Source organism: Triturus cristatus, chromosome 1_2 (assembly GCF_964204655.1).
Source record: "Triturus cristatus chromosome 1_2, aTriCri1.1, whole genome shotgun sequence".
NCBI lineage: Eukaryota > Metazoa > Chordata > Amphibia > Caudata > Salamandridae > Triturus > Triturus cristatus.
The window spans coordinates 1,137,683,783-1,137,972,140 of NC_140580.1; the positions used below are offsets into that span (position 1 = coordinate 1,137,683,783).

General features: G+C 48.6%; 1 protein-coding gene across 1 annotated transcript; it reads right to left on the reverse strand.

Moving 5' to 3' along the window:
* Positions 1 to 13,114: 13,114 nt before the first annotated feature.
* On the reverse strand, positions 13,115 to 202,920 carry LOC146868835 (surfeit locus protein 6 homolog). The gene is made up of 5 exons (XM_085624356.1): positions 202,804 to 202,920; positions 148,553 to 148,661; positions 84,650 to 84,811; positions 63,053 to 63,138; positions 13,115 to 14,239 (listed from the first exon to the last, which is right to left on the reverse strand). The coding sequence occupies exons 1-5, from the start codon at positions 202,918 to 202,920 to the stop codon at positions 13,541 to 13,543; spliced, it is 1,173 nt and encodes a 390-aa protein (XP_085480482.1). The 3' UTR covers positions 13,115 to 13,540.
* Between the last annotated feature and the right edge of the window lie 85,438 nt (positions 202,921 to 288,358).

The window sequence follows — 288,358 nt, forward strand, 5'->3', positions numbered from 1 at the left end:
AGCACCTGAAAGGACTCCCGAGCTGAGCCATAGCGATTTTGGTGACCTCAAGGAGGCATTTGTCATGGTCCCCAGAGATAAGTTATGATGCACACTTGGAGATCTAGGGATTCACAGTCTACTCCTCGATCTATTTATGCGGCAACCTACGTATTACTGGTATCCCGGAAACTACAGCCCTATCCAAGATGGAGAACTTTGTGACGGACCTACTCCACGAACTGTTCGATCCCACCTGTCTCCTGTCTTCGTGGTGGAGAGAGCGCATATCTGTATATTCACCTAGGTTATCAAAAGTACTCTTATATTAAAGCACAGGGCAGCAGCTATTGTAAAATAGGCAAATAAGACCTTGTTTCACCCAATTTCTCCCCTCCTTGAGGTTTGGTGAGCCAAAGCTGTAGCAGCCACAATATATGGAGCAGCACTCTGGGGCTTTGGCAACCTAATAGCCTTTGAGTGGCAGAGAATATATTTCTAAGAACAGCTGTTACATTGCCCAAAGCTCACCATCAATTTTCAAACAAGACCTAGGCATCCGGTCCATTGTCCCCTTAGCACACCTGAAACCTATTCTATACGGCTATGGGTATGGTCTACCCCTGAGCTGGCAGAATTTAGGGTGGGTCTAAGAGATGTTTTAAAAAAAACCCAGGGAGGAGTGTTGCTACCGTGGTTGGATTGTGTTAAACAGGCTTTATATTCTATGAATCTACAGGAGTACTGGTTGTCCTCTAAAGCTATTACACCTTCCGCAACAAGGAAAGTAAAGTCCATCTATTGGGAACTTGAGGAGGCCAAGCTATCTAAACGGGTAGGCTTGGGCCAAATGGCCGATTGTTTCCTAGGGTTCAAGCCCACCTCGTATTTTGAAAATTATATGAATGGTATTGATCCTCTATTTACAAAAGCCCTCTATATGAGGTTCAGACTTGGTACACTACTCTTGCTACCTTTACTGCTAAATGAAATGGATGCCTCCGTGGTGGCAAAATATGTCCTGTTTGTAGAAGTGCTGAAGAAACAGATGCCCATCTCCTCTTTCTCTGCCCAAGTTATCACAAGCAGTGTAGGCGCTATATTGTTCCTATATACCATCTTCTAGGTGCTGTAAAATACAGAGTAGTGATAAGGATATGCTGAGTGGACAGGTCTCCAGCTATTGTCCTCTCCATTGCTAAATATCTGGAAAGAATCTGGCCAACCCGGTGTAAAATTGCTCTCACTCCAGCCCTCGACTAGCTTAATGCAAAAACTTTCTATTATTGTACATCATGGTTTTAATGATTTTAGATTTTGTGCTTTTATCATATAGAATGTTGGAGCGCTTGCACTTTATTTGCTAGGCCGTCCTGCGGGGACTGGGTAGGGCATGCAGGCTTATCTGAATTGTTGTATGTGTAACAACACTTTTATATATTGGATAAACATTTACAATTCAGGAGTCAAATTCAGCACGTGCCTAGTAATGTATTTCATAGGAGTATTTCCTCTCTAAAGTTTTATTTTGATTTGGTTTGTGATCTTATACAAATGTAAATAACACTATAGCCTGATATGCATAAACTATACTTTTAGATATGGCGAACCATATCAAGTTTTTGTCTATGGTCTGCGTTTTTATATCCTTCTTTGTGTTCTTAGGCCACTAGGCGTGACGCCCATTAAAATGTTATGTATGGTACCCGTACAGTTTACGGAAGATATTGTATTGTGTTTCTTAAATAGTTTTTATTGTTTTACTTTTATGGCCTTTTGTCAAAATAAAGTGAATGAAAGTAAAGTTTATAAGTGTGAGTAGTCGGGGGCGTGGTCTGCCGAGCAGCGGAATGGCCGCTCTTTGAGTGTGCTCCGCCGGCTGGGATCTTAATCCTGATGTAATCCTTGCAGATGGTGTGGTGGCGAGCTTATGACCGACATCCTCGGACTGCGGAACTACTGTAGATCCTGTTGGTGCCAATTTCGTAAACCACGGGCGCACTGAGGCGGATCGGCATTGGAGACTGCGGGCCGCAGATCTGATCCTCTGGGAGCGCTATATACAGGCAGCCTGACAATCGAGCCCGCGGCTACTGCGAGGCTGAAGCGCGGACCGGAAGTACAGGCGAGCGTCCCCTGAACGAGATGCCTTTGTCACCGGAGGTATGTGCGTCGCTTGAGGGGGCCGAGAGGGACAAGGAGACTCGCTGTGGTTGCCCCGGCTTGCTGCTACCCGGCTGTGTGTGAGGGGCAAAGCGGAGCTTAACTAAGCAAATACAAACCCAGCGCCGCCATATTGGAGACCACTATGCCGCGGCCGCAAGCGGAGACGGTAAGCACCTTGTCTGGTGGGTGCCATTTGATTGTGTTACAACAAACAAATGATGGACGGAATGCTGACAATGCATATATTCTCCCCCAGTCAAGAGATCTGGGTTAAATCCATCGTTTTTTTGCCCACTACACCACCCCAGTTTAGACATGGCCATATGCAAATCAGTCTTGACCCTGTGCCTCATGGGAACAGTCCAGCCCGAACTGCCAAGCCATGTCTTCCCTGGACCAGAATCAAGCATCCTAGGACCGGTTTCTGGCTATCAGCCTTCATCAGCCAGGATAGCTTGACTCCAGTGGCGTAGTGAGCACGGGTCCCACGTCTGGGAATACCCATCCCACTTAGGGCGAAAAGCGTTACAACAAACAAATGATGGACGGAATGCTGACAATGCATACATTCTCCCCCAGTCAAGAGATCTGGGTTAAATCCATCGTTGTTTTGCCCACTATACCACCCCAGTTTAGACATGGCCATATGCAAATCAGTCTTGACCCTGTGCCTCATGGGAACAGTCCAGCCCGAACTGCCAAGCCATGTCTTCCCTGGACCAGAATCAAGCATCCTAGGACCGGTTTCTGGCTATCAGCCTTCATCAGCCAGGATAGCTTGACTCCAGTGGCATAGTGAGCACGGGTCCCACGTCTGGGAATACCCATCCCACTTAGGGCGAAAAGCGTTACAACAAACAAATGATGGACGGAATGCTGACAATGCATACATTCTCCCCCAGTCAAGAGATCTGGGTTAAATCCATCGTTGTTTTGCCCACTATACCACCCCAGTTTAGACATGGCCATATGCAAATCAGTCTTGACCCTGTGCCTCATGGGAACAGTCCAGCCCGAACTGCCAAGCCATGTCTTCCCTGGACCAGAATCAAGCATCCTAGGACCGGTTTCTGGCTATCAGCCTTCATCAGCCAGGATAGCTTGACTCCAGTGGCATAGTGAGCACGGGTCCCACGTCTGGGAATACCCATCCCACTTAGGGCGAAAAGCGTTACAACAAACAAATGATGGACGGAATGCTGACAATGCATACATTCTCCCCCAGTCAAGAGATCTGGGTTAAATCCATCGTTTTTTTGCCCACTACACCACCCCAGTTTAGACATGGCCATATGCAAATCAGTCTTGACCCTGTGCCTCATGGGAACAGTCCAGCCCGAACTGCCAAGCCATGTCTTCCCTGGACCAGAATCAAGCATCCTAGGACCGGTTTCTGGCTATCAGCCTTCATCAGCCAGGATAGCTTGACTCCAGTGGCGTAGTGAGCACGGGTCCCACGTCTGGGAATACCCATCCCACTTAGGGCGAAAAGCGTTACAACAAACAAATGATGGACGGAATGCTGACAATGCATACCTTCTCCCCCAGTCAAGAGATCTGGGTTAAATCCATCTTTTTTTGCCCACTACACCACCCCAGTTTAGACATGGCCATATGCAAATCAGTCTTGACCCTGTGCCTCATGGGAACAGTCCAGCCCGAACTGCCAAGCCATGTCTTCCCTGGACCAGAATCAAGCATCCTAGGACCGGTTTCTGGCTATCAGCCTTCATCAGCCAGGATAGCTTGACTCCAGTGGCGTAGTGAGCACGGGTCCCACGTCTGGGAATACCCATCCCACTTAGGGCGAAAAGCGTTACAACAAACAACTGATGGACGGAATGCTGACAATGCATACATTCTCCCCCAGTCAAGAGATCTGGGTTAAATCCATCGTTTTTTTGCCCACTACACCACCCCAGTTTAGACATGGCCATATGCAAATCAGTCTTGACCCTGTGCCTCATGGGAACAGTCCAACCCGAACTGCCAAGCCATGTCTTCCCTGGACCAGAATCAAGCATCCTAGGACCGGTTTCTGGCTATCAGCCTTCATCAGCCAGGATAGCTTGACTCCAGTGGCGTAGTGAGCACGGGTCCCACGTCTGGGAATACCCATCCCACTTAGGGCGAAAAGCGTTACAACAAACAAATGATGGACGGAATGCTGACAATGCATACATTCTCCCCCAGTCAAGAGATCTGGGTTAAATCCATCGTTTTTTTGCCCACTACACCACCCCAGTTTAGACATGGCCATATGCAAATCAGTCTTGACCCTGTGCCTCATGGGAACAGTCCAGCCCGAACTGCCAAGCCATGTCTTCCCTGGACCAGAATCAAGCATCCTAGGACCGGTTTCTGGCTATCAGCCTTCATCAGCCAGGATAGCTTGACTCCAGTGGCGTAGTGAGCACGGGTCCCACGTCTGGGAATACCCATCCCACTTAGGGCGAAAAGCGTTACAACAAACAAATGATGGACGGAATGCTGACAATGCATACATTCTCCCCCAGTCAAGAGATTGGGTTAAATCCATCGTTTTTTTGCCCACTACACCACCCCAGTTTAGACATGGCCATATGCAAATCAGTCTTGACCCTGTGCCTCATGGGAACAGTCCAGCCCGAACTGCCAAGCCATGTCTTCCCTGGACCAGAATCAAGCATCCTAGGACCGGTTTCTGGCTATCAGCCTTCATCAGCCAGGATAGCTTGACTCCAGTGGCGTAGTGAGCACGGGTCCCACGTCTGGGAATACCCATCCCACTTAGGGCGAAAAGCGTTACAACAAACAAATGATGGACGGAATGCTGACAATGCATACATTCTCCCCCAGTCAAGAGATCTGGGTTAAATCCATCGTTGTTTTGCCCACTATACCACCCCAGTTTAGACATGGCCATATGCAAATCAGTCTTGACCCTGTGCCTCATGGGAACAGTCCAGCCCGAACTGCCAAGCCATGTCTTCCCTGGACCAGAATCAAGCATCCTAGGACCGGTTTCTGGCTATCAGCCTTCATCAGCCAGGATAGCTTGACTCCAGTGGCGTAGTGAGCACGGGTCCCACGTCTGGGAATACCCATCCCACTTAGGGCGAAAAGCGTTACAACAAACAAATGATGGACGGAATGCTGACAATGCATACATTCTCCCCCAGTCAAGAGATCTGGGTTAAATCCATCGTTTTTTGCCCACTACACCACCCCAGTTTAGACATGGCCATATGCAAATCAGTCTTGACCCTGTGCCTCATGGGAACAGTCCAGCCCGAACTGCCAAGCCATGTCTTCCCTGGACCAGAATCAAGCATCCTAGGACCGGTTTCTGGCTATCAGCCTTCATCAGCCAGGATAGCTTGACTCCAGTGGCGTAGTGAGCACGGGTCCCACGTCTGGGAATACCCATCCCACTTAGGGCGAAAAGCGTTACAACAAACAAATGATGGACGGAATGCTGACAATGCATACCTTCTCCCCCAGTCAAGAGATCTGGGTTAAATCCATCGTTTTTTTGCCCACTACACCACCCCAGTTTAGACATGGCCATATGCAAATCAGTCTTGACCCTGTGCCTCATGGGAACAGTCCAGCCCGAACTGCCAAGCCATGTCTTCCCTGGACCAGAATCAAGCATCCTAGGACCGGTTTCTGGCTATCAGCCTTCATCAGCCAGGATAGCTTGACACCAGTGGCGTAGTGAGCACGGGTCCCACGTCTGGGAATACCCATCCCACTTAGGGCGAAAAGCGTTACAACAAACAAATGATGGACGGAATGCTGACAATGCATACATTCTCCCCCAGTCAAGAGATCTGGGTTAAATCCATCGTTTTTTTGCCCACTACACCACCCCAGTTTAGACATGGCCATATGCAAATCAGTCTTGACCCTGTGCCTCATGGGAACAGTCCAACCCGAACTGCCAAGCCATGTCTTCCCTGGACCAGAATCAAGCATCCTAGGACCGGTTTCTGGCTATCAGCCTTCATCAGCCAGGATAGCTTGACTCCAGTGGCGTAGTGAGCACGGGTCCCACGTCTGGGAATACCCATCCCACTTAGGGCGAAAAGCGTTACAACAAACAAATGATGGACGGAATGCTGACAATGCATACATTCTCCCCCAGTCAAGAGATCTGGGTTAAATCCATCGTTTTTTTGCCCACTACACCACCCCAGTTTAGACATGGCCATATGCAAATCAGTCTTGACCCTGTGCCTCATGGGAACAGTCCAGCCCGAACTGCCAAGCCATGTCTTCCCTGGACCAGAATCAAGCATCCTAGGACCGGTTTCTGGCTATCAGCCTTCATCAGCCAGGATAGCTTGACTCCAGTGGCGTAGTGAGCACGGGTCCCACGTCTGGGAATACCCATCCCACTTAGGGCGAAAAGCGTTACAACAAACAAATGATGGACGGAATGCTGACAATGCATACATTCTTCCCCAGTCAAGAGATCTGGGTTAAATCCATCGTTTTTTTGCCCACTACACCACCCCAGTTTAGACATGGCCATATGCAAATCAGTCTTGACCCTGTGCCTCATGGGAACAGTCCAGCCCGAACTGCCAAGCCGTGTCTTCCCTGGACCAGAATCAAGCATCCTAGGACCGGTTTCTGGCTATCAGCCTTCATCAGCCAGGATAGCTTGACTCCAGTGGCGTAGTGAGCACGGGTCCCACGTCTGGGAATACCCATCCCACTTAGGGCGAAAAGCGTTACAACAAACAAATGATGGACTGAATGCTGACAATGCATTTTTGCATTTGATTGTGTGGCACCTGTAACTGTACTTTGAGGTGGGCGAAGTGCTGGGTGTACTGAAGAGGCGCTCTCACTGCGTGATGTTCGTGTGGGAGTCTTGGTCACACCTTGCATTGGAGATTTGCGGATGGAGCGTCCCCCGAGATTTGGCCGATATTGCTAACTGCGACTCATCTTGGGGCACAGCTGGCTGTGGGTGACTACCTGGTTGTCCCCTCGCGACGCTGTCGCTGCTGGCCTGCGTGGCCCCAGCTGTGCGCTAGAGGGCTCCTGGAATTTCGAGCTCCTCTATCCCATATATGTCTCTCCTCTGCGCTGATACTTGGCAGCACTGCAAGCTAAGACGGGATCACTTGAGGGGAGCCGACATATGGAGCGCGATACTGGAGCACTGGTGTGCTGAGTGGGCCTGCATTGTGACACGTGGCACTGGGTGACTTAGGTGGCGCTTGACGTGGGAGAAGACTTGGTGCCTGACGACGCATGCACTGGCTTTGAGAGACGATTGGGCATGTTGGGTGTGCTCTGCCTCTCCTTGCGATCTACCCCACCTCCCCCCCCCCCTACCCGACTGCTTCTACACCATGGATAAGCAAGATGCTAAACAACCAAAGCTTACTTTTTACAACAAACGGGCTACATGCCAAACTGAACCAAACTCTGATGCGGAGACGGACGGACAACAGGACCTGCTTGTGGAGGATCAAGGTGAAGACCTGCGCACCCTCATGTTGGAGATGCGCTCTATCCTAAGAAACATAGATTCCAAACTGGTTACCCTAACTTCGCAGCTGGACTCGGTCAAAACTCAGGTAGCTGTGCACGAGACCCGCCTAGATGTCCTAGAAAATCGGCAAACCGAATTTCATAAGTTTCAGGTGGAAACTAAAGAACAGCTATTGCATATGGAGAAGCTACTAGGCATCATCCGTGCCAAGAACGACCATTTGGAGGCAAGATCACGTAGAAACAACCTACGTATTACTGGTATCCCGGAAACTACAGCCCTATCCAAGATGGAGAACTTTGTGACGGACCTACTCCACGAACTGTTCGATCCCACCTGTCTCCTGTCTTCGTGGTGGAGAGAGCGCATAGATCCTTAGGCCCGAAACCCCCAGTTGGGGCACCACCTCGGCCGATACTGGCAAAACTGTTGAACTATCAGGACCGAGATGTCATCCTACGGTTGGCAAGGAAAAAAGGTCAAGTGTTACATAAAGGCAATAATATTTCGTTCTACCCGGATTTTACCCCTGCTGTACAGGCGGCGAGGCGCAAATTCTTACCAGCCAAACGCATCCCCCTGCAGGTGCAGAGCCCTTACTCCCTGCTCTAGCCTGCCAAGCTGAAAGTTTCGTATGATGGCGCAGTTCACTTCTTTACAGATGCGAAGTCCGCCTTGAAATTTGCCAAACATGTTGGTGGGAAAAGGAACAAGGACTCCCGAGGTGCCGAGGCGTCTGCGACTGGCCAACTCAGTGATAATGATTGACTTGGGTGATTTGTAGATCTCCAGTCTAAGTGCCTGTACTGATATGCTGCGGATCCGAGGAGTAGCTAATTGATCTGTGGCTATGGGTTTCGTATCACATAATGATTTGAAGCTCTGTCTGGTTGGGGATTGTTGGTGTAGGCTTGTAGCGCATTCTGCAGTACTCCCAGCCACCCTGTGCTAGCAGGGGAGTTTGCTGGTGTCACTACGCCCCCATGGGAAGTTTCCCTATACCACTATGTGGATTTCTGTGTTTTAGTTTGTTCTGGGGGGGTATTCTACATCCTGATTGGGGGGTTGGGGTGGGGGGTGGGTAGGGATTGTTTCTTTGTTCATCGCCAGTATGATTGCGAGATGTTGGTCAGTGTACACAGCCTAGAACTGGGAGATAACGTACCTCCGATGCCTTCTCCACATTAATTGGTGTATTGTGAACATGAGCACACTGCAACACAAAATTTCCTTACGTGGAATATTAGAGGGCTAAATGATGGTAGACAATCTAGACTCGTGCATACTTATTTATCCAGACACAATATAGATGTATGTCTATTGCAGGAGACGCACTTAAATGTTACACCATCACAGAGGCTGAGGCATAACAGATGGGGGAATGTGTACTTGTCTATTTATTCCAACTATGCCCGAGGGGTGGCTGTGCTGGTCAAAAAGGGGATGGATTGGCGAGAGGGTGAGGTACAAAAAGATCCCGAGGGGAGGTTTGTCCTTATACATGGAATGCTAGGAGGAATTTCCCTGGTCGTTGTAGCAGTCTATGGTCCGAATGTAGATTCACCAGAGTTCTTTCAGGATATTTGGACTAGAATCAGAATGACTGGTTGTAGTACAATACTGTGGGGAGGGGATTTTAATGCTATCCAAGGTGACGACATGGACAGGAAGGGTGCGGCCCGTTCCCTACACCCGGCTTCCAGTGCTGCCCTGCAGGCTATAATTTCAGATGGGGATTTAGTTGATATATGGCGCAGTAGACACCCCCTGGTGAAAGAGGGTACATTTATATCTGACCACCACAGCGCTTGGTCCCGCCTGGATTTCTGGTTGGTTTCTAGCGATGTTGCTGCTTGGACCACTGACATTTTGCACTTGCCGCGCTCTGTCGGATCACGCCATGTTTATTACAGCTGTTGCTCCCAGGGTCGCTTCCCCGCGCATTTTCCTGGCGTCTCCCACCACATGCCCTAATGGATGAAGCCTTTAAGAAATCAGGACGGACATTATAGACTACTTTGCTCATAATACGGGCTCAGTAACTACTGAAGCCTCACTTTGGGAGGCATTTAAGGTAGTAGTCAGGGGCCAGTGTATTGCCAGGCAAGCGGGAGTATTAAAGGTTATCCGGGGCACACTCTCGTCTCTGGAAACCCAGATAAAAGAACTTGAGGAGCAATTCGACTCCACAAATGACCCTCACGTAGCGCAACTCCTGAAATCTAAACTGCTAGACTTTGCCGAGGAGGCTCAATGCGAAGTAAAGTTTTTGGGGAAATATGCTGAGGCGCGGAGATATGGCAAGAGTGATAGACCGGGTCACACACTAGCTGGTATGATTAGACCCTCTCGGTCAGCTACATTCATTCATGAAATACGGATCCCGCAGGGCACCGCTGTCAGGGGCCAATTGGGAATTCTAGATGAGTTCTCTGCGTTTTACTCCCATTTATACACTACCACTCAGGGGATGTGCACTGAGGGGTTGCAGAGCTTTCTTGATTCACTGGCATTGGTCTGGTTCAACAACACCCATAGAGAATACATGGATCTCCCGTTCACGGCGGAAGATGTAGCCCAGGTTATAAAAAGCTTACCATTAGGAAAGGCCCCTGGGTCTGATGGCCTAACTACGTCCTTTTATAAAACGTATGTCGAGGAATTGGCACCATGGCTGCTGGCAGTATATGAAGAAGCGCTGGAGGTAGGAGTGTTACCCCAGTCCATAAGGGAGACGGTCATTATCACTCTCCTCAAGCCTGGAAGGCCGGAGGAGGAGCTGGATTCCTATCGGCAGCTGTCAATGATGAATGTGAATGTTAAGATCCTGGCCAAGTTGATTGCTAATAGGTTACAGCCTCTGCTGCCCATCATTGCACTCCCCAACCAGTCGGGGTTCATTCCGGGGCGATCGACATCTCAAAATTTGAGGACAATCTTTTCGGTGTTGGACTATCTACATCCAGATGTGCAAGCCGCGGTTGTATTTTTAGACGCCACCAAGGCATTCAATACGCTCGAATGGCCATATCTATTCTCAATTCTGGGTCATATGGGGTTTACCCCGCTCTTCATAAATCGAATTAGGTTGTTATATACATCACCTAGCGCTCGAATACAGGTGAATGGTTTGCTCTGTGATCCATTTCATATTTCGCGAGGTACCAGACAGGGTGTACACTGTCTCCTCTGCTCTTCGCAATTGCGATGGAGCCCCTGGCGGCTCGCATCCGACAGCACCACACTGCGCGAGGAATAGGGTTCAGTTCCCGAAGCCTGCTCATTTCACTATATGCAGATGATGTAACTCTCTACATTATTAACCCGGAAGAGAACTTAGATCCACTTCTGAGGGAGTTTACTCGATTTTGAGGTCTGGCTGGCATCTTCATCAACTGGCCTAAATCGGTGATATTTCCGCTTACTGACGGTACCCCCCGATGATATCGGAGCTCCCCCTGAGACGGGAAGCCGAGGCGGTTAAATATTTTGGGGTTTGGATAAGCCGCGATACACAGGAGGTGTGGAGGTTAAACTATGGTCGAGCTATCACGTGGCTGGAGGAGAAGTTGAAGGTGTGGTCCAGATTGCCATTATCGCTGGCCGGTAAGAAAGCACTGGCTAAAAAGGTTGTTCTATCAAAGTTCTTGTATTTATTTGTTAATATACCGATCCCACTCACTCGACACTTTTTTAATTCCCTGAAATCGCAGCTGGTTTCCTTGGCGTGGGTGGGAGGTCAGGCCAGAACCTCATGGGAACTTCTGACCCTCCCACTGAGACAGGGTGGCTTAGGAGCCCCAGACATGCATCTATATGCATTATGTGCCCAGGCACAATTCTTGCACTATTGGGCAGACCCCACCCTCTTCCAGCCTCATGTGGCAGTCAAGACTGATGTGATGGCTCCCGTCCAAGGTGGCACTATACCAAAAATCATGCCGCCCGCACGAAGATATAGACTCCTCTAGAACATTATGTTGGTCATGGGACGAGCTGCGTAAAAGAGCAGGAGTTCCGGTGTTATACGCCCCTTCCATTCCTCTGCCGCATAACCCAATGTTGCCTTGTATACAGGATGGTGTGAATAAGTCACTCCCACGGCTGAGGGTCAAGCTGTGACATTTGCTGATCTCTTTCTATATCGTAAGCTGCGTGCAGCATGCCGCGCTCTTTGGGAGGGATTCCCGATGGCCCCTCCGCCTTTGCCTGCGCTGGAAAACTTGTTGAAGTCCCCCTCACCTCGTAAACTCACTACACAATTATATACAAACATGCAAAACACTGCCCCATTGGTGATACCTAAATCCTTTTGATACTGGAATGACGAACTCTCCACTCCATTGACTGAAGCCCAATGGGACTTCTGCTGTATCTAACAAATAAAACAAAGGCCTCTCGGAGCTAGAGGGGGCTTAAATCCCATCGGGCTCCGGGAGGCCTCTGTTCACAGCAACAGCTGTGATCGAACACAATGTGGAATGTTGCTTTCTGGGCTTTTACCACCCATAGAAGCACGGAGCACTCCATTGTATTGAATGGAGTGCTCCACATTCCAATGTTCTCATAGTGCATAGGGAGGAGGTGGGACACTCACGTTATCTCATTAATTAACTAGATTATCAGACTTTGAATTCTTCATATTGTTGCCATTGACAACTGGGTACATCGTCCACTCATCCAATAAAGATCAGGAGGAAGGCTGCTTACATAGAGGTTTTGCACCATGTCTAGATAAAGTGAGAACACCACACAACAAGTCTTTCACCAGTTCATCTTATGGGCAACTGCAGGACAATTTATACCTGTGTTCAGTTATGTCTTTTCACATGTTAAAGCATAAACAGGCATATACATGGCAATATCACTAGGTGGTTACAATGATATGTGATGCACGTGTCGGACAAGGATGCAAAAAGTGGTTATAAAAAAATGTGAGATCAAAAATCTCACAAATACACAGTGCACCCTGTGGCAATATCATCTCACTCTTTGTGACATTCGGTTAGCGTTTTGCTTTTGATATTTCTTTGTTTGAGTTTCAGTTTATTTTTTTTAGTCTGTGAATCAAGAGGTTCCCTTTTCAATGTAAATACATCTTTTATTCACAAAGGGCACTCTTGGTTTTCACAGTTCCGTCACTGATGCCAAGGTTTGCAATGCAGCGGTTCTAAGTCCAGAATGGCTCCAAACCACTGTCTCCAAAACAGAAATAATTTCATAAAGAACTAGGCTCTCTGTGTGCAGATTACACAGGGAAGTGAATCTTTAAAACATTTTAAACAACGTGTTCCCCAAAATAGACAATTATTTTCTTTCCTCCTCTTCTCCCTTCCATCAACCTCTTCTGCTCCTTCCTTCCCACTGTTTCCATCCAATTCACTGCTTATCTATTTCTCTCCCTTCTCCCTCCATCCCCATAGTTCCCCTCCGTAAACACTAAGTTAATTTACATAAAAAGAAAGATACGTTGAACAGAACCTCAAGGTCTACAGTGGTTACACAAGAACCTGGAACGCAAAAAGTTACGCACTCTTTGAACATGAAGAGTAAATGTGCACTGAAAAAATAGACAAACTGCAAGTTTGAAGTAGAAAATATTTTTTACAAAATAATCACTAGGAGATAGGTTTAAAAAATCATGGGCTGGAAGATCTTCAAGGCATTTGATGGTTTAGAACAAACCTGAGCGCCTCAACTCCTGTTCACATTACATTTCGTAGCTCTGCTCCTTCAGAGACCATCCTTGCCAACAGGGGAGAACTGATCGAACAAAAGCAGGCCTTAGCTTGGGAAGAGGTGGCACAACTGTTAACAGAGGCATCAGTCACCAGAAGTAGTCTATCCGCAGAGGGCAGATCCCTGGTGAGCATAGTGTGCGCACACAGGCAAACATCTGGTTCATTTGAGAGAGGCCTTCTTGAGGTCTTCAGGCAGAACGCGGCCCTTCTTGCGAGCCCGCTCCTTCTTCTTCTCCACCTTGGCTTTGTTCCTTTTCTGAATGTTTCGCCGCCTCTTGTCCTGACGCTTTTGCATTTTGGACTCTGTGTGCTCAGTCCTCTTCTCCCACTGTTTCTTACGCTGAAGCTTATGCTTCTCCTTCCGCTTCAGGGCAGCCTTCAACAAGACCTCGTTGTCCTTAATCTTGACCCCTTCGGCCTTATAAAGGACATTGGTCCATTTCATTTTGGTTTCCAGTACCTGGGCTTTCTTTTCATCCTTTTCCTTCAGCTCTTCCAGTTTGCTCTTCCTGGCCTCTAACCGGCTCAGCAGCTGCTTGTAGTTCTTGCCAGTCAGCGGAGTCAGGTTTCCCTTCAGCTTCTCTTTCTTCTTCTCCCTCTTCTGCTGGGGGCCTTTGCTCAGCTCGTCTTCAGGGATTTCCACCTTGTTGAAGACCATGGTGGACGCATCTGTAACTTGGGTGGTTGCCTTCGGATCTGGCACCACAGGCTCGCCCAGTGCATCTTGGGCCTTCTGGTCGTCTTCCTCCTTCACCTTTTTCCTGATCTCCTTCCTCTTTCTTTTCTTTCGTTCTCGCTCTTGCTTCCTGCGCTGACGTTTCTTTTCCCGCTCTTCTTGAGACAGTCCTTTTGAAGAGCCCTAGAAGGAATGTAAAGGAAAAGAGAACATGTTAAAGTATTCTAGGCTCACAGAGTAACAATACCATAGCAAACCAACGCAGCCTGGAAGAATCTCTATTCAAGGACAGCCAGACATCACCCTAGCCCCATGGTCTTGGCTTTCACCTTTGTCCCAGGGATTACAAGTGGTGCCTAAATCACTGCAGTAATTGGAGTCTCCTCCTAGCCCATAGCTCACTCCTCGCTCCTACAAATAAAGTTCTAGTAGAGGGAAACAAACACCCATTACTCCCGCCTTGAGCACACAGGCTCCCTCTACCATGGCTATCAAAGCACCAGACCTCCAGACTGTGTTGTCTGAATATTGTAACCCTTGCTGCTAATGGGAAGGCAATCTAGACTCCAGATTAATTGCAGGCACACTTTGATATCCACACTTCACCTGAATCACCCTCAGGAATCTCTGCCTTCCCTACAACTAGTGTTCAAGTCAACTTAACAACAAAAAAAACGAATAAATACACTTAAAAATATAAGCCCAAAGCTGGTACTGCAGAGTAGCAGGACTGTCAAGCACCACATCTGCGTCTGCCTAGTTCTGAATCCCCCTACATGCCTCTTTCTTACACCGTTCTACCCTCTCTTTCCTAGTGTTCTCTCCACTATTAATGTTACTTGTAAATTCTCCATTTGTTATTGATACGTTCTGCTTTTTGTGAAGTGCTCTGATGCCTATAGGCCATGTTGTACTATATAAAATCACAAACCTAAATCTTGCTCTGGGTCCAAATTCTGGTGATAAATAATGAGTGCTGCTATCCACCACCTGTATAAATTAAAAACTGCCCATAAGCGATACCACAAAAACACCAAGATAGCGTTCAACAAAATGAAACCCTGCTTCCTTCAACATATTCCTTTCTGCACAGCGCAAACCTTCAGAGGGCCACAATATGGTTCAAGAGCAATGACTGAGTGTGTGCGGTCTTGGGGAGAGCTGGGGGGGGGGGGCTCATCTGCATGGCAACGCTATTCACTATCAGCTAACAAATACTGCTGTGATCAACAATCTATTTACAGAAACAATTGCATGATCTCAAAAAGTTAACAGATTGTGAAGTCACTAAACTGTTGGTGATGGGTCTCTCGACCTGGTTGTTCCATACCAGAACCACATTTTAACCCACCATGCTGTGTTCTTGCCATCACTCAGGCACAAGCACTCAGTCTTTTTCAGATTATTAATGCTTTAGGGGGTCTTCGTTTTCTTTCGCAGGAAAGGACAACAGCTAGGAAAACCCCGCAGCAGACATGTAAAAGGCAGCTTTTTAAGGTTTCCTTTCATGATCAGCTGCAGTTGTATACATGTGATGGAAGAGGGATGTGAAGAGCATGGGACTGAAAACCTGGTATCAGTTAAAGGGCACACTGCCCTACAGGAGGAAAAGGACCACAGGACATTATTGAAAACATTTGGTCACTGCGGCACAGATGTTCTGGCCCATGGCGTGTGCTACTGAGGCTGAGGAAAGAACTAGTTCACATGCTGCATTAGCCTCAAAGACTGGAAACTGTGCTACCATTCCAGAACAGAAGAAGTTGAGACTTTCTCATACCTGTAGAATGTGCAAGAGTAAACTAGGGGAAGATCAAGTCAACTTCTGACTGATTAGGAAATTATAGCATCTCAAAAACAAAGTTTTACTTTGTTCATTCGCCGTCTTACAGTTCACACTAACAGTCCTCACAGACTCGCTACCAAAGGGACACTAGGAAGCTTTTGTTGAAAGTACTCAAGGAAAACATTTTCCAGTTCATATCTTTAGGTCTTGCCTACAGACAGATTTTAGCTGTTTGTTGCTGAAAGACCTTCAGTATGCTTTGTGCCAGCCTACTGTTTACGAGTGGTTGGCTGTCAAGTCACTCACTTCCTTCCTTCTCATTCAATATCTTTCCTTACTTTTCTTGTGTTTCTTCCTCCCAAAGAGCACACCTTCTTTACAATTGCTTGGAGTGGATGACTTGCATCCTTCCACTGCCCATTTTAACATTTAACTTTCTCGCTTTAAGCTCCATGCCATGTGCGCCTTCTGCCATCACATTCCCACCTCTTGCATTCGGTGTTGCTCCCTGTGTCTCTCAGCACGTCTGTAAAAACACAGCAATTGGTATATTCTTGCCAGACTTTAACCAAAGAGCTGGCTTTGTTTTCTCTTGTATTCAGCATTGCATCGAAGCCCAGGAAATGGCACACAAAGGTGGCGTGCATGGCGTTTTAGGCAGGAGTACTTAGCATGACTGAAAAGGCGAGACCCATAAACCTGCTCCCTGGACTGCTGCTGATCAACAAATGGCTCCAGAATTTGCCATTTGTTTTAGTTCTGAATCCGGAGTAATGTAAATTGGGATTGGGGAGTGGTTTCCTGTAAATCCTGACTATTCCTTAAATCATTTCAACCCTTTCCAGAGTTTCCTCGTGAAAAGTATTTGAAAAGAAAACTAAGATTTTTATAAAGCGTGAAAATTTTAAATACCTTATAAAAGGTGTACGCTTTCCAACCAGTATTTGAAACACTTTCTATTACTTCTTTTTGTAACAGTGCTTTGAAAACATGCATTGGCAAAGAAAATAGTTGGCACTCAGATGATAAAGGGAAGGCTTGGTGGCTTTGCCAATGCTGGTTATACATGTGCTTGCAAACGCAGAGGTCCACCATTTAAACCAAACCCAAGAAACCTTTTATTCTGTGACTTGCAAAAGAGGCCGTCCAGTGTAGAATAAAAAAAAAGGAATCTCTTGCGTGCCCTTAAGGATCTGTTTGCAGCTTGTAATGATGCCTTCGGACATTACAACTTGTTTTTCATTTAGGACGTTTTGAGACATGGAATATGAGGTAACTCCACCCGTAATCCACAATATGCATGGGCACTCAACTCCACCCTAGATTGGTTTCCGCTCCGCGGGTGAAAGGTTAAGGTGGAGTGAACAGTAAAGATGACCGTGATGTGCAGTGTGGATTACAACACGTTAAAGAAGTAAAGTGTGAGAAAAGTAAAACTGGCCAGTATTGTGAGCTTTCGTGGAGGATAGTGGACGAATGTGAATCTACAGCACTACACGCTGAGAACAACTGCTTACAGGTTAACATGTTCTGCCTGTAACATGTGAGGATTTAGACACATATGCTCAACATCAACTGTAGAGCAGTTTCCTCCCATGTACTGGCTAGCAGGCAGACAATGCACATGTTTAGAACAATGTTAACACAATTTGGCCAATTATAGCCTACTATAGCCTGTTGAAGGACTATAATGTCCACACGGTAATAATGCTTTGTAAAGGTGTGTGGTGTTCACCAGGTAGCTGCCTTACAGATGTTTACTAATAGGATGTCATCTAATTCGCTCCCTTGTGTGTAGAGTGTACCCTGGGAGGTACAGTGAGAACAAGTTTAGCTTTGGCATAGCAAGTTTGGATAAAGTGACAATCCATTTGCAAAACCCACCTTTAAGATTGTGGGGTTTAGCCAAAGATACAAAGAGTAAGTTATGTTTGTGGCCTCAGTTCTGTCAATATAGTTCAAGTGCCTGCTTGATGTTTGAGGTGCCCTTTCAGTTACCAAAGAAGGCCGAGCAAAGAACAAAGGAAGGCCAATAGTCTGGTTAATGTGAAAAGGTGAGGATACCTTCGGCCAGAACTTTGCATAACTTCCAAGGACTACCTTGTCCTTGTGCATCTGAATGTTTACTGAACATTAAGTGCTTGTAAACCGCTAATGCACCCGAGTGAGATTATGGCTACTAGAAAGGAACTGAAAGAAACTGTAGGCTGCAAGAGTAGAGGGGTTTGAAGGGCAGACTCAGATGCTTGTGAGAACTAAATTAGGGTTCAACACCAGTGCTAGGAGTGTTCTTGGGATATTATCCTTTTAGGTCCCCCATGAACACCTTCACTACAGTAATCTTGAAAAAAGGTACGTGTTCTCCAAGTGGAAACCTATAGAGGTCCAGCCCTGACTTCTCAAGATGTAAAGGTAACAGATGATGTCTTGACCCTGACTTTGAAGGGGTCTAGTTGCTCTGCGATGCAGAAGTGGACAATCTCTTCCACTTGACTGCATAAGTAGTGTGTGTAGTGGACTTAGGTATCTCACAAAATATGATCATGCATTTATCACAGAGATGTAGGTAACCAAACTCTAAGCCGTCAGGGGTCACATCATCAGGTTGTGCTACCTAGAATCTACGTGCCTGATTTGGCCAGAATGAAGTGAGAAGGTCTGGCGAGATCGGCAGCTTCCCACAAAGACTGATGGACATCTCCAGTAGCATTGAGTACCAGGGCTGTCTGGTCCAAGTAAGGGCCACTAGGATGAGGGTCATGGACACCTTGGCTGACTAGACACCCCGGATTTCTCTGGACAGTCCCGGGCTTAAGAGGACTGTCCTGGTGTCCCAACACTTTTCTTAATTTTAGGGAAATGTCCCAGTTTATGGGACAAAGGTCAGGCCATTCTTTAAAGGACATATACACTCCATTCACAGGCACCTCTGAGACTGAAATGTTTTAACTTAAGTAATTTATCTGTTTCTGTAAGGCAGCACAGGAGGGGGACGGCTGCCTGTTCCCAGCAGAGAGAGTGTGGAGAAGGGCAGGGAGAGCTCAGGGTTGAGGGGTCCAACCCTAGATGTATATATAGGCAGGCACACACACACAAACAGGGTGGCCGAAAAAACACACAAATTTATAAAAGTGTGTGTGTGTGTGTGCGCGCGCGCACATTTAGAAAACTATGCAAAACGCGGGTCATGGTAGATATAGAAGTTAGACTAAAGGCTTTAGTCCTACTCTTATGTCTAGCCTGCCCGGTTTCTGCTTCTCAAAATCTGGTCACCCTATGGGCATCTGCCTCTTCTTACTCGCCACGTACTGGACGAATGGGAGAGGAGGAAAAGCATAAGTAAATATCTCGAACCAGTTCACCCATAGTGCATTGCCTATGGAAAGTGGATGTGGGAACCTGGAGCCGAAGTTTAGGTCAAGTCAAGTCAAATAAGCTTTAATTCGGTTTGTATAAATACAACCATATAAGCTGAACAAAGTAATATACAATAAAATATCATGACACATAATTCAACAAAGTCAAGGACAGATAATTATTCCTATACCAGCCCTAACACTTGCACTGAACGGTGAGACATAAATAAAGAGTACATCCATATATGTACATGTTTAAAAATAGATAAAATCAATTATATATCATTTTAGCATAAGTAAAAATGCTCAAGAAGCATTAGTTTCCAACGAAATTAGTAATTCATGATTAATGATTCTACCTCGCAATAACAAGGTGCTTATGCATAAGTTGTAGAAGGCCTAAACATTGTAATATTGAATCACTAAAACGGATTTTGTCAATAATTATCACCATATAAGTGAAGAAGACCCTTGACACGATAAAGTGACATATGCATCTACCTAGCAATAGTAAAATGACTAATACATAGACAGTTATAAGCTATATAAGGCGCAATTTCGCATCCATAAAACATTTGTTTCCTCCACAATAAATGGCAACATCTTGTGCTGATAGAGTAAACTAAGTATATGTGCGAAATAGATTGCTGTCATAAAGTGACTTGTGCATAGCAAAATGGGATCATCTCAAATAAAGTGACTTAGGCATATATGTAATAGATTACTATCATAAAGTGACTTATGCATAACTATAACATCGTAGCAAGGCACAGATGACATTAATCAAATAATTATAGATTTCCTAGCTGCTCTGCATTTCAGAATGTATAGTGCTACATGGAAACAAATGTCCAAGCTCTGGAGGGAACAGAGTAGATTCATAGCATCTGCAGTTAAACGGATGTTATATTTTAAAAGGATCGGTTTCAAATAAAATTTCCTCAAAGATGTATAAAATTTACAAAATAACAGAAAATGGCAACAACTTTGTTTGGAAATATTGTCACACGGGCATTCTGCACTAGAGCTTACCCCAATCACAGGGAAGGATACAAGATGGTGTGCGATGCCCAACCTTAAACGTACAAGAACAAATCGGTGCGATTTCCTGGTCACTTCCACCAAATATGACTGAAGACCTTTTTTAAGATTAAGCTGCCTATAGAATACAGAGGTCTTTTGGGTCTGAATCAACTTGTTCCTTTCTTCTGTTTTATAAAGAAGGAATGTGTCTTTAATTTCCTTCTTCGAAAGTAATATAACACAGTCTGAATCTTTAGAGATCTTGATTCCGAATAAGATATTATACCAGACGATAATGTAGTTCAGCCACTGAATACGGGAATGAAAGTACAGCTTAAGACAGTCCTTGATTACAGACTGTGTGAACTCAGTTTCCTTTTTGTTCCATATTGAACGCCATAATAGTAAAGGGCGTAAGGCAGCCAAATCTGATAAATAGTTAAGGCCAGTTTCTTGGTGTATTAAATCGGATGAGGCTGCAACTGGAACACATAACAGACGTTTAAGGAAGATATTTTTGTTTATTTGCAATTGGGCCATAGAAGAATGGCCCCATAAACCAGCTCCATATAGGGCCGAAGAAACACATCTTGCGTTATATATGGTTACCATATCTTTTATTCTGTGGTCCCCTATTTTTGAGGCGAAACGGAAGATACCATTAGAATTTCTAGTCATTTTGTGGCCAATATTTCCTTGCTCATTAGTCCATTTACCATTTGCATCAAAACTGATGCCTAGATAACAGAAGGTCTCAACTGCTTGAATCTTCGAGCCTTCAAGAAAAAAGGACCGTGATGATTTGGGTTTTTTCCCACATATCATGGTAAATGTCTTTAATTTATTAATCAGCAATTTCCTGTCATTAATAAAATCAGTAAAAACATCAATTAAACGTTGTAAACCCAGAGGGGTGCGTGAAATTAGGACGGCATCTTCCGCATATAACAATACAGACACAACAGTATTATCTATTTTAGGGGCATCAGCAGGGGTTTTATTTAAAACCTCGGAAATTTGATTTATAAAAAGGGAAAATAAAAGGGGAGCCAATACACACCCCTGTCTGATACCTCTTCGCACTGTGAAAAAAGGGGTTCGCTCTCCCATGGGTCCATAGCGTACACTGCATGAAAGTTTCTCATATATCCTGGCTAGAAAAAACACAATCTCCTTTGGAGCCCCTAGTTCAAGTAATACTGACCAAAGGAGCGAATGGTCCACTAGGTCGAACGCGCTACACAAATCAGCGAAACATAAAAACAGATTTCCCCCTTTTACCACTGTGTATTTATTAATAAGTAATTCCAGGTTAACACATTGTTCTATGGTCCCAATGCCCTTCCTAAAACCATATTGAACTGGGGTCAATATATTGGATTCTTCGGCCCATATTTCCAATCTTTTTAAAAGCACCCTACTCAACACTTTTATTGAGGAATCAAGTAATGAAATAGGGCGATAGTTGCATGCTTCGGAGCGCGAACCCTTTTTATAAAGTGGAACAATTAAGGATTCGGCCCAAGATAATGGGAAATTTCCTATAGCAGCAGCATTAAAAATTCTTGCAAGGATTGGTGCCCAGAGATCCATTTCATCCTTATATAGATCAATCGGCACACCATCCGGGCCGGGAGCCTTTCCCCCTTTACTATTTAACAGTCCTTCACGCACCTCCTCGACACTAATTATTAGTGGTAATGTGGGCCACGTAAAATTATTTGATAAGAGAGGAGAAGTTAAAACGACCTTTTCTGGGTTAAAAATTTTTGAAAAGTGTTCGATCCATTCAGTGCAATTAACATGAGACGTCAGCTCAGGAATATGATCTTCCTTTAAAAAAGGGCTATTTACAATTTCCCAAAAGAGTTTGATATTATTCAATTCACTTGCCATGGTTAATTTAACCCAGGCGTCTAATCTCAACACCTTTTTTTGTGCTAAAACCGCTTGTTTGTAATCTTTCCGTAATTTACAAACAAGAAATTGATTGCGGGGTTTAGACCTTAATGCTAATTTTAGGTTAGATAAAATCTTGGAGCATTCGGAATCAAACCACTTCTTACCATCCTGTCTGAAGCCTTTGGTGTTCCTGGTTAAGATATTTCTTATCACATTATTAATGTTGGCAAATTCCATACATAGCTTTCCAGGGACAACTTTTTCGCTGAGGCAATAATTAATACAGTCTCTGCATTTACTGATCACATCCCGTTGGATCTTTTGTGGATCCAGGCCAACCCACTTTAATCTCCTGCCATTCGGTCTAATAGGGAGGATATCAGTGATTGTATGGGTAGTGTTAGTAATTCTATTGCCCCAAGCTAACAAAACTATGGAAATACTATTGTGATCGCTAACCACCTGTTCAGATATCCAAAGGTTCATATAAGAACAATTCTTAGAAAATAAGATATGGTCTATGTTGCTATTAGCTTCCCTACCAGTGAATGTGGGACATTTAATATGGCCCTCATTTATCGTACAGTCTAACAGCTCAAGATCGTATTTGGCCATTAAAGTGTTAAGGGTCAAACCATATTCACAATGTGGGAAATGCAACATGTCATCCTTTGTCCCATCAGTGGTCGAATAAGTTTTCAAGTACCCACAAGAATTAGTAAATGTGGCGGGGCATGCTGGTATATTAAAATCGCCAGCCCACAAGACTACCATCAATTTATTAAATGTGTTTAGTAACCTGTCCAACTCCTTTTCCAATGGTTCTAAACAAACTCCTCTATCTTTCTGGAAATTATTATTGTAGAAGTTTATTAGCACCAAATCTTTACCTTGCGGAAAGGATAATCGCAAAACTTGACTATGGTTGCCAATAGGTAAATAAGTTAAAACTTTGCAACCAATCAGTTTTGTGGAAATTAGCAACAATAGACCACCCTTAGCTCTACCCATTAAAGAGGGGGTCGCATTTACACAGTATGAGGTATAGCCCTCTACTGAGAGAGGTTCTGTACTCCATGTTTCTTGTAAGCACATTATGTCACTGCCACAAGTGATAAAATCTTGCCAGAAGGGCGTCCCTAATTTGTTTCTAAGACCTGCAATATTCCAAGTTGTCAATGTATACCCCTTTTGGGAGAATGTCCCAACATCATTAGTCAATTTTATAGATGCGTCCGTACACAAAATAGACTTTACAGAAGTACCAGCTATTGGAATAACAGGCTCATCAGTACCATTAGTCCCCAGTAACTTATTTGTCAAAATGGAATCCATACACTGAGGGTATACTTTACTTGTCTCCTTTTGCATAGAAGTTAAACTAGGTGTCCCCCTCCTCCCCCATCGTTAGTCTCAGCAGGTTTTATATGTCAATCGTTGTCCTCCATTGAAGTCAGGCATTGGAACCTATTGTATAATGGTAGAGGAGGTAACATCTGATGGATTGCCGGAGCCTTTGGCAGCCAATTGTTATTCACATAATGAGTGATAGGTTTTATGGCATGATTATTGACTAATAGATGTCTATAAAAGTAGGCAAGTGGCAGTAGAGTTGTGTTGAATTCCCAGTGAGAGGGGGGGGGGGGGGCTCTGAGTAGGACTTTATGTGCCCAAACTGGCGACCTAATATTAATAATGATACAGTCCCCATTGAAGATTTTAGTTGTGGGGCCTATCCATCCTACTCTTTGTGTGAGTAAAATCTGTTCTGCATCTATGATTGGGAAGCCACAATTATTAGTTAACCAATGGAGAATTTTGTTTTTCAGGGTTTCATTGGTCTCAAATTGCCCTTCCCGTAACCTGGGAACATTACAGAGGACCGCAACATACGCTCCACATTCTGGTGGTAGGTTCATTACAGGGGGTACATTTTCACTTTTATAATCTGCAAGATGGCATGTGCTCTTGGATTGGCCTAGTGTTTGGAGCCCACATTTCCCAGTGCCTTCCCTTAAAGTTACACCTTTTTCCATTGAAACTTTATCTTTACCTTCGCTAGTCCCCACATCAAAAGGACAACTGTTGCTATTGCCTGAACTTTCAGGTAAAGTACTTGGGGCACTTAGCTGTATGACTACCCCCCTTGACCTAACCTTGGCACCCTCGGGTGCATGCGGGACAGGGACAGGTGCAGGCGTAACCCTATTCTGATCGGGGTCAGGTAAAGGGACAACTAATTGGGCTGGGTTCAACTTAGTTGAACAAAGGATTGACTTTACATGTTGATCGATAGAGCTAACCCTAGCTTCGAGGGCTCGGATATTCTCGTTAATTGGCCCTAGAAAAGTTGATACAAGTGCCTCCAATCTTTCTCAAAAGCCGTCTGTACTGGCCTCATTGTTGTTTCCATTTGGCTGGTCATTGATAACATCTAACTGTTCTTCGCATAACTCAACTACAGGCAGATTTTGTACCGCTTTGAGGTGGCATCCACTACCTTTACCCCTAGGTTTAGATGCCTTCTGCTCTTTGTTATTATGTTTTTGTTTAATTTTAGCCTTTTGACCTCTTGTTTTAACTGGTGAGATAGTAACATGGGATTGTGCAATAGTGGTAGGTGACCCGATGGCACTATTACCATCTACATTAATAATATCATTAACGAATTGCGTTTCTCCGCTCGAAACCTGCTTCTGGAGTACAGGAGTGATGGACAGTCTGCTTGCCGGGGGTGTGTGATCCAAAATCAAAGAATGATTGGGATTAAGTAACTCCGGGTTGATATTTGCTCCTGGCAGTTCAGGTAGACCAGCATAAGAAATCATTAACATGGAGTCATAAGAATTACCCAAAGTTATAGATGGATTATCAGGTAAAATAGGGGGAGCTAATCCAATGGGAAGTGAGAGACGTCTTTCCGTAGTCTCTATTGCTGAAGCAACGACCCCTATAGTCTTTTGCAACATCCTATCAATTGCTGTTAGGCTTGGAAGAGGGTTGTTAGTAGATTTGTTATGTCTAGTATTGGGTCGAGGTTGGGCAGCATCATTTTTACCCATTACAACAAAGTGTGACAAACAGTATCTGCTCTGGTAAGTAGCAACTCTTACCTCCACCACGAGTGCTACCAGTGCATTAAAGGGCAATGGGGGTGGCCCAGCCCTGCCTCTCCCTGCCCCAGACGGCCACAGACGGCCCGCCCTTTGCCCGGGCTTAGCCCGGCGCGTCCCGCGCGCTGTCCCGCGACGCGGGGAGTGTAGCCGCTTTTAAAGCTCCTCCTGGCGTGAGTGTTGCTGACGCTGCTTCCGGGGTTGGCCTGGCGGGGAAGCTGGGAGTTGTAGTTGGAGTTGGTCCCCTCCCTCCTCACTGCGGCCACGATGATCCTGGAAGCGGCGGCGGGAGGGTCACACAGGCGAAGGCTGCACAGGACACCAAACAACAGGTTACAGGTAGGCACTGAATAAATAGGACCAACGGGCTGACAGTTTAGGTATTTTGCGTTGTCTGGGGTGGCAAAGAGGTCAAAGGATGGCGTTTACCACTGTTTGAAGTACCTGTGTAGGATGTGTGGGAGGAGTTCCACTTGTTGATGCATCATGCTGAAAAGGTCTGCAAATTTGTTGCCCACCCTTAGTAAGTGTTCCTCTAAAAGGTATATCTTGCTGTTGATTACTCAGAGCAAGATCTCTCTCAGCTAAAAAATAAAAAAAAAAGACGGGTGGGTGGAGTGAATACCCAGTTTCTGTAGGCGATAGAGGTCTGCCATGTTGTGTCTTCTTATGAGGAACATTTTGCCCTGAACAAGTTTGTAGAAAGCTTTGTGGGCTAAGCAGATGGCCAGTAGCTCCAAGTAGTTGATGTGGCGGCCCTGATGCTGAGGTGTCCAAGTACCTGCACAGCCATGTTGCCGTAATGTGTGCCACACCAAGTGAGTGATACGTTGGTGGCAAGGCCACCTGTGGAAGTTGGTTCAAAACAAGCCTTCAAAGCAATCTGCCGTTGCTCTTCCAATGTTGCAGGGTGCACTGAGTTCCAGCCTTTATCAAAAACAGATCTTCCCAATGAGAACGCAAGACAGTATTGAAGTGGGTTCATGATCAATCTGTCATGAGACACAATTGCTATGCTTCGTGCACAAGAGCCTCCATCTAGCTCTTACAATTATTTGACTACTGCACTGGAAAAAGAGGCAGCCCCTGCGGATATGCTACCACCCTCTAGTTGCTGACAGTGACAGCGTTTAACACTGACCCCAGGAAGGTCTAAATTTGTCAGGGTTTGAGGTGAGGTCTCTTTGCGTTTATGGTAAACCCCAAGATGGACGAGTGTATGCTAATCGAGTGGAAGTTTTCCGCATTTGAACTATGTATGTGCATTAATATTAGTTATTCTGCATCTGAATTCACACGTGTATTATGAGTTATTGTAACTGAAACAGAATCATTATGATGTGTTTTAGTGTGCTTTCCTGACTTAAGCTAACTAGGGCTCAAATAATCCTTGTCTCCATCTTTGTTAAAACAGCAGTGGAATCATGATGTTCACTCTGTTTTCATTTTCTCGCTCAACACCGCTTACAGTAAGACATGCACTGTTTATTTTGTAGAATATTGTTCTCGAGGAACTCGCTGAAGGAAGCCTTTTGCTGCTTTTCAAGGCTCTTCCTGCTAGCACACTGCATTGCAATAATTCACATTTGTTGTCTGTTGTTTATGTAACTAGTTTGTTCTGACACCTCTGGGTGGCATTACGTCAGAAGGGGGCAATCAGCATTCATGCACTAGAATAGTCCTAGGATGGTAGAGTTATGTGATGTTTAGAAAATATGATTTGCTGCAATATTGCCCTTACATTGCTGACTTTATAGTGTTTACGATTTCCTGTGCTGGAAATGGCGATATAAACCCCTGAATTTAGTGGTGATCCGGATCCTTGGGGTCACTAGTAGGGATGCTGCCCGATTTTCTATTGATTTGCTGCACATTCGAGATTTGTTCTATTTTTCCTGATTTCACTTATTATTGCATTATTCCTGTTAATGAAAGAATTCATGACAAATGACTTTCATTTTTACGAAGATTACTGCTGTATTTGTATTTTTCCTATTTTGTTTACTGCACTTAAAATTTTTGGTAAACCTTCATGGTTTCATCTACATTTCTGATCTCCTGTTTTAAGTCAGTTAAATGCTGTTTCAATCTTCTCTCTAGGGACACATTACCTCATAGACCTTGAGGTTAACACTATCCCCAACCCTGCAAAGTTTGGGCACGCCATTGTTATACAGATTATCCCAGCGACAGCGCGCTCAGAGGCTTTGTCTGCTGCTGCTCTTGATCAGCCATTTGTTGAGGTACGGGAAGACACAGATCACCTCTGCGAAGTTGAGTGGCCACATCACTGAAGACCCCGGGAGCCGTAGTGAATCCAAAGAGTACTATTCAGAATTTATAGTGTCATCCACTTACCACGAACCAAAGGTATGGGTGACATTTGGGGTGACTGGAGATATGGAAGTAAGAGACCTTTAGGTCTAGTGCGGACATGAAGTCCCCTTAGCGGAGCAGCGGGATCACGTCCTGCAAGGTTGTCATATGGAAATGTTCCAAAAGGATGTGTTGATTTATTGGCCTCAGATCTAAGATGGGGCAGATGGATGGTCCTTCTTTGGAATGAGGAAGCGCAGCAAGTAGATGCGTTTTGCCCATTGGTGTGGGAGCGCCAGCTGTAATGCAGCCTTTTTAAGTAAAGCTTGAACTACTTAGAGGAGATGGTGCGGTGGTATGTTGGAGGGGTGGTGTGGAATTTTACACAATAGCCCTGCTGAAATCCATTGGTGCAAGGCGCTTTCCTCCCAGCAAGGGTGGTAATCCTTTAGTCTTCATCCTGACGGGTGCTGTGTGATCTGGTGTGGGTGAGTCAGTGTTTGGGAGAAGAGGCTCTTTTGCCAGAGCCTCCTTTGCCCCTGCCTTTCCAGTTCTTACCCCAGTACCTGCCCGTTGTGTATCATCTGCCTACCTGAGATTCGTTAAAGGCCTGCCATTAGCGCTGGTAGTTTTAATCCTGGCTGGGGTGTGTGTGATCTTAATCAAGCCCCAGGGTGGTTGTCAATGAAAGTTACCCCTTGGACTGGCAGACTGCAGTGTGCCCATGGACTTCACAATCTTGGTCTCGGTCCATTTTAGGTCGAGCATGCACTAGCGCAAGAGCTCTCCATTGCAAAACCTTTGTTTTTAATAATGGGCTTTGGAGCCTGCCCAATGCTCACCATTTGTTGACTTCAGTGAACTCTTGTTTGCCGCCTCCTAATTGGCCAGCGCTGGCATAGTGTCACTTCTGTTCTTTTCTGTTAACATGGACCAAGTACAGATTGATTCCACTTAATAGTGCAAGGTCGCTACTCATTCTGAGATTGAGGTAACATTTGTTCTTCCTCCCTCCCGCTCCCCTTTGCCCTTGTATGGTGCTCCGTCCCTCATCACCCGCCCCTGTTTTTAAAAACATATTGCACAGCAGGGCTATGACATGGTCAATACTGGCTGCATCATAGCACTTTTGGTAGAGTGGCTGGTTATCTACTGATCTCCGAGGAAGGAACAAACATCACTTAGTGCTTGGTAACCTTGGCTTTTTGGTAGCATAGGCAGGCCTTCTCTTTTTACAAATCCCAGATTACCACAAATAGAATGTAAAAAAAAAAAGAGGGAAACTTGAATACTTGCTCATATAAAGACAACAGTTTGGTAACAATGGATGTTAGTCTAGATAAGTGCAGATGACCTGATCTCAAACGTTTCCCAGGTTCAAGCATGAGTATTTCAACCACTCCATAGTGTTCTTTTCATTCTGGGACACGACTGCTTTGACTGACTGGAGTGCCCAAAAATTCTTGATCTAGAATTAGTCTGAAACCTGTCTCTGAACAAAGGCATACAATATCGCCGAAAGTAACCAATTGCACAGGAGTGATCAATGAAACAGCATGCTCAAGTTTATTAATTCAATAGGTGCATAGATCATCCACGTCATGTTTTTGCTTTGCATTCTGGGACTTGTAGGCCTGGTGTTATAATGGTGTAAACGGCACTACAAGCTCCAGAATGCAAAGCAAAACACCTGGTGTAGATGAGCTTATCACATGAAAGCGGGAAAAGAGAGGGCTCTACACATACGCCATGGGTCTTTGGAATCTTAACAGGACTAAGATATAGAGGTGATATCAGAGTGGAGTATGGCTAAATAGCAGGTGGTATATAGCCGATTTGGGGTCCCATTGGTTGTGCTGCACAGTCATTCAGTCTGACGTTTCAAGCAAACAGCGCCTTGCATTCTAGGATGTATAGTTTTGTTGATCCCACTGTGTCAGACTACAAGTCAGCAGTACCAAGTGTTACTGGCTGCTAGCCTAAGCTTTGAAACTGAATGGCTTGGAAGTCTAGTTTGCCACCATGTGGTCAGACTTTTCAGATTCCAGCCATGTCTGTTCAGTTACTTTTCCCGGTGTCCTTCATGGGGTTGTTTGGCAGGCCCTCCCCCCTACACCGTTCATTTTTCTGCACGCAGTCTGGGTGGGCCTTCTAGCTACATTTACCTCCAGTTTGTTTTCTGAGTGATCACAATATTTTTGGGGAGCCTGGGTTTAGATTGCAGGAGCTAACACACTGCATCCCCCAAGTAAAGACTCTTGTCTTTGTTCCCTTTATTGTCTCAAACAAAAGGTGAGCCACAGCTGACCAACAATGTGAAAGGCTCGGACAGGTGGCAGGAGCACAGGGTCACGCCCTGAGCACAGTACACCTGTCCACAGGGTATTGTCAGGTAGAGGAAGTAAGCCTGTAAAGGAAATATCCACAGCACAATCACCATTCAGTGAAAACAAGCATGTGCCAAACCATTACATCTGGCATTGGCTGCTGTCTGTATTGTTTAATCCCTCCCTCCTGACCACACTCTCCTGTAATCTATGCTTATTCTCTCCCACCATCCCATTTTCTATGTTGTTCTCCATAAAAATAAAACTCTATGTTGCGGCAAGCCCTGGTGGCATCATAGCACGTTTTGTCCCCATCTTGTCTGTTACCATTGTTCTCCGTGTGCCCCTTACCTCCCACTCGGCCACCTGCTGTTTGTGTTGCCAACTACCACTAATACCAAGTAAAAAAAGTGCTATGACGCACACCATAGCGCTTTTTTTCTGACCTTTACTCATGCTATTCAGCAGCCATGCGGCTGTACAACATGGCTAAATGCATTGGCAAAGCCAATGCATAGTTGCGACCTATTGGTTTTGACAATGCTTGTTTAACTTCCATTCCTTTTCGCGACTTTTAACGCCAGAAGTGAGAAGCAACATGGAACACTGACCACTTGTGTGTGAATCTTGGGCCCTTAAAAGGAAACAATCCCTTATTCTGAAATCCGTTCCCAGAGTGGGGAGGATGGGTGGGTTGGCAGGGAATCTGCAGCCATAGAGAGTTTCTACCAGATAAGGTGTTACCAAAGGTAAGTAACTTGTTTATCTGAAAGAGACTTCTAGCCTGAGATTCCTTCGCTTAGAACAGACTTTGATGCAGAGCACTATCCATCGCGAGATGGTCCGCTTCTGCACCGCCTTCCCTTTTTTGGCTCCGATGTACCCCACATAGAGTAGATCATCCACGCAGAACTGTTTTGTATTGTCCAGGTAGAACGATAACACTCATTCCAACCAATGAAATTTCTCCACTTCTTTATGGTTTAAATGTATTTATTGTATATCCAACATAAATATATGCATGTTACAACTCCCATACATGGCAATTAAGCGAGCCCCCGCTAGACAGGTCAACATCGTTTCTCGTGTGAGCAGCATGTACAGAGTCTGATCATCACTTTGAGGTGACACCGCTCTTGCATATATAACACAAAACATATCCCCCCGAAAATGAAAACCCTCACCCCCTCCCCTCAACCCCCGTGCTCCGCGTCATTCCTAACCCCCCTGTTAAGCTGCTAGTGCCCTCCACCTTCCGAGGTCTCAGCAATCTTAGATATCTGGGACAAGTGACTTCCCTGAATTCAGAGGCCAAGATCGACAGGAAGGGTCGCCATAACTCTCCCCTTCCCCCGCCATGGTCAGTGCTAATTTTTCCATACCCAAGACATACCACAAACGATACAACCACCCCGTGAAAGTCGGCCCCTGAGGAGTACTCCAGTGACTGAGGATGTTTTGGATAGTGGACCCTAGTGCAATGGTCATCAGCCGACCCCTGCGGGACCGCAGTGGGTAAGTCAAAGAGTTGGGTAGTCCGAGAAGTACATATGCCGGGAAACGTGGTACCTCCGTCTCAAAATGCCTATCAATTTCATCTAATACTTGCTTCCAATAAGAACGGAGATGGGTACATTCCCACAGTACATGGGTGAGGCTGCCAACAACGCCACATCCCCTCCAGCACAGCGCCTCCCTGGCACGATCCATCATATGCAAACGCTCTGGGGTGTAATACCAGTATGTCACAATCTTCGTTAGAGTCTCCATGAGTCCCATGTGGTATGCAGAGTGCCTCGCCCAATAATATATATCCTCCCATTCCTTATGACTCAGTGTTCTTCCCAGCTCCCGTTCCCACCTATTCCTGCTAGAGTGATATGAGTGTTTATATTTAACCTGCAAATGCTTATATAGGTCAGAAATTAGGTGTTTATCTGATGTACGTGTAATGAGCCATCGCTCATAGAGGGAGAGGCGCCTCTCCGCCCCAGAGCGAACCTGTGGCTGAAGCGCCCAGTGTCTCACCTGCATATATCGCAGCCTCTCAGTCTCCTGCAGCCCAAAGTCCTCCCGCAGCTGAGCGAACGAGTGTCCCACCCCCCTCCCCCCCATAAACATGGCAAAGGGACCGGCAGCCTGCCGCTCTCTACCCTGCAAAGGCGGCTTCCTCCAGACCAGGGGTGAAGTTGGGATTGCCCGTCAGCGGGGTAAGCGGAGACGGAAAGGTGGTCACCTCGTGCGAAAGATTGGTGGCATCCCAGACTTCAAGAGGGACCCGCGTGATATAAGAAGCGTATAAATTTGGGGGCCTATGGGGTTTACGCAAGAAGGGGGATTTCCTGCAGGGGACGCGCTGCAATAGCCTGCTCTTGAAACAGCCAGTGTTTCTCCGATTCCCATTTGCTCTATTGTACCAGATATCTCAATTGGGCAGCTTGGAAGTAGAGTCTCAAGTCCGGGACCCCATGGCCCAGACTCCGGGCCCAGCATCGTCAGTGCTCGCCACATGCGCGGCTTCCGCCCTTTCCAGACAAACCGGGACAACTCAGACTGCATCGCATGAATCCATCCTACCGGCGGACGGAGAGGGATAGTACGAAAGAGGTACAGAATCTGCAGGGGGATGGTCATCTTCACCGCTGCAATCCTACCCAACCAGGAAAGGGGGCAGTGCCTCCACCGGTCAAGCTGACGACGGATTCTGTCACGCAATAAAGTATAGTTCAAGTCGACCACTGCAGGCAGCGAGGGAGCCAATTGGATCCCCAAGTACGAGATTGCGGTTACCGACCAGCTAATGGGAAGTCGGGTATGCAGGCCCGCTCAAGTGGAACTAGATAACGATAAGTCCAGAGCTAAGGATTTCTCCGCATTTACTTTAAACCCGGCCGCCCGGGCAAACACATCCAGCTCCTCCCAGGAAGCCGGGAGAGCAGAGAGTGGGTCAGATAATGATAACAGTACATCATCCGCGTATAAACTTATCCCCCGAACCGAATCCCAGTCACCTCCGGGTTCTTTCTCATCCTCTGGGCCAAGGGTTCCATATAGAGGGCATAAAGCAGGGGGGATAGCGGACACCCCTGCCTCGTGCCTCTCTCGATTCGGAAGCGGGAGGACGTGAAGCCATTCACCCTAACAACCGCGGTGGGATACCTATAACAATTAAGTATGTGTGTGCGAAACCGTGTGCCCATTCCCGCTCTCTCCAACACCTGTTCCAAGAATGGCCAGTGGACGCGGTCCAACGCTTTTTCAGCGTCGATGGCCAACATCATAAATTCCCTCCGAACCCGAGTAGCCTTTTCAATAAGATGCAAAATCCGTTTCGTGTTTTCTGCCATTTGTCGTTCGGGGATAAAGCCCGCCTGGTCCGGGTCTACGAGGAGCGCCATCTGGGGGCCAAGGCGGGCAGCTAGTATCCCGGTGTACAGTTTAAGATCCACATTAAGGAGGGATATTGGACGATAAGATCCGCACTGCGAGCAATCTTTCCCAGGTTTAGGAATAACCGCGATCGAGGCCTCTAGGAGGTCGCCTGGGATAGCTCCCTGAGTGGCAAAAGAATTAAAGAGCCGGGTGAGGATCGGGGCCAACCGAGGGCAGAATTTCTTGTAAAATATGGCAGGAAAGCCGTCAGGGCCAGGGGCCTTTCCCAACTTTAGACGAGAAATGGCAGACACGACCTCCTCCAGTTGAATGCTCCTATCTAAATGATCTGCTTGCGCCTTCGATAGAGCCGGCAGAGTAACCGAATCCAAGGAAGCCGTTCCATCAGAACGGTCCAGGGGGGCCTCCGCATACAATGCCTCGTAGAACTCTCGAAATGCTTCTGCAATGTCCCGGTCGTCCGTTGCCTCCACACCGTTCGCCCGAGAGATCCTCTTAACTCCGTGTCTTTGACGAGTCTCACGAAGCTCGTGGGCCAAAAGGCGTCCACACTTGTCCCCCCCTGCATAATAGGCGTGTCGCAGCCTTAATGCCGCAAACTCTGCCCTATCTTGGTCAAGGGCCGTTAGCTGTTGGCGAGCGGCCTTGAGCTGCCGCCAAACTCTCGGAGCTCCCGTCCGCTGATGTATCCGTTCCAGTTCCCTGACTTGTTGCGTGAGCTCACCCAGTTTGCTCTCTCGCTCCCTATTGTCCGCCGCCGAGATCGAGATGAACTCCCCCGCAAAACCGCCTTCAACGCCGACCACTGCGAAGCCGGTGTATTGTCTGTGTGATCGTTATGTTGAAGGAAATCCTGTATCTGATACTGGATTTTTTGGAGCACTGCCTCCCGATGCATTAAGGCATCCCGTAGACGCCACACCCTAGATGGACGCGACGTGGGCGGAAGGGTAAAAGTCGCAGTCACCGGAGCGTGGTCCGACAAGGACGCCACTTCTATATCCACTGCCGTCGAGATCGCACGGGCCGACGAAGATACCAGAAAATGATCGAGTCTGGCATAGGTCTTATGCGCGTTAGAATAAAAGGAGTATTCCCTATCCCGTGGATGCATACTGCGCCATAAATCGCAGAACCCCAGCTCCTGCAGGTACATGAGCCCCTCCTTAGAAATTGCCCCGGTTTGGTGAGAGCGCTGGCTGGATCTATCCTGAGCATTATCAAAAACCAAATTAAGGTCCCCCCCAATTACAACATTGCGGTCGGATGTAGCAGTGGCCTCCATAAGTGCCGCACATAAAAATCGCTCAGCCCCCTCGTTCGGGGCATACAAAGAGCCAATCGTGAACAACACACCCCCGAGGGCAAAGCGGTATGCCAATAACCGTCCCCTGATCTCCGCCACCTTGTGTAAAATCTCACCCCGAAACCGCTGTGCAACTAGGATCGCCACCCCCGCTGTTTTGGCAGGTCCCGAGGAGAAGAATTGCGTGGGAAACTTCCGGGACTTAAGCCGGTGACAGTCCCGCCCCATTAGATGGGTTTCCTGCAACAAACAAAGATCCGCGTGAGAATTTTCTAAGCAGGGCAGGACTGCCCTTCGTTTAACGGAATTGTTAAGACCCCGGACATTCAGGGTCAATATCTTAAGTGTGGTGGGTGGCATGATGTGTATCACCTGAACTGCACTGCACCTGGGAGGCGGCATGTGTCGCGGCACCAGGGCCTCCGTAGTGTGGACAAATCAGAGACCTAAGGGCACCAAGGATCGCTCTAATCCTAAAGAAATTGTAGACGTGGAGCACCTGCCTCCCCCCCTCCCCCACCCCAAAAACCCCCAACACAAAAAACAAAACCTCATTATAACTTAGAACAGGTAGTCCATCATTCGTCCGTGATTGGTAATAAGGCATTGGGGAATGTCCACTAAAAGTGGAGAGAAGCCCTCCCTCCCGCCAGGGTCTGGATACAAAAAACAGAGTTTCTCAGATACCTCGCTTAACCAGTTCAGCAATTGTTAGCACCAGAAAGGTCCAAGGAAACAGCCTCCAACGCCGATAGTCGTCCCTTTGTGATCTCCGCTGCCGGCGGCTTCTTGGAGTGGCGTTTACACCCCTGTTGACGCCAGCGAGGCCCAGTGTTCTCTGCTTCCACCGCGGGGGTGTCTTCAGCTCCCGCCTCGCCTGGGGGGTCCAACCCCAGCAGCTTGCAAGCTTGCGACAAAGAGCGCAACTGGTAGAGCTTGTCATCCTTCCGAAACACCAAGCGAGAGAGGTGACCCCAGCTGTAGGGAATGTTATTCTGCTGGAGGTGTGTCGTAATGGGTCTGAAGAGACGCCGGTTCTGCAGCGTGAGGGCGGACAAGTCCTGATACAGCACCGGGTTGTGGCCGCGAAACTGCAAGGGGTGCTGCTTTCTCGCTCCTTGCATGATCAACTCCTTGGTGCGGTAATCTTGCAAACACACCAGAATGTCCGATGGGGGGGGGCCGACGGCACCCTGGGGGGCCCCGCCCTATGGGCCCGATCTATCACCAACTCCGTATCTAGAGGGCGTTCCAAGATGTGATTGAAGAGTTCCCTCGCGTAGGCAAAAAGCTCTTTTGAGGAGTCGTCCATCGTCACCCCCCTGACACGGATGTTGTGGCGACGAGAGCGATTTTCAAGATCCTCCAGATGGACCTGGAGGTCCACTTGCTGGTCGTGCAGTCGAATGATCTCCTGCTGCAGAGTCGCTACTTCCTCATCCCTGCCATCGCTCTTGCCCTCCAGCTCCGTGACCCTCTCCCCGATGCCGCTCACTACCTGCGGCCGGCCACCAGTGACCAAGCCTCTACTCGACACACCAAAGTCCGCTCCACCAGGCTCTCTGCCGCTGCCCTCGGAGTCCCCGTCCAGCACTCCGTCAATGCAGCACTCCAGCAGCGAGGGCCACGCCTCGAAGCCCAGGCACAATGGACCGCCATTCCTCCAGCCCAGGCGGCACCCAACTCGAGAGACCAGATCCGGGCGTCTCCACCGCGAGGGAGAGAGCGTGCAGCCGGCCCCAGTCTCCGCCAACACCGTCCCAATATACTGGGTGCGACTCGCTCTCCTGGGCCGCCCCTCAGCTCGCTGCTCCTCACCTCCACTGCCGCCTCAGCTCGGTGTACACGGGGGGGGGGTGGGGGTGAGGAAAGGGCGACACCCGCCACCTCGAGCTCCCCCGGGCCCCGATCCCACCACAGCTCAAGGTCCGTGCCGTGCCGATCTCCTTGACTCAGTTCGTGCGCCACTCCTGGCCATCCAAGATGGCGGTTCGGGCTCCGATGCAGCAGCGGCGCCGCTTCACCTGTCTCCGGGACTCTCACCTCTGTCCAGGCGGCCCTCTTTGTTGTGCGGGTGTTCGCCACTCCGGGGGCCAGGAATTTCCACCGCCGCAACTCCGCCCTCCGATCTCCCCGCTGGGAACAGCCTCTTCCACGCGGCCTCAGCGCTTCCTCGCACCGCCTCTCTCCTCTCGCTCCCGAATCCGTTCCCACCCGCCAACCTCCGCTCTGCTGCCAGTAATTTCAATCCCGGGAGTCCGGGAGTGCCACTCGAGTATCTTGAGTGCTGATGTCGACCTTACGGCCGGTGCTAGATCCGACCTCGGCGGGAGCTCCGGAGCAGGAGGACTGCTCACTCCACCATCTTGGCTCCGCCCCTTCTCCGCTTCTTTAGAGGGGTGAGGCAGAGCATAAAAGGGAGGCAGGGTGATGGGCTGGCCTACATTAAAGGGAAGTTACCACCTTCAGTTGGAAGGATGCTCTTGTCCGAAGGATCAGTTTGTCTCAATAGATAGTAAGGTAAGGAGGCAGAGATGACAGAGCTTGAAGCTGACTGACCCTCCAGACAGATGTTATCACCACAAAGGAGGCTGTTTTGATGGTAAGGAGCCTGATGGGACAGTTGTGTAATGGCTCGGAAGGAGCACACATTAGTAAAGAGAGGACTAAATTATGGTCCCATAGTGACATAACAAAGGGTGCAGGTAGGAAAATTTGTTTGGAGACCTTTCCAAAAGCCTATGTACGATAGGGAACTAAAAGGAGGATGGCTGATCAGGCAACCACAGAAATGCCAAGATGGCAGAAGGAATATGCTACTTACCAGTATGCATCTGTTCTTGGCATGTAGAGCTGCAGATCTATACACTGTGCATAGATCGCCATCTGGTGTTGGGCCCGGATGTTTGCAGTTTGTTTTTCCTCTTGGAAAGTCTTTGGAAGTCACGAGTTCGGTGACCCCTCCTCTGGTTCGTATTGCGCATGGGCTTCGGCTCCATCCTCAGATTGTTTTTCGCCAGCAGGGAAAGATGGAGCGTAGTAATAACAGTAAAGAAACCCATGTGTATTGTATCTAATTAAGATGGAATGGAACGGATACATGTAGCCGGGGAGGCGGGTGGGCGTGTATAGATCTGCAGCTCTACATGCCAAGAACAGATGCATACTGGTAAGTAGCATATTCCGTTCGAGGCATATGAGCTGCAGATTATACACTGTGCATAGATTACATAGCAGTACCCAGCCCTAGCGGGTACGAAGACCACTGGTATCCGTTGCAGTCGTTTGAAACAGTGTTTTTAGTACAGCTTGGCCCACATTAGCTTGTTGCTTGGTTTGCACATCTACACAGTAATGTTTTGTGAAGGTGTGCGGTGTTGACCATGTCGCTGCCTTGCAGATGTCATCTAGTGGTATGTTCCCTAGGAAAGCCATAGAAGCCCCTATCTTCCTTTTAGAGTGGGCTTTAGGGGGAACCAATAGCGTTCGTTTTGCTTTGTGGTAGCAAATCTGTATGCATTTTACAATCCACCTAGCTATCCCTGATTTAGAAATAGGGTTGCCTTTATGTGGTGGGGAAAAGGAAACAAATAGCTGTTTGGTTTTCCTGAAAGGTTGTGTTCTCTGGATGTAATAAAGTAAAGCCCTTTTAACGTCCAGTGTGTGTAAGGCTCTTTCCGCAACTGTTTGGGGTTGCGAGAAAAAGACTGGTAATTCTACCGACTGGTTTAAATGGAATGGAGAAATCACTTTGGGTAGAAATTTGGGATTGGTGCGGAGTACAACCTTGTTGTGATGCATCTGAAGAAAAGGTTCTTGTATAGTGAGTGCCTGTATTTCACTAACTCTTCTGAGGGAAGTGATAGCCACTAGAAAAGCTGTTTTCCATGTGAGAAATTGCAGCTCACACTTATGTAATGGTTCGAAAGGGGGTCCCATTAACCGTGTGAGAACTACATTCAAGTTCCAAACAGGTGAGGATGGCACTCTGGGTGGAATCACTCTCTTGAGGCCTTCCATAAAGGTCTTGATGGCAGGTACTTTGAAAAGTGAGAGGTGCTGCCTATTTTGTAAATAGGCCGCAATTGCAGTGAGGTGTAACCGAATGGAAGTATATGCTAGGTTACACCTTTGCAAATGGAGTAAATAACATATAATGTGTTGTATGGATACATTTAAAGGATTGATTGTGTTGTTGTGGCAGTAAACAACAAATCTTTTCCACTTTGCTGCGTAGCACGCCCTAGTAGTAGGGCGCCTAGCTTCCCTGATAATGTCCATGCAATCAGGGGGAAGGTTAAGGTATCCAAATTCTAGGACCTTTAGGAGCCAGATCGCAAGGTTGAGTTGAGCTGGGTCCGGGTGCCTGATCTCTCCATGGTTCTGGGTTAGGAGGCATGGCGAGAGGCGTAGCTTTTGGTGTGGTACTACTGAGAGTTCCAGCAGTGTGGTGTACCACGGTTGTCTGGCCCATATTGGAGCTACCAGGATCAGAGTTAGGGAATGCTGCTGTAGCTTTCGCACCACTAATGGAATCAGTGGGAGAGGTGGAAAAGGGTATGTGTAGGAAGGTGGATATCTGACTATGGTTACCCCCAAATTTTTGCCTAGTGTCTAGCTGGTTTTTCGACTTAGTTGGCCTGAGATCCTGCTATTCAGGATCTCAGCCTGGCTGTTCTCTCTTTAAAATGGACTCCATGTACCCTAGGTACATACCCAATTGGTTGGATCACCCTGTCAGCCCCTGTACCAGTGTACACTAGGTACCCAGGGCATTGGTGTACCCAAGGCCTGCCAAGGGCTGAAGCATGTATTATGCCACCCCAGGCTTGGCCTAACAATTTGACACAACTGGCTGATCACTCAGCTGGGGTAAGTTGGTGTAATCACCTCTTACTAAGGTGTAGTATACCTATACCTAACCTTAAATGGGACACCTGGTAACCTATAAGTCACTCCTATGGCAGGCCTTAACAATCCTGAAGGCAGAGTGCTTGGTTCCATGTGAGATGGTGCTCTGGCATGAGCTGAGCCTGTCTGCAGTGGTCGGAACAACTTCCTTCTACTGTTTCCAGATATCGTCATACCATATACTCTTAAGTGCATTATGAACCTCGCGGTTAAATGCTATCTTTGGTTTGGCTTTATCAAAACATGTCGAGTAAGGTGTCATACGAATTGGAATACTAACCCCTCGCCAATTCTGGCGACGGGGTTAGCATTCCACCCTTCTAGAGGGACACGACATGTACAGTACCTGAAACCCGGGTAAAATCAGACATAGCCTCAGCTCCACAAAATGGATGCTGCCACCACAGACACATGTCTGCCCTCCTGCTGCTGGGAGTCCTTTCAGCTTGGGAGGTGTGGACAAAGGGTTTCCTGCCAGGGGAGGTGCGTGCACCACCCCAGACAGGATTTTGTGTATTGGTCAGGTAGGGCTTGAAAGAAACCAGACATGCCTGTGGCTCACAAGGAGCCTCGGTGCATATGCCAGTTCAAACCGGTCCTGGGGCACACCAGTCCCGGGCCTGGGGCGAGCTGGACAAAGGATTGGGGGTGTAACCACCCCCCTTCCTGGTCCCACCCATAGGGAGGGACCTAGCAGGTAGTCCGGCCCCTAGAATCCGCTTAAAGGTAGGAGCTGTGTCCTAAGACTTCAGACATCCTGGAATCAACTTAAAACTAAGAAGAAGACGGGAACTTCGGCGCTCTGCTGCACAGAGGACTGAAGCCACTCTCCCCTGTGGTCAGGGAGGGACCACCTTGCTAACGCAAGCACCATCCAGCGAATCAACGTCTGCTTTGCCGCCGCCTCCCGCCGGAGCCCGAGCCCAGAGACTGACAAGACCTGGACCTCCAGACCTCTCACCGCCCGATCCACAGTCCCTACAAAGAGGAGACCCGTGGAGGCACCGAGACACGTGGAGCCAGCCATCTTGAAACGACCACGACAAGCTGACAAGTGCAACAACCGAGGCTCCCTCCAAGTTGTGCTTTGGGATCTGAGAAGCCCAACCCCCGAGCAGCATCTGCACCAAAGGTGAGCCCTCCAGCATCTCCACGATCTGCGTGGGGCCCTTCTGCATTTTGCCACTCGACGCGCCTAACCGGTTGCTGGCCCGCTGGCTAGTAGCCATCTTGGCGACGAACTCTACAAAATACACCGCTGGTCTGGTTGCTCCAGACTGGCCCTTGCTCCCCTCCAAAGGAGCAGTCCCTCTGACCTTGCTGGTCAGAACCATCAGCTTATTTCATCTCCTACAACAATTGCTTTTGCCAAGGCTTGTTTGCTTCGATCAAGTCGCCGACACTGCCGACAGCGAGAGCCTGCATGGGACAGCTCGTGAACCGACTCCTGGACGTCGTCGACCTCCAGGGACCACGTGGCTGCAGAGACAAGCTACACCTTTCTTCCTGTTTGCACCCGACATTGCCTGGTACCCACCTGGTGCCACGCTGGTCACTGGCTAGTGACTGTGAACACTGTCCCCTCTGCTTACAGGTCTTCAACATCTCCGATCCACTCTTGGATCCACTGCATCTCTCCCGGACCGACCGCCTGCAGCATCTTTGTCTTCAGGCTCCACGGAACAGATAGAAGAAACCCGACGCACTTCGAGGCCTATGCACCCGCTTCCTGTGGGTGAGGTAAAGCTGGCACACCTGTGCCCAAGTGTAGTATTACATCTCTAGTGCCTGTGTTCCAAATCTTGAGTTCCTAGTCCATCCGGAAGATCCACTTTGCAGTAACTTTGTACTTTTTACGCACCCATTGAAACCTATGGGAGCACGCGTGTGACTATTTGCTCTGCACACGCCACCCGTGGACCTCCTGGTCACTAACTGAAGTTAGCTCCTTGTAGGCCCAGCGATTCTAGAGGCCCTAGGCCTTTTCCCTTTTCTGTTCGTGGTACTTATACCACTATTTTAGTATATGGTTCGAGCGGCCACCAGGGCCTATCCATATAAAGTGCAACTTCTGTGTATTCTACTGTAATCTTGTTTGACGATTTGTGCTCCTGTGCTCATAAAGAGACTAGGGGTTACTTTGAGAAATAAATACATATATATTTCGAATATATATCTGTGTGGTGTCCTTTCATTGGTATAAAAGGGGGTTACATTTGGTAAAACAGCTGGCTTAACACGCTTCACGAGTTTAGCCTCAAAGACTGCTTAGCCTACGCTACCACTAGGGCAGCTAGTCCGAAAAGGTTGACTTACAACCACACCATAAGGATTGCTTGGCATGGTACAAGGTGGTCACTAGAACTAGTGAACAGCATATACCAGGCCAACTTCTCACATTGGTGAGCAGCGGTTGGATTTGAGCTTGCTGTGTTTTACCATTGTAATCTCTTGGTTACCAATTGAAAGATCACATAGGTACCTGTAGGTACATATAAAACAAGATTAGATATACATAAGTTCTACTGAACTTAGTTGTTGTAGAGCAAAGGGAGTAGCACACCCTGACTACAACTACTATATAGGTTTAGTAGGTAAACCCAAGTGTAGGTAGATTGCAACACATCCACCCACACTTAAGAGCAATGGCTGGGGCAGAGGGGTCCACTGTACCCATCTCTGTTGAGAGTGACCCCCAGAGGGCACCATCCATCTTTGCTACCCTTAATCAGAATGAGCTCAGGCATTTGGCAACTCTTAGAGGCCTTAAACAGCCCAAGAACCCTACCTCTGCTGAGCTCAGAGAACTCTTGCAAAATGATGAGAATCAGAGAGAGCTCAAGAAAGCTTCCCAGTTAGCCCCCTTAGGGTCAGGAACAGGAGGCCCCCCTTCTGAAGATGCTACAGAGGTACCCAGTTCCAGTAGTCACCCCTTAGATGGCAATAATACCACAGAGGATAAGAGTGATAAAGGTGCTGATACAGAAAGTAGTGATGATGAAGGGAGAACTAGCCCAGTGCCAAGTGTTATACTTGGCCCAGCTAAACTAAGGCTATTGGGGACTGACAATGGGTTTACCCCATTGGATCTCTCCAGTGGACTTAACACAGGGCTTGGGAGGCAAAGGAATCGCTCAGGTGACTCCAATGCTTCTCATGGCTCTAGAGGCTCTCAAGGTCACTCCAGGAAAAGGATGACCATCCCTCAGAGGAGGGAACACGAGGCCAGAATGCAGGAAGCCCAGCTGAGGATCAGGAAGCAGGAGCTAGAAGTAGCCCTGATGGAAGAAAAACTGAGGAAGGCTAGGCAACCTATAGAGAGTGGGTCTATACCCACTGGTGGCAGCATTGTCCCTAAGGACAAAGATAGGGTCTTTGATAATAGGAACCTGTCTAAGGTTGTGCCCCCCTACAAAAGTGGGGATGACATCCACAAATGGATAACTGCTCTTGAGAGAGCCTGCAAAGTACAGCAGGTTCCTGAAGACCAGTGGGCAGCAATCCTCTGGCTCTCCTTTGAAGGAAGAGGCAGAGACAGACTCCTCACTGTTAGAGAAGAGGATGTCAGAAACTACCGAGTCCTGAAGAGTGTTCTGGTTGATGGGTTAGGCTTAACCACTGAACAGTACAGGTTAATGTTCAGAGACACCCAAAAGACACAGACTCAGGACTGGTCTGAATATGTTGAATGTGCCACTAAGGCTTTGGAGGGTTGGTTGCTGGGAAGTAAGGTATCTGATTATACAGGATTGTACAATTTGATGATGAGAGAACAGATTTTAAGTAACTGTCAAAACCAGCTCCTCCATCAACACCTGGTAGACTCAGATTTGACCTCTCCCCAAGAATTGGGAAAGAGGGCAGATAAATGGGTCAGGACCAGGATCAGGCCTAAGAATCAGGGTGGTGACCAAAAGAAAGATACCACCAAACCTCAAGAGAAGGGAGGGGATAAGGCAAAAGAGAAATCTTCCTCAGGGCCCCAAAACTCCACACAGAGTGGTGGGTCCCAAGCTCCCTCCTCTACCACAGGTAAAAAGCCTTACTGCCATGAGTGTAAAACTCCTGGGCATTGGAAAACTGACAGCAGTTGCCCAAGGGCTACAAACAAAACTGTTCCTCCAATTACTCCTGTCACACCACCTATTACTGTCAGCAGTAATCCCCCAGGTGGTGGGAGTGCCCCCAAAAATTTGGGTGGGTTTACTTGGGGAACACAGGGGGACCCTGGCTTAGCCAATTCCCCTGCAGCAGATACTCTTGTCTGTGATGGTGGCATGGGGTTTGCCAACTTCACTGCCTGTCCCAACACTTTGGGTAGGTACAGACAGGAGCCCTACATCAATGGTACAAAAGCTGAGGCCTACAGAGACACTGGAGCTAGCATCACAATGGTGGCCCATTGGCTAGTTCCCTCTGAGCAGCTTTTGCCTGGTTTCTCCTACCAGGTGACCAACATTGATGGCAAACAGAACAGTCATCCCATGGCAGAGGTATGTCTCAGCTGGGGAGGTGTCACTGGCCCTAAAAGGGTGGCAGTGTCCCCAACCTTGCCTGTAGACTGCTTACTGGGGAATGACTTAGAACTCTCAGCTTGGGCTGGAGTTGAACAAGACACCCATTCTAAAATGGTAGGCCTTTCACAAAAGGGTAGTGGGGTTGTGCCATTCACAACCCCTGTCCAAATAGATTTCCTCCCTGGAAAGGTTGGAAGGGCAGTGGTAGCCACAGCCCAGGCACAGACAGACTTCCCTGTAGAGACTGGCAGAACTGTGACAGTCACAGCTCAAACACAAACTGAGTGCCCCCCTGAAAAGGTTGGCAAGGCTGTAATGGTCTCAGCCTATACTCAGACTGACATAGGTGTAGTGAAGCCTGAAACTATGGATCACTCCACACAAACAGAGAGTAGTGGGGAGGAAGAAAAGTCTCCCTCTCCCCAGACATTAGGAAAAAGTCAGCCTCCTCAGGGAGCTGACCTCACCCCTTGTGAAGGAACTGCCCCAGAGGTAGCCAGGCCTGGCCTGGCAGAGCCTCTGATGTCAGTGGCCCCTTCCAAGGTGGGACCCAGTCTGGTGCAGGTAGCCTGCCTCTCTCTACCCTGCCTCAGTCAGCCCAGGGCTGCAGAGGTCAGGGAGGCCAGTGGACCCCAAGAGGGCCCCTGTCCACAAGAACCCCCCCATCAAAAGAATGAGGATTGCCTGGCTAGTAGCCCTAGTCAGGTGATGGGTAAAAACATTCCTGAGGGATCTCCTTAACAGGTAGTTAGGGACCTCCCCCAGAGGGATTCTGTTGGGTACAGGCAAACATGGGACCTTAGGGCCCCAGACCTGACCTGTCCCTCCAGTAAGCCCACAAAAGGGACCCAGCCTCCAGCTTTAGGTAGCCAGAGGCTGACCCTGAGAGCACAGTGCAACTCAGTTAAGGAAAGAAAGGCATCCATGGTGGAGGGGGATTGGAGGAAGGTGAGGCCTCACTTTGAGGACACTCACTTCAGTACTCCATCTCAACACCAGCCTTTTACTTTGCCAAGACACACCAAAGGTAGAGATTCCCTATGGTGGAGACCCTCTGATACCCTTAGGGTGAGGGATTGCTTAGTGGACCATGAGACAGGGGGTAACCATGCCAGTGCTGGTTCCTCCTTTTATGGCCACTTGGGCAATATAGGCTTACCTGGTCAAGGTCAGCCTTATCTCCCTTCGTTTGGGGGGGGGTTGTGTAGGAAGGTGGATATCTGACTATGGTTACCCCCAAATTTTTGCCTAGTGTCTAGCTGGTTTTTCGACTTAGTTGGCCTGAGATCCTGCTATTCAGGATCTCAGCCTGGCTGTTCTCTCTTTAAAATGGACTCCATGTACCCTAGGTACATACCCAATTGGTTGGATCACCCTGTCAGCCCCTGTACCAGTGTACACTAGGTACCCAGGGCATTGGTGTACCCAAGGCCTGCCAAGGGCTGAAGCATGTATTATGCCACCCCAGGCTTGGCCTAACAATTTGACACAACTGGCTGATCACTCAGCTGGGGTAAGTTGGTGTAATCACCTCTTACTAAGGTGTAGTATACCTATACCTAACCTTAAATGGGACACCTGGTAACCTATAAGTCACTCCTATGGCAGGCCTTAACAATCCTGAAGGCAGAGTGCTTGGTTCCATGTGAGATGGTGCTCTGGCATGAGCTGAGCCTGTCTGCAGTGGTCGGAACAACTTCCTTCTACTGTTTCCAGATATCGTCATACCATATACTCTTAAGTGCATTATGAACCTCGCGGTTAAATGCTATCTTTGGTTTGGCTTTATCAAAACATGTCGAGTAAGGTGTCATACGAATTGGAATACTAACCCCTCGCCAATTCTGGCGACGGGGTTAGCATTCCACCCTTCTAGAGGGACACGACATGTACAGTACCTGAAACCCGGGTAAAATCAGACATAGCCTCAGCTCCACAAAATGGATGCTGCCACCACAGACACAAGTCTGCCCTCCTGCTGCTGGGAGTCCTTCCAGCTTGGGAGGTGTGGACAAAGGGTTTCCTGCCAGGGGAGGTGCGTGCACCACCCCAGACAGGATTTTGTGTATTGGTCAGGTAGGGCTTGAAAGAAACCAGACATGCCTGTGGCTCACAAGGAGCCTCGGTGCATATGCCAGTTCAAACCGGTCCTGGGGCACACCAGTCCCGGGCCTGGGGCGAGCTGGACAAAGGATTGGGGGTGTAACCACCCCCCTTCCTGGTCCCACCCATAGGGAGGGACCTAGCAGGTAGTCCGGCCCCTAGAATCCGCTTAAAGGTAGGAGCTGTGTCCTAAGACTTCAGACATCCTGGAATCAACTTAAAACTAAGAAGAAGACGGGAACTTCGACGCTCTGCTGCACAGAGGACTGAAGCCACTCTCCCCTGTGGTCAGGGAGTGACCACCTTGCTAACGCAAGCACCATCCAGCGAATCAACGTCTGCTTTGCCGCCGCCTCCCGCCGGAGCCCGAGCCCAGAGACTGACAAGACCTGGACCTCCAGACCTCTCACCGCCCGATCCACAGTCCCTACAAAGAGGAGACCCGTGGAGGCACCGAGACACGTGGAGCCAGCCATCTTGAAACGACCACGACAAGCTGACAAGTGCAACAACCGAGGCTCCCTCCAAGTTGTGCTTTGGGATCTGAGAAGCCCAACCCCCGAGCAGCATCTGCACCAAAGGTGAGCCCTCCAGCATCTCCACGATCTGCGTGGGGCCCTTCTGCATTTTGCCACTCGACGCGCCTAACCGGTTGCTGGCCTGCTGGCTAGTAGCCATCTTGGCGACGAACTCTATGAAATACACCGCTGGTCTGGTTGCTCCAGACTGGCCCTTGCTCTCCTCCAAAGGAGCAGTCCCTCTGACCTTGCTGGTCAGAACCATCAGCTTATTTCATCTCCTACAACAATTGCTTTTGCCAAGGCTTGTTTGCTTCGATCAAGTCGCCGACACCGCCGACAGCGAGAGCCTGCGTGGGACAGCTCGTGAACCGACTCCTGGACGTCGTCGACCTCCAGGGACCACGTGGCTGCAGAGACAAGCTACACCTTTCTTCCTGTTTGCACCCGACATTGCCTGGTACCCACCTGGTGCCACGCTGGTCACTGGCTAGTGACTGTGAACACTGTCCCCTCTGCTAACAGGTCTTCAACATCTCCGATCCACTCTTGGATCCACTGCATCTCTCCCGGACCGACCGCCTGCAGCATCTTTGTCTTCAGGCTCCACGGAACAGATAGAAGAAACCCGACGCACTTCGAGGCCTATGCACCCGCTTCCTGTGGGTGAGGTAAAGCTGGCACACCTGTGCCCAAGTGTAGTATTACATCTCTAGTGCCTGTGTTCCAAATCTTGAGTTCCTAGTCCATCCGGAAGATCCACTTTGCAGTAACTTTGTACTTTTTACGCACCCATTGAAACCTATGGGAGCACGCGTGTGACTATTTGCTCTGCACACGCAACCCGTGGACCTCCTGGTCACTAACTGAAGTTAGCTCCTTGTAGGCCCAGCGATTCTAGAGGCCCTAGGCCTTTTCCCTTTTCTGTTCGTGGTACTTATACCACTATTTTAGTATATGGTTCGAGCGGCCACCAGGGCCTATCCATATAAAGTGCAACTTCTGTGTATTCTACTGTAATCTTGTTTGACGATTTGTGCTCCTGTGCTCATAAAGAGACTAGGGGTTACTTTGAGAAATAAATACATATATATTTCGAATATATATCTGTGTGGTGTCCTTTCATTGGTATAAAAGGGGGTTACATTTGGTAAAACAGCTGGCTTAACACGCTTCACGAGTTTAGCCTCAAAGACTGCTTAGCCTACGCTACCACTAGGGCAGCTAGTCCGAAAAGGTTGACTTACAACCACACCATAAGGGTTGCTTGGCATGGTACAAGGTGGTCACTAGAACTAGTGAACAGCATATACCAGGCCAACTTCTCACAGTATGCAAATTTGTTTGACCAGTTCATCCATATCGCATTGCCTTCGGACAATGGGTGTGGATATCTGGCGGCGAAGCTTGGGCATTTTTTGTTTTCGTGGGTGGCGAATAGGTCTATGTGTGGATGCCCCCACTTCTGAAAGAACAGGTGAAGAACTTGTGGGTGAAGTTCCCACTCGTGGATCTGCTGTGTCTGCCTGCTCAGCAGATCTGCCACGGTGTTTTGTACTCCTGGGACGTGTTGGGCTAGGAGGAAAATCTTTTGTGGAATTGCCCATCTCCATATGCTCTGTGCTAACAGAGAGCTGTGGAGAGTGTGTGCCCCCCTGTTTTTGAATGTAGTACATGGCAGTCATGTTGTCTGTGCGAATGAGGACTGCCTTGCCTGAGATCTGCGCCTGGAAGGATTTCAGGGCGAGGAAGATCGCCAGTAACTCCAGATGGTTGATGTAGAGTAACTTCTGTTGCGGCGTCCACGTGCCCTGTGCTGTGAGATGTAACAGATGAGCTCCCCAGCCGAAGAGTGATGCATCTGCTGTTAGGATTATTTGTGGGACCGGGTCCAGGAACGGTCGACCTCTGGAAAGGTTTGTGGTGTTCCACCTCTGCAGAGAGCGATGGGTGCGACCGTCTACCAACACCAGATCTGTCAGTTTTCCCTGGGCCTGGTTCCACTGGCGCGGCAAGCACTCTTGGAGTAGACGCATTTGGAGTCTTGCATGCGGCACTATAAAGATGCAAGAGGCCATCATCCCTATGAGCTGCATAAACACTCTTGCTGGGAGAGAGTGTTGAGATAGGAATTTTTGACGCAGCGCCTGTATTTTTGCAATCCTGGCAGGATTGGGATAGGCTATGGCTTTGGAGGTGTCTATGGTGGCACCGAGATACTGTTTTGTGTGTGAGGGTACCAGGTGGGATTTTTGATGGTTCACCGTGAAACCTAGCTGGTGAAGTAGTTGTACCGTAGCGGCGGTATGTTGCACACATTGTTGGTAGGACGTGGCTTTTATCAGCCAATCGTCTAGATAAGGGAAGACGTGAATGTGCTGTCTTCTGAGGTGTGCAGCCACTACTGCGAGGCACTTGGTGAACACCCTTGGTGCGGTTGTTACCCCGAACGGGAGCACCTTGAACTGGTAGTGTTGTCCGTCTACCACAAACCTGAGGTACTTTCTGTGAGATTGGTGTACTGGGATGTGAAAGTACGCGTTTTTCAAGTCCAGAGTGGTGAGAAAATCGTTCTGGGAGAGAAGTGGAAGAACCTGTTGGAGGGTTACCATGTGGAAATGGTCCGAATGAATGTAAGTGTTTAGAGGTCTGAGATCTAAGATAGGTCTTAGGGTCTCGTCTGTTTTTGGAATTAGAAAGTACAGGGAGTAGACCCCTAAATTTTGTTGATTTATGGGGACCTGCTCTATTGCTCCTTTTTCCAGGAGGGAGATTACCTCTTGTGTTAGTAGCACAGTATGTTCTTGCGACATAGGGCGGTGCCTGGGTGGAATGTTGGGGGGTGTTGATGTTAATTCTAGGCAATACCCTGACTGAATAATTTGCGTCACCCATTTGTCTGAGGTGATTGTCTCCCAGACGTGAAGGAAATGCCGTAGTCTGCCTCCGACCGGAGTGGAATGGTCTGGAGGGAGCGGGGGAAAGTCATTGGGCGGGAGGTGTGGCAGAGCGGGCGGTATTTGTTTTGCCTCTGCCCTTATTATTATTGCCTCTGTATCCGCCTCTTTGATAACCTTTATTGAAGGTAGATTGAGGGGGGGATTTATAGGACGTGGATGCACTGTCTGATGAGTAGCCTCTACCCGTGCCCCGAAAGGAAGAACGGCGAAAGGAGTGTCTGGGAGTCTGTGTTTGTAGGGCTCCCATAGATTTCGCCGTGTCTGTATCTTTCTTCATTTTTTCCAGGGCTTCATCTACTTTAGGGCCAAATAGATGATATTGGTCGAACGGGTGATTTAGTATAGAGGCTTGAACCTCTGGTTTAAACCCTGAAACCCTGAGCCAGGCATCGCGACGGAGAAGGACACTGGTGTTTATGGCCCTGGAGGCCGTATCTGCCGCATCTAGGGCACATCGTATTGAGGTATTGGTTATTGTTTTCCCCTCTTGAATAAGTTCATTAGCCCTAGTCTTGTACTTTTCAGGGAGATGGTGCATGATGGATTCTAGCTCATCATAGTGCGCCCTGTCATACCGGGCCAAGAGTGCTTGCGTATTGGCAATACGCCATATATTGGCCGCTTGTGACGCAGTGCGCTTCCCTGACGCATCTAGGAGCTTGGACTCTTTGTCGGGTGGGGGCGCTTCACCTGACGCCTGAGAATTTGAGCGCTTCCTGGCTGTAGATACCACTAGGGAATCTAATGGTGCAGGGCCCTTAATGTAAGAAGGGTCTGTAGGGGCGGCTTTGTACTTCTTTTCTATTCGAGGGTTGAGGACCCTGGCCCTGACTGGGTCTTTGAAAACCTCAGGGGCATGTTTAATTACGCCCTTTAACATAGGTAGAATGGCAGTGGACCTATGTGTATCATCGAAGGTGTCTAGGAGGAAGTCCTCCTCCACTGGGTCAGTATGTAACTCCACCCCGTGGTAGTGTGCCGCCCGTTGTAACAAGTGGTGAAAACCCAAGGAATCTTCAGGAGGGGATGGCCTAGATGGGTAAAGGTCATCCTGTGGGACATCTGGGATGTCCGGATTGTTATAATCATCCCATGGTTCTGGGGATCCAGTAGGAGTGGGATCTTGTGGCACATCTGCTGGATCATAGTAAGGGTCCCCCAAATCGTCTGGGACAGGGGAAAGGAGAGGTAGCAATGTCCTTTCTCTTTGGAGTGGGAGGTGGAGCCGGCTTGTCGAAGTGTCTCTTTTTCGAAGACAATGTCAAGTGTCCGGTCTTTGGATCCTTGGTGAGGATTTTCTGCAAGGGATCCGGTGTGAAAAGCTCCTGTGACACTGGTTGATCGGTCGGCGCCGACTGTTTCGGGGCCGACGGCTTCTTAGGTTTGTCGGAGCCGTGCTTCCTGGGAACCTCCGGTTTTTTGGTCGGTGCCGAAGGGGATTTCGGCACGGGAGTGTCGGTGCCGAGGGTCTTGTGATGTTTAGTCGGCACCGGAGCAGGTTTCGGCACCGAAGACTTTGGTGCCGGGTTCGGTGTGGAGGCCGATTTTTTCTTCGGTGCCGAAGTGTGTTTGTCGGCACCGGTGGCCGGCTGGCTCGAGTCCGAGCTGCCAGAAGGCTTAGAAGGCTTCTTTACCGGGCCCGTAGGTGGGGTGTGAGAAGCCGTGTCCTTGGTCTTGCCTAGGCCCGGAGGCGAAGGTGTGACCGAAGCCTTTTTCGGGATCGGCGGGGGAGGGGGAATTGTACTCAAGACCCGCTGCACCGGGGTGATGTCCTCCACATCTGAGTCGTCGGCCTCGGAAGCGCTGACGAGGTCGTTGTCCTCCTGTTCGATGTCCTGCTGTCCCGGTGCTTCGACGTCGTCCCCGAAGATGTCGACTGGAGCGGAGGTCGAGGAGTGCGCCATGTTGCGTCTAGCCCGTCGATCTCGAATGGTCTTTTTTGAGCGAAAAGACTTGCAGGCGGGACAGTCTCGGGCCTCGTGTTCTGGGGAGAGGCAGAGGTTGCACACCTCATGGAGATCGGTGTGGGGAAACTTGGACACACATCGAGGGCACTTCTTGAAGGGAGTTCTTTCCATCAGCCGAGACCGGAGCCGGAATAGGCCCGAAGGCCGCCGTCGACCACCGGAATCGAAGAAGTGTCGAAGAGAAGATGAATAAGATGATTTATGTCTTTGAAGAAACTCGATGAGCGAGGATTTGTGCGTCGATCGGTGAACTGGGAAGTTCGGAACCGGAGCGCGGAGTTTTACATCCGAGCCCGATGGCGGAAAAAAACAATCTGAGGATGGAGCCGAAGCCCATGCGCAATACGAACCAGAGGAGGAGTCACCAAACTCGTGACTTCCAAAGACTTTCCAAGAGGAAAAACAAACTGCAAACATCCGGGCCGAACACCAGATGGCGATCTGTGCACAGTGTATAATCTGCAGCTCATATGCCTCGAACAGATAGCTTTTCAAAGAGACCAAAGCAGTTCCCTGCTGGCCCAACATAAGAATAAACAGTAGAACTTGGGAAAGGGGTGCAAAAAGAGGATCAACCTGTCTTTGCCCCAAGTTGGCGGGGTATGCCCAGACTTGGGTCCCTTCCTCACTTTGCCACTGGATTCAAGCTAGCCTGACTGATGAGGGGTGTTACTGCAACCGGTCCCAGGATGCTTGTTTAGGGTCTACGGAAGACCTGGCTAGCCAGTTCCGGCTGGACTGTTCCCATGAGGCATAGGGTCAAGATTGATTTGCATATAGCTGGGTCTGAACTGGGGTGGCGAAGTGAGCTAAAGAATGATGATGGATTCAACCCAGATCTAATAGTGACTGGGGTTGAGTGTCTGAAAAGTTGTGCACTCTGTCCATCTCCCAGTGTTTGGCTGTACAGCATGCCATGAACTTGTTGCAATGGCAGGCATATACCGTGTTGGTAGAGGGACTCCTGGCTACAAAGATAACATAACAGACTATGGGCAGATCAAAAGCTGTCAACTGTCGCCACTCAATCTCCACGCATGAAGGTGAAGTGTTTTCAGGTTCGGATGCAGAACCCTACCCTGTTGCTGTGACAGACGATCTTCCTGAAGAGGCAACCTGATCGTGCTCCTGCTCAACATTTCAGGATACCAGACCCTCCGTGCCCAATCTGGAGCCACAAGGGTAACTTGGGCTCGGTCATTCCTGATCTTCTTGAGAACTCTGGGCAGGAGTGGTATTGGCGGAGAGGCATACGTGAGGCTTGAGCCCAAATCGAGACGAAATGCGTCTCCCAGTGAAAGCCACCTTGAAACTCCAACGTTCAAAACTGCTGACATTACGCATTCTCGACAAAGGCGAACAGATCCAAACAAGACTCTCCACATTCTTGGAAGAGACCTTGCGCTACCTCCGGATGGAGGCGCCATTCGTGATCCACTAGGCATCAATGGCTGATTTGGTCTGCCCTGGCATTTCTAGGTGTTGAACCATCACGGATATGCCTGAAGTTCCAGTCATGTCCAAAGGCACAGAGCCTCTAGACAAAGCGTTCATGACCCCACCCCGTTTGTTGCACAACCACATGGCCGTGGTTTTGTCTGTGAACACCTGTACCAGCCTTCCCCTGAACGATGGAAGAAAAACCTTCAATGTGGCTGAATTGCTTGAAGCTCCAACAGATTGATGTGGAGTCTGGATTTCACCAGAGTCGTCTGATCTCCACCTCTCCCTGATGGCCGTCTTATCCCCGAAGTGATGCACAAGTTACTTACCTTCGGTAACGATATATCTGTAAGAGACATTAGTTGGTGATAGATTCCTTACCTTAGAATTACCCACAGGCGTCAGACTAGATCCGGAAAGTTTTCGTCAGCAGTACCCCAGCGCGTCAGAAGGTGGCGTTGTGCGGCTCTGCGTCTGTCGTAGGCGTCGTGATCGCCGGGATGATGTCGCGGCAGCTACTTAGACGCTGCCCTCCCGCGCTGACGTCAGTTCTGTACATGACTTTCCGCACGAGGAACGCATAGCCATGCAAGATACTGACCACTGGTGCAATGAAACTAGGGCCCTGAAAGGGATGACCTTAACCCAGGAAATCAGTTAACAGAATGGGGAGGATGGGCGGGGTGGTAAGGAATATATCACTAACTAATCTCTCACAGATATATCGTTACCGAAAGTAAGTAACGTGTGCATCTGAAAGAGACACGTTAGTGATAGATTCCTTACCTTAGAATAGATACCCCTGCGAACCAAGATCACACCAGAAAGTCACGGAGAAAAGAACGGCCAAAGAAGCCGTCTCTCCGGACTTGACTGTCAAGGCAATAATGCTTAGTAAAAGTGTGTAGTGAGGCCCACGTGGCTGCCTGACAGATGGTCTTGCAGGGAGACACCACGTTTCAATGCAGTAGTAGCTGCTGTCGCCCTGGTAGAACGGGCGCGCAACCCCACCCGAGGTTCCTTTTAGTCAGAGAATAACAGGCTTTTATACACAAGATGACCCAGCGGGAGATAGTCCGCTTGTGCACAGCCGTGCCTTTCTTGGCACCTACGTAGCCAACAAAGAGCTGGTCATCCACCCGGAACTCTTGTGTGCGATTCAGGTAAAATGAGCGCGGACGTTTTGGGTCCAGATGGTGGAGCCCCTCTTCCTCTCTAGAAGGGTGAGGAGGTGGAAAGAAAGTGGGCAAGGTGATAGTTTGCATGATGTGGAAGGGAGTAACAACCTTTGGCAAGAAGGAAGGATGAGTGCGGAGCACAACCTTGTCCGGACGAACAGACAGAAAAGGAGGTTTACAGGAAAGAGCCTGGAGCTCACTCACACGCCTAGCGGAGGTGCTAGCAACCAGGAAAGCAGTCTTCAAAGTTAGTAAACGAAGAGGACAGCTGTGAAGCGGCTCAAAAGGAGCGCACATCAAATAAGTAAGAACCAGATTCAAGTCCCACTGTGGCATCACAAATGGAACAGGAGGGAAAAGATGAGTAACGCCTTTGAGAAATCTACTTACGACAGGGGACTTGAAAAGAGAGGGCTGATCAGGGAGCCTGGAAAGGCCGAAATTGCAGAAAGGTAGCCCTTAACAGTGCCCAGAGCAGAGCCCTGCCAGGCCAAAGAAAGAAGGAACAAAAGGACTCAAAAAGAGGGGCAGAAAGGGGATCCACAGCCTTTGCTGTGCACCATGCCACAAATTTGTTCCACCTGCAGGCATATACCGATTTAGTGGAGGGACGCCTGGCTGCCAGAATGATATCACAGACTTCAGGAGGCAAGTCAAATGGAATCAACTGTCGCCGCTCAATCTCCACGCGTGGAGGCTGGACAGGTTCTGGTGGAGGACCGTCCCCTGCTGCTGCGACAGAAGATCATCCCGAGGAGGCAGTCGGATCGAGGAGTCCACGCTCATACTGAGTAGCGCGGGATACCAAACTGTTCAAGACCAGTCCGGATCCACAAGAATGACTTGGGTCCGATCGCGCCTCATCATCTTCAGCACTCTGGGTAGAAGTGGTATAGGCGGAAAGGCGTACAATCGACCGCAATTCCACTCGTGCCAAAAAGCGTCACCGAGCGAGTGCCGCCTTGGAAATTCCAATGCACAGAACTGCTGACATTGTGCGTTCTCTTCAGTTGCGAAAAGACTTAATCAAGGCTCCCCCCACAATTGAAAGAGACCTTGAGCCACCGACAAGTGAAGACTCCATTCGTGATCCATCATGCACCTGCGGCTGAGTTTGTCCACCCTGGCGTTCAAAGAACCTCCCAAGTGTTGAACCATCAAGGAAATGCCTTGACGTTCAAGCCATGTCCAGAGACTCAGAGCCTCCTGACATAGGGTCCACGACCCCGCCCCGCCTTGCTTGTTGCAGTACCAGATGGCAGTGGTGTTGTCCGTGAACACCTGCACTACTCTCCCCTTGACAGAGGAAAGGAATGCCTTCAGTGCAAGTAGGATCGCCCGGAGCTCCAGAAGGTGGATATGGAGCCTGGACTCCGCCGGAGACCAGAGGCCTCTGATATCCGCCTCTCCCATGTGGTCGCCCCATCCCAGGAGGGGTGCATCCGTCACCACAGTGTGCTCCGGTTGGGGAAGGGAGAGTGATCTGCTGCTGACGCAATGCTGGTTCGTGAGCCACCAATGCAATTTTCATGCAGTGCCCTCCGAGATCTGGACGTACTCGGACAGGTCCCCTTGATGCTGCGCCCACTGGAACTTCAGGTCCCACTGCAGAGCCCGCATATGCCATCTGACATGATTGGTCAGCAGGATGCAGGAGGCCATGAGGCTCAGCAGCCTCAAGGTCATCCTGACCGAAACCCAGGACAAGGGCCGAAAGATCGGAATCATAGCCCGAATGTCCCGGACTCGCTGTTCGGGAGGATAAACCCAAAACTGTACCGTATCCAGAACCGCTCCGATGAAGAGGAGCTTCTGAGAGGGAATCAGGTGCGACTTCGGCACGTTGATGGAGAACCACAGCAAATGCAGGAGGTCGGCCGTAGTCTGGAGATGGGCGACGACTGCCTGAGGCAAGCTCGCCTTCAACAACCAGCCGTCGAGATAGGGGAAGACTGAAACCCCTGATCTGCATAGATGAGCTGCAACCACCGCCATCACTTTCCTGAACACCCGAGGGGCGCTGGTAAGGCCAAAATGGAGCACGGTGAACTGAAAGTGCTCATGGCCTACCGTGAACCGCAGGTAACGCCGGTGGGCCGGGCAGGACGGGGATATGAAAATAAGCGTCCTGCAAGTCCAACGCTACCATCCAGTCCTGCGGGTCTAGGGCAGACCAGACCTGAGCAAGTGTGAGCATCTTGGACTTCTCCTTCCGAAGGAAGCGATTGACGTTCCGAAGGTCTAAGATGGGACGCAGGCCCTTGTGCTTATATGGAACTAAGAAGTAGTGGGAGTAACAACCACGACCTAGTTCTGAACGCGCTCGATGGCCCCCTTGGCCAATAGGGCTGTAACTTCCTGCTGGAGAAGTGCCAAGTGATCCCCTGACATGAGGTGGAACTGAGGTGGCATGGCTGGAGGGATAGTCTCGAAGGGGAGGGAGTAGCCCCTTCGGACTATCTGTAAAACCCACCTGTCCGAAGTGATGGTGTGCCAGTGAGGGAGGTGATGGCGAATCCTGTCGCCCACTGGCGTTTGGTGGGCCTGAAACACCGGACTAGGAAGGTTTGGAGGCAGTGGTGACAGGGGAGGTGGTGGACTGACCCACCCGCTGGCCCTGTGACCCACCTCGCGCTGAGACTGTTGCTACGCAGGCCTGTGGCTCTGAAACAAACGTGTTTAGGCGCCCCTTCCTTGGCCAAGAAAGGAGCGAAAAGCAGAAGCCGAAGGAGTGCGCGTGGCCGAAAGGCCCAAGGACTTGGCCGTAGCCTGCAAGTCCTTAAAACGCACGAACGCACTGTCTGCCTTGTCGCCAAAAAGGCGAGTGCCATCAAAAGGCATGACCATCAGAGTATTCCGGACATCCCCAGAAAAGCAAGCTGTTCTCAGCCAGGCATGACGGCGTAGCACCACTGTTGTGGAAATCTCTCTGCCCAGCGAGTCGGCGGTGTCAAGGCCACAACGAATCGTGAACTTGGCTGCATCTCTCCCCTCAGCAATAGCTTGGGAGAGTACCGTCCAGGCCTCCTCCAGACACTGTGGTAGCCCCTGCGCCAGTACCTGCACCACCGTATCCCACACAGAGTGGGAATAACGGCCCAAGAGGCATGCGGTGTTCACAAACCGCAACCCTGAACTGGCGGAAGAGAAAATCTTCTTCCCAAACTGCTCCAGTTTCTTGGATTCCCTGTCCGGAGGTGCGGAAGGGAATGCGCTCAGAGACACAGAGGCTTGGACAACTAAGCTCTCAGGGGTAGGGTGTTGGGAGAGGAAAATGGGGTTGCCCGGGTCCGCGCGATGGCGTCGGGCCACGTTCCTATCCACAGGAGCCCCTGTGTTGGGCCTGGACCAGGTGCCCAAAAGAACGTCTGAAAGTGGGTCCTTGAAGGGCCGAAGCACTTCCGTCAGGAGGTTAGTCCTGACGGCCACTGTAGGGAGCTCAAGGTGGAGAGCCAAATCCTCTGCCCAGTCCGCATCTAACTCGCATTGGGCTGCGAGAGGGTCTTCAGACCCCTCCCAGTCCTCCCTGTACTCCGTAACCGGCTGTGCAGGCAGAAAAGGAGGAGGAGGATGGAGAAAGAGATAGAAATTCCCCATCAGCGTTGGGATCAGCGTCGATCGACACCGGTCCGGCACCTTCTCCACGTCTGTGTGGAAGCCGGGGAAGGCATCGGCCGGGTGGCCGGCCGGTGGCGGTGCCATCAACGTCGGTGGAGGTCGTATGAGGTCGACCTACGTCGGCTGTGATCCATGCATGGATCCATGGGGGTCTCGCTGTGCCGAGGCCAGAGCGGTCGACGACGTCGGGGCCGGAGCCGACGACGATGAAGGGCAAGGACCCCCAGTCTAACCCGCGGACCCGAAGGTGCACCGTCGGGGCCCAACAGGCCAAAAAGGCAAGCCACGGCTGACAGGAAGTCCTGCAGCTGGTCCGGAGTCGCAGACGGACACGGGAAAGGCGGGTAGGCCCTAGGCAACTGCGCAAGCTCCTCCGGAGCTGCAGGGGTGGCACCACCTGCACCTTCAGCCATGTCGCGCGACAGGCTAGGCGAAGAGCAATGTCGCTTCTTCGGCTTCTTGTGCTTCGTCTTACCTGACCCCGAGTACGAAGACTTCGTCGAATGAGGATGGCGGCTCCGCGACCGGTCCCTCGACCTCCCACGGGACCGGGACCTTCAACGGCGCGAAGCCGACTCCCAGGCCTCAAACAACTTCCGGAACAGCTCCCGCAAAGTTTTGGGAGCCATGTCCCGGCATTCGGGGCACAACGTGGGGTCATGGTCGCCCCCAGGCAGTGGAGACACTCGCAGTGGGGGTCCGTCACCGACATCATGCGGGAACAAACCTCGCAAGACTTGAAACCGGGCATCCCTGGAACACCAGGAGTCAAACACTCAAGAAAGTCCCAAAAACTCAGTCAAAAATTGACTGGGGTTACCGCTCTCTCTAAGTAGCTGCCGCGATGTCATCCCGGCGATCACGACTCCTACGACGGACGCGGAGCCGCACAACGCCACATTCTGACGCGCAGGGGTACTGCTGACGAAAACCTTCCGGATCCAGTCTGACGCCTCGGGGTAATTCTAAGGTAAGGAATCTATCACTAATGTGTCACTTTCAGATGCATCTGTCACTACAGTCAGCTCTGGTTTTGTAAGGGAGAGGGGTCTGCCAATTACCCAATCACGGTTCGTTAGTTGCCACTGCAGAGCTTCTGCAGTGCCTTTCAAAATCTAGACCATGTCTGAGGGATTCCCCTGATGCTGTGCCCACTGGGATTTCAGGTCCCACTGCAGAGCCCTCATGCCAATAGACATGTGTCTCGAGGAGGCCATGAGGCCCAACACCCTCAGAGTGAGTCTCACCAAAATCCAGAATAGAGGCTGAAACATCTGTATCATAGCCTGAATATACTGGACTCGCGGCTCAGGAAGATAGGCCCAAAATTGCACTGTGTCCAGACCAGCTCTGATGGAAGGGAGCATCTGAGTAGGAGTCAGGTGTGACTTTGGCACTTTGATGGTGAACCTCAGTGAGGGCAGAACATTCTCGTAGTCTGAAGGTGAGAGACAACTGCCTTGGGTGAGCCTGCCTTTAACAGCCAATCTTTGAGGTGGGGAAAGACTGAAATCCCTGACCTTTGAAGATTAGCTGCAACCACAGCCATCACTTCCGTGAACACCTAATGGCCAATGGTAAGGCTGAAGGGGAGCACAGCAAACAAAGTGCTCTTGGTCGACCATGAACCGCAGGTAACATCTGTAGGCAGACAGGATGGGGATGTAAAAATAAGCATCTTATAATTCCAGAGATACCATCCAGTCTCCTGAGTCCAGGGGAGAAAGGACTTGTGCGAGTGTGAGCATTTTGAATTTCTCCTTTGTCAGGAAAAGGTTTAGAAGGCACAGGTCTGAAATAAGACATAGGCCTCTGTCCTTCTTGGGCATGAGAAAGTAGCGGGAATGGCAAACCATGACCTACGTTCGATGCCGGCACCTTCTCTATACCCTCTTGGCCAAGAGAGCTAACATCTCCTTATGAAGCGAGGAGAGGTGGTCCTCCGTCAGCTTGTCGCAAGAAGGTTGCATGGGTGGTGTGGTGGTCACAAAGAGGAGGGAATAGCCTATTTGAACTAGCTGCAAAACTCAATGGCTGGATGTTATTAGCCTCCAGTGGTGAAGGTGATGGTATATCCTGAACCCCACTGGATGCCCATGATGGTTGGAAGGCATACTAAAGGGGTTTGGAGACTGCGGCTGCCGGGGGTAGTGGACTGGCTCGACCCCTGGGTGCCTGACCCAAGAGGTCTGTGGGAAGCGCATCCTCGTCCACGAAACAATTGTGCGATTTGCACACGAGGCGTGTACAGACGCGGTTGTACACCCCTTCTGTGGCCATGAAAGGGGTGGTAGATGGACCAGGATCAAAAGGTCTAAGGACCTTGCCATAGTTCTGCTGTCCTTAAAGCGCTCGAGCCCAAAGTCTGCCTTCTCTCCACACAACTGCGAGCCAACAAAGGGAATGTCCATGAGCATGGTCTGGACGTCCCCCGAAAAGCCAGTAGTTCTCCGCCAGGCATGGCGGTAATGAGCCACCAAAAATGAAATTGTTCTGCCCAGCGAGTGGTTCGTATCCAGCCCACATTGAATGGTGAACTTGACTGTGTCCTTCCCATCTGCAATTGCTTGAGAGAGTATGGCTCTGGCATACTCTGAGACCATGGGCAGCGCTTGCGCACTGAGTCCCAGATGGTGTGGGAATATCGGCTCAAGAGGCATGCAGTGTTCACCAACCACAGTGCCAGGCTGGCGAAAGAGAACATTCTCTTACAGAATATATCCAGCATTTGAATTCCCTATCCAGTGGAGTGGAAAGGAATGCGCCGGGGTTTACCTTGGAGGTGGATGCCTGGACCACAAAGCTCTTCAGGGAGGGGTGCATGGTGAGGAAACTGGGGACTCTTGGGGTGAGGCAATGGTGGATGGCAACTGTCATAGGCATAGGAGCCCCAGAACAGGGCTTGGACCAGGCCCCGAGTAGGACATCAATAAGGGCTTCTATAAATGGGAGTAATGGTTCTGTAGGGGCAAATTCTGGCTGAAGCACCTCCCTCAAGACATTTGTCTTGACTGCATCAGAGAGTAGCATAAGGACTTAGACCTCTGCCACCCTCCGCATCACCATGCAAAAGAGGCACCCTCCTCCATAGCCACTGTAGGGAGCGGGACCAGCCAGTGTCTGGGGAGGTGCCCATTCCACTGGCATCGCCAGATCCTCGTACCAGCTGACCTCAGTTTTTCCTAACTTGTATCCATAAGGGTCCGCAAACTGCACACATTCATCCCCCAAATCCAGGCCTGTCATAAGAATAAGGCACTGGCTTGGTCACTGGGAATCTGCCCCCCATCAGCACCAGGGACGGATTACGCCTGTCTGGATCCGTGTCAGAGTCAGGATTAAAATGGGGATTGCGACGTCTGGGGCATCCGCACTGGAGTAGACACTGGGAAAGGTAAGGTGGCTTGAATGGTGCTGCTCCGGATCTATCAAAGGATGGAAGGGCCCGCCTGGTGCCGGGGCGAACCTGTTGGTAGGAAACCAGTAAGGGCGTCTTTTGGGCCCCCGGGACCCAAAGGTGCTCCAGCGGGGATGCGTCAACCAAATGCTTAACTAGGTGGGGGTTGTTCCGGCTCTCGGAAACTCTGGGAGGCACGGGGATGCACCAGGCGCAGAGTGCACAACACAGTTAGGCCTTGAGTGCAGACTCTCACTCGTCTCGTCAGATGACTTCAATGGACGAAGTGAGGTCTAAGATCTCTTTGACTTCTTGCGCCGGTGGGACTTAACCAATTTTTCCGACAACCTCAACTGCGAGGACGAGCACTTGGAGGGACTCCGAGACTTATCTCGGGACCTTCCTCTCAACTGAGATCGCGAGCGTCACGTGGATCTTAAGGAACTGCTTTCTCAAGGCCTTTGGTTGTATGGCACGGCAATCAGAGCAGGTCTTAGAGTCGTGGTCGCGCTCCAAGCACCAGAGGCACACCAAATGCGGGTGTGTCACCTGTCAGTGACAGGTGCCACAAGGCTTAAAACCAGCATTCCTAGCTGACATCCTCAATGAACCAGGAGACAAATTCTTGAAAAAACTCAATAAAAAGGTCAGTGAAATAACTGAGTAGTTCTTCTCCGGGTATGCGCTGACTCGAGCGGACAGAAAAGAACTAATGTCGGTACGCTGGGGTGGCACCAATATAGGTACCACTCATGTCACTTTTGGCGCAGACGATGTCACATGGAGCCAAACGACGCCACCTACCAACACACAGGGGTACTGCTCACAAAAAATGTCTACATCCAGGCTGACTCCTGGGGATTATTCTGAGGTAAGGAATCTGCGGCTGGAAGTCCCTACCAGATGTACCTTGACAGCAAGCTCACCGGTCTGGCAATCCGCTATTGGGTGGATGCTCACACCACTACGAGTTTAGAAAGAGTTGAGCATGCATGTCCTGCGACTTGAGCCAAGGCCCACTTTCTGTCCATCATCACTAGGGCAAAGGTTTTTAAACTGTGGGACGCGGCCCTCTGGGTGTCCGTAGCTATATTCCCAAGGGGAGAAAATGCCTCAGCAAACACTTGTAAATAAAGATGGCCTGGAGGCACGACCTTGTTTATTTGTCGCGTTTCCAGGCTGCCGTCATTTATAGTGGTTGAGGTGCATTCAGAAGAACGTGAACTGTGATCCTGAGGGCTGTAGGGCAGGGGATCATTCAGCACCGGACTGGAGAGCCAAATGCAACCCAGGCAATACAGCTCAACCCATTGCCGCTCGCCTTCCTTTCTTGACTATCTCTTCGTTCTCTCTTTCCATCTTTTTTTTATCCTAAAAAACAAAGTAAAACAGCGTAGAACAATCAGATGAGACAGAAAAGGCGAAAGGAAGTATATGAGAAGTCTGCAGGATGGTGTATAGCAAATGTGATGGGGAGGAAATTGTGATGGCATGGAATGCCACTGTAGGCCAGTAGGAAGGGTGTAAGGAAAATTAGTTCATACAATGTGAATGCTGTTTTCAAGCAATATCGATAAAGGCCTGTTAGCCGGAAACAGGGTTGAGGAGTCCATATTTGAGGAGAGTTGTAGTTTCCATTTCTAAAGGCTGTGAATCTTTGAGCAGCCCTAGTTTGGAATCCAAAGTAAATTTCACAGGCAGGCTCCAGACCTGTGTCACATGTCCTCCATGGCTATGCTCACATGCAGTTGGAACTTCAGTTTCATCAAAGCCTTCAATGTACAATTGGACACGTGTGCCTTTCATCTTGCTGCAATTACATTTTCAGCAACACATGAAAATGAATCAAAGGAAATGCTCACCTGTCCTCGTGCTTCCTCTATTCTCTCATGCAACCTCTTGCGGAGGATGTCGACAGCAAAAAATGAGCTGGTGTCCATCCTTCTGCCTGGAAGACAAGACGATAGTGGCATGTTACCATCAAGTATTTCAGGATTACACGTTTTTGTGGATAGAAAATACCCCTGTAAGGCCCTAGTAAATGATACCCCTGGTACCTAGGGCATGGGCACTAGAGACGGTCCCTCGGAGTTGCAGCATGTATTGTGCCACCCTAAGGGACCCTTCACCACACATATGCAGACTGACATTGTAGGCTGCGTGACATGATGCAGACAAAAGTGAAGACACTACATGGCACACCTCCTGTGTGCCATGCCTGCAGGCACTGCATGCCATACATGTAAGTGAACCCTACAGCGGGCCTTACAGCCTGTAGGGTGCATTATATTACATTCACTAATAGCATTGCCATCAGGGTGGGGGCAGGAGTGGGTCTCAGTTCATCTTTAAAAACTCACTTTTAATAAATATTTTACTAAAGCATGAGGTGGTAGTGCACTGCCATTTACAGACAGCATATTTTACATTGAAATGGCTAACAACGTTTACCACTAACATGCAGTTTTACTTCTAAAACTATCTAGTGTATAAACAATAATTTGTAGGAATTGGGTTTCTGCAAACATATTTATCATTTGCGCAGCACCAAGTAAAATGTTCTGATTTGTTTTCATCCTATTAAAAAAAATGTTATCCCTCGCACAGAATTACAAAACAAGGACTTTCATTACTACTGAAATTATTTTGAAATGTTTGCACAGTTTACTTTTTAGCCATTTAAAGGTGTGTTAGAATAAAACATGACATCCTACAGCCTGCTCACTGAAGTTGTGGACAGGTCGATTGTTGGTTCTTCAAGATCCTTTCCAGAGTTTTTTGTTTCAGTTCCCATTTGTGTGAGGCGCTTTCTAGTCCGCTTAATCTGTCCGCCTCTGTGTTCTCCTTCCCTGACAATGGTTTGTAGATTGATTTTCCTTTGGGTTGCCAAGCTCCATATCTCCTGTGCTAGCTTGTTCAGTGTAAATGGCTCCGTGCCCGGTTTGTTCAGGTGAAACGTTGTTGTGTTGTCTGTCTGTATTAAGACAATATTCCAGTTATGAGTGTCTGAAAAGCTTTCAAGGTTTTATAGCATCTGATTTCTTCCATTATCCTCGTACTTTCAGGGTGCTCATCTGTGCTCCCCACCCCTTGTGGGATGCATCTGTTGTGATAGTCACCGTTGTAGTTGGGCTTTCTAATGTTATACTCTTTGATATACAACATTGTACTCTTATATTTTTGTTGTAACAACCAGTAGATCCTCCCAACTCCTGTTGGCTTGTGACCACTTGTTGCATAACTATGCTTGGAACAGATGTATGTGCAGTTTTGCATGGGCTATGAGTGGATGCATGATGCCATATGTCCATTAACGTCACGACTGTGCTCGCATTCAGAGACTGCCCCTTCTGGTATCTCTCAGCTTGATCTATTTTAGCTTTCACTCTCTTTTGAGTTTGGTATGCTCATACTGTTTTGGAATACAGTGTTGCCCCAAGGTAAATCTTCTCTTGTTCCGGTTGTGGAGACGATTTTTTATGGTTATGGAGAAACCAGGGTTATGATTACAGTTTGAATGTCCCTTTGACATGGTTTTGTTTTTGCCGTTACCAGCCAGTCGTCTAAGCACTGGTAAACCTGCATTCCCTTTCTTCTTAGGAACGCTGCGACCGCTGAGAGGCATTTGGTGAAAACCCTTGGTGCTGATTTTATGCCACAGGGTACGAATCATAGGTATTTTTGTGTGCTTGATTGAGGTATAGTAGATACGTGTCCTTTAGATACAACGTTGCCATATAGTCCCCTTTTTGTAGGAGAGGAAATACTCCTTGGAGTGTTGTCATTTTGAAATGTTGTGTGCGGTTGAATCTGTTTATGAATCTGAGGACCCGCATTGGTCTTAGGGTATGATCTTGCTTTGGAATCAGGAAGTATGGTGAATCATTACCTTTATTCTTTTCTTTTACTGGTATCTTTTCTATTGCTTTTGTAGAAGTTCTGTGACTTTGTTTCTGAGTTCTAGGATTTCCACCTTTTGATATCTCTTTTCTTTTGGTGGGATTGGTGGTGATTTTTTGATTAATTTGATGCAGTACCTGTGACGAATCACATTTAAAATCCAAGTGTGCTTGGTGATTTCTGCCCACTGTTGTGGGAAGTTCCCTATTCTGCCTCACACAGGTGTTTTGTGGGGCATCTTTCAGTTGTTGCGTCACTTACTGGTATTTCCTCACCTCTGGAGGTTTGACCTCTTCCCCTTCCTCTTGAGCCAAAGTATTGACTTGCAGGGTGTGGCCACTGCTGATATGTGGTCTGTTGTGCAATTGGTTGTGAGCGGTTTTGTACCTGGTTCTGTTGTTCGTGACCAGATGTTAAGTGTCCCCTTCCTGAAGGTTTTCTGAGTGTGCATCCACCTCTCCTGAATGCACCTCTGTATGGTAAGTCTCCCATCACTTTCGCCATCTCATTGTCCTTTTTAATCTGTAGTAATGACTTATCCACCGCCTGCCCAAAGAGTGCCTCTCCTGCTAAGTGTTTTGTTGATGCCAGAGGCTTGTACTTTGTGTTTGAAGCCAGATATTCTGAGCCAAGCAAGTCGTCTTAATGTTGTGCCTGTGCACATGTGGCAGCTGCTTATAGTGCTGATTTTAGGCAAGTGTTGGTAATGTTCTTGCCTTCTTGGATTATTGCCTTGGCTCTCTTCCTGCCCTTCTCAGCATGCTTCTGCATTTGAGATCCGATTTCATCCCATTGTTGGCGACCATATCTATTTAATAACACGTTTGAGTTGACAATCCGCCATTGTGTTCTAGCCTCTCTTTACATTTTTATACCCACCATGTCTAGCCTCTTGCTTTGCCTTTCTAGTGTGGGCCCTGTTAAGGTGTGTGCATTACTCCTCCTTCTTGCTGGGGTAACAGTGATAGAGTTTGCTGGAGTGTTCTTCTGAATGTATTTTGGGTCCTTGTTTGAAGGTTTGTGTTTCTTTTACACAGAGGGGTGGCTGCTTTGGTCGTGGGCAGCTCCTTAAAGGCCTCTTTGCCATGGTCTAGCATGTTAGGTGGCATCGGAAAGTATAGATTCTCCTTATTGGCAGGCATTAATGATTCCAGGAGAGAACACCAGTCTCCTTTCTCTTCCTCCATTGGAAGCACATGTGTCTGCAGCTCTTCTTACAAGGCTTTTATACAGTGTGAAGACATCGGGTGGCGATGGCCTCGAGGAATATGCATCTATATCTTCTTCTGGGGATTCTGTTTTAAGGTCAATCCATGACTCCTTGTAGAATCCTCCTGCTGCTTCTTCCACTTCTGCTGAAGTCCTCTTCCATCTCCTCCTTCGATGTGGTTCTGGGATTGGTGGAACTTCCAAGGCCAATTCCTCTTCTTCAGCACCGAGAGGGGTTGAGGGCTTACTTGGAATTCTGAATTTCTTCAGGGGGTCATCAAACTCATTCTTGCGTTGGACTGTCACCATTTCTGCCTCTAGCCTTTGCTTTTCTCTTTTGACCTCTTCTGCCTTTTTGATGTCGAACATCGGGGACAGTTTCTTCTTCAGCAATGACGGTTCGGTGTCCGCAGACTTTAGCTTCTCCTTCGAGGTCTCGCTAGCCGAGGGACCTTTTGGCGTTTTGCCATTTTGCCATTATCGCTGTCCCATGTCTGGGATCCATGTGCTTTTCCTCTTGGCTGACCTCCGATCGTCAAATTGTTTGACATCGAGGCTGCCTTGTCTAGTTCTTTGCCTCTGTACATTTCGGTTTCTTGATTACCTTTTGAGACTTTCTCTTGGCGTCCATTGCTGTCTTCTCCTCAGCTTGTCTCTTCTCGCAGTCCACCTCGAGAATTTCGATGTCCTCCTAGTGCCATTTCGGTCTCTTCGGCGTTCTCATCGTTATCAATGGACAGTCCCAGATCTTTTAGTGACATCTGTGTTTTCTGTTCCCTGGACATGTTGTTGTTGTGTTCTAGCCTTTTTGACGTACTTTTAGGGTCTTTGGTACGAACACTGCGCAGGCTTCGCAATTCTCATCCTGGTGGTCTTTAGGTAGACGGAGATTGCAGATTTCGGGAGGGTCTCAATGCGTTAAACTGTTGTGGCAGTTAGGGCAGAACTTAAAGTTTTTTTTCCCCCCATGACCCCTACCTTGATATATTCTTCGTCCATGTGTTGACGGGGTCCTCCTTGGGAGGGGAGAGTGAAGGATCCCCTTCTATCTCGTCATCTTTTCCTTCTCTCGGTCCAATGACTTGTTGATTTCTTGGTATTTTCCTGATTTTTCAAAGTTTTCCAAAGTTGTTTACCGGAGCTCCTCAGTTGCTTCCGAACCCAACGGCAGAAAAAAGAATATTTAGCTGGCCACTATGTGCAGGACCATCCAGGGCACCGTCTGACGTCACGCAGGGGACGAGCATACCACAAAATGGTGGTCAACAACGACCACAACAACAACAAACAAGCATTGGCATAGCCAATAGGTCTCGCTTTTGGGACCTTATAAGTATTTAGTTATGTAGCACAATATCCTTGGTGCAACAACATCAACTGTTGCATGGCTAAACACTTACAATGTCCCAAAAGCGAAACCTATTGGCTATGCCAATGCTTGTTTTTGTTAGCCACGAGGAGATTATGTGATTCGCCTAGAATCACAGGATGTTGAACATGGTTGCCAACTCACACCCGGCTTCCCAGATTTGAGGTCGACTGCCCTAGCCGTCAGGCCACATCCTCTCCCATCATTGGTGCAGGTGGTACAGTGGTACGGGGCCCACTGAGCCCTGATATTTGCTGTAATTGACTTCAGCAGTCAAATGCGCCATCTTTCTAACTTGAACGAGGGTCCATGGAATCCTTGCTATGCTACTGGCAATAATTATGTTGTCCATTTCAACAGTGTATCACATAAACTGCATTTTTTCCAGTGTTACATATTAGGGGCTGCCTTGACCCTTCTCTGTGGTATATATTTAATAATACTTAGAAAGTAAATGGCTGAGTTCGCCGAGGAGGGATTGTAGGCTGTGATCTGCACGTTGCACAGAGATCTGCAGCAGGTGTCTGATCCAACTGAGCTTTTTTTAACAGATTGATGGATTTATGTTAGAATGTGTGTAGTCCCCTCGGCATAGCCACATAGCTCGGCATGCTTGCCATTATCTGCCTCCCAGTAAGCACACAATCACGTGTATAGTGATATCATGAAACGTACAAATGTTGGCACAACATGTTAGATCATACAAAATGTACAGTTGTTCGTTCGTTTATTCCAAGCAGTTAACTGTCAACAAAAAAACTATGTTGGGCTGAATTCAACAAACAGCCCCAGTACCCCAGAAGTCTTGCCGTCTGTGTTAAATTGGGCATCTCATTTCGCTTTTTTTTCACATGGGAATGGCTAATATAGACAAAGGGAGGGTGAGGGTTAAGAGAGGAAGAAGTAACATGGTTGGACTGGAGTGGTGGGGAGAAAAAACACGGCCGAGTGGGAGTGGAAAGGGAAAGACGACAAACTAAGTTAAATGTTAGCAACTGCATGCACATCAGAAATGGTCAGCATCTCATCAACATCGCATCATCAGTAATCATAAATAACATGGTGATCTTTGCATCTTCACTGAGGGTATCCTCGAAGCAATCCTGCTGTTCTGAGGGTTGCAGTTTGGTTGGACAAAATGACAAAACCTTTTAGAAGTGTGTACAATATAATAACCGCAGTCATTGCGTGTGATTGTATATCATCATCACGTGACTACCAACCTTTGAAGGGATTTTGTTTGTGAAAAAACAAACCATTATGTAGTTTTTCAGTGCCCTTCTCTAAATTAATTCTTAATATTTTATAAAAAACAAACTCTGACCTTATAGAAGTTCCCCTTTTAAAGATCACTACATCACAGTGTACCATCTCTACCCAGCTTCCTCTCCTCTTACTCGCTAAATGTTTGCTCATCTTTGACCATGAACAGCTCTCTGCTGCCTATTGGAAAGGTTTGTGCTATAGAACTATCCTATACCTACATACTGGGAACACTGCACTGAACGTTTCTGCTTGCACACTAATACGGGTAAAGGTTCCTCCTCACACATTGGTGCCATTGATGGTTTCTGCTTGCATATTCGTTATACTAAGAGATTCTATGTGCACACTGGTCAGACAGAAGGTTTCTAATACGATCATGACACTGATGGTTTCCGTTTACACACTTTTGAGACAGAGATTCTGTTAGCACACTGGTGAGACTGAGAGATTCTGTTTGCACACTGGTGAGACTGAGAGATTCTGTTTGCACACTGGTGAGACTGAGAGATTCTGTTTGCACACTGGTGAGACAGAGATTCTGGGCCACATGCATCAACGAGAAAACTGCTCGCAAACAGGCAGATTAGCAGAATCTGCCCCTTTGCGACCGGTATTTTTGCATTTGGGATGCATCATCCCAAATGCAAAAATCGCTAATTAAGAATCTCTAAATAGCGATTCCTTAAATTGCGATTGCATTTAAGGAATCCCAAATTGAGATTCCTTAAATGCAATGCATGAAAGTTTAAAAATTAGCGATTTCGCTAATAGGGGGAGCAAATTACCATGAAGTTGAACTTCATGGTAATTTGCAAAAACTTTGAAAAATGCACTAAAGTGAATTTTTCAAACTTCCATTTTACACACACATGCCCTTGGGGCATGTGTGTGTGCAAGATGTATTCATATGCAGATTTCAGGGGTGCAACAGGGTGTCTTTTTGACGCCCTGGCACCCTTGAAATAGCATGAACAATTTGCGATTCTCTAATTGAGATTAGCAAATTGAGAAAGTCCTCCCATTCATTCCTATGGGCCTCTAGGCCCATAGGAATCAATGGGAAGGTATTCCTTAATTGCGACTCGCAATTTGCGAGTCGCAATTAAGGAATGTTTAGAAATTGCTTTTTTTAAGCGATTTCTACATGCATAGCCTTTTGCTATTCCTTATTAGCGAATCCTTTTTTTTCGCTATTAAGGAATCGCAAATGGCATTGTTGATGCATGTGCCAGTTAGTGATTCCTACATGCATAAGGAATTGCGAGTCCTTAATAGTGATTCCTTAAATATCGCTATTAAGGAATCGCAATTCCTCACCTTGATGCATGTGCCCCTCTGTTCGCACACTGGTGAAACTGAGAGATTCTGTTTGCACACTGGTGAGACAGAGATTCTGTTCGCACACTGGTGAAACTGAGAGATTCTGTTTGCACACTGGTGAGACTAAGAGATTCTGTTCGCACACTGGTGAGACTAAGATTCTGTTTGCACACTGGTGAGACAGAGATTCTGTTTGCACAATAAGACTGAAGGTTCCTCCTCACACATTGGTGATAGTGAGGGTTTCTGCTTGCATATTGGTGATACTAATAGAGTATGTGCACACTGAGGACACAAAAGGTTACTGCTCTGATCATGACACTGATGGTTTCTGTTTATACACCACATGCAAGATCAGTACTAAAATAGGCGTCAGACAGGGGAGTGTGTGTATGTGTCAGGACCCTTAAAAGGGCTCCTGCAAACCATTCAATAAAAGCCAGTATCTCTTTGGACATAAATAACAGGAAGTGGCAGAACCCTACTAAGAGTAATAACTGGAGGTTGAGCTGGCAGCACTGGAAACTCAGGATGTCTGCCAGCTCAGCATCTTCTGCAGCGTACTAGTTGTTTTTACCAGTCACGAATGGAATGTGAAGCTTTCGCAGGCTACACTTCACCGGACTAAATTCCTGAGTAGGCTGCCAGTCAAGAGTTCTCTGTTGCGCTAAATAGAAAGGGTAGGGCGTCTGTTTTCCGTTTAGATTCTTCAGTTGCAATCTGGTAAGGGCTTATTTCCTGACCTCCGTTTCCCTTCAGAACAAGTGTGAAGTATATCGGAGTAGCGTCTCTGTCAACCATGCCCCGTCATGCATGTCCAAGAGGGAGTGATACACAAAGTGTCTCTTCGTGGCGCAACTTGTATTGAGAGAACAGTGTCTCTCGTCAGAGGTTGTCAACCGCACCCTTTCACGCAAGCCCAAGGGAGATCCGGTTCGTAATTAAATAGTTCTCTTAGCGCAGAAAAGGAAAGAACCGTCTCAATTCAGCATCCATGTCTGAGTAGTTTGCTTTTAAACTAACAATTTAAGAAAAGATACTTAGCGAAAACTTACCTGCGCATTCTTATGTATATATTTTTTGAACTAAGAAAGGCAATCGGCAAACAATGAACAAATAAAACAAGCAGTAAAAGTAACGCCGCGCGGTTGTAAAAGAGAAAGTCATCGCGATCGCTCTGAAAGCGAAAGTGATCGCGATGAGGGCCACAGCTTGCAGTGCATGTGTGCGACTGGTGCGCGCACAGCAGTAATCACGCCATAGGGCGCCTCTGCTCAAGCGCGTGCCCGCGCACATGCACTGCAAGCTGTAGCCGGCGGTAGCATTTTTTGAAGCCCTCACTTAAAGTCTTGGCCAGACCAGCGCAAGCGCTGGGTCAGGCGAGACCTAAAAAAGGACAAAGACAATTCGGAACCAACCACTAGATGGCGGAATAATGCAGAGCATGTGAATCCATAAAAGGATTCATGCTGCAAAACATCTGTTCATCAGCTCAACAGTAGGGTGAGTAGGCCAAAAATATAACTCTACCTGATAAAATCTAACTCTTCATAGCGAGTTGGTGAGTAGATTTGTTGAGGCCTGCCCCTGCTTCTTAATATAGAACAAGGCTGTCATGTTGTACATCTTTATTAGTAATGTTTTTCCCTGAGCAAGGAGGAGGAATGCTTTCATGGCTAGTAACTCCAGGTAGTTTACATGGCACCCCTGGTGCGGAGGTGTTCAGAGGCCTTGGACAGTTATGTTGCGGAGGTGAGTTCCCCACCCCATGAGACACGCATCAGTGGCGAAAGGGGGTCTAGGAAGGGCCTGCCAAGCAACAGGCTGTTTCACCAAATCAAGGAGTGCTGAGCCCTGGTCGTTACTAATCCTAAATCCTCACAATGTCCCTCTGCCTGAGCCCACTGCCTTGGGAGGCACTTCAGTAAGGCGCGCTTGTGTAGCCTAGCACATGGTACAGTCACTAGGTATGAAGCAATCCTCCCAAACAGTTGCATCACAGTTCGAACAGTGACGGAGAAGTGTGTCTGAAAAAGAGGCAGCAGCTATTGGAATGCCATTACCCTACGTTCTTTAAGGTATATTTTGCCTATTAGCGAATATAAAACAGAGCTGAGGAAGGGATAGAACTGTTGCAGCTGAAGGTGCAACTTTTTTGCACTGATGGTGAAACCAGGGCTGTGAAGAAGGGACACTGCAGTCTGAGCGTGCACTATGCACTGCCATTTAAAGCTGCTTTTGATCAGTCAATCATCTTAGTATGGAATGACAGGTATGGCGTTTCTGCATAGATGCGCTGCTACTACCACTAGGCATTTTATAAACACCCTAGGAGCTCTAGTGACTCCGAAGGGTAACACCTTGAACTGGTAGTGTCATCCACCGAAGGTAATGGTGATGCACTAGGTGAATCTGGATGTGAAAGTATACAGAGCTGATATAAAATTGCCTTGGAGTAATAGCGAGATGATGGCCTGTAAGGTGACCACATGGAAGCGTTGGACCATTGGACAGGTTCAATCTCCCCAGAGGTCGACGATTGGCCAGAGCATGCCGTCCTATTTGGGGATTAAAATGTAAAGAGGGAGTTCACCCATGTACTGCGCTGGTGTACGGGTTCTAGTTCAATTGTGCCATTTGCGAGAAGTGCATGCACTTCTTCCTCCAGAAGGTGAAGGTGTTCTGTGGGGCAGGGTGGGATGTTCAGAGGTAATGTGTAGAAATTTAGGCAGTACCCTTCCCCCACAATGGAGAGGACCCAGTGGTCTGAGCAGAGGTTTTTTCAACTGAGTAAGTGCCTCAGTGGTTCCCCGATCGGTCTATTGTGAGCAGGAGAAAGCGATGGAGAGTGTTTGTCCCTAGCTGAGATACCTCTGTCCTTAACAAGTCGCTTCCCAGGTCCCTCTTAGGAAGGTCTTGGGTTGCTTGGAGACCTGAAATGATTATTGGTGATGTTTGTATTGGGGTCTCTGACCAGAGTCTGCCAATTCTGATGCCTTCGAAAAGCAGACCTGGGACTGTAACTGTATGGTGCCCATGGATTTGGCAATATAGCAATCCTTTCAGATTTTTTCAAGCATCTTTTCGACTTGGGGGCCAAACAGAGGCTCTCCATCAAAAGACGCTCAGGAGGTGATCGTGCAACTTGGGCATAATCCCAATACCAAGAATGCCTGCAGAGGAGGATGCTGGTATTAACACCCATTGCAGCGTTGTCCACAGTGTTGAGGGTACGTCTAATGATGGCACTGCTGATGGATTTTACCTCAGCAACCAGGTCCTTCCTGCCTTTACAGTGGACCTCTGGGAGGTGCTTTGCCAATGCTTGTTAATACAGATTCCCTGGAGCCAAAATGTGTGTTCTGTACAGCCTTCTGTGCTGTGGTATGCCATACTTCATCAGCATATAAAGTTGCAACCTCATACTAAAATCACCAGCACTGTGATAAATAGTAGCTAAATTGTATTGTAGGTGGGTAGTCTTAACATGCCTGTAGTCCACATCGACAAGGCCAAACTTTTCCCGCACCCAAAACTGCAAATACGGCAGAAACAAGAATAATATCCGATTTAAACGTATTCTGAAAGGGCGATACTCTTTCACTAAGTTCTCGGTTCTGCACTCACCTTGTCCGACTCCTGCTGGTACATCCCTCCCCTGGCTAAGCCTACACCTAACGGACGACGGGTGTGTGAATGGGCAGGGATCTGTGAGGGAGCTACAAACTGCAGGTAAGGAGCGGTTCCCCTGCAACCAGAAGTTGGAGGGATGTAGTCCAAGAAGTGTGAATGAAGGATTCGACATAAGATTTAACAACCTACTGAGCATGCCCAGAATTACAGAATACTTATCACCGGGAAATGCGCTGACACAGAAACACAAGCCCGGGAGTGGTGCATGCACGCACAGTCTTCACTTTTCAAGCACTGCACTCGTGCTTGTGACGCGCCGCTGCTCGCTCCCGCAAGGTGGATGCCGCCACAAGCACGAGTGCAGTGAAGACCAATGGCTAAAGGCCCTCCTGGAGCATCGCATGCGCGCTGCCTAGGCGAGACCTAAAAATCAGTGGTCACAGACTATATAAACTCCAGGAATTGACCTTTGATTGAGAGAGAGATTTCAAGCAATGTGCCGATTCAGACGAAGAACATGGTTGACGCAGTACCAGATTCTACTATAACCAAAGAAGGCTTAGGCAAGACTTATCCGAGGCTCTGCGAAGCATTTTACCTTTACTGCCTGGTGCCAGAATTGTGTTCTCGAACAGACACACACTCCCTGCCCTTGTGCTCAAAATGACTGGCAAGCTATTCCAAACAAACAACAAACCTTGGTGTCCCAGTTATGCGCACCAACCCTGAAACCCAAGAAATAGGCCTATTATTCGTTGATCTGCTAGAACTTGCACAGCTCCTAGAGATAGCACAGTGAGGGTGTTTGAACTACAAATTATGATAAATATGTTACATTTATTCCTGTTCTCACTGTTCATGAAACTCTTAACTGCTTCTAATTGACAGCACGCAGGAGAATGAGGAAGTGACCTCTCCACACTCCATGATAAAGCCTGCGAGCTCATGGTGGGCGGTGCTGGACCCAGTCATCACAGGGTGGCCTGACTGCCTCACTGAGACTTCCCTCCTTAGCCGCCCTGCAGCAGTGAGACAGCAAGGCCCTTCGGGACAAGGTGTGACATGGGGTGAGGGGTGACGGACCCCTTGCTGACACTGGGGAGCTCTGCGCACATTAGCGCTCTGTTGAAGCAGTAGCATATATGGGGAACATGGAGGTGAATGAGCCCCCACACCTCAATTTGACTTCCTTTCTTCCTCCCCACTGCTCTGGAGGGGTATCCATGATGCCCCCCCGAGGATGTTCTGCTGAAGAGCTTGTGCATGGCAGCTACAAAAACAGAACCAATTGGCTGCCCTCTTTGAGTGCTACTGCCCCAACAGTACCACCTAAGTTCCACACGGTGCAGTATCTGTGCTATCATGAACTGGGGGTGAAATGTTAAAGGACAAGGTACAAACCAAGGAGGAAACCTGGTGAACGGGAGCTGGGGGAGGGGGAATGTACAAGTCACATATGGCGACCATGCTCCAAGTTATTAAAAGCACCCAACAGGTCCTGCAGATATGGATAGGTGAAGTAGGTTCCGATGCAATCCTACCACAACAGGACCAGCAAAATACAGTGGACAGAGTCGCAGAGGGTAGGATTGTGTAACTGGAAGGCTCTGTGCGCGACCTGGTATCAGAGGTGTAGAATCTAACCTTCGCCAATAAACTCCTCGTTGGCTGAGTCGAAGATGAGGTGGGCAGATCCCACAGGAATAACGCCCAGCTCGTGGGGTTCCATGAAGCGGCGGAAGGTACTTTACCGAAGATTTTCTTGGGTACATAGAGTTGGATCCCACTGAGGCCTCAGTGAAGGAAAAGGCTCAGGCCTGAGGTGGTGGTGGTGAGGCCCGTGCGGCCGGGGCTTCACCTCATGGACCAGAGTGTTCAGCAGGAGGTGGGATGTCCACCGAGCGGCCTTTCTCCTGCCTTCCTGCACTGTCCGTGGGACACTCTGCTGGATACTGGGACCTCCATGGCAGAGTGGCAGATGGTGCTTGGCTCCCAGAGGGGGCTGAAGATGGGTGCTGGGCCAGCCCAGTGTGAGCCTACTGTTCTCCCCCTGTGAGATAACGGATTTGCAGGCTTGATGCAGTGAGCTAGCTGGCTCCCACTGAATGGCAGCAGGGAAGAGGTCTGGTGCACATCGTTCACAGAGCTGCCGTGCCTGGTATTGCCTGGCTGTGCTCCCTTCGGTGCTTCCTTCTCTGCTCGTGTGGGTAGGGGCGCGGGGCGTAGTGCCCAGTGCCGCGGCAAGGAGAAGACCCCTTGCCTGGCTGGGGCCCGGCCACATGAGATGGGGACTTCCTGTCAGGCGGAGTGGGAACCTTTTCTTTTTCCCCCTGCCTGCGGGGGCCAGGGCCCTGAGCTGCATGGATTGATCTGAGGACGACTGAAGCTGAGGCCCTACGCTCTCCCCTGGGAGATTGAGTCCCACCAGCGCTCTCCGGCCTAGGGAAAGCCACCGTTTGGGCTGCCTGTTCTCCCTGGAAATACTAGCTCGTGGATTGATGGGCCTCTCAGACTGCCTGGCAGGGGCCCGACTTTTATTGACAGACCTGCACCGTGGGGTTCCTCCGGCCGTGGCCAACTTTTGGTCTGGTGGTGTGAGCTAGCAGACACTGATCCTGCTGGCCAGACATGGCTAATTGGAGGGCTACTGGGGCCACATGTGCCACTGTGGGGCCCTGAGAGCTCTGGCCTAGTCCTCAACTGCACTCTTGGTGAGCCATGGGGAAGGATAAAGCAGCAAAGCCACGCCCTTCCCAACCGCGTATTGACCTGTATACAACTACAGCACCCCTGGCTGGGGGAGAAGCATCGGATAAAGGCGCTACAATTTGAAGGGGGACTATCCACACCGCACAGGCAGTGGTTGAAATTAAGATTGGAGATGTTAGGTTTATATAAATTTATAGAGCGCTCGATTGCCGTGGCGTCTTGGCGCTAGAGTATGTGGAAGGAAAGTACGCCCCGTATTACCAGGAGGACTTCTTTGGAGGTGAACAGCCATGTTTTCAAGGCCTTCCTAAAGAGCTGCCGATTGGATTAAAATTTCACGGCCATGGGCATTTTGTTCCATAACTTTGCTGCGCAATTCGATAGTCCTACACCCCCCCCCCCCCCATCTTGCCCGTCTGATCTTAGTAATCTTGATGAGGCCCAACTTGGCAGATCTAAGGTTCGAGTAGATGTGGTGCTTCTAACGTCAGGACCTCCGCAGCATCAACCGACACATTACTGAAGCAATGGGGCATCTGTCCATAGTGCAAAATGAAATTACCGCCCTCAAGGCAAAAGTGCTTGTCTCCTCAACCGCACAGGGGAGCTCCATCATCGTGCTGGAGATGCAGAGAATCGATCTAGGCGCAGTAACTTGCGCCTTGTGGGAACATTGAAGGCTCTGACCCAGCCAAATTCTTGGAAGAATAGCTACAGTCTTGGATGCCCAAAGAAAAGCTATCACCCTGGTTTGTTGTGGAATGGGCGCATAGACCTTTAGCCCCTAGACCCCCTCCAGGTGCGCAAAGGACGACAATGATTGCACGCTTTCTCAACTTCAAGGATAGAGACTCCATTCATAGGAAAGGCCAGGACCCACAAGGATCTCTACTACCAGAACTAAAAAATCCTGCTATTTCCAGACTGTAGGAGGGAAGATCAAGTGAAATGCAGGTTGTATGAAGCCGTTAAGCAGCTGCTTAGAGGCCTTCAAATGTCCTACATGCTACTCTCTCCGGCATGACTCAAAATTCTTCAGAAGGGTAGGTCCTATTTCTTTGACACCCCGGCATCTGCATGAGACAGGCTCACAGAAGAGAAACTGTGAGTGATCAGCAATGGCCCTCCTCTCCTCGTCACTCGCTGTCTAAAGGGCAGCAAACGACCTACCGCCAGAAAACAACTTGCACCTGCTCTCGAGGACGTGTGGCGGGGACCAGATTGCTTTCTCCACAGTTGGAGGGCTTAGTGACTCAGCACCCCACCGAACTGAAGTACTCCTTCCTAGTGGGTGAGGACCTTTGGGGCATAGTCCCAATCCGGAGATCGATTGAACTGCACTCCTTCACCAATTACTCAACGCGGCTGAGATTCAGGATAGCCAGACAAGGAACTTTGTGTGTTGTCACTGCATGCTTCAAACTGTTCTGTATGGCTTCGAGTGTCTTTCTGCATTGATCTCACCACTTGGAGGGGTCCACCATGCCACGCCTGACTAGAGGGCTTTCTGTTATCTTCCTATTTTTTTCCTTGTTTCTTCCCAGTTTGAATAGCTGGGCGACAGATGCCTCTTCGAGGGAAGTATGGGAGGGGTGGATTTTTTTTTGGGTGGGGGGGTGCAAGGGTTGGCACACCATGACTGTGCTTGCTACTGTTACTGTTTGTTTCTGCCTTTTTTTTCCTCTTTAGGTGGTCATAGTGGTCTGGTACTATGACTACTGGGTCCTATGCACACTACGGCCTGCACCTATGGTGTTCATCATGACTTGGCATGGGTGCATTCTGGGAGCCTGACTTCAGCTTGCATTGTCAGCAAAGGCCCGCCATGACTCCATGGAGTGTTATGTCTTGGAACGTAAACGGTCTCCTGGACAAAATCAAATGTTCTGTGGTGTTATGGTACACCCAGCACTTTCTTCCCTCCTTATTACTGCTCCAAGAAACCCACCCCGAGGGGACTGTCTATTTCTTGTGTAGCAAGGATACGATAGTGTCTATCATGCGAGCTTCATGAGATGGTTCCGGAGGGTGGCCATCCTTCTTCTCATGCGCTCTCTTTCAATGGTGGTGTCCCAGGTCTGCCCGGACCCTCGGGCCGGGACCTTGTGATAACAGGCTCCTTGGAGGGGCGTTCACTGAACCTTCTATGCATATACACTCCCCCGTTGGTGCTGGATTTTAAGTCCACCCTCATTGATTTAGTGTCCGGGCTCCCCCCCTGGCCTTACCCTTTTAGGTGGGGATTTCAACGTGGTCCTTGAGCCTCTATGGATGCCACAGGCACCTCTGAGATTCAGCAGTATTTTCAGCTGGGTTGGTGTGTTCACCAGGTATCCTTGGGGGTGAGAGGGGCATGTAAGGACACTGTTAGGGATCATGCCAAAAATATCCTACGACAGCGCCACTTTCGGGTGACCCAGCTGGAGACCGAGGTGCTTCATCTGTAAGAGCTTCTGGCCTAGGTTTTGATGAAGATACCTAAAGACAACTGGTGCTGATTCGTCAGGAAATTAAACTCCTTTCCATGGAAGTGGCAAAGCATCCCTGTAGGGCTTCCATTGGGCGGGTATTTGGGTGGGGGGCAAAAATGGGATACTACTTTACTGGTTGGCGAGCCCCCTCTCCTGGACATGTACAATGAGGAGCTAGAGGTCCCTCATTTCCACTGGAGCTTGATCTGGCTATGATTGTGGTTATAGCCAAGTCGCATCCTCCATCACCCTCCTGTGTGTATTACCGCCCCATCTCCCTCATTAATGGGGAAGTTTAAAATCTTTGTAAAGATTCTGGCTGCGAGTCTCCGACTGGTCCTCAGGTCCCTTATTCACACTGATCAGTGTGGCTTGATGCCCGGGAGGAGCACAAGGCAGTTCCTCAGATGTCTCCATGTAGCACTTGCGCACCAGCACCTCCTAACAGGTCCCCTGGGTTTGCTCCTAGTGGACTTTGAGAAAGCGGTCAATACTGTCGATTGGGGTACTTGGCAAAGGTGCTTGAAAGAGAAGGTTTTAGACATCGGTCCTGCAAGCTGGTAAAGATGCTTTACTCTGACTTCACTGCCAGACTCCAGGTCAACGACGCGGTGTCGGAGGAGTTCCCCATAAGGCAAGGGACCCGACGGGGGTGCCGGCTGTCCCCTCTCCTTTTTGCGCTAGCAATTGAAGGCCTAGCGAGACTTATAAGATGTGATGCGCAGATACAGGGTGTATCTGCGCAGGGGTCGATCGCATTGCCCTATACGGGAACGATGTTCTGCTAAACCTGGCGGATCTGGCCTAGCGGACCTCAGTGTCTCCGGATCCTGCAACTTTTTGCAGAAGCTCAGGGGTTAAATCGTCAACCCGGCTTGCTGGTCCCAGTGGTACTTTTGCGAGATTGTGTGGACTGGCAGTAGACCATTCCTATCTGTCGCCTCAGTTTTAAATACCTAGGAATTATGGTGGTTCTGAATCCCCAATTAATGTGGTCTCTTAACATTACCCTGCTAGTGTGCAGATGCAGGGACAATCTTTGGAGGTGTCAGTCGCTCCCACTGAACATCATGTGAAGAAAATATTACCACGCTTCCTTTATCTCCTCTCCTATTTTCCACACACAATTCTTTGCTGCTGGTTTCGTGAGATGGATTCAGGAACATTTTCATTCTTATGGCACAACTCACAGCCACGCTTGACGTTTTGAACCTGTCAGCGCACCCCCTACGATGGTGGGTTAGGAGCATCCAATCTATACCTTTGTTACCTGGCGTCACTCTTACTAGTGATCAATGAGTAAATCTCGTGCTGGTATGGGGGCTGTGTATTCAATCAAATTCTGCAGAACTTTGCGGCCAAACTGAGGTGCCGGTGGATCGAACATAGATTCCAACGCTGCTCAATACAGCGCGTCACGGGCTGATTGAATACGCAGCCCCCATACCAGCACGAGATTTACTCCACTTTGTGCATCGTCGATATATGCTAGAATAACCGTTTTCCGTGGAATACATGCAACTTGCCCAGCCATATTCAGGCTGGGACGGAATTATAACCAGTCTGAAGGCACATAAGACTGTTTCATTGACCTAAAGCCCTGAGGAAGTCGCGGGTGTCTTGTCCCGAACGACGAAACACGTGTTGGCTGGAGTCACAACAGGAAAATCATTAAATTACTCATTTTCTTTATGTATTTGCCTTGATATTTAAGTTATTGACTTGTTATAATCATTACAATTGTGTGCCAGGGCTTGATTTAAAGTTTGTACAGAGCTGCTCATCTGAATGTTGAGGTGTTGGATGATTACCTCCTCCCTGGGCACCTACAGTAATAATTTGAGCTACTAAATACTTACTGCAAATAGTGAGCGCCTATTCCATCCAGGATTCAATCATCCCAATCAGTAATCAACTTTGTAAATCTATTTGCTGAAAGTGACTTGCTACAGTGAAAAATACCAAAGCCGATGCTGTATAAAGTAATCTAAATGTCAAAATGCACTACTAATGAGCTGGTGGGGGCGAACAGCACAAATTTGGGGGTACGATGCAGGTTTACGTACGTGCTTATGCAAGCATGAGCGAGAAGCATCAAACAAACCGAATACATGCAAAAAGGTTTCTAAAACAGACAAATGCAGAAAGAAAGTCACCCCTATGCAAATGTAAGACCAGAAAGATATACGAAGTAGGAGGAACCCCGGCCATATACTCCTGGAGGGGGGTACCCATGCTACAAAAATATGCATGAATGTATACCAACAAAACACATGAGGCACACATATGCAAATAGGCATTCAAAAACTAACAAACATACACACGTAAACTCATCCACAGACATTTCAAAGGTATGCATCATGTTCACCTAAACTTTTTCAATGTATATGTGCTATTAACTATACGCAGGAAGGCACAAAAAACGTACACAAGAATATTCAGAAAGACGCTCACACAAACACACTAGAATGTATGGACACCTGCTCACATTTGGAGAAAGGTAGACACACGTAATAATGAAACATATGCAAGAAGGCACACATACACACTCTCGCTCACACACAACATAGCTAGGGAGGTTACAGAGACAGATCCTACCACAAGCACACAGAGGTGTACAGATAAAGAGATGCAAGGTGCGCTGAGATTTCCAAACACCTACAGCGCTGGCTCAGGGCCGACAAACGAAAAATAGAATGATGATAGAACATAGTTTTATTTTTCACCTGTTGGTTCTGAGCCAGTGTGGCAACACTCCTTCGCCAGGAGCCAACCCCAACTACAACACCCTGCTGAGGCACTTAGAGTGAAACCAGGAATTGCACCGGACCCTTGTAGCACCAGGTGAAACTCTTAGTTTCCACTACCACTGCAAGCATTTTTTGCATCTGAGAAGGAACTCAGCAAGTTCTTCCGCTGATTCCCATGAAAATGCAAACGATTCTTAACAGTAACAGAAAGAAGTGCATTAAAGTTCAGTTGGGCGTTGTGGAAAAGAAATGCAAACACATTTTAAGTCTGATGGAACTTTTCCAGAGTCCGATACCAGCGACAATGAAGGTGTATGATTTTCTGGAGGAACTCCATATGCACTTCACATAATTCAGTACTCACTCCTGGTGTTTCTGCGACCATTCCATGGGAATGGCCTTGAAAAGGTGGACAAGTACACATGTGATGGGCAACCAGGGATTGAATTATTAAGGCTAATTTGTCTGTTCAATCCTGCACAACTTTGCATTCTATCCCAGGACATGAGTAGGTATTTGGTCCATTACTGGTTTAAGCGAGGTTTCTGTTCATAACTTTGCCTCTACTCTGAGCATTTAGACCTATAAGAAGTTCAGGCATCCTTTTCAGGGGTGATTGGCACTGACCTGTTTTGGCGTGGGATGGCTGATCGCATGTCACAGGTGGCAGCTGTGTACAAGGACTGTGTGACTAGCTCTGTAAATGCTGAAAGGAGCAACAGACCTAGCTCACTCACTGAGCAATCCAACCATGCTTTCGTGTTTTTGCAATACACTCAGCTGCAGCATGTTGGACTAGATTTCAGCTCCACAGAAGAGTTTGAGAAAAACACCCAAGATGAAGACTTGGCTGTACAAAGACTTTGAATAATGTCTTGGGGTAGATATTCATTTTCTGTTGGAACGTACAAAAACAATTTCCATGTTTGGGGTTAATAATATGATAAACATAAGAACTGCAGCAAAATAAATTGCTGCAAAATGTCAATTTTGGTGCTGTTAAATTTCAGTTTTATTGCCGCTAAATTTGCTAATCTATGCCACAATATCCTGGGGGAGGCAGGGTTATCCAGTAACAGGTCAATTCTTTTAATATTTTAACTAATTGGTGACACATTGTCAAATACCAAGGAAAATCACCTGATGGTGCCTTTATATCAGTCTTTGGGGACTCCTGTCTTTGAGATCTCTTTGAGGTCTTAATTACAGCTCAAAAAGCCAAGAATTTGTCTGTGGTGTAGGAAGGAGTTAACCAGATGAAAGGCCAAAGACAGAATTTCAAAAGTTAATACAACTTTGAAAAATGAAAGCAAAAATGAGGATGTTTTGCTGAGAAGATGTGATAAACCACACAGGTCATCCCTGCCGCTGCAGCCTTTAAGGCAACTTCTGTATAATTCAGAGCATTCTTTCCCTTTATCCAGTAGGATTGGGCCACAGCCGTTTCTTGGTTTTAAGAACAACCAAGGTCTTCACTTTGGATTCCCCGAGAGATACGAATCACTGACACGGTCTGCCTCTTTGTGAATGATCATAAATTGCATCTCAGGACATGCGACCCTGATCAGCAACCCAACGCAGAGAAGCATTCGCTTAACATTTAGAAACACAGAGCTAACTGCAGGTGTTTGAGGCACACGTTCTTTATTGTTCAATTTGACATTTTAGTGTTGTACTTAAATATCACAATTCTTTATTTAATGGGTAAGGGGTTGATTAAATCAGGCAATGTGGCACTTAGTTTTATTCTCTATTGTCATTTGATGGTCATGATTACATGGCAACAAGTAGTGGAGGTTTTCTTACTCTAGAAGATCTGCAGATACCGAAATTACCCTAGACCGATGAAAGACAGCCCAGTGTGCCAAGACAAAACTCAACACAATCAGCAGGCACATGTGAAACCAAACTCGGCAACTACAGGGAGCAAATATGCTTTAGTGGCAAAGCTGATGTTCTTGGGATCTAGACATCTGGGTTCAAATATGGGTGTTGGGAATTGACAAAGCTTCTCTGATTCTGGGCAGATCACATTCGCTTCCCTGTGTGTAACCCTTGATACTAGGTACAGCACGTTTTGTAGAAGTACCTTGTTTTCAAATAAATGTGTTTCAAATAAATCTAATAAGAACAACCTATTTCTAGATATTAGTTCCGCTGTACGCATGATTATGACTATTCAACACTTCCTATTAAATTACATAAACACATTATGAGACTCTGGCGTTGATACTCGCCAAATTTTACAGGTGACATGGTGAGGTAAGGCATAAAAAGCTCAACAATTTGGTACCAGAAACTGCTAGCTTAGCTCAGGTCCTTCTTGCTGGGTTATTCAACACTAACTGGAGGCAAATCGTCCTGTTCCCCGGTGGACAGCTGTGCCTCAGCAGCAGTTGTCTAGGAGGAGCTGTCTCAAGATTTGTTAATGTGACAAGGGGCACAGGGTGGTCTGGCATACCTTGCCATGTGTTAGTAATATACAGATGTAATGATACTGTGGTGGGGGCATGGAAATGAGCTACAGGGAAAAATGGTAAAAACCATACTACATTGTTGGGGTTTTGTTATAGTCCTTGTTAATCTTTTTATTTTGTTTGGAAATATGATGTTGGTAAATCTCTATTTTGGGCTTTTCCTCCCGCACAAGCCGCAATTGTAATGTGCTCAATAGTACATCATGATTAATGTTAATAAAAAAATCTGAACATAAAAGCATACTACAAGCGTGGTTATTTTCGAAGGTGCTTTCTCTTCTCTACATAGGTGCCTTATGAGGTTTAAAGCCCAATGCCATGCACAGAGGATACAGCCCTGCAAAGGTTTACTCACCTGTGACATCTGGGAGCATCTTGCTCTGCCCTTCTGCTGTGCTCTGCCTGGCAACTTTAGAGGTTGGCTGAAAGCTTGACAACCGGTTGCTCCCGGCTCTCTTTCGAGGCTTCTTTTTTTTCTTGGCTTTTTGCGGTTCATCAGGCCCTCTGGTTTTAAAACCTGCAACATTGAACAATGAAAGAAGGTCAATGCAGTACCTAAAGCTCCCGCCACTGAAGTACAGAGAAACAAATAAGTCAATAACTTTTCATAAAATCTTTGTGGGAAAATTAATAACAAGACTCCTAGAGTGATTTGTGTCCAACTTTTTTTTGTTGAAATCACAATCAAAAGAATCCATCCAATCAAATTCTGATCTAAAATTTGGCGAACTGGGCTTCATTTAATTTCAAGTGATGTCTTTTCAAGATCACAATTTTAATTAGAAGTATTTCACTCTATTGCATTACCAGACTTCAATGAGCAGTGCAATAAATTACTATCAAATTTAAAAAAAGCAAGCACATATTATTCATGGCGAGAACACATTTAATTTGATTGTAAGAAATTGGGGAGTAGTCTTAGAAAAAGCAAAGGAAATGCAAGATTTTTTAATTTTTTCACTTTATGCATGAGTGTGCATGGAAAAAAATCCAGAACACACCTTGATGTTCATGGTCATCACAAAGGGAGAGAACAAATTCAAAAAGGATGCTAGAAATGAGTGAGTGGATATGCATTACAGTTCAGCATAAACAATTCACGATTGTAATAAAGAGGGAGGACAAGGGCAAAATGTGTCAAGAAAGGATGGCAATTGATTCAAGGGGCCAATCATCATTAGGAATGAGGAGCTTATGTTCCTGTAAAAGTATTTCCCAAAGGTCAACAATCAGGAAACATCTAAGGCCCCATTTCTCTTCCCTGAACAAGAAGTTCTCAGTGTGAGAGGCTGGCTCACCATATATACTATACCACAAAGGGGTATAGTGAGTCCAATGGGTCTCCAGAGGTTGTACAGAGACTAAGTAGATAACACTAATGCTCCATTTTGTGGTACTGTGAACGCGCAGTTAGGCTTATCAGAGGGCTGTGTTAATGCACACACACTGGCAATAAATGAGAGACACTCAATGAATAAATACAAGACCAATTTATAAAAATAGTACCTAGATATATTTATTGGCTAAGACCACAAAACATTGAGAGAAGCATGTACGTTTTTAAATAAAAATATGTTTCTGTATCAAAAGTGCACACTTACAATTTTCAGTCTTTGCAATGTTAACCTATGGGAGGAAAACAATAATGCGGTTTTGCAGGTAAGTACACAACTTACAGTCCCACACTTCGGGGTTGGAGGTCAGCAGAGGGCAAGTTTCAGGTAAGCACAAACACTGCACCACCCACGGCACAGGGGCGGCCGGGTACAGGCGGCCGGGTACATAAGTCAAATCTGGAGTTAGGACCCAATGTTAACCGATGGAGACTGGGGGTAAGTAAAGTGGCTGCTCGGTTCAAGCTTCGGAGGTTTAGGCAAGCACAGGGGGGCCACAAGGCAGCACCATACATACACCACCAGCAGTCTAGGGGCGGCCGGATGCAGGGTGCAAACACTGTCGGGCGCCCAATGTAAGCCTTGGTTTTGGAAACAGACTGCAGGCGTCGAACCGGAGGCTCAATTAATACTGCCAGCAACAGCAGAAGTTGGGATGCTGTGGGTTGCAGAGACACCATTGGTCGAGCTCTCCAAGGCCCAGGGGCTTCAGGTGCAGGGGTGTCCTTTGACGTCAGGTTTCTCTTACCGGAGTCAGTCGTGGTTGGGGGGAGGCTTTGGACTTACACTGCAGGCATTGTCGTGGAGTGTAGGAGGGGTTAGCCAACCCTGGACTTTGACTCAGGATTGCTGGGGAACCTTTTCTGGACTGGTGGCCCACCTGGACGCACGACAGAGTTGTTGGGTGCAGAGTGGTCAGGACTCGTAGTTCTGGAGGGCACCAGAGTCCTTTGTCTTGGTTTCTGGGGGACAGGTCTGCTGTCCTCAGGAGATCTGGTGTTTTTCGTAGGCAGGCAGTCCTCCCCAGGGTTTTGGAGGTTGCTGGTTGCAGGACAGGCATAGTTTTCTTTGCAGGGATTCAGCTGCATACAGGTCAGTAGGGATGGGGCCAAGTCTGTTGGTGTCTTCAGTCTTCTCTGCATGGCGTCTTCTTCGTCCTCGCTCTTCTTAATTCGGCACAAACTGTATCAGGGTCTGGGGGAACCACCTAAATACTAGATTTAGGGGCGTTACCGGGGTGTAGCAGGTAGGGACCAATGGGTGCCTTACCTGCGGTGGCTACACAGACTATTATGCCACCGGCTGTGGGATGGGGCATAGCCCTAGATCTGATAGGATAAATCCCACCATCTTCAAGATGCTGGGCACTGAAAGATGTACTTTACTTAGCCTCTTGCTCCTAAGTTTTGCTGCCACTTCTCCCACCAAAAGTGGGGGTTTGAACCGGGGGCTGCCATCAGCTGCTGGCAGCAGAGGCTGTGGTCACATTACAAAGGCGGCAGGCCTTTGAAGTTTCACTCTCGAGCACTGTGCTCATACTAGGGGAGGAGGTGTGACACCTCTGCCCAGGAAGTGCTTTGTTTCAGGCCACAGAGAGCAGAGGCTCTCGACCCAGGAGTCCAGAAACATGTCCGGTGGTGGCGGCAGGCTGCCTAAAGCCAGTCAGTTCCCACACCAGGGTGGGTAGGTTTTCAGGGGACACCTCTGAGGTGCCCTCCGAGTACATGGTACAATAAATACAACACTGGCATCAGTGTGGGTTTATTAAGGGGAGTCGCATGGTACCACACACTCCTGAGTTCAAAGAAGCCATCATGATGCTGGGGAACTTGAGTTGTCGAGTTTCCAGCCCATGTACTCTCTATGGCTGCCCTGGCACTTATAATTTCTAAGAATTGACTTAAATATAGCAGGGGCATATCTGTTCATGCAGGCTGAAGTTGCTTATTGTGGAACAGTTTTAGGGAAAGAACACTGGTAGTGGGAGCCTGGACAGCAGTCAAAGTTGCATCAAAAGCGAGGCAAAAAGTGAGGGGTACTGCAACAGAAACCCACTTTCCCACACTCAGCAAGTGCACAGCGCTGTAATTTAGTATCATCATGTGGAGGGATACAGAGGTGGGTCCGAGGACTGCCTGCGTCTGGTAAGAGCCAGATCTTCAAAGCGACTGGTCATTCACGCCTTCTCTGGACAGAGATACATCCCCAATAGACCGGCGCTGGGAGTATCCGGAACAGACATGTCGATGGCTTCAGTCAGTGGGCCCAGCACCCCCGACCCAAGAGCACGCAGCATCGCACAGGTCCAAACCATGGGTGTGAGGTTTACTTGCGTGCCATGACATCTAAGGCACTCTGCAGAAATCAGGGAAAATAATCCATTTAGCTTCAGTGGCTTAAGCTAAGCTCTATGGACAACATGGATCTGTGTATGTTTAAATCTAATATTAGTTGATCTTAGTGGGATACTCAAAAGCACAGCCTGCCAGTCCTGGTCGCTACAACGTGTAGCAAATCGGTTTCCCGGTGTTGCCGGAAGAGCAGGAATATCACCCCTTCATGCTCCCGGACAGCTCTATAAAGTCAGGTGGTCCATCTCTTCCCATGACCTATTGTGTGGAGTGTTTGTAACACAGCGTGCATAGGGGGCTCTGTGTGTGCCACCTTCCAGGCTGTCTGTATCACATGGCATATTCTTCCATATGTGAGAAATCCACCTCTTGGCATGCCAGATCGCTCCGCCAAGGTCTGGAAACCCATAAAGGCTGTGCCCTCAAACATATCGCCAAGCATGGTCATGCCCACTTGTTTCAAATGTTTTGATTTACATACGGAGATAGTCCAGTCTAACAAGGGGAGGCTTAACATAGTAATAGTAGGTGTATATCCCATAGTGTTGAGCAAACAAGTAAGCGCTACACTGAGTAGCAGGGAGACAGTCTGCAAGGAGGAAAAATGAGCTAGTCAGGGCACCGGACCAAATTGGGTTGTTGTAAAACTCGTCTCAGCAAGGAGTTGTCCAGCCAGCCAGTAAGCAGGCCACTGTAATTTCACAGCATAGTAATAACTATGAAAGTCGGGTGCACTGAGGCCTCATTTATTCATTGGTAGTTTCAACTTGGCTGAGGTGATTTGACGCCTGTAATGTGCCACACGCTACGTCAGTCAATAGTGTACCTAACACCCTGAATGTTTTGCAGGGATTGCGACTGGGAGATTCACAAAGTGGTGGAGTGTACATATCTTGACTGCCAGGGGTTCCAGCACTAGTAGAAAAAAGAGCCAGGATAATAGGCACCCTGTCTTGTGCCACTGAAGATAGCATAACTATCGGAAATATGGTGCGCTCTCTTTACCCTGGAGGTAGGTACAGCATGTAGCAGTCTTCCCAAGCTAATATTTGGGGGCCCAGTTCAAGCTTCTCAAGCGCTGCACACATGTACTACCTGCTGAGGGAATCGAACAACTGTTCGGGTCAATCGATATGAACGCAGCCTCGAAAGAAGTGCAAGATATGAACCAATATGGAAGCAATAATCTAGGATGAGCCCAACATACTTGATAGGATTCATAACTGGCAACCATGTAATAAAGTTCAATATTGTGATCAAGGGCCTCTTGTGACATCATAAACCACAGGGCAGAGTTCAATTTCACCCGCCCCCTGCAATGGTCCATCAGAATAGATTAAACATGTTGCTCGTTATGCAGTTTTCATATTACAGATTCATTTGGTGCAACTATCATGAAAGCTATCTTATTTTCAAACAGTGAAATAGGTTTATGAGATTCTGAATGATACTCTTTGATTGTAGTAAAAAGAAAAGAAGTTGTGTAGTCAAGACTAGAGGACTTCGCAAATACCGGCTGCACTGTGATAGGAAGCACAATTTGTCTGTAGAAGTCAAAGAGGTTTCAGGCTGTAGCTAACAAAGCAGAGTTAACAATGGTATAGATGGCAAATAGCTGCGTCGGAGGGCGGCCAGACCATACACCTCCCTCCGCAAATGGAGTGGGTAGTGGGACTGCTGTTCTCTTCCATTCAAGCAATATTTCCAGGGCTTCTCCACTAACCATGCTACAGCAACTAAAAGCCTTCCACCTTTGGAGATAATTACGCCCAGATACTTCTTTTGTCGGAGGAAGCCCGGGAGGAGATACAGTGGTGGCTTGCCCACATGGAGGCATGGAGCAGGCGGGAGATTTTCAGCTCCCTTCCAGACATGGTAATAGAATTGGAGCACAAAGTGTGGGAAATTGTCCACATGTGAAAAATGGTAATCTCTCGAGAAATCCCTCCACGTCAACTGTTTAGAATGTGATGGCTGGTTCGTACGCAGTCAAGTGTTGGACCAAGAATATGGTGCAATGCTGCGTTTTGCTACAAATGGACAATGTAGAGGCAGTACAGTACATCAATAACTTGGGGGTACGAGGTCGAAAGCCCTTTCAAACTCTACCAGAAATTTCTGGGACTATTGTCTACAACCAGATCTCAGTTAAGGCGAGACACCTCCCAGGAAAATCAAAATCGAGTGGCAGACGGGCACTCCCAATTCTACAGGATGTGAACTTGTGGAAATTACACCAACCACTCTTCCAGTAGCTACAGGACAAGTGGAGTGCATTCTCATGGACCTCTTTGCATCTCGTCTGGACCATCAGCTCACAGATACTTCAGCTGGAGGCCACACTGGAACGCAGCAGCGACTGAAGCTTTCCTCCAGAACTGGCAGTTGGAAAAGAGGTATGCGTTTCCCCCATTCACGATGATCATGCAACTCTCTGCTAAGGTACGGCAGTAGCAGGCAGATCTGGTGGTAGTGACCCCAAAGTGGAGATCTCAAGTATGGTATCCAGTTCTTCTAGAACTTTCCTGGGATTCTCCAATCAGTCTACCCCAATTTCTGGACCTCCTTAATTGCTCCTGCACTGATCTCTTCATCATTTGTCATGGAAGATTACAGGGAATGCTGGAAAGTCCCAGGACGTTGGCAACACGCTGTGTCCCTACTCTTCAAAGCTTGGGCAGACAGCACAATTAAATGCTATAGATCGGTTTGGTCTCCATGGATGTGCAGATGTCACCAGAGACACTTGTATCCTGAGGGGGAAGATGTTGTCCATGTACTGAATTTACCCACCTCAGATGGTATGGCTTACAGGCCAGTCAATACCTTCAGACTGCAATTTTAGTCGGTCACTCCCACATTGGTCACCACCTGGTAGGGGAGCTTCCACTTGTTCGCACACCTCTTCGGTGCATCAGACTATCCCTTCCCTCAGAACCCAAGTATTGCACCCTGTGGGATGTCAACAAGGTCTTGAACCTTATTCTGTCTCGGCAGTCAAACAAATACCTCTCAAGGAAAGTGATATCAGCCAAACTGGTTAGACTGTTATGTCTGTTATCCTGTAGACAGGTCTCGGATGTTAGAGCTCTGTATATAATGGGTACAGTTTTCACCCCAGAATGGGTTACTTTCCATATTTCATAAAGGACGAAATGTAATTCACGTATTGCTTCTTATCCTTCCTTTGCAGATTACCTCAAACTATGCTTAGTCCAATGTATTAAAGCCAATGACACCAGAGATCCGTCCCCAGAGAGAGAGGCAACTCCTGATTGCCCTTAAGGAACCGCATTAGGCGGTCTCATCTACCACTATTGCCAGATGGGTTAAATGGACCATGCAAGAAGCTGGCATTGATACAAAGGAGTTTGGCACCCATTGGGTAAGAGGGGGTTATGGCCTCAAAAGTATATGCTCTGGGTGTTCATCTGGAAGACATCCTCAATACAGCGGACTGGTCGTCAGACTCCACCTTTAAAAGGTTTTACTTTAAACCAGTTACGTGCATTGCATCGCTGGTGGTGGATAAGCTTTAAACCAGCATAATCCTTGCCTCCGGTCCTGACATAGAATGAAACATTTCCTATCTATTGTAACAGAAATCTTCAATTCTATGAAGGACACAGACTAGGATTAACCCACCCAGTGCTTTCGCAGGTATTTCTCCCACCCAGGATAGAATATTCTTCGTAATTGTGACTTTTTCTACTTTAGATACACAGTTTTAAAGTATGAGGCTGTTTATCCTATGTCCATTTAAATTGATTTTGGATTATAGGGCTATGACTTGATATGGTATAGTCAATTTACAGGATATGGTTTTGCAGGTCTCTTTGGGATCAGGTTCATCTAACAGGAATTAAGGACAAATCTAGTAGGCTTCTGTCGCAGGAAGAATGAGGCGGCAGCAAGGGCAACCAGGGACTATAAATGGGGTTCCTGACCATGAATTGGTTTAATTGTTTTGCTTAACTTTTACCCAATGGATCATGGGAAATGAAGTCCTGTTTTCTATGTTTAATATGGCTGCTGCAAAAATAAGGTGAAGATAGTACAGCATAATCAATCCTCACCTCCCTTCCCTAAATAGAATTGAAGCATCCCGTTACGACAGCTAGTAAATGTTTCATAAAGCATCAACTCATTTTCTAGCACCTCTGCTAGGTAAGGTAAAATAGAGACAGGACAACAGTGCTTAGTTCTTTAGGAATTGCTGTAGACTTCTTTGTCACATCTACTTTTTTGTGTGCAGAGCTGACTTAACCCAAGAATTGAACTGGTTGGCTTATTTTCCCATGCCCATTTTGCCAGGTCCATCAGCTAACTACTGTTTAATGCCCTCTTCTCATGTACCGTTTAAATTTCAGACCAGCATCTAGTAGACTGCTCTCTTCCATCCCCCTTTACCTTTTAAATGATCCTCCCTTCTGTAATCTCAGTGTGAAATGGGATTCCCAAGGGATCTCTCCTAGGGCAAGCTATAGGTTGATCAGTTTGTATTATCTCATGTGGGGCAAATATCCCATGTAATTATGTCCCATCTGATGTTTCACTCCTTTCAATAATTGGGATATCCCTCTGTAACTAAAATAGTTAGTTGGTCAGTGTTCTAACCTCTGATGTCTCTTCTAATTCTAACCAGTAGTAAAAATCCTCCAGCACCACTAATTTTCAATACTTCTACGCATAACAGGAAATAGCTGTAGTCATCTCAACTAGAACCTCCATGGTGCTCAATAAATGAGTATACTGATTGCAGACATAGAAATAAGAAACATGATCACCTGACAAATGGAGATTCTTAGGCCGTCTCTATATACCCGGCTAAACATCCTCCATGTTTGTCCCTTAGATCTTTACTTATTATATTGAAACCTTTGTGGATAGTTCTCATGATGTCTGCAGCTGAAGAATCATTCAGCCAAGCCTCCGTCACCTTTGAGGGGGTCTGGTGATATCATTCACAAAGTATAATGATAAAGGGGCTACACTGACCAGTTTAGACACTAAGTGGAGGGAAGGGAATCACGCTGAGATAAAGGCCTCCAACAAGATGAAATCAGTATTTCACAGGAATTATCACCTTTCAGCAAAATATAACAAACATTTTACAGGTCTGGCATTATCCCTATGATAAATGGGTTCAGAAACAACTTCATAAACAAATAGATTGTACAATTAAAGAAGAACCTACACACTCATAACAAAGTGTCAAAGTTATAGCTCGGAAACATTACCTAATTACGAATAGCTGGAAAAACCACAACTCGTCTCAATGCACTGATCATGACCTCACATATATAATATTGACATCACAACTGACTTCATCGATGACACCACTGGTGACATTACAAATGACCTCAAAGTTGACGCTAACAATGACATCACTATGGATACACAATGGCTTCTTTTTTTGTATATGTGTTATTTACTGATGCTGTGTATTATATACTGTGATTTATCAAATTAAGGCTAAACAGTGGGCTGGCCACAAATGTTACACTGTGTGCTGTGGGGGTTGAGCTCAGGGCCTGGTTTTTGGACAGGTCCTGTGTGTACTTCAGTGGCATCTGCGTAGCAGTAATCCGAAGGTGGACAGAAGGTACTAGTACCTTGACGAAAGCGTGACTAGAGGATGCCACCATGCACAGATACGCATGACCTTCCAACAACCCAGAAATAGGGTCTCTTTCACTGATGAAGTATCGACCCAGGTGAGAGCATCAGGCCTCATTTATACACATGGAATGCAAGTGCAGTGAAGCAGGGATATACATACAGCCCTGAAGGCGGCCCCACATCCGACTGGACTCTTTGCACGGGCCGAAACATGTTGACACTATAATATCAGGGTGAATTGAGCAGTAAAATCTCAATCAGAACCCTGAGGTGTCCCAGTGCTGGGCGCCGTCGGGAAGATTAAGCGAGCTATTGCCCAGAGTCACATGGTGCTGGGTTAACCTGGCGCCGGGGATCGAACTGTGAACCCCGTGGTCCGGAGTCAGGCACCCTGCCCGCTGCGCCACACCTCTTCCATACCTTCAGTACCCTATCAATAAAAAATTGTTTGGAGTATACAGTGAGATTTTTAAAATTATTTTTCTGTTTTCATCTGGACCCCTGTACTAACCAGCTAGATATTCTCTCAGAACTCCCAGCTACTTTATGGTTGAATCTGCCCTGGTGGTATCACCCTACCAGGGTGCGGATAGGCGCCGATGTTGAAGCATGTCACGATTAAGTGAGTGAGGTGTCTACTTCAGTATCTTTGGATATCTCCGAGGGACAGCAAAGTAGTGCACTCATTGAACGCAGTGCCTTGTATCCCCTTGCTTCGGCCGGTTGTTCCTTTGTGAGAGAGCCTGTGTGTACTTAACCTATTGACACACAAAAAGGGCCGTTCGCAATGGGGATCCATTGCAATACCTTATTTAACACATGGCCCTGCACTGAATGCCAGAACCGTTAAACAGCATATGCTGTGCGAAGCGGAGACTGACAGCAAGGACTGTTCTTCATCTGGGCCCTGCACTGAGCAACGATATCCAGATAAACATTAGAATACCCCTTCGACCTGGCACAGCACAGGTTGAGAATAAGACCAGGCCTTCGTCCAGAATCTGCAACGAGCCCCCTTTTACACCCAGGACCCATTCCACCGACCAGAATAGGGTTTGACATAATCATAATTTCCTGCAGTACAGAAAAAGAAGTCCATGCTGATGTCATCAATCAGCTGAGTTATCTCATCGAGGATGTAATTTGTGGTACAGGACGTTGTGAGCACTGCAACTGGGTGAGTTATAGTTTGCTCAGTTATGTAGAACTAGAACATTTCAGTGGTACTAAGGTTTTGTTGTATATGGCCATGCTGTTTATTTCTTTCAGAACATTTGAGGTTTTGTTTTAAAACTACATTAATGCCTTAACAGCGAAAGGTACAAAAAAAATCTATATAAAAGTATTTTTAGGAACTTGATTTTGATAATTACTAATCCAGCTACACATTTTAAATATTTCACAGTTTTAATCCACTTTGCAGTCAGCCTTCACTGCACATGTCCGGCACCTGACTATCAATGTGCCAGGCTCTGCAGCAGACTATCAGTGCCTGGCTGCAGGGTCAAGCCAGCGCCCAACACACAGTGGACACAGTCTTCGGCCATGCGTCTGCAGTGAGTGCTGGTCACAGGCCCAACTAAGTACTGCTGTGTTATTCACTGCTTATGGCAATTCACAGCAGGGCTGTGGAGCCTGGGGCCAACTCGCCATAAAACCAATGCACGTGACCTGCAGTCGTACGGAGACGCGGTTGCCCACATCACCAGTTCCATCCCATTGAATCAACTGCTCAGGTCCAGGCCAGGGCCTAGAGCACGCTGTGTGACCAGTGACTGCACTCACTCTGGTGCCGATTACGATCCGGTAAAAAAATAGCCCGTACGACTCGTATCCGGTCTTTTTACCGTACGAATCGTACAAGTGCCGTACAAACTGGCAATCACGATTCGCATGGTAAAAAGTCCATACGAACTGCATTCGGCATATTTCCCCACACGTCCTCGGGTCGGAAAATGTGTCCGACACGTCCTCGGACGATTTACCGTACAAATGTGAAAAGTCAAGTCCGACCGAGGAATCACGATCCAACCCGTGCGTCCGATCTCACAACCGTATGGTAAAAACACCGTCCGCACCGAACTCCCATTGCAACCATGGAGACATGTCCCCGCATACGCGCCCAACACTCCCCCCAGCACCCATACATTCGAGTCGCACTCCCCGTTAATGTACACACTCCCCCTGTATGTACACCCGTGTACGTGTCGAACCACCACCCGTGCATGTACACCCCAGTACGTTCGCATCATACCCCCACCCCTGTACGTGTCCTACCCCCGTGCATGTACACCCCAGTACGTTCGCGTCGTACCCCCACCCCTGTACGTGTCGTACCACCGTGTACGTACACCCCAGTACGTCCGAGTCGTACCCCCACCCCTGTATGTGTCGTACCACCGTGTATGTACACCCCTGTACGTTCGCGTCGTACCCACACCCCTGTACGTGTCGAACCCCCACCCGTGCATGTACACCCCAGTACGTTCACGTCGTACCCCCACCCCTGTACGTGTCCTACCCCCGTGCATGTACACCCCAGTACATTCGCGCCGTACCCCCACCCCTGTACGTGTTGTACCACCGTGTATGTACACCCCAGTACGTCCGAGTCGTACCCCCACCCCTGTACGTGTCGTACCACCGTGTATGTACACCCCAGTACGTCCGAGTCGTACCCCCACCCCTGTACGTGTCGTACCACCGTGTATGTACACCCCTGTACGTTCGCGTCGTACCCACACCCCTGTACGTGTCGAACCCCCACCCGTGCATGTACACCCCAGTACGTTCGCGTCGTACCCCCACCCCTGTACGTGTCCTACCCCCGTGCATGTACACCCCAGTACGTTCGCGTCGTACCCCCACCCCTGTACGTGTCGTACCACCGTGTATGTACACCCCAGTACGTCCGAGTCGTACCCCCACCCCTGTACGTGTCATACCACTGTGTATGTACATCCCTGTACGTTCGCGTCGTACCCCCACCCCTGTACGTGTCGAACCCCCACCCGTGCATGTACACCCCAGTACGTTCGCGTCGTACCCCCACCCCTGTACGTGTCCTACCCCCACCCGTGCATGTACACCCCAGTACGTCCGAGTCGTACCCCACCCCTGTACGTGTCGTACCACCGTGTATGTACACCCCAGTACGTCCGAGTCGTACCCCCACCCCTGTACGTGTCGTACCACCATGTATGTACACCCCAGTACGTCAGAGTCGCACCCCCACCACAACCTCCTAAGTACGGAGCGCACCCCAGGCCCCAACATCACAACCGCATGTACGAGTCGTACCAAGCCACACACAAGGACAGCACCGTACAACCAAATGGCCCATGTACACACCGTACACACGCTCAAAACGCACGTACACAACCAGGACAAAACAAAACAACACAAGAATACACTATTCGAATGGCACAAAGCCACTAAACATGGCCAACAAACACTAAAAAACACACCTTCACTGACCTGCAACTGCCAAAAACAAACAGAGGCCCAAAACACCACCACTCCTTATAACACACCCACCCAAACTTCAAACACAGCCACACCCACCAATGGACCAATAAAAAGGGCCCACACACACAAACCATGAGCCTTTGCAACAGACTCACTGCTGCCAGACACCACAGCACCATACTACAAGCTTCACCACACCTTACACTTGCACACCTTCACACAACCACCTTCACAAACACCCCCTCATCACATTCACACACACACACACCTGCACAATCACACCCACACACCCACAACCATCCACACACCCCCCCAACATCCACACCCCTCACCATGCCCACAACCAAGAATCCAAAGTTCAGTAACCGAGAGTTGGAGGTTCTTGTCGATGAAATCCTCAGAGTCGAGCCACAGCTCTTTGGAACATTGGTCAGACACACCAGCATGGCAGCAAAAACAGCCATGTGGCAGACCATCATCGATGCTGTGAATGCTGTTGGGGACACCAGAAGGACCAGGCAGGAATGCCAAGCCAGGTGGTACGATCTGCGGAGGAGGGTCCGAGCCAAGATGCTGGAGGAACACAACCAGGCCAACGCCACTGGAGGAGGGCCCTCCCGCAGACCCGTACACTACCAGCCCTGGGAGGAGAGGGTGATGGCCATACAGCCGGTGGAGGCAGTCGAAGGATTAGGAGGACTCCGAGACCCGGGTGAGTACACAAACAACGCACCTCACATGGGGGGAACGTCATCCACAACCAAAATCACTAACAGGCACGCAACCACCCCAACCTATCGCATGACGCAACCACACTCCATGAACACGCACATGCCACTGCCGCCACCATGCCCCATGCACCCAGCTGGACAATGTCAAGTCACAGGCCACAGAAGACACCAACACATGACACAGTAACCCGGATGGCGGGAGGGTGGGCCCCAAAAATCACATAGTGCAACTCAGAAGCAGACAACAATGCCCTCTGCCCATATGGCCCAGGTCACAGCCAGACAAACAGTGTGTCCCCACACAGGAAAGACTCGTCAGCAAATGGCGGACGCCTTGCATCAACACTGTTAGACCCGGCCCTCGTAACATAGCTAGACCTGACCCCTGCACCTCACACAAGCCCCCAAACCCACGGCCTAGCCGATCCTCCCCACCAGAACTCACATGCACCCAACCCGGACTTCCCCGTCCATGGCCTTCCTCCCTTCGGCCACACCGGGCCCGCGTGCCCACTTCATGCACCAAGATGGCCGCCCGGCCCCAGCGCGACCCTGGCCTAGAGGCGCCACTCCGGCTGGAGGACATCGCGCTCCCCTTGGGATGAGAGAGGGAGGAGCAGTTTCTATCACACCTCTGCGCTTCCCTGGGACGGTGTGTTTCGATCGACCTGCCGGCCTCCCCGAGGGCTGGCTCCACGCCTGCTGGGTGTCTGGGACTCCTCCCGACCCGGCCCTGGAAGGATCAAAAGACAATGGCAGGAAACCCCAACAAGCAACCCCCCAGGTGACAAGACCCCTGCCTGCACAGACTCCGGACATCAAAGAGGAGTTGCCCTATAACAAGGGGTGCTCGGGGACTGTCCGGCAGATTCGCCTTGGAACACCTGAGCCCTGCTGAGTGACTCGCGGCTCCCTGAAGATCGTAAGACCTCCGAACTGGTACCTGAGCCCTGCTGAGTGACTCGCGGCTCCCTGAAGATCGTAAGACCTCCGAACTTGTGCTTGAGCCCTGCTGAGTGACTCGCGGCTCCCTGAAGATTGTAAGACCTCCGAACTTGTGCTTGAGCCCTGCTGAGTGACTCGCGGCTCCTCAAAGATCGTAAGACCACCGAACTTGTATCCGAGCCTTGCTGAGTGACTCGCGGCTCCTGCAGACTCTCTTGGTCCCGCCGGACCCCACGACGACAAGCGTATCCCCCAGCTCGAGGATTGTGAGCTGTGCGCCGGGTACGCTCCTGCATTTGATCCATATCCCCAAAGACTGTCCCGCTACCTCCTAACCCCCTCCAAGACTCTGAGAGCCCACGCTCTGCTTGTATATATTTGCCGTGCGGATCATAAAGATCCTACTACTCTAACTTGATAAAGATTTGCTCGTAAGAACTCCTCATGTGGTGTCCCTCTGTCGTGTGGTGCCGAGTGTGCGATCCTAGATACGAGGTTCCTCCCGGAGGAATCTCCCGCCAGTGCCCGGCTACGATACTTCGAGGGTGGGTCTCAGGGCAGTCAGGGCCCCCTCCGGGCCCCTCTGAGGTCGCCTTCTAACATTGGTGGCAAGCGACGGGATTCGGGCCCATAATCTAGAGATCGAACGGCTGACGCACTACCGACAAAGATGGCGGAAGGAAACGCCGTGGTTCTCATAGAAGACGACGCCAGTACCGTGTTCCAGGTGGAACAGCTGGAAGCGTACACTCACAAACAACTAAAACAATTCTGTAAGGAACTCAGAATCGCTACCACTGGTCTCAACACTAAAGAAGACATGCAAAAGGCACTGAAAGCTTGGGTGGATTCAGGGGCCTCCCGGCCAGAAGGAGCAGGGGAACCCCACGACGAAGCTGGACCCTCCCAAGGAGAACGCAGCAACAACCAGGTGCGAGGCTTCGTACCAGACGGGGGCCTATCCCCGGAGGAACTCGCAGACAGAGAAAAAAGTCGCCATCACGAGCTCGAATTAGCGAAACTCAAAATTGAGGGCGAGCTGAAATTAGCCGAGAAAAAGCTAGCAGTAGAACAGTTGCGAGTACACGGAGAGCTGGAAGAGAAGAAACTCCAACGAGAACACGAGGGAAAGAGACTTCAACTGGAGCATGAACGCAGCCTGAAGGAAATAGAACTGAAAGCAAAAAGCGGAGAAACGCGGCCCCCGGGGAACCGGGAGGCGGCCGCCCCAACGGAACAGAAGGTCCACATCCCCAAGGATGTGGTGAAAGAATATTATAAAAATGATGACATTCAGCAGTGGTTCCGGGCCTACGAGGTCGCCATGACCTCCCATCGGGTCCCACAGAAGGATTGGGGGGCTGGGTTATGGGGACGATTCCTGAGCGAAGGGAGAGACACCCTGCTCGACCTACCCACCTCCATGCAAACGTCCTATGAACACATGAAAGCGGCCCTCCTCACAAGGTACGGCCTCACCCCGGAGATGTACCGCCAGCGGTTCCGGGACTGCCGGAAGATCCCGGGTACCACCTGGGTGGAATATGTGAATTTCTTCAGCCGCGCCTTCGATGGTTGGATCAAGGGCAGCAAGGTAACCACCCTAGAAGAACTAACCGACCTTATGTTGTGGGAACACCTGGCGGCCAACTGCTTTGTAGAACTCCGCCAGCATCTGCTCGACAGCAAGCTCACGGACCCAAGGAAGCTGGCTGTCGAGGCGGATCGCTGGACCAACACCCGGGTCTCCCGGAGCCCTGTAGGAGAGTACCCCCGAGCCAGTCAGGGACCACCCCGCCAGAGAGGGGGGGGAAACCAGGGAGGGCAGAGAGAGTCCCAGGCTAGTCCCCCGAAGTCCCAACCTCCACCCTTCCCGGCACCCCCACCTGCTGTATCCGGCCCCCCCCTTAGACGGGGGCACTGGGTAACCATCACTTGTTTCCGTTGCCAGAAGCCCGGGCATTACGCCAACGACCCTGAATGCCCCATGGCCCCACGCACCACCCAGGCAGCACCCCCTGCTAGACAGATCGCCAGTGTAGCCCTGGGGGAGGAGGTTGAGGAGGCCGAGGAGTGGGAACCCGCCGCTATGGCCCTAGTATCCTTAGGAGATAGAGAGATGGTCCCTGGGAGCCTCCTGCCCTCTAACACAAAGAAATATGGGCAGCTCGTAACGATCAATGGCCACCAAGTAGAAGCCCTCCGTGACACCGGGGCCAGCATCACCGGTGTCCTTAGCCATTTAGTACACGAAGACCAGGTCCTCCCCAACGTCTTTTGCCCTGTCATCTCAGCCGACAACACCGAAAGCCTATGTAAAGTAGCCCTGGTGCCCTTTGAGTGGGGAGGGGTGGTCGGTAAACTGAAGGTTGCAGTAAGAACCTCCCAGCCCATCGACTGTCTCCTGGGGAACGACCTGGAAAGTTCCCCCTGGGGACAAGTTGAGCGCAAGACCCATCTAGGGATGATGGGCCTCCCTGAGTGGGTGTGCGCCACCACTCGATCCATGGCGGCCCGACTGACCCCCCTGAGGGAAGTCGACGACGCCCCGACCCCTGAAGATAGGATGTCCCAGCCGAGGGTCTCCCCATTACCCCACCAGAGGAGTCGATCGCCAGTGACGAACCCCCGCCTTCCGACTCCACCCCAGTCACCGAGTTCGGCGATCTGCCCGAATTAGCCCAGTGGCGCCACGAGGGGGGCCCCTCCCGAGAAGCGTTCTGCCGAGAGCAGGCTTCCTGTCCCTCCCTGGACGGGCCCCGGCAACAGGCAGAGGCCCAGGCCGCGGGCGACCAGACGGGGACGCACCGGATGTACTGGGAGAATGACCTCCTGTACAGTGAACAGAAGTCGGTGGAGCTAGGGTCCGGCCGGGTGCTGGTGGTACCCCTACGCTTCCGAAACCTCCTCCTGGGCTTGGCCCACGATGTCCCCCTCGCAGGCCACTTGGGCCAGGACAAAACGTACAGTCGCCTCGTGACCCACTTCTACTGGCCCCGGATGAAAGCCGATGTAGGAGCCCACTGCAAGGCCTGTCCCACGTGCCAGGCCAGTGGGAAGAGCGGAGGGAAGAGCAAGGCTCCCCTCCAACCCTTCCCTGTCGTCAGTACCCCTTTTGAGCGGGTCGGGATCGACATTGTAGGGACCGTGGACCCCCCAACTTCCCAAGGGCACCGGTTCATCCTCGTCCTGGTGGACCATGCCACCCGTTACCCTGAGGCCATCCCCCTGCGCACCGTCACGGCCCCCGTGGTGGGCCGGGCGTTGATGGGAATCTTCTCCCGCATGGGTTTCCCCCGCGAGGTCGTGAGCGATCGCGGTACCAACTTTATCTCCCGATACATGAAGTCCTTATGGCAACAATGCGGGGTGTCCTATAAGTTCACCACCCCGTACCACCCCCAGGGAAACGGCCTGGTAGAGCGGTTTAACCGGACTCTGAAGGGGATGATCGCGGGCCTGGAAGAGCCCCTCCGGCGTAAGTGGGACATCCTGCTCCCCTGCCTCCTATTCGCATACCGCGAAGTTCCCCAGAAATCCTTGGGGTTCAGCCCCTTTGAGTTACTCTACGGGCACCCCGTCAGGGGGCCCCTCAGCCTGGTCAAGGAAGGCTGGGAGGCGGCGCCTCGAGGCCCCCCCCGAGATGTGTTCCGGTATGTCCTGACCCTCCGAAATCAGACCAGAAGGTTCCGAGAGATGGCCGAGGCCAACCTGGAGGCGAGTCAGGAAGAGATGAAGCGCTGGTACGACCAGAACGCCACTCTGGTCGAGTTTCAGCCGGGCCAGCTGGTATGGGTCATGGCCCCAGTGAAACCCTGCGCCCTCCAGGATAAATGGACCGGGCCCTTCAAAGTGGTTGAGCGGAAGAGCCAGGTCACGTACTTAGTGGACGTCCAGTCCCCCCGGGACCCCCTCCGGGTCCTCCACGTGAACCGCCTCAAGCCCCACTTCGTGCGGACGGAGCTGAGTCTGCTGCTGGCCACCGATGACGGGGCCGAGGAGGAGTCCGATCCTCTCCCCGATCTCCTGTGTACCAAAGAGAAGGACGGCTCCGTAGAGGGAGTGAACCTCTCCCCGTCTCTCACTCCCCAGCAACGGGAAGATTGCCGCCAGCTCCTAGGGCAGTTTTCGGACCTCTTCTCCCTAGTCCCTAGGGTCACCGACTGGTGTGTCCATGACGTGGATACCGGGGACAGTCCGCCAGTGAGACACCGGGCCTACCGAGTCCCTGATCGGGTCCGGTCCTGTATCCAGGCCGAAGTCTCGAAAATGTTGACCCTAGGCGTCATCGAACCCTCAGATAGCCCCTGGGCCAGCCCCGTGGTCCTGGTCCCTAAAGCAGCCGCCCCCGGGGTCGCGCCAGAACTCCGCTTCTGCGTGGACTACCGGGGACTCAATGAAGTCACCCGAACCGATGCCCACCCCATTCCCCGAGCCGACGAGCTAACCGGCTCGGAGCTGCTCGATTCCTCAGTACCTTCGATCTCACCTGTGGCTACTGGCAAATTGCGCTCACAGAAGGAGCCAAGGAGCGGTCCGCCTTCTCCACCCCGGATGGGCACTATCGCTTTCGCGTAATGCCCTTCGGGATGAAAAATGCCCCGGCCACCTTTCAGCGACTGGTAAATAGAGTCCTGGCCGGGCTGTAAAAATTCAGTGCCGCATATCTCGACGATATCGCAGTTTTTAGTTCTGAGTGGAGTGAGCACCTCCAGCACCTTCGGAGGGTGCTGACCGCCCTGCGCCAGGCAGGCCTCACCGTGAAAGCCAGCAAGTGCCAGATTGGGCAAGGTTCGGTAACCTACCTGGGGCACCAGGTCGGAAGCGGCCAGGTCGCCCCCCTACAGCCCAAAATCGACGCCATCCTAGCCTGGGAACCACCCACTACCCAAACGGAGGTTCGAGCCTTCCTGGGCCTCACGGGCTACTACCGGAGATTCATCCGGAATTACGGCAGCCTGGTCGGCCCCCTCACGGGACTCACGTCCAAAAAACAGCCCAAGAAGGTGCAATGGTCCCCTGCCTGCCAAGAGGCGTTCGAGGCCCTGAAAGCGGCCATGTGTACTGCCCCCGTCCTCCAGGCCCCCGACTACTCCAAGGAGTTTGTGGTACAGACTGATGCCTCTGAGCATGGCATCGGGGCAGTCCTCTCCCAGGTGAATGACCAAGGCCTAGACCAGCCCGTGGCCTTCCTCAGCCGAAGGCTATTGCCCAGGGAACAAAGATGGAGCACCATCGAGCGAGAGGCATTCGCCGTAGTCTGGGCCCTCAAAAAACTACGCCCTTACCTGTTCGGCACCCATTTCAAGGTCCAAACCGACCATCGCCCCTTGCGATGGCTCATGCAGATGCGAGAAGAAAACCCCAAGCTACTGCGGTGGTCAATCTCCCTCCAGGGGATGGATTTCACCGTAGAACATCGCCCTGGGAATGACCACGCCAACGCCGATGGCCTCTCCCGGTTCTTCCGCCTCAGCGAAGAGAACCCCCAAGAAGATGGGTAGTTCTCTCCGGCTTTCAGCTGGGGGGGACGCATGTTAGACCCGGCCCTCGTAACATAGCTAGACCTGACCCCTGCACCTCACACCAGCCCCCAAACCCACGGCCTAGCCGATCCTCCCCACCAGAACTCACACGCACCCAACCCGGACTTCCCCGTCCATGGCCTTCCTCCCTTCGGCCACACCGGGCCCGCGTGCCCACTTCATGCACCAAGATGGCCGCCCGGCCCCAGCGCGACCCTGGCCTAGAGGCGCCACTCCGGCTGGAGGACATCGCGCTCCCCTTGGGATGAGAGAGGGAGGAGCAGTTTCTATCACACCTCTGCGCTTCCCTGGGACGGTGGGTTTCGATCGACCTGCCGGCCTCCCCGAGGGCTGGCTCCATGCCTGCTGGGTGTCTGGGACTCCTCCCGACCCGGCCCTGGAAGGATCAAAAGACAATGGCAGGAAACCCCAACAAGCAACCCCACAGGTGACAAGACCCCTGCCTGCACAGACTCCGGACATCAAAGAGGAGTCGCCCTATAACAAGGGGTGCTCGGGGACTGTCCAGCAGATTCGCCTTGGAACACCTGAGCCCTGCTGAGTGACTCGCGGCTCCCTGAAGATCGTAAGACCTCCGAACTGGTACCTGAGCCCTGCTGAGTGACTCGCGGCTCCCTGAAGATCGTAAGACCTCCGAACTTGTGCTTGAGCCCTGCTGAGTGACTCGCGGCTCCCTGAAGATCGTAAGACCTCCGAACTTGTGCTTGAGCCCTGCTGAGTGACTCGCGGCTCCTCAAAGATCGTAAGACCACCGAACTTGTATCCGAGCCTTGCTGAGTGACTCGCGGCTCCTGCAGACTCTCTTGGTCCCGCCGGACCCCACGACGACAAGCGTATCCCCCAGCTCGAGGATTGTGAGCTGTGCGCCGGGTACGCTCCTGCATTTGATCCATATCCCCAAAGACTGTCCCGCTACCTCCTAACCCCCTCCAAGACTCTGAGAGCCCACGCTCTGCTTGTATATATTTGCCGTGCGGATCATAAAGATCCTACTACTCTAACTTGATAAAGATTTGCTCGTAAGAACTCCTCGTGTGGTGTCCCTCTGTCGTGTGGTGCCGAGTGTGCGATCCTAGATACGAGGTTCCTCCCGGAGGAATCTCCCGCCAGTGCCCGGCTACGATACTTCGAGGGTGGGTCTCAGGGCAGTCAGGGCCCCCTCCGGGCCCCTCTGAGGTCGCCTTCTAACAAACACATGGGGGTGAAGGCACTGTTTTGCACATGACAGCAGCTAATGAACAGTCAACACTGTGATAGAGTGGCAGCACACACAACCACAGCAGCAGCACACACACAGACACTACACCCAATGGGTGCCTGGAGATCAGAAACAAACTCACATCAACAAGCCAAGGGCCATTCAAAGGACTGGAAAAAGTGTGTGTCTAGGAAGCTGGGCTGAGGTGACAGAGGGTGACACACAGAGGGAGGGAGAGGGGGACAGAGAGGGAGGGAGAGGGGGACAGAGAGGGAGGGAGAGGGGGACAGAGAGGGAGGGAGAGGGGGACAGAGAGGGAGGGAGACACAGGAAGACGGACAGAGGGAGGAGGCTGACACACAGAGGGAGGGAGAGGGGGACAGAGAGGGAGGGAGACACAGGAAGACGGACAGTGGGAGGAGGCTGACACACAGAGGGAGGGAGAGGGGGACAGAGAGGGAGGGAGACACAGGAAGACGGACAGAGGAAGGAGGCTGACACACAGAGGGAGGGAGAGGGGGACAGAGAGAGAGGGAGAGGGGGACAGAGAGGGAGGGAGACACAGGGAGAGCAAATCAGCCGTGTGGTGTGTGGGAATGTCTGCTCGTCAGCAGGTAGACTGCGTGCATGTAGCCAAGGGTGGCCAGTGCCAGAACCCCCCCTCTTCTCCATGGCAAAACACAGGGCCATGTCACAACCTGTTCACGAGCACAACGACAGCTACCTGCATTATATAAGTGTGTGGATCCACTCCATGTGCACATGTACAGTGCTACACGGAAGGCGCCAATGCATGGCTCGCCACACCTGCCCACTCCACTGATGAATACAGGCCCCAGCTAGGCCCGCAAAGCACAAGGGTTCGCTCTCCTGTAACGGAATCTATAAGGAAGTTGGCACGGAAACTGCAAAGTACAAAAACAGCATTTATTAACCCTTAAGGGTGGTCCTACAATCCACACAACACTCTTCAGTATTGCATGGAGTAGCACAAAGAACATTCGTACACAGTCCCCTTTTATACACAACAGAGGGGCTCATAGTGGGTGGGTACAACGTAGGGCCGAAGAACATTACCATTTATGGTCATTCTCGATACTGAATCAATACATGGGCGGAGCCAACACACTTCTTGAGCCCGCGAAACACATGGTCAAGCAAGGCTAATTATAACAGATGTGGTCAAGTCTGGGCATGCGCCAGATGGACAAGAGGGAGCTATTTATAAACTGTTGCTAGGCAGATTACAAGAGCAACTAACACAGAGGTCGGACTCTCCTCGTGGTGAACACATGGCAGCATGTCAATACAAAATGGAGTCCGGACTTCGGTCAACATAACGAAGAAAACATGATCTAAAGGGAAAGCATTAATGTTTTCAGTAAATGCTTAATCACATTCTGCCTTAATTTACAACAGACGACCCTTTCAGCATTTACTGAAGACATCCGGTTTCCAAGAATAATCATCATATATATCAATTATCATCATTCCCTTAACCTCTTTAGCTAGACCCTTCTGTCGAACAACATCGGCAATAGCTTTCTTATCTGGAATGCAGAATGAAATGCATACGGAACAGCACAATGGTCCACATTGAATACACATACAGAAAAGGAACAGAACTGCTATAATAATGCAGAGACCAGTTAAGACCTTCCATCCCCAGGCAGTAACCAACGCCCAAAACCATCCAGAAAAGGACCAAGTGCCGTTTTCTGTGTGGATTTCAGCTGCTATTTTATGCAGCTTGTTAATGGCGTTATAAACGGATGGCGTATGATCAGGGATGAACACACAGCAGCTACTTCCAATAATTTTACAGGCTCCACCTCGATCAGCTAGCATTACATCTAATACCATACGATTCTGCAATGCAACAATCCTAGTTATTTGTAATTCTTCCGTAAGATTCCCAAGAGCGGCAGCAGTCTGATTTGTCACAGCTTCTACCACTCTTGTCAATCCTCGGATCTTCCTACTATTCAAAGCAGCTCCAACAAAGAAAAACAGTCCTAAGTTAAAATCAATATACTGTTGCAAGCTGGTATCGGTTTGATCCACATCATCAATTGATAGAGTACGTTTGTATCTATTTACAGTCACATTATTCAAAAGTTTCAAATCCTTATGATATGACGCGGGTGCTAGGAATACAGGAGGTAATAGGAATGATACATAGCATACCCCAGACCACCCGGCCGGCAAGCGATAATAGCCTTTATTTCCACATACAAAGTAGGTATTATGGGATGCTAGGAAGGTACTATTATTTAACCCGTCGATGTTTAGTACGGTTATGCAATCACTGACACCAACAGGGATAAAACCCACACTCTGGACACACAGGTCCGCTTGAGCTTGTGCTACTTGGATTACGAATTTGTCCTTCCCCGCAGTGTCTCTTGTGTTCGTGAAGATATAGGGAATGGATTCATTGTCCGGTCGGTACTCTTCCCATTCCCAAATTGTCCCATTCGCTTGTGGATACCCATTCTTGTCTTGATGGCATTCTCTATTAAGTCTAAAAAGCAATCGTCCCACTGTCGGTTTCCGAGTGGCAAACAGCAAAGTGTACCATGCTCTACAAGAGCCATTATGAGAGAAAGGAAGTGGTATGAATGGCGTACCTCCTTTCTTCTGATGGGCTGGCATCATCCCACATATCCAACAGTTCGTAGCGTTCGTAGCAACGTGGGTGTGATGCAGCATCTGAATGAAAGTGTTATTCAAATAGGATTGTCGATGCTTCAACTCTTGATATGGCAATGTATAAAAGTAGTGCTCCGCAGGCACTGGAGTCGTCAACACGAGTGTCTTTCGAGCAGGAGTTGCCTCCTCCACAAACCATGTGGTTATACCAACGATAGCTACTGTTAGCATGAACCCCAACGCACAAAGGATTTTCTTCTTCTCCATGTCAAAAGAAACAATACCCTGATATCTTCCTGAAACTAAAAAGTCTGTCAGAACTCTTCCCCTTGGGCAGCGGTTGATTTCTTCACCAGCGGGCCAAGACGGGTGTCGCTACACTAATGCAGGGCTGATCCCCCCCCCTTGCCACATCGGCTCTCCGTTTCACTAACCCAAGGGCCGTTCTGACAGTATGTCCCGGTACTGGAAACCTCACTTCCTTGGTCGCAGATGATATCGCCTTCCTCCAGAAGTCGTGTGGTCCGGAAAGAGCTCCTCAGTGTCTCGTGGCTCAGCGGCACGGCCTGTCTCTGCTGCTAGGATTTCTCGTTGATCGGTCAGCACGGCAGACTCCACCAATCCGGGCGGTACCTTTCGACAGTGTAAGGAATGGATCCAATTCTTCCTGTTCGAGACTCGCACTGCCGTCCTTGTTGCAAGGAGGACTTGCTCAGGTCCGACCCATCTCGGCTCCAAACTGTTCGTTCTGTCGAAGACCTTCACCATGACATGATCCCCAGGCCGGAGACCATGTCCTTCGCCGGTAGACCGATCAGGGAGCGCTTCTCGGACCTGTTGATGAATAGAAACCAAGTTATCCGTTAACTGTGCCAGATAATCGCTCATCATTACACAAGGTACATCATACACAGCCTTAGGCCTTGGTGGACCCCAAATGTTCATTGGGCGTCCGAATACTATTTCATATGGCGTAAGGCCGGTTCGAGAATGTGGCACTGACCTAATTGACAATAACGCCAGCGACAGGGCGTCTGGCCAAGTCAAAGACGTTGAAGCTTGGATTTTGGCGATCTTAAGCTTCAGTGTACCATTATATTTCTCGACTAGTCCTGCAGACTGGGGGTGGAATACGGCGTGGAACTTCTGGGTGATGCCTAGGCCCTTCAAGACATACTTTATAACATCCGCTACAAAGTGAGGGCCATTATCACTCCACAGAAGTCTACAGACGCCGTATCGAGGGAAAAACTCTTTTAGCAGTAGCTTCGCCGTGGTCATTGCAGTATTGTCTTTCGTAGGGTACGCCTCAACCCATTTACTGAAGGCGCAGACCACTACTAGAACATACTTCAAATTGTTACAGCGCTCAAGCTGGATGTAGTCCATCTGCAGAACCTCAAAGGGTGCAGTGGGCGTCACAAATCCTCCTGCTGGAGTTCGAGTGCCTTTCCCTGGGTTATACTTCAGACAGATCATACAGGTCTGCACCACCCTCTTTGCTGTGCTAGCAATCTCTGGATGCTCCCAGACTTGGGTAAGCAATTTCACAATTGCGGAAGCTCCAACATGTGCTAGCCCATGTGCCATTTGAACCATAGGTTGTACGAAAGCCGTGGGTAACTTCCATCTATCCATCTGCTTATTTCTCCAACAGCCCTCATCATCCAACTCTCCCTCGCTAGCCCATTGCTCCCGCTCTTTATCAGAAGCGGTCCTTTGTATTTCTCGCACTTCCTCCTTCGCATCACGCCATCTTTCCACCTGTGACTTTACTACATACATGGCAGTAGCGCCGGGCTGCATCGCAGTCTCCCGTGCTACCCGGTCTGCTAACGCATTCCCTTCTCCAACTTTATCAACTACTTTCCTATGGGCACTACACTTAACAATGGCAATTTTCTTCGGGTATGTCAATGCGGTTAAGAGATTGTGGACTAACTCCCCATGCATTATCTGTACCCCATGTGACGTTAAGAACCCTCTCTCCTTCCAGAGTAGGCCGAAATCGTGCGCTACTCCGAAGGCATAGCGGCTATCTGTGTAAACATTCACACACAATCCTGTACTGAGCTCACATGCTCGTGTTAAGGCTATCAGTTCCGCTGCTTGAGCTGATTTCTGTGGTATGCGTGCTGTCTCCACTATCGTGTGTAATGTGGTAATTGCATACGCTGCTGAAGTCGTACCATCTGGTAGCTTCAGGCATGATCCGTCTACCCACAACTCTCCATCTACATCTGAAAAGGGCGTATCCTGGAGATCAATACGACCCTTTGTTTGTTCCTCAGTCACAAGAATACAATCATGCGCTTTCTGCGCCTCAGGCTGGGTCTCGGGGTATGGCAACAATGTGGCCGGGTTTAATGTCACGCACCTCTTTAACGTAATATGAGGAGCCAAAAGCGTCAGCTCATATCCCGTTAAACGGGCACTGGTCAAATGCTGCGTCTTTGTTTGATTAAGCAGGGCATCCACAGCATGGGGAACTAACACCAACAATTTATGGGACAACACAATTCCTTCACTTTGGCGTATTGACACAGCTGTCGCCGCTACCGAGCGAAAACACCCTGGTAATGCTCGGGCGACAGGATCAAGCACAGCCGAAAAGTATGCACAAGGGCGCTGCTTGTCGCCGTGCATCTGTACTAAGACTGACAATGCACATCCATCTTTCTCATGCACATACAACGAAAAGGGTTTTGTATAATCAGGGGTCCCTAACACTGGTGCTGAACAAAGGGCCTGTCGCAGTTGCTGAAAAGCAGCATCACACTCATCTGACCAAGGGATTGGGATAGGCGTGTCTTTTGTCAAAAGAGCTAGTAATGGCTTAGCTATGTGTGAAAACCCCAATATCCACTGTCTACAAAAAGAAACAAGGCCCAAAAATGCACGCACATCCTTCTGCGTGGATGGTCTCGGTGTGTCCAAAATTACTTGGATACGATCTGGTGTGAGTGCACGCCCCTCCTTAGACAAAAGGTGACCTAAATAAGTCACCTTTGGTCTACAAAATTGCAATTTCTTCCTAGACACTTTATGATTGTGGGATGCTAAAAAGGAAAGGAGGGATAACGTGCTCTTTTCACACAACTCCAGGGTGTCAGCCGCCAACAAGATGTCGTCGACATATTGAATGAGGGCGACCCCCTCGAGTAAAACAAAGGAATCCAACTGTCGTTTCAAAGCCTGACAGTAAATACTAGGGCTTTCTGTATAGCCTTGGGGAATTCTACAAAAACGATAAGATCTATTGTTTAATGTGAACCCAAAAAGAAATCGGCTATCAGGGTGAATGGGAATGGAAAAGAAGGCATTTTTCAAATCAATCACTGAGAACATGGTTGCCGTAGGCGGGACCAAGGTAAGCAACGTCGTGATATCGGAAACCACCGGGTACTGAGGTATCACGATCTTGTTTACCTCCCTCAAATCAATTATGAACCGATAGACCTTTGCATCCGTGTCCTTTTTCAAAATTGGGAGAATCGGACTGTTACAGATATTATAGGGAACTTCTTCCACTACCCCTACTGCGATCAAGTCTTGCAAAATCTGTATGAGAGCTTCCTCGCCCTCCTGGGAAATACGATACTGCGGGAGGCGTGGTAACACCGCCCCCTCCTGGACACTAATGTGGACCGGAGGAATCACCATTTGTCCCACATCTGTGTCCGAAGTCGCCCATAAAGCTCGGGGGAGGGTAGCCAACAACGCATCCTCTGATATCGTACACATCCGCCCAGACCTGGGATAGTTGTCATTTAAGATCACCCTCACACCCTCAGGGGAGCAGCGGATTGTAGCCCTAAAGTACTTTAACATATCAAGGCCCATAATGTTATCCGGTGTATATGGAGCAAGCAGAAACGGACAGGGCGCAGAAAAACAATCAACTTTAAATGCAAGGGGCTGTGAAAGAGGGCTTCGGGAGAGTGTACCGTCAAACCCTACCGATGTAACTATTGAGCCGGATGGGGGAGCCCCCGGAACCAAGTACCTAGACAATGCACTACGTGTCGCTCCTGTATCCACTAGGAACTGATCAGTAGAACCTAAAACCTCAGCCGATACATAAGGACCCGTCTGATCGACCGGCACCTCAACTGATTCGGACCCCCATCCAACGCATTCCTATGCATGCTGAGAATCATGATATCCCGATTGATCGATGTCCGATACATGATACTGGTGCTGGCGATCAAAAACATTTGAGCCATCTCGGTGCCGCCCGGCAGTATCGAAACGGACATTATCGTTAGAATTCCCTCTAAAGTTCGAGAAGCCCCCTCTACCTCTCGGGCCACCCGGAGTATGCCCCTGACGTGAAGCACGCAACACTGGGCAATCCCTGGCCCAATGGCCCAACTGCTTGCAGTATGCACACTGGTTCCTATTCAAATCAGATCGGCCCGAAGGGGGACCATAAGATCCGCCCCTTCCTCTATTATTATTACCCCGTCGGGGCGGGCCATATACTTGTGCTAACATCACCTTGGTTTTGAGATCTTTCGATTTCTTCTCCTCCTGGCCCTTCGCCTCGTGCTCCTGACGCTCATAATACTGAGCGATAGTCAGAAGGGCCGTCGGTGTCGCGGAGGACCAAGAACTTTCACTCGCTTTTAACCGGGCCGCAACTGCCGGTAGCAGATTAGCCACATATTTGTCCGCGAAAAGGTGGCGGCCCGTGTCGTCAGTAAGCGACTGGCCACTAAAATCATGAAACGTCTCCTCAAAGCGCGTAAAGAAGTCCGCAACTGACTCGTCAACTTTCTGTTTACATGCAGCTAACATATTCCAGTCAATCTTTTTAGGGGGGATAATCGTCTTCAATTTAGCCACAATAGCCGCAGGGAGATCTAAAATATTCTGGGGTGGTTTCTGTGCGGGCTTCCGTTCCCTATCCTCATCCTCAAGGTCGGACCACCGGGCCTTGAAGGCAACCGCATCATCTACCTTTCGGACAGAGCGCCACGTATCCGGCGGTAGGATAAGGCCAAAGAACAGGTCTATATCCGCTAAGGTCATAATGCAAGAATTCAAGGCCCCCTCGACTTCTTCATAGAAGGCCGCTGGATTCTTGCGGGGGTCAGGCAGCGCATTCTTTAATGCCATAACATCGGCCCTATGCCATGGAGTGTAAACCCAATTATATACGAAATATCCCCTTGCATCGGCGGAGTTAATATCCGAGCTAGTCCCTGCTCCCTTAGGAGGAACATACAAAGGCGCCGCCTCTCGCATTGGTTTAGCATGCACTATGTCATCCTTATCTGACTGGGAGGCGGATGGGTGGCCCCCTGCTGCAGACGAATCCGACTGCTTCTCCTCCTCCGTTTGTTGGCGTGCTTTCTCTCTAAGGGCCAGCACCTCGTCCCGTAAAGCGAACAGCCGCCGAGCCGCCTCAGGAGCCTTAGGGGGAGAAAAAACACCATTACGTAATGCTCCGGCATCCGAAGACACTTCGTCAGGCTCAAGGACACTGGAATATTTTCGGAAAGCAGCAATTACTTCATCTGCGAAATGAGACAGAAAGTACACCCTCTCTCTATCTTGCCATGACCCCCAAGTATGGAACAACTCCTCCTTAGACATCTTGCCCTTAAGTGCACGGAGGGAAAGTTTCCGAAGCTCAGCCATATGCTCGGCCGATAACATGGACCGTGTGTCTACCTTACCCGAAGCCGGGCCAGAATCTTGCGGCCGCGGAGCGGATGCGCCAACATAAGGGGGCGGAGAGCGATCTAGTAAATAAAAATCATCATCAGGATTATTAAGGACAGGATAAAGTGGCTGACGAACAACATATTGACCCGAAACCTGTAGCCTACGCTCTTTCTCTTGTCTGTCCATTTGCTCTTTGTCCTCCCGACGCTTCGCTTCCTGCGCTCGCACATGATCATTCTTCCGTTGTTCTTTATCAAACAGCGCTTTCTCACGCTTCTCTCGCTCACGCACTTCCTTCACCCATAATCGCACACACTCAAACATATCCTGACGAGCACGCCGCTTACACATACACTGTTCCACATACTCAATCTTACGTATATCAAACGATCCATACAAAGGCCATCGCAACTCAGGATCCTTCCTCGTGTATTTCCTCCATAACGTGCTGTACATTATGGAAGAAAGACCATGCTTCACGTACATATCCCTATTAGGAGTCCCCTCTGGGGGAGCTGGAGCAGATTCCTCGAGGTTCAACCGGTTACCAAAACAACAGCACCACTTACGGAGTGCGCTAAAAGCAGGCATGCTAGGAATAATGCAAAATATGCAATATTATAAGGAAAAATGGCACTTAATCGTTGCGCCGTTCAAAGTTTACACAGCTCCTGGAGAAATTTCTCCACATTACCTGCCTATATGTGTTGCAACGCATATATTTTCACAAAGACAAATTCAAAATATGACTAGTCATCATCAATCAAACTCAAATAGCCAGACCAGGCTTCAAAACTCGGAGCAAGTACCGTACAACGGTTCTTACCAATCAAGAGTCCAGGTTCCAACTGCCAAGCTCCACAATCGCCCAAACGGCTCTCACGGCAGGACCGACAGAAGAGGTCTCAGTCGATGACCGGCGCCACCCAGACGGTCAACTCGGAAGGGAAGGAAGAAAAACCTCGGGATGCCAGGGCTAAGACGCCGCTGGCAGTGATCACGTCCCCGGCCAAACTCCTCACCTTCGTCGCGACCAGTCCTTCGAGCATCCGAGTCGCCGATGAGCCCCACGTGACGGGCGCCAATTGATGAATACAGGCCCCAGCTAGGCCCGCAAAGCACAAGGGTTCGCTCTCCTGTAACGGAATCTATAAGGAAGTTGGCACGGAAACTGCAAAGTACAAAAACAGCATTTATTAACCCTTAAGGGTGGTCCTACAATCCACACAACACTCTTCAGTATTGCATGGAGTAGCACAAAGAACATTCGTACACAGTCCCCTTTTATACACAACAGAGGGGCTCATAGTGGGTGGGTACAACGTAGGGCCGAAGAACATTACCATTTATGGTCATTCTCGATACTGAATCAATACATGGGCGGAGCCAACACACTTCTTGAGCCCGCGAAACACATGGTCAAGCAAGGCTAATTATAACAGATGTGGTCAAGTCTGGGCATGCGCCAGATGGACAAGAGGGAGCTATTTATAAACTGTTGCTAGGCAGATTACAAGAGCAACTAACACAGAGGTCGGACTCTCCTCGTGGTGAACACATGGCAGCATGTCAATACAAAATGGAGTCCGGACTTCGGTCAACATAACGAAGAAAACATGATCTAAAGGGAAAGCATTAATGTTTTCAGTAAATGCTTAATCACATTCTGCCTTAATTTACAACACCACTGCTGACTGCAGTCACACTTGACGCAACAAGTAAGACTGTGCCACACATAGTTGAAGGGGCCAAAGTGGTGCCCAAGGGACACACCCATGCACAAGTGCACTGTGAGTGGAATGCAAGACAGATCCTAATTCCAAGAGGAAAAGTGCCAACTTTGAAACTGATGAAACATGGATGTTGCATGGACCAAAATTAACATTGTCTCTCTCACACACAGGTCAACGTCGTGGTTCACCCCCCAACACTGGGGGGAAAGACTCACAGGACCCGGATCTGCGGGAGCCCGATCCCACCGGCAGCGACGACTCTCACCACTCTGTGGACAACCCCGACCGACCTGGCCCCTCTGATGTCCAACCACCTGCAGCGCCTGCGTCAGGTACAACTGTGCCAACCACCACCCCCACTCCTGCCACATCCCAGGAGACACCCAGGATCCCTGCCCCACCACCACAATGCAGCCAGGCTGGCCAGGAGGGACACGGTGTCCCGGGCACCCAGGAGGAGGCAGGCGACAACGCCAATGCCACCCCTCAGGGGTCCCGGAGACCCGATGTACCCACAAGGGCAGGCCAGGTGCAAGTGGGCAGGGGTGGTGGCAGTGGAGGACGGCGGAGGCGCGAGCCTGACCAGTTGGCTGGGGAACCGGTATTTTCCCATGTCCGTAACATCCTGGACACATACCGGCAGGACACCACGGGCCTGGCCCAGGTTGTGTCCGTCCTCGAGGGGATCAAGACCCAGCAGGCCCAGCAACATGCGGAGCTACATGCCTGTCTACTGAAACACCAACGGAGGATGGAGGACGGACAGGCTGAGCTCGTGACGGCGTACACGGGAATTCACGATACACTCCGTCGGATGGCCGACAACATGGCCGACCCTCCCTGTGCCAGAAGGCGGAGAACATCACCACCCACAGGGAGGGATCAGGAGGAGGAGGAGGAAACATCCGATGGAGCATCCCAGACGTCGTCACGGCCTGCTTCTGAGGGTCCCCGCAGGAGGGCGGGTCGTCCACGGAAAAGACCGTGAGGGTCGGCGCAACATCACCATCTCCCAGGACACCTGGCCTGGCACCTGGCCTACTGGAGCAACAGCATCACAGCATCAAGAGACATTCTCTGCCACATGGCCTTGCTGGTCACTGTCTGACCAATGTAGACAAAGACTGTGGCATGGACTCTGAGGACTTCCAATGGCAAGGACACCAACTCCCCTACTGAACTTTGGATTCCAAACTCCCGGAAAGCCCCTCACGTCATACCCCCCCCCCCCCCCCAAATAAAAATTCACACCATGAAGAGAAGATGCCTGCTGGTTGCATTATTACCTTACATGTGTCTTGTAAAGTCTAAACATGCCAGAGTTCTCTTTTGACTTCAACCATCCACACCCTGGGGCCTGAGTCTGGCACAGGACACACGGGCCACAGTGTATTAGGCAAGACAGACATGGAGCACCACACACACCCGTGATGGGCCCAACCAGCTGAGGGGGTGGCCGAACAACCGTGCTGACAGACACATTGAGTACAGCAACAGTCATGCGCAGAGGTCAGGGATCCAGTCCAGTGTCCTGGGGGGCACCCAGGTATGTGTAGACAGGTGGCAGAACCATGTCCTGCAAGCTTGAGTCCGGTGGATGCAGAGAATGGGGGCCTGGCCAACGTTGGATGCATGGGGATGGCACATGTCACAATACCCACACAGTCATGGACATCATGCATAATACACAGTCTCAGCCCACACACACAGCTTGCATCTTGCTACTCAACACATAGACACATAGCCTCTATCAGGGGAAACCATGCCAAACATGCTGGATGCACCGTGGCAACACACCAGCATTGACTGAGAAGAGGCACCTTGGAGGCATAGGGACACCTTTATTAGTCATGTTTTCGGGATTGCAGAGGCAACTTGAAGTACACATGAACACTTCATGTGGAGTAACATGTGGGTCCAACACTGGCACCCCCCTTCTGCAGCACAAATGCGTGATAGCCATGGAACTGGCACACAATTGTCGGCCAACAGCTAAACACTCACAGCTGCTCACGGAGATCCTGCCATACACCATAGATCCGCTGATGTAGAAGTCCCACACCATGTCAAGCCAATGCAAACCGTATGTGACCGAGGGCAGTGTTACACACATTGATGCCATCATCACAATCCACTATCCCATCACTGATGACTGTCAACAAGTCTGACCATCTATTCAGGTGTACCCAGCTGCATGTTATGTGTACCATGGTGATGCTACATGTCTGCAGAGGAACCAAACATCGACAGGGGCAGTGTGCATACATCGTGAACAACTGCCACACCCAATACACCCCTGATGCATCCCTTACCCTATAGAGACTTCCAAACGTGTCCGTGCCTGTAACGCTGAGTCAGCACACGATGACGTGTCCATGAGGAATAGCAGTGCCACAACAATGCAAGCAGCAGACGGCATGCGCAAGTACCTGGGGAAGAGAGACACACAAGAAGTCAGCCACAAAAAGCACAGCCACTTGCATGTGCATTTACTCGACACATGTATGGATGACAACATGCTAGGTCACAATTATGACTGGGGAAATACAACCATCACTGGCACCATCACTCCAGTGACACACCCACACACACCTCTGACTCACGTGCCATACATGCAGGTGGAGACACACATCAAAACACATGCCACACGGGGACCAATGCGTGCACACTCAGACACTGGTACTCACCACTAAGCAAAGAAGTCGCGTATGAGCCGAGTCCGGATGTCCTCTTGCGGCTCCACATCCTCCACATCACTAGCCCCATTGCCAAGCCCTTCGTCCTCCACGGGTGGATGGTCCTCGTCATCTTGATCCAGGATGAGTGGCACAGCTTTCTCAACTGCCATGTTGTGCAGCATGCAGCAGACCATGAAGATTTTGCAGACCTTTGCAGGGGCATATGGGAGCGCGCCGCCGGTCTTGTGGAGGCACCGAAATCGGCTCTTCAGCAGGCCAAACGTCCTCTCTATCACTCGCCTTGTCCGGCCATGGGCGGTGTTGTAGCGGAGCTGGGCCTGCGTGATGGGGTTGCGGAGAGGTGTGAGCAGCCATGGCATGTTGGGATAGCCAGCGTCCCCTACATGGGAAGCACATGGACATCGTTAGAAGTGGTGAAGCGGTCGTGCTGGTAGGCTATGCAAAATACAGGACAGACAGACTGTACCCACCAACAACACATGCTCGTTCGTTGCGCAGCTGCATCATCATTTCAGGCATCCTGCTACGCCTCATGATGTAGGCATCGTGTGCTGATCCTGGAAAACGAGCACAGACATGTGAAATCACCATGTTGGACAGACACACCACAAGGGCATTGATGGAGTGGTAGTGCTTCCGATTGCGGTACGCTACCTCCTGTGCGTGTGGTGGTACCAAAGCTACATGTGTCCCATCTATGGACCCAATGACATGGGGCATCCCTCCCAGGGCATAGAATCCATGCTTGACCCCAGTCATCTGTTCAGGGGTTGGGAACTTGATGAAGTCATCCAGGTGAATCAACATGGCCTCTAAGAAATCATGCAGCACACGGCAGAACATGCTCTGGGACATGCCACCAACATGAGCTATGGTATTTTGAAAGGTACCCGTGGCTAGAAAATGTAGGGCTGCCATTACCTTCAGCTTGGGTGTCAGTGCCGTAGGATACCTGTGCAGCGGTTGCAGGTGTGGTGCCAGTCTCGCCGTCAACTCCAGAATCAACCGTCGTGGGAAGCGGTAGCACCAGATCCGATCATTCTCCCGCATGGCAGCCAAGTCCGGCATTGCTCGGGGAAGAGGCGGCGCTCTGCAGTAATTTGGAAGTGACAAGGAAGAGTGAGTGCACCACAACAACAAATCATTTGTACTGAGCACATGTTATTCTGTCTATACACATATGCTACATACAGAGTGAGGTATGTGCCACATGCCCTGGACACGTATGCCTGCCAGGTGACACTCCTACCAAGACCCAGCTACACACGGAGATTGAGAACCTCCCCATGCCATGCCATGGGATTAGCTGTGTCCCAGTGCAAGTGAACAGCCAGACGCAAGACAGGAGTGACATACACCCGCACATCAGCAGAAGTAGGAGGCCGATTGCAGAGACTGGTAGCGGAACACTAGAGCCACAGGTCACATGACATTACACTAGGACAGCCCACACACCTTGCCATGAAGGTGCACATGTCATGACTCACCACACATTCATTGAGAGGATGCAGACATGTCCTTGTCACGCTACTCCGTGTCCCATGCATACATGTGCACCTCACATCCGAAACCACATGTGGCATGGTGTGCGGAACAGTGTGCGATGTCAATCTACACACAGACACATGTTGGTTGCTGCAACAGCTGCAGCTTTTGAGGGTGCTCCAACATCAACCAAATGGGAAGCCCCCACACATACATGACAAAGTCACATCGTGCACCGTGGGTAGTGACAAGTCAGGTGTGGTAACCCCTGTAACGGGCATCAGGGGACACTTCCGTGTGTTGGTGTCCATGCCATGCCAGTGTCGGTCATCCCAAGTGTGCAGTACGACATGCACACATGTCCAAGGAGTCAAGGGCATGTCTGGCACACATTGCACCGTCACACATTACATCTGTACACATCTCATCATACATCTGGTGCCTTCTCGACTCAGGAGTAATGTGCCACATCACAGCCTGTCACACCTGTGCCCCACACATGTAGTAATGCACAGACAATGCCTTGATGTCCATTCATGGACAAGTATGTCCATCCATGGACAAGTATGTCCGCCCTATTCCTTCCTGTGTGCTGCCTGTCACCACTGTGATGTGTGAAAACCATTACTGCTGCTAAGAGGGCCTGTGTACGTTCCCATATCACTATGGGAGTGCTGCCGTATGTGTACCCATCGTGATGGCGAGCGTACAGGCATGTGTACGGTCCCTACCACTACGAGTACGCATACGCAAGAACCCCCATAGTGGTACGGGCCGTACACACGCTTGTACTCTCCCTATCACTATGGGTGTCCTCGCGTATGCGTACACGTAGTTGTACGGGCCGTACACACGCCTGTACTCTCCCTATCACTATGGGTGTCCTCGTGTATGCGTACACGTAGTTGTACGGGCCGTACACACGCCTGTACTCTCCCTATCACTATGGGTGTCCTCGCGTATGCGTACACGTAGTTGTAGGGGCCGTACACACGCCTGTACTCTCCCTATCACTATGGGTGTCTTCGCGTATGCGTACACGTAGTTGTACGGCCCGTACACACGCCTGTACTCTCCCTATCACTATGGGTGTCCTCGCGTATGCGTACACGTAGTGATAGTGAGCGTACAGGCGTGTGTACGGCCCGTACCACTACGAGTACGCATACGCGAGGACACCCATAGTGATAGTGAACGTACAGGCGTGTGTACGGCCCGTACCACTACGAGTACGCATACGCGAGGACACCCATAGTGATAGTGAGCGTACAGGCGTGTGTACGGCCCGTACCACTACGAGTACGCATACGCGAGGACACCCATAGTGATAGGGAGCGTACAGGCGTGTGTACGGCCCGTACCACTATGAGTACGCATACGCGAGGACACCCATAGTGACAGTGAACATAGGCACGCGTGTACGGGCCGTTGCTATGCATTTGGGGTGCCCTAGGGCCCCGGAACGCACCGTACCTATGTGTGAAGCTCCAAATTACATAGGGGACACATGAGGGACAAGTATTAAGGCGTACATGCATGCTGGTTGTCATGGAGACCAAGTTCAAATTTTGATTTTGTTCAGGAAGGTGCACAGCAGAAGTCAGTTGGAATGAATCTACATTGTTGCAATGTGTTTGTGGGGCTGACATCATGCAGGAGAAAAAAACTGATTGAGAACCCACAGACTGCTAGGTTTGAAGGGATTGGAGGAAACATAGGATGCATATGTGAGTGACCAATCACTCTGTACTCCTGTGCATGAGATGGGCCAGCAAGGCAGATATAAGGCAGCCAGGTCCCATGAGGGAGCACTTGCCTGCACATCTCTGTATTCCACGACCCAGCTGCTGCTACTGATTCCCTGGAACCATGTCAAGGGCTGTGGAGAGGTCACAGCCATTCACCCTGGAGGAGAACATGGCTTTGGTGGATGTGATCCTCCCACGGTACCCCATGCTGTATGGGCGACCAGGTTATCAGGTGAGTTCAGTGTCCACTGGCACAGACTGTGTCCCTTTTTTGTGACTGTGACTTCTGCCATTGTGTCCAGGTGTGACACACATGCTATGTACTGTGGGGGGGTCCCAGGGGGGGGGAATGCCTGATGTCTCCCAGCAGTGCCCAGAGACAGGAGGGGTGGGTGCAGAGTCCTCCCAGCAGTGCCCTGAGACAGGAGGGGTGGGTGCAGATTCCTCCCAGCAGTGCCCTGAGACAGGAGGGGTGGGTGCAGAGTCCTCCCAGCAGTGCCCAGAGACAGGAGGGGTGTGTGCAGAGTCCTCCCAGCAGTGCCCTGAGACAGGAGGGGTGGGGGCCTATCACTCCCAGCAGTGCCCAGAGACAGGAGGGGTGGGTGTGATGCACAGTGTGAGCCTGGAGCATTGCTTGTGTAGTTGCCCTCATTCCACCTGTGTCCTTTAAATGGCACGTACTGCTTTTGGCCTTCCCCCAGAGGATCATGTCCCTATGACAAAGGTGCAATGCGTTGGATGCATACTATGCCTTGTTGGAAACAGCAAATGTGTTATGATCTGTGTCCCTGTGACATGTGCCAGGTGTATTGAGGTAGTGTCACTTGTCCATCCTCACAGGTAGACGCCTCTGCCAAGGAGAAGATATGGCTGGACGCCGTCAGCGCCGTGAGGAGTGCGGATGGTCGGAAGCGGCGCCTGCCCCAGGTGAGGAAACGCTGGCAGGATATCCGGTGCTGGACGCGGAGGACCGCACGGGTCCTGCTGGGGGACTCACCTGAGAGCCATAAGAACCGCGGGCACCGCCGTCCCTCCCACATCCAGAAACGTGTGCTGGCGGTGGTCTTTCCTGACTTGGACAGGCGCCTACAGGAGATGCAGCAGCCGGAAGGGGGTAGGTACATGTGTGTGTTTGTTGTGTTTCACCAGCATTTGTAAGTGCACTGTTCCATGGATACACTTCCAGGGTTTATGGTGCTGTGCAGATCCTGTTACCCACAGTGTTGCAGGCCTCTCCTGCCTCCCTTCCCCACCTTGCAATGTGTTCACTGGTCTCTGTGTAGTCACTCCATCACAAAGGTATGTAGCCTGACACATTCTCCAAGTGTACAATGCCTGCAGCATCATGTGTGGGGGTGGAGTGTAACAGGTTTAGTGACCTTGCCTGTGCCCTGTCCAGTTCTGGACTTGTGGGTTCCATGTCAGTTGGCACTAATGCTGATTTCAGACATGGGAGTTAATCTCTTGAGTGCGAGGCCTTCCAGCAGGCATGTCCCATGTGGTGGCCTGTGACATGATGTGCATGAGTGTGCGTTACGCATAGTGCAGGGATGTTAGCGTGTGTTGCAGTCATTTCCATTCAGGAGCATGGAGTTGTGTGGCCACTACTGTCCCCAGGGGCATCTTTTCCTAGGTATCATGTGTGTAATCCGAGAATGTCGACAATCTCTGTGTCTACAGCATAGGTTGTGCTCTGTGCCATTGTCCCCTGGCACCATGTTTATTGACGTGAGATGTATTACAAGTGTCCACTGTCCAGCCTGACCTGATTTTCCAAGTACATACTCACGGTGGCCATTGCCTGTGTGTCTTGTAGCAATCATCTGATGATGCCCATTTGTACATGATTCTTTGGACAGGCGCACCTTGGGTATTTGGTGTGCAATCTTGAATTATTGCATCCCATGTGTATTTCACCCAGACTAAGAGATGTAAGTGCTTCCTGTGTCTCCACAGATTTGTCTCATGTAGGGGGTGGGTGGGGCGGCCATGGCCTACATGTCAAGACCTGTCATCTCCTTGCTCGGACTGGCCAGTGTGTGATGTTTGTCTGGACATACACTCAAGGTGCAGCGTGCCAGTCAGGGTGGGCATGTTATCAGTATTACCTATGCTGCATGTGCCTCTAGTTCCTGGATTTGGTCCCTGCTCATCCCAATTTCCTGCCACGCTGTGTGGTGCAGATGCAGTGCTGGATTGTCCCCAGGGCCTTGCTCCTCAGTCAGAATACCATGTCATCTCATTTGCTATTGTGTCATGCTCTCCATAGTTTTTCCATGGCATGGTGGGTCACACAACTGTGTCTTGCAGGGCCTACATATGTACCTTGTTTTGTAGTTGTAACTCATCCTTTGTTTCAGGCTATGCACTGTAACCTACGTAGATTTGACTCATGTGACATATGTATACAGGTGTATGATTAATTTCTGTCTCTTCACCCTGCCCACAGCATTGTCGGGGGACACGGAGGGAGACATGGACACAGACGGCGCGGAGGGACCGAGCACCAGTGCCAGCGGTGACATCGGGGCTGGCACTTCGAGTGGGACTGAGGCGGAGGAGAGTGAACCCGGGGACCTGTCGACTGGCACAACAGAGTATGAAGCTGACGGGTCCGAGGATGATCTCTCCGAGTGGGCGGTGGCTGCACCACCATCTGACAGCAGCCCTACATCTGGCACCGCCCCCTCCATTGGCATCAGCCGCCTCCCACGTGCTCGTGTCCCTTCCCAACGTGCCCGGTCACCACATGTCTCCTTCCTGCCAGGCACCGCACCCCCTGCCCCTGTCTCCACTGCTGCCGCCCATGCTGAGTCTGTGGACATCCAGCGGCAGTTGCAGATTGGTCAGACTGCGATCCTTAATGTCCTCCATGCCCACAGCCAGGTCCTCAACAACATGGAGGCATACTTGGAGGGCATTCATTCATCGCAGGCTGACCAACGCAACTTGCTGAGGTCCATAGACTCCACACTGACTGCAGCAGTGGGTCTCCTGCAGCGCTACGTCCCACCCCCTACCCCTGCTCCTTCCACAATTCCCACTCCCATGCCTGTCCCACATACACCCAGACGTAAGCATGCACCTACCACAACAGACACAGGCACCACACCAGCAGGGAAGGTCCGCCGCACACCTCCTGACACGCACACACAGGGTGCAGTAGGCACACCCACTGGGTCGGGGGGCAAACGTGTGACACGCAGCCAGAGTGGGAGTCCGCATTCCACCCAATCCACTCCCTCCAAATCCCCTCCCCTCAGCTCTCCTGGCCACATCTCCCCCAAAGACTCCTTCATGGCCGCTCTGTCCCTGAGCCCCACAGTGACACCACCCCGCAAGCGGTCAAGGAGGTCCCCGGTCAGGGTGCTTGAGTCCCCCCCCCCTGTCCACACCCTCCCCCAGTGGCGCTGCGACCCATCCCTCTGACCCCCCCCCCCCTCCTTGGGGCCTGTGGTTCCTTCGGGTGCAGGGGAGTCCCTGGAGGACCTTGCTAAGGTGTGCAGCGAGATCCTGGCCTCCGCCTTTGGCCCTGCCCCACCCCCTGTGGTGGAGTCCTCCATCCCTGCACCCACGACGCCTACCCTTCACCCTCCTGTCCCTGCGGTGCCTGTTTCTTCCCCCCCACATGATGCCCTCACCCCTGTGGAAGACAACGGATTGTAACTGTGCAGGCAAGCTAGGGGACACGCATCCCACTGTGTCCCCCATCCAGCTGGGACTCCTGGACTGCCCTATGGCCTTTGTTAATATTGGACTTACGTCATACTAGTTTTTTGCTCATGCTGAATAAAACTATTTATTTTTTGCCCTTGGAACACTCCTGCATTGCTGGCATTGCTGTTGGTGGGGCTGCTACATGGTTGTGGGTGTTGGTCATGTGTTGGGTGTGTGGGAAATGTAGTAGTGTGCTGCTCATAGGGGGGACCCTGGGATCTGTGTGCCATCACACGGTGTTAGCTACCTTTCTCCATTCATGTAAGCAGTTGCTGCATGTTGCAATTGTCCCAAGGTGTATTCCTTCCTCTGTGTACCCTGACTTCTTCCCTGCAGGGTGTCCCCTGACTTTAGCGCAGAGCTGTGTGTCCATTAGCTGGGTGTGTGACGTAGTCCTTCACCTTTGCACATGCATGCTGAGCGATGTCTCCACCTGCATCATTCGTGGCATCCTTGGTAGTCATTGTACTTGTGTATGTGGCCTATTGACATGACTTCATGTGTACATGTTTTCTTTTCTGCGCTATGCATGCGTATACTCCCAGCCTCGCACACATGTGGTACATGTACTGCAGGGTCTTTGTGCACCTGGCTGACATTTGTGGGCATGGTATCTGTGGCTACTCCACCCTTTGCGTTCCATGGGCACTGCTGGGAGTGATGGGCACCCACCCCTCCTGTCTCTGGGCACTGCTGGGAGGACTCTGCACACACCCCTCCTGCGTCTGGGCACTGCTGGGAGGACTCTGCACACACCACTCTTGTCTCTGGGCACTGCTGGGAGGACTCTGCACACACCCCTCCTAACTCTGGGCACTGCTGGAAGTGATGGGCACCCACCCCTCCTGTGTCTGGGCACTGCTGGAAGGACTCTGCACACACCCCTCCTGTCTCTGGGCACTGCTGGGAGTGATAGGCACCCACCCCTCCTGTCTCTGGGCACTGCTGGGAGTGATAGGCACCCACCCCTCCTGTGTCTGGGCACTGCTGGGAGGACTCTGCACACACCCCTCCTGTCTCTGGGCACTGCTGGGAGGACTCTGCACACACCCCTCCTGTCTCTGGGCACTGCTGGGAGGACTCTGCACCCACCCCTCCTGTCTCTGGGCACTGCTGGGAGGACTCTGCACACACCCCTCCTGTCTCTGGGCACTGCTGGGAGTGATAGGCACCCACCCCTCCTGTCTCTGGGCACTGCTGGGAGTGATAGGCACCCACCCCTCCTGTGTCTGGGCACTGCTGGGAGGACTCTGCACACACCCCTCCTGCGTCTGGGCACTGCTGGGAGGACTCTGCACACACCACTCCTATTTCACAATATGTACGCTCATGACATACACGGATGTGGGTACGCTCCATGCATTCGAGGTGGGGGTACGTGTCGTACTTACACTGTTGGGGTGGGGGTACGCTCCATGCATTCGAGGTGAGGGTACGGGTCGTACTTACACTGTTGGGGTGGGGGTACGCTCCATACGTACGCGGGTGGGGGTACGGGTCGTACTTACACTGTTGGGGTGGGGGTACGCTCCATACGTACGCGGGTCGGGGTACGGGTCGTACTTACACTGTTGGGGTGGGGGTACGCTCCATACGTACGCGGGTGGGGGTACGGGTCGTACTTACACTGTTGGGGTGGGGGTACGCTCCATACGTACGCGGGTGGGGGTACGGGTCGTACTTCCACTGTTGGGGTGGGGGTACGCTCCATGCATACGGGGTGGGGGTACGGTCCGTACATGTCCGTCCCCACGCTATGTGATGCTTGTGCGGCCCGTACCCAGGCCTTTGCCACGTGGGTACGAGCCGTCCCGCCATTGTTGGGGTGACGTGGGTGTGGGCGTGGTACGACTCGTACCCACGCTCTTCAGGCGTGGGTACGGGACGTACCTGTCTGGTTGTGTTGCCGGTTCGCGTCGTGACGGACTTCCGTTGTGGCGGTCGCTGGCTTAGCTGGACACGCCCCCACCCCCTCGTAGTGACCAGGGCCTGGGAGTCAGGTATGTCCAGGGCATGTGTGCTGTGTGACTTTGGTGGGGGGTTTGTGGCCTGCCCTGGTCCTGCCACCCCCCCACCCCACTTTCCCCCCTCCCTTAGTTGTTCTGACCTTCTGCGGCGTCTGCGTCCGAACCTGTAGAGGAGGTCGACTGCTATGAGGGCCGGGATGACACGTAGGTTCGGGTCCATGTCTGTCCGTCGCGTACGGGTCCTCCTTGTTCGCGTCGTCCTGTCTGTCCGTCGCGTACTGGTCCTCCTTGTTCGCGTCGTCCTGTCTGTCCGTCGCGTACTGGTACTCCTTGTTCGCGTCGTCCTGTCTGTCCGTCGCGTACTGGTCCTCCTTGTTCGCGTCGTCCTGTCTGTCCGTCGCGTACTGGTAGTCCTTGTTCGCGTCGTCCTGATTTCCTGGCAGTTTTTGGCAGCCGGAAATATTCACCGTGCGGGATGACGTCGGTGCGAATCGTAATTCCTGGTTCGTGAATGGCAGGCTGCGAGCGTCCCGACGTCAGGTCGGCGCTTTCCCGGATCGCATTTGTAGGTTTATTTTGTTCGGTCGGGGTTTTTTACGATCCGTACGGAAATGGTGTTCCCGTGCGAATCGTAATTCCATGTTTGTATATTTTGACGACCGGGTACGCGTCGGACGGAGAATATGCTCCGTCCGACGGTTCGTACCCGGTTTTTACAGGATCGTGATCGGCGCCTCTGTGTTCACAGTGCTCACTGCACACAGGTTGAAGTCTCCAAACACCATGCCAAAAAAATAGGGAACTTTTTATTTATTTTGTGACAGTACCGGCCCCTCTGGGACACCTTGCATTCTCCCTCGGTCAGCAGATGCTCTCACTACCCGCTTACGCCCTTCTGGACACTTTCTGAAAGGACACAAGCTTCAGTGCCTGGCTTCCTACAATGGCTGCTGAAACAAAAAGTTACTACTAGAAAATCAGATCATTCTTCTTTTTAATTCAGGACCCCTTACTGTTCGCGAATCAACGGTGCACATACACAAAAGTCCCTGGCTGATTAATCAACATGAAACTTTGCTATGAGCTACAGCAAAAACAGCTGAACGGAATTGCACCAAACTAGAACCTGACTCATATGTGCCTTTGCTTGGATTGGTGTAAACACATACAGCTGTTGATGGACATTGAAGGGTTAAATTAGAGCGTGATCTTCATCGCCGATTCATGGATCTTCTGTAGATTAATGAATCGTTAGAGATCAGCAACTCCTTTACAAAAAAAAATCTACTTGATTTGCCATGCTTGTTTTTTTACCTACATGTCAGCCATGCGTATGCATGCACTACAGCCATCTTCAAATGTTTTTTTTTCTTTCAGATAAATCATTACAAAATGGCCACCCCTCACACACACGTGTGAGGCCATCTTAGAATTATTTTTGTTGAAATGTAGGAAAAATAATTCAAAGATGGCCACCATGCCTGTGCACACATTCCCAACTGCCATCTTCACACTTTTAATTTACCACTACAAGATGGTCAATTGCCATTTTGGAACATTAAAATAAAAAAAATAAAGTATGTGCAGAATTCCATACAAATGGGGAGGAATGAATAGCCCAGAAAAAATGTGCAGCTTTGGCCCCTCGCTAAAAATAGTTTTAAATGCTAGAAATAGCACAGATGGGCAATGCTGGTGCAGAATAAATTTGAAATTGCAAGCGTCCTGTAGCAATTTGCAGCCGCAAAGGGCCTCACAATGAAAAATAAAGAAATTAAACAAGGAAATGAGGAAGCAATCCAGGAAAGCGATGAACTTCCATGAAATGCTGAAAAAAAAATGAAAAGTAGTCTCCTCACATCAGCAGCAAAAAGATAAAACTCATTTAAAGACAGCAAGATAGAAATGGCCGGACAAACAAGAACAGAGAGGAATGCCATTGAATCAGGAGCAGGGTGTAGAGAAACTACACACATAGACTTACCTAAGCCTTTAGAAGTCATAACCTTGACCAGTGATTTTTGGTCACTTCTAAGTACCACTTGTGAACCCAAAATTAATTACCAACAGGTTCTGAATTGTCTCCCCGTGCTTCGATAAATTCTTCTCTCCGAACCCCTCCATTATACTATATGGCAAACAGAATCCGTAACAAAAAGCATTTTTACACCTCCAATACTCATCTCACACAAAGGTTTTCTTTGTTTCCCTATTCTAAATAGCTCCTACATTTTCTTCATTAACAAACACTCATTTTCCCAACTTTTCTCAGTCACTTCACTTTTCTTCCCCTACATGGACACATTTAACTTTACAATTGTATTTAGACTGCTCATCTCCATTTGTTTTTTTGCAAACTCTGTCATAACATCCTACAATGCCGTCCTACAATTCCACATGGAGAGCATAGTTGGTTGAGTGCAGGACAGGATATGCTAATGGCGACATGATCTAGGCCACCACACCTATAACATAACTCACAACTTGTTTTAACTTTGGCAACAACAATACTTTAATCTTTTGGTATTACAGCTTCGACACACCTTCCTCTTAATTCAGCTTTTGGCACAACAGTAAGAACATCTTCTAGGGAGGAGTCCCACTATACTTTATCCCACAGAAGATCTTGATTTCTGACATCATTAACATGCCTCATCAATTGGTCACAAATGAATTAATTATGGAAGGTGCCAAAACAGTATACTAATGCTAGTATGTTTAGTGAAGCCATGTAGGCATCAATCCCTTTATTATTTCCCTGTTTTCTCTGTAAAAAACTGTAACTGCCTGAACAGTTGGTGAAAAGTGTGCATCAAGATCCTTTAAAGCATGTTGTAAAATATCTGTCTCCTGCATGTCTAGTTCTTTTCCTATTCTAGTGTAAACTTTTAATCAACCTGGCTCTGAACAATGAAATGAAGTCTTTGCATTTGTACCGGGGTCATGTCTTCTTTCTTGATATGTGTAACTAGTTAATAAAAAATGCTTCCCACACTTCTGTATACAGAATAGCTCTTACTAAGGGAATCTTCTGCACAAACTGATTTGGGCTTTTCAGTTTGTTGATAGAAAGTCCGAGGATGACAAAAGGGTGACTATCTGTCGGTGGACCACGACTGACTGCAGCTAGCCCGTGTTCACTGGCCAGTTGTCGAGGTAAGGGAATATCCCCAACGTGTGAAGGTAGCCCGCGACCACCACCATAACCTTCACTAACACCCCTGGGGCCAAGGTGAAGAAAAGGGTAAATAGGAAGTACCCTGACCCAAGCATTAACTGTAGGAAGAGTCTGCCAGAGTGCAGGAGATGCAAACATGAAAGTACACTCTCTACAAGTCCAATGACAGCATCCAGCTTCTGTATACAGGGGTGAAAGGACTTGGGACAAAGTCAACATCTTGAATTTGTTCAAAGGTTCAGATTCACACAGAGTCCTCCCTTTTTCGGGGCACCAGAAAACAACAGGAATAGTACCCCTGCCAGCATTGACTGCACTTGCTGCACAAGGCTGATAGCGTGATCTGCTGAAGTCTTCACAAAAATAACAAGGAATATGCTACTTACCAGTATGCATCTGTTCTTGGCATGTAGAGCTGCAGATCTACACACTTTTGCATAGATTGCCATCTGGTGTTGGGCCCGGATGTTTGCAGTTTGTTTTTCCTCTTGGAAAGTCCTTGGAAGTCACGAGGTTGGTGACTCCTCCCTTGGTTCATATTGCGCATGGGCTTCGGCTCCATCCTCAGATTGCAGGTAGCCTGGGAGGCGGGTGGGCGTGTGTAGATCTGCAGCTCTACATGTCAAGAACAGATGCATACTGGTAAGTAGCATATTCCGTTCGAGGCATATGAGCTGCAGATTACACACTTTTGCATAGACTATATAGCAGTTCCCAACCTTAGCGGCGACCACCGGTATCCGTTGCAGTGGTTTGAAATAGTGTTTTAGTACAGCCTGGCCCACACTAGCTTGTTGCTTGGTTTGCACATCTACACAGTAATGTTTAGTGAAAGTGTGCGGTGTTGACCATGTAGCTGCCTTGCAGATATCATCTAATGGGATGTTCTCTAGAAAAGCCCTAGAAGCCCCTATCTTTCTTGTAGAGTGGGCTTTAAGGGGAACAGATAGCGTGCGTTTTGCTTTGTGGTAGCAAATCTGTATGCATTTTACAATCCACCTAGCTATCCCTGATTTAGAGATGGGGTTGCCTTTATGAGGTGGAGAGAAAGAGACAAATAGTTGCTTTGTCTTCCTGAAAGGTTGTGTTCTCTGGATATAGTAAAGCAAGGCCCTTTTAACATCCAGTGTGTGTAGAGCCCTTTCTGCAACAGTTTGAGGTTGCGAGAAAAAAACGGTAATTCTACCGATTGGTTTAGATGAAAAGGGGAAATGACTTTGGGGAGGAATTTTGGGTTGGTACGGAGAACAACCTTGTTCTGGTGCATTTGGAGAAAAGGTTCTTGTATAGTAAGTGCTTGTATCTCACTGACCCTTCTAAGGGAGGTGATGGCTACAAGGAACGCTGTTTTCCATGTGAGGAATTGTAGTTCGCATATATGCAAGGGTTCAAAAGGCGGTCCCATTAGCCTTGTGAGCACTATATTTAAGTTCCACACAGGTGAGGGTGGCACTCTGGGGGGAATTATTCGTTTTAGGCCTTCCATGAAGGCTTTAATGGCAGGCACTCTGAAAAGTGATGGGTGCTGTCTGTTTTGTAAGTAAGCGGCAATTGCTGCGAGGTGTAGCCTAATGGATGTATGTGCTAAGTTACATCTTTGTAGGTGTAGTAAGTAGCATATTATGTGCTGTATGGATGTATCTAGAGGATTGATTGTGTTGTTATGGCAATAAACAACAAATCTTTTCCACTTGGCAGCGTAGCAGGCTCTAGTGGTAGGACGTCTAGCTTCTCTGATAACATTCATACAGTCGGGGGGAAGGTTAAGGTATCCGAATTCTAGGATTTCAGGAGCCAGATCGCAAGGTTGAGCTGAGTTGGGTCCGGGTGTCTGATCTCTCCATGGTTCTGGGTTAGAAGGCATGGTGAGAGGTGTAATTTTTGGTGTGGCACTACTGAGAGTTCCAGCAGCGTGGTGTACCATGGTTGTCTGGCCCATGTTGGAGCAACTAGAATGAGTGCGAGGGAGTGCTGTTGTAGCTTTCGCACCACTAATGGAATTAGTGGGAGAGGTGGAAAGGCGTATGCAAATTTGCCTGACCAGTTCATCCATATCGCATTGCCTTTGGACAATGGGTGTGGGTATCTGGCGGCGAAGCTTTGGCATTTTTTGTTTTCGTGGGTGGCGAATAGGTCTATCTGTGGATGCCCCCACATCTGAAAGAACGGGTGAAGAACCTGCGGGTGAAGTTCCCACTCGTGGATCTGCTGCGTCTGTCTGCTGAGCAGATCTGCCATGGTGTTCTGGACTCCTGGGACATGCTGGGCTAGGAGCAAGATTTTGTGTGGGATTGCCCATCTCCATATGCTCTGTGCTAGTTGAGAGAGCTGTGGAGAGTGTGTGCCGCCTTGTTTTTGGATGTAGTACATGGCGGTCATGTTGTCTGTGTGGATAAGGACTGCCTTGCCTAAAATCTGTGTGTGAAAGGATTTTAGGGCTACCAAGTAACTCCAGATGATTGATGTGGAGTAACTTTTGTTGCGGCGTCCATGTGCCCTGCACTGTGAGGTGTAGTAGATGAGCTCCCTAGCCGGAGAGCGATGCGTCTGTTGTCAGGATTATTTGTGGAACCGGGTCCAGGAACGGTCGACCTCTGGAAAGATGTGTGGTGTTCCACCACTGCAGAGAGCGATGGGTGCGACCGTCTACCAACACCAGATCCGTCAGTTGCCCCTGGGCCTGGTTCCATTGGCGCGCTAAGCACTCTTGGAGTGGACGCATCTGGAGTCTTGCATGAGGTACTATAAAAATGCAAGAGGCCATCATCCCTATCAGTTGCATAAACACTCTTGCTGGGAGGGAGTGTTGAAGTATGAATTTTTGACGCAAAGCCTGAATCCTTGCGATCCTTGCCGGATTGGGGTAGGCAATGGCTTTTGAGGTGTCTATGGTGGCACCGAGGTATTGCTTTATGTGGGATGGTGTTAGCTGGGACTTTTGGTGGTTCACCGTGAGCCTAGTTGATGAAGTAGCTGGATTGTAGTGGCGGTGTGGTGCACACATTGGTTGTAGGACGCGGCTTTTATCAGCCAGTCGTCCAGATACAGGAAGATATGAATGGGCTGTCTTCTGAAGTGTGCCGCCACTACCGCTAGGCACTTGGTAAATACCGGTGGTGCTGTTGTGACCCCAAATGGGAGCACCTTGAACTGGTAGTGTTGCCCGCCCACTACGAATCTGAGGTACTTTCTGTGGGCATGGTGTACCGGAATGTGAAAGTACGCGTCTTTCAAGTCCAGTGTGGTGAGAAAGTCGTTCTGGGAGAGGAGCGTAAATACCTGCTGAAGTGTTACCATGTGAAAATGGTCCGAATGTATGTATGTGTTTAGAGGCTGGAGATCTAAGATAGGTCGTAGAGTCTCGTCTCTTTTTGTTATCAGAAAATATAGGGAGTAGACCCCTGCATTTTGCTAATCGTGGGGGACCTGTTCTATTGCGTGTTTTTGTAGGAGGGAGATCACCTCCTGTTTTAGTAACGTGGAATGTTCTTGTGACATTGGCCGTTGCCTAGGTGGAATGTTGGGGGGGGGTAGATGTGAGTTCCAGACAGTACCCTGAACGAATAATTTGGGTCACCCACTTGTCTGATGTGATGGACTCCCAGACGTGAAGGAAATTTTGCAGTCTGCCCCCGACCGGAGTGGGATGGTCTGGAGGGAGCAGGGGAAAGTCATTGGGTAGGCGGTGTGGCAGAGCGGGCGGTATTTGTTTTGCCTCTGCCTTTATTATTATTGCCTCTATAGCCGCCTCTTTGATAACCTTTTGTGAAGGTGGACTGAGGAGGGGATTTGTAGGACATGGATGCGCTATCTGAGGAGTAGCCTCTGCCCGTGCCCCGAAAGGAAGAGCGCCGAAAGGAGCGTATAGGAGGGTGTGACTGTAGGGCTCCCATAGATTTAGCCGTATCTGTATCTTTTTTCATCTTCTCGAGGGCCTCATCTATCTTTGGACCGAATAAATGTTCCTGATCGAACGGGTAGTTTAATATGGAGGCTTGTACCTCGGGTTTAAAGCCTGACACTCTCAGCCAAGCGTGTCGACGGAGTAGGACATTGGTGTTAATGGCCCTGGAAGCTGTGTCTGCTGCGTCTAAGGCACAGCGTATAGAGGTATTAGTTATGGTCTTACCCTCTTGTATTAATTCATTGGCCCTATTTTTATATTTTTCTGGGAGATGGTGCATGATGGTTTCTAGTTCATCATAATGTGCTCTGTCGTATCTGGCCAATAGCGTTTGAGTGTTGGCGATAATATGTTAGCTGCCTGTGATGCACTGCGTTGTTCTGACGCGTCCAGGAGCTTTGATTCTTTGTCAGGTGGTGGTGCTTCGTCTGACGCCTGGGAATTTGATCTTTTTCTTGCGGTGGATACCACTAGGGAATCCAGTGGCGCTGGCCCTTTGATGTAGGCAGGATCTGTAGCGGCAGCTTTATACTTCTTTTCTATGCGTGGGTTTAGGACCCTAGCCCTGACTGGGTCTTTAAAAACCTCTGGCACATGTTTTATTACCCCTTTTAGCATAGGTAGTATAGCAGTAGACCTATGTGCAGTATCAAAGGTGTCTAGGAGGAAATCTTCCTCTACTGGGTCAGTGTGTAGCTCTACCCCGTGATAATGTGCCGCCCTCTGAAGTAGGTGGTGAAAACCTAGTGAGTCTTCTGGTGGCGATGGCCTGGATGGATAGAGGTCATCTTGTGGGACATCTGGAATGTCTAGATTATTATAATCATCCCAGGGGTCTGGGGATCCTGTAGAAGTGGGGTCTTGTGGCACATCTGCTGGGTCGTAGTATGGGTCCCCCTGATCATCATGGTCTGGAGACGGGGTCGGAGAGCGATGAGGCAGGGGTGGAGAAGGTGGAGGGGGTGGAGGTGGAGAGGGTGGAGGAGGTGGAGGAGGCGGGGAAGGCACTCTGAAAGGGGAGGTAGCACAGTCCTTCCTATTTGGAGGTGGAGGTGGAGCTGGTTTGTCCAAATGTTTCTTTTTAGAAGAGAGTGCCAAATGTCCAGTTTTTGGATCCTTGCTAAGTGTCTTGCGACACTGGTTGTTCGGTCGGCGCCGACGTTTTCGGGGCCGACGGCTTCTTAGGCTTGTCTGTGCCGTGCTTTTTTGGGAACCTCCGATTTTTTGTTCGGTGCCGAGACAGGCTTCGGCGCGGGAGTGTCGGTGCCGAGGGCCTTATGATGTTTGGTCGGCACCGAGAGGCTGGGTTTCGACACCGAGGGCTTTGGTGTGGAGCTCGGTGTCGAGGTAGAGGCCGATCTTTTCTTCGGTGCCGAAGGGTGTTTTTCGGCACCGCTGGCAGGCTGGCTCGAGCCCGAGCCCCCGGAAGGCTTACTTGGCTTCGTCACCGGGCCCGAAGGTGGGGTTTTCGAAGCAGTGTCTTTGGTCTTGCCTAGGCCCGAAGGCGTGACCGAAGCCTTTTTGGGTGTCGGCGCGGGTGTGGGAGGGGGTATTTTACTCACGACCCTCTGTGCCGGGTTGATGTCCTCCAGAGCCGAGTTGTCGGCTTCGGAAGCACTGACGAGGTCCTCTTCGGTGTGCTGGTGTCCCGGAGCTTCGACGTCGTCCCCGAAGATGTCGACTGGAACGGGGGTCGAGGAGTGCGCCATTTTTCGTCTGGCCCTTCGATCTCAAATAGTCTTTTTGGATCTAAAAGACTTGCAGGCAGGACAGTCTCGAGCCTCATGTTCAGGGGAGAGGCAGAGGTTGCACACCTCATGAAGATCTGTGTGGGGGAATTTGGACCCACATCGAGGGCACTTCTTGAATGGAGTTCTTTCCATCAGCCGGGACTGGAGCCTGGATAGGCCCGAAGGCCGCCGTCGATGACTGGAATCGAAGGTGCGTCGGAGAAGAAGGTGATTAAGGAGATCAGTGTCTAAACAATACCGCGGAGAGCGAGGATTCCGCTTCGATCGTCGAACTGGAATGTTCGGAACCGGAGCGCGAAGTATTACATCCGAGCCCGATGGCGGAAAAAAACAATCTGAGGATGGAGCCGAAGCCCATGCGCAATACGAACCAAGGGAGGAGTCACCGACCTCGTGACTTCCAAAGACTTTCTAAGAGGAAAAACAAACTGCAAATATCCGGGCCCAACACCAGATGGCGATCTATGCAAAAGTGTGTAATCTGCAGCTCATATGCCTCGAACATATTTTTTTTAAATCAGGTGAGTTATGGGGGCGAGGGACGTCCAAGCTAGAGACTGTGCCTTGGCAATCTCACATTCAAACACAATCTGGGTGCAGGCAGGCAATGGTTCCATATCAGAAACGGGTGTTGCATGTGCGGTGGGCAGGAGCCGGGGCAGTCAGAATGGACGAGCCCTTCAGTGTAGGAGTAGTAATAGGGGCCAGTGCCAGCAGAAAATCGGGTGGAGGGCCACTGGAGTCAGTTCAGGTCATACCCACTGGCCGGAGCCTGACAGAAAGCCTCTGGGGCTCTGTGGGGATTGAAGGAGTTCTTGATGGAGCAGGCATCACAGTGAAAAGTTGCAGCATAGGCTATGTAAAGATCTCTAAGGTCTCGATGTGCTGCGGGTCGACAGCGGTACTAGGAATTCAGGGTGTGAAACAGCCTTTGTTTCAAACAATGGCAGCAGAATTGGGTCCTTGGAATTTCAACTGCACAACATTTTCCTAGAGTTCTTACTCACTTACACCTACTACCCTTCTGGGCTATAGGACATAAACTAGGGCTCTCCAGCCATCTCTGCCCTGGACTTTTCTTTCAATTTGACTCCAGGTGTTACCCATCTCCTTGCAGTCTGCCTCGAGGCCAGGTTTTTGTTGGCCTTCCTCTTTTCCTTTATCCTTCACAGTTTCCAAGTGAGGGCTTGTCTAGTGGTGTTCTATGCAGCTTGCGGAGGGTGCGACCTATCCAGCCCCAGCATCTTTTCATGATTTCTTCATGAGCAGGGAGTTGTAAAGTTTGCTGCCATTGCTCGTTGTTTCAGATGGTGTTTGGCCAGCAGATTTGGAGGATTTTCCTCAGGCAGGTGTTGATGAAGGACTGGAATTTGTTGGTGGTGGTTACTGTTGTCCTCCACGTTTCTGCTCCAAAAGGACCAATTTTACGTTGGTGTTAAAAAAGCTTCATATGGGTTTGCAACGTTAAGTCCTTGGAGTGCCAAATCTTCTTTAGATAAATGAAAGGAGCCCTTGCTTTGACCGATTCTTACCTTGACGTTGGCTTCCGATCTGCTGTATTAACTACTGTCTTTTTTCCTCTGTATTTTTCTGTGTCCCTGACCGTCTCCAGCACTGTTATCCTTCCCCCTTGTGCCCCCATTTTGCCCAGTGTCCCCTTTTGTATTCTGTGACCCCCGCCCGCTCACCCCCCGTATCTCCCGCCTCTGCGTCCCCTGCGGCCCTGCCCCCTGCTTCCCATTCGCAGCCCCGCTCCCGCCTCCCAGCTGCTCCTCCGTTCCTCAGCCCCACATATGGAGGCTGCGCCGCTGGCGCGCCTAAGGCAAGCCCGTCTGCCCCCGTCCGCGCCTGGACCGCGCCCAGCGCCAAGACCCCTGGCCCCCGCAAACACCACGACGCCCGCCTCCGCTACGACTCCAACACCCTTCACGCACTCAATGCCGGACGATCACGCACCTGCTGCCTGGCCGCCCCGAAGCGCACCCAAGGACCCTTCTCCTTCCGGAACTGCAGCTTCACCAGCATCCAGCCCTCCAATCTGCCCACCGAAGAACCCAACTTCCTCAGATACATCCTGCTCAACACCCGCTCCGCCCGCAAACACGCCGTCGAACTCTGGGACCTACTCGACACCAACACCCCAGACATCGCCTTCCTGACGGAGACCTGGCTGAACCCCTCCTCGGCACCCGACATCACCATAGCCATCCCGGAAGGCTAGAAGATCACCCGCAAGGACTGCACCAACGGAGTAGGAGGAGGAATCGCCATCGCCCACAGGAACACTCTCAAAGTTTCAACCAACACCGACGACACCCTCAGCACCGCCGAACACCTGCACTTCCAGATCCACACCGACCCAAACACCACCCTCAGAGGCACCCTCATCTACAGACCCCCCGGACCCCGACCGCAGTTCAGCGACTCCATCGCCGACTTCATCAGCACACACGCCCTCGCTTCCACGGACTACATCCTCCTCGGGGACCTGAACTTCCACCTCGAGAGCAACGACTCCAACTCTTCCACCCTGATCGACAACCTCGGACTCAGACAACTCGTCACAACACCCACCCACTCCGCCGGCCACACGCTTGACCCCATCTTCTCAGCAAACACCCACGTCTCCCTCAACCACACCACCGAACTCCACTGGACCGACCACCGCTGCATCCACTTCACCTTCCGGAAACCCACCACACACCACCACAACCAACAGATGCCTCGCCGCAACTGGAGCAAGGTCACCGAGGACCAGCTAACCACCGCCCTTGCCCAGAGCCCACCCGCAGACCCAACCGACCCAGACACCGCAGCCTCAGACAGTGGAACGACGACTGCGCCAACACCTTCGCCCCGCTCAAGAAACCCCCCAACACCTGCAAGAGAGCCAGCTGGTTCACCGAAGACCTCCAAGCGAACCTGCTGAAAACCCAAAAGGAACTGGACCCATGAACAAACACCGGAAAGCTACACAGCTCACAAGAACGCCACCAGCAGACACCACCACAATCAGATCCGCCACAAGGACCTCCTTCAAAGACCGCCTAGACAACAACGCACATAACAGCAAAGAGCTCTTCAGCATTGTGAAGGAACTCTCCAACCCCAGCTCCAACACCAACGACATCCCACCGTCTCAAGACCTGTGCGACTCGCTGGCCACCTTCTTCCATCGCAAAATCGCAGACATCCACTACAGCTTCAATGCCGTCACCACCACAGCAACTGCTGAGACCCCTGCTCCCACGACCACCACCCGCACCAACCGCCTTCTGGCCTGGACCAACATCAACGACGACAACACCATCAAGTTCATGAACACCGTCCACTCCGGAGCCCCGGAAGACCCCTGCCCACACCACATCTTCAACAAAGCCAGCAGCACCATCGCACCCCACCTCCGGAAAACCATCAACGTCTCCTTCGAGACAGCGACTTTCCCGGAGAGCTGGAAGCACGCAGAGATCAACGCCTTACTCAATAAACCCAAGGCGGACCCCAAGGACCTCAAGAACTTCCGACTCATCTCCCTGCTCCCGTTCCCGGCGAAGGTCATCGAAAAGGCCGTCAACAAACAACTGACCAGCTTCCTTGAAGAAAACAACATCCTGGATCCGTCCCAGTCTGGGTTCCGCAGCAACCACAGCACCGAAACTGCCCTCATCGCCGCCACCGACATCAGGACCCTGCTTGACAACGGAGAAACCACTGCCCACATCCTCCTGGACCCGTCAGCCGCCTTTGACACGGTCTGCCACCGCACACTAAGAACACGCCTCCACGACACCGGAATCCAAGAGAAGGCCTTGGACTGGACCACCTCCTTCCTCTCCGGCAGAACTCAGAGAGTCCACCTCCCCCCTTCCGCTCCGAAGCCACAGAGATAATCTGCAGCGTCCCCCAAGGCTCATCCTTCAGCCCAACGCTGTTCAACGTCTACATGGCACCGCTCGCCCAAGTAGCACGACGACACGACCTCAACATCATCTCCTACACCGACGACACCCAGCTGATTCTCTCCCTCACCAAAGACCCCCACACCGCCAAAACCAACCTCCACGAAGGAATGCAGGCCATCGCCAACTGGATGAGAAACAGCCGACTGAACTCTGACAAGACAGAGGTCCTCATCCTCGGACCCACCTCCTCGGCCTGGCATTACTCCTGGTGGCCAACTGCACTAGGAGCACCCCCCACATCCACCGACCACGCACGCAACCTAGGGGTCATCCTCGACTCCACCCTCTCCATGACAAAGCAGGTCAACGCCTTCTCCTCCTCCTGCTTCAACACCCTCCGCATGCTTCGCAGGATCTTCAAGTGGATCCCCACCGAAATGAGAAGGACGGTCACCCAGGCCCTCGTCAGCAGTCGGCTGGACTACGGCAACGCTCTCTACGCAGGAGCCCCGGCCAAACACCTGAAACGGCTCAAACGCATCCAGAACGCCTCCGCCCGCCTGATCCTCGACATCCCTTGCCGCAGCCACATCACAGCCCACCTGAGAGACCTGCACTGGCTCCCCGTCAACAAGAGGTTAACCGTCAAGCTCCTCACCCATGCACACAAGGCACTCCACAACACCGGACCAGCGTACCTCAACAGCCGACTCAGCCTCTACAACCCCACCCGCCAGCTCCGCTCCGCAGACCACGCCCTCACCACCGTCCCCCGCATCCGAAGAGTGACCGGCAGCGGCAGATCATTCTCTCACCTCGTCGCCAAGACATGGAACACCCTCCCCATCCGCCTGCGGCACACCGACCGAAGATCTCCTAACCTTCAGGAGACTTCTCAAGACCTGGCTCTTCGAACAGTAGCAGCGCCCCCCCCCCCCTCCAGCGCCTTGAGACCCTCACGGGTATGTAGTGCGCTTTATAAATACTATGATTGATTGATTCTGTGCTGCCCTGCTTGTCTAGGACACTTCCCAGGAAGGTGAAGGCCTCAACCTCTTCCAGTGCATCACCTGCAACAGTGACTACAGTTGTGCTGGCCGTGTTAGCCTACAGGAATTTGGTTTTTCTCCAGTAGATGTTGAAGCAAAGTTGTGCTGACGTGGCTGCCACTTTGTCGGTCTTCTCTTGCATCTGCAGATGGGTAAGGGAGAGAAAGGCCAAGTCATCAGTAAAGTCCAGGTCATTGAGCTGCGTCCAAGGTGTCTACTTGATCCCATTTCATTTTCTTGCTGTGGATGTCTTCATGATAGTCTATGGCCAGCAGAAAGAGAAAAGGCGAGAGCAAACAACCCTGGCGGACTCCAGTCTTCACTCCGAAGGCTTTCGTGAGTGGTCCTCCATGGACTATTTTGCAGGTCATTCCCTTGTAAGATTTCCTAATGATTCTTATAAGTTTATCTGGCACACCATAGTAGCGGAAGAGTTTACAAAGAGTCTCCCTGTTCACGCTGTTGAATGCCTTCGCCTAATTGATGAGTATGACATTGGGGGGAGGGGGTGGGGGGGAAGAGTTCCATTCCACTGAGTGCACAATGATAATGCGCAGTGTTGCAATCTGGTCTGTGCAGGATCTATCTTTGCGGAAGCCAGCTTTCTGGTCTTGTAACTGAGTGTTGACTTGTTTCTTCATTCTGTTCAGGAAGACTTTGTTGAACACTTTGCCTGGAGTTGATAGAAGGGTTATGCCCCTGTAGTTTGCACAGTTACTCAGGTCACGTTTCTTGGGGAGCTTGAGCAGATATCCGCCTACTCTGATGGCACCTATTCCTCTTCCCAGATTCTTACAAACATGCGTGAGAAAGTGGCTCTGTATATACTGTTCCCAAATAGGTACAGTGTGTACAGAGTCCACAGTCCCCAGAGGTTTGGCAGAGGCTAAAGTTAGATATAACCTTACTCTCTAAAGTGGTAGCTTGGTCGAGCAGTAAGGCAGTATCAGAGGACAGTGTAAAGCATTTGTTGTACACACTCAGTCAGCAAATGGTCTCACACACTCAAGAACTGAACTCTAGGCCAATGGTTTGTATAAAAAATATATGGTTGATTTATTTTAGAGCCAACAATAGGTATCAAAATATACTTTCTCAGAATGAGAGGCTTTAGTTAAATACTTTTGCAATATGCAATTGACTTTTGTAGGTAATAGTTACAGGTTGTTGCAATAGGCAACACAATTTCAAACACAATAATACATTGAACTCAACGTGAATTTTAAGTTATTTGCAATAGATTACTTTTAGGATTACTTTTCTAATTCCAGGACTGGATCCTAGATTCAGTCCTGGGACAGGTCTTGGAAACAAGCGAGTAAATTTGTTTCAGTTACTGTTGTGATTTTTAGGCAATATTTTGCTATTTTAAAAGTTGACAAAAGAAATTTCATAGAAAAACAGTCAATGATGCCCTATGGGAGAAAATTCAAGTTACAGGTAAAGTATGTTCTCGTTACTTTTGTAATCCAGGGCTGGGCTCCTAGGCTCAGTACTGGGACCTCTATCGAAAACAGGTAAGTAATTACGTTTTCACAGTTTGTATGATTTTTAAAGAATATTTGTAGTTTGCAAAAATCGATACTTAGAAGAAATTTCACAGAAAAACAGTCAATGATTTCCTATGGAAGAAAATTGGTTTATTGGTAAGTACAGTTGTGAGTACTTTTCAGGGTCAGTGCTGGGCACCAAGATCCAGCACTGGGATCTCTCCTAATAGCAGGTGAGTATTTCTGTTTTCGTTACTCGGGTGATTTTAGGTGAATGTTTTAAGTTTTAGAAACTCCACACTTAGAAGAAATTTCAGGAGAAACCAGTCAATGTTACCCTATAGAAGACAATTGGGTTATCGGCTTTTGGGTAAGTACTCAACTGGCAGAGTTAAGGTTCTGGGCATAGACTCAGGGGTCTCCCAGGGTCAGGTTGGTACAGTTGTTATACCCTCAGCGGCACTGGGGCAGCCGGGTGCACAGTGAGTTAGGCCCAATGTTATCCTATGGGAGGCAGAGGGGCCTTGGTTGGTGGCTGCTGACTAGCAGGCCACACGGCTGTGGGAGCTGGGCTCCTGGTCACTTGCTCAGGGCAAATGGGGAAAAAGGTAGGAGTAGCAGTTACACTGCCAGGGCCACTCGGGCGCCTGGGTGCAGGGTGCTTTTGAGCCTTCGGGCACTCAATGGATTTCAATGGGAAAGCTCCAGGATGAACAAAGGCTGCAAGCTCGGGACGAAGATGCTTCAGGTGCCGCCACCACTTCGAGAGGTAAGTTGGGTAGTTGGAGGATAGGTAGGTACCCAGGAGTCAGGCACAGGGGGCCGCAGGGCGCCGGGTTCAGGGCTGCCTTTTGGTGTCGGGAAATCTTACCCTCTGTTGATCGCAGTTGGGGGTGTCCCTGGTTCTGAGGCTGCAGGCGTCGTCAGGAGCGTCGGGAGTCCCAGATGCTCAGAGTCACAAGGTAGCTAGGTCCTCCGGGGTTTGTGAGGTTGCTGGCCACAAGAGGTGCCGGGATTTAACAGGACCAGGATCGAGGATCGACAGGCCGGTAGGGGTGGGGCCAAAGCAGTTGGTGTCTTCCTCTTCTTAGCAGCTGCACGGCGGGTCTTCTTTCTTCCTGCTCTCCTTTGCTTTTTCGGAATCTGGAATAGGAAGTTTCAGGGTGCCTCTAAATACTGGATTTAGGGGTGTTACAGGTAGGTAAAGGGCAGGGACCAATGGGTCCCTGCCCTGGGGTGGGTACACCCCCTATCCTGCCACTCTCCTGTGGGAGGGGGGGAGGTAGCCTAGTCCTGATTGGGCAGGGCCTCCCATCTTCAAGATGGCGAGTGCCCGGAGATGTGCTTCACCTCGCCTCCCCCACCTGAGGGGTGGGGTTGGCAGGCTGGCACATTATTTGGGGTTTCTGGCCAGTCTTCCCACCAGAGTGGGGGTTAGAACCGGTGGGGGCCAGTTTGCTGGGTACAGCAAGTGGCCTGGAGAAGCTCACAGAGGCGGCATGCCTTTGAAGCTTCCCCCTGTCCATCCTGGGGAGGAGACCTAGCACCTCGCCCAGGATGTGCATTGTTGCAGGCCCATGATAGCGGGGGCTCTCCACCCAGGTGTCTAGCAACATGTCTGCTGTGTGGCAGCCTAGGCAGCCTCCCAGACCAGACGTGGCTTGTAGGTTAGGTTTCAGGGGGCATCTCTAAGATGCCCTCTGTAGTGCTTTGCACATTAAATCCCACACTGGCATCAGTGCGGGTTTAATGTGCTGAGAAGTTTGATACCAAACTTCTCAGTCTTCAGTGTTGCCATTATGGTGCTGTGGAGTTCGTGTTTGACGAGTTCTCAGCACCACGTACTCTTAAATGGCAGCACTGCACTTACAGGGCCCAGGAATGGACCTGGGTACTGTAGGGGCACATGGCTCATGCTCCTGTGCCCACACCACTGGCATAGGGCACCCAGCTAGAGGGGTGGCTGATGTATGCCAGGGCAGTGTAGGTTGTGGGCATGGCACACAGGGGTGTGTGCCATGTCGACTCTTTGTTTGCGAGGGAAGTGTGGTTGTGTTACGGTACAGGGCCTCTAAGGGTGGCACAATAAGTGCTGCAGCCCTTACTACTTACCAGGGGCTGACATGTGGCCAGGGTTTGCCAATTTGGGATTTTAGGTTTTAGGGAAGGAACATAGGCCCTGGGCACCTGCTTGGCAGGGACCCAGGGCCCACTCAGTCAAAGTACATTCAGCAATTCAGCAAAAAGTGGGGGCATGCCATGCAAGAAAGATGGCACTTTCTCACAACATGGGGTAGAGTATAAATACTGATCTTTCAATGTCTGCCTTCAGTGCCTCTAAATGAATGTTGTCAGGTCCTGCTGCCTTCCCATTTCTCAGATGTTTGAAGTCTTGCCGTATTTCTTCCTTGGTTGGTCTGCTGCAGTTGAATAGCAAGTTCTTGGCAGCTGGTTGTATGCCTGGGGGAGACTGAGGCACGGGCTGTTTCAGCAGTTCTTCAAAGTGTTCCACCCATCTTCATTGTTGTCCTTCATTGCTCATGATCGTATTCCCAGCTTTGTCTGTAACAGATCTTTCCGGTTTGCTATATCTGCCGGAGAGTTTCCTTGTTATGTCGTAGAGTTCTTCCAAGTTTCCCTGGTTTGCTGCTTCCTTGGCTTCTGTGGCAAGACCATCGATGAATTTTCACGTGTCAGCTCTCTAGCTTCTCTTTGCTTCCTTGATGATTTTGGTATATTCGCCTTGAGCATTTACATTTTCTGCTGTTGTTCAGCTGGTGTGGACTCGAGCTTTCTTTTTCTTTCTTGCTTGGATTTTGCAGAGAGTCTTGGTGGAGCTCCAATCTTTATGTTGGTGTTTCTTGCGGGAATACAATGCAAACCTTCCAGAAATCTCGTTCATGTCGCCAAGACCATGATTGCCCATGACTTCTTCGGACCCAGTCTTTTTACTTCCAATCTTCGCATTGAGGTACCCTATAAGTATGGTGATGTCAAGGGCGGTACTGGCCGTATCGGGCAACGGGCGTATTCCCAGTGATCCGGAAGGGTGGGGGCCGGTGTAGTGACAGGAGCCGGTTTTGCAGCAATGCTGCAATATCGCCCCTTGTAACAAAAGCTGCAACAGTGCAGCAATGCTTGACCCGAGCACCCTCCTCCCCCCCAGTGCTTCTCTGCACCCCCACCCCCCTGAGCAGAATTGCCAGGGCTGGTTTCAGTTCCCAGTCCGGCAGTGGTTATGTCTCTCTCCAATGCAAAAAGAACAAAGTGATGGACAGAACGCAGAACAATGTCATACATTAACCCCAGTAGAGAGATCTGGGCCTGAACCCACCGTTTTCTTGCTCACCATGCCATTCCAGTTTGAACCCAGCCATATGCTAATCTGTCTTGACCCTGCGCTCAATGGGAACAGTCCAGCCCGAACTGCCAGGCCAGGTCCTCCATGGACTGGAAACAAGCATCCTAGGACCGGTTTTGGGGTTTCACCCCTCATCAGCCAAGATAGCTTGACTCCAGTGGCATGGAGAGCACGGGACCCACGTCTGGGCATACCCGTCCCACTCGGGGTGACAAATGCAAAAAGAACAATTGATGGACAGAATGTAGGACAATGTCATACATTCACCCCAGTACAGAGATATGGACCTAAATCCATTGATTTTTTGTTAACCAAGCCATTCCAGTTTGAACCCAGCCATATGCAAATTAGTCTTGACCCTGCGACCAATGGGAACAGTCCAATGTCGCCCTAAGTGGGAAGGGTATGCCCAGACGTGGGTCCCGTGCTCACTACATCACTGGATTCAAGCTAGCCTGGCTGATGACGGGTGATGCCCTGAGACCGGTCCCATGATGCTTGTTTCCGGTCATGGGAGGACCTGGTTTGGCAGTTCGTGTTGGACTGTTTCCACAAGGAACAGGGTCAAGACTGATTTGCATATTGCTAAGTCCAAATTGGGGTGGTGTGGTGAGAAAAAGAATGATGGATTTAACCCAGATCCTTGTGACTGGGGGTGAATGTTTGCATTGTCCAGCATTCCGTCCATCAATTGTTTCTTTTGCATATGTCGCCATAAGTAGGAAGGGTATGCCCAGACGTGGGTCCCGTGCTCACTACACCACTGGATTCAAGCTGGGATGCTTGTTTCCAGTCCAGGGAGGACCTGGCTCGGCAGTTCGGGCTGGACTGTTCCCACAAGGAACAGGGCCAAGACTGATTTGCATATGGCTAGGTCCAAACTGGGGTGGTGTAGTTCGTAAAAGAATGATGGATTTAACCCAGATCCTTGTGACTGCGGGTGAATGTTTGCATTGCCAGCATTCCGTCCATCAATTGTTTCTTTTGCATATGCCGATCTCAAGGCATTTCTCCAGGATTGGAAGTGGCAAATTAGGGACGTGCAGCATTTGTGGTCTTCAACCTCATGGCAGGGGCGTAACACAGGTCCCCGCATCCCCCGCGGTGCGGGGGGCCCCTGAGCTGCAGGGGGCCCCCTCGGCATAGTACTTATGCCTGAGCGCTCCGGAATAAATCTGGAGGGGGGCCCCTCCATGTATATTGCAGGGGGGCCCCTTGAACTTTCGTTACGCCACTGCCTCATGGAACATGGCAACCTGGAGCTGGACAGGGAGCAGGCTAGCTGTTTGGAGCGCGACCCACCTCGCTGTTTGGATCTCAACCCAGCTCGCTGTTTGCGTTTGACTATCTTCCAATCTCGGAGCACCTTCGGGTCATGTCCACAACCTAGACACCACAGGCAGACATTGTGTGGCCTTGTGATGAACATCAGCTTCCTGCAGTCTTGGCATGGTGTGGAGCTAGGCCATCTCTAATCTGCTGGCAAAGGACAGATTTGATGCCAATGTTACATGTCGATGCCCACCAGCAGACCTTTCAGACACCAAAGTCACGCACATAACAGTTAAGTGAACAGGAAACTGTCATGCAACCAGAGACAAACAAGAACATAATACAATATGAGCATGCTTAAACAGCTACTAGTGTTAGCAAACACCCGCCATTGTTGCCAACATGATACATGCAGCAACAGTGATGGATGGGAGGGCGTTAGGCAGCCCTAAGAAGAGACCCTTCGAGAGTGAAACCGCTGTAAATGGCGTATAACAAGAGAAAGCAGCACTCGGAGATGCCTCAAAGGTTTCAGAAGTTTCGGACATGGAAGGAGAGAAATGCAAGGAGAAGCTCCACTGCTGGGCCCAGAAAGAAACAGCGTCCTCTCCTGAGATCTTCAGTTAAACCAGACTTATGCGCATATGAAATCTTTTTTTTTTCGTTTCAGAAGTTTGTATTGAACTTATTTTTAACAGAGATGGATGAATACAAGAGTTGGTTGGAGCGCTGGAATACCATATTATAGTAATGAATAAAGACTTTATAATGACAAGTAGCAGCGCTTAATTTTTTAAAAGAAAAAGAGCTGGTGCCTAAAGCTACGCTCAAGCGTCCGCGGCCAGCGCTTTTAAATGTTCGTGTGCTGAATACAAAGGTAGGTAGTCTTAAATCCACCTCATGCCTCTTTAATTCACTACCACAAACTCCCTGCCCGTTCATCCCACTGTTATAGGTTTCTGATTTCTTCCTTTGTGACGGTTCTTCCATCTTTCTCCTCCTCGGTCTCTCCTATTTGTGTGCTTTTGCCTCTCTTGTTCTCTGGAAATGTCTGAAATGAAAAAATAAGTGCCTGTACCCAAAAGTAAGTTCAGGTGGCCTCCACCGGCTCAAATGAAGCACTGACGTGTAGTGAGGTACATACGGATTAAATAATTCGGTAACTCTAAGGAATTGGTGTGATAATATATGTACCCCAGAGCAGAGGCAGGTTCAATGCGAATACATTTGCATTATGGAAGGTCACTGAGAAGCCACTGTCCCCAGGAGGACGAAAGGAGAGGAAGAGGGGAAAGGGTAGAGATAAATAGGGGAGAACTTTGAATTCATCCACTATGGGATTACAGCGCCATAAAGGACATGTATTGAGACATGGTCAGTTATCCAGAGTTAAACAACAGGAAATGCATTACTGAAGCGTACCTGGCGCTTTCTTCCTTGGTTCTTGATTCTGGTTGGCGCAAACCCTCTTGGCCAGGTTCTGGATGTACGAGTCTTTGGCTATAATAGCAGCCACTGCTCCAGCAGATCCCTTTAAAAAAGGAAGGACAGAAATCAATAACTGATAAGGTTTCTTAACAATAACAAGCATTTACAATGCAACGGTCTCTGCATTGTTAAAGTTACAGCTATTGGCATTGCTCATGATATTATTTTTGTTTATGTTTTTGTTTTTAAAACATTTAAAGAAACTGCATTGTTATTGACACTTTTCTCATCAGTACTTTTCTCTATATGATCACCCGCCATGCACCTGTAGATACAAAACATAAACAAAAAGCATTCTTCTGGCTGTGAACGCGACAGAAGCTCCAAGCCTGGGAGTTCCCCCTCCAAAGGTGCGGTGCATCCTCCCTCCCCAGCGCGCCCGACTCGCCGTATGCCCGGGGCAGGTGTCGAAAGAGTCTGGAAATGCTCGTCTTTCGTAGCCAATTAAAATGTATATTTTAATATAACATTCACTGCAGATTTATTTAGCAATCCAGATTGCTTCAGGTTTGCTATGCAACAGTGTGCTCAGGAAGGGAAAGGTTAGCTGGCGTTCAGGTCGTAACTCGTCAACATCGATCTCCAACTACAAGGCTTGAAGCGAAAACCCGAAAAAAAACGCCCAACGTGAAAATGATGCCCTGCTGGCGGTGAGAATCAGCGTTTCGGAATCAACTGAAAAATGACCAGATGGCTTCGTGTGATGGGGAACACTACCAGGTTTCCCGTCCTGCGGTTTCGTTTTACAAATCAATATTTGCATGTGTTAATCTGGTTGGTTAATATGACATAGACAAGACTGCAACTCCCAAAATGCAGTAGATTCTTTAAAAAAAAAAACGCTCAGGATTACAAAATAGTTTCTCGCTGACATGATGTCACCTGGTAATCACACATATTGCACAGACTGGTCCGCTCTCGTACTTGGTTTCTTGGGCGAGAGACAGCCTAGCTTGGTAAGCGTGCTCGGTATTTTCAGCCCAAGAACACGACTAACTAGGAGATACACAAATTGAGTGCTGTGGTTCAATCACAGTTAGTAAGCTGTAAAAGGTCCCTCCGTTTCGAGTGAGTTATGTTACGTACATGGGCATGTCTAGGCGTTGACAAGAAATTCAACAATGTGATGCTTCAGTTAATCTCAGCCAGAGAGAGGACTGTGGTGTAGGGTATGCCACGACGTGGGCCCCGTGCTCGCAGTATAATTGGACGCATGGTGCATATGACAAGAGGCCCAGACAGGCCCGAAACCGGTCTGTGGTTGCTTGTGGTCCTGTACGGTCCACCTGGCCTTTTGGCTCGGTACGGACGTCTTTTGGCTCATGGTCAAGTTTAATTTGCATATGGCCGTTCTGTCTGGATCTGGGTAGTGGATTAAAAAAAAGTTATGGATTGGAATGCGCCCCTTACCGGTAGCTGAGATCAACTAGAACATATTTTATTTTATGCAAGTGTTTTACGTGACAGCATTGTTTCTGTTACTATGCGCTACCAGTTGCGGCAGGTGAGGCACAGAGCCGAGGACATTATTTGACTAAAAGCACTCAATACAGCTAACTGAGGGAGCTGGCATTAGAAAGCATCGATCTTGGTTCCACGGTCACCAATGCACGCGCCTAAGAGAGTGCCTCCCAATGAACCTCTGTGCCTCTCTCCGTATCGGACCACCCATTGGTGCAAATTACGCTTAGTTGCATTTTCAAAGCAACGGAATCATGCTTCTCGGCCAATGTGGCGACGTTATGGAATTCACTGCCCCCAGAGCTTCAGCAGGCCCCTTCCGAACCCCGCTTTAAGCAGATGTTGAAGACTTGGCTCTTCACCCAACCACGCTAACTGTTTGAATTGGTATCTGTATCCCTGCCTGTGTTCAGCGCCGGGACACCTCCTTGTGAGGTAGCTGTTCGCGCTCTAGAAAATGCTGTATTATTATTATTATTAAAAGCACTCAATACAGCTAACTGAGGGAGCTGGGATTAGAAAGCATCGATCTTGGTTCCACGGTCACCAATGCACGCGCCTAAGAGAGTGCCTCCCAACGAACCTCTGTGCCTCTCTCCGTATCGGACCGCCCATTGGTGCAAATTACGCTTAGTTGCATTTTCAAAGTAACGGAATCATGCTTCCCGGCTTGCCAGAAAAATGTTTCACAAAATAGACTACCATAACTAGTCTTCATAACAATAGCCAGAATGTGCTCGCCTTGCAGAGAACTCGTCTTTTTATTAAGATTACAGAACCCTTCCGTTTCCTTGCGTTTAGGAACGCAGAGTCCAGCCCTTGCTCCCACATCTGTCGTGAATTAGCGAGGCATGGCAGCCTTCCTCGCAGGATGGAGCACTTGGAAATCTGGAAACTGTTTGCGTTGTACAAAATGGCTGCCGCCATACTGCCTGCTCTCGAGGAGGCCTGGGTGTAATATTTTCAACCTGGCTTCCTCAGCCACAGCAAGCTGTTTTATAAGGACAGGTTCCACTTTTCAAATCAGACGCCGGGACACCACCGCCTTTCTCCGAGGCGAAGCAGAAATGCCTCGGAGAAAGGCTGCGGCGTTTTCGGATTCGGGGGCGTGTTTTTTTCTTTTCTCTCTTCTTGCCATTGGCTGGAGGAGAAAATGAGAAAAGTAGCAAAAAACACGACCCCGAAAAGGACGGGGCCTGTTCGGAGAGACAAAGCCTCTTCTCCAATGGCTGGCCAGCATTTAAGAGGCCAGCCAATGGAGAAGAGGAGAAAAGAGGGGCGGGTTCAAGTCCCTCTTCTCCAAAACATTAATTCTCCGGACTTCCCGAGACCTAAAAAGGGTGTCCCGCCCTTTTAATAAAGCTATAAAGTCTGATGGAAAAAGTCAACAATGACAAGACTTTTGAAATTTCATGTAAGAAATAGAACAAGCATTTACAATGCAATGGTCTTGGCATTGTTAAAGTTAGAGCTATTGGCATTGCTCCTGACATTGTTTTTGTTTTTAAAACATTTAACCCCTTCTGTGCCCATGACGAGATGGTCTCGTCATGGAGCACAGTCGCGCTGTGCCCATGACGAGACCATCTCGTCATGGGACCCACCCTTGGGGGAAGCACTGGCGCTCCCCCCGTGATTCGTCGATCTTTTTTTTTTTGCTGGGGAGGCAGGGGAAGACCTTCCCCTGCCTCCCCCCGCCCCCCCCGCCCACGTCATCAATGACGACAGCGCACGAGGCGCGCTGATGTCATCGGAGGCTTCCCCTTTGCTCTCCGAGGCACAGGAAGCCATTTGCTTCCTGCGCGTCAGAGAGTAAAGGTCAGTTTCGGGGCTGGGGAGGGGGGCTATGTTGTGATCGGTGGGTGCTGGTAGCGTAGGGGGGTGGGGGGTGAATCGAAATAAGTTAGAGGGGTTGCAAAGTGCCCTGATTTTTTTATATTGTATAAAAATACACCAGCATCACAGAGTTTGCCAGTGAAGTGCTACTTTCGTTTACTCGTGTTACGTCGAAAAGCATTGTTGTTCCCAGGGGGGGCGAAATAAAGTGAGACAGAGGGGTTGCAAAGTGGCCAGATTGATTTTATTTGCTTCCAAGTACACCAGCATCAGAGTTTGCCAGTGAAGTGCTACTTTCGTTTACTCGTCTAACTTTGAACAGCATTGTTGTTCCCAGGGGGGGCGAAATAAAGTAAGACAGAGGGGTTGCAAAGTGGGCAGATTGATTTTATTTGCTTCCAAGTACACCAGCATCAGAGTTTGCCAGTGAAGTGCTACTTTTGTTTTTTTGTCTTCCTTTGAACAGTATTGTTGTTCCCAGGGGGGGCGAAATAAAGTAAGACAGAGGGGTTGCAAAGTGGCCAGATTGATTTTATTTGCATCCAAGTACACCAGCATCAGAGTTTGCCAGTGAAGTGCTACTTTCGTTTTCTCGTCTAACTTTGAACAGCATTGTTGTTCCCAGGGGGGGCGAAATAAAGTAAGACAGAGGGGTTGCAAAGTGGCCAGATTGATTTTATTTGCATCCAAGTACACCAGCATCAGAGTTTGCCAGTGAAGTGCTACTTTCGTTTTCTCGTCTTCCTTTGAACAGTATTGTTGTTCCCAGGGGGGGCTAAATAAAGTAAGACAGAGGGGTTGCAAAGTGGCCATATTGATTTTATTAGCATCCAAGTACACCAGCATCAGAGTTTGCCAGTGAAGTGCTACTTTTGTTTTCTCGTCTAACTTTGAACAGCATTGTTGTACCAAGGGGGGGCGAAAGAAAGTAAGACAGAGGGGTTGCAAAGCGGCCAGATTGATTTTATTTGCATCCAAGTACACTAGCATCAGTTTGCCAGTGAAGTGCTACTTTCGTTTTCTCGTCTTCCTTTGAACAGTATTGTTGTTCCCAGGGGGGGGCAAAATAAAGTAAGACTGAGGGGTTGCAAAGTGGCCAGATTGATTTTATTTGCATCCAAGTACACCAGCATCAGAGTTTGCCAGTGAAGTGCTACTTTCGTTTTCTCGTCTAACTTTGAACAGCATTGTTGTTCCCAGGGGGGGCGAAATAAAGTAAGACAGAGGGGTTGCAAAGTGGCCAGATTGATTTTATTTGCATCCAAGTACACCAGCATCAGAGTTTGCCAGTGAAGTGCTACTTTCGTTTTCTCGTCTTCCTTTGAACAGTATTGTTGTTCCCAGGGGGGGCGAAATAAAGTAAGACAGAGGGGTTGCAAGGTGGCCAGATTGATTTTATTTGCATCCAAGCACACCAGCATCAGAGTTTGCCAGTGAAGTGCTACTTTTGTTTTCTCGTCTTCCTTTGAACAGTATTGTTGTTCCCAGGGGGGGCGAAATAAAGTAAGACAGAGGGGTTGCAAAGTGGCCAGCTTGATTTTATTTGCATCCAAATACACCAGCATCAGAGTTTGCCAGTGAAGTGCTACTTTCGTTTTCTCGTCTAACTTTGAACAGCATTTTTGTTCCCTGGGGGGGGCGAAATAAAGTAAGACAGAGGTGTTGCAAAGTGGCCAGATTGATTTTATTTGCATCCAAGTACACCAGCATCAGAGTTTGCCAGTGAAGTGTTACTTTTGTTTTCTCGCCTTCCTTTGAACAGTATTGTTGTTCCCAGGGGGGCGTAATAAAGTAAGACAGAGGGGTTGCCAAGTGGCCATATTGATTTTATTAGCATCCAAGTACACCAGCATCAGAGTTTGCCAGTGAAGTGCTACTTTCGTTTTCTCGTCTAACTTTAAGCAGCATTGTTGTACCAAGGGGGGGCGAAATAAAGTAAGACAGAGGGGTTGCAAAGTGGCCATATTGATTTTATTTGCATCCAAGTACACCAGCATCAGTTTGCCAGTGAAGTGCTACTTTCGTTTTCTCGTCTTCCTTTGAACAGTATTGTTATTCCCAGGGGGGGCGAAATAAAGTAAGACAGAGGGGTTGCAAAGTAGCCAGATTGATTTTATTTGCATCCAAGTACACCAGCATCAGAGTTTGCCAGTGAAGTGCTACTTTCGTTTTCTCGTCTTCCTTTGAACAGTATTGTTGTTCCCAGGGGCGGCGAAATAAAGTAAGACAGAGGGGTTGCAAAGTGGCCAGATTGATTTTATTTGCATCCAAGTACACCAGCATCAGAGTTTGCCAGTGAAGTGCTACTTTAGTTTTCTCGTCTTCCTTTGAACAGTATTGTTGTTCCCAGGGGGGGCGAAATAAAGTAAGACAGAGGGGTTGCTAAGCGGCCAGATTGATTTGTTTTGCATCCAATACACCAGCATCAGAGTTTGCCAGTGAAGTGCTACTTTCGTTTTCTCGTCTTCCTTTGAACAGTATTGTTGTTCCCAGGGGGGGCGAAATAAAGTAAGACAGAGGGGTTGCTAAGCGGCCAGATTGATTTGTTTTGCATCCAATACACCAGCATCAGAGTTTGCCAGTGAAGTGCTACTTTCGTTTTCTCGTCTTCCTTTGAACAGTATTGTTGTTCCCAGGGGGGGGCGAAATAAAGTAAGACAGAGGGGTTGCAAAGTGGCCAGATTGATTTTATTTGCATCCAAGTACACCAGCATCAGAGTTTGCCAGTGAAGTGCTACTTTCGTTTTCTCGTCTTCCTTTGAACAGTATTGTTGTTCCCAGGGGGGGCGAAATAAAGTAAGACAGAGGGTTGCAAAGTGGCCAGATTGATTTTATTTGCATCCAATCACACCAGCATCAGAGTTTGCCAGTGAAGTGCTACTTTCGTTTTCTCGTCTTCCTTTGAACAGTATTGTTGTTCCCAGGGGGGGCGAAATAAAGTAAGACAGAGGGGTTGCAAAGTGGCCAGATTGATTTTATTTGCATCCAAGTACACCAGCATCAGAGTTTGCCAGTGAAGTGCTACTTTCGTTTTCTCGTCTAACTTTGAACAGCATTGTTGTTCCCAGGGGGGGCGAAATAAAGTAAGACAGAGGGGTTGCAAAGTGGCCAGATTGATTTTATTTGCATCCAAGTACACCAGCATCAGAGTTTGCCAGTGAAGTGCTACTTTCGTTTTCTCGTCTTCCTTTGAACAGTATTGTTGTTCCCAGGGGGGGCTAAATAAAGTAAGACAGAGGGGTTGCAAAGTGGCCATATTGATTTTATTAGCATCCAAGTACACCAGCATCAGAGTTTGCCAGTGAAGTGCTACTTTTGTTTTCTCGTCTAACTTTGAACAGCATTGTTGTACCAAGGGGGGGCGAAAGAAAGTAAGACAGAGGGGTTGCAAAGCGGCCAGATTGATTTTATTTGCATCCAAGTACACTAGCATCAGTTTGCCAGTAAAGTGCTACTTTCGTTTTCTCGTCTTCCTTTGAACAGTATTGTTGTTCCCAGGGGGGGGGCGAAATAAAGTAAGACTGAGGGGTTGCAAAGTGGCCAGATTGATTTTATTTGCATCCAAGTACACCAGCATCAGAGTTTTCCAGTGAAGTGCTACTTTCGTTTTCTCGTCTAACTTTGAACAGCATTGTTGTTCCCAGGGGGGGCGAAATAAAGTAAGACAGAAGGGTTGCAAAGTGGCCAGATTGATTTTATTTGCATCCAAGTACACCAGCATCAGAGTTTGCCAGTGAAGTGCTACTTTCGTTTTCTCGTCTTCCTTTGAACAGTATTGTTGTTCCCAGGGGGGGCGAAATAAAGTAAGACAGAGGGGTTGCAAAGTGGCCAGCTTGATTTTATTTGCATCCAAGTACACCAGCATCAGAGTTTGCCAGTGAAGTGCTACTTTCGTTTTCTCGTCTAACTTTGAACAGCATTTTTGTTCCCTGGGGGGGGCGAAATAAAGTAAGACAGAGGTGTTGCAAAGTGGCCAGATTGATTTTATTTGCATCCAAGTACACCAGCATCAGTTTGCCAGTGAAGTGCTACTTTCGTTTTCTCGTCTTCCTTTGAACAGTATTGTTATTCCCAGGGGGGGCGAAATAAAGTAAGACAGAGGGGTTGCAAAGTGGCCAGATTGATTTTATTTGCATCCAAGTACACCAGCATCAGAGTTTGCCAGTGAAGTGCTACTTTCGTTTTCTCGTCTAACTTTGAACAGCATTGTTGTTCCCGGGGGGGGCGAAATAAAGTAAGACAGAGGGGTTGCAAAGTGGCCAGATTGATTTTATTTGTATCCAAGTACACCAGCATCAGAGTTTGCCAGTGAAGTGCTACTTTCGTTTTCTCGTCTTCCTTTGAACAGTATTGTTGTTCCCAGGGGCGGCGAAATAAAGTAAGACAGAGGGGTTGCAAAGTGGCCAGATTGATTTTATTTGCATCCAAGTACACCAGCATCAGAGTTTGCCAGTGAAGTGCTACTTTAGTTTTCTCGTCTTCCTTTGAACAGTATTGTTGTTCCCAGGGGGGGCGAAATAAAGTAAGACAGAGGGGTTGCAAAGCGGCCAGATTGATTTTATTTGCATCCAATACACCAGCATCAGAGTTTGCCAGTGAAGTGCTACTTTCGTTTTCTCGTCTTCCTTTGAACAGTATTGTTGTTCCCAGGGGGGGCGAAATAAAGTAAGACAGAGGGGTTGCAAAGTGGCCAGATTGATTTTATTTGCATCCAAGTACACCAGCATCAGTGTTTGCCAGTGAAGTGCTACTTTCGTTTTCTCGTCTAACTTTGAACAGCATTGTTGTTCCCAGGGGGGGCGAAATAAAGTAAGACAGAGGGGTTGCAAAGTGGCCAGATTGATTTTATTTGCATCCAAGTACACCAGCATCAGAGTTTGCCAGTGAAGTGCTACTTTCGTTTTCTCGTCTTCCTTTGAACAGTATTGTTGTTCCCAGGGGGGGCGAAATAAAGTAAGACAGAGGGGTTGCAAAGTGGCCAGATTGATTTTATTTGCATCCAAGTACACCAGCATCAGAGTTTGCCAGTGAAGTGCTACTTTCGTTTTCTCGTCTAACTTTGAACAGCATTTTTGTTCCCGGGGGGGGCGAAAGAAAGTAAGACAGAGGGGTTGCAAAGTGGCCAGATTGATTTTATTTGCATCCAAGTACACCAGCATCAGTTTGCCAGTGAAGTGCTACTTTCGTTTTCTCGTCTTCCTTTGAACAGTATTGTTGTTCCCAGGGGGGGCGCTATAAAGGAAGACTGAGGGGTTGCAAAGTGGCCAGATTGATTTTATTTGCATCCAAGTACACCAGCATCAGAGTTTGCCAGTGAAGTGCTACTTTTGTTTTCTCGTCTTCCTTTGAACAGTATTGTTGTTCCCGGGGGGGCGAAATAAAGTAAGACAGAGGGGTTGCAAAGTGGCCAGATTGATTTTATTTGCATCCAAGTACACTAGCATCAGTTTGCCAGTGAAGTGCTACTTTCGTTTTCTCGTCTTCATTTGAACAGTATTGTTGTTCCCAGGGGGGGGCGAAATAAAGTAAGACAGAGAGGTTGCAAAGTGGCCAGATTGATTTTATTTGCATCCAAGTACACCAGCATCAGAGTTTGCCAGTGAAGTGCTACTTTCGTTTTCTCGCCTTCCTTTGAACAGTATTGTTGTTCCCAGGGGGGGCGTAATAAAGTAAGACAGAGGGGTTGCCAAGTGGCCATATTGATTTAATTAGCATCCAAGTACACCAGCATCAGATTTTGCCAGTGAAGTGCTACTTTCGTTTTCTCGTCTAACTTTGAGCAGCATTGTTGTACCAAGGGGGGGCGAAAGAAAGTAAGACAGAGGGGTTGCAAAGTGGCCAGATTGATTTTATTTGCATCCAAGTACACCAGCATCAGTTTGCCAGTGAAGTGCTACTTTCGTTTTCTCGTCTTCCTTTGAACAGTATTGTTGTTCCCAGGGGGGGCGAAATAAAGTAAGACAGAGGGGTTGCAAAGTGGCCAGATTGATTTTATTTGCATCCAAGTACACCAGCATCAGAGTTTGCCAGTGAAGTGCTACTTTCGTTTTCTCGTCTTCCTTTGAACAGTATTGTTGTTCCCAGGGGCGGCGAAATAAAGTAAGACAGAGGGGTTGCAAAGTGGCCAGATTGATTTTATTTGCATCCAAGTACACCAGCATCAGAGTTTGCCAGTGAAGTGCTACTTTCGTTTTCTCGTCTTCCTTTGAACAGTATTGTTGTTCCCAGGGGGGGGGGCGAAATAAAGTAAGACAGAGGGGTTGCAAAGTGGCCAGATTGATTTTATTTGCATCCAATACACCAGCATCAGAGTTTGCCAGTGAAGTGCTACTTTTGTTTTCTCGTCTAACTTTGAACAGCATTTTTGTTCCGGGGGGGGGCGAAATAAAGTAAGACAGAGGGGTTGCAAAGTGGCCAGATTGATTTTATTTGCATCCAAGTACACCAGCATCAGTTTGCCAGTGAAGTGCTACTTTCGTTTTCTCGTCTTCCTTTGAACAGTATTGTTGTTCCCAGGGGGGGCGAAATAAAGTAAGACAGAGGGGTTGCAAAGTGGCCAGATTGATTTTATTTGCATCCAAGTACACCAGCATCAGAGTTTGCCAGTGAAGTGCTACTTTCGTTTTCTCGTCTTCCTTTGAACAGTATTGTTGTTCCCAGGGGGGGCGAAATAAAGTAAGACAGAGGGGTTGCAAAGTGGCCAGATTGATTTTATTTGCATCCAAGTACACCAGCATCAGAGTTTGCCAGTGAAGTTCTACTTTCGTTTTCTCATCTAACTTTGAACAGCATTTTTGTTCCCAGGGGGGGCGAAATAAAATAAGACAGAGGGGTTGCAAAGTGGCCAGATTGATTTTATTTGCATCCAAGTACACCAGCATCAGTTTGCCAGTGAAGTGCTACTTTCGTTTTCTCGTCTTCCTTTGAACAGTATTGTTGTTCCCAGGGGGGGCGTAATAAAGTAAGACTGAGGGGTTGCAAAGTGGCCAGATTGATTTTATTTGCATCCAAGTACACCAGCATCAGAGTTTGCCAGTGAAGTGCTACTTTTGTTTTCTCGTCTTCCTTTGAACAGTATTGTTGTTCCCGGGGGGGCGAAATAAAGTAAGACAGAGGGGTTGCAAAGTGGCCAGATTGATTTTATTTGCATCCAAGTACACTAGCATCAGTTTGCCAGTGAAGTGCTACTTTCGTTTTCTCGTCTTCCTTTGAACAGTATTGTTGTTCCCAGGGGGGGCGAAATAAAGTAAGACAGAGGGGTTGCAAAGTGGCCAGATTGATTTTATTTGCATCCAAATACACCAGCATCAGAGTTTGCCAGTGAAGTGCTACTTTCGTTTTCTCGTCTAACTTTGAACAGCATTGTTGTTCCCAGGGGGGGCAAAATAAAGTAAGACAGAGGGGTTGCAAAGTGGCCAGATTGATTTTATTTGCATCCAAGTACACTAGCATCAGAGTTTGCCAGTGAAGTGCTACTTTCGTTTTCTCGTCTTCCTTTGAACAGTATTGTTGTTCCCAGGGGGGGCGAAATAAAGTAAGACAAAGGGGTTGCAAAGTGGCCAGATTGATTTTATTTGCATCCAAGTACACCAGCATCAGAGTTTGCCAGTGAAGTGCTCCTTTTGTTTTCTCGTCTTCCTTTGAACAGTATTGTTGTTCCCAGGGGGGGCGAAATAAAGTAAGACAGAGGGGTTGCAAAGTGGCCAGATTGATTTTATTTGCATCCAAGTACACCAGCATCAGAGTTTGCCAGTGAAGTGCTACTTTCGTTTTCTCGTCTAACTTTGAACAGCATTTTTGTTCCCGGGGGGGGCGAAATAAAGTAAGACAGAGGGGTTGCAAAGTGGCCAGATTGATTTTATTTGCATCCAAGTACACCAGCATCAGAGTTTGCCAGTGAAGTGCTACTTTCGTTTTCTCGCCTTCCTTTGAACAGTATTGTTGTTCCCAGGGGGGGCGTAATAAAGTAAGACAGAGTGGTTGCCAAGTGGCCATATTGATTTTATTAGCATCCAAGTACACCAGCATCAGAGTTTGCCAGTGAAGTGCTACTTTCGTTTTCTTGTCTAACTTTGAACAGCATTGTTGTTCCCAGGGGGGGCGAAATAAAGTAAGACAGAGGGGTTGCAAAGTGGCCAGATTGATTTTATTTGCATCCAAGTACACCAGCATCAGAGTTTGCCAGTGAAGTGCTACTTTCGTTTTCTCGTCTTCCTTTGAACAGTATTGTTGTTCCCAGGGGCGGCGAAATAAAGTAAGACAGAGGGGTTGCAAAGTGGCCAGATTGATTTTATTTGCATCCAAGTACACCAGCATCAGAGTTTGCCAGTGAAGTGCTACTTTCGTTTTCTCGTCTTCCTTTGAACAGTATTGTTGTTCCCAGGGGGGGGGCGAAATAAAGTAAGACAGAGGGGTTGCAAAGTGGCCAGATTGATTTTATTTGCATCCAATACACCAGCATCAGAGTTTGCCAGTGAAGTGCTACTTTTGTTTTCTCGTCTAACTTTGAACAGCATTTTTGTTCCGGGGGGGGGGGGCGAAATAAAGTAAGACAGAGGGGTTGCAAAGTGGCCAGATTGATTTTATTTGCATCCAAGTACACCAGCATCAGTTTGCCAGTGAAGTGCTACTTTCGTTTTCTCGTCTTCCTTTGAACAGTATTGTTGTTCCCAGGGGGGGCGAAATAAAGTAAGACAGAGGGGTTGCAAAGTGGCCAGATTGATTTTATTTGCATCCAAGTACACCAGCATCAGAGTTTGCCAGTGAAGTGCTACTTTCGTTTTCTCGTCTTCCTTTGAACAGTATTGTTGTTCCCAGGGGGGGCGAAATAAAGTAAGACAGAGGGGTTGCAAAGTGGCCAGATTGATTTTATTTGCATCCAAGTACACCAGCATCAGAGTTTGCCAGTGAAGTTCTACTTTCGTTTTCTCATCTAACTTTGAACAGCATTTTTGTTCCCAGGGGGGGCGAAATAAAATAAGACAGAGGGGTTGCAAAGTGGCCAGATTGATTTTATTTGCATCCAAGTACACCAGCATCAGTTTGCCAGTGAAGTGCTACTTTCGTTTTCTCGTCTTCCTTTGAACAGTATTGTTGTTCCCAGGGGGGGCGTAATAAAGTAAGACTGAGGGGTTGCAAAGTGGCCAGATTGATTTTATTTGCATCCAAGTACACCAGCATCAGAGTTTGCCAGTGAAGTGCTACTTTTGTTTTCTCGTCTTCCTTTGAACAGTATTGTTGTTCCCGGGGGGGCGAAATAAAGTAAGACAGAGGGGTTGCAAAGTGGCCAGATTGATTTTATTTGCATCCAAGTACACTAGCATCAGTTTGCCAGTGAAGTGCTACTTTCGTTTTCTCGTCTTCCTTTGAACAGTATTGTTGTTCCCAGGGGCGGCGAAATAAAGTAAGACAGAGGGGTTGCAAAGTGGCCAGATTGATTTTATTTGCATCCAAGTACACCAGCATCAGAGTTTGCCAGTGAAGTGCTACTTTAGTTTTCTCGTCTTCCTTTGAACAGTATTGTTGTTCCCAGGGGGGGCGAAATAAAGTAAGACAGAGGGGTTGCAAAGCGGCCAGATTGATTTTATTTGCATCCAATACACCAGCATCAGAGTTTGCCAGTGAAGTGCTACTTTCGTTTTCTCGTCTTCCTTTGAACAGTATTGTTGTTCCCAGGGGGGGCGAAATAAAGTAAGACAGAGGGGTTGCAAAGTGGCCAGATTGATTTTATTTGCATCCAAGTACACCAGCATCAGTGTTTGCCAGTGAAGTGCTACTTTCGTTTTCTCGTCTAACTTTGAACAGCATTGTTGTTCCCAGGGGGGGCGAAATAAAGTAAGACAGAGGGGTTGCAAAGTGGCCAGATTGATTTTATTTGCATCCAAGTACACCAGCATCAGAGTTTGCCAGTGAAGTGCTACTTTCGTTTTCTCGTCTTCCTTTGAACAGTATTGTTGTTCCCAGGGGGGGCGAAATAAAGTAAGACAGAGGGGTTGCAAAGTGGCCAGATTGATTTTATTTGCATCCAAGTACACCAGCATCAGAGTTTGCCAGTGAAGTGCTACTTTCGTTTTCTCGTCTAACTTTGAACAGCATTTTTGTTCCCGGGGGGGGCGAAAGAAAGTAAGACAGAGGGGTTGCAAAGTGGCCAGATTGATTTTATTTGCATCCAAGTACACCAGCATCAGTTTGCCAGTGAAGTGCTACTTTCGTTTTCTCGTCTTCCTTTGAACAGTATTGTTGTTCCCAGGGGGGGCGCTATAAAGGAAGACTGAGGGGTTGCAAAGTGGCCAGATTGATTTTATTTGCATCCAAGTACACCAGCATCAGAGTTTGCCAGTGAAGTGCTACTTTTGTTTTCTCGTCTTCCTTTGAACAGTATTGTTGTTCCCGGGGGGGCGAAATAAAGTAAGACAGAGGGGTTGCAAAGTGGCCAGATTGATTTTATTTGCATCCAAGTACACTAGCATCAGTTTGCCAGTGAAGTGCTACTTTCGTTTTCTCGTCTTCATTTGAACAGTATTGTTGTTCCCAGGGGGGGGCGAAATAAAGTAAGACAGAGAGGTTGCAAAGTGGCCAGATTGATTTTATTTGCATCCAAGTACACCAGCATCAGAGTTTGCCAGTGAAGTGCTACTTTCGTTTTCTCGCCTTCCTTTGAACAGTATTGTTGTTCCCAGGGGGGGCGTAATAAAGTAAGACAGAGGGGTTGCCAAGTGGCCATATTGATTTAATTAGCATCCAAGTACACCAGCATCAGATTTTGCCAGTGAAGTGCTACTTTCGTTTTCTCGTCTAACTTTGAGCAGCATTGTTGTACCAAGGGGGGGCGAAAGAAAGTAAGACAGAGGGGTTGCAAAGTGGCCAGATTGATTTTATTTGCATCCAAGTACACCAGCATCAGTTTGCCAGTGAAGTGCTACTTTCGTTTTCTCGTCTTCCTTTGAACAGTATTGTTGTTCCCAGGGGGGGCGAAATAAAGTAAGACAGAGGGGTTGCAAAGTGGCCAGATTGATTTTATTTGCATCCAAGTACACCAGCATCAGAGTTTGCCAGTGAAGTGCTACTTTCGTTTTCTCGTCTTCCTTTGAACAGTATTGTTGTTCCCAGGGGCGGCGAAATAAAGTAAGACAGAGGGGTTGCAAAGTGGCCAGATTGATTTTATTTGCATCCAAGTACACCAGCATCAGAGTTTGCCAGTGAAGTGCTACTTTCGTTTTCTCGTCTTCCTTTGAACAGTATTGTTGTTCCCAGGGGGGGGCGAAATAAAGTAAGACAGAGGGGTTGCAAAGTGGCCAGATTGATTTTATTTGCATCCAATACACCAGCATCAGAGTTTGCCAGTGAAGTGCTACTTTTGTTTTCTCGTCTAACTTTGAACAGCATTTTTGTTCCGGGGGGGGGCGAAATAAAGTAAGACAGAGGGGTTGCAAAGTGGCCAGATTGATTTTATTTGCATCCAAGTACACCAGCATCAGTTTGCCAGTGAAGTGCTACTTTCGTTTTCTCGTCTTCCTTTGAACAGTATTGTTGTTCCCAGGGGGGGCGAAATAAAGTAAGACAGAGGGGTTGCAAAGTGGCCAGATTGATTTTATTTGCATCCAAGTACACCAGCATCAGAGTTTGCCAGTGAAGTGCTACTTTCGTTTTCTCGTCTTCCTTTGAACAGTATTGTTGTTCCCAGGGGGGGCGAAATAAAGTAAGACAGAGGGGTTGCAAAGTGGCCAGATTGATTTTATTTGCATCCAAGTACACCAGCATCAGAGTTTGCCAGTGAAGTTCTACTTTCGTTTTCTCATCTAACTTTGAACAGCATTTTTGTTCCCAGGGGGGGCGAAATAAAATAAGACAGAGGGGTTGCAAAGTGGCCAGATTGATTTTATTTGCATCCAAGTACACCAGCATCAGTTTGCCAGTGAAGTGCTACTTTCGTTTTCTCGTCTTCCTTTGAACAGTATTGTTGTTCCCAGGGGGGGCGTAATAAAGTAAGACTGAGGGGTTGCAAAGTGGCCAGATTGATTTTATTTGCATCCAAGTACACCAGCATCAGAGTTTGCCAGTGAAGTGCTACTTTTGTTTTCTCGTCTTCCTTTGAACAGTATTGTTGTTCCCGGGGGGGCGAAATAAAGTAAGACAGAGGGGTTGCAAAGTGGCCAGATTGATTTTATTTGCATCCAAGTACACTAGCATCAGTTTGCCAGTGAAGTGCTACTTTCGTTTTCTCGTCTTCCTTTGAACAGTATTGTTGTTCCCAGGGGGGGCGAAATAAAGTAAGACAGAGGGGTTGCAAAGTGGCCAGATTGATTTTATTTGCATCCAAATACACCAGCATCAGAGTTTGCCAGTGAAGTGCTACTTTCGTTTTCTCGTCTAACTTTGAACAGCATTGTTGTTCCCAGGGGGGGCAAAATAAAGTAAGACAGAGGGGTTGCAAAGTGGCCAGATTGATTTTATTTGCATCCAAGTACACTAGCATCAGAGTTTGCCAGTGAAGTGCTACTTTCGTTTTCTCGTCTTCCTTTGAACAGTATTGTTGTTCCCAGGGGGGGCGAAATAAAGTAAGACAAAGGGGTTGCAAAGTGGCCAGATTGATTTTATTTGCATCCAAGTACACCAGCATCAGAGTTTGCCAGTGAAGTGCTCCTTTTGTTTTCTCGTCTTCCTTTGAACAGTATTGTTGTTCCCAGGGGGGGCGAAATAAAGTAAGACAGAGGGGTTGCAAAGTGGCCAGATTGATTTTATTTGCATCCAAGTACACCAGCATCAGAGTTTGCCAGTGAAGTGCTACTTTCGTTTTCTCGTCTAACTTTGAACAGCATTTTTGTTCCCGGGGGGGGCGAAATAAAGTAAGACAGAGGGGTTGCAAAGTGGCCAGATTGATTTTATTTGCATCCAAGTACACCAGCATCAGAGTTTGCCAGTGAAGTGCTACTTTCGTTTTCTCGCCTTCCTTTGAACAGTATTGTTGTTCCCAGGGGGGGCGTAATAAAGTAAGACAGAGTGGTTGCCAAGTGGCCATATTGATTTTATTAGCATCCAAGTACACCAGCATCAGAGTTTGCCAGTGAAGTGCTACTTTCGTTTTCTTGTCTAACTTTGAACAGCATTGTTGTTCCCAGGGGGGGCGAAATAAAGTAAGACAGAGGGGTTGCAAAGTGGCCAGATTGATTTTATTTGCATCCAAGTACACCAGCATCAGAGTTTGCCAGTGAAGTGCTACTTTCGTTTTCTCGTCTTCCTTTGAACAGTATTGTTGTTCCCAGGGGCGGCGAAATAAAGTAAGACAGAGGGGTTGCAAAGTGGCCAGATTGATTTTATTTGCATCCAAGTACACCAGCATCAGAGTTTGCCAGTGAAGTGCTACTTTCGTTTTCTCGTCTTCCTTTGAACAGTATTGTTGTTCCCAGGGGGGGGGCGAAATAAAGTAAGACAGAGGGGTTGCAAAGTGGCCAGATTGATTTTATTTGCATCCAATACACCAGCATCAGAGTTTGCCAGTGAAGTGCTACTTTTGTTTTCTCGTCTAACTTTGAACAGCATTTTTGTTCCGGGGGGGGGGGGCGAAATAAAGTAAGACAGAGGGGTTGCAAAGTGGCCAGATTGATTTTATTTGCATCCAAGTACACCAGCATCAGTTTGCCAGTGAAGTGCTACTTTCGTTTTCTCGTCTTCCTTTGAACAGTATTGTTGTTCCCAGGGGGGGCGAAATAAAGTAAGACAGAGGGGTTGCAAAGTGGCCAGATTGATTTTATTTGCATCCAAGTACACCAGCATCAGAGTTTGCCAGTGAAGTGCTACTTTCGTTTTCTCGTCTTCCTTTGAACAGTATTGTTGTTCCCAGGGGGGGCGAAATAAAGTAAGACAGAGGGGTTGCAAAGTGGCCAGATTGATTTTATTTGCATCCAAGTACACCAGCATCAGAGTTTGCCAGTGAAGTTCTACTTTCGTTTTCTCATCTAACTTTGAACAGCATTTTTGTTCCCAGGGGGGGCGAAATAAAATAAGACAGAGGGGTTGCAAAGTGGCCAGATTGATTTTATTTGCATCCAAGTACACCAGCATCAGTTTGCCAGTGAAGTGCTACTTTCGTTTTCTCGTCTTCCTTTGAACAGTATTGTTGTTCCCAGGGGGGGCGTAATAAAGTAAGACTGAGGGGTTGCAAAGTGGCCAGATTGATTTTATTTGCATCCAAGTACACCAGCATCAGAGTTTGCCAGTGAAGTGCTACTTTTGTTTTCTCGTCTTCCTTTGAACAGTATTGTTGTTCCCGGGGGGGCGAAATAAAGTAAGACAGAGGGGTTGCAAAGTGGCCAGATTGATTTTATTTGCATCCAAGTACACTAGCATCAGTTTGCCAGTGAAGTGCTACTTTCGTTTTCTCGTCTTCCTTTGAACAGTATTGTTGTTCCCAGGGGGGGCGAAATAAAGTAAGACAGAGGGGTTGCAAAGTGGCCAGATTTATTTTATTTGCATCCAAATACACCAGCATCAGAGTTTGCCAGTGAAGTGCTACTTTCGTTTTCTTGTCTAACTTTGAACAGCATTGTTGTTCCCAGGGGGGGCGAAATAAAGTAAGACAGAGGGGTTGCAAAGTGGCCAGATTGATTTTATTTGCATCCAAGTACACTAGCATCAGAGTTTGCCAGTGAAGTGCTACTTTCGTTTTCTCGTCTTCCTTTGAACAGTATTGTTGTTCCCAGGGGGGGCGAAATAAAGTAAGACAAAGGGGTTGCAAAGTGGCCAGATTGATTTTATTTGCATCCAAGTACACCAGCATCAGAGTTTGCCAGTGAAGTGCTCCTTTTGTTTTCTCGTCTTCCTTTGAACAGTATTGTTGTTCCCAGGGGGGGCGAAATAAAGTAAGACAGAGGGGTTGCAAAGTGGCCAGATTGATTTTATTTGCATCCAAGTACACCAGCATCAGAGTTTGCCAGTGAAGTGCTACTTTCGTTTTCTCGTCTAACTTTGAACAGCATTTTTGTTCCCGGGGGGGGCGAAATAAAGTAAGACAGAGGGGTTGCAAAGTGGCCAGATTGATTTTATTTGCATCCAAGTACACCAGCATCAGAGTTTGCCAGTGAAGTGCTACTTTCGTTTTCTCGTCTAACTTTGAACAGCATTTTTGTTCCCGGGGGGGGCGAAATAAAGTAAGACAGAGGGGTTGCAAAGTGGCCAGATTGATTTTATTTGCATCCAAGTACACCAGCATCAGAGTTTGCCAGTGAAGTGCTACTTTCGTTTTCTCGCCTTCCTTTGAACAGTATTGTTGTTCCCAGGGGGGGCGTAATAAAGTAAGACAGAGTGGTTGCCAAGTGGCCATATTGATTTTATTAGCATCCAAGTACACCAGCATCAGAGTTTGCCAGTGAAGTGCTACTTTCGTTTTCTTGTCTAACTTTGAACAGCATTGTTGTTCCCAGGGGGGGCGAAATAAAGTAAGACAGAGGGGTTGCAAAGTGGCCAGATTGATTTTATTTGCATCCAAGTACACCAGCATCAGAGTTTGCCAGTGAAGTGCTACTTTCGTTTTCTCGTCTTCCTTTGAACAGTATTGTTGTTCCCAGGGGCGGCGAAATAAAGTAAGACAGAGGGGTTGCAAAGTGGCCAGATTGATTTTATTTGCATCCAAGTACACCAGCATCAGAGTTTGCCAGTGAAGTGCTACTTTCGTTTTCTCGTCTTCCTTTGAACAGTATTGTTGTTCCCAGGGGGGGGGCGAAATAAAGTAAGACAGAGGGGTTGCAAAGTGGCCAGATTGATTTTATTTGCATCCAATACACCAGCATCAGAGTTTGCCAGTGAAGTGCTACTTTTGTTTTCTCGTCTAACTTTGAACAGCATTTTTGTTCCGGGGGGGGGGGGCGAAATAAAGTAAGACAGAGGGGTTGCAAAGTGGCCAGATTGATTTTATTTGCATCCAAGTACACCAGCATCAGTTTGCCAGTGAAGTGCTACTTTCGTTTTCTCGTCTTCCTTTGAACAGTATTGTTGTTCCCAGGGGGGGCGAAATAAAGTAAGACAGAGGGGTTGCAAAGTGGCCAGATTGATTTTATTTGCATCCAAGTACACCAGCATCAGAGTTTGCCAGTGAAGTGCTACTTTCGTTTTCTCGTCTTCCTTTGAACAGTATTGTTGTTCCCAGGGGGGGCGAAATAAAGTAAGACAGAGGGGTTGCAAAGTGGCCAGATTGATTTTATTTGCATCCAAGTACACCAGCATCAGAGTTTGCCAGTGAAGTTCTACTTTCGTTTTCTCATCTAACTTTGAACAGCATTTTTGTTCCCAGGGGGGGCGAAATAAAATAAGACAGAGGGGTTGCAAAGTGGCCAGATTGATTTTATTTGCATCCAAGTACACCAGCATCAGTTTGCCAGTGAAGTGCTACTTTCGTTTTCTCGTCTTCCTTTGAACAGTATTGTTGTTCCCAGGGGGGGCGTAATAAAGTAAGACTGAGGGGTTGCAAAGTGGCCAGATTGATTTTATTTGCATCCAAGTACACCAGCATCAGAGTTTGCCAGTGAAGTGCTACTTTTGTTTTCTCGTCTTCCTTTGAACAGTATTGTTGTTCCCGGGGGGGCGAAATAAAGTAAGACAGAGGGGTTGCAAAGTGGCCAGATTGATTTTATTTGCATCCAAGTACACTAGCATCAGTTTGCCAGTGAAGTGCTACTTTCGTTTTCTCGTCTTCCTTTGAACAGTATTGTTGTTCCCAGGGGGGGCGAAATAAAGTAAGACAGAGGGGTTGCAAAGTGGCCAGATTTATTTTATTTGCATCCAAATACACCAGCATCAGAGTTTGCCAGTGAAGTGCTACTTTCGTTTTCTTGTCTAACTTTGAACAGCATTGTTGTTCCCAGGGGGGGCGAAATAAAGTAAGACAGAGGGGTTGCAAAGTGGCCAGATTGATTTTATTTGCATCCAAGTACACTAGCATCAGAGTTTGCCAGTGAAGTGCTACTTTCGTTTTCTCGTCTTCCTTTGAACAGTATTGTTGTTCCCAGGGGGGGCGAAATAAAGTAAGACAAAGGGGTTGCAAAGTGGCCAGATTGATTTTATTTGCATCCAAGTACACCAGCATCAGAGTTTGCCAGTGAAGTGCTCCTTTTGTTTTCTCGTCTTCCTTTGAACAGTATTGTTGTTCCCAGGGGGGGCGAAATAAAGTAAGACAGAGGGGTTGCAAAGTGGCCAGATTGATTTTATTTGCATCCAAGTACACCAGCATCAGAGTTTGCCAGTGAAGTGCTACTTTCGTTTTCTCGTCTAACTTTGAACAGCATTTTTGTTCCCGGGGGGGGCGAAATAAAGTAAGACAGAGGGGTTGCAAAGTGGCCAGATTGATTTTATTTGCATCCAAGTACACCAGCATCAGAGTTTGCCAGTGAAGTGCTACTTTCGTTTTCTCGCCTTCCTTTGAACAGTATTGTTGTTCCCAGGGGGGGCGTAATAAAGTAAGACAGAGTGGTTGCCAAGTGGCCATATTGATTTTATTAGCATCCAAGTACACCAGCATCAGTTTGCCAGTGAAGTGCTACTTTCGTTTTCTCGTCTTCCTTTGGACAGTATTGTTGTTCCCAGGGGGGGCGAAATAAAGTAAGACAGAGGGGTTGCAAAGTGGCCAGATTGATTTTATTTGCATCCAAGTACACCAGCATCAGAGTTTGCCAGTGAAGTGCTACTTTCGTTTTCTCGTCTAACTTTGAACAGCATTGTTGTTCCCAGGGGGGGCAAAATAAAGTAAGACAGAGGGGTTGCAAAGTGGCTAGATTGATTTTATTTGCATCCAAGTACACCAGCATCAGAGTTTGCCAGTGAAGTGCTACTTTCGTTTTCTCGTCTTCCTTTGAACAGTATTGTTGTTCCCGGGGAGGGCGAAATAAAGTAAGACAGAGGGGTTGCAAAGTGGCCAGATTGATTTTATTTGCATTCAAGTACACCAGTATCAGAGTTTGCCAGTGAAGTGCTACTTTCATTTTCTCGTCTTTCTTTGAACAGTATTGTTGTTCCCAGGGGGGGCGAAATAAAGTAAGACAGAGGGGTTGCAAAGTGGCCAGATTGATTTTATTTGCATCCAAGTACACCAGCATCAGAGTTTGCCAGTGAAGTGCTACTTTCGTTTTCTCGTCTAACTTTGAACAGCATTGTTGTTCCCAGGGGTGGGCGAAATAAAGTAATACAGAGGGGTTGCAAAGTGGCCAGATTGATTTTATTTGCATCCAAGTACACCAGCATCAGTTTGCCAGTGAAGTGCTACTTTCGTTTTCTCGTCTTCCTTTGAACAGTATTGTTGTTCCCAGGGGGGGCAAAATAAAGTAAGACAGAGGGGTTGCAAAGTGGCCAGATTGATTTTATTTGCATCCAAGTACACCAGCATCAGTTTGCCAGTGAAGTGCTACTTTCGTTTTCTCGTCTTCCTTTGAACAGTATTGTTGTTCCCAGGGGGGGCGTAATAAAGTAAGACTGAGGGGTTGCAAAGTGGCCAGATTGATTTTATTTGCATCCAAGTACACCAGCATCAGAGTTTGCCAGTGAAGTGCTACTTTTGTTTTCTCGTCTTCCTTTGAACAGTATTGTTGATCCCGGGGGGGCGAAATAAAGTAAGACAGAGGGGTTGCAAAGTGGCCAGATTGATTTTATTTGCATCCAAGTACACCAGCATCAGAGTTTGCCTGTGAAGTGCTACTTTCGTTTTCTCGTCTTCCTTTGAACAGTATTGTTTTTCCCAGGGGGGGCGAAATAAAGTAAGACAGAGGGGTTGCAAAGTGGCCAGATTGATTTTATTTGCATCCAAGTACACCAGCATCTGAGTTTGCCAGTGAAGTGCTACTTTCGTTTTCTCGTCTAACTTTGAACAGCATTGTTGTTCCCAGGGGGGGTGAAATAAAGTAAGACAGAGGGGTTGCCAAGTGGCCAGATTGTTTTTATTTGCATCCAAGTACACCAGCATCAGAATTTGCCAGTGAAGTGCTACTTTCGTTTTCTCGTCTAACTTTGAACAGCATTTTTGTTCCCTGGGGGGGGCGAAATAAAGTAAGACAGAGGTGTTGCAAAGTGGCCAGATTGATTTTATTTGCATCCAAGTACACCAGCATCAGAGTTTGCCAGTGAAGTGTTACTTTCGTTTTCTCGCCTTCCTTTGAACAGTATTGTTGTTCCCAGGGGGGGCGTAATAAAGTAAGACAGAGGGGTTGCCAAGTGGCCATATTGATTTTATTAGCATCCAAGTACACCAGCATCAGAGTTTGCCAGTGAAGTGCTACTTTCGTTTTCTCGTCTAACTTTGAGCAGCATTGTTGTACCAAGGGGGGGCGAAATAAAGTAAGACAGAGGGGTTGCAAAGTGGCCATATTGATTTTATTTGCATCCAAGTACACCAGCATCAGTTTGCCAGTGAAGTGCTACTTTCGTTTTCTCGTCTTCCTTTGAACAGTATTGTTATTCCCAGGGGGGGCGAAATAAAGTAAGACAGAGGGGTTGCAAAGTGGCCAGATTGATTTTATTTGCATCCAAGTACACCAGCATCAGAGTTTGCCAGTGAAGTGCTACTTTCGTTTTCTCGTCTAACTTTGAACAGCATTGTTGTTCCCAGGGGGGGCGAAATAAAGTAAGACAGAGGGGTTGCAAAGTGGCCAGATTGATTTTATTTGTATCCAAGTACACCAGCATCAGAGTTTGCCAGTGAAGTGCTTCTTTCGTTTTCTCGTCTTCCTTTGAACAGTATTGTTGTTCCCAGGGGCGGCGAAATAAAGTAAGACAGAGGGGTTGCAAAGTGGCCAGATTGATTTTATTTGCATCCAAGTACACCAGCATCAGAGTTTGCCAGTGAAGTGCTACTTTAGTTTTCTCGTCTTCCTTTGAACAGTATTGTTGTTCCCAGGGGGGGCGAAATAAAGTAAGACAGAGGGGTTGCAAAGCGGCCAGATTGATTTTATTTGCATCCAATACACCAGCATCAGAGTTTGCCAGTGAAGTGCTACTTTCGTTTTCTCGTCTTCCTTTGAACAGTATTGTTGTTGCCAGGGGGGGCGAAATAAAGTAAGACAGAGGGGTTGCAAAGTGGCCAGATTGATTTTATTTGCATCCAAGTACACCAGCATCAGTGTTTGCCAGTGAAGTGCTACTTTCGTTTTCTCGTCTAACTTTGAACAGCATTGTTGTTCCCAGGGGGGGGCGAAATAAAGTAAGACAGAGGGGTTGCAAAGTGGCCAGATTGATTTTATTTGCATCCAAGTACACCAGCATCAGAGTTTGCCAGTGAAGTGCTACTTTCGTTTTCTCGTCTTCCTTTGAACAGTATTGTTGTTCCCAGGGGGGGCGAAATAAAGTAAGACAGAGGGGTTGCAAAGTGGCCAGATTGATTTTATTTGCATCCAATCACACCAGCATCAGAGTTTGCCAGTGAAGTGCTACTTTCGTTTTCTCGTCTTCCTTTGAACAGTATTGTTGTTCCCAGGGGGGGCGAAATAAAGTAAGACAGAGGGGTTGCAAAGTGGCCAGATTGATTTTATTTGCATCCAAGTACACCAGCATCAGAGTTTGCCAGTGAAGTGCTACTTTTGTTTTCTCGTCTAACTTTGAACAGCATTGTTGTTCCCAGGGGGGGCGAAATAAAGTAAGACAGAGGGGTTGCAAAGTGGCCAGATTGATTTTATTTGCATCCAAGTACACCAGCATCAGAGTTTGCCAGTGAAGTGCTACTTTCGTTTTCTCGTCTTCCTTTGAACAGTATTGTTGTTCCCAGGGGGGGCTAAATAAAGTAAGACAGAGGGGTTGCAAAGTGGCCATATTGATTTTATTAGCATCCAAGTACACCAGCATCAGAGTTTGCCAGTAAAGTGCTACTTTCGTTTTCTCGTCTAACTTTGAACAGCATTGTTGTACCAAGGGGGGGCGAAAGAAAGTAAGACAGAGGGGTTGCAAAGCGGCCAGATTGATTTTATTTGCATCCAAGTACACTAGCATCAGTTTGCCAGTGAAGTGCTACTTTCGTTTTCTCGTCTTCCTTTGAACAGTATTGTTGTTCCCAGGGGGGGGCGAAATAAAGTAAGACTGAGGGGTTGCAAAGTGGCCAGATTGATTTTATTTGCATCCAAGTACACCAGCATCAGAGTTTGCCAGTGAAGTGCTACTTTCGTTTTCTCGTCTAACTTTGAACAGCATTGTTGTTCCCAGGGGGGGCGAAATAAAGTAAGACAGAAGGGTTGCAAAGTGGCCAGATTGATTTTATTTGCATCCAAGTACACCAGCATCAGAGTTTGCCAGTGAAGTGCTACTTTCGTTTTCTCGTCTTCCTTTGAACAGTATTGTTGTTCCCAGGGGGGGCGAAATAAAGTAAGACAGAGGGGTTGCAAAGTGGCCAGATTGATTTTATTTGCATCCAAGCACACCAGCATCAGAGTTTGCCAGTGAAGTGCTACTTTCGTTTTCTCGTCTTCCTTTGAACAGTATTGTTGTTCCCAGGGGGGGCGAAATAAAGTAAGACAGAGGTGTTGCAAAGTGGCCAGATTGATTTTATTTGCATCCAAGTACACCAGCATCAGTTTGCCAGTGAAGTGCTACTTTCGTTTTCTCGTCTTCCTTTGAACAGTATTGTTATTCCCAGGGGGGGCGAAATAAAGTAAGACAGAGGGGTTGCAAAGTGGCCAGATTGATTTTATTTGCATCCAAGTACACCAGCATCAGAGTTTGCCAGTGAAGTGCTACTTTCGTTTTCTCGTCTAACTTTGAACAGCATTGTTGTTCCCGGGGGGGCGAAATAAAGTAAGACAGAGGGGTTGCAAAGTGGCCAGATTGATTTTATTTGTATCCAAGTACACCAGCATCAGAGTTTGCCAGTGAAGTGCTACTTTCGTTTTCTCGTCTTCCTTTGAACAGTATTGTTGTTCCCAGGGGCGGCGAAATAAAGTAAGACAGAGGGGTTGCAAAGTGGCCAGATTGATTTTATTTGCATCCAAGTACACCAGCATCAGAGTTTGCCAGTGAAGTGCTACTTTAGTTTTCTCGTCTTCCTTTGAACAGTATTGTTGTTCCCAGGGGGGGCGAAATAAAGTAAGACAGAGGGGTTGCAAAGCGGCCAGATTGATTTTATTTGCATCCAATACACCAGCATCAGAGTTTGCCAGTGAAGTGCTACTTTCGTTTTCTCGTCTTCCTTTGAACAGTATTGTTGTTCCCAGGGGGGGCGAAATAAAGTAAGACAGAGGGGTTGCAAAGTGGCCAGATTGATTTTATTTGCATCCAAGTACACCAGCATCAGTGTTTGCCGGTGAAGTGCTACTTTCGTTTTCTCGTCTAACTTTGAACAGCATTGTTGTTCCCAGGGGGGGCGAAATAAAGTAAGACAGAGGGGTTGCAAAGTGGCCAGATTGATTTTATTTGCATCCAAGTACACCAGCATCAGAGTTTGCCAGTGAAGTGCTACTTTCGTTTTCTCGTCTTCCTTTGAACAGTATTGTTGTTCCCAGGGGGGGCGAAATAAAGTAAGACAGAGGGATTGCAAAGTGGCCAGATTGATTTTATTTGCATCCAAGTACACCAGCATCAGAGTTTGCCAGTGAAGTGCTACTTTCGTTTTCTCGTCTAACTTTGAACAGCATTTTTGTTCCCGGGGGGGGGCGAAAGAAAGTAAGACAGAGGGGTTGCAAAGTGGCCAGATTGATTTTATTTGCATCCAAGTACACCAGCATCAGTTTGCCAGTGAAGTGCTACTTTCGTTTTCTCGTCTTCCTTTGAACAGTATTGTTGTTCCCAGGGGGGGCGTTATAAAGGAAGACTGAGGGGTTGCAAAGTGGCCAGATTGATTTTATTTGCATTCAAGTACACCAGCATCAGAGTTTGCCAGTGAAGTGCTACTTTTGTTTTCTCGTCTTCCTTTGAACAGTATTGTTTTTCCCGGGGGGGCGAAATAAAGTAAGACAGAGGGGTTGCAAAGTGGCCAGATTGATTTTATTTGCATCCAAGTACACTAGCATCAGTTTGCCAGTGAAGTGCTACTTTCGTTTTCTCGTCTTCATTTCAACAGTATTGTTGTTCCCAGGGGGGGCGAAATAAAGTAAGACAGAGAGGTTGCAAAGTGGCCAGATTGATTTTATTTGCATCCAAGTACACCAGCATCAGAGTTTGCCAGTGAAGTGCTACTTTCGTTTTCTCGCCTTCCTTTGAACAGTATTGTTGTTCCCAGGGGGGGCGTAATAAAGTAAGACAGAGGGGTTGCCAAGTGGCCATATTGATTTTATTAGCATCCAAGTACACCAGCATCAGATTTTGCCAGTGAAGTGCTACTTTCGTTTTCTCGTCTAACTTTGAGCAGCATTGTTGTACCAAGGGGGGGCGAAAGAAAGTAAGACAGAGGGGTTGCAAAGTGGCCAGATTGATTTTATTTGCATCCAAGTACACCAGCATCAGTTTGCCAGTGAAGTGCTACTTTCGTTTTCTCGTCTTCCTTTGAACAGTATTGTTGTTCCCAGGGGGGGCGAAATAAAGTAAGACAGAGGGGTTGCAAAGTGGCCAGATTGATTTTATTTGCATCCAAGTACACCAGCATCAGTGTTTGCCGGTGAAGTGCTACTTTCGTTTTCTCGTCTAACTTTGAACAGCATTGTTGTTCCCAGGGGGGGCAAAATAAAGTAAGACAGAGGGGTTGCAAAGTGGCCAGATTGATTTTATTTGCATCCAAGTACACCAGCATCAGAGTTTGCCAGTGAAGTGCTACTTTCGTTTTCTCGTCTTCCTTTGAACAGTATTGTTGTTCCCAGGGGGGGCGAAATAAAGTAAGACAGAGGGATTGCAAAGTGGCCAGATTGATTTTATTTGCATCCAAGTACACCAGCATCAGAGTTTGCCAGTGAAGTGCTACTTTCGTTTTCTCGTCTAACTTTGAACAGCATTTTTGTTCCCGGGGGGGGCGAAAGAAAGTAAGACAGAGGGGTTGCAAAGTGGCCAGATTGATTTTATTTGCATCCAAGTACACCAGCATCAGTTTGCCAGTGAAGTGCTACTTTCGTTTTCTCGTCTTCCTTTGAACAGTATTGTTGTTCCCAGGGGGGGCGTTATAAAGGAAGACTGAGGGGTTGCAAAGTGGCCAGATTGATTTTATTTGCATTCAAGTACACCAGCATCAGAGTTTGCCAGTGAAGTGCTACTTTTGTTTTCTCGTCTTCCTTTGAACAGTATTGTTGTTCCCGGGGGGGCGAAATAAAGTAAGACAGAGGGGTTGCAAAGTGGCCAGATTGATTTTATTTGCATCCAAGTACACTAGCATCAGTTTGCCAGTGAAGTGCTACTTTCGTTTTCTCGTCTTCATTTCAACAGTATTGTTGTTCCCAGGGGGGGCGAAATAAAGTAAGACAGAGAGGTTGCAAAGTGGCCAGATTGATTTTATTTGCATCCAAGTACACCAGCATCAGAGTTTGCCAGTGAAGTGCTACTTTCGTTTTCTCGCCTTCCTTTGAACAGTATTGTTGTTCCCAGGGGGGGCGTAATAAAGTAAGACAGAGGGGTTGCCAAGTGGCCATATTGATTTTATTAGCATCCAAGTACACCAGCATCAGATTTTGCCAGTGAAGTGCTACTTTCGTTTTCTCGTCTAACTTTGAGCAGCATTGTTGTACCAAGGGGGGGCGAAAGAAAGTAAGACAGAGGTGTTGCAAAGTGGCCAGATTGATTTTATTTGCATCCAAGTACACCAGCATCAGTTTGCCAGTGAAGTGCTACTTTCGTTTTCTCGTCTTCCTTTGAACAGTATTGTTGTTCCCAGGGGGGGCGAAATAAAGTAAGACAGAGGGGTTGCAAAGTGGCCAGATTGATTTTATTTGCATCCAAGTACACCAGCATCAGAGTTTGCCAGTGAAGTGCTACTTTCGTTTTCTCGTCTAACTTTGAACAGCATTGTTGTTCCCAGGGGGGGCGAAATAAAGTAAGACAGAGGGGTTGCAAAGTGGCCAGATTGATTTTATTTGCATCCAAGTACACCAGCATCAGAGTTTGCCAGTGAAGTGCTACTTTCGTTTTCTCGTCTTCCTTTGAACAGTATTGTTGTTCCCAGGGGCGGCGAAATAAAGTAAGACAGAGGGGTTGCAAAGTGGCCAGATTGATTTTATTTGCATCCAAGTACACCAGCATCAGAGTTTGCCAGTGAAGTGCTACTTTCGTTTTCTCGTCTTCCTTTGAACAGTATTGTTGTTCCCAGGGGGGGCTAAATAAAGTAAGACAGAGGGGTTGCAAAGTGGCCATATTGATTTTATTAGCATCCAAGTACACCAGCATCAGAGTTTGCCAGTAAAGTGCTACTTTCGTTTTCTCGTCTAACTTTGAACAGCATTGTTGTACCAAGGGGGGGCGAAAGAAAGTAAGACAGAGGGGTTGCAAAGCGGCCAGATTGATTTTATTTGCATCCAAGTACACTAGCATCAGTTTGCCAGTGAAGTGCTACTTTCGTTTTCTCGTCTTCCTTTGAACAGTATTGTTGTTCCCAGGGGGGGGCGAAATAAAGTAAGACTGAGGGGTTGCAAAGTGGCCAGATTGATTTTATTTGCATCCAAGTACACCAGCATCAGAGTTTGCCAGTGAAGTGCTACTTTCGTTTTCTCGTCTAACTTTGAACAGCATTGTTGTTCCCAGGGGGGGCGAAATAAAGTAAGACAGAAGGGTTGCAAAGTGGCCAGATTGATTTTATTTGCATCCAAGTACACCAGCATCAGAGTTTGCCAGTGAAGTGCTACTTTCGTTTTCTCGTCTTCCTTTGAACAGTATTGTTGTTCCCAGGGGGGGCGAAATAAAGTAAGACAGAGGGGTTGCAAAGTGGCCAGATTGATTTTATTTGCATCCAAGCACACCAGCATCAGAGTTTGCCAGTGAAGTGCTACTTTCGTTTTCTCGTCTTCCTTTGAACAGTATTGTTGTTCCCAGGGGGGGCGAAATAAAGTAAGACAGAGGTGTTGCAAAGTGGCCAGATTGATTTTATTTGCATCCAAGTACACCAGCATCAGTTTGCCAGTGAAGTGCTACTTTCGTTTTCTCGTCTTCCTTTGAACAGTATTGTTATTCCCAGGGGGGGCGAAATAAAGTAAGACAGAGGGGTTGCAAAGTGGCCAGATTGATTTTATTTGCATCCAAGTACACCAGCATCAGAGTTTGCCAGTGAAGTGCTACTTTCGTTTTCTCGTCTAACTTTGAACAGCATTGTTGTTCCCGGGGGGGCGAAATAAAGTAAGACAGAGGGGTTGCAAAGTGGCCAGATTGATTTTATTTGTATCCAAGTACACCAGCATCAGAGTTTGCCAGTGAAGTGCTACTTTCGTTTTCTCGTCTTCCTTTGAACAGTATTGTTGTTCCCAGGGGCGGCGAAATAAAGTAAGACAGAGGGGTTGCAAAGTGGCCAGATTGATTTTATTTGCATCCAAGTACACCAGCATCAGAGTTTGCCAGTGAAGTGCTACTTTAGTTTTCTCGTCTTCCTTTGAACAGTATTGTTGTTCCCAGGGGGGGCGAAATAAAGTAAGACAGAGGGGTTGCAAAGCGGCCAGATTGATTTTATTTGCATCCAATACACCAGCATCAGAGTTTGCCAGTGAAGTGCTACTTTCGTTTTCTCGTCTTCCTTTGAACAGTATTGTTGTTCCCAGGGGGGGCGAAATAAAGTAAGACAGAGGGGTTGCAAAGTGGCCAGATTGATTTTATTTGCATCCAAGTACACCAGCATCAGTGTTTGCCGGTGAAGTGCTACTTTCGTTTTCTCGTCTAACTTTGAACAGCATTGTTGTTCCCAGGGGGGGCGAAATAAAGTAAGACAGAGGGGTTGCAAAGTGGCCAGATTGATTTTATTTGCATCCAAGTACACCAGCATCAGAGTTTGCCAGTGAAGTGCTACTTTCGTTTTCTCGTCTTCCTTTGAACAGTATTGTTGTTCCCAGGGGGGGCGAAATAAAGTAAGACAGAGGGATTGCAAAGTGGCCAGATTGATTTTATTTGCATCCAAGTACACCAGCATCAGAGTTTGCCAGTGAAGTGCTACTTTCGTTTTCTCGTCTAACTTTGAACAGCATTTTTGTTCCCGGGGGGGGCGAAAGAAAGTAAGACAGAGGGGTTGCAAAGTGGCCAGATTGATTTTATTTGCATCCAAGTACACCAGCATCAGTTTGCCAGTGAAGTGCTACTTTCGTTTTCTCGTCTTCCTTTGAACAGTATTGTTGTTCCCAGGGGGGGCGTTATAAAGGAAGACTGAGGGGTTGCAAAGTGGCCAGATTGATTTTATTTGCATTCAAGTACACCAGCATCAGAGTTTGCCAGTGAAGTGCTACTTTTGTTTTCTCGTCTTCCTTTGAACAGTATTGTTTTTCCCGGGGGGGCGAAATAAAGTAAGACAGAGGGGTTGCAAAGTGGCCAGATTGATTTTATTTGCATCCAAGTACACTAGCATCAGTTTGCCAGTGAAGTGCTACTTTCGTTTTCTCGTCTTCATTTCAACAGTATTGTTGTTCCCAGGGGGGGCGAAATAAAGTAAGACAGAGAGGTTGCAAAGTGGCCAGATTGATTTTATTTGCATCCAAGTACACCAGCATCAGAGTTTGCCAGTGAAGTGCTACTTTCGTTTTCTCGCCTTCCTTTGAACAGTATTGTTGTTCCCAGGGGGGGCGTAATAAAGTAAGACAGAGGGGTTGCCAAGTGGCCATATTGATTTTATTAGCATCCAAGTACACCAGCATCAGATTTTGCCAGTGAAGTGCTACTTTCGTTTTCTCGTCTAACTTTGAGCAGCATTGTTGTACCAAGGGGGGGCGAAAGAAAGTAAGACAGAGGGGTTGCAAAGTGGCCAGATTGATTTTATTTGCATCCAAGTACACCAGCATCAGTTTGCCAGTGAAGTGCTACTTTCGTTTTCTCGTCTTCCTTTGAACAGTATTGTTGTTCCCAGGGGGGGCGAAATAAAGTAAGACAGAGGGGTTGCAAAGTGGCCAGATTGATTTTATTTGCATCCAAGTACACCAGCATCAGTGTTTGCCGGTGAAGTGCTACTTTCGTTTTCTCGTCTAACTTTGAACAGCATTGTTGTTCCCAGGGGGGGCGAAATAAAGTAAGACAGAGGGGTTGCAAAGTGGCCAGATTGATTTTATTTGCATCCAAGTACACCAGCATCAGAGTTTGCCAGTGAAGTGCTACTTTCGTTTTCTCGTCTTCCTTTGAACAGTATTGTTGTTCCCAGGGGGGGCGAAATAAAGTAAGACAGAGGGATTGCAAAGTGGCCAGATTGATTTTATTTGCATCCAAGTACACCAGCATCAGAGTTTGCCAGTGAAGTGCTACTTTCGTTTTCTCGTCTAACTTTGAACAGCATTTTTGTTCCCGGGGGGGGCGAAAGAAAGTAAGACAGAGGGGTTGCAAAGTGGCCAGATTGATTTTATTTGCATCCAAGTACACCAGCATCAGTTTGCCAGTGAAGTGCTACTTTCGTTTTCTCGTCTTCCTTTGAACAGTATTGTTGTTCCCAGGGGGGGCGTTATAAAGGAAGACTGAGGGGTTGCAAAGTGGCCAGATTGATTTTATTTGCATTCAAGTACACCAGCATCAGAGTTTGCCAGTGAAGTGCTACTTTTGTTTTCTCGTCTTCCTTTGAACAGTATTGTTGTTCCCGGGGGGGCGAAATAAAGTAAGACAGAGGGGTTGCAAAGTGGCCAGATTGATTTTATTTGCATCCAAGTACACTAGCATCAGTTTGCCAGTGAAGTGCTACTTTCGTTTTCTCGTCTTCATTTCAACAGTATTGTTGTTCCCAGGGGGGGCGAAATAAAGTAAGACAGAGAGGTTGCAAAGTGGCCAGATTGATTTTATTTGCATCCAAGTACACCAGCATCAGAGTTTGCCAGTGAAGTGCTACTTTCGTTTTCTCGCCTTCCTTTGAACAGTATTGTTGTTCCCAGGGGGGGCGTAATAAAGTAAGACAGAGGGGTTGCCAAGTGGCCATATTGATTTTATTAGCATCCAAGTACACCAGCATCAGATTTTGCCAGTGAAGTGCTACTTTCGTTTTCTCGTCTAACTTTGAGCAGCATTGTTGTACCAAGGGGGGGCGAAAGAAAGTAAGACAGAGGGGTTGCAAAGTGGCCAGATTGATTTTATTTGCATCCAAGTACACCAGCATCAGTTTGCCAGTGAAGTGCTACTTTCGTTTTCTCGTCTTCCTTTGAACAGTATTGTTGTTCCCAGGGGGGGCGAAATAAAGTAAGACAGAGGGGTTGCAAAGTGGCCAGATTGATTTTATTTGCATCCAAGTACACCAGCATCAGAGTTTGCCAGTGAAGTGCTACTTTCGTTTTCTCGTCTAACTTTGAACAGCATTGTTGTTCCCAGGGGGGGCGAAATAAAGTAAGACAGAGGGGTTGCAAAGTGGCCAGATTGATTTTATTTGCATCCAAGTACACCAGCATCAGAGTTTGCCAGTGAAGTGCTACTTTCGTTTTCTCGTCTTCCTTTGAACAGTATTGTTGTTCCCAGGGGCGGCGAAATAAAGTAAGACAGAGGGGTTGCAAAGTGGCCAGATTGATTTTATTTGCATCCAAGTACACCAGCATCAGAGTTTGCCAGTGAAGTGCTACTTTCGTTTTCTCGTCTTCCTTTGAACAGTATTGTTGTTCCCAGGGGGGGCGAAATAAAGTAAGACAGAGGGGTTGCAAAGTGGCCAGATTGATTTTATTTGCATCCAAGTACACCAACATCAGTTTGCCAGTGAAGTGCTACTTTTGTTTTCTCGTCTTCCTTTGAACAGTATTGTTGTTCCCAGGGGGGGCGAAATAAAGTAAGACAGAGGGGTTGCAAAGTGGCCAGATTGATTTTATTTGCATCCAAGTACACCAGCATCAGAGTTTGCCAGTGAAGTGCTACTTTCGTTTTCTCGTCTTCCTTTGAACAGTATTGTTGTTCCCAGGGGGGGCGAAATAAAGTAAGACAGAGGGGTTGCAAAGTGGCCAGATTGATTTTATTTGCATCCAAGTACACCAGCATCAGAGTTTGCCAGTGAAGTTCTACTTTCGTTTTCTCATCTAACTTTGAACAGCATTTTTGTTCCCAGGGGGGGCGAAATAAAATAAGACAGAGGGGTTGCAAAGTGGCCAGATTGATTTTATTTGCATCCAAGTACACCAGCATCAGTTTGCCAGTGAAGTGCTACTTTCGTTTTCTCGTCTTCCTTTGAACAGTATTGTTGTTCCCAGGGGGGGCGTAATAAAGTAAGACTGAGGGGTTGCAAAGTGGCCAGATTGATTTTATTTGCATCCAAGTACACCAGCATCAGAGTTTGCCAGTGAAGTGCTACTTTTGTTTTCTCGTCTTCCTTTGAACAGTATTGTTGTTCCCGGGGGGGCGAAATAAAGTAAGACAGAGGGGTTGCAAAGTGGCCAGATTGATTTTATTTGCATCCAAGTACACTAGCATCAGTTTGCCAGTGAAGTGCTACTTTCGTTTTCTCGTCTTCCTTTGAACAGTATTGTTGTTCCCAGGGGGGGGCGAAATAAAGTAAGACAGAGGGGTTGCAAAGTGGCCAGATTGATTTTATTTGCATCCAAATACACCAGCATCAGAGTTTGCCAGTGAAGTGCTACTTTCGTTTTCTCGTCTAACTTTGAACAGCATTGTTGTTCCCAGGGGGGGCGAAATAAAGTAAGACAGAGGGGTTGCAAAGTGGCCAGATTGATTTTATTTGCATCCAAGTACACTAGCATCAGAGTTTGCCAGTGAAGTGCTACTTTCGTTTTCTCGTCTTCCTTTGAACAGTATTGTTGTTCCCAGGGGGGGCGAAATAAAGTAAGACAAAGGGGTTGCAAAGTGGCCAGATTGATTTTATTTGCATCCAAGTACACCAGCATCAGAGTTTGCCAGTGAAGTGCTCCTTTTGTTTTCTCGTCTTCCTTTGAACAGTATTGTTGTTCCCAGGGGGGGCGAAATGAAGTAAGACAGAGGGGTTGCAAAGTGGCCAGATTGATTTTATTTGCATCCAAGTACACCAGCATCAGAGTTTGCCAGTGAAGTGCTACTTTCGTTTTCTCGTCTAACTTTGAACAGCATTTTTGTTCCCGGGGGGGGCGAAATAAAGTAAGACAGAGGGGTTGCAAAGTGGCCAGATTGATTTTATTTGCATCCAAGTACACCAGCATCAGAGTTTGCCAGTGAAGTGCTACTTTCGTTTTCTCGCCTTCCTTTGAACAGTATTGTTGTTCCCAGGGGGGGCGTAATAAAGTAAGACAGAGTGGTTGCCAAGTGGCCATATTGATTTTATTAGCATCCAAGTACACCAGCATCAGAGTTTGCCAGTGAAGTGCTACTTTCGTTTTCTCGTCTAACTTTGAACAGCATTGTTGTTCCCAGGGGGGGCGAAATAAAGTAAGACAGAGGGGTTGCAAAGTGGCCAGATTGATTTTATTTGCATCCAAGTACACCAGCATCAGAGTTTGCCAGTGAAGTGCTACTTTCGTTTTCTCGTCTTCCTTTGAACAGTATTGTTGTTCCCAGGGGCGGCGAAATAAAGTAAGACAGAGGGGTTGCAAAGTGGCCAGATTGATTTTATTTGCATCCAAGTACACCAGCATCAGAGTTTGCCAGTGAAGTGCTACTTTCGTTTTCTCGTCTTCCTTTGAACAGTATTGTTGTTCCCAGGGGGGGGGCGAAATAAAGTAAGACAGAGGGGTTGCAAAGTGGCCAGATTGATTTTATTTGCATCCAATACACCAGCATCAGAGTTTGCCAGTGAAGTGCTACTTTTGTTTTCTCGTCTAACTTTGAACAGCATTTTTGTTCCGGGGGGGGCGAAATAAAGTAAGACAGAGGGGTTGCAAAGTGGCCAGATTGATTTTATTTGCATCCAAGTACACCAGCATCAGTTTGCCAGTGAAGTGCTACTTTCGTTTTCTCGTCTTCCTTTGAACAGTATTGTTGTTCCCAGGGGGGCGAAATAAAGTAAGACAGAGGGGTTGCAAAGTGGCCAGATTGATTTTATTTGCATCCAAGTACACCAGCATCAGAGTTTGCCAGTGAAGTGCTACTTTCGTTTTCTCGTCTAACTTTGAACAGCATTGTTGTTCCCAGGGGGGGCGAAATAAAGTAAGACAGAGGGGTTGCAAAGTGGCCAGATTGATTTTATTTGCATCCAAGTACACCAGCATCAGAGTTTGCCAGTGAAGTGCTACTTTCGTTTTCTCGTCTTCCTTTGAACAGTATTGTTGTTCCCAGGGGGGGGGCGAAATAAAGTAAGACAGAGGGGTTGCAAAGTGGCCAGATTGATTTTATTTGCATCCAATACACCAGCATCAGAGTTTGCCAGTGAAGTGCTACTTTTGTTTTCTCGTCTAACTTTGAACAGCATTTTTGTTCCGGGGGGGGCGAAATAAAGTAAGACAGAGGGGTTGCAAAGTGGCCAGATTGATTTTATTTGCATCCAAGTACACCAGCATCAGTTTGCCAGTGAAGTGCTACTTTCGTTTTCTCGTCTTCCTTTGAACAGTATTGTTGTTCCCAGGGGGGGCGAAATAAAGTAAGACAGAGGGGTTGCAAAGTGGCCAGATTGATTTTATTTGCATCCAAGTACACCAGCATCAGAGTTTGCCAGTGAAGTGCTACTTTCGTTTTCTCGTCTTCCTTTGAACAGTATTGTTGTTCCCAGGGGGGGCGAAATAAAGTAAGACAGAGGGGTTGCAAAGTGGCCAGATTGATTTTATTTGCATCCAAGTACACCAGCATCAGAGTTTGCCAGTGAAGTTCTACTTTCGTTTTCTCATCTAACTTTGAACAGCATTTTTGTTCCCAGGGGGGGCGAAATAAAATAAGACAGAGGGGTTGCAAAGTGGCCAGATTGATTTTATTTGCATCCAAGTACACCAGCATCAGTTTGCCAGTGAAGTGCTACTTTCGTTTTCTCGTCTTCCTTTGAACAGTATTGTTGTTCCCAGGGGGGGCGTAATAAAGTAAGACTGAGGGGTTGCAAAGTGGCCAGATTGATTTTATTTGCATCCAAGTACACCAGCATCAGAGTTTACCAGTGAAGTGCTACTTTTGTTTTCTCGTCTTCCTTTGAACAGTATTGTTGTTCCCGGGGGGGCGAAATAAAGTAAGACAGAGGGGTTGCAAAGTGGCCAGATTGATTTTATTTGCATCCAAGTACACTAGCATCAGTTTGCCAGTGAAGTGCTACTTTCGTTTTCTCGTCTTCCTTTGAACAGTATTGTTGTTCCCAGGGGGGGCGAAATAAAGTAAGACAGAGGGGTTGCAAAGTGGCCAGATTGATTTTATTTGCATCCAAATACACCAGCATCAGAGTTTGCCAGTGAAGTGCTACTTTCGTTTTCTCGTCTAACTTTGAACAGCATTGTTGTTCCCAGGGGGGGCGAAATAAAGTAAGACAGAGGGGTTGCAAAGTGGCCAGATTGATTTTATTTGCATCCAAGTACACTAGCATCAGAGTTTGCCAGTGAAGTGCTACTTTCGTTTTCTCGTCTTCCTTTGAACAGTATTGTTGTTCCCAGGGGGGGCGAAATAAAGTAAGACAAAGGGGTTGCAAAGTGGCCAGATTGATTTTATTTGCATCCAAGCACACCAGCATCAGAGTTTGCCAGTGAAGTGCTACTTTCGTTTTCTCGTCTTCCTTTGAACAGTATTGTTGTTCCCAGGGGGGGCGAAATAAAGTAAGACAGAGGGGTTGCAAAGTGGCCAGATTGATTTTATTTGCATCCAAGTACACCAGCATCAGAGTTTGCCAGTGAAGTGCTACTTTCGTTTTCTCGTCTAACTTCGAACAGCATTGTTGTTCCCAGGGGGGGCGAAATAAAGTAAGACAGAGGGGTTGCAAAGTGGCCAGATTGATTTTATTTGCATCCAAGTACACCAGCATCAGAGTTTGCCAGTGAAGTGCTACTTTCGTTTTCTCGTCTTCCTTTGAACAGTATTGTTGTTCCCAGGGGGGGCTAAATAAAGTAAGACAGAGGGGGTTCAAAGTGGCCATATTGATTTTATTAGCATCCAAGTACACCAGCATCAGAGTTTGCCAGTGAAGTGCTACTTTCGTTTTCTCGTCTAACTTTGAACAGCATTGTTGTACCAAGGGGGGGGCGAAAGAAAGTAAGACAGAGGGGTTGCAAAGCGGCCAGATTGATTTTATTTGCATCCAAGTACACTAGCATCAGTTTGCCAGTGAAGTGCTACTTTCGTTTTCTCGTCTTCCTTTGAACAGTATTGTTGTTCCCAGGGGGGGGACGAAATAAAGTAAGACTGAGGGGTTGCAAAGTGGCCAGATTGATTTTATTTGCATCCAAGTACACCAGCATCAGAGTTTGCCAGTGAAGTGCTACTTTCGTTTTCTCGTCTAACTTTGAACAGCATTGTTGTTCCCAGGGGGGGCGAAATAAAGTAAGACAGAAGGGTTGCAAAGTGGCCAGATTGATTTTATTTGCATCCAAGTACACCAGCATCAGAGTTTGCCAGTGAAGTGCTACTTTCGTTTTCTCGTCTTCCTTTGAACAGTATTGTTGTTCCCAGGGGGGGCGAAATAAAGTAAGACAGAGGGGTTGCAAAGTGGCCAGATTGATTTTATTTGCATCCAAGCACACCAGCATCAGAGTTTGCCAGTGAAGTGCTACTTTCGTTTTCTCGTCTTCCTTTGAACAGTATTGTTGTTCCCAGGGGGGGCGAAATAAAGTAAGACAGAGGGGTTGCAAAGTGGCCAGCTTGATTTTATTTGCATCCAAGTACACCAGCATCAGAGTTTGCCAGTGAAGTGCTACTTTCGTTTTCTCGTCTAACTTTGAACAGCATTTTTGTTCCCTGGGGGGGGAGAAATAAAGTAAGACAGAGGTGTTGCAAAGTGGCCAGATTGATTTTATTTGCATCCAAGTACACCAGCATCAGTTTGCCAGTGAAGTGCTACTTTCGTTTTCTCGTCTTCCTTTGAACAGTATTGTTATTCCCAGGGGGGGCGAAATAAAGTAAGACAGAGGGGTTGCAAAGTGGCCAGATTGATTTTATTTGCATCCAAGTACACCAGCATCAGAGTTTGCCAGTGAAGTGCTACTTTCGTTTTCTCGTCTAACTTTGAACAGCATTGTTGTTCCCGGGGGGGCGAAATAAAGTAAGACAGAGGGGTTGCAAAGTGGCCAGATTGATTTTATTTGTATCCAAGTACACCAGCATCAGAGTTTGCCAGTGAAGTGCTACTTTCGTTTTCTCGTCTTCCTTTGAACAGTATTGTTGTTCCCAGGGGCGGCGAAATAAAGTAAGACAGAGGGGTTGCAAAGTGGCCAGATTGATTTTATTTGCATCCAAGTACACCAGCATCAGAGTTTGCCAGTGAAGTGCTACTTTAGTTTTCTCGTCTTCCTTTGAACAGTATTGTTGTTCCCAGGGGGGGCGAAATAAAGTAAGACAGAGGGGTTGCAAAGCGGCCAGATTGATTTTATTTGCATCCAATACACCAGCATCAGAGTTTGCCAGTGAAATGCAACTTTCGTCTTCTCGTCTTCCTTTGAACAGTATTGTTGTTCCCAGGGGGGGCGAAATAAAGTAAGACAGAGGGGTTGCAAAGTGGCCAGATTGATTTTATTTGCATCCAAGTACACCAGCATCAGTGTTTGCCAGTGAAGTGCTACTTTCGTTTTCTCGTCTAACTTTGAACAGCATTGTTGTTCCCAGGGGGGGCGAAATAAAGTAAGACAGAGGGGTTGCAAAGTGGCCAGATTGATTTTATTTGCATCCAAGTACACCAGCATCAGAGTTTGCCAGTGAAGTGCTACTTTCGTTTTCTCGTCTTCCTTTGAACAGTATTGTTGTTCCCAGGGGGTGCGAAATAAAGTAAGACAGAGGGGTTGCAAAGTGGCCAGATTGATTTTATTTGCATCCAAGTACACCAGCATCAGAGTTTGCCAGTGAAGTGCTACTTTCGTTTTCTCGTCTAACTTTGAACAGCATTTTTGTTCCCGGGGGGGGCGAAAGAAAGTAAGACAGAGGGGTTGCAAAGTGGCCAGATTGATTTTATTTGCATCCAAGTACACCAGCATCAGTTTGCCAGTGAAGTGCTACTTTCGTTTTCTCGTCTTCCTTTGAACAGTATTGTTGTTCCCAGGGGGGGCGTTATAAAGGAAGACTGAGGGGTTGCAAAGTGGCCAGATTGATTTTATTTGCATCCAAGTACACCAGCATCAGAGTTTGCCAGTGAAGTGCTACTTTTGTTTTCTCGTCTTCCTTTGAACAGTATTGTTGTTCCCGGGGGGGCGAAATAAAGTAAGACAGAGGGGTTGCAAAGTGGCCAGATTGATTTTATTTGCATCCAAGTACACTAGCATCAGTTTGCCAGTGAAGTGCTACTTTCGTTTTCTCGTCTTCATTTGAACAGTATTGTTGTTCCCAGGGGGGGCGAAATAAAGTAAGACAGAGAGGTTGCAAAGTGGCCAGATTGATTTTATTTGCATCCAAGTACACCAGCATCAGAGTTTGCCAGTGAAGTGCTACTTTCGTTTTCTCGCCTTCCTTTGAACAGTATTGTTGTTCCCAGGGGGGGCGTAATAAAGTAAGACAGAGGGGTTGCCAAGTGGCCATATTGATTTTATTAGCATCCAAGTACACCAGCATCAGATTTTGCCAGTGAAGTGCTACTTTCGTTTTCTCGTCTAACTTTGAGCAGCATTGTTGTACCAAGGGGGGGCGAAAGAAAGTAAGACAGAGGGGTTGCAAAGTGGCCAGATTGATTTTATTTGCATCCAAGTACACCAGCATCAGTTTGCCAGTGAAGTGCTACTTTCGTTTTCTCGTCTTCCTTTGAACAGTATTGTTGTTCCCAGGGGGGGCGAAATAAAGTAAGACAGAGGGGTTGCAATGTGGCCAGATTGATTTTATTTGCATCCAAGTACACCAGCATCAGAGTTTGCCAGTGAAGTGCTACTTTCGTTTTCTCGTCTAACTTTGAACAGCATTGTTGTTCCCAGGGGGGGCGAAATAAAGTAAGACAGAGGGGTTGCAAAGTGGCCAGATTGATTTTATTTGCATCCAAGTACACCAGCATCAGAGTTTGCCAGTGAAGTGCTACTTTCGTTTTCTCGTCTTCCTTTGAACAGTATTGTTGTTCCCAGGGGCGGCGAAATAAAGTAAGACAGAGGGGTTGCAAAGTGGCCAGATTGATTTTATTTGCATCCAAGTACACCAGCATCAGAGTTTGCCAGTGAAGTGCTACTTTCGTTTTCTCGTCTTCCTTTGAACAGTATTGTTGTTCCCAGGGGGGGGGGCGAAATAAAGTAAGACAGAGGGGTTGCAAAGTGGCCAGATTGATTTTATTTGCATCCAATACACCAGCATCAGAGTTTGCCAGTGAAGTGCTACTTTTGTTTTCTCGTCTAACTTTGAACAGCATTTTTGTTCCGGGGGGGGCGAAATAAAGTAAGACAGAGGGGTTGCAAAGTGGCCAGATTGATTTTATTTGCATCCAAGTACACCAGCATCAGTTTGCCAGTGAAGTGCTACTTTCGTTTTCTCGTCTTCCTTTGAACAGTATTGTTGTTCCCAGGGGGGGCGAAATAAAGTAAGACAGAGGGGTTGCAAAGTGGCCAGATTGATTTTATTTGCATCCAAGTACACCAGCATCAGAGTTTGCCAGTGAAGTGCTACTTTCGTTTTCTCGTCTTCCTTTGAACAGTATTGTTGTTCCCAGGGGGGGCGAAATAAAGTAAGACAGAGGGGTTGCAAAGTGGCCAGATTGATTTTATTTGCATCCAAGTACACCAGCATCAGAGTTTGCCAGTGAAGTTCTACTTTCGTTTTCTCATCTAACTTTGAACAGCATTTTTGTTCCCAGGGGGGGCGAAATAAAATAAGACAGAGGGGTTGCAAAGTGGCCAGATTGATTTTATTTGCATCCAAGTACACCAGCATCAGTTTGCCAGTGAAGTGCTACTTTCGTTTTCTCGTCTTCCTTTGAACAGTATTGTTGTTCCCAGGGGGGGCGTAATAAAGTAAGACTGAGGGGTTGCAAAGTGGCCAGATTGATTTTATTTGCATCCAAGTACACCAGCATCAGAGTTTGCCAGTGAAGTGCTACTTTTGTTTTCTCGTCTTCCTTTGAACAGTATTGTTGTTCCCGGGGGGGCGAAATAAAGTAAGACAGAGGGGTTGCAAAGTGGCCAGATTGATTTTATTTGCATCCAAGTACACTAGCATCAGTTTGCCAGTGAAGTGCTACTTTCGTTTTCTCGTCTTCCTTTGAACAGTATTGTTGTTCCCAGGGGGGGCGAAATAAAGTAAGACAGAGGGGTTGCAAAGTGGCCAGATTGATTTTATTTGCATCCAAATACACCAGCATCAGAGTTTGCCAGTGAAGTGCTACTTTCGTTTTCTCGTCTAACTTTGAACAGCATTGTTGTTCCCAGGGGGGGCAAAATAAAGTAAGACAGAGGGGTTGCAAAGTGGCCAGATTGATTTTATTTGCATCCAAGTACACTAGCATCAGAGTTTGCCAGTGAAGTGCTACTTTCGTTTTCTCGTCTTCCTTTGAACAGTATTGTTGTTCCCAGGGGGGGCGAAATAAAGTAAGACAAAGGGGTTGCAAAGTGGCCAGATTGATTTTATTTGCATCCAAGTACACCAGCATCAGAGTTTGCCAGTGAAGTGCTCCTTTTGTTTTCTCGTCTTCCTTTGAACAGTATTGTTGTTCCCAGGGGGGGCGAAATAAAGTAAGACAGAGGGGTTGCAAAGTGGCCAGATTGATTTTATTTGCATCCAAGTACACCAGCATCAGAGTTTGCCAGTGAAGTGCTACTTTCGTTTTCTCGTCTAACTTTGAACAGCATTTTTGTTCCCGGGGGGGGCGAAATAAAGTAAGACAGAGGGGTTGCAAAGTGGCCAGATTGATTTTATTTGCATCCAAGTACACCAGCATCAGAGTTTGCCAGTGAAGTGCTACTTTCGTTTTCTCGCCTTCCTTTGAACAGTATTGTTGTTCCCAGGGGGGGCGTAATAAAGTAAGACAGAGTGGTTGCCAAGTGGCCATATTGATTTTATTAGCATCCAAGTACACCAGCATCAGAGTTTGCCAGTGAAGTGCTACTTTCGTTTTCTCGTCTAACTTTGAACAGCATTGTTGTTCCCAGGGGGGGCGAAATAAAGTAAGACAGAGGGGTTGCAAAGTGGCCAGATTGATTTTATTTGCATCCAAGTACACCAGCATCAGAGTTTGCCAGTGAAGTGCTACTTTCGTTTTCTCGTCTTCCTTTGAACAGTATTGTTGTTCCCAGGGGCGGCGAAATAAAGTAAGACAGAGGGGTTGCAAAGTGGCCAGATTGATGTTATTTGCATCCAAGTACACCAGCATCAGAGTTTGCCAGTGAAGTGCTACTTTCGTTTTCTCGTCTTCCTTTGAACAGTATTGTTGTTCCCAGGGGGGGGGCGAAATAAAGTAAGACAGAGGGGTTGCAAAGTGGCCAGATTGATTTTATTTGCATCCAATACACCAGCATCAGAGTTTGCCAGTGAAGTGCTACTTTTGTTTTCTCGTCTAACTTTGAACAGCATTTTTGTTCCGGGGGGGGGCGAAATAAAGTAAGACAGAGGGGTTGCAAAGTGGCCAGATTGATTTTATTTGCATCCAAGTACACCAGCATCAGTTTGCCAGTGAAGTGCTACTTTCGTTTTCTCGTCTTCCTCTGAACAGTATTGTTGTTCCCAGGGGGGGCGAAATAAAGTAAGACAGAGGGGTTGCAAAGTGGCCAGATTGATTTTATTTGCATCCAAGTACACCAGCATCAGAGTTTGCCAGTGAAGTGCTACTTTCGTTTTCTCGTCTTCCTTTGAACAGTATTGTTGTTCCCAGGGGGGGCGAAATAAAGTAAGACAGAGGGGTTGCAAAGTGGCCAGATTGATTTTATTTGCATCCAAGTACACCAGCATCAGAGTTTGCCAGTGAAGTTCTACTTTCGTTTTCTCATCTAACTTTGAACAGCATTTTTGTTCCCAGGGGGGGCGAAATAAAATAAGACAGAGGGGTTGCAAAGTGGCCAGACTTGATTTTATTTGCATCCAAGTACACCAGCATCAGTTTGCCAGTGAAGTGCTACTTTCGTTTTCTCGTCTTCCTTTGAACAGTATTGTTGTTCCCAGGGGGGGCGTAATAAAGTAAGACTGAGGGGTTGCAAAGTGGCCAGATTGATTTTATTTGCATCCAAGTACACCAGCATCAGAGTTTGCCAGTGAAGTGCTACTTTTGTTTTCTCGTCTTCCTTTGAACAGTATTGTTGTTCCCGGGGGGCGAAATAAAGTAAGACAGAGGGGTTGCAAAGTGGCCAGATTGATTTTATTTGCATCCAAGTACACCAGCATCAGAGTTTGCCAGTGAAGTGCTACTTTCGTTTTCTCGTCTTCCTTTGAACAGTATTGTTTTTCCCAGGGGGGGCGAAATAAAGTAAGACAGAGGGGTTGCAAAGTGGCCAGATTGATTTTATTTGCATCCAAGTACACCAGCATCTGAGTTTGCCAGTGAAGTGCTACTTTCGTTTTCTCGTCTAACTTTGAACAGCATTGTTGTTCCCAGGGGGGGGCGAAATAAAGTAAGACAGAGGGGTTGCCAAGTGGCCAGATTGTTTTTATTTGCATCCAAGTACACCAGCATCAGAATTTGCCAGTGAAGTGCTACTTTCGTTTTCTCGTCTAACTTTGAACAGCATTGTTGTTTCCAGGGTGGGAGAGTGTACCATTTCTGGAGGTACTGCAATACCTGGTTGATGGGCGTATTGGAAAACACAATGTGCACCATGGTTCTGTGTTTATGGATGTGGTCTACCATACTGCTTATGTTTTGTAAGGATGTAAGCAATGGACAGTGAAACGGTTCCCTTCAGGGCCCTCTAGTCATGTCCATAACTTTTCAGGTCAAACCACTCGCTGATTTCTGAATAGTTAGTGAGAGATCGTTTAGGTAACCATGTTGTTTCTGCTTACATTTCACATGCTTTGCATTCCCTAGGAGTGTTTTTTTTTTTACGCAGCGTATTACTCTTATCAAGTGCATAATTTGAATTGAGCCACATCCAAGTGTTTATAGCGGGCACAATTAGGTTATAGCTGAAGGCAGTGCGAGTTTCTCTCAGTGGGCAAGTATGGCGTTCAGTGGGGATGTGGCACTATGGCCGGAGCTGTTGAATTTGGAAATGGGGAACCGGGTTCAGCATTCATGACCAGTCCACCACACCACTGTACTGAGGGAGCACATTCCCATGCTACACCGTAGAAGGCCCCACTAGACCTTAGAAGGCTTGATGTCTTAGCACAAGCAGGTGTACTGTAGTAGTGTCAACTTACAAAAGAGTACAAAGTACAAGTAGAGGTATAAAAGTGCAATAAATGGCAGACACGCAAAACACAGAAACACACTGGGTAGGCACTTCTACGGGCATGGAGAACAGAATTTCCTATAATGTAAAGACTTCCTTCACACAATAGAGAGGGTGTGAATTAAGTTTGGAAGTGTCTTTGCAGGAGAAGAACTTTGAGGTTAGTTTTGAAGGACTGGGAAGAGGGAGGGGGTGGTCCGGAGCTGAGGCTCAGTTCCAGATTCTCGCCGCGTTGCTTGTAAAGGATTGGGCCATCGATCTTTCCTTTTTGAAAGTGGGAGGTTCAAGCAATACATTTTGCGCAGTACGTGATGGTCTAGAGCATTATATGCATATGTTACAATAAAGTTTTTTTTCTTCTTTTTATTCTAGTCTAAAGCTTTTCGACGGTGGCTGTTCTGCAGTTTTGTGTAGTTGCATTGTGTTGGTAAGAAATTTTTTGTTGTTGTATTTACACCAAATGAGTAATAATATAATGTCTGAATGAATTTTTTTGTAAGTGATGTCATAATGGCGGCATATTTAGTTAGTGGTTTGAGCATGAAATTCTTTGCGATGTGTTTTGCATAGTCTTATGTGTAATTGCTTTTCTCTTTCTTTTTTAGTGGGATATTGTTGATCCATACTGTGTCTGTACAGAGTTGGTGGTGGTGAGTAGTTTAGCTGCCTCTGGCAAGTGAGTGGTATTGTTTTGTAGTATATTTGAGTTTTTGATAAAGGTGCTTTTTGTTTATTACTTATTTTACAAAGAGTTTGTTGTTGTTGACTTGTTTGACAAGTTACCTTTATTAGTAAGCAATATGGCTAGCCGTAGAATGACTGCTCAACAGGTGGTCGGTATGCTTCTTGAATCTTCCTCTGAGCAGGATTATGAGACTGACAGTGCGTCTGAGGGAGAGGAGGGAGGGGAAGATTCTGGCAGTGAGTTTTCACTCAACATGGAATCATCGGATGATGAAGGTACTCTCAGTGCAGATGAAGGTACTCTTGGTGTGGATGAAGCAACTCTCAGTGCGGATGAAGTGCCTGTCTTAGAGGAGGAAACTGCTGTGCCGATGGTGCAAGAGGCATCTGGATTGCGGTCTGAGGCTGCTAGGCTTCCTACTGGAAGGGCTGGACTTTGGGTTGATCCAAACATGGTGCAGCCGGTGTTGCCTGCCTTTAGCGGTGATGCAGGGTGTACAGTGAATTGTGAAAACTTTTTGCCTATACAGTTTTTTCAGTTGTTTATGGATGATGTATTTTTGGGTGAGATTGTTGAGCAGACGAATTTGTATGCTGAACAGTTTTTGAGGAACAACAGCGACAAACTTAGGCCCCAGTCTAGAGCTACCCGGTGGACTCCCACATATCTGGAAGAGATTAAGAAGTTTTTGGGTTTGACTTTATTGATGGGTGTGGTAAGGAAGCCAACCTTGGCTTCATATTGGTCTACTAGCCCCTTGTTGGCAACTGCCATATTTCCTGCAGTTATGACTCGTAATCGGTATTTACTTTTGCTACGTATGCTGCATTTTGTTGATAATTCTATGGCGTTGCCACGAGATCACCCTGACTGTGACCGTCTTTTTAAGATTCGGCCCATTCTTGATCACTTTGTGGATCGATTTTCTGAGATCTATACTCCAGGGAAAGAAATATCTATTGATGAGTCTTTGGTCTTGTTCAAGGGCCGTTTGGTTTTTAGGCAGTACATCCCTAGCAAGAGGGCACGCTATGGAATTAAGCTGTATATGTTGTCTGAGAGTAGGACAGGATATGTTTTTAATTTTCGTGTGTACACTGGTAGAGATTCTGCTATTGACCCCCCATGTTGTCCGTCCACTTTTGGAGTTGCAGAGAAAATTGTGTGGGATCTTGCTAGGAGACTGTTTAACAGAGGCCACCATTTGTACCTTGATAACTTCTATACTGCTGTGCAATTATTTAAGGAATTGTATAAAGTGGACACTTTTGCATGTGGCACAATCCGCTCTAACCGTAAAGCTTATCCGAAAGAGCTTGTTTGCAAAAAACTTCAGAGGGGGCAGTGCAGTTCCTTGCGTAGTGATGAACTACTAACTGTAAAATTTGTGGACAGGAGGGATGTGTACATGCTGACTACCATCCATGATGAGAGTACTTCACCTGTGGCTGTTTGGGGTCAGGTTGCTGAAGTGCGCAAACCTGTGTGCATTCTAGACTACAATCAGCACATGGGTGGTGTTGACAGAGTAGATCAGAGGTTGGAACCTTACTCTGCTATTCGGAAGGCTTATGTTTGGTATAAGAAGTTGTCCATCCATTTCTTCGAATTAGCAATGTTCAATGCTTTTATTGTGTTCAAGGAGTGTTCTCCTGCGTCAAAGTTGACATTTCTTCAGTTTCAGCACTCTGTGATAGCTAGCCTTGTTGTTGTGGAACAGGCAAGTGTTCCTAGATTTGGAGTGGTGGAGGATGTGGTTCGATTGAAAGATCGCCACTTTCCTGATTTCATCCCTCCCACACCGGCAAAAGATTTTCCCACTAGGAGATGCAGAGTCTATTGGTGAAGAGGTACGCGGAAGGAGATTCGTATGTATTGCCCCGACTGTCCATCTAAACCTGGGCTGTGTGTCCCTGCTTGTTTTAGAGCGTACCATACGCAAAAGAATTTTTGAGAGCATTCATGAGTGGTAAAGTTAACTGATTGGTTTGTATTCTTTGAAAAATTTGATTCTGTTTCAAGGTTGCCGTTAGTGCAATGTGTTTAGTTTCTGATTTTGTGTTTGTAGATTTGTATCTATTTGTGATTTGTTTGTGTTTTTATTTTTGTCTAAAAAAATCCTAAATGTGTTGGCAGTGTGTGTGGACTGGCACTTCTTTGGCGGTGTACGTGGAATGGTGCTTGGCTGGCGGTGTGCATGGACTGGTGCTTGGCTGGTGGTGTGCGTGGACTGGTGCTTGGCTGGCGGTGTGCGTGGACTGGTGCTTGGCTGGCGGTGTGCGTGGACTGGTGCTTGGCTGGCGGTGTGCGTGGACTGGTGCTTGGCTGGCGGTGTGCATGGACTGGTGCTTGGCTGGTGGTGTGCGTGGACTGGTGCTTGGCTGGCGGTGTGCATGGACTGGTGCTTGGCTGGCGGTGTGTGTGGACTGGTGCTTGGCTGGCGGTGTGCGTGGACTGGCGCTTGGCTGGCGGTGTGCGTGGACTGGCGATTGGCTGGTGGTGTGCCTGGACTGGCGCTTGGCTAGCGGTGTGCGTGGACTGGTGTTTAGCTAGCGGTGTGCGTGGACTGGTGCTCGGCTAGCGGTGTGCGTGGACTGGCGCTCGGCTGGCTGTGTGTGAGTAGTGACTTGCTGCTGGTCACTACACACACTGCTAGCTGAGTGCCACTCCACGCAATCCATCTGCTTGTGTAGTTGCTGTGTCAGGAATGTGGGCGTGTGAAAGTTATGGGCCCTTGAATGGCGCTGTGTGCTGGTGTGAGTTTTGTTATGTGATGGGCCCGCAGCTGGCGGTGTGAATGGTTTTGTATGTCTCACGCGTATGAAAGGTGTATGAATGGCCTGTAAAGAGGTTGGTGCCTTGTCGTGGCTTTACAGCTCACGAGCTGTGAGTCAATGGTTCAGTTTCTCGCCCTTTCAATTATTAACAGTGCATTTCATTTTTGTGAAATCACTTGCTAATACAATTGTATATTCTGAACCATCACTCACCCTCGTGCCAAATCCAACCAGTATGTGTGTGTGCTTGAGGATTAGATGGCTGTGCAGTAATATTTGCCTTTCTGAAGCAGGGTGTACCTTGTCCCTTTTGTGAATTTTGTAATGTGTTGTTTTTGTGCCTGGTGGTGCGAATGGTCTTGTGTGTATCACGTATGAAAGGTGTGTGAATGGCCTGTAAAGCGGTTGGTGCCTTGCCGTGGCTTTACAGCTCACGAGCTGCGAGTCATTGGTTCAGTTTTTTCTCCATTGAATTATTGACAGTGCATTTCATTTTTGTGAAATCTCTTGTTAATGAAATTTAATATACTGAACCATCACTCGCCCTCGTGCCAAATCCAACCAGTATGTGTGTGCGTTAGAGGAATAGGAACGGACGCGCGCAGCGGGCGCGCCGCTGGCGCGCCAAAGGTGCGCCTAAGGCAAGCCCGTCTGCGCCCGTCCGCGACTGGACCGCGACCAGCGCCCGAACCCCTGGCCCCCGCAACCCCCGCCTGACCTACGACTCCGCCACCCTCGCCATCCTCAACCCCGGCCGCACGCCGGGCTGCTACCGCGCCACCCCGAAACGAAGCCACGGACCCTTCACCTGCAGCAACTGCCGCTTCACCTGTCTACGGACTCACACCGCTCCCGTCAAAATCGACTCCCCCGGAAGCAATCTCCACTGCATCCTGGTCAACACCCGATCCGTCCACAGGCACGCCATCGAACTGTGGAACCTCATCAACTCAACGAGCCCGGACATCGCCTTCCTCACCGAGACCTGGATGAACCCCTCCTCGGCACCCGACATTGCCATAGCCATCCCCGACGGCTACAAAATCATCCGGAAAGACCTCACCAACCAAATCGGAGGAGGCATCGCCATCGCACACAAAAGCTCCATCCGTATCTCGACACACACCGACAACTCACTCCCCGACGCCGAACACCTCCACTTCGCGATCCACAGCGACCCCAAGACCACTCTCAGAGGGACCCTCATGTACAGACCACCAGGACCACGCACCAAGTTCTGCGAAGACATCGCAGACTTCGTCAATCCTCACGCACTCTCATCCACCGACTACATCCTCCTAGGAGACCTCAACTTTCACCTGGAGAACCACACCGACAACAACACCACCGCCTTACTGGACAACCTCACCAACCTGGGACTGAAACAGCTAGTCAACACCCCCACCCACTATGCCGGACATACGCTCGACCCCATCTTCTCCTCCAGCAAACACACCACCTTCAGCCACACCACCGAACTCACCTGGTCGGACCACAGCTGTGTCCACTTCAGCTTCAAGAAGACCACCGTGCATCACCACACCCAGCAACCACCAAGAAGACACTGGAATCGAATCACCACAGAACAGCTCACATCATCCCTCTCCCAGAACCAACCCACCAGCACCACCGACCCCAACAAAGCCGCCAACAACCTCACGAGCTGGATCGCCGAATACGCCAACCTCCTGGCCCCCCTTAAGACTCAAGCTAACACCAACAACCACAAGAAAAACTCCTGGTTCACCCCCGACCTCAAGGACTCCAAGAAAGAATGCCGCACCCGTGAGAAGACGTGGCGCCTCAACCAGACCAAGGAGAACATGTCAGCTCTCAAGGACGCCACCCGCCAACACCACCAACGCCTCCGCGCCGCACAAAAAACAGCCTACCAGAACAGACTCGACAACAACGCCCACAACAGCAAGGAACTATTTGGCATCGTCAAAGAACTCTCCAACCCGGACGCAGAAAACAACCCCATCCCTCCCTCACAGGACCTCTGCGACTCCCTCGCTGCCTTCTTCCACCACAAGATCACCGACATATACGACAGCTTCACCACCACCAATACGAACCCCCCCCCCGGACCCCGCAACCAACATCACCACGATCCTCACCTGGAGCCCAACCACCACCGAGAAAACCACCCGAGTCATGAACTCGATCCACTCTGGATCCCCTTCCGACCCCTGCCCGCACCACATCTACAACAAGGCCAACAACATCATCGCACCCCACCTCCGAGACGTCATCAACGCATCCATCACCACCGCCACCTTCCCAGAGAGCTGGAAACACGCAGAGCTCAACGCCCTCCTGAAGAAACCCACAGCGGACCCCACCGAACTCAAAAACTACCGACCCATCTCTCTCCTACCGTTCCCCGCCAAAGTGATTGAGAAAATCATCAACGCTCAACTCACCACCGCCCTGGAATCCAACGACTCCCTTGACCCCACACAGTTCGGCTTCAGAGCTAACCACAGCACCGAAACCGCCCTCATCGCAGCCACGGATGACATCAGATCCCTGACCGACAAGGGAGAAACAGTGGCCCTCATACTCCTGGACCTCTCCGCAGCCTTCGACACGGTCTGCCACCATACCCTGATACACCGCCTCAGCAACACCGGCATCAGAGGCAAGGCCCTGGAATGGATCATCTCCTTCCTCTCCGGAAGAACTCAGAGAGTCCGCCTGCCCCCCTTCAGATCTACAGCCACGGAGATCATCTGCGGCGTACCTCAAGGATCCTCCCTCAGCCCCACTCTCTTCAACGTCTACATGACCCCCCTGGCGAACATCGCACGCAAACACGGACTCGACCTCATATCCTACGCCGACGACACCCAGCTCATCTTATCCCTCACCAACAACCCCACCTCAGCAAGGACCAGACTATACGAAGGCATGAAGGAAGTAGCGAACTGGATGACAGACAGCCGGCTGAAACTGAACACAGACAAAACGGAGGTCCTCATCCTCGGCCCCACTCCCAATGCATGGGACGACTCCTGGTGGCCCCCCGCCCTAGGCAGCACTCCCCAACCCACCGACCACGCACGCAACCTCGGCTTCATCCTGGACTCATCCCTCTCCATGACCAGACAGGTTAACTCGGTGACCTCAGCATGCTTCAACACCCTCCGCATGCTCTGCAAGATCTTCCGCTGGATCCCCACCGACACCAGGAAGACCGTCACTCACGCCCTCATCACCAGTCGCTTGGACTACGGGAACACCCTGTACGCCGGCATCACCACCAAGCTGCAGAGGAAACTGCAACGGATCCAGAACGCTGCCGCACGACTCATCCTGGACATACCCCGCCACCACCACACCTCCGGACACCTGAGGAAACTTCATTGGCTCCCAGTCAACAAGAGGATCACCTTTAGACTCCTCACTCACGCACACAAATCCCTGCACAACCTCGGACCTAAACTCATCAACAGCCGCGTCTCCTTCTACGCTCCTCCGCGCACTCTACGCTCAACCGGACAAGCCCTGGCAGCCATACCCCGCATCCGCAGAGCCACCGCCGGAGGAAGATCCTTCTCTTTCCTGGCAGCGAAGACCTGGAACTCTCTACCCAGCCACCTTCGCAGCATACCCGATCACCTCTCCATCAGAAGGCAGCTCAAGACCTGGCTCTTTGAGCTCTGACCCCCCCCCCCCCCCAGCGCCTTGAGACCCTTTAAGGGTGAGTAGCGCGCTTTACAAATGCGAATGATTGATTGATTGATTGATTGATAGGTGGCTGTGCAGGATTCTTTGTCTTTTTAGTTTCTCTGCCAAGGTGTATGTTCCATGTAAAAATAACCCACCAACTGTAGATATTGTCGTAAACCCATGGGAGTTCATGGTGATGTCTCTCTTGTGAATTCCAAAAAGGTTTTTTATCCTCAATGTCCTGCAAACCTCAAAATATCTGTCACATTGTCCATGCAATATTGTGCCGAAATTCTCACGTTGTAGAAACAATGTCAAAACGTTCTGGTTTTGCAAGGGGGTCAACTGTCTTTTTGGCCCGTGCTCGGCGGCCATCTAGGGAAACCTACCAAACCCATACATTTCTGAAAACTAGACACCCGGGGGCTTCCAGGGAGGTATGGCTTGCGTGGATCCCCCAACGTTTCCTTACCCAGAATCCCCTGCAAACCTCAATTTTAGCTGAAAAAATCACTTTTTTCACACTTTTTTGTGTGGGAAAGTTGTGGCATCACCGGGCTCACTCAAATTTCACACCTCCCAGCGTTCCCCTGGGTCTCCCGGTAAAAATGGTGCCTCACTTGTGTGGGAGGCCCAAGTACCCGCGACAGGCAAGGGCCCAAAACGTAGTGATGCGACATCAACATTGCCTATCTCAAAACCACCTGGTTTTGCAAGGGGGGTCTCTTGGGTTTTTGGCCCGGTGCACGGCGGCCATCTAGGGAAACCTACCAAACCCATACATTTCTGAAAACTAGACACCCGGGGGCTTCCAGGGAGGTATGGCTTGCGTGGATCCCCCAACGTTTCCTTACCCAGAATCCCCTGCAAACCTCAATTTTAGCTGAAAAAATCACTTTTTTCACACTTTTTTGTGTGGGAAACTTGTGGCATCACCGGGCTCACTCAAATTTCACACCTCCCAGCGTTCCCCTGGGTCTCCCGGTAAAAATGGTGCCTCACGTGTGTGGGAGGCCCAAGTACCCGCGACAGGCAAGGGCCCAAAACGTAGTGATGCGACATCAACATTGCCTATCTCAAAACCACCTGGTTTTGCAAGGGGGGTCTCTTGGGTTTTTGGCCCGGTGCACGGCGGCCATCTAGGGAAACCTACCAAACCCATACATTTCTAAAAACTAGACACCTGGGGGCTTCCAGGAGGTATGGCTTGCGTGGATCCGGTACCCAGGCAAGTGATTTAAAAGGTGACTTTTTGGTGCACGAAGGTAGTTATTAACAAAAAGTCAGTAAGACATTTCATACTCCGACATTTCAATTTGCAATACAATGGAGTTTAGAAATGGTTGTCGACGACGTTTGGATCCCTTAGCGTACCAGCATGGGCGCAGTTTTCGCTCCAAATTTTGCAATACTGTACATGGATTGGCTAGAAACTAATACCATACTATCCCCCCACAATCCTTTCAGGCCTCACATACAAGAATGGAAACGTTACATCGATGATATTTTCCTCATATGGAACAGTAACACAGACCACCTTGCCCAATTCCATAACTGGCTTAATCATCACAGCAATGGTTTAAAATTCACTATTAACAGCAGCAAAGAACAAATAGCATTCCTGGATCTATCAATCATTGCTTACAATGGGGGTCTCTACACCACCCTTTACCGCAAACCCACCGAGAAAAACACTCTTTTGGCATATAGCAGTCACCACCCCAGAGCCCTTCGCGACTCACTTCCATACTCACAATTCTTGCGTATACGGCGCAACTGCTTCTTCAAACAAGACTATTTTTCTGAAGCTAACCTGCTACTCAAAAAATTGACTGACAGAGGTTACCCACGAAAATTAGTCAAGAGATCGCTCAAGAGAGCCTGGTATTGCCCGAGGGAAACTCTACTCACCCCCAAGGATAAGAAACAGAACGACAAACTTGTTTGTGTCACCACTTTCACACCCATCTCTAGCGTAGTGAAAAAATGTATCAAGAGACACTGGCCAACACTTAATGCTGGCAACCTCCATATAGAATGCCCCCTCTTTGCATTCAAAAAGAACAAAAGCATTAAGGACCATCTAGTCCCAGAACCCAAAAGGGACCCTACCCTTAGAACCTTCTGTAATCTACCACGACTGGTGGGCCATTTCAAATGTACCAGCTGTAGCGTCTGCTGCCTCACATTGAACACCAAAACCTTCGTGCATGGTAACATTAGCATCACCTTGAATAATTTTTCTAATTGTACCACTAATAATGTTATATATGCCATAACATGTCCCTGTAATTTGATCTATGTGGGGCAAACTACGCAGAAAATCAGGATTCGCATTTGTCAACATAGAAGCAGAATCCGCTGCAAGACGGCTAACGCTCCTCTTGTTGAACATTTCACACAACTCAACCATACCGAGGACGACATGACATGACAGGTGATCAGCGTTATCACACAGTCCACAAGGAACATGAACATGCATCTGTCCTCAACAAAGAGGAGCTCAAATGGATAATTCGCTGTGATAGCCATCACTCAGGACTGAACCGACTTGAGGACTGGTCTAATCTACTCTAACCCTTAATATCCTCAAATTTTATATTCAGCCCTGCGTAATTTGATTGAAATGTTTTCTGTAAGTTTTTATGTACCAACAACTGAGCATGTCCCCATTGTCTCCATGCCTTTGTACCCCTCTTCCCACCCTTCCCAATTACTAATTATTTCACAACTAATTTATTGAAATTATCCCCTTCTCTATACTAACAATTCCCCTTTCTCTTCCTCTTCTATACTGGTCCTCGACCCTCATCCCGAGCCGCCATTTTTTCGGCTTCTTTACCTTCCTTTCACCTTCCCTTACCCTCCTGTGTCCCCATTTACATATATCCATGGGCGGATATGACCATTCCATCATGGCTGCCTTCATGGCCCACTCGAGCTGTCTTCTCTTTCGATTACTGGGCGTTTCTATTTCTATTTTCACCTCTGTCCCATTGAGGCTCTCCACTCGCTCACCAAGCCTGAGCCTTCACGCCTACCCGGATCCTCGCAAGCTCCCCAGGTTAGTCCACGCCGCTCTTCTCCTTCCTTGTTCCCCTTAAATAATTCCCTCACCGTGCTCATTTCCCCTCCCTCCTCCCCGCAGGTCATTCGCGTTACCATACGCTTCTGCCGCGGAACTATCGGCTACCTCGCAACTACTTAGTTTTAATTCTCTGGGCTCCCGCCCCACGGTGAGTCCAATTTCATTTTCCCGCCCCTGTGTCCCTTATCCCCCCACCCACGCCCACCCTGCTCATTATCCCCCCTTCCTCCCCGCAGGCTTCATTGTTTCCTAACGCTACCAAAACGGACGTTCCGGCTCACTCGTAACCGGTTACATTTCCAGGAATTGGGCGGACTCGCATCTGACGGGCCATTTTACTCCTCCTAGTGGCTCACTGTAATTCTGGTAAGCCCTAGCCCGACTCACTACTCCTTGCAGCTTGCGCTCACGCACTTCCCTACCTCCTTGGTTACCCTCCGGTTCCCCTGCAGGTTAACTTTCCCGCCTCCACGGACTTCTGAACATCCTACGAGTCCCCATCTTCAACACCAGCGTTCGTAATTGTTGTATGAGACGGAATTGCGCTTCACACACCACCTAGTGTGGATCATCTCCTCTTCCCGCTCCCTGCACTGTAAGTTTCTTTTCCCTTGACAATTAGTTTCTCTCCACCACCTCTTTGGCACTCCTCTCTCTTTGTATATTACTATTCGCTCCTTTTTTCCACTCTCCCTACGCCTTCCTTAATTCTTTTTAACCTCCCTTCCTAACTCTGCATACTGTTATTCTTCTCCCCCTCCCTACTAGGCTTCCCCCCAGGCAAATATTTGTCATTCTCCTGTCCTGAAGAGATCCCACCACTCGCTAAGAGATCGAAACGTCGTCGACAACCATTTCTAAACTCCATTGTATTGCAAATTGAAATGTCGGAGTATGAAATGTCTTACTGACTTTTTGTTAAAAACTACCTTCGTGCACCAAAAAGTCACCTTTTAAATCACTTGCCTGGGTACCGGAAATCGGCTGATTTCCTATTACCCTGCCACCAACTCACTCACTGTTTTATATTTTTTCCGCACTATTTAATGTAATTTACTGGTATTTTTTGCATTGTCTTCAAACATAAAACCCAATTTTTCATTGTACTAATTGTGGCACCTTAAATTACTCTACTTGAATGGGACCATTGTTCCTTTATAAAAATGTATACACCCTTGGTCCCTTCTGACTCCTAGGGTCTCCTTGTTCCTTATAATCGTGGATCCCCCAACGTTTCCTTACCCAGAATCCCCTGCAAACCTCAATTTTAGCTGAAAAAATCACTTTTTTCACACTTTTTTGTGTGGGAAACTTGTGGCATCACCGGGCTCACTCAAATTTCCCACCTCCCAGCGTTCCCCTGGGTCTCCCGGTAAAAATGGTGCCTCACTTGTGTGGGAGGCCCAAGTACCCGCGACAGGCAAGGGCCCAAAACGTAGTGATGCGACATCAACATTGCCTATCTCAAAACCACCTGGTTTTGCAAGGGGGGTCTCTTGGGTTTTTGGCCCGGTGCACGGCGGCCATCTAGGGAAACCTACCAAACCCATACATTTCTGAAAACTAGACACCCGGGGGCTTCCAGGGAGGTATGGCTTGCGTGGATCCCCCAACGTTTCCTTACCCAGAATCCCCTGCAAACCTCAATTTTAGGCAAGGGCCCAAAACGTAGTGATGCGACATTTGGGATAGGCAATGTTGATGTTGCATCACTACGTTTTGGGCCCTTGCGTGTACTTGGGCCTCCCACACAAGTGAGGCACCATTTTTACTGGGAGACCCAGGGGAACGCTGGGAGGTGGGAAATTTGAGTGAGCCCGGTGATGCCACAACTTTCCCACACAACAAAGTGTGAAAAAAGTGATTTTTTCAGCTAAAATTGAGGTTTGCAGGGGATTCTGGGTAAGGAAACGTTGGGGGATCCACGCAAGCCATACCTCCCTGGAAGCCCCCGGGTGTCTAGTTTTCAGAAATGTATGGGTTTGGTAGGTTTCCCTAGATGGCCCCCGTGCACCGGGCCAAAAACCCAAGAGACCCCCCTTGCAAAACCAGGTGGTTTTGAGATAGGCAATGTTGATGTCGCATCACTACGTTTTGGGCCCTTGCCTGTCGCGGGTACTTGGGCCTCCCACACAAGTGAGGCACCATTTTTACCGGGAGACCCAGGGGAATTCTGGGAGGTGGGAAATTTGAGTGAGCCCGGTGATGCCACAACTTTCCCACACAAAAAAGTGTGAAAAAAGTGCTTTTTTCAGCTAAAATTGAGGTTTGCGGGGGATTCTGGGTAAGGAAACGTTGGGGGATCCACGCAAGCCATACCTCCCTGGAAGCCCCCGGGTGTCTAGTTTTCAGAAATGTATGGGTTTGGTAGGTTTCCCTAGATGGCCGCCGTGCACCGGGCTAAAAACCCAAGAGACCCCCCTTGCAAAACCAGGTGATTTTGAGATAGGCAATGTTGATGTCACATCACTACGTTTTGGGCCCTTGCCTGTCGCGGGTACTTGGGCCTCCCACACAAGTGAGGCACCATTTTTACCGGGAGACCCAGGGGAACGCTGGGAGGTGGGAAATTTGAGTGAGCCCGGTGATGCCACAAGTTTCCCACACAAAAAAGTGTGAAAAAAGTGATTTTTTCAGCTAAAATTGAGGTTTGCGGGGGATTCTGGGTAAGGAAACGTTGGGGGATCCACGCAAGCCATACCTCCCTGGAAGCCCCCGGGTGTCTAGTTTTCAGAAATGTATGGGTTTGGTAGGTTTCCCTAGATGGCCGCCGTGCACCGGGCCAAAAACCCAAGAGACCCCCCTTGCAAAACCAGGTGGTTTTGAGATAGGCAATGTTGATGTCGCATCACTACGTTTTGGGCCCTTGCCTGTCGCGGGTACTTGGGCCTCCCACACAAGTGAGGCACCATTTTTACCGGGAGACCCAGGGGAACGCTGGGAGGTGTGAAATTTGAGTGAGCTCGGTGATGCCACAAGTTTCCCACACAAAAAAGTGTGAATAAAGTGATTTTTTCAGATAAAATTGAGGTTTGCAGGGGATTCTGGGTAAGGAAACGTTGGGGGATCCATGCAAGCCATACCTCCCTGGAAGCCCCCAGGTGTCTAGTTTTCAGAAATGTATGGGTTTGGTAGGTTTCCCTAGATGGCCGCCGTGAACCGGGCCAAAAACCCAAGAGACCCCCCTTGCAAAACCAGGTGGTTTTGAGATAGGCAATTTTGATGTCACCTCACTATGTTTTGCGCCGTTTCCTGTCGCGGGCACTGGGCCAACACACACAAGTAAGGTACAGTTTTTCTCGTAAGACTTTGGGGAACGCGGGGTGGGTGGAAATTTGTGGACCCACGCAGATTCCGGAACTTTCCACGACAGAAATGTGGGGAAAATGTGGTTTTTTTGACAATTTTTTAGGTTTGCAAGGGATTCTGGGTAACAGACCCTGGTGGGAGGCAGTCAAGTCACCCCATCCTGGATTCCCCTGGGTGTCTAGTTTTCAAAAATGTATAGGTTTGCTAGGTTTCCCACTGTGCCCACAGAGCTAGGGTTCAAAAACTACAGCTAGTCATTTTTCCAAAAAAGGGTCATTTTTCACTGCGAAATTGAGGTGTGACCAGGTTGCGTTTTGCGCCGTTTCCTGTTGCGGGCACTAGGCTGACCCACACAAGTGAGGTACCGTTTTTCTCGTACGACTTTGGGAAACGCGGGGTGGGTGGAAATTTGTGGATCCACGCAGATTCCGGAACTTTCCACGACAGAAATGTGTGGAAAATGTGTTTTTTTCTGACAATTTTTTAGGTTTGCAAGGGATTCTGGGTAACAGACCCTGGTGGGAGGCAGTCAAGTCACCCCATCCTGGATTCCCCTGGGTGTCTAGTTTTAAAAAATGTATAGGTTTGCTAGGTTTCCCAAGGTGCCCGCAGAGCTAGGGTTCAAAAACTACAGCTAGTCATTTTTCCAAAAAAGGGTCATTTTTCACTGCGAAATTGAGGTGTGACCAAGTTGCGTTTTACGCTGTTTCCTGTCGCGGGCACTAGGCCGACCCACACAAGTGAGGTACCGTTTTTCTCGTAAGACTTTGGGGAACGCGGGGTGGGTGGAAATTTGTGGATCCACGCAGATTCCGGAACTTTTCACGACAGAAATGTGGGGAAAATGTGGTTTTTTTGACAATTTTTTAGGTTTGCAAGGGATTCTGGGTAACAGACCCTGGTGGGAGGCAGTCAAGTCACCCGATCCTGGATTCCCCTGGGTGTCTAGTTTTCAAAAATGTATAGGTTTGCTAGGTTTCCCAAGGTGCCCGCAGAGCTAGGGTTCAAAAACTAAAGCTAGTCATATTTCCAAAAAAGGGTCATTTTTCACTGCGAAATTGAGGTGTGACCAGGTTGCGTTTTGCGCCGTTTCCTGTCGCGGGCACTAGGCCGACCCACACAAGTGAGGTACCGTTTTTCTCGTAAGACTTTGGGGAACGCGGGGTGGGTGGAAATTTGTGGATCCACGCAGATTCCGGAACTTTCCACGACAGAAATGTGGGGAAAATGTGTTTTTTTTGACAATTTTTTAGGTTTGCAAGGGATTCTGGGTAATAGACCCTGGTGGGAGGCAGTCAAGTCACCCCATCCTGGATTCCCCTGGGTGTCTAGTTTTCAAAAATGTATAGGTTTGCTAGGTTTCCCAAGGTGCCCGCAGAGCTAGGGTTCAAAAACTACAGCTAGTCATTTTTCCAAAAAAGGGTCATTTTTCACTGCGAAATTGAGGTGTGACCAGGTTGCGTTTTGCGCCGTTTCCTGTCGCGGGCACTAGGCCGACCCACACAAGTGAGGTACCGTTTTTCTCGTAAGACTTTGGGGAACGCGGGGTGGTTGGAAATTTGTGGATCCACGCAGATTCCGGAACTTTCCACAACAGAAATGTGGGGAAAATGTGTTTTTTTTGACAATTTTTTAGGTTTGCAAGGGATTCTGGGTAACAGACCCTGGTGGGAGGCAGTCAAGTCACCCTACCCTGGATTCCTCTGGGTGTCTAGTTTTCAAAAATGTATAGGTTTGCTAGGTTTCCCAAGGTGCCCGCAGAGCTACGGTTCAAAAACTACAGCTAGTCATTTTTCCAAAAAAGGGTCATTTTTCACTGCGAAATTGAGGTGTGACCAGGTTGCGTTTTGCGCCGTTTCCTGTCGCGGGCACTAGGCCGACCCACACAAGTGAGGTACCCTTTTTCTCGTAAGACTTTGGGGAACGCGGGGTGGGTGGAAATTTGTAGATCCACGCAGATTCCGGAACTTTCCACAACAGAAATGTGGGGAGAATGTGTTTTTTTTGACAATTTTTTAGGTTTGCAAGGGATTCTGGGTAACAGACCCTGGTGGGAGGCAGTCAAGTCACCCCATCCTGGATTTCCCTGGGTGTCTAGTTTTGAAAAATGTATAGGTTTGTTAGGTTTCCCAAGGTGCCCGCAGAGCTAGGGTTCAAAAACTACAGCTAGTCATTTTTCCAAAAAAGGGTCATTTTTCACTGCGAAATTGAGGTGTGACCAGGTTGCGTTTTGCGCCGTTTCCTGTTGCGGGCACTAGGCCGACCCACACAAGTGAGGTACCGTTTTTCTCGTACGACTTTGGGGAACGCGGGGTGGGTGGAAATTTGTGGATCCACGCAGATTCCGGAACTTTCCACGACAGAAATGTGTGGAAAATGTGTTTTTTTTGACAATTATTTAGGTTTGCAAGGGATTCTGGGTAACAGACCCTGGTGGGAGGCAGTCAAGTCACCCCATCCTGGATTCCCCTGAGTGTCTAGTTTTCAAAAATGTATAGGTTTGCTAGGTTTCCCAAGGTGCCCGCAGAGCTAGGGTTCAAAAACTACAGCTAGTCATTTTTCCAAAAAAGGGTCATTTTTCACTGCGAAATTGAGGTGTGACCAGGTTGCGTTTTGCGCCGTTTCCTGTCGCGGGCACTAGGCCGACCCACACAAGCGAGGTACCGTTTTTCTCTTAAGACTTTGGGGAACACGGGGTGGGTGGAAATTTGTGGATCCACGCAGATTCCGGAACTTTCCACGACAGAAATGTGGGGAAAATGTGTTTTTTTTGACATTTTTTAGGTTTGCAAGGGATTCTGGGTAACAGACCCTGGTGGGAGGCAGTCAAGTCATCCCATCCTGGATTCCCCTGGGTGTCTAGTTTTCAAAAATGTATAGGTTTGCTAGGTTTTCCAAGGTGCCCGCAGAGCTAGGGTTCAAAAACTACAGCTAGTAATTTTTCCAAAAAAGGGTCATTTTTCACTGCGAAATTGAGGTGTGACCACGTTGCGTTTTGCGCCGTTTCCTGTCGCGGGCACTAGGCCGACCCACACAAGTGAGGTTCCGTTTTTCTCGTAAGACTTTGGGGAACGCGGGGTGGGTGGAAATTTGTGGATCCACGCAGATTCCGGAACTTCCCACAACAGAAATGTGGGGAAAATGTGTTTTTTTGACAATTTTTTAGGTTTGCAAGGGATTCTGGGTAACAGACCCAGGTGGGAGGCAGTCAAGTCACCCTATCCTGGATTCCCCTGGGTATCTAGTTTTCAAAAAGGTATAGGTTTGTTAGGTTTCCCAAGGTGCCCGCAGAGCTAGGGTTCAAAAACTACAGCTAGTCATTTTTCCAAAAAAGGGTAATTTTTCACTGCGAAATTGAGGTGTGACCAGGTTGCGTTTTGCGCCGTTTCCTGTCGCGGGCACTAGGCCGACCCACACAAGTGAGGTACCGTTTTTCTCGTAAGACTTTGGGGAACGCGGGGTGGGTTGAAATTTGTGGATCCACGCAGATTCCGGAACTTTCCACGACAGAAATGTGGGGAAAATGTGTTTTTTTTGACAAGTTTTTTAGGTTTGCAAGGGATTCTGGGTAACAGACCCTGGTGGGAGGCAGTCAAGTCTCCCCATCCTGGATTCCCCTGGGTGTCTAGTTTTCAAAAATGTATAGGTTTGCTAGGTTTCCCAAGGTGCCCGCAGAGCTAGGGTTCAAAAACTACAGCTAGTCATTTTTCCAAAAAAGGGTCATTTTTCACTGCGAAATTGAGGTGTGACCAGGTTGCGTTTTGCGCCGTTTCCTGTCGCGGGCACTAGGCCGACCCACACAAGTGAGGTTCCGTTTTTCTCGTAAGACTTTGGGGAACGCGGGGTGGGTGGAAATTTGTGGATCCACGCAGATTCCGGAACTTCCCACAACAGAAATGTGGGGAAAATGTGTTTTTTTGACAATTTTTTAGGTTTGCAAGGGATTCTGGGTAACAGACCCAGGTGGGAGGCAGTCAAGTCACCCTATCCTGGATTCCCCTGGGTATCTAGTTTTCAAAAAGGTATAGGTTTGCTAGGTTTCCCAAGGTGCCCGCAGAGCTACGGTTCAAAAACTACAGCTAGTCATTTTTCCAAAAAAGGGTCATTTTTCACTGCGAAATTGAGGTGTGACCAGGTTGCGTTTTGCGCCGTTTCCTGTCGCGGGCACTAGGCCGACCCACACAAGTGAGGTACCCTTTTTCTCGTAAGACTTTGGGGAACGCGGGGTGGGTGGAAATTTGTAGATCCACGCAGATTCCGGAACTTTCCACAACAGAAATGTGGGGAGAATGTGTTTTTTTTGACAATTTTTTAGGTTTGCAAGGGATTCTGGGTAACAGACCCTGGTGGGAGGCAGTCAAGTCACCCCATCCTGGATTTCCCTGGGTGTCTAGTTTTGAAAAATGTATAGGTTTGTTAGGTTTCCCAAGGTGCCCGCAGAGCTAGGGTTCAAAAACTACAGCTAGTCATTTTTCCAAAAAAGGGTCATTTTTCACTGCGAAATTGAGGTGTGACCAGGTTGCGTTTTGCGCCGTTTCCTGTTGCGGGCACTAGGCCGACCCACACAAGTGAGGTACCGTTTTTCTCGTACGACTTTGGGGAACGCGGGGTGGGTGGAAATTTGTGGATCCACGCAGATTCCGGAACTTTCCACGACAGAAATGTGTGGAAAATGTGTTTTTTTTGACAATTATTTAGGTTTGCAAGGGATTCTGGGTAACAGACCCTGGTGGGAGGCAGTCAAGTCACCCCATCCTGGATTCCCCTGAGTGTCTAGTTTTCAAAAATGTATAGGTTTGCTAGGTTTCCCAAGGTGCCCGCAGAGCTAGGGTTCAAAAACTACAGCTAGTCATTTTTCCAAAAAAGGGTCATTTTTCACTGCGAAATTGAGGTGTGACCAGGTTGCGTTTTGCGCCGTTTCCTGTCGCGGGCACTAGGCCGACCCACACAAGCGAGGTACCGTTTTTCTCTTAAGACTTTGGGGAACACGGGGTGGGTGGAAATTTGTGGATCCACGCAGATTCCGGAACTTTCCACGACAGAAATGTGGGGAAAATGTGTTTTTTTTGACATTTTTTAGGTTTGCAAGGGATTCTGGGTAACAGACCCTGGTGGGAGGCAGTCAAGTCATCCCATCCTGGATTCCCCTGGGTGTCTAGTTTTCAAAAATGTATAGGTTTGCTAGGTTTTCCAAGGTGCCCGCAGAGCTAGGGTTCAAAAACTACAGCTAGTAATTTTTCCAAAAAAGGGTCATTTTTCACTGCGAAATTGAGGTGTGACCACGTTGCGTTTTGCGCCGTTTCCTGTCGCGGGCACTAGGCCGACCCACACAAGTGAGGTTCCGTTTTTCTCGTAAGACTTTGGGGAACGCGGGGTGGGTGGAAATTTGTGGATCCACGCAGATTCCGGAACTTCCCACAACAGAAATGTGGGGAAAATGTGTTTTTTTGACAATTTTTTAGGTTTGCAAGGGATTCTGGGTAACAGACCCAGGTGGGAGGCAGTCAAGTCACCCTATCCTGGATTCCCCTGGGTATCTAGTTTTCAAAAAGGTATAGGTTTGTTAGGTTTCCCAAGGTGCCCGCAGAGCTAGGGTTCAAAAACTACAGCTAGTCATTTTTCCAAAAAAGGGTAATTTTTCACTGCGAAATTGAGGTGTGACCAGGTTGCGTTTTGCGCCGTTTCCTGTCGCGGGCACTAGGCCGACCCACACAAGTGAGGTACCGTTTTTCTCGTAAGACTTTGGGGAACGCGGGGTGGGTTGAAATTTGTGGATCCACGCAGATTCCGGAACTTTCCACGACAGAAATGTGGGGAAAATGTGTTTTTTTTGACAAGTTTTTTAGGTTTGCAAGGGATTCTGGGTAACAGACCCTGGTGGGAGGCAGTCAAGTCTCCCCATCCTGGATTCCCCTGGGTGTCTAGTTTTCAAAAATGTATAGGTTTGCTAGGTTTCCCAAGGTGCCCGCAGAGCTAGGGTTCAAAAACTACAGCTAGTCATTTTTCCAAAAAAGGGTCATTTTTCACTGCGAAATTGAGGTGTGACCAGGTTGCGTTTTGCGCCGTTTCCTGTCGCGGGCACTAGGCCGACCCACACAAGTGAGGTTCCGTTTTTCTCGTAAGACTTTGGGGAACGCGGGGTGGGTGGAAATTTGTGGATCCACGCAGATTCCGGAACTTCCCACAACAGAAATGTGGGGAAAATGTGTTTTTTTGACAATTTTTTAGGTTTGCAAGGGATTCTGGGTAACAGACCCAGGTGGGAGGCAGTCAAGTCACCCTATCCTGGATTCCCCTGGGTATCTAGTTTTCAAAAAGGTATAGGTTTGTTAGGTTTCCCAAGGTGCCCGCAGAGCTAGGGTTCAAAAACTACAGCTAGTCATTTTTCCAAAAAAGGGTAATTTTTCACTGCGAAATTGAGGTGTGACCAGGTTGCGTTTTGCGCCGTTTCCTGTCGCGGGCACTAGGCCGACCCACACAAGTGAGGTACCGTTTTTCTCGTAAGACTTTGGGGAACGCGGGGTGGGTTGAAATTTGTGGATCCACGCAGATTCCGGAACTTTCCACGACAGAAATGTGGGGAAAATGTGTTTTTTTTGACAAGTTTTTTAGGTTTGCAAGGGATTCTGGGTAACAGACCCTGGTGGGAGGCAGTCAAGTCTCCCCATCCTGGATTCCCCTGGGTGTCTAGTTTTCAAAAATGTATAGGTTTGCTAGGTTTCCCAAGGTGCCCGCAGAGCTAGGGTTCAAAAACTACAGCTAGTCATTTTTCCAAAAAAGGGTCATTTTTCACTGCGAAATTGAGGTGTGACCAGGTTGCGTTTTGCGCCGTTTCCTGTGGCGGGCACTAGGCCGACCCACAAAAGTGAGGTACCGTTTTTCTGGTAAAACTTTGGGGAACGCGGGGTGGGTGGAAATTTGTGGATCCACGCAGATTCCGGAACTTTCCACGACAGAAATGTGGGGAAAATGTGGGTTTTTTAACAATTTTTTAGGTTTGCAAGGGATTCTGGGTAACAGACCCTGGTGGGAGGCACTCAAGTCACCCCATCCTGGATTCCCCTGGGTGTCTACTTTTCAAAAATGTATAGGTTTGCTAGGTTTCCTAAGGTGCCCTCAGAGGTAGGGTACAAAAACTACAGCTAGTCATTTTTCCAAAAAAGGGTCATTTTTCACTGCGAAATTGAGGTGTGACCAGGTTACGTTTTGCGCCGTTTCCTGTCGCGGGCACTAGGCCGACCCACACAAGTGAGGTACCCTTTTTCTCGTAAGACTTTGGGGAACGCGGGGTGGGTGGAAATTTGTGGATCCACGCAGATTCCGGAACTTTCCACAACAGAAATGTGGGGAGAATGTGTTTTTTTTGACAATTTTTTAGGTTTGCAAGGGATTCTGGGTAACAGACCCTGGTGGGAGGCAGTCAAGTCACCCCATCCTGGATTTCCCTGGGTGTCTAGTTTTGAAAAATGTATAGGTTTGTTAGGTTTCCCAAGGTGCCCGCAGAGCTAGGGTTCAAAAACTACAGCTAGTCATTTTTCCAAAAAAGGGTCATTTTTCACTGCGAAATTGAGGTGTGACCAGGTTGCGTTTTGCGCCGTTTCCTGTTGCGGGCACTAGGCCGACCCACACAAGTGAGGTACCGTTTTTCTCGTACGACTTTGGGGAACGCGGGGTGGGTGGAAATTTGTGGATCCACGCAGATTCCGGAACTTTCCACGACAGAAATGTGTGGAAAATGTGTTTTTTTTGACAATTTTTTAGGTTTGCAAGGGATTCTGGGTAACAGACCCTGGTGGGAGGCAGTCAAGTCACCCCATCCTGGATTCCCCTGAGTGTCTAGTTTTCAAAAATGTATAGGTTTGCTAGGTTTCCCAAGGTGCCCGCAGAGCTAGGGTTCAAAAACTACAGCTAGTCATTTTTCCAAAAAAGGGTCATTTTTCACTGCGAAATTGAGGTGTGACCAGGTTGCGTTTTGCGCCGTTTCCTGTCGCGGGCACTAGGCCGACCCACACAAGCGAGGTACCGTTTTTCTCTTAAGACTTTGGGGAACACGGGGTGGGTGGAAATTTGTGGATCCACGCAGATTCCGGAACTTTCCACGACAGAAATGTGGGGAAAATGTGTTTTTTTTGACAATTTTTTAGGTTTGCAAGGGATTCTGGGTAACAGACCCTGGTGGGAGGCAGTCAAGTCATCCCATCCTGGATTCCCCTGGGTGTCTAGTTTTCAAAAATGTATAGGTTTGCTAGGTTTTCCAAGGTGCCCGCAGAGCTAGGGTTCAAAAACTACAGCTAGTCATTTTTCCAAAAAAGGGTCATTTTTCACTGCGAAATTGAGGTGTGACCACGTTGCGTTTTGCGCCGTTTCCTGTCGCGGGCACTAGGCCGACCCACACAAGTGAGGTTCCGTTTTTCTCGTAAGACTTTGGGGAACGCGGGGTGGGTGGAAATTTGTGGATCCACGCAGATTCCGGAACTTCCCACAACAGAAATGTGGGGAAAATGTGTTTTTTTTGACAATTTTTTAGGTTTGCAAGGGATTCTGGGTAACAGACCCTGGTGGGAGGCAGTCAAGTCATCCCATCCTGGATTCCCCTGGGTGTCTAGTTTTCAAAAATGTATAGGTTTGCTAGGTTTTCCAAGGTGCCCGCAGAGCTAGGGTTCAAAAACTACAGCTAGTCATTTTTCCAAAAAAGGGTAATTTTTCACTGCGAAATTGAGGTGTGACCAGGTTGCGTTTTGCGCCGTTTCCTGTCGCGGGCACTAGGCCGACCCACACAAGTGAGGTACCGTTTTTCTCGTAAGACTTTGGGGAACGCGGGGTGGGTTGAAATTTGTGGATCCACGCAGATTCCGGAACTTTCCACGACAGAAATGTGGGGAAAATGTGTTTTTTTTTACAAGTTTTTTAGGTTTGTAAGGGATTCTGGGTAACAGACCCTGGTGGGAGGCAGTCAAGTCTCCCCATCCTGGATTCCCCTGGGTGTCTAGTTTTAAAAAATGTATAGGTTTGCTAGGTTTCCCAAGGTGCCCGCAGAGCTAGGGTTCAAAAACTACAGCTAGTCATTTTTCCAAAAAAGGGTCATTTTTCACTGCGAAATTGAGGTGTGACCAGGTTGCGTTTTGCGCCGTTTCCTGTGGCGGGCACTAGGCCGACCCACAAAAGTGAGGTACCGTTTTTCTCGTAAAACTTTGGGGAACGCGGGGTGGGTGGAAATTTGTGGATCCACGCAGATTCCGGAACTTTCCACGACAGAAATGTGGGGAAAATGTGGGTTTTTTAACAATTTTTTAGGTTTGCAAGGGATTCTGGGTAACAGACCCTGGTGGGAGGCACTCAAGTCACCCCATCCTGGATTCCCCTGGGTGTCTACTTTTCAAAAATGTATAGGTTTGCTAGGTTTCCTAAGGTGCCCTCAGAGGTAGGGTACAAAAACTACAGCTAGTCATTTTTCCAAAAAAGGGTCATTTTTCACTGCGAAATTGAGGTGTGACCAGGTTACGTTTTGCGCCGTTTCCTGTCGCGAGCACTAGGCCGACCCACACAAGTGAGGTACCGTGTTTCTCGTAAGACTTTGGGGAACGCGGGGTGGGTGGAAATTTGTGGATCCACGCAGATTCCGGAACTTTCCACAACAGAAATGTGTGGACAATGTGTTTTTTTTGACAATTTTTTAGGTTTGCAAGGGATTCTGGGTAACAGACCCTGGTGGGAGGCAGTCAAGTCACCCCATCCTGGATTCCCCTGGGTATCTAGTTTTCAAAAATGTATAGGTTTGCTAGGTTTCCCAAGGTGCCCGCAGAGGTAGGGTTCAAAAACTACAGCTAGTCATTTTGCCAAAAAAGGGTCATTTTTCACTGCGAAATTGAGGTGTGACCAGGTTGCGTTTTGCGCCGTTTCCTGTCGCGGGCACTAGGCCGACCCACACAAGTGAGGTACCGTTTTTCTCGTAAGACTTTGGGGAACGCGGGGTGGGTGGAAATTTGTGGATCCACGCAGATTCCGGAACTTTCCACGACAGAAATGTGGGGAAAATGTGGTTTTTTTGACAATTTTTTAGGTTTGCAAGGGATTCTGGGTAACAGACCCTGGTGGGAGGCAGTCAAGTCACCCCATCCTGGATTCCCCTGGGTGTCTAGTTTTCAAAAATGTATAGGTTTGCTAGGTTTCCCAAGGTGCCCGCAGAGGTAGGGTTCAAAAACTACAGCTAGTCATTTTTCCAAAAAAGGGTCATTTTTCACTGCGAAATTGAGGTGTGACCAGGTTGCGTTTTGCGCCGGTTCCTGTCGCGGGCACTAGGCCGACCCACACAAGTGAGGTACCGTTTTTCTCGTAAGACTTTGGGGAACGCGGGGTGGGTGGAAATTTGTGGATCCACGCAGATTCCGGAACTTTCCACGACAGAAATGTGGGGAAAATGTGGTTTTTTTTACAATTTTTTAGGTTTGCAAGGGATTCTGGGTAACAGACCCTGGTGGGAGGCAGTCAAGCCACCCCATCCTGGATTCCCCTAGGTGTCTAGTTTTTAAAAATGTATAGGTTTGCTAGGTTTCCCAAGGTGCCCGCAGAGCTAGGGTTCAAAAACTAGAGCTAGGCACTTTGCAAAAAAAGGGTAATTTTGCATTGTGAAAATGTGGTGTGACCACGTTGCGTTTTGCGCCGTTTCCTGTCGTGGGCACTATGCCTACCCACACAAGTGAGGTACCATTTTTATCGGGAGACTTAGGGTAGTTCAGATTTGTAAAGGAACTGTTATTATCTATTGACTTTCCATGCATTTCTGCTTTCCAAATGAAAGATATTGTGTAAAAAAGAAGTCATTCTAAAAAATGACTGATAATTCTCATGCTAGTATGAGTATTCACAATTTCAGAAATGTGCAAATATCTACTGTTTCTAAACTCTATATTTTGTTCCCATTTCAGAAATTCATAGGTGTCTTTCAAACAGATTTTTCCATGTACACTTTTTTACAGAATAATTACTATATACCCGGTACATAATAAAAAAGCATTGCAAGTTATTACTCAGTTTTTGGCTCTGGGTTCGTCGGGTTCTTGGTGAACCTACAAGTCCTATATATCCCCACAACCAGTAATGTCCAGCGGATGCAACGGTATATTGCTTTCAAAGAGCTGTCATAATTAGAAGAAGTTACAGGTGAAAACGTTGACACAAAAGGCTGTTTTTTTCAACTAAATTTCAATTTATCCTACATTTAACTGTTTGTTTCTATAAAAAAACCTTGATGGATCTACACAAATGACCCCTTGCTGAATTCAGAATGTTGTCTTCTTTTCGAAAATGTATAGCTTTCCAGGATCCATTATTGCTTTTGTACCCATTTCTGCCATTAACTGGAAGGAGGTCAAAAGCACAAAAAATAGCAAAAATAGGCTATGTCCCACAAAAATGCCAAAACTGTGTAAAAAATGTTGGGTTTCTGACAAAAGTCAGGTATCCCCGAAAAGCTGGGAAAATGGTGATTTCAACCCCGCAAACCCTTTTTTGATAATATTTGCAGGGAAAAACCCAGATGCTTTCATTTGCAGCCCGTTTTTCCAATTTTTCCAAAAAAATCCAAAATTTTGCTGTATTTTGGCTCTTTTCTGTGACCCCTCCAGGGGAATCCACAAACCCTGAGTACCTTTAGAATCCCCATGATGTTGGAAGAAAAGGACGCAAATTTGGCGTGGCTACCTAATGCGGTCAAAAAGTTACAGGGGCCTAAGCGCGCACTACCCCAAATAGCCAAAAAAAGGCCTGGCACAGGAGGGGGAAAAGGCCTGGCAGCGAAGGGGTTAAAGAAACTGCATTGTTATTTACAATGTCAATAGCTTAATCACTCGCAAATGCGAGACATATTGCATTTACATCCACACACAGAGCCACACACACAAAGCCACCCACACACACAGAGCCACCAACATAGCCACCTACACACACACAGAGTTACCCACACACAGACAAAGCCACAACGCATAGAGCCACCTACAAATAAAGCCACCCACACAGAGCCACACACTCAGAGCCTCCCACACGCACACAGAGCCACCCACACACACACAGAGCCACACACACACACAGAGCCACACACACAGCCATCTGCGCTCCCTCAGCCAGCTTGTGAGTGTAACGTCCCATGTGCTTGTGCTGGCGTCACTAGCTAGTCCCCATTGTTTGGTTTGCTGCGCGCGTTAATGACAACTTTGCGGTAATTGTTCATTGTATGTAAGACATCAGGTCAATCTGAGCTGTTAGCCGAGACCTAAAAAACAGCTTAACGTAATATATCAAGTGTGCTTTGTTTACAGCGCGTCTGTTGCAGGTAAAGAAATTGGATTTATATGTAATCGGTGCAATCAGGAAACTCTGGGGCAGATTTATGCTGCACTTGCGCCACTTTTGTATACGTGCAATTGGACCAGGGTACAGCACTGTGTGGGTGTTTGTACATAGTGCGAGTAGGTATCTGTGTGTGAGTGTGTCTGTGTGTGCGTGTAGTTACAGTACATGAATGTGTGCATAGTTTAAGAAGAACGTGAGCACTGTGCGACAATATGTCTGTGTGTTCACATACCTGCAACTTCACAGGGTTGAGTGTGGGTATAAATATATATTTAAATATGTATATTATAGGATCTTGGAATTTTGGCGATTGTGCGAGCATGCATTATCTAGTTGTCTTTGCAGATGCGCGTGTCGGGGCGTGTGTGGTTGTTGGTGTGTTTGTGAGTGCATGATTCAAGATTGTGTTTGAAGTTAAGGTTGAGGGAAGCATATCTAAGTATCCTTATTTTAACTTTCAGCATCCGTATGTATTTGTGTGCTGTGTGTGTTTATGAGAGAGAGAATGAGTTGACAGGTGCAGGAGTTTGTTTGTAGGGATGTGCCCTATAACGACATCATGGTGCCAATTCCGATCCGGTAAAAAAATTCCCCGTCCGACTCGTATCCGGATTTTTTTCCGTCCGAATCGTCAAAGTAGCGTACAAACTGCCAAGTACGATTCGAACGGAAAAAAGTCCATACGAATCGCATTGGGAAGATTTCCCCACACGTCCTCGGGTCGGGAAAAGTCACCGACACGTCCCCGGGCGAGAAACCCACCGTGCGGAAAAATAAAGTCCGACTGCGCAAGTACGATCCCTCCCGTCCTCCCCATTTCACAACCGTACGCAAAAAACACCGTCCGAACCGAACTCCCATAGCAACCATGGAGACATGTGCCCGCATACGCGCCGAACACCCCACCACCCCCCGCCCGCGTATGTACGCCCCGAACCCCCACCCGTGTATGTACGCACCAAACACCCACCCGTGTATGTACGCCCCCGAACCCCCCCCAGCCGTGTATGTACGCACCGAACCACCAGCCGTGTATGTACGCCCCCGAACCCCCCCCAGCCGTGTATGTACGCACCGAACCACCAGCCGTGTATGTACGCACCAAACACCCACCCGTGTATGTACGCCCCCGAACCCCCCCCCAGCCGTGTATGTACGCACCGAACCACCAGCCGTGTATGTACGCACCAAACACCCACCCGTGTATGTACGCCCCCGAACCCCCCCCAGCCGTGTATGTACGCACCGAACCACCAGCCGTGTATGTACGCCCCCGAACCCCCCCCAGCCGTGTATGTACGCACCGAACCACCAGCCGTGTATGTACGCCCCCGAACCCCCCCCAGCCGTGTATGTACGCACCGAACCACCAGCCGTGTATGTACGCACCAAACACCCACCCGTGTATGTACGCCCCCGAACCCCCCCCCAGCCGTGTATGTACGCACCGAACCACCAGCCGTGTATGTACGCACCAAACACCCACCCGTGTATGTACGCCCCCGAACCCCCCCCAGCCGTGTATGTACGCACCGAACCACCAGCCGTGTATGTACGCCCCCGAACCCCCCCCAGCCGTGTATGTACGCACCGAACCACCAGCCGTGTATGTACGCACCAAACCCCCACCCCAGCCGTGTATGTACGCACCGAACCACCAGCCGTGTATGTACGCACCAAACACCCACCCATGTATGTACGCCCCCGAACCCCCCCCCCAGCCGTGTATGTACGCACCGAACCACCAGCCGTGTATGTACGCCCCCGAACCCCCCCCAGCCGTGTATGTACGCACCGAACCACCAGCCGTGTATGTACGCACCAAACACCCACCCGTGTATGTACGCCCCCGAACCCCCCCCCAGCCGTGTATGTACGCACCGAACCACCAGCCGTGTATGTACGCACCAAACACCCACCCGTGTATGTACGCCCCCGAACCCCCCCCAGCCGTGTATGTACGCACCGAACCACCAGCCGTGTATGTACGCCCCCGAACCCCCCCCAGCCGTGTATGTACGCACCGAACCACCAGCCGTGTATGTACGCCCCCGAACCCCCCCCAGCCGTGTATGTACGCACCGAACCACCAGCCGTGTATGTACGCACCAAACACCCACCCGTGTATGTACGCCCCCGAACCCCCCCCCAGCCGTGTATGTACGCACCGAACCACCAGCCGTGTATGTACGCCCCCGAACCCCCCCCCAGCCGTGTATGTACGCACCGAACCACCAGCCGTGTATGTACGCACCAAACACCCACCCGTGTATGTACGCCCCCGAACCCCCCCCCAGCCGTGTATGTACGCACCGAACCACCAGCCGTGTATGTACGCCCCCGAACCCCCCCCAGCCGTGTATGTACGCACCGAACCACCAGCCGTGTATGTACGCACCAAACCCCCACCCCAGCCGTGTATGTACGCACCGAACCACCAGCCGTGTATGTACGCACCAAACACCCACCCGTGTATGTACGCCCCCGAACCCCCCCCCAGCCGTGTATGTACGCACCGAACCACCAGCCGTGTATGTACGCCCCCGAACCCCCCCCAGCCGTGTATGTACGCACCGAACCACCAGCCGTGTATGTACGCACCAAACCCCCACCCCAGCCGTGTATGTACGCACCGAACCACCAGCCGTGTATGTACGCACCAAACACCCACCCGTGTATGTACGCCCCCGAACCCCCCCCCAGCCGTGTATGTACGCACCGAACCACCAGCCGTGTATGTACGCACCAAACACCCACCCGTGTATGTACGCCCCCGAACCCCCCCCCAGCCGTGTATGTACGCACCGAACCACCAGCCGTGTATGTACGCCCCCGAACCCCCACCCGTGTATGTACGCCCCCGAACCCCCCCCCAGCCGTGTATGTACGCACCGAACCACCAGCCGTGTATGTACGCACCAAACACCCACCCGTGTATGTACGCCCCCGAACCCCCCCCCAGCCGTGTATGTACGCACCGAACCACCAGCCGTGTATGTACGCCCCCGAACCCCCCCCAGCCGTGTATGTACGCACCGAACCACCAGCCGTGTATGTACGCACCAAACACCCACCCGTGTATGTACGCCCCCGAACCCCCCCCCAGCCGTGTATGTACGCACCGAACCACCAGCCGTGTATGTACGCACCAAACACCCACCCGTGTATGTACGCCCCCGAACCCCCCCCAGCCGTGTATGTACGCACCGAACCACCAGCCGTGTATGTACGCCCCCGAACCCCCCCCAGCCGTGTATGTACGCACCGAACCACCAGCCGTGTATGTACGCACCAAACCCCCACCCCAGCCGTGTATGTACGCACCGAACCACCAGCCGTGTATGTACGCACCAAACACCCACCCATGTATGTACGCCCCCGAACCCCCCCCCCAGCCGTGTATGTACGCACCGAACCACCAGCCGTGTATGTACGCCCCCGAACCCCCCCCAGCCGTGTATGTACGCACCGAACCACCAGCCGTGTATGTACGCACCAAACACCCACCCGTGTATGTACGCCCCCGAACCCCCCCCCAGCCGTGTATGTACGCACCGAACCACCAGCCGTGTATGTACGCACCAAACACCCACCCGTGTATGTACGCCCCCGAACCCCCCCCAGCCGTGTATGTACGCACCGAACCACCAGCCGTGTATGTACGCCCCCGAACCCCCCCCAGCCGTGTATGTACGCACCGAACCACCAGCCGTGTATGTACGCCCCCGAACCCCCCCCAGCCGTGTATGTACGCACCGAACCACCAGCCGTGTATGTACGCACCAAACACCCACCCGTGTATGTACGCCCCCGAACCCCCCCCCAGCCGTGTATGTACGCACCGAACCACCAGCCGTGTATGTACGCACCAAACACCCACCCGTGTATGTACGCCCCCGAACCCCCCCCAGCCGTGTATGTACGCACCGAACCACCAGCCGTGTATGTACGCCCCCGAACCCCCCCCAGCCGTGTATGTACGCACCGAACCACCAGCCGTGTATGTACGCACCAAACCCCCACCCCAGCCGTGTATGTACGCACCGAACCACCAGCCGTGTATGTACGCACCAAACACCCACCCATGTATGTACGCCCCCGAACCCCCCCCCCAGCCGTGTATGTACGCACCGAACCACCAGCCGTGTATGTACGCCCCCGAACCCCCCCCCAGCCGTGTATGTACGCACCGAACCACCAGCCGTGTATGTACGCACCAAACACCCACCCGTGTATGTACGCCCCCGAACCCCCCCCCAGCCGTGTATGTACGCACCGAACCACCAGCCGTGTATGTACGCCCCCGAACCCCCCCCAGCCGTGTATGTACGCACCGAACCACCAGCCGTGTATGTACGCACCAAACCCCCACCCCAGCCGTGTATGTACGCACCGAACCACCAGCCGTGTATGTACGCACCAAACACCCACCCGTGTATGTACGCCCCCGAACCCCCCCCCAGCCGTGTATGTACGCACCGAACCACCAGCCGTGTATGTACGCCCCCGAACCCCCCCCAGCCGTGTATGTACGCACCGAACCACCAGCCGTGTATGTACGCACCAAACCCCCACCCCAGCCGTGTATGTACGCACCGAACCACCAGCCGTGTATGTACGCACCAAACACCCACCCGTGTATGTACGCCCCCGAACCCCCCCCCAGCCGTGTATGTACGCACCGAACCACCAGCCGTGTATGTACGCACCAAACACCCACCCGTGTATGTACGCCCCCGAACCCCCCCCCAGCCGTGTATGTACGCACCGAACCACCAGCCGTGTATGTACGCCCCCGAACCCCCACCCGTGTATGTACGCCCCCGAACCCCCCCCCAGCCGTGTATGTACGCACCGAACCACCAGCCGTGTATGTACGCACCAAACACCCACCCGTGTATGTACGCCCCCGAACCCCCCCCCAGCCGTGTATGTACGCACCGAACCACCAGCCGTGTATGTACGCCCCCGAACCCCCCCCAGCCGTGTATGTACGCACCGAACCACCAGCCGTGTATGTACGCCCCCGAACCCCCACCCGTGTATGTACGCCCCCGAACCCCCCCCAGCCGTGTATGTACGCACCGAACCCCCACCCGTGTATGTACGCACCAAACCCCCACCCCAGCCGTGTATGTACGCACCTAACCACCACCCCACCAGGGAATGTACGGACCGCACCCCCACCAGTGCATGTACGGACCGTACTGACGCCAAAAAAACACGTACTGAACCCGGACAAACCATATTTACACAAGGAGAGTCAAGTAGAGTTTCCCCACACCACCAAACAGGCCCAACAACCCCACAAACATCACATACACTCACCTGCAACTGCCAAACTGCCAAACAGAGGCCCAAAACTCAATCACTCCTCATAACACACCCACACAAATTTCAAACACAGCCACACCCACAAATGGACCAATAAAAATGGACCACACACACAAACCATGAGCCTTTGCAACAGACCCACTGCTGCCAGAGCCCACAGACGACCCACACCACCATACTTGAACCTCACACTTGCATACCTTCACACAACCACCTACACAAACACCCCCTCATCACATTCACACACACACCTCCACTACCACACCCACACACCCACAGCCATCCACACCCACACCCCCACAACCACACCCCACGCCATGTCCACCACCAAGAATCCAAAGTTCACAAAGGAGGAGCTGGAGATCCTTGTCGACGAAATCCTCAGAGTCGAGCCACAGCTCTTTGGGACATTGGTCAGACAGACCAGCATATCCGAAAAAACCGCCATGTGGCAGAGGATCGTCGATTCTGTGAATGCTGTTGGGACAACCAGAAGGACCAGGCACGAGTGCCAATCCAGGTGGTACGATCTGCGGAGGACGGTCAAGAGGAAGATGACTGACAATCACAACCAGGGGAACATCACTGGAGGAGGGCCGCCCCCCAGACCGGTACAATACCATCCCTGGGAGGAGAAGGTGATGTCCACGCTGGCGGTGGAGGGACTACACGGACTGCCAGGACTCCCAGACCCTGGTGAGTACACAAACAACTCACCTCACATGGGGGGGATGCCATACACAATCAATCATGCATGCCACCCCCCCCAAGCCACCACCGGACACAACAACACTCCACAAACACACACATGCCACTGGCACCTCCATGCCCCATGCATCAATCAGGGCCATGCCAAGTCACAGGCCACACAAAACACCAACACAACACAGGATGTGGTCGATGCTGGGAGTGGGGGCAGCAAAACTAACATTGAGCAACTCACAAGCACACAACAATGCCCTCAGCCCATATGGCCCAGGGCACAGCCATACAAACTGTGTGTACCCACACAGTACTGTCTTGCCTGCAAATGATGGCTGCCATGCAGGATGCCATGGGTCTGAAGGCACAATTTGCACATAACAGCAGACAATGAAGATGCATCGCTCTGATAGAGTCTCAGCACACACCGCCACAGCAGCAGCCTACACTCAGACACACTGCCCAATGGGTGCCCGGAGAACAGGGACTAACTCACATGAACAAGCCAATGGCCATTCAAAGACCGGCTAACTGTGTGTGCCCAGGAAGCTGGCCTGAGGTGACAGAGAGTGACAAAGAGAGGGAGGGAGAGGGGGAATGAGAGGGAAGGAGACAGAGGGGGGACACAGGGAGACAGACAGAGGGAGGGAGTAGGGTGACAGAGGGAGACCGACAGAGGGAGGGAGGAGGGTGACAGAGGGAGGGAGGAAGGGAGACACAGGGAGACTAAATCACCCTTGGGTGGTGTGGCCATGTCCACTCGTCAGCCGGTGGACTGTGTGCATGCAGACCAGGTCTGGCAGTGCCTCAACCCCCCCTTCCGTAGATGAAGACCGGTCCATGTGTCAATCTGTGCACGAGTCCATCCGTGCTGCAGGCACAGACCTAACCACACACCCAGTATACCCACCCACCGTGTCGGTAAGAACCCTGTCACAAATGCTTCAGTCCCCTACCTGCAACATCAAATTGCCTTGCCAAAACACCATTTGGCCACGTACAGTGCAACACGTAAGGCGCCTCTGCATGGCTCGCTACGCCCGCACACCACACTGCTGACTGTGTACCCAAATAGATGCATCAACTAAGATTGTGTCTCACACATGCGTAAAGCCCTGACAGCTGTGGCCAAGGGACATAGCCATGCACAAGTGCACTGTGAGAGGAATGCAGGACAGATCCAACTACCCAGAGGAAGAGTGCCAAATCAGAAATGCATGCAACATGGATGCCACATGTGACACTGTTAACATTGTCTCTCTCACACACAGGTCAACGTCGACGAACACCCCCCAACACTGGGGGGGAAGTCACACAGGACCAGGCTCCGCGGGATGATGACCCCACCGCCAGCGATGACTCTCACCACTCCGTGGATGACCCAGACCAACCTGGCCCCTCTGGTGTCCAACCACCTGCAGCACCTGCGTCAGGTACAACTGTGCCAACCACCACCCCCATTCCTGCCACATCCCAGGAGACGTCCAGGAGCCCTGCCCGCACACGACCACCCAGCCAGTCTGCCCAGGAGGGACACGGTCCTCCGGGCACCCAGGAGGAGGCAGGCGGCAACGCAGATGCCATCCCTCAGGGGTCCCGGAGACCCGATGCACCCACAACGGCAGGCCAGGTGCACGTGGGCAGGGGTGGCGGGAGTGGAGGACGGCGGAGGCGCGAACCTGACCAGGCAGCTCAGGACCCGGTAGTGTCCCAGGTCAGCAACATCCTGGATACATACCGGCGTGACACCAGGGGCATGGACCAGATTGCGTCCACCCTCAATGACATCAAGGGGACCCTCCAGGAGATGAAGACCCTGCAGTCCCAGCAACATGCCTGTCAACTGCAACACCAAGGAAGGATGGAGGATAGACAGGCTGAGCTCGTGGCGGTGCAAACCCAAATGACCGGTGTACTCCGTCGGATTGCCGACAACATGGGCAACCCTCCCTGTGGCACCAGGCGAAGGCCATTACCAGACACAGGGAGGGATCAGGAGGAGGAGGATTCATCCGACGGAGCGTCACAGACATCGTCACGGACTGCTTCCGAGGGTCCCCGCAGGAAGGTGGGTCGTCCACGAAAAAGACTGTGAGAGTCAGCAGAACATCACCATCTCCCAGGTCACCTGGCCTGGCACCTGGCCCTCTGGCCCAATAGCAGCACATGACATTCTCTGCCACATGGACTTGCTGGTCACTGTCTGACCTATGTTGACGAAGACTGTGGCATGGACTCTGACATTTTGCTACGACAAGGATACCAACTCCCCCAGTGAACTTTGGATTCTACACTCCCGCTGTGCACCTCTTGTCATCCCCACAAACCCGTACCCCACCACAAATAAATTAATCACACTTACAAGATGATGCCGTGATTCTACATTATTACAATACATGTGTGTGTCGTACAGTCAAAGCATGCCTGATCTCAGAATTAACTCCAACCATCCAAACCGTGGGGTCGCAGTCTTGCCCAGGACACACATGGGTCCCAATGTCTCATCTGATACAGACATGGAGTAACAAACTCACCTGTGCTGGGCCCAACCAGCTGAGTGGTTCCCGCACAACTGTGGCTACAGACACATTCAGGGGAGCAACAGTCATGCGCAGAGGTCAGGGATCATGTGGAGTGACCTGGCTTGCCGCTCCCAGGTATGTCTAGACATGTGTCCCTACAATGTGCAGCATGCTTGCGTCAGGCGGATGTTGAGAATGGTGGCTAGGCCAAGGTTGGATGCATGGAGATGCCAGAATGCAGTTTAGGATCACTGTGCCACATGGTTGTGTTGGGGTTGTGGGCTGCATCATGAGTGTGGGCGTGGATCTAGAAGGTCATCCTGCAGCTGGCTGTGAAACATTCCCCCCATCCCGTTAGGACGTTGATGTGGCCTGGTTGCCCGACGCAGTAGCAGAGCTGTGCAGATGCACTCCGGATATGGACAAGTACCATGGGAGTCGTGAGGCACATGTCCGTAGACTGCAGGGTAGGATTCTACACAGATGTTGTAGTTTCCCTGGGGGATGGTCTCTCTTGCCTTGAGGTGGATGGAACTGTGCATCTTGTGCATAATACAGTTCCCACTCCCTGACAAACCCCTAGCATCTTGTCACTCTACACATAGACACATATGCACCACCTATGAAAACTATGCCAGACCTGCGGCACGCACAGTGGCAACAGGGCACCATTGACAGGGAAGAGGCACCTTGGAGACAGAGGGACAAATTTATTAGTCATGTGTGTTGGAATGACAATGATACTCTGTCAACACATACACAGGTCATGTGGATGTACATGTGGGAGCAACACTGGCACCCCCCATTGCAACACAGATGCTGGCATCCCATTGACCTGGCACACAAGTGACGGATAACAGCTAAACACCCCCTGCTGCCACGGAGAGGCCGCTATACACCATTGAGGCACTGATGGGGCAATCACACACCATGTCAACCCGGTGCAACCTGTATGTTTCCGAGGCCAGTGTTACACACAATGATGGCCTCATCACAATCCCCAATCCCCTGCCACATGACAGTCACCAAGTCTGAGCATGGCTCCAGGTGAAGCCTGCCCCATGTCATGTTCCCCATGTAGGATCACCATGTATGCAAATGGAACACACATGAACCGGAGAAGTGCACACAGACTACAAACAATTCACACACCCAAAACGACGTGAGGCATCCCTTACCCTGAGGAGATTTCAACACTTGCCCGTGCATGTGACGCTGAATCAGCACATGTCGCTGTGTTCATGAGGAGTAGCAGGAGCACAACAATGCCACCAGCAGACAGCATGCACATGGACCTGTGGAAGAGAGACACACAAGGATTCAGCACAAAGGAGCACATCCGCAAGCATGTACTTAACACGTATCATGTTGTTAACATGACAGGTGACAATGATGACCCTCAGACAACATCCTTCCATTGCGCCATCACTTGAGTGACACTTCAATACACACCACTGACTCACTTGGCAGACATGCAGATGGACACACACATTGCAACACATGCCACACACGGCCCAATGCGTGCACACTCAGACACTGGAACTCACCACTAAGCAAAGAAGTTGCGTATGAGCCGACTCCGCATGTCCTCCACAGCCTCCTCCTCCTCCACATCACTTGCCCCGTCACCAAGCCCTTCATCCTCCACGGGTGGATGGTCCTGGTCATCTTGATCCAGTATGAGTGGAACAGCTTCCTCCACTGCCATGTTGTGCAGCATGCAGCAGACGATGATGATCTTGCACACCTTCACCGGGGCATATGGGAGTGCTCCGCCGGTCTTGTGGAGGCACCGGAATCGGCTCTTCAGAAGTCCAAACGTCCTCTCAATGACTCTCCTGGTCCGCCCATGTGCGTTGTTGTAGAGGTGCTCGGCAGCCGTGCTGGGGTTGCGGACAGGCGTCATCAGCCATGGCATGTTGGGATAGCCAGCGTCCCCTACAAGGAAACATCATGGACAGAAGTGTGTCAGCACAGGCAGTGAGATTGGAAGATGACGCCAAACACTGAACTGCCAGAGTCTACCCACCAACAATACATGCTCGCTCGTTCCGCAGCTGCAGCATCATTTCTGGCACCCTGCTACGCCTCATGATGAAGGCATCGTGTGCTGATCCTGGAAAGCGAACACAGACATGTGAAATCACCATGTTGGACAGACACACCACAAGGGCATTAATGGAGTGATAATGTTTGCGATTCCTATACACCACCTCCTGTGCCTGTGGTGGTACCAACGCAACATGTGTCCCATCTATGGACCCAATGACATGGGGCATCCCTCCCAGGGCATAGAACTCACGCTTGACATCTGTCAACTGCTCACGATTTGGGAATTTAATGTACTCATCCAGGTGAACCAACATGGCCTCTAAGAAATCATGCAGAACACGGCTGAACATCGTCTGGGACATGCCCCCGACATCAGCAATGGTATGTTGGAACGTACCCGTGGCAAGGAAATGTAGGGCTGCCATCACCTTCAACTTGGGTGTCAGTGCACTTGGATACCTGTGGCGCGGGAGGAGTTGTGCTTCCAGCCGGCCAGTCAACTCATCAATCAACCGTTGGCTGAATCTGTAGCGGCGTATACAGTCCCGTTCATGCAGGGCAGCAATGTCTGGCATACGTCGAGGGAGAGGCGGAGCCCTGCAGTGAAATGGAAGGAACACCTAAGAGTGAGCACTGTACAACAACATCGTCAATGCACTGAGCACATGTTACACAGCCAATACACATATGCCACGTTGTGAGTCAGGTCTGTGCCACAGTTCCTGGACACGAACGCCAGTCAGGTTACACTCCTACCAAGGGACAGCCACTAACGGAGGGGGGCAAGATCACGATGACATGGCATGAGACTAGCTGTGGGCCAGTGTAAGTGAACATGCACACGCATCACAGGATTCACAGACATCCACACATGTGCAGAGGTAGTATGCGTATGGTACAGACAGGTAGTTGGATGCGATATGCACTGGTCACATGTCATAGGAATAGGACAGGCCACACACATTGCCTTTGAGGAGTACATGTCGAGACAGAACATACATAGGGAGCATGTGGATATGTACTTGTGTTGATACTCCGTGTAGTTGGATACATACACACCTCATGGCAAATCACATATGTGGGCTGGTGTGCGGAACAGTGTGCCATGCCCATCGACACACAGACACATGTTGGCAGCAGCAACTGCTGACACATTGAATCACACACCTACAGCAAAATCATGGAAAGACATGCCACACACATGACATGGTTGCAGCATGCAACGCAGCCATACACGTGTCATATGTAATATTCCGTGTACCTGGCATCAGGGGACAGGTGCGGGTGTCCGTGACTGGGACATGCAAGTGACTCATGGCTCCACTAGTGTGTACGACATGCACACATGTCAAAGGAGTGCAGGGGATGTGTGGTACAATGCGCACCATCACACACGACATGTGTACACAGCTCATCGTACATGTGCTTTGCCCACACCTCAGGGGTAAAGTGCCACATCACATCCTGACACACCTGTGTCACACACAGGTGGTATTGCACAGACAATGCATTGGTGTCCACCCTTGGCAATACCTGTCCGCTCCATTCCTGTCTGTGTGCCGCCTGTCACCACTGACAGTTGTTATACGCACCGTACATACGCTCGGAGCGCGTGTATAGGGTCCCTGGGCCAATATTGCCGCTGGCGTATGCGTACGCCACAGTAGTACGGACTGTACACGCGCTTGTGCGGTCCGGATCACAATATGGGCGCTGGCGTATGCGTACGCCACAGTAGTACGGACTGTACACGCGCTTGTACGGTCCGGATCACAATATGGGCGCTGGCGTATGCGTACGCCACAGTAGTACGGACTGTACACGCGCTTGTACGGTCCGGATCACAATATGGGCGCTGGCGTATGCGTACGCCACAGTAGTACGGACTGTACACGCGCTTGTACGGTCCGGATCACAATATGGGCGCTGGCGTATGCGTACGCCACAGTAGTACGGACTGTACACGCGCTTGTACGGTCCGTACTACTGTGGCGTACGCATACGCCAGCGCCCATATTGTGATCCGGACCGTACAAGCGCGTGTACAGTCCGTACTACTGTGGCGTACGCATACGCCAGCGCCCATATTGTGATCCGGACCGTACAAGCGCGTGTACAGTCCGTACTACTGTGGCGTACGCATACGCCAGCGCCCATATTGTGATCCGGACCGTACAAGCGCGTGTACAGTCCGTACTACTGTGGCGTACGCATACGCCAGCGCCCATATTGTGATCCGGACCGTACAAGCGCGTGTACAGTCCGTACTACTGTGGCGTACGCATACGCCAGCGCCCATATTGTGATCCGGACCGCACAAGCGCGTGTACAGTCCGTACTACTGTGGCGTACGCATACGCCAGCGCCCATATTGTGATCCGGACCGTACAAGCGCATGTACGGTCGGTATCACTGCTTGTGGGGTGCCCTAGGGCGTGGAACGCACCGTACCTGTGTGTAAATGTATGAAAACACATAGGGGACACATGAGGGACAAGTATAAGGGCCTAAATGCCTGATGGTTGCCATGGAGACTGAGTTAAATTTTTGAATTTGAGCACCAGGTGCACAGCAGAAGTCAGTTTGAAAGAATCTACATTGTTGCAATGTGGATGTTGACTTGACATCATTATCAAAACTGAAACCATGCAAAGCCACACACTGGGGTAGGTTTGAAGGGATTGGATGAAACGTAGGATGCTAATGTGACTGACCAATCAATCTGTACTCCTATACATGAACAGGCCAGCCAGGCATATATAAGGCAGCCAGGTCCCATGAGAGAGCACTTGCCTGCACATCCATTCATCCATGACCACTGCTGCTGATAGTGATTCCTCTGGCACCATGTCCAGGACTGTGGAGAGGTCACAGCCATTCACCCAGGAGGAGAACCTTGCCCTGATAGATGTGATCCTCCCACAGTTCCAGAGCCTGTATGGTCGACCAGGGGTTCAGGTGAGTGCAGACTCCACTAGCTTAGACTGTGCCCCTTTTGTGTGACAGTGACTTCTGGCATTGTGTCCATGTGTGACAGACATGCACTGTTGTTTGGAGTGGGTCCCAGGGTGTGGAAGGCCTCATGTCACCCATGCAGAGCATGCTGTGTTTCCTGTGTGCACTCCTCACTTGCATAGTGCCTACTGTGACAATGAATGCAAGGTGCATGCCACATTCTGCCTGCATACTCCTCCTGGGGATGTTGTTTCCACAGTCCTGATGTGATCCTGTGTTCCCCCCAGTGTGACAGGTGTCAGTACCCATGGATGTGTGTTTGTTCAGTGTACCTGTGCTGTGAGTGTCCAAAGGCCGTGTTCGTCCCCTGCACATTGGTGTGTGTGTTAGTCCCCTGTCATGTGGGTGAGTGCATATGGGGAGTGTTGCACACAAGCAGCATGAGGGATGGATATGGCCTGGCCATCGGATGTGAGCAGGGAGCAGTGCTGTGTGCATGCCGTGCTGAGCCAGCCCCACACCTGTGACACCCCCGTCTACTGGCACATGGGCAGAGTGAGGTGTGTACCCGCAGTTGGCAATGCCATGTGATTGTCCTGTACCTGTGTGTGTCTGTGTACTCTGCTGAGGTAGCATCAGTGTGCTGGGGCAGGTGACTGCTGTGAGGTGCTGTACATAATCCTGGTGTAGCCTGTGAGGCACAGTGTGATCCCTGGTCAGTGAGTGTGTGGTACCCCTCATGCCACCCGTGTGCTTCCACTGGCACGTAGTGCATTTGGCCTTCCACAGTGGATAATGTCCCTATGACAAAGGTGCAATTAGTTGCATGCATACCATGGCCTGTTCATAATGAGGATTGTTCTATATGTGTGTCTCTGTGTCTTTGCTCATGTGGATTAATGTATTCTCTCTTTTGCATCCTCACAGGTAGGCGCCATTGCCAAGGGGGAGATCTGGAGGGAAGCCGTCAGTGCCGTGAGGGGTACAGAGGGTCGGAGGCGGAGCCTGTCTCAGGTGAGGAAACGCTGGCAGGACATCCGGTGCTGGACGAGGAGGATTGCACGGCTCCTGCTGGGGGACTCACCTGAGAGCCGTAAGAACCGTGGCCGCCGTCGTCTGACCCACATCCAGAAGCGTGTGCTGGCGGTGGTCTTCCCCGATATGGACAGGCGCCTACAGGAGAGGCAGCAGCAGGAAGGGGGTAGGTACATGTGTGTCAGTTGTGTGTCCCCAGCCAATGTAAGTGTGCAGTTGCATGGATACACTGCCAGGGTTTGATTGTGCAGTGCGTCAACTTCTCCACAAAGTAGCACAGTGCTGTTCTCACTCCCTCCCTTCCCCTCCTTGCAATGTGTTCCCTGGTCTGTCGCCACTCTTGCACAAGGTTATTTATGCAGGCAGTTCATGCAGGTGCCCTATGCTATCAGCATCATGTGTGGGGGTGATGTGCCACAGGTATGGGGACCTTGCGTGTGCCATGGCCAATTTCAGTCATTGTGGTGTCCATGTCACTTGGCACTGATTGTGAATCACGACATAGGGGTGTGTCTCCAAAATGTACAGCCTTCCAGCATGCATGTCCAATTGTGTGCCCTCTGACATGATGTGCCTGAGTGGGAGGCCTGCTAAGTGCAGGGACGGTTGCTTAATTTGCAGTCATGTCCATCCTGGACCATGGAGGAGTGTGGGCACTACTGTGCCCTGGGGCACCTCTTCCTAGGTATCATGTGCGTCATCCAACAATATGGCCATTCACTGTGTCTTTGCCATGGGTTGCGTAGGGTGGCATTGTACCCTGGGCTCAACTGTTAGGACCTACAGGTTGCTACATGTGTCCACTGTACAGGGGGACCCATTTTGCTTGTGCATACTCACAGTGGGCATTACCTGTGTGTGTTGTTGAGACAATCTGATGATGTTTGCCTGTCAATGATGTGTGGACATGGCCACCAGGGGCTGTGTGTTTACAGTCATGAATTAGTGGAGGCCATGTGTTTCCATCCCAGAGTAAGAGGTGTACATACTTTCTCCGTCTCAATGAGATTGTCTCAGGTGTGGGTGGTTTGTGCGTACAAGGCCTACATGTCAGAAGCTTCATCCTCCTTGCTGGGTTTAGCCTGTGTGTGATGTTTGACTGGACATACGCTCAAGGTGCAGTGACCCTGTCATGTGTGGCCTGGTTTCATGTATTGCCTTTGCAGCATGCGGCAAGAGTAAATGGATATGATTCATGCTCATCCCTTTTTGACGACGCAGTGTGGTGCAGGTGCCGTGCACATTTGTCCCCAGAGGCTGACTCCTCTCTAAAATTTCAGGTGCAGTGATTTGCTGTTGTGTCATGATCTCCATTGTGTCTCAGTGGCATGGTGGGTAGAAAAACTGTGTGTTCCATGGCCTACATGTGTACATTGTTTTGTAGGTGTTACTCCTGTTGCTTTTCAGGCTATGCAATGTGACCTATGTATATTTGACTCATGTGACATAAGTGTACAGGTGTCTGATTTTCTCCTGTCTCTTCACCTTGCCCACAGCATCGCCGGGGGACACGGAAGGAGACACTAGCACGGACCGGGAGGAGAGATTGAGCACCAGTACCAGCAGTGCTGTCCTGTCTGGCACATGGAGTGGCACGGAGGCCGAAGGGAGTGAGGCGGAGGACCTGTTGACTGCCAACACAGACTATGACGCAGACGGGTCCGAGGCTGAGCTCACAGAGGTGGCGGAGTCTGCCCCCCCAGCTGATGGCAGCCCTCCACATCCCCCCGCCACCTCAGGTTCCATCACCGGCCTCCCACATGCTCGTGGCCCTTCCCTCCGTGCTCGGTCCCCACATGTCTCCTTCCTGCCAGGCACCGCACCCCCTGCCCCTGTCACCACTGCTGCGGTGAGTGCGGAGTCTGTGGACATCCTGAGGCAGTTGCAGGTTGGTCAGACTGCGATGCTAAATGTCCTCCATGCCCACACCCAGGTGCTGACCCAGATGGAGGCATACATGGAGGGCATGTCGGCTGCGCAGTCTGACCAACGGCAGTTGCTGAGGTCCATAGACTCCACACTGACTGCAGCACTGGATCTCCTGCAGCGCTGCGTAACACCCCCTACCCCTGCCCCATCCACAATTCCCACTCCCGTGCCTGTCCCACGCACATCCAGACGTCAGCGTGCACGCACCCCAACAGACACAGGCACCACACCACCAGGGAAGTCGAAGCGCACACCTCCTGTCACGCACACACAGGGTGAGGAAGGCACACCCACTGGGTCGGGGGGGAAACGTAGAACACGCAGCCACAGTGGGAGTCCGCATTCCACACAACCCACTCCCTCCAAATCCACTCCCCTTAGCTCTCCTGGCCAACAGTCAGTGACAGCATCATCCACTGCGAGTGTGCCCCCCAGCCCCAGGATGACACCACCCCGCAAGCGGTGGAGGCGGGACCCGGCCAGGGGAGTTGAGTCCCCCACCCTGTCCACACCCTCCCCCAGTGGCGCTGCGACCCATCCCTTTGCCCCCCCCCCCTCCTTGGGGCCTGTGGTTGGATTGGGTACGGGGGAGTCGCTGGGGGAACTTGCCGACGTGTGCAGCGCCATTCTGTCCTCCACCTTTGGCGCTGGCACCCCCCCTGTGGCAGATTCATCCCTCCCTGCACCCACAACACCTACCCTTTCCCCTCCTGTCCCTGCGGTGCCTGTTTCCACCCTCCCCCCTGATGCCCCCTCTTCTGTGGATGAAATGGACTTGTGAACTGTGCAGGCAAGCTAGGGGACACACGTCCCGATGTGTACCCCCCCCCCGGACATTGCTGCTGGGCTGGCCCATGGCCCTTGTACATAGTGGACATTTTCTCTGATATATTTTCCTGCTGAATAAAGCCTTTTCTTTTTGTTTTGCACACTGATGCTTTCCTGGACTTGCTGTTGGTGCTGGTGCTCCCTGCGTTGGGGTGGTGATAATGTGTTAGGGGTCTGTGAAATGTTGGAGTGTGCTGCTCATGGGGTGTACCCTGCCATCTGCGTGCCATCACAAAGGTCTCTGCAAATGGTATTTGGTCATGTTTGCTCTCACTGTATGGTGACATTGTCCCAAGGTGTGTTCCGTCCTCTGTGGCCCAGGCCATTTTTCCTGCAGGGTGTCTCCCAAATGCTGTGCTGTGCTGTGTCTACATTTCCTGGATGTGTGAGGGTTGCCTTTCAATATAGCCATGCTGGCTCAGCGATGGCTCCGCCTGCATCTGGGGTATCACCCTTGTAGGTCACTGAACTTGTTGATGGGGTATATTGTCCGATGTCTGGGCACTGCTGGGAGTGATAGGTACACACCCCTCCTGTGTCTGGGCACTGCTGGGAGTGATAGGCACACACCCCTCCTGTGTCTGGGCACTGCTGGGAGGACCCTGCACCCACCCCTCCTGTGTCTGGGCACTGCTGGGGGTGTTTTGCACACCCCATTCTTATAGCAGGTTCGGTGCGTACATGCACGGGTGGGGGTTTGGTGCGTACATACACGGGTGGGGGTTCGGTCCGTACATACACGGGTGGGGGTTCGGGGCGTACATACTCTGCTGGGGTGGGGGTTCGGTGCGTACATACACGGGTGGTGGTTCGGTGCGTACATACACGGCTGGGGTGGGGGTTTGGTGCGTACATACACGGCTGGTGTGGTGGTTTGGTGCGTACATACACGGGTGGGGGTTCGGTCCGTACATACACGGGTGGTGGTTCGGTGCGTACATACTCTGCTGGGGTGGGGGTTCGGTGCGTACATACACGGGTGGTGGTTCGGTGCGTACATACACGGCTGGGGTGGGGGTTTGGTGCGTACATACACGGCTGGTGTGGTGGTTTGGTGCGTACATACACGGGTGGGCGTTTGGTGCGTACATACACGGGTGGTGGTTTGGTGCGTACATACACGGCTGGGGTGGGGGTTTGGTGCGTACATACACGGCTGGTGTGGTGGTTTGGTGCGTACATACACGGGTGGGCGTTTGGTGCGTACATACACGGGTGGTGGTTTGGTGCGTACATACACGGCTGGGGTGGTGGTTTGGTGCGTACATACACGGGTGGGGGTTTGGTGCGTACATACACGGCTGGGGTGGGGGTTCGGTCCGTACATACACGGGTGGGGGTTCGGGGCGTACATACTCTGCTGGGGTGGGGGTTCGGTCCGTACATACACGGGTGGTGGTTCGGTGCGTACATACACGGCTGGGGTGGGTGTTAGGTGCGTACATACACGGGTGGGGGTTTGGTGCGTACATACACGGCTGGTGGTTCGGTGCGTACATACACGGCTGGGGGGGGGTTCGGTGCGTACATACACGGGTGGTGGTTCGGTGCGTACATACACGGCTGGGGTGGGGGTTTGGTGCGTACATACACGGCTGGTGTGGTGGTTTGGTGCGTACATACACGGGTGGGCGTTTGGTGCGTACATACACGGGTGGTGGTTTGGTGCGTACATACACGGCTGGGGTGGTGGTTTGGTGCGTACATACACGGGTGGTGGTTTGGTGCGTACATACACGGCTGGGGTGGGGGTTCGGTCCGTACATACACGGGTGGGGGTTCGGGGCGTACATACTCTGCTGGGGTGGGGGTTCGGTCCGTACATACACGGGTGGTGGTTCGGTGCGTACATACACGGCTGGGGTGGGGGTTTGGTGCGTACATACACGGCTGGTGGTTCGGTGCGTACATACACGGCTGGGGGGGGGTTCGGGGGCGTACATACACGGGTGGTGGTTTGGTGCGTACATACACGGCTGGGGTGGGGGTTCGGTCCGTACATACACGGGTGGGGGTTCGGGGCGTACATACTCTGCTGGGGTGGGGGTTCGGTCCGTACATACACGGGTGGGGGTTCGGGGCGTACATACTCTGCTGGGGTGGGTGTTAGGTGCGTACATACACGGGTGGGGGTTTGGTGCGTACATACACGGCTGGTGGTTCGGTGCGTACATACACGGCTGGGGGGGGTTAGGGGGCGTACATACACGGGTGGTGGTTTGGTGCGTACATACACGGCTGGGGTGGGGGTTCGGTCCGTACATACACGGGTGGGGGTTCGGTCCGTACATACACGGGTGGGGGTTCGGGGCGTACATACTCTGCTGGGGTGGGGGTTCGGTGCGTACATACACGGGTGGTGGTTCGGTGCGTACATACACGGCTGGGGTGGGGGTTTGGTGCGTACATACACGGCTGGTGTGGTGGTTTGGTGCGTACATACACGGGTGGGGGTTTGGTGCGTACATACACGGCTGGGGGTTCGGGGCGTACATACCAGGGTGGGGTGGGGGTTCGGGGCGTACATGCACGGGTGGCGCTTGGGTGCGTACATACACGGGTGGGGGTTCGGGGCGTACATACCAGGGTGGGGTGGGGGTTCGGGGCGTACATACACGGGTGGCGCTTGGGTGCGTACATACACGGGTGGCGGTTCGGGGCGTACATACACGGGTGGGGGTTCGGGGCGTACATACACGAGTGGGGGTTCGGGGCGTACATGCACGGGTGGGGGTACGGGCCGTACTTCCACGGGTGGGGGTACGGTCCGTACATACCCCTGCCCACGCTCTGCGTGCCTGGGTACGGGCCGTACCCATGCCTTTGGTGTGTGGGTACGGTGCGTCCCACCATTGTTGCGGGCCGTGGGGTCCGCACCGTACACAGGCCTTGGGGGCGTGGCTACGGGTCGTACCACGCGTACCCCTACATGACCCCAGCAATGCTGGTACGAGCTGTACCAAGGCCTTTCTGACGTGGGTACGGGCCGTACCGCTATTGTTGGAGTGACGTAGGGGGACGCGTGGTACGTTCCGTACCCACGCTCTTGCGGCCTGGGTAGGGTACGTACCGGTTCGCGTGACCATCCACTTCCGTTGTGGCGGACGCTTGCGTTGCTGGCCTTGCCCCCACCCCCTGGAAGTGACCAGGCCCTGATGGTCAGGTATGTCCAGGCCATGTGTGATTTGGTACCATGTGTTGGTGTTGTGTGTCCTGCCCCTGCCCCCCCCTTTGCCCCTGGTTGTTGTGCTGACCTTCTGCGGCGTCTGCGTCGGTTCCTGTACGCCAGGTGGACTGCTAGGAGGGCAGGGATGGCACGTAGGTTCGGGTCCATGTCTGTTCGTCGCGTCCAGCTGCTCCTTGCGTGTGTCGTCCTGATTTCCCGGCAGTTTTTGGCAGCCGGTAAATATTTTCCGTGCGGGATGACGTCGGTTCGAATCGTACTTCCTGGTTCGTGAAACGTAGGCTGGATGCGTACCGACGTCACGTCGGCTCCTTTCAGGATCGGAATTGTGTTTAGTTTCTGTTCGGTCGGTGTTTTGTTCGAATCGTACGGAAATGGTGTTTCCGTATGAATCGTACTTGCATTTTCGGATGGATTTCGCACCGGGTACGAGTCGGACGGAGAAAAGGCTCCGTCCGACGGTTCGTACCCGGTTTTTACCGGATCGGAATTGGCACCCATGTGTTTGTGAGTGCCTTTTGGTAGTAGTTTGTGCTTTTTCAGTCCCATATGTCTGGGAGTGTATTGGCATTCGTTTTTATGTATTTTGCCATGACTGTGCGTGCTCAATTATGTAATTGTGAGTGCCTGTATTTGAAAGTGGATTGTCTGTATTGTGTTTTTTTGTATTTTCAAGTGCATTGTTTGAGTGTATTTGGTAGTGCCCATGTGTTTGTATTAGGCGTATCTGTGTGTCTCTTATGTGTATGCACTTGCACGTATATTTTTTTTGTATGCGAATGGAGCGCTTTCATTTGCAGGTGTGTGTGCTGCTGTCTATCCGAGCCTGGGCTTTTGTTTGAATTTAGTTGTGTCGGAGTCTGCATTTGCATGTGGTGTGCAATGTGTTTCTATATGATGTGGATTCCTTGCCCATGACTCGTGCGTCTTGGTTTGGGCGCACGTTTGTTGGTGTCTATCGCGGACCTGCGTTTGTGCGTGCTATTCGTTGTTTTTGACTGCATGTGGTGAGTTTTTGCATGTTTTCATGCGCCTTTGTCTTGAGTGCCAATGTGTGCGTGAGGGAGCTGGCCTGTTTCATGCGCCTCTGTTTGTGTTTCTGTGTGGAGTGTTTTGTCTAGGTGTGTGACTGCAGATGAGCACCCCTACGGTGCTGGGAGTCTGTAGACCCTCCCCCACTCTGGCCTGCTCCCCCAGGCTGCGCCTCCTCTCCCCGCAGCCCCTTTGTGTCACAAGTGCCCCCTCCAGTGTCGTCCTGCCCCAAGAGAGGCTGCAAAGGGTGCTCGGCTTGTCTCGTGCCCGCGCCCGCTGCCCTCTTGTAAAGCTGAGAGGTTAAAGTGCCGGCTCCGGATAAAGAGCCGCACACGTGGGACCCCACATTCTGCGTCCGTGTCAGCACACCCCCTCTTCTGTTTGGGGTGCTGACGCCGGAGCAGGCTCATAAACAGAGCTGGAACAGGGGTGAGAATATGGTAAGACATGGGGGAGGAGGGGAGGGAGGTCCGGGGAGAGGGGCGCTCGCTTTAGGGCCAGTGCTCCGTGGAGTGTGAAATTGCAGGCCGCCTTTGTCTTGAGTGCCAATGTGTGCGTGAGGGAGCTGGCCTGTTTCATGCGCCTCTGTTTGTGTTTCTGTGTGGAGTGTTTTGTCTAGGTGTGTGACTGCAGATGAGCACCCCTGCGGTGCTGGGAGTCTGTAGACCCTCACCCACTCTGGCCTGCTCCCCCAGGCTGCGTCTCCTCTCCCGACAGCCCCTTTGTGTCACAAGTGCCCCCTCCAGTGTCGCCCTGCCCCAAGAGAGGCTGCAAAGGGTGCTCGGCTTGTCTCGTGCCCGCGCCCGCTGCCCTCTTGTAAAGCTAAGAGGTTAAAGTGCCGGCTCCGGATAAAGAGCCGCACACGTGGGACCCCACATTCTGTGTCCGTGTCATCACACCCCCTCTTCTGTTTGGGGTGCTGACGCCGGAGCAGGCTCATAAACAGAGCTGGAACAGGGGTGAGAATATGGTAAGACATGGGGGAGGAGGGGAGGGAGGTCCGGGGAGAGGGGCGCTCGCTTTAGGGCCAGTGCTCCGTGGAGTGTGAAATTGCAGGCCGCCTTTGTCTTGAGTGCCAATGTGTGCGTGAGGGAGCTGGCCTGTTTCATGCGCCTCTGTTTGTGTTTCTGTGTGGTGTGTTTTTGTCTAGGTGTGTGACTGCAGATGAGCACCCCTGCGGTGCTGGGAGTCTGTATACCCTCACCCACTCTGGCCTGCTCCCCCAGCAGCCCCTTTGTGTCACAAGTGCCCCCTCCAGTGTCGCCCTGCCCCAAGAGAGGCTGCAAAGTGTGCTCGGCTTGTCTCGTGCCCGCGCCCGCTGCCCTCTTGTAAAGCTGAGAGGTTAAAGTGCCGGCTCCGGATAAAGAGCCGCACACGTGGGACCCCACATTCTGCGTCTGTGTCAGCACACCCCCTCTTCTGTTTGGGGTGCTGACGCCGGAGCAGGCTCATAAACAGAGCTGGAACAGGGGTGAGAATATGGTAAGACATGGGGGAGGAGGGGAGATGGGGAGATGGGGAGGGAGGTCCGGGGAGAGGGGCGCTCGCTTTAGTGCCAGTGCTCCGTGGAGTGTGAAATTGCAGGCCGTGGTGCTCCATATTGTACCAGAAGCCATTCCAAAAACCTCCTCCGCCGGCGAGAACAGAGAGGCTCCGAGCTCCCCCTGCCCGAGGCCAGGCTGTCTGGGGATCAGTGTTTATAAATTATTTTACGTCCTCGCGCACTGTCTGCGAGGGGACGTACACAAAGCACTGTGCGCAGGTCTGGACGGGCCGGCTGCCACGACTTTAGCAAATATACTTTATTGCGAAATGTGGTTAAAGCGCTTCAGCGCCGACATGGACAGAAAGCGCTAAACAAATCTCAACACGATATATGTGCGTCTCTCGTGTCAGTCCAAGCTCCCCAACTGCCCCACCACTCTCCGCTCGTACACAAGCTGATCTTTTTAAGGTGGGTCCAACCTACATGTTCTTAAAGTAGCAGTAACCACGCGTGACAGGATGTCTTCAAAGTCAGGTCCTTAAGTCTTTAGCAAAACCAAAGGTATCTTCTCCCACCCAACTGCGATAATAAAAAAATCACATCCTCAAGGCAGGCCGAGGTCTGAAGAACTGGAAGAAGAACTGTGGGCGGAGAATCAGAGGGAGAGGACGAGCACGCCACTGCCTTTCTCCGAGGCGAAGCAGAAATGCCTCGGAGAAAGGCAGCGGCGGTTTCGAATTCGGGGGCGTGTTTTTCTTTTCTCTCCTCTTGCCATTGGCTGGAGGAGATAATTAGAAAAGTTGCAAAAAACACGCCCCCGAATCCGAAAAGGACGGGGCCTGTTCGGAGTGACGAACCTCTTCTCCAATGGCTGGCCAGCATTCAAGAGGCCAGCCAATGGAGAAGAGGGGAGAAGAGGGGCGGGTTCAAGCCCCTCTTCTCCAAGTCATTATCTCTCGCGAGCGAGACTGCGCAAGCGCAGCCTTCGCTAGCCGAGACCTAAAAAGCAGTTACAGAAACACTCAAACCAGAAATGCTTTTTTACTAGTGTACCTTTCTATTTTTTTCACAAATGGTAATAACTTTACAATACTTGTTACTTTCCAGATTGGCAAAGCGACTGAACCAAAAGGTAGTAACATATTTGAACTGCACATAAATGTTGCACTTTTCCAGTATTGTGCTGCGTTGCATTGCAGCATTTACAGAGCACTTCAGCCTCCTCTTGAGCTCTTGAAGCATGCTAATATGTATTACCTGGAACACCTGAACAAGCATTTGCGATGCAATAGGTCTCACATTTACAGTTTGAGCTACTGGCATTGAAAATAACAATGCCTTTAACTTTTGTTTTCGTTTTAAACAGATAAATAAAAAGGCATCGTCATTTACAATGCCAATTGCTTAAACTCGTGTAACTGCGAGACCTATTGCATTGCAAATGCTTGTTGTTTTGTGCACTACGACCACAGTAGGCCCTGTTCAAACACATAAAACCATACTAATGTGAAATACTCCAGAGGTCACCACATTCCCCTTGAATAGATACTATTTTATGGTCCACTATTTTATCCCCCCCATTAACCATGCACGAATGTCAATTGTCGCCGGAGCTAGACTCAGTTGCAACTACAGAAGAAATATAATTCCGATTTGCAAATGTATAGCCGATAAATTTCAGTTCTACACTGACAGTACTCAGGCAATCTTTGCTTTGAAGAGGAATAGCTTTATTTATAGATTGAGATCGTCCCTCCCCTGATAGAGAAAATTCACCACGCTGTACAAAAAATTATAAAAACTGGTGGTTACTCTAAAAGGATCGCATCTCTTAACCTCTAAACTGCAGCAGTGTACAAATATTGCATTTCTCATTGTCGCTGTGCATGATTTTTACCTCTGCAACATGTCATCATTGCTAGTTCTCCACCTAACTCCATTTAGAATAACTGCTACATCTTCGAAGCAGGATTCCTAAAAAACTTCTAAGCAGACTTCAGTTAGCACAGAGCGATGGAGTCAACCTGGTTAAGGGTTTGAAGAAAAGTGTGTATATGGAAGATCCTAGACGTCATCAGTATTGGCCTCTGGTGGCACACTAGTTCCATTTCCAACTGGCATGCCTGCCCTTCAAGTGTCTCCGCAGCCTCTGCACTCTGCATTTGGTGCACAAAGTTCTACAGGATCAATCCTTCACCTCGACCCTGCTTGACTTTCCTCAACTCCAACTCTCCAAAAAATTGGCATGACAGTTTGTGTGCAGACGGATCAAGCATGGAACAAGCGAAGAGGAGCTTAGCGGGGAAACAAGGAAGTTCCTCCAACAGCTCTGCAGGAACTTTAGTAGCGCACAGCATGATGAGCAAGTACAAGACGTGCACCAGCCATCCTCGACAGACCCATTGTCTATAGTGGGGAACTCTTGCACGTTAAATGCTCAATAGTGTGCAAATGAGTTTCACAAATAGGAAGGCAGTTTCACAACTGGAAAGCCTTTGTGGCCAAAAGGACGCAACAGAATTTGTCAGTGGTATTAAACAGTTTGTTTTTTTAATCATTTTTTAATTTTAAACTCTCAGTTCTCATTGCTGCCCCCACAAGGTACAGCAAGCTCCTCATGGGAGCTGCACCTTCTGCCAATAGCTCTCTTTGCACCTGGCCCCAGACACACCTGGACAGGTGGCTGCAGGTCCGGTGGTGGCTTTTATCTCCCTCCCTTCAAGGGAGCACAGAAACAAGGCAGGCTGGGCCGGGGCGTCGCCTACCTGCTCTGCGGAGGCACCTGCCACGCAGGCGCGGTTAACGGATCTCTGACATATTATCGAAAGACACATTATCGAACTACACAAATATCGCAACAAAAATATCGACATCAAAATTATCGACATTGTATACTTAATTAAAAAACTACACTAATATCGACACTACAATATCGTAATACAATTATATCGATCACACAAAAATCGCACACATCAATATCGCAATACTAAATATCGACATAAATAAATAAATATAACACATGTAACAAATATCGATAACCAAAATATAGACATCAATAATATCGTTTTTTTTAAATATATCGACAATTCTAATACTAATAAAACCAATACTTTAAACAACATAAATACAATATTTTCCTAAAAACATACATTTTCCAATTATATTCTACTTAAACATAAACATAACATTTATAACTATATAAATATTTAACAACATAATAAAAAAACACAGAAATAATTATCACATAGGCATTTCGAACACATTCAAAAAAATTAAAACACATTATAAACAATCTTTTTCTATATAATTATTTAAAACTCTCCTCCTTTAAAACTAAATATACTCTTACTTAGCATTTTCCATAAAAGGAAACCAATTAAATAAAAAAAATTCAAAACATCCAATAGAAAGGCCACATACAGAAAGCAACCAATAACATTCAAGAAACAATTTAGAACCACTATATAAACCAATTAAAACAAGTCTTCTACTGTGCCTTAAACCAAAGCATTGAACGAAGAAGAAACTCTGCTAAACAGAGGAAACCTACATCCTACTACTATTCAAAAAACGTAAGTAAATTATCTTTTCTAACTAAACTGCCAAATTAAACTAAACCACTAATTTATCTTTACTCAAATAAATAACTAACTTATATATTCCATCTCTTTATGTTTCCACTACAGATATTACTCAAAACAGCTAAAGAAAAGATTGAACATTGCCAGAAAGGACTCATATTAATTAAATCCTACTCAAACCCCAAAACATCCTAAACCCCTAAACAAATCCATGTTCTCTTTTTTAAGTTTTTAAAAACCTGTATAAATTAACACCTATAGTCTATACCAAACAGCAATACCACCCCACTTAAAAAAACTAAAACAACTAAAACAATATATGTTCTTTAACTTTCAGAGACTACATCAACTAAACAGCATTTTGTCTACAAAGAACATCTTCATTCAAATACAACCAAAAACACTTGGTAAGTATATATAAAAAAGTTTTTTTTTTGCTATTTTCATAGAAATATATAAAGTACTATTGCATATATTTTCATATACATTTTTTCCAGATTTCTAACACATCACAATGACAGAAGAAGCCCAATTTATAACATCGCAGAAAGGAAAATTCCTATTGTGTTACATGGGTTACACATACACCCAAGAAAAGCAGACGGAACGAAAAGTGAACTGGAAGTGTTCTAAATATTATTCTAACAAATGCTACGGACGAGCAACAACAAGAGAAACAACTGTACTATATACAAGAGAGCATAACCATCCACCCAATCTCTCTGAAATAGAAGTCAGATCAACCCTTGAAAATATAAAAGAATTAAGCACTGGTTCACAAACTGCTACAAGTGTAATCCTAAAAGAACTATTACCTAGAGTGCCCAAAGAAGCAAGAGGCCAATTACCATCAATTGCTTCTATAAAAAGAACAATTGCTAGGACCAAAAAATCAACCACAACAACAATACCATCCCCTAAAACTTTTCAAGATATCATCATTCCACCAGAATTAACTATCACCCACAATTATGAACCTTTTATTTTTTTTGATAACAAAAGTACAGGAAAAAGAATCATAATGTTTGCTACTGCAAACAATATAACTAAACTCCAACAATGCCAAACATGGATGATGGATGGCACCTTTACAATATGCCCAAAACCATTCTACCAGCTTTACACAATACACGGTCAATATCACAACACTTCCATACCTTTAATCTATGCACTATTACCTAACAAACAAAACACAACATATAATGAAATGCTAGGAAAACTAAAACAAGAATCAAATGATTTTTCCCCTGAAAGAATTATCATAGACTTTGAGCAAGCCATGATAAATTGCATTCTAAAACTGTACCCCCATACAGCTATCCAAGGATGTTACTTCCATCTAAACCAATGTATATGGAGACATTTACAAAAATCTTCACTAAGTGTAGAATATGCCACAAACATAACTTTTGCACATCAAATAAAACTTCTAACAGCCCTAGCTTATGTACCAACCACAGATGTTGCAGAACATTACAATCTTTTATTAGAAAGTCCATTCTACAAACAAAATGAAGTAAAGTTATCTCCCCTCTTAGATTATTTTGAGGATACCTGGGTGGGGAGACTACACAGATCAGGCCATAGACGTCAGCCCAAGTTCCAAATACCTTGGTGGAATGTATATGTAAGTACACTCAACCAACAAGCCAAAACTAACAACGCAGTCGAGGGCTGGCATAATGCATTCCTAACTTCAACTGGGAGAACAACTCCAACACTACAAAAACTACTAATTGCCATACAAAAGGAACAAAGTTTCCAATAATTAAGAATGCAACAATCTGTCCTACAATTAAAACCAAAACAATCTAGACAAACTACTCAAATGTATAATTACCTACAACAACAGGTACAGCTATACCCATCCACAAGAGGACTTGAGTACTTAAATATAATAGCTCAAACTCTCTTCTAAACCCTTTCAAAAATATTAACCCACAATTCTACTAAAACAGCTATCACAACATAAAGAAACCACTTTATTATATCACATATTTAATTATGTGGTCTAAAATATATAAATAATTTATATCTACATATATTTAGACAACATAATTAAACAAAACAAGTACACAACAACAATATTAAATATATAAGATTTGCCCACCCACAATTAAAATATTTAAATGAACTTACCTGTCTAGTTGCTCCAATAGGATAATAACATTCCTTCCAAATAAATCCAGGTAGTTCAAAATCCATAGGTATCAAAAATGAATCCAAATAAAATGGAAAAATACAACTGTTTTTCGAAAAAAACGTCTACGCCAAAAAACGACAATCCATTAACCATAAAAATCCCGAAAAATATTAAAAAGATAAATAACCGCTCCTGGAAACCCGAACAATAAGGGAAGTGTAAAATAAATATTAGTAAACACAACTAATACATACTTCCTTTAAAAAAAAAACGGTGTTTGAAAGAGACGAAAATATCTTCTCCGTAAAACCTACAAAAGAGAAACAAACATTCCCACCCACACACAAACACACATAATGCACCTAAAAACATCACTACAAACATTATTCAAAGACTATAAAACTTTAACACACCTAAATAACAAAACACTAACAAAGCCGCAAACACGGAACACAACGTAAATTATAAAACCGTATACAAACTATTACTAACACCCTAACTTCTAAAACATCAATCCATACACACTTATTACAACATTACTACTTCCATAAAACACTTAAAACTATTTAATAATAAAGAAAATAACTCTTACCTTCTCAAACGCGAAACAGCTCCCGACCGCGACCTGGATTCTACCAAAATAACCCAAAACAACAGCGAGCGGTTACAAAATAAAAGACCCAAACAAACATAACAACTAAAAAAATACCAATAAATGCCCTTACTATTTATTTAACATTACACATTACTTTAAAAATTAGTAAAACATTAGAATAAAATACTCTAAAATAATACCAATTTTTTTTATATATGTGAAAATAATTTAACTTATAATAATAAATATAATAAAAAATATATATTTACTAATATAATAATAAAAATGTATATATTACCAAAAAAAATGTATGAACATGATATAATTTATATATTGTATCTACAACATACCAAAACTAAAAATAAAAAGAACTATTCAAAAATGTAAACATTATCAATATTAATTATCTAATATTAATATTAATAATTAAAATATATGAATCATATATTTCAAAACATACAATTTCTTATAAATTCAAATAAAGTCTAAAAATATTGTGGAGAAGTGTGGCTCACTGGTTAGAGTAGGCAGACCTGGAAGCAGAGGTCAGCCCGGGACCAGGGTTCAATTCCCGGCTCGGCTGGGTCTTGAGTCCATAAATTGTCCATGGACTCGATAATTCTTGCTCCAGTGCATACTCGATTCATGGGTTCACACTCTGCGACTCTGGGCAATAGCTTGCTTAATCTCCACAATGGCCCCTCGCGGCGGGATGCCTGGCTTTCACCTTGTGGATGCCCTGCTGGGTTATCTCACAGGGGAATACCAGGACGGGTTCCCTAAGCAAGCGCTTAGAGACCGGTTGGTGATTTGCGCTATATAAATATCTGTACATTTACATTTACACAATATAAATTTAAAAATATTAAACAGCTATAAAAATCAGTTTTTTTTTTTTTTATTATTTTGTCTGTTCATATATTAATATCCAAAATATACATTACAAAAATATATATCCATTATAAAAAAATTATTACAATAATACAAATGTTAAATATTAATTATTTTATTACATGTTTATTTCAATGATTTAATGATTATAATATGCGTAATAATAAACAATATTTTCTCTGTAATTAATATACATTCCAACAACTATAAAACAAATCTTATTTTCCTTTCTACTATTTTATAAAAAAATTGCAATTTGCATTCTGATATAACTTCTATATTTTATCCAACCAAAACTAAAATCTACAGATTTATTGTAAATTAAAACAAAGTAATTTAACTGTTCCTATTCAACTCTATATTTAATTATAATAATTGCTATTTAACAAACTTAATTAATGTACTACTCCCACTACAGACTGAACTTAATTAATTTACTATTCTCACTCCAAAATATATTTAATTAGGGTAGGTGCTGGACACTGAACTTAATTAATTTACTATTCTCACTCCAACCTATATTAAATTAGAGTAGGTGCTGGACACTGAACTTAATTAATTTACTATTCTCACTCCAACCTATATTTAATTAGAGTAGGTGCTGGACACAGAACTTAATTAATTTACTATTCCCTCTCCAGTCTATATTTAATTAAGATAAGTGCTGGACACTGAACTTAATTAACTTACTAGTCTCACTCCAACCTATATTAAATTAGAGTAGGTGCTGGACACTGAACTTAATTAATTTACTATTCCCACTCCAGTCTATATTTAATTAAGATAAGTGCTGGACACTGAACTTAATTAATTTACTATTCTCACTCCAACCTATATTTAATTAGAGTATGTGCTGGACACTGAACTTAATTAATTTACTATTCTCACTCCAACCTATATTTAATTAGAGTATGTGCTGGACACTGAACTTAATTAATTTACTATTCCCACTCCAGTCTATATTTAATTAAGATAAGTGCTGGACACTGAACTTAATTAATTTACTATTCTCACTCCAACCTATATTAAATTAGAGTAGGTGCTGGACACTGAATTTAATTAATTTACTATTCCCACTCCAGTCTATATTTAATTAAGATAAATGCTGGACACTGAACTTAATTAATTTACTATTCTCACTCCAACCTATATTTAATTAGGGTAGGTGCTGGACACTGAACTTAATTAATGTACTATTCCCACTCCAGTCTATATTTAATTAAGATAACTGCTGGACACTGAACCTAATAAATTTACTATTCTCACTCCAACATATATTTAATTAGAGTAGGTGCTGGACACTAAACTTAATTAATTTACTATTCCCACTCCAGTCTATATTTAATTAAGATAAGTGCTGGACACTGAACTTAATTAATTTACTATTCTCACTCCAACCTATATTTAATTAGAGTAGGTGCTGGACACTGAACTGAATAAATTTACAATTCCCACTCCAGTCTATATTTAATTAAAATAAGTGCTGCACACTGAACTTAATTAATGTACTATTGTCACTCCAACCTATATTTAATTAGAGTAGGAGCTGGACACTGAACTTAATTATTTTACTATTCCCACTCCAGTCTATATTTAATTAAAATAAGTGCTGGACACTGAACTTAATACATTTACTATTCTCACTCCAACCTATATTTAATTAGAGTAGGAGCTGGACACTGAACTTAATTATTTTACTATTCCCACTCCAGTCTATATTTAATTAAAATAAGTGCTGGACACTGAACTTAATAAATTTACTATTCTCACTCCAACCTATATTTAATTAGAGTAGGTGCTGGACACTCAACTTAATTAATTTACTACTCTCACTCCAATCTATATTTAATTAGGGTAGGTGCTGGACACTCAACTTAATTAATTTACTATTCCCACTCCAGTATATATTTAATTAAAATAAGTGCTGGACAATGAACTTAATAAATTTACTATTCTCACTCCAATCTATATTTAATTAGGGTAGGTGCTGGACACTGAACTTAATTAATTTACTATTCTCACTCCAATCTATATTGAATTACAGTAGGTGCTGGACACTGAACTGAATACATTTACTATTCCCACTCCAAAATATATGTAATTAGGGTAGGTGCTGGACACTGAACTGAATAAATTAACTATTCTCACTCCAATCTATATTTAATAGGATAGATGCTAGACACTGAACTTTATTTAATTACTATTCCCACTCCAGTCTATATTTTACTAAGATAAGTGCTGGACACTGAACTTAATTAATTTACTATTCTCACTCCAATTTATATTTAATTAGAGTAGGTGCTGGACACTGAACTGAATTAATTTACTATTCTCACTCCAATCTATATTTAATTAGAGTAGGTGCTGGACACTGAACTGAATTAATTTACTATTCTCACTCCAGTCTATATTTAATTAACATAAGTGCTGGACACTGAACAGAATAACTTTACTATTCTCACTCCAATCTATATTTAATTATAGTAGGTGCTGGACACTGAACTGAATTAATTTACTATTCTCACTCCAGTCTATATTTAATTTAGATAAGTGCTGGACACAGAACTTAATAAATTTACTATTCTCACTCCAATCTATATTTAATTAGGGTATGTGCTGGACACTCAACTTAATTAATTTACTATTCCCACTCCAGTCTATATTTAATTAAAATAAGTGCTGGACACTGAACTGAATTAATTTACTATTCCCACTCCAAAATATATTTAATTATGGTAGGTGCTTGACACTGAACTTAATAAATTTACTATTCTCACTCAAATCTATATTTAATTATGGTAGGTGCAAAACACTAAACTTCATTAATTTAGTATTCCCACTCATAAATATATTTAATTACACTAGATCATGTATACTGATCTTAATTTATTTTATATTCCCACTCCAATATGTATTTAATTACAGTAATTGCAATACAAATATATAAATATTAATATATAAAAAAAATATGTTTTAATTATTATTAAATTTTTTACATAAAACAATACCCACACTTATCCTCTACAAATCCAACTCCCCAATCTAAAATTTATCCCAAAGTATTATATTATAATATATATTTTTTTAATATAAATTACTCAATATTACTAATTTAAAATAAATTTTTAAAACACTCCCCACCCTTATCCCCTATAAGCCAACATCCCAATCCCCCAAAAAATTTTAAATTGTACAATCTAAATCAAAATTTATAAATACTTTTTATACAATATTACCAACATTTTACACATTTTTATAAAACTCCACACCCTTATCCCCATAACACAACATCCCACTCCTAAAATTAAATATAACATTCAAAATTTTATTCTAAATTTCTAAATTTTTTATACAAATTATTCCTACATAAATCAAAATTTTTAAAACACTCCCCACCCTCATCCCCGATAGCCCAACATCCCACTCCTAAAAGATAATATAAAAAAAATATTTTTATTCCAAATTTCAAATTACATTTATTAAATATTCCAAATTAAAAACAAAATTTTACAACACTTCCCACCCTTATCCCCTGTAACCCAACATCCCACTCCGAAAATGAAATATAAAATTCTAAATTACATTTACAAATTATAAAAAAATGTAAAAAAACATTCTCAAATATATAACATTTTTTAAAACACTTCCCACCCTTATCCCCTATAACCCAACATCCCGCTCCTAAAATTAATTTTAAAATTCTAAATTAAATTTAAAATTTCTAAATAATTTTTTTAAAACATTCTAAAATATATAAACATTTTTAAAACACTTCCCAGCCTTATCCCCTATAACCCAACATCCCGCTCCTAGAATTAATTTTAAAATTCTAAATTAAATTTAAAATTTCTAAATATTTTTTTTTTTTAATTCTAAAATATATAAACATTTTTAAAACACTTCCCACCCTTATCCCCTATAACCCAACATCCCGCTCCTAAAATTAATTTTAAAATTCTAAATTAAATTTAAAATTTCTAAATATTTTTTTTTAAAAATTCTAAAGTATATAAACATTTTTAAAACATTTCCCACCCTTATCCCCTGTAACCCAACATCCCGCTCCTAAAATTAAATATACATTTCAAATTTGAAATAAAATTTACTAATTAAATTTTACAATATATTACAAAAAAATTTAACTTTTTTAAAACACTCCCCACCCTTATCCCCTATAACCCAACATCCCGCTCCTAAAATTAAACATAAAATGCCAAATTTATTTCAAATTTTCTATTTAAATGTAAAAATATGTTACAAAATTAATAAATATTTGTAAAACACTCCCCACCCTTATCCCCTATAACCCAACATCCCGCCCCTAAAAGAATATAAATATTTCTCATATTATATACATTTTAACTATTTATACAAACAACTTCAAAATATTTACTAAACATACAATAACGATATTTTAACATGTCGATATTATTACTAACGATATAACTTACATCGACATATAATTAAAAAAAACGATATTTTTCACATCGATATTATCTATTACGATATTTTGTACTTTAGATATTTTTGACTCGATATTTATGTCCCTCGATATTAAAAAGTCGATATATAGACTGCTCACCGCGGTTAACTTTGAAGAGTGGATTAGAGAACAGTGGCAGTTGATGCACGAGACATACATAGCCAGGCGCAACTGGGAGTGAGGAAAAGAAAGAAGGAAAGAAAGAAGGAAGGAAAGAAAGAAAGAAAAGAGAGAACCTGCTGCGAGGAGGAGGCCCCTTGGAGGCGCAGGGTTTACTCACACAGACACGCTGCCTTACAATACGACATGCCTGTGAGGGCCGAGGAAAAGGCTCCCAAACCAGGTGCCACGGAGATCCGTCTCATGAGGACAGTTCACACACGGCGCCTCGTCAGCACGGAGCTGAGGGAGGCATTCTAAAGAACCTGAGTGTCTTGCAAACATGAACTAACCTGTGACGAATAATGTCATAGAGAGAAGAGGGGAGCCTCGCAGAGACAGGAGATGTCCGACTTACAGCGTCGCTGAGTCCGAAACACCAGCGGGACTGGGGGACCTCGGCAGAGGTGTGGCTGACCCAATGCTGTACAGCAGGCAGACGCAGGTGACAACTGGGGTGCCTGCCTGGACAGGCCCTCTTGGAGTCCCAGTATTGGGGTGCATCAGCAGACTCACTGAGAGAGGGAGGGGCGCTCACTTCTCACCTGCCTCACAGGGCCCCTGCCAGGACACGCCGCTCCAGGCTCGCATTCCAGACATCCGATCTGCTCCCAGGCCGGGGTGATGGGACGGGCCTGCTGAAGATACTCCGGGACAATGGGGCGCTGAGAATCTCCAACAGAAACCAGTCATCCGCGGAGCCACCATTCCACGCACATGTCTCCCAGAAACCACCAGAAACATGCATGCCCAGATCATGCATTACAGCTATGACAGCACCTCACAAACATGGACGCTGATTAAACAGTCGCTAACACTCCTGTCAAAGAAATCCCCACAAACACTCCAGGCAAGGGAAAATGTACAATAACACCCGCCGCACTTCTCAAAAAAGTTTACAAAAAACACTCCAGACAAAGACAGCATGGGAACCACCCCAACATAAAACAATTGAAAACACTCTTGCCAAATATATCCTCAAACATTGCCCCCCAAACAAAAACAGAATATTGTAAAATAAACCACCACAAACACAAAAACTCACAAATACTCTTTGCGGAGTACTGATACTCCAGACAAAGAAACTCCCAACAAAGGAAAGGAATAACAAGTGAATGGTCTTGAAAGACCTGTGAAGTACTCGGGTGCGGCTGTCAGCTGAAACACTGTGGTGCCGATTACGATCCGGTAAAAACCGGGTATGAACCGTCGGTCGGAGCGTTTTCTCCGTCCGACTCGTACCCGGTCGTAAAACTTTACAAACATGGAATTACGATTCGCACGGAAACACCATTTCCGTACGAATCGTAAAAAACACCGGCCGACGAAAATATACATACGAATGTGATCCGGGAATGCTGCGACGTGACGTCGGGACGCTTTCAGGCAGCGTTTCACGACCCAGGAAGTACGATTCGAACCGACAGCAGTCCGGACGGCAATATTTTCACGGCACCCAAAAAGTGCCGGAAAAGCGAAGTACGGCGCGAAACGACCAGAGTAGGTGGCCCGGTAAGCGCCGTACCCCCCCCCCAGCCCCCGTATGTACGCGCCGACCCCCCCAGCCCCCGTATGTACACGCCGACCCCCCCAGCCCCCGTATGTACGCGCCGACCCCCCCAGCCCCCGTATGTACGCGCCGACCCCCCCCAGCCCCCGTATGTACGCGCCGACCCCCCCCAGCCCCCGTATGTACGCGCCGAACCCCCCCAGCCCCTGTATGTACGCGCCGACCCCCCCCCAGCCCTCGTATGTACGCGCCGACCCCCCCCAGCCCCCGTATGTACGCGCCGACCCCCCCAGCCCCCGTATGTACGCGCCGACCCCCCCAGCCCCCGTACGTTCGAGTCGTACCCCCACCCGTGTATGTACACCCCTGTACGTGTCGTACTCCCCCGTGTACGTGCTGGGGGTACGCACCGTACATACACGGGTGGGGGTACGACTCGAACGTACAGGGGTGTACATACACGGGGGAGTACGACACGTACAGGGGTGTACATACACGGGTGGGGGTACGACTCGAACGTACAGGGGTGTACATACACGGGGGAGTACGACACGTACAGGGGTGTACATACACGGGGGAGTACGACACGTACAGGGGTGTACATACACAGGGGAGTATGACACGTACAGGGGTGTACATACACGGGGGAGTACGACACGTACAGGGGTGTACATACACGGGGGAGTACGACACGTACAGGGGTGTACATACACGGGTGGGGGTACGACTCGAACGTACGGGGGCTGGGGGGGTGTTCGGCACGTATGCGGGCACATGTCTCCATGTTTGCTATGGGTGTTCGGTGCGGACAGTGTTTTTTCCATACGGTTGTAACATCGGACGCACGGGATGGATCGTGATTCCTCGGTCGGACTTCACTTTTCACGTTTGTACGGTAAATCGTCCGTGGACGTGTCGGACACATTTTCCGACCTGAGGACGTGTGGGGAATTCTTCCCAATGCGATTCGTATGGTCTTTTTCCCATGCGAATCGTAATTGGCAGTTTGTACGGCACTTGTACGATTCGTACGGTAAAAAGACCGGATACGAGTCGTACGGGGAATTTTTTTACCGGATCGTGATCGGCACCTGTGTGTGTGTGCGGGACCGGGAAGCTGCTGGGGCTGAGACACAGGATTGGGGGGCGGGGGAGAGGGGGTGTGAGCGCAGCAGCGTGGTGAACGGGCGGGAGCGTGGAGTGTTTTTAATGAAGCAGTTTCATGTCAAGTGGTCGCTTCTCTCTGGGTGAGCTGGCACTTTTTAAATGTTGAGTTATTTTCTTCGCGCGTGATTGCAGTAGTTGCGGCCATTGTGAATATACGCACTCAAGGATGTCAAGCGCCCTGATGATGAGTGTCTGAAATTGACCTGTGTTTTTTTGTCCCGTAGGGTTGTCTTGTAGATTGCTTTCCACAGAGCAGACTTGTGCATTCATGAAATCTAACAAGACACCATTGACATTGTTTGAAAATTAGCTCAACTCTGAACTGGTACGTCTGTATTTTTTCCACGTACCTGTCTCTCTGCCCATCTTCCTCATGGTCTGGCTTTATTTATGTTCTTTTATGAGGTATATTTAGGCTCCTTATCAATAGTGCACAAGCCTGCTAACTGTGCGCCGCTCGTCCTGCTGCAGTAGAGACGGGCAGGGTGAGAGTTAGCGCAGCAGTGTGGTTAACGCGCGAGGGGGGAGTGAGCGCGGAAAGGCAAAACAACAAAAAAATTGTTGCGCGCCGGCTTCCTTTAACTCTGGGTCCGTCACGCGCGCGTGCAGTGTTTAAAGTGAAAGCACGCCGGAGCCAGAGTTGAAAGAAGCCTATGTGAACAAGATGGCGGCAGACTGTCCACTGTCCCACGCATGCTGTCTGCTATGGACTGATGGCGAGAGCAGCCATCTTTGTCCATGCAGGCGCGTGCATGAGCCCACGGTGGTGAATTGATTCCAACAGGTCCTCTCTGACAAGGGCAGCGCATGCGCTGCTTTCGCCAGGCAAGACCTAAACAAGCATTTACAATGCAATGGTCTCGGCAATATTCTAGGTAGAGCTATTGGTATTGCTCATTATTTTTTTTATGATTTTTGTATCCCTAAATAAATGGCATTGTCATTTCTATTGGCATTAGTTTTATTTTTGCATATGTGATACCTATTGCATTAGCAGAGAGAGAGTGAGGTAGTGAGATAGAGAGAGTGAGGTATTGAAATAGAGAGTGAGGTAGTGAGAGAGAGTGAGGTAGATAGAGAGTGAGGTAGTGAAAGAGTGAGTTAGTGAGTGTTACAATGCAATTGTCTCGGCATTGTTAAAGTTAGAGCTATTGTCACTGATCATGACATTTTTTTGTTTATGTTTTTATTTTTTAAACATTTAAAGAAACGCCATTGTTATTTACAATGTCAATAGCTTAATCTATCTCAAATGCGAGACCTATTGCATTTTCACCCACACACAGAGCCACACACACAAAGCCACCCACAAACACAGAGCCACACACACAGAGCCACCTACACAGAGCTATTCACATAGAGCAACCCACACACAAATAGAGCCACCCACACAGAGCCACCCACACACAGACAGAGCCACACACGCATAGAGCCACCTACAAAAAAATCCACCCACACAGAGCAACACACACAGACGCACACACATACACACACACACATAGAGCCTCCCACACACACACAGAGCCACACATACATACACAGAGCCGCACACACATACACACACAGCCACACACATACAGAACCACACACACACATAGATATAGACACATACACATTGATCTTGGGAGCCAAAGCAGAAGTGGCACCCTTGTTTCTAGGGGCCATATGTAGGAAGCCTAATACCGGTCGGTAACAGCCGATTTTCGGTAAATATCCTGTTACCGACCGGTATTTAGGCTTTTGGTATGTAGGGGGCACATTTCAGGATTCGGTAATTTACCGATTCGGTAAATACCGAATCCTGAAATCATATGTAGGGGGAGTGTGTGGTTGGTGTGTGGATTCGTTATTTACCACCAACTAAAAGTTGGTGGTAAATGACGATTAGCTGTAAAAAAGCATTTTTGTGCACTTTGAAGTGTGCAATGTGGCAGACATACATGCCCTTAGGGCATGTATGTGTGCCACATGTGCACACAGCATGTATGTCTGCCACATTGCACACACGCACGAATCAGGGGTGCAACAGGGTGTCAATGTGCCACCCTGCCACCCATGATGATGCCTCCCCCATTACCGATTCGGTATTTACTGATTCGGTAATGGCAACTGGCTTCCCATTCATTCCTATGGGCCTCCAGGCCCATAGGAATGAATGGGAAGCCAGTTGCCATTACCGAATCGGTAAACACCGATTCTAAAATACCGACACTTACCGATTCGGTAATATTTTACCTACAATACATTTACCGATTCATAAATACCGAATCGGTAAAATTCGGTATTTAAGAATCGGTTAATGTAATTTACCTACATATGGCCCTAGATCTTTGCATTTATCACTAAAAATTAAGCATTTAAAAAATAAATGACTAATAAAAATTGACAGATTATCTGAAAGGTTTCTGAGGTGGCCATAGTGGTGGCGATTGGTCAGCGAACACTCCTGCCGTAGTCGTTACTCTCTGCCTCGCAAAAGAACGGAAAGTTAAGGAAGCTGTTGAGGTTTTCTCTAGGTTTGCCATGATGATTACTCATTGGTCTCAGGATTTTGTATGGTTAGGTCTGAAACATCAGGAAGCTGCTGAGACGTGTCCTGCCCTCTGCCGGAGCAAATTCCATGTGGGAGACACAAACATTATCTGTTGTTCCGTCCCCTGGCCTCACATAACCCCACATTTCCTTTGATTTTCTCTCCCGACTGAAATATTACATTTATTCAAATTACAGGCGCTAGGGGCGGCAAGTAATTTAGAGCAGTTTTCCCGAACTGACTTTTTTCCCGCTCTGTCCCTAATTTCTCCCAGTGCCGCCCCTCCCCCCACTCCCACAGGAACCCTTATCCTGCAGACCAGGTCTCACTTCTGATTGCGTATTTTTGCTGTTTATTGTTCACGTGAAAAAAATTATAAAGATGAATTAATTTGGACCATAAATCACTCCAGCTGAGCACAACGACAGGATCATAATGGAAAGCCTCAAATTTTCCTTTCGCTTACATTTGTGTTTTGAGAGCCTAACATCCCTGGTGCACACATCTGTGATTCGTGCGAAATACTTCTCTTGCACTGCTCTGAACCAGTTTTAGGCTGTTTCGTAAGGTCGCAACTGTGTAAATGTAAAATGTGCAGGCACTGGCTAAAGGTTAAAATATGCCGGGGACATTTCTCTAACGTTATAAGCGGTGTTTGTAAATTGGAAACCGGCGCATCTGAAAGTCTTTTTTTCGCACCTGAATTCTGCCTCCCCTACAGGCGCTGCAAATGGAACAGTGTCACACAGTCACGCTACGTGTGCTAGAACACCGAACCTCAATTCATTAGTACTGAGGCTGTCCCCTTTTTGGAAAACGAAGAAGCGTACTATCGACTGCCAGCAATTAGAATTCCTTCAGCTGCTGCACCTCACGTTCTGTTGTTCTCGAGCTCTACTGTTCGACATTTATCTTTCTGAGGGTGATAAATTAAGTATATTTAAATCGGATAATGGTAATACCTGTTCTTTTACAGCACAGAGAAACGTCCAAAATTAAATCATGCACACCGTTAAAAAAAAACAATAGCAATAATAATAAAAATTATAATAATAATATGAATTAGTCCAGTTGACCAAGTGCAAATGGTTACTACTTGATCCGTTTGCTGTCCCATCATTTTTTGGATCTCTGTGGAACCGCTGAGCTGAAAATTCCATTTGAATTCTTATTCTTTCTGAATTTTCGTGTGACGGTGAAATCAGGTTGGTATTTTTATTTAACCCGATAATTCGCCAAACTCATGGGCCTTGAAAAACAATGTGGGTGGAGCGTCTAATTGGCCTTTGCACTGCAGCTGTATTGTCCTGCTGCCACGCGCGCCCCCTCGTGCCGCTGGAATCCGTGTAATGCGAGGGATTGCTCCGCTGTCCCGTTATGTGCAATCCGTGTAATACGAGGGATAGCTCTGCTGCGCGAGTCTATGAACATCTCTGCACTCTCTCCTGTTAGGAGTAAAAACCCGTGTTTTTTAAATTTTATTTTGCATCTTTTATATAGCGCGAACTGGACCCGAAAGTATTGGAGCGCTGTACATGAGCAGCGTATTTACATTACACATTCAGGCACCGGGAGATTAAGTGATTTGCCCAGAATCACAGGATGTGGACGCGACCTCGAGGCTCGAACCCTGGTATCCAGCACCAAAGTCGGCAGCGCAGCCGACGGACCACATCCTCTCCCCATTTCCACAGTTACCCTGGGGGTAATTGTACTGCTCAAGGCCTCCATCTAAGCCTGGGGTGGGCGCTTCTGTTCCTGCCGTCTGTCTGAGAGATAGCTCTGCTGTTGCATCTGGTGAGATCCGCTTGGGTAATGCCCCCTGTTGCTCGGGTACAGTGCAGTTCACTTTTGTGCAGGGTCACACGTTGTGTCACCTTGAGCACGCTGCCTTCCTGGTAACTTTAGATCCAGTTCTGCGCGGCGAGAAGGACACACGTTGTGTAAATGTGCAAAGTGTGACCCACGTGCGGGTTGTGCAGTGAATCCGCGTCTCCGCTGCTTCCCGTGGGCATCGGGCCAGTCACCTGGTCTCACGTCCCGAGCCGTGGAGAGCGCCTAGAGGTCTGGTGCTATGCGAGGCGCTGTACAAGACACAAGAAACACTCAGTGCATTAATAACAGTAATCTTAATATCTTATAATGTCACCTCGCCTCTACAGGCCCGGCCCTACAGGCTGAGCCCAGCAACGCCTGTCAATCACCCTAAAGAGAATGCAAGGGAAACTTCATGTATGACACACCCGGAGCAGAACAACAACCAAAGGAAATACAAGAAACCACACCCTGCAACTCACACACGGTGCAGAGCCGACACACCAGCGAAGATACAACTCCATCAATCAATCAACACACAACGGAAATACAAGAGACCACACCCTGCAAGTCACACACGGTGAAGAACACGCCAGCAAAGATACAACTCCATCAATCAACACACCACGGAAATACAAGAGACCACACCCTGCAACTCACACACGGTGCAGAGCCGACACACCAGCGAAGCATCTTCCTGTTTTCCTGTCTCCATGGGATACTCACAGAAAAGCCCTTTGGTGTACAGAGTAATACCCCGGCATGGCTGAAGTAGTGCAGCAGCAAATCGAGGACCAAGCTAGAGCAGCTGGAGAGAGTCGGTCTTTTTACGAACAAGGAGATCAGGTGAGGGAGCAACTAAGTATTGGAAATTAACAAATGCGTCCGGACGCCGGGACACCACCGCCTTTCTCCGAGGCGAAGCAGAAATGCCTCGGAGAAACGCAGCGGCGGTTTCGGATTCGGGAGCGTGTTTTTCTTTTCTCTCCTCTTGCCATTGGCTGGAGGAGAGAAAAACACGCCCAGCGAAAAGTAGCGAAAAAACACGCCCCCGAATCCGAAAAGGACGGGGCTTGTTTTGCGAGATAAAGCCTCTTCTCCAATGGCTGGCCAGCATTTAAGAGGCCAGCCAATGGACAAGAGACCTAAAAATGGTGGATGGAAGCTTCAAAACTTTTTCGGCTTCGAGGGCGTGTTCCTGCTGTTCTAAAAAGGGCGTGGCTAAAAAGTGGAAAGAACAGCACGGAACACGCCCCCGAATCTGAAAAAGACGGAGCCTATTTGGAGGGACAGCTCTCTCCTCCAATGGCTGCCCTCCGTTTAGGAAGCCAAAAAGAGCCAAAAAGAGAGGCGGGCTAAATAGCCACTCTAAGAGACATAAGATCTCCGGACTTCCGGTTCTGCCTTCGGCAGACCGGACGGTCCCTCGACCTAAAAAGGAGAGGCAAAGAGGAAGGATTCACCATTAGCAAGTAAGCATTTTAAAGGCAATCGATGGGACGAATAAAAAGGCAATGGGAGGGCTGTAAGCCTACAAAGTGTCTACAACATGTCTCAAAGAGCCAGCACCAGCGCTGCCTAGGCTCGACCTAAAGAAAAATAATGAGAACTGAAGTTTGCCTCCCTTGTCTTTCATAAAGGGGGGATCAGCATCTCAATCACACGAAGAGAGGTTAGAGTAAGTCTAGAATAGTTTAAGAACATGAAAGTGTCTTTCTCTTGCAAGTGAAGGCCTCATCTCTTCCTTTATTACTTGGGGTTATTATTTTAGTTTGTTGTTCTTTTCCACCCGCCTTCCCTGGAGTTTCTCTCCCTCGCACTGTGAGCTCGCTTTCAGTGTTGACTGTAGGATTACAGAGAATTAGGGCTCCTTGCAGCCTCTGTGAGCTTGGCAGCGAGAAGACCCCATTCTGACAACAGTAACTGTGCAGTGCAGAAACCTCCAGATCGGATTAGACTGTCACCCGGTCTGCCAAAAGCCTTGCCCTCGCTCAGGAGAGCCCGTCAACCATAGTTACCTTCTCCCTAAAACTGAAAAGTGCTCTTTAGCATTGGGTTGACGAGACTGATGTTCCGGTGATTGCTCTGACTCCCAATGGGATCTGGGTTATCCTACAGAACAAGGCATACATTGGAGAGAGAATGAAAGAGGCCAGACCATCTCAGCCAATAAGAACCTGCCTTCCATGAATATAGCGCCCAAGCAAGGTAGGGGAGAGGGTCTGTAGATAAAGGCACTGAGGGGCATATCAGCAAGGCGATGAAATAAAATTATCGGTGCCTTAGCGTCCGTTTTCGGACGAAAAGCGGCGATAATTTTATCGCCCTATCAGCATGGACACGCTAACGCGTGAATCCATGCCTTAGCGCCTGTTTCCTGAATGCCCAGCTTTGCATCTCTAATGAGATGCAAAGTGGGCGATCCTCCCTAAAATAACTGGAGAAATGTCGCTAACCGACATTTCTCCAATTATCAAGGTGTACGCTAACATGCAGAGCGATATGAAAAGTAGCGCTAACCGCGGTTAACGCTACTTTCCTTACACCTGCTTTTCTTCTGACTTAGCCATGTAATCCAATGGGAGGTGGATTACATGGCTAAATCCACCCTGTCCTATCAGCAAGGTATCGCCGGTCGCAGTGCGATTATCGCTGGATTTCCAGCGATAATCGCACTGTTTTGTGGCTAACGCATGGATTTCTATCGCTTGGGAGATAAGTGTTGCTAATAGCACGCTATCTCTGCGATAGAATCCAGCGTTAGCCTGCGATAATTATTCTCACGCTAAGAGCGCTGAGCGATAATTATCGCAGGCCCCTGCTGATATGCCCCTGAATTTGTAAATTAAGGCAGCTTGTATTAGGGTGGTTCACTGCTGTCTAAGTCTGCAATTCTTTCTTGTTATTAAAGTATCTTCTTTCTTCTCCTCCCCTTCTGGGACACCAACCTGACATTCAGACTCACATAGATTATGACTTCCTCCTGACACCACAAATTACTGTTCCTCCGCCTTATGTGTGGTCGAGCGAACCACTGGATTTCCAACAGTGACGTCTCAGCTGGGTCGCTGTCAGAAACACCTTGACCTGGTGGCCCATCCACCACCGGAGAGTCAGCTCGCAGTGGGTAGAAGAGTAGAAGAAGACCTTTATTGTATGATTATTTAAAATCTTTTACAAGGGAAGCAACAAAAGTGCAAGTTAAAAACATAAGATCTGATTAAAAAGACATGTGTAAAAAGCAGAAATACTATACAGTGATTAAACACAGTCCCTTTAGTAGCAGCATATGCAGAATTTGGCATATGGAGTGTGCAAAGTACAATTATCGGAGGTGCTTGGACATGGATTATTCAGCTCACTCTTCTCTGGCTGTTCGTATGAGCATTTCAGCAGCCGCGTAAAACTTCCCGATTAGTGCCAGTTCCATCGGGACAATAGTTGTGTAAATATGCCTTAAGGCCTCCTTACATGATCTCACACTGTGTTGTATGAACATGGTTCTTAGGTACAAGCGCTTTGGAGAAAGCAAGACTGGGCAACAACAAATGACATTCTCTGCGGATTCTGTGTGATATTGGCACAGGCAGCAGCCGGAGCCACTTGGTGACCAGTTTTTCCAGTGGGCTCTGTAGTCTTGTATTGGCAGGGTTAAGAGCCTCACTCTCATAACATTTTGTAGGGCTTTTCTTCGAAGGCCGGCTTTTAAATAAGGCTGGCATGTGGTGCTTTCATGTGAGTTGGTGAGGCCTTCTGCACCATGGACCAATCTGATCCGTTCAAGGTCCTGTTGCCTCGAGATATTCTTTCCACACTTTTTTAGCAGGATCTTTACTCTACCCTTTGTTAAAGATATATCTGTAGGAGGTTCGATTGATGGACCCAGTGTTTGTTTGGCACTCAAGAGATACCTCGCCCAACGACTGTTATTGTCTGTGAAGACCACCTGTAACGCTGCCCTGATAGAGCCCGGACTTGCGTTGGTCACGTTGTGTTGGAATTTGACTATATCTTTTTTACATTCAATATCCATTGCTGTAATATTGAACTCTAGTCTGATCAATGATCGCCTGGTCATATGGGGTAGCTTAAAGACTTTTCTATATGCCATTGTGTATAGACCCTCCAGTTTTTTAGTCAATAGACCAGGAAAGACAAGGTGGCCATAGCTGAGGGTTGACAGTAGCTTGGCTTGCATGACTCGTCGGATCCCCTCCGTTGAGTGACTTACAAGCTTTTGGTGTAGTCTGCACAAGCCGTATGTTAGTTTAGCTGCTTTTGCCTCCAATGCTTTAACCTGCAGAGCTGGTCTGCCGGTGTCTGCAAATTGTACTCCTAGATAAGTGTACTTGTTGGCCGTGCTTATCTTTAGAGGACCCAGCTGCCAAGCCAGTGTTTGTTTCTTTGGCTTGTGACCAAATATCAGCACTTTGGTCTTAGATGCATTGGCAACAAGCTTGTTTTACATATTATAGTTGTGTAGCGTCTCTAGTGCCCTTTTCATGCCAATTCTTGTGTAGTCCAACAGGACAAGATCGTCTGCATACTGCATGATTGGCAAACTAAGGTGGCCCAATTTTGGGGGAAAGATGTTAGTTTTTAGCAATGCGTCTCCCAGATCAGCAGTGTATAAGTTAAACTGTGGAAATTTAGTTCGTAACTGAACATTATCTGCGCCATCTTGTCTCTCCCCAAGCGCCACACGCAGAAAACGCGCGACGGCTATTTTAGGCACCATGACCTCATTGCCGATCGCCAGCGCGTCCCTCTGGCGCTGCGAACATCCCCCCGCGCGCTGACCACGCCCGCTCTCTCATACATGGGCCATAAACTCTCTCCTTCTGCGCGACCCTGCCATGGAACCACATCCAGCGCCTGACCGACACTTTCTTTCATCCCATGCATGGTCATACATCCTTTTGATAACCCCCTTCCTCTGCGCCCGATTGTCCGAACCGATCCCAGGCCATCACCTAGCCCTGCGGATGCAGTTTATTGCCCCTACTGTAAGGGAAACACCTCACATCAAAGGGATTACAGTAGATCAAAGCCCCCACCCCCTGAGACCCGACCAGTCGCACACACCCCCGGGAATTGGCGGAATGTCCAGCTGTGTGATAGCCATCTCCTACTGTGGGTGGGGTGGGGACTTCTACTGTAGCTATGTGTGGGAGCGGATCTGAGCCGGGGATTCTGAGGATGTTCTTTCATGTATCAAAGCGATCTCAAGAATGTGCCATGTATGATAAACCTGCAATAAAGTCATAAACGTGTGTATAAGAGACCAGGTCTCAGAGATGCAGTTAGAGCACCTCGAGACGATACCTTGCTGTCTGATCTGATGTGTTCTGCTCCGACGGAATAAAACTTTGTTTCCTGCCTTCCAGTCTCCGGCGCCTGCCTCTTTTGTTGGTTAATCATCGAATGGTATAAGAGGCGATTACCGCCGGGCAATACTTGAAAGGTTATCGACTGAAACTGCCGCTACCATTTAACAATTGGCGTCCCAAGCGTGGGGCCCATCAGCGACACGTGGATCCAACGGGAGAGGTCCCAACGACAGAGTGAACGACTGCAACGATCGAGAAGAGCTCCTGCCCGATAGACCCTCGTCTGGCAGCCGATCATCCGAACTTCACTGGTTCCGAGCAGACCTCTCTCGAGTGATCTACGGTCCTGACTGGGAACCATCAGGAGTGCCGCAGCAAATACGGAGAGTAGAGGACGATCGGGCGCTGGAGGCGGAAGACGAGAAACTGTCCATGCGGTCCGGGTAAGGTCGTGTAACACGACAAATTGCGAAACGATTGATTGATTGATTGAAATTACTAGTATTGCTTATTTGATTGTTCTTTTTGAGATATTCACTGCCTACAAACGGGGAAGAGTAGAAGTACACTCTCTCCCTTTGCAGATAGTGAAGGGTAGGTAACGCGGACTCTTGTCCCCCTTTGTAATCTGTCGTGCCTATTATTCTCCCCACTGATTGATTGTCCGAACATTGATTGTTTTTGACGAATAGTGCTTTTTGAGATATTCTCTGTTTGCAAATAACGTAGAATAGAAATATTCTGTCTAGTCTTTGCAGATAGTGAAGGGTAGGTAACGCGGACTTTTGTCCCCCGTTGTAACCCGTCGTGCCTATCTCTTTCTCACCATTGATCGATTGATTGTCCGAACACTGGTTGTTCGATATTGGTTCTTTGGAGGTATTCTCTGCTTACAAATAACGTGGAATAGAGATATTCTGTCTCGTCTTTGCAAGCAGTGAAAAGATAGGTAGTGCAGGCTTTTGTCCCCGTTGTAACCCGTCATGCCTATCTTCTCCCCACTGATTGGTAGTTGGGTCTGCCCGGACCGCTTATTAGAGATGAACCATCCGGCTCCACTGGAAGGCACCCCTAATAAGGACATGTTTACTAAATATGGACTAGTCGCTGTAGCCTATAGCAAACTATGGCATAAATATACAAAGAAGGACTCCGAAAGTCAGTGGCCACTGATGGGATCCTTTGATGACCATAAAATAGAAACGCTAGAAATAGCTCTACGTAGCAATAAAACGACGCCCACTATGCTCGATAGTATCGGCATGTGGCGCAAAGAAGCAACGCAACGGAAAAAGAGAGAAGAAGTAAAGGCAGAAAAAGAACTACGAAAGGCAGCTCATCTTGTCGCTAGAAAGTTAGAGGAAGAAATAAAGGAGAGAAAGGAAGCTAAACAAAAACAAGAATCTGAAACGTCAGGCCAGTGCCCTGTTAGGACCCCCTCTACGCTCTACCCTGAGTTGCCTTCCAAGCAACGGGCGAACGATGAATTGCTATTAGGTCCTCCGATCATCTACATGCCCCCTCCATACGCTCCCTCCCAACCTATAGTGCAGCACCCACAACCCCCGAACGCAAGCGAAAGCAGTACCAGGGCCTCGGTCCTCACGGCCTCCGCGCCGGCCGAGCCTCTTGTACTAAACACAACGTTAGCAATAACATTAGATGACCCTGAGACGAGAAAGAAAGATTCCGCCAGAATGAATCGGCTAACAAAGGGTGAGCGAGCCGGAATCGATAAAGTAGTGAGAACACTAGTAGAACGGAAGGAAAGTGAGGAATATGTGACAGATATGTATAACTCGTATGCCAACAACCACAGACGACACTTTGTCGTACGACTTTGTTATCACACTCTGAATGCCTATGAGGATAGGTACCAGGATAGAGGTCCCGAAGGCTTAGCAACCTTGTATAGAAAGGTTGATATTGGGATTGAGGGAGAGGGCGATGTGACGGACCTCTTCACACGTACACTCGAAGTCTTCCGACATCTTAAAGAACACAGGCAGACGACCAAGACAGAAACCCCCATAGCGACTGAACCACAGGCAGGAAAAGCTGATCCCATGATGCCCATCAAGGAAGCCGCTCCTTACTGGGTCCCCCCACGAGGTCAGGGAACACACGATGACATCAACCACCAAGATGCGAAGGGAAGGGTTGTATATAACTGGGTCTATCAGCCATGGGACCGACAAGACATCCTGACCTTTAGAAAAACCCTACCCGACTTAAAAAAGAACCCGACTGCCTTTTACACAGAACTAGGTACGGCCTTAGGTTCAACTATAATGACCTTGGCAGATATCGATTTGTTCTTCGGGTTATGTCTGCCGGCTGATGTGTGGAAGCAAATCCGGAAAGTCGACCACGCTGAGCCGTTCGGATATACCTGGGTACAACTCGATACCATAGACAAGCAGCGAGAACCTGGACAGAAACCTCTAAAGGCCATATTGGAACTCCCAGACAAGATTGTTCAGAAATTAAAGACCCTAATCCCAGAAAGGAAAGTAGACTGGTCGATAGTGACGGCTTGCCGCCAGAAACCCCAGGAGGATGTATCCAAATACTTCTCTCGATTCGAGACAGTGTTTTCCGATTATAGTGGCCAGGACATGACCACTGCAACCGGACATCACCTCTTTGTCCAGAATTATGTGAAGGGTCTGTCACAGGAAGTCTCCCAGAAGTTACAGACCAGCGAGAGTAGTTGGGCAGCCTCCAAACCCGCGGCTATCCTCCAGATGGCCCAGTACTACGAACACCAAAAGAATGAGAACGATAGGGCATCCGAGAGAAAGAAAAAGGAGCTGAAGGAAAGGGTGATGATCGCACAGTTACAAGGGGTGACCATAGGAAGGGAACCTCCCAAGGGAAACTACCAACCGACTGCTCCTAGAAAACTACCCCCTAGAGACCATGCACCCACACCCTACGCTGGACGCAGGGACTTAGACGAGAATCAGTGTGCGTTCTGTAAAGGGTTCGGACACTGGAAATCCCAGTGCCCGGTCCTTCTGGATATGAACAAGAATAGGGACACGAGAGACATAGCAAACAACCCCAGAAATAGAGGACAGGGACGAGGGTACACGAACGACACCACCAGTGACAGACGATACAGACCAAACACCTTCGACCGCCCCCGACAGAACCAGTGCCAACAGTCCGACTACGAAAACACCCATGACTTTGCATAGGACCGCCAGGGGCAAGGGAGGGATCCAGTCGAACTCCGTGTTGACCAGCAAGGTCCTTACGTCACTGCTAAGGTCCTGGGCACAAAGTCTCCATTTTTGGTAGATACTGGGGCGACACGTAGTGCGCTATCTAAACGGCTGATCCCAAGGGCACCCTTGTCTGGCTCACATGTAACCTCAATAGGCTTTGATGGAACGCCCTCCACTAATCCCTTGTCCGCACCAATCTCCTTTGACTTGGAAAATAACACCACTGACACGACATTTCTGCTCTCCTCCAACACCCCCGACGCCATTATGGGTCTTGATTTACTAAAACATTTCCGGGCTACCATCAGATGTTCCCCAGACGGAGTTCGAGTCATACTGCACGATAACCCAGATCTGTTCAGGCCTTGTCTCGCACGACGTATGTTCTCCATAACCGATGCTGACCTGTCCCTACTTGACACGTTACCCACACATCTATGGGCTAAAACCGACTCAGACGTAGGACGCATGGTGATCGACCCTGTACACATAACTGTCCGACCGGACGCAGTGCTCCCAAAGCTTCCACAGTATCGGATATCGCCCGAAGGCGAGAAGGCGTTGGTGGAAATCCTCCAGTCCCTAGTCGATGCAGGAGTGGTAGAAGAAGTAGTTAGTAATGTTTGCAACAGCCCTATCCTACCCATTGTCAAGAAGCAAGGCGAGGGAGATGAGAAAGCATACCGCTTCATTGTCGACTTACGAGAGGTTAACAAAGTAGTTATACCTCAGTACCCCGTAGTCTCAGATATCACCACCATCCTCACCCTGATTCCGTCCACTGCCACTACCTTTACCGTTATTGATCTCAAGAATGCATTCTTTTCCATCCCCATCCACCCAGACAGCCGCTACCTTTTCGGCTTCACCTTAAAAGCCCGTTCGTACAGATTTTGTAGGGCACCACAGGGCTACACTGAGAGTCCCAGCATATATAGCCAAGCCCTCAAGAGACAACTGGATGCAGTTCAACTACCGGACGGAGTGGTGTTAATACAGTACGTCGATGATATTCTTTTGGCGGCCAACACCACTCCGCTCGCAGTCACAGCCACCATCCACCTCCTCCACTTCCTCGCGGAGAACGGTCACAAGGTCTCCAGGAAGAAGTTGCAATTCTGCCAACCCCAAGTGACATACCTAGGCCACCTCCTATCCAAAGATGGGAGGAAGCTTACACCTGACCGAATTCAGACCATCCTAGAAACCCCTGTTCCCAAAACTCAGAAGCAAGTGCGGTCTCTGGTAGGCCTCACCTCCTTCTGTCGACAGTGGTTGCCAAACTTCAGTCTTATTGTAAAACCTCTGCTTTCCCTGTTGGCTAAAGATGTCCCCTTCCCCCTCCCCTGGACACCCGAATGCCAATCCTCCTTCAAAGAATTACGAGATGCCCTTTGCTCAGCACCAGTCCTAGGAACCCCAGACTACACTAAACCTTTCTCCCTCTTCACCCACGAAAGGGAGGGATGCGCGTTGTCTGTTCTAACCCAGTCCATAGGTCCCAAGCAACGCCCTTGTGCCTACTTCTCTGCCACTCTTGACCCTGTAGCCAGAGCTTTGCCCGCCTGCCTTCGAGCGGTAGCCGCCGCTGCTGTCTCTATCCGACAAAGTGAGGGGATCGTGCTTTCAAACCCCCTCACCGTGCTAGTACCCCATGCAGTTGACACCCTCCTGAACCAAACTAAGACTCAACACCTGACTAACGCACGACTGACTGGTTATGAACTGACTCTGCTTGCACCCCACATCACGTTGAAACGATGCACCACTCTGAACCCAGCCACTCTGCTACCTCTCCCTGACAATGACCCCAATGCGTCCCCTATACATGACTGTGTGACCCTCACCGACGAACAGACCAAGAGTAGGGTTGACCTCCGAGATACTGCCTTCCCAGATCCTGACGGAGAGCTGTGGGTAGATGGCTCATGCATCAAACTCCCCGACGGCACCACCTCAGCCGCCTATGCAGTCACCACGGCCCGAACAGTTGTTGAGACAGCCCGCATCACACAGCGATCCGCACAGGCGGCTGAACTGATTGCTCTCACACGAGCATGCATCCTAGCAACAGGGACAACCGCAAACATTTACACCGACAGCCAGCACGCCTTCGGGGTGGTTCACCACTTTGGGCTCCTATGGAAGGAGAGGGGATTCCTGACTTCCCATGGCACACCCATCCTACATGGAGATCTAGTCTCCGCTCTGACCGAAGCAGTCCTCCTCCCCACACGACTAGCTGTGATCAAATGCCAGGCACACAAAAAGGTGACGGACATTATAGGACAGGAAAATGCGCTGGCTGACATCACTGCCCGAACCACAGCCGAGAATAGGTCAACAACACGCATGTACGTGACCAGGTCACAAACTGAAAAATGGAAGGATGCTAGGGAAACCGTTAGAGACATACAATTGGCCAGCTCACCACACGAATTGACTGAATGGGCACGGGTGGGATTGAAAGACGATGAAGGCTGCTGGCGAACTAGAGACACGAACAAATGGTTGCTACCTGACTCATACCTGATTCCCATGCTGACCATGACACACTCCCCCGCACACATAGGGTCCGCCCCCATGATTGAACTCATCTCCAAAGTCTGGCACAATGACAAAATCCCAGACTCAGCTAAACGCCTAGTCCAACAATGTCTGATATGCCTCCAACACAACCCGGGTAAAGGAACTGCTGTGCCCCGGGGAGGGTTTGGGGTTCCTAGTCACCCCTTTGAGGTCCTACAGATGGACTACATTCAGTTAGAAAGGTGCCAAACCCTGAAGTACGTGCTTGTCGTTGTATGCGCCTTCAGCAAATGGGTGGAAGCCTACCCAACCCGCGACAACACTGCTATGACTACCGCAAAGGTACTACTGAAAGAATTCTTCCCCCGTTACGGCCTTTGTCGAATTTTGTGGAGCGACAACGGCCCCCACTTCGTAGCCGAAGTTATCCAACTCATCTTAAAAGGGTTGGGTGTAAAACAAAAGTTTCATGCGGTCTTCCACCCCCAATCTGCAGGCTTGGTTGAGCGACATAATGCCACATTGAATCTCAAACTAGCCAAAATAGTTGCCACCACAGGACTGAAATGGCCAGACGCCCTCCCACTAGCATTGCTATCAATGCGTTCCACTCCTACCAAACACCACTTAACCCCCTACGAGGTCGTCTTCGGGCGACCCATGAACCTTTGGACTGCACCAAAACCAGCATCCATTCACGACGTCCCGGACGTCCTCATGTCTGACTATCTGTACAATCTAACTAAAACGTTGTCTGTTATCCATCAGCAGGTGCTGCAAGCCATTCCCGATGCTTCCAGGGGCCCCGGACACGACATCCAACCCGGCGACTTTGTCCTAGTGCGCAACTTCCAGCGCACCAAGAGTCTGGAGCCCCGGTGGATGGGCCCCCTGCAAGTCCTGATCACCACCCGAACAGCTCTTCGAGTGGAGGGGAAACGTAATTGGCTGCATGCACACCACTGCAAGAAGGTATCATCGACCCTGACGACCACCGACAACATCACCGCCCAAGAGGAACTTCTGGACAAAGACCGACCATCCCTGAGCTGCTACCCGAATACAGAGACACTTGAATTGACTGAATATCCCGATCCCACTGTGCCATCCAAAGAAGGGTATAACCTACGACGAAAGGAGGGAACTTCGGCTAAGCAGACCACGAACTAAGTTGAAATCTCAGAGCGTTTGCCTAGTCACCTCAAAGGCCTCCAGGAGAGAAACTAAACAAAGTCTGTGGTTCTGCCCGCTACCGAGTCCCTTGAAGGTGATGGAAGCACCCGACATGAAGATGATGGAAGCAACCGGACGTCCGAAGATCCACTACAAAAATCCAAAGACTGACAAAATGCACAGCTCAAAGACTATTGCACTTTTTATTACCCTTCTCCTTTGCCTCCTTCTCATGGTCACTTTCTGGATCATGGAAGAAAACGCACCCGCTCATAAGACATTGCTGACCACTGCCCAACCCACCACCATGAAAGAACACCATCTGATTTCACTTTCACCCCAACTCCGAGAAAGACGTAAGGAGTTCTGGAATAACTCTTTTGTGCAACTGCTCCACCAACACAACCTTGCCGCCAATGCCACTAACTGCTGGATCTGTGGATTGCTACCACATGCCACTGGACATTCTATCCCTTTCATCCCTTCGCCCTTCTCTGTCCATGGCTCCTGCCTCGCTTGGCTAATCCTCCTGCAAGAAAGTTACAAGGACAATGCCACTTCCGGCAAAACTGTGTCGCACTTCTATCATGGGTTCTGGCTGAACCAAACTGGAAAAACCTCTGCCCCCTTTTGTCCTCTGAGATCAAACACCTCTTTCCATATGGACATCCCTGCCAAGGAGCGAGTTGAAATGCAGGTGTTCAACAACCCAGCCAGACCCACCTTCTCTTACCTCCGGAAACGAACGGCCGCCACCCTAACAGTGGCCCTATCCGTCGTCAACATCACAGGTCTGGTGTGCCTTGAAGGCCTAGGAACACAGCCGGTAGGCCACAGTTCCTGTCTCATCACCCGAACATTGGACTCAGTTGACCCACCCTCCTTTGTTACCTCCCCAAATATGTACTTCGTCTGTGGTACTAAGGCCTACACCTGGCTTCCGAAAGGTTGGGGAGGCACCTGCTACATCGCTTTTATCCTTCCTCCAACATATGTGGCTCCAGCAAACCATCACCGGCAGAAACGTGCAAAGGACATTGTACAAGCCGACTCCACTGGAGCACAGTTCATGGATGCAGTAAAGGGACTTGTTCCACTGTGGGGTCCAATGGCAAACAGCCGTGCCATCCGGCACATGACCCAGGCAGTCGAAACCACAATGAACATTACAGCCGGCATCCTCACCAACAACACCGCTGAGCTTCAGGCCGTCCGCCTGGTAGCTCTTCAGAACCGCCTCGTTCTAGACGTGGTTCTGGCTGATCGTGGAGGAGTATGCCGCATCATTGGGTCCAGCTGTTGTACCTACGTACCGGATAACTCACCCTCAGTCTACAAGGCGATTGAACACCTCCACAGACTTTCCGCAGAGGTTCATCAGGAGCAAGGAGAATGGTCGCTTGGGAGTTGGTTTTGGGACACTATTAAAAGTTGGGGGTGGAGGTTGTTTACGTTTATCCTAATACCGATTGTGGTACTGTGTGGATGCTGCCTGGGGATTCAATGCTTGCCACCTCTATGTTCACTTTTCACGAACTGCATCTGCCCTAAGACTCTGAACTTTGAAGCAGAACGAATGAAAGCCCTGTATGAAATAGAAGTACGAGGTATTATGGGGATAGATCCGAACTAAACAAGCTGGCGAGATATGTTAAAAGGGAGGACTGTGGAAATTGAGTTCGTAACTGAACATTATCTGCGCCATCTTGTCTCTCCCCAAGCACCACACGCAGAAAACGCGCGATGGCCTTTTTAGGCACCGTGACCTCATTGCCGATCGCCAGCGCGTCCCTCTGGCGCTGCGAACATCCCCCCGCGCGCTGACCACCCCCGCTCTCTCATACATGGGCCATAAACTCTCTCCTTCTGCGCGACCCTGCCATGGAACCACATCCCGCGCCTGACCGACACTTTCTTTCATCCCATACATGGTCATACATCCTTTTGATAACCCCCTTCCTCTGCGCCCGATTGTCCGAACCGATCCCAGGCCATCACCTAGCCCTGCGGATGCAGTTTATTGCCCCTACTGTAAGGGAAACACCACACATCAAAGGGATTACAGTAGATCAAAGCCCCCACCCCCTGAGACCCGACCAGTCGCACACACCCCCGGGAATTGGCGGAATGTCCAGCTGTGTGATAGCCATCTCCTACTGTGGGTGGGGTGGGGACTTCTACTGTAGCTATGTGTGGGAGCGGATCTGAGCCGGGGATTCTGAGGATGTTCTTTCATGTATCAAAGCGATCTCAAGAATGTGCCATGTATGATAAACCTGCAATAAAGTCATAAACGTGTGTCTAAGAGACCAGGTCTCAGAGATGCAGTTAGAGCACCTCGAGACGATACCTTGCTGTCCGATCTGATGTGTTCTGCTCCGACGGAATAAAACTTTGTTTCCTTCCTTCTAGTCTCCGGCGCCTGCCTCTTTTGTTGGTTAATCATCGAATGGTATAAGAGGCGATTACCGCCGGGCAATACTTGAAAGGTTATTGACTGAAACTGCCGCTACCATTTAACAAAACAGGGTGGGGGCGATCACGCAGCCCTGTTTTAACCCCCGGTTTGTGAAGATCCTGGCAGTTGCGCATGTGCTAGTGAGCTTTACTCGCACCCACGTGCCGGTATAAAGTGATATAATAGCCGCGAGCAGTTTCCGTGGTATGCTCCATTTAGCCAGTTTTGCCCACAGAATGCTTCGATCGACTCCATCAAAGGATTCGCTATAGTCCACAAAACATGCATATAATGGTGGGGAGACGGGACCAGATACCTTCGTCGCCAGATATGAAAGAGCGATGGCATTATCCATGGTCGACGAGTTCGGACGAAAGCCAGTCTGATAGTGCGGAATTACTTGATTTTTCGTGATCCATGTCTCTAGTTCTTTCAAGAGCCTTTTTGCAAATGCCTTTCCTTCCACATCCAGTAGTGCAATCAGTCTATAATTCCCAGGGTCTGATGCATCCCCCTTTTTGTAAATGGGATGTAGAATGGAGCCTTTCCATGAGTCCGGAACAACAGAAGAATTATAGCAATGATTGAATAAGGTTTGTATGTGGGGTGCCCAGAATTCACGATCTTCCTTAAAGATATTCCCAGGCAGCCCATTGGGCCCTGGCGCCCCATCCTTCCTGATGCCCTGGAGGATGGTTAATATTTCTCTTTCTGTTTGATGTAGCTCCTCCGCGTTGCTCTCCTCATGTTGGTGATCTTCATCTTTAACAATGCATTCCATAGTTGTTTTCTGGTCGACATATAGGTTGGTGGCATGAACAGCCCATTTGAAAGCGGGCACGGCATTATGAATTTGATGGCCACCATATAGGCCATTAATGTATCTCCAAAATTCCTTGCTTTTGTTGGGTGCTAACAAAGTATAAATGATTCTCCATTTTTCCTCTATGCTGGATTGTTTTAGTTGCCAAACAATTTTTTTGTGATTTTTTTCTTGCTGTCTTCAGTTGACTTTCTCGCAGTGGTAATAGCCATGCCTTACTGAAGTCAAGGCCAGCTGTGGTCAGTAAATTTCCCAGCTCGGGTCCGCCAGGCGAGGCATGGCAGACCTGGAAGGGTGCAGTGGGATGATGGACAGCAAAAAACTCTCTGCTAGGAAGGACCATTTTTTTTTTGCCTACTAAATGCAAAGCAGCCAAACATGGTTTGCCCTTGGCTTCGCAGCCTCCGCAATGCGGAGGGGCCCCCAAGCTGCAGGTGGCCCCCTCAGCACTGTTCTCAGGCCTGAGAACTCTGGATTAAATCCGGAGCAGGGGCCCCTCTGTCTACCTTGGGGGTGGGGGGGGGGCCTCAACTTTCGTTACGCCACAGCCTTCAAGAATCTGAGGCCTTTGTGGGAGCTCTGAGGACACAGAGAGCTCAGCCAGGCACATCTCTAAAGGTGGCAGGCATTTCTACAACAGGGCAGTAGATGCCAGCGTGTCCATCGACCAGGCAGGCTGGCAGGCCGCCTGGCACACTTGAAATGAGCCCGCTAGACTCCAAATGTGCCCTTGCCGACCATTCCAACTATACAGCTTTCGCCTGTCCTAGATTGGGGTGCTAGTCTGAGTGGGTTGGTTTTCTTTTGACCAGTCACATCAAGAAAGACATCTATTGAGATCAATGTATGGTTTGTTGAACTTGCACTTGTATTGTCTGTGTGGTGGGAAGGGGGAGGGAGAAGAAATACTGTTAGTCAACTGCTTGAGAGCTCTTCTCCTTTTGGGGAGGTGAAGGGAGGTGGGGAGTAACAGTAGAATTAAAGCAGAAAACATCTCTGTGTATATGTACACGTGTATAAGGGGACACAGCGAGTGTGTTTAAAGCCCTTCAAACATCTGCTGATAGTGCCAAACATCACCTTAGTTTACTGTTGTAGAGCAGAGCTGTGAACAGGTAACGTGAACAGGCTGTCAGTTTGAGAAGCGGCTTTAAATGTTTCCATGTTCACTTGTCCTCATTCTGACCTTGGAACCTGCTGCTCTGGTCTGTAATCCCCCTATACCCCCCCCCCACACACACACCAACACACAATCCTGTTCTATGTATAGCATTTCAAGCTTGAGAAACTCCTGCTGGCATTAAAATGTCTGTAAAGTAGCCTCCTGCTCCTTGGAATTAGGTTCATGCTAATATTGAATATCAAATATGTAACATAAAACCAAATAACATTTAGGACACAAACATACAGGCAACCACACAAGACGGCAGCTGGTGCATTGAATCCCTGAGCTATCGCAATGGCACCTATGAGCTCCAGGTTGCACACACACATATCACTGCAGCAGGCGCTCAACCTCCCGAGCTATCCTATTGGAATTAGAGGCCGTAACCTGAAGATGGCAGTGTGTGTTACATGTCCTCAACTCACTAATCTACTTAGAGCCAGTGATTCTGCAGTTCTTGTCGTAAAAAACCAAGGAGACGGCAAAGGCACGCTCCCTGAATCTTCCTCGCTAGTATAAACTCCCGCTGCCCATTAGGGTGTCCGTGCAGGGAGGAAATACCTGGACATTGGGAGTGATTCACAAAAAAGATGACTTCTGCACTCGTAGTAACATGTTTACGGACGGAGGCTGCTTTACTACCTTTTGTAACTTTCAGCCTCTCCCAGTGGTGCCCTGGACACCTGAGCCAGTGGCAGCTTTACACATACACTGCCAGGAATCTCATGTGGCATGAATGGTCCCACAGAGCAGCATTGTATCCACAGCACAGGTCCACCCTACAAGCTTTGGGGGACTCACAAACTTACAAGGTAAACCGGGTCTTGAGCTGCCCACAGCTCACCCTTTACCAGGGGTTACTCGTGAACATTGTACGCTGTTGTGGGGGGCATTACAGAGCTCCCAGGGGTTTCCAAGCCCACGTGTGAGTAGCTGATCCAGTACAGGTGTTCTGTTTTGCATTCTGGGTCTTGTAGTCTCGTTAATTCAAGGATACATTCAGGATACGAGTCGGAGACCGCAAAACAACACCAGCATCCCCTCCTCGTCTGCCTTGCTGATGGGTGCCACTGACTTCAATACCTGGTCCTGTACATAGCATGTCACAGGAAGTAAAACAGATGCACTGTGACTTTAGGGAGGGGCTGGGAATGCTTCCCAAAAGGTCATGACATTTAGCCATTCCTGCAGCCTGCAGTTTCAGAGCTGGGAGCAGAGGACAGCAGACGGTCACAATTGAAAGCACAATTGACACGGTCACACGTTCACAATTGACACGGTCACAATTGACAGCACTCTTCTACATTTGACATGGTCCCTGCTTAATTTGAGGCAGTGTTGAAGGTGAGCCCACTACCACTTATAATTTCATAAAGCTTTATTCGACAATTGAGTCATAAAAGCACAAACATTTCAAAAGAATCACCACTAATTCCATATGCTACTCATTTTTAAAAACATCTATATTCAATCTTTTTTTATAAATGGTTAAAATGTTATTAAATCCCCATGACAACTATCATGTTATATCATTAAAATTATAATAATAAAAGAATTCATTACTAACGCACAGCAATGATTTCCATACAGATGTTTATCATTGCCGTTACAAAAATAAAAATAGTAAATTCATTTCTTAGCAGCATAGTTATGTTCTGTAAACACAAGACTAATACCATATGTGGGCAAATATATTACTACAATGGCATCTGCCAAACTAGCCACTATCTGTCTAAACGCAGAATCTGTGAACGGATGGACCATGCCCAATTCAAAAATGTAGCCATCGCAATGGCTATGGGCGGAGAGGAATCGGTACCTAATATTCGTAAAGCCTCTACATGTCTTCTTATGCCCATAGCATTGCATATGGGCTTCACCCACTTGCGACGTGGAGCCATATATAGCGGGCAAAAGAACAGTAGATGGGATCCTTGTCTATGGCGACCAGGACATAGTTTTCCTCATCAGACTTTGACCCCAAGGAAAATAGAAACAAAGACAAAGAACAATGAAGAGAAAAACACAAAATCAGCGGCAAATGAGAAATCAGGAGCCTGCAAGAGTGAGCTAGAGGGCAGGGAGGGAGGGGCTGGGGCTGGGTCAAAGAGTCACGAGGTGGAATCGTCACTAAACCACCTTCGTGCTTGATTGACAGCCTGACCTTCAGTAGCACCGGCCGTGGGCCGCAGACCCCGGCACGTGTGCTTTTACAAATTAAACACCCGACACACCTTGTAATCCGTCTGTGTATACCTGCCACTAAGGTTCTTAATATGAGGGTGAAAAGAGAAGACCGACAGGTAAAAGAGGGTCATACTTTATTAAGAATAGTTTGGGGCAGGCCCGGTTCTAGAGGGTGGGCCAGGCCCACCCAAACATTAACCTGACCCACCCAAACATGAGCGTTGGCTCTAACAGTGAATCTGCCAACAATAATAAAAAATGGACCCATAACTCTGGTAATTTAGGATCTTGCTGGAGAGCAATCATTTTGTATGTTGGTAGTTTTTAAATGCAGATAAACTGAATTTTATGTGGATAGCTCAATGGGTTACTGCCTTTGTCACAGAGACTCTGCACGTTCCCCCTTCTTCCTACCTCCTGAACAGTCAACACAAAGAGGCCCTTTACGTCGTAAAGGGGGTTCAAAGTGGGGAGATATGCATATCAAAAAAGAGTCGAGGCTTGTGTGAAACCATACAATGCAGTGGACTTAATAGGATACAAAGCGAGGAAGTATAGCCCATCGTGTCAATGCGCCTGCTGCTGCTGTGTGAAACATTCAGCTTAGAGGACATTCTTACTAGACCAGCTTTGCCTTTCATCCCTGTGAGTTTGAAATGGGCACTGTGATTTCTGGGTGATATGTACCCACAGATGACCTAGTCCTGAATGGTTGTCCTCTGAGAATGAGTTACAATGTGTAACAATACTGTGGCGCTATTTTAAATCCTTCTAGACAGCACTCCCCATTCAAACCAACATCCTTCAAAAGGGGCATTTTAATTTAAAAAATAAACGCAGGATTTACTGCACCACTGTCCCCTACAGGTACAAACAAACATACAAAAATATACATAAAAACCAACAACTTTTGACTTTTTACAAAGTCATGCAATTGACAACACATATTAAAAACATCGATTTGTGTGTTTTTTACACAGGCAGTTTCAGTCCAGAAGTCTATCTACTCGTGCTTTTCATTGGCATGCTGCACCTATCACTTTACACCCAACAAGCCCTCCACAACCAATGGCAGGTCGGAACACTGAATGTGGGCATGCTGGGAAGACATACGTTAGGGGCAGTAATGTTCATTCATTGCATGGCCTCTATGCTGGAAGCCTGCACAGCGGGCGTGTCTTTTTAAGTGCTTGCTGTGCACGGGTGGCGGCCAGGGTCTGTCTGAAGGACAGCCAGAGGGTTCACACGGCAGAAATGCTTAGTTTCTTTTCCATGGTGCGCATGTAGTCCGAGGTGACGTCAGAGCCCTTTAATAAAAGGCACACTAGACACTGTACATTATGTTCATTCAGAGCCGCAACAAATCATGATGCCACATCAGAAGTAGTAAGTGCTATATAAATAAACTGCCATTCACACGTGTCCTCATTACAGAAGTGCTCTCTTAATGAATGAAAGTTGTGAGCGAAGAATTTGAAGACTCGCAAAATTAGGGAGAGTCATGGCCAGAAGAGGCACGAGATTTAAAACAAGCATGTGCAATGCAATAGGTCTCGCATTTGCTAGAGTTTGAGCTATTGGCATTGTAAATGACGATGCCTTTTATTTATGTGTTGGTTTTTAAAACATAAATATAAGGGATTGTCATTTACAATGCCAATGGCTTAAACTCTTGCAAATGTGAGAACTATTGAATTGCAAATGCGTGTTTATGTAATTAGCAGTCCAGTCCTTAGGGCAACTGTGGAACATACTTTAAAGTGCGTGCTAATTATATTTACTGCTATATTTAATGGTTCAAGTTTGGAGGTGATTTTACTAATGTTTGTTACTGGGAATAATGAATTTGGACCCAGATGGTGGCTGGTATGGGGCTGTGGACCAAGGTCAGTTGTGAGATAAGATGCAATGGAGAGGGGTGGTAGAAAAGTGGATAATCAAGCCTGACAGGGAGCGCGCTGCAGAGACGGGGTCAGGTGGAGGTAGTAAAGAAGAGGGATTCTCCCTGAAGGCTCCCACAGAGGGAGCCTGTAAGGGAGCGCGCTGCAGAGTCAGGGGTCAGGTGGAGGTAGTAAAGAAGAGGGATTCTCCCTGAAGGCTCCCACAAGCTCCCACAGAGTGAGCCTGACAGGGAGCGCGCTGCAGAGACGGGGTCAGGTGGAGGTAGTAAAGAAGAGGGATTCTCCCTGAAGGCTCCCACAGAGGGAGCCTGTAAGGGAGCGCGCTGCAGAGTCAGGGGTCAGGTAGTAAAGAAGAGGGATTCTCCCTGAAGACTCCCACAGAGTGAGCCTGACAGGGAGCGCGCTGCAGAGACGGGGTCAAGTGGAGGTAGTAAAGAAGAGGGATTCTCCCTGAAGGCTCCCACAGAGGGAGCCTGTAAGGGAGCGCGCTGCAGAGTCAGGGGTCAGGTGGAGGTAGTAAAGAAGAGGGATTCTCCCTGAAGGCTCCCACAGAGGGAGCCTGTAAGGGAGTGCGCTGCAGAGACAGGGTCAGGCGGAGGTAGTAAAGAAGAGGGATTGTCCCTGAAGGCTCCCACAGAGGGAGCCTGTAAGGGAGCGCGCTGCAGAGACGGGGTCAGGTGGAGGTAGTAAAGAAGAGGGATTGTCCCTGAAGGCTCCCACAGAGTGAGCTTGACAGGGAGTGCGCTGCAGAGACGGGGTCAGGTGGAGGTAGTAAAGAAGAGGGATTCTCCCTGAAGGCTCCCACAGAGTGAGCCTGACAGGGAGCGCGCTGCAGAGACGGGGTCAGGTGGAGGTAGTAAAGAAGAGGGATTCTCCCTGAAGGCTCCCACAGAGGGAGCCTGTAAGGGAGCACGCTGCAGAGTCAGGGGTCAGGTGGAGGTAGTAAAGAAGAGGGATTCTCCCTGAAGGCTCCCACAGAGGGAGCCTGACAGGGAGCGCGCTGCAGAGACGGGGTCAGGTGGAGGTAGTAAAGAAGAGGGATTCTCCCTGAAGGCTCCCACAGAGAGAGCCTGTAAGGGAGTGCGCTGCAGAGACGGGGACAGGCGGAGGTAGTAAAGAAGAGGGATTCTCCCTGAAGGCTCCCACAGAGTGAGCCTGACAGGGAGTGCGCTGCAGAGACGGGGTCAGGTGGAGGTAGTAAAGAAGAGGGATTCTCCCTGATCACTCCCACAGAGTGAGCCTGACAGGGAGCGCGCTGCAGAGACGGGGTCAGGTGGAGGTAGTAAAGAAGAGGGATTCTCCCTGAAGGCTCCCACAGAGGGAGCCTGTAAGGGAGCGCTCTGCAGAGTCAGGGGTCAGGTGGAGGTAGTAAAGAAGAGGGATTCTCCCTGAAGGCTCCCACAGAGTGAGCCTGACAGGGAGCGCGCTGCAGAGACGGGGTCAGGTGGAGGTAGTAAAGAAGAGGGATTCTCCCTGAAGGCTCCCACAGAGGGAGCCTGTAAGGGAGTGCGCTGCAGAGACGGGGTCAGGCGGAGGTAGTAAAGAAGAGGGATTCTCCCTGAAGGCTCCCACAGAGTAAGCCTGACAGGGAGTGCGCTGCAGAGACGGGGTCAGGTGGAGGTAGTAAAGAAGAGGGATTCTCCCTGAAGGCTCCCACAGAAGGAGCCTGTAAGGGAGCGCGCTGCAGAGTCAGGGGTCAGGTGGAGGTAGTAAAGAAGAGGGATTCTCCCTGAAGGCTCCCACAGAGGGAGCCTGACAGGGAGCGCGCTGCAGAGACGGGGTCAGGTGGAGGTAGTAAAGAAGAGGGATTCTCCCTGAAGGCTCCCACAGAGGGAGCCTGTAAGGGAGTGTTCTGCAGAGACGGGGTCAGGCGGAGGTAGTAAAGAGAGGGATTCTCCCTGAAGGCTCCCACAGAGTGAGCCTGACAGGGAGTGCGCTGCAGAGACGGGGTCAGGTGGAGGTAGTAAAGAAGAGGGATTCTCACTGAAGGCTCCCACAGAGGGAGCCTGTAAGGGAGCGCACTGCAGAGTCAGGGGTCAAGTGGAGGTAGTAAAGAAGAGGGATTCTCCCTGAAGGCTCCCACAGAGGGAGCCCGTAAGGGAGTGCGCTGCAGAGATGGGGTCAGGCGGAGGTAGTAAAGAAGAGGGATTCTCCCACAGAGGGAGCCTGTAAAGGAGTGCGCTGCAGAGACGGGTCAGGTGGAGGTAGTAAAGAAGAGGGATTCTCCCACAGAGGGAGCCTGTAAGGGAGTGCGCTGCAGAGACGGGGTCAGGTGGAGGTAGTAAAGAAGAGGGATTCTCCCTGAAGGCTCCCACAGAGTGAGCCTGACAGGGAGCACGCTGCAGAGACGGGGTCAGGTGGAGGTAGTAAAGAAGAGGGATTCTCCCTGAAGGCTCCCACAGAGGGAGCCTGTAAGGGAGTGCGCTGCAGAGACGGGGTCAGGCGGAGGTAGTAAAGAAGAGGGATTCTCCCTGAAGGCTCCCACAGAGTGAGCCTAACAGGGAGTGCGCTGCAGAGACGGGGTCAGGTGGAGGTAGTAAAGAAGAGGGATTCTCCCTGAAGGCTCCCACAGAGGGAGCCTGTAAGGGAGCACGCTGCAGAGTCAGGGGTCAGGTGGAGGTAGTAAAGAAGAGGGATTCTCCCTGAAGGCTCCCACAGAGGGAGCCTGTAAGGGAGCACACTGCAGAGTCAGGGGTCAGGTGGAGGTAGTAAAGAAGAGGGATTCTCCCTGAAGGCTCCCACAGAGGGAGCCTGTAAGGGAGTGCGCTGCAGAGACGGGGTCAGGTGGAGGTAGTAAAGAAGAGGGATTCTCCCTGAAGGCTCGCACAGAGGGAGCCTGTAAGGGAGCGCGCTGCAGAGACGGGTCAGGTGGAGGTAGTAAAGAAGAGGCATTCTCCCACAGAGGGAGCCTGTAAGGGAGTGCGCTGCAGAGACGGGGTCAGGTGGAGGTAGTAAAGAAGAGGGATTCTCCCTGAAGGCTCCCACAGAGGGAGCCTGTAAGGGAGCGCGCTGCAGAGTCAGGGGTCAGGTGGAGTTAGTAATGAAGAGGGATTCTCCCTGAAGGCTCCCACAGAGGGAGCCTGTAAGGGAGTGCGCTGCAGAGACGGGGTCAGGTGGAGGTAGTAAAGAAGAGGGATTCTCCCTGAAGGCTCGCACAGAGGGACCCTGTAAGGGAGCGCGCTGCAGAGTCAGGGGTCAGGTGGAGGTAGTAATGAAGAGGGATTCTCCCTGAAGGCTCCCACAGAGGGAGCCTGTAAGGGAGTGCTCTGCAGAGACGGGGTCAGGTGGAGGTAGTAATGAAGAGGGATTCTCCCTGAAGGCTCCCACAGAGGGAGCCTGTAAGGGATTGCGCTGCAGAGACGGGGTCAGGTGGAGGTAGTAAAGAAGAGGGATTCTCCCTGAAGGTTCGCACAGAGGGAGCCCGAGTAGTGTCACTTGCATGATACTCTCACCTCAGAAACCTCCTCTTCCCATCAAAGGGACATCACATGGAAAAAAAACACTTTTTGAGAATGTTAGCATTTAGAAAGAGATTTGGAAAAGAGTGGATTTTACTGAACTTTGTAAGACTTAGAAGAGATAAACGACAGCCCAGAAGCAGGCCTGGCTAGGCATATATGCGACAAATCGGGCCCGCAGTGGCCCACCCGAATGCACCCTTGGCCCACCCAAATAAAAATTTCTGGAGCCGGGCCTGGTTTGGGGAGACTTCCTCTAGAATTAAGAGCCGCACCCACCAAGCTGCTACAAAAGGAAGAGAGAGTTACGCGGCTGTTCGTGGACTTGAGTAATTGGAGAGTTCTGCAATTATGGGGGAGTAAATGCTGTCACTTCCGGCACGAGGCATCCTTTGTAGATATCAAGTAGCAGCAAACCCAGCCGTTTAGGGCGCGAAAAGGCTTGTAAATTCTTTGTAAAGTTCCAGAGAATTATTTCATTGTTTTTAAAAGGGTTCTATCTGGCATCCTGCTGAAGCTGCTGTGAGGAAAGAGTGATGTTATATTAAAGAAAAAATCTCTATCAATGAAACACAGAAATGCTAGTAACAAGAAGCATTGATAAAAATAAAGTAAAATGCCCAATTAATTTTGAAGCATAATATAGCATATCATTTATAAAATGATTTCCCCTTATGTAAATATTAGTGAAAGTGAACAGTCCACATATATGTATGTTAAAAGCTTAGCATTCATTTTGGGCAGTGCTTGCTCCCAGGAACTGACAGATTTGAGGCAGTGTAAATAACAGGGTCCTAGAGCACATCTCATTGGCCTGCCTCAGAAGGATGAATGGCTGGTTGAATCTGCTGGGATTTAACCTGTAGCCTTCAAGGAAGCTGCACGCAGATTCCAGCAGTGCCCGGAAATTTCACTGAACCAACTCAGCAGCAAATACAGGCGTTTACATGTATGTTCTCATGTTATTATGAGACACAGGTATGAGATACATTATTTTACTGGGTCGGAAAGACAATACGCCCAAAATTGGTGGGATCAGCGACAGGTGTTTCTCAGCGGGTGAAAAGTATTTTTCCTGTGGAGAAAAAAAAATCGAAAAAGTGCAATTGAACGAGTGTAAGGGCATTTTCACACACAGTTGCCCACTGTGCATAATTATTACGGAGAAGAACTTGCCTTCTCACGCCCGGAATTGAGAACTCGAGAAGCTTTTCCAAGAGAGCTCCTAAAAACCTTTGAGTGTGCAAGCTTCAAAAAGGAGTCTGGTAAACATTTGTGAACACAATCTAAAGTAAAGCTACACCCCACAGATTCAGATTTGTATTTTTTTTTTAAATACGGTCATAACACTTTAAGTCTCGTTTCAGATCAACTAAATCAACAAGGCTAAAGTGCAGGAGAACAGTAAAACATAAAAGAAAAGCACATGGTGATGAGAAATGTGTCTGTGGTGACAAGGAGGTAGATTCCTGCACCCTTCAATGGGACAGAAACACACCTGCCCCTCCCTCCCGCCCCCAAACCCCGTCCCCCCACAGCCCCCAAAGGTACAGATAATGAGGCTACAGTTACCCTAACGGATCTGTAAAACGGCATCCGTGAACATATTCCGTGCAAAGCTTTCACTGTGGGGACTTACCTTCAGGAGTGAACATGTCAATAGGCTTTCGGAAATAATGTTCTTTCAGTTGTACAAGACCCCAGCCACGAATAGTTCAAGGGTGTGCCCCCCCCTGGCCCCAGGCTGGGATGTATGACGTTACAACGCACACTTTTACAACGCATGCACTTACAACGCATTTTTTACAACGCATAATCCATTACAACGCATGACATTACAACGCATGACACTACAACGCATTTTTAAAAAATACCTTTACAACGCATTACCATTACAACGCATACTACCTTTACAACGCATACCATTACAACGCATAATATTAAATTACATTTAAGGTAAGTATTAGATAGTATAGGGGTAAAAATTACTATTCTAACTCCAGGGGGTGCAACAGTAGGGTAAGTGTTGGATAGTGTAGGGGTAAAAATTACTAATCTAACTCCAGGGGGTGCAACAGTAGGGTAAGTGTTGGATAGTATAGGGGTAAAAATTACTATTCTAACTCCAGGGGGTGCAACAGTAGGGTAAGTGTTGGATAGTATAGGGGTAAAAATTACTATTCTAACTCCAGGGGGTGCATCAGTAGGGTAAGTGTTGGATAGTATAGGGGTAAAAATTACTATTCTAACTCCAGGGGGTGCATCAGTAGGGTAAGTGTTGGATAGTATAGGGGTAAAAATTACTATTCTAACTCCAGGGGGTGCATCAGTAGGGTAAGTGTTGGATAGTATAGGGGTAAAAATTACTATTCTAACTCCAGGGGGTGCATCTGTAGGGTAAGTGTTGGATAGTGTAGGGGTAAAAATTACTATTCTAACTCCAGGGGGTGCATCAGTAGGGTAAGTGTTGGATAGTATAGGGGTAAAAATTACTATTCTAACTCCAGGGGGTGCATCAGTAGGGTAAGTGTTGGATAGTATAGGGGTAAAAATTACTATTCTAACTCCAGGGGGTGCATCAGTAGGGTAAGTGTTGGATAGTATAGTGTAATATTATGCGTTGTAATGGTATGCGTTGTAATGGTAGTATGCGTTGTAATGGAATGCGTTGTAAAGGTAGTTTTTAAAAATGCGTTGTAGTGTCATGCGTTGTAATGTCATGCGTTGTAATGGATTATGCGTTGTAAAAAATGCGTTGTAATGGTAGTGCGTTATAAAAGTTGCGTTGTAAAGGTTGTTCCCCCCCAGGCTGCCTTGTGTCACCTGTCTGTTGTGAAATTGCGCACAGGTAGGATCAAGGGCGAAGCTTGGGGTGTTATACCCCCCTAATAAATGTATTTTGTGGTAAATAGTTGGGTACAGGGTATGGTGAGGTGTCTATCGGATTTCACCAAATTGTTTTACCCCCACAGACAAAAACCTACACACCCACACACACACACACACACACACACACCCTCTCCCTGCTTGGA

What these genes read in the sequence shown, in the direction of transcription:
- LOC146868835 (XM_085624356.1), bottom strand. Translation starts at nt 202,920, where the DNA reads ATGGCTATCACAGCGAATTATCCATTTGAGCTCCTCTTTGTTGAGGAC. An exon ending in ACCAAGGAAGAAAGCGCCAG is followed by an intron (nt 84,812 to 148,552) that starts GTACGCTTCAGT and finishes TCAATGTTGCAG; the next exon opens with GTTTTAAAACCAGAGGGCCT. An exon ending in TAGAGGAAGCACGAGGACAG is followed by an intron (nt 14,240 to 63,052) that starts GTGAGCATTTCC and finishes CATTCCTTCTAG; the next exon opens with GGCTCTTCAAAAGGACTGTC.